Source organism: Notamacropus eugenii, chromosome 3, assembly GCF_028372415.1.
Source record: "Notamacropus eugenii isolate mMacEug1 chromosome 3, mMacEug1.pri_v2, whole genome shotgun sequence".
In the NCBI taxonomy this organism is placed as follows: Eukaryota; Metazoa; Chordata; class Mammalia; order Diprotodontia; family Macropodidae; genus Notamacropus; species Notamacropus eugenii.
In genome coordinates, this window is record NC_092874.1 from 203,535,983 (window position 1) to 203,824,340 (window position 288,358).

Here is a 288,358-nt window from a genome sequence, read left to right on the forward strand (position 1 = left end):
GATGACCTCCTACGTGGCCTGGTTCTCAATAGCATCTTCACAGAAACTTTCACAGCAATGGAGATATAATTAAATCTTGATTATGAAGGACTAGCAAAGTTTCAGAATAAAACCTGAATTCATAAAACACACGCATGCACACACACACACACACACACACGCATTGTGAACTAAATAAAACCAAATAGAAAACCAAAGAAAAGAAATTTGAGAAAAAGCTGACAACCAAGTGAAATTTTTAAAATCTCAAACAATGAAGCTTTTCATTGGTACTAAGATTAGATTTTAAAACAAGAGGATTCAAATTAGAATTTGAAATAAAGAGATTAGAATTTTTAAAGGAGGAAAAACAGTTGCATTGGGTTAATTTGTCAGGGTCATTGTATATGCTTAATCCAGTTCTGCTCCCAATTTTATTTTTCTCCCCCTTCATGAAATTCAATCTTCCGTTTGTCTCTTCAAAATTAACTGACCATGGAATACTGACCTCAATTCTCACTCCCCAGTTGGGCTGAATGCACTCCACTGAGCTAACCAGTCCCAACCTGTGCCTGCTGATGAATGAACTAGCTGGCAGAATCAGACAAATCAATCCTCACTTGATTCTCAGAAAGTTAGCAGAGGTGTCTTATAGTGGAGAGGGGAATGGAAAGGTTACTAATGGTGTCTGCACATCTCGTAACATTTTCCTCCTAGTCTGACTCTTGAGTGTGATCAAAAATATCCCTTTGCCAACCCTGCCATGTAAGCCTTCATTTGTGAGGTTGGGGATGAGTGCCTCTGAGAGCTGCCAGGGAAGGAGCAACATAGCCCAGACCAAGGATGCTAGTGGAGGAGCACTGAAAGGGATGAGAAAATCCTGCCTTACCATTTTGGTTGGATCCACACCCAGGGCAGGAGTGTTGTTATAGAGAACAAACAAGTGAGGAAGTTAGCCCCAATGGTGGTATACTTCTTTTGAGTGTCTTCCTTATACCACCTATTAGGACAGTTATCAAATTTAATTATGATGCTTCAGGAAAAATACTCATGTAACTGAACAGAGGAACATTAATTTTAATGCTATATTATTTGATTGGTGCAGTAGCTAGAACTCTGGACTTGGAATCAGGAAGATTTATCTTCATGAGTTCACATCTGGCCTCAGACACTAGCTGTGTGACTCTGGGTAAATCACTTAAATCTGTTTGCCTCAGCTTCCTCATCTATAAAATGAGTTGGAAAAGGAAATGGCAAACCACTCTAATATCTTTGCCAAGAAAACCCCAAAATGGGGTCAAGAAGTTGGACACAACTGAAATCACTTAATTTTTAATATTAACTTGTAATATTCCCTACTCTGTCAAAAGACTTCTAACTGAAGGAATGTCATTACATTCCTAACTCTCCTAAGGGAAAGACTGGGTCTTTCTATTTGTTTTGTGAACAGAAACTAAACTGAACTGGTCAACACTTCCAAGAGCTATTTGAGTGACCTTGTCCCCTGCATTAGAGTCTGGGGCAATCTGGATCAGAAAGGAGAAGCTAAGCCAAAATAGAGCGGTTCTCCTAACCCAGACTGCTGGAGGCTGCTGAATCTCCTGAACTAGTCTTCAGCTGACTGGTCCCCCTTCAGTGATGAAGTAATCAGAAGGATTTGAGAGCTCTCAGCCCACCTCCTCTTTGAATATCCACTAACCAGGACTGCCATCAACTTGTCAGGGGAGGTCCCTGTCAGAAGGGAAAAGCAGAGATTTTGTCTTTGATCACTGGAAGAGCTCACTGATCAGTTTGTTGACTATTGGCCAGTCTAATTAATAAATTGATTTTTATGCCTGGAACTTGTCTCTTGGAATTTTATTCATGACAGAACAAAGCTTATTCCTGGAAGGCGTATGACAAATGCAGTTGCAGTTGCAGTATGCAATCACAATATATGTTGTTCTGTGTAGTATGTAATGTATTTTTACTACGCAGTAGGCTAATGTATTGTGCTTCATGGCTATCTAATTGATATACGCAATTATAAAAAGCTAGGTTTATATTCTTGCTATATGTTTCTTTGATATGTATTCTGATATGCAACATGTGGTACAGGGAAAAGAGTCTTAGCTTTGTAAGTAAAGGACCTACATTCAAATCCTCACTCTGCTGCTTACTACCTATAAGTAGAGACCTTGCTAACTGTAAATAGTGACCTTACTACCTGTACGTAGTGACCTTATTACCTGTAAATAGAGACCTTGGGTAACATCCCTGGAGCCTTGTTTCTTTATCCGTAGAATAAGGACCTGGAGTAGATGACCTCTAAGGTTGTTTCCAGTTTTCAGCCTACAAGTCTGTGCCATTGCTATATGCATATATGCTATGTTCCTCTATATATTGGTCATAGTAAACAACTGTTACATGTGTTCTGTGTCATATATTTCATAAGACATTTTTATATGTGCAACATTACATATGCTATGATTATGTATAACAGGTTTTATTTGTTGGATATTCTGTGGCAAAGCTGCATATAATTCTATTGAAGTCATGTATTAGGTTCCTTCACATACATTGTACCATAGCTAATGGTAGCAAAACTGCAGCCAGGCTAACAAGAGTAACTAGAGTAATTAGGAAAACTGCGATGCGATGATTTCTATAATTCTATGAGAGATATGCTAAACTTGTTACACTGTGTTATATATTCACAAATATCTTGGAGTATTGCATGTGATATGCTGGAACTGCAAAATCTTTGCTGGAAGGAAAGTATAGGGTGGAACTCAAAGTCTGCAGTGTTTTGAGGTTAGATGTTTATACATAACAAAAACAAGATTGTGAAAAAAGGTGCAGCTCCCCCTAAGGAATTTTTTGCTTTTCTGTCACTTTTTTTAGTCCTGTCTGACTCTTCATCACCCCATTTGGGTTTTTTTGGGGGTTTTTTTGGTGAAGATACTGTAGTGATTTGCCATTTTCTTCTCCAGCTCATTTTACAGATGAGAAACTGAGGCAAACAAGATTAAACGGCTTGCCCAAAGTCACATAGCTAGTAAGTGTCTGAGGTCAGATTTGAACTCAGGTAAATGAGTCTTCCCATCCTCAGGCCCAGTGCTCTATGCACTGCATTACATGACTGCCCTTCACAGGGATTTTATTCTCTATTTTCCTTCCTCACATTCATTTGGATGAGAGATCAAAGTATCTTGGATTTCAAAAAAAGACAACAAAAAAATGGGAGGGTGAGGCAGTTCAAACCCAGAGAAATCTTGGCAATTTGTTGAAAGGGCATCTTTTAAGATGGCGGATAGTTTCAATTTAGCAACTTGAGATTAAACAGGGAGAACTTTCTAAGTTCTGCCAAAGTCAGAGAGAGACTTCAGATAGAGCCTTGATGAGCAGAAATGGAGATGAAAATACAAAGTCTACAACATATTTCATGAGCTTAGAGCCTGAAGCACAGAATTTCCTTTTGTCTTTTTCCTTTGGTTGTTTTTGTCAGTTTCTGTCTTGTCCATAAGGCTCCAAGAGTAGCCAAATTCCTCTTACAGAAGAAAAAAGTCCCTAAGGAGTTTCCCTAGTCACATGACTGGATGTGTCAGGATCTAACTTTTTTTAAAAAGAGCTACATCTTAAGACATGACAGAAACCACCTCTTTTTACAAATGAGTTTGTAACTCTAAGCTGGTGTTTCTCTTGGTCCCCTATCATGTCTTTCTGTCCGCTTAAGTAGAATTAAAGTTTGCTGGTTGAAACACTTTCTGTGTTCTGATGGCCTCCCTCTTGTGACCACTGTTTTACATTAGTTAAGCTTCTCTTAGAAATGTTGATAATCAGATTCACTTCTCATTTTTCAGAGTTAACAGCTTGCTTAAATCAAGTTGGTTTGAGAGTTATTGACTATGCATTAGCCATGGTTATCTTTTCATCTTTAGCTTTCCCTTTAATTTGTTGCCCATAGATAAGATAACTTAGAAATGACCAAGATATCAGTAACCAATCATTTCCTCTTTGTTAATATGTGGTCGATTAATTTTTTGTTATATTTTTCAGTGTTTGTCATATCCAAATTTTGACTCACTATGAGGAAAGGAGTTTCTAATAATTAAAGTTCTCCAAAAATGGAATGGATTATTTACTATGGGAGATGGTGAATATCTCATCCCTTGAAATAGAGGTTGGATGAGCACTTATTGAGGATATATACAATTTCTATATTCTGCTTTAAACTTCCTTCAAAAATCCAATAATTTGTATGAGTCCAGGTCAGGGGTAAAGAAAGAGAGATGAGGGAGGGCAGGGACCGAGGGAAAACTATGTGTCTGGTTTCTTCTATAGCAATACTCCCCTTATCCACCTCCTGGTGCTGCTGTTTTTGATGCAATGAGAACATGGAACTATGGGATCACAAATGAGGAACAGTTACTTCTGAAGATCTAGGCCTGGGAGTCAATAGTGGCATGGCAAAAACTTTCCTTTTGGTTAGTTCCCGTTACCTGAAGGTAAGAGGTTCCATTAAGCTTTAAGGTTAAACCACCTGATTCTAGATTCTGTCCTCTTTTTTCCTGGCCCATTTCCCCTATTCCAGGGTAAAAACTGTTTCTGGAACAACACTGAAGACATGATTGCCTATTAGTCAATTTTAATGAAAGCACTGAAACACAATGATCATATGTTTCAGGAGGACCCCAAAAACAGCATGTGGTATTTTTCCCCTGAAATTCCCTTACCACATGGTGTGTTCCATTTATAATCCTCTCACCAGAGATGTGTTCCAACACGGACCCCCTTCCTATGCACACAAGCCATACTGCATGGGGTATGGCAATTGAAAGTTTCCTCATAGTTTGATATACTCCAATCAGATAACCGTCTTTCTGACCTCCTTTAATTTTCACAACATACAGAATTGCAAAATGACTCCTTTTCCCTCACAAGACAGTGTGTTCTAACAAACAAGACATCCCTTCATAACATGGCATGTACCAGTTAGGAATATAGCTGCACCACCTGAGGAGGGGATAGGAATTTGCCCTTGCTACAAGGGAAGCCATTTGCATTCCCACTTTTTTTTTTGCTTGGCAGAATTCAGACAACAGGATGAGTAAGGGAATGCTGATAAGAAAGGAGTGGAGAGTCATGTTTCAAGTTTCTGGCCTAATACTCTCTCCAGGCTCCCACCATGGTCTATAGGTGAGTCTCCTTCTCCAAGTTCATCCGTCCCTCTTTAGCTGGAGGTGAATAACCCAAGTGATGAACACCCTCAGAACAGTGCTTGGGCTGCGGCAGATCCAAGGCTGGGGAGGTGAGTTGTCGGAAGCGCTGTGGAGGAAACAGATAAGATGTAAGAGGGTAGAGAGAGGACCATTTTTAAAATCAACCAGTCTGGCCTAAAAGTCAGTAGAACCTCCTTTCTTTTCCTACAGCTTGCTAGATCAGTGGAGATCAGTCCATTCCTGATATCTGAACATGAGCTAAGTGGAAATGACTTGGCATCTCAATTAATTCACATTATGGTACATTCTGATGAGAACTTTCCTCATCCTTACCATATGGTACATTCCAAGAAGTCTCTTTTGCAGATGTGCCCACAGGTACACAAAACATTGAAAACACAGTGCCTCCAATGGGACTCTCTCCCCAACTTATGAAATGCATTTTACTAGAACCCCACTCATGACATGGAAAATGCCAGAGGATCCCCTTAATTTTAAAACATGATAGCAACCCAGATAATGAGTCCTTTTAGCATGACCTCCATGTGAATTCCCAGGTCCTGGATTTTGTTCCCTGTATAAGGCTCTCTGCAATCATTTTCTACCACCTTTCCCATTTCCCACCTCCTTCTCCTATCCTCTTACCTTCTTGAAAGAGCCTTGGGACTTCAGGAAGGCTATAATCATGAAGAGTGGGACACAGATCATGGAAGAGAGTGCCAGCATCCAGCCAATTGAGTATCCCCAAGGTGGGTAGACATAAATGTTATTATATTTGAGGGGTGTGTACTTGATCAGGGAGAACAGAAATGTGGCCTGGGTAAAAGGAGAAGGGACAGTGATGGGTAGGAGAATGGCCTATGATAAACCATTCATGTGCATTTGAGAGTTGGCCTTCAGTGGCCATCTGGACCAATCCATATACAAATGAAGAACAGTTACTTCTGAGGATCCAGGCCTGGGAGTCAATAGTAACATGGAAAAAAACTTTCCTTTTGGTTAGTTCCCTTTACCTGAGGGTACGAGTTTCCATTAAGCTTTAAGGTTAAACCACCTGACTCTAGATTCTGTCCTTTTTCTCCCTTTCCCATTGCCACTGTTCCAGGGTAAGACTGTTTATAGAAGAATGTTGAAGAAATGATTGCCTATTAGTCAATTTTAATGGAAGCTCTGAAACACAATGGACACATTTTCTAATGCTCTTTCTATGACTGCGTGTTTCAAGGGGACTGTCTTCACTCTAACATGCCTCTTTTCACATGCTAGCTCCTCAAATACTTGAAGTCAGCTATCATGTCCCTTCTGAGTTTTCTCCAGGCCAAACATGCTCATTTCTTACAACCAGTCCTCACATGTCATGGACAAGTCATTCATAGCCTTGGTTGCCCTTATCTGGGTTTTCTCTAGTCCTTCTGGAGGCATGGTACCTAGAACTAAACACACTACTTTAGATGTGGTCTGATGAAGAAAGACTACCATGAGATAATCACCTCCCTTTTCCTGAAAGCTATACCCCTCTTCATGCAGCCCAAGATTGCTTTGGATTTTTTAGTAGCCAAATCACATATTGAGCTTGGAGTCTACTAAAAAAGTTAGGCTGTTCTTTTCGGAATAACTACTCTATGCCTCTCACATCTCATACTTGTGAAGTATGAATCTTTTTGTATCCAAGTTTACGTCTTTACATTTATTTTGTCTTCTGAGATTCAGCCTAGAACCTAGTCTATTGAGATCCTTTTGGATCCTGATTCTCATCTAGTATGTTAGCTATCTTTCTCAGCTTTGTATCATCTGTAAAAATAATGAGCACATGTCTTAATGCAAGTCATTGATAAAAACACTAAACAGCATGGGACCAAGCATATATCCCTAGGCTACTCCTATAGAGACCTTCTGCCATGTTGACACTGAAACATTAACAGCTACTTTGATATTAACAGCTACTGCTCATCCAACCAATCCTGAATCCATCAGGCTGTATTATCTTCCAATCTAGATCTATCTATTTTCTCCATAAGATTAGTATGAGATACTTTACTAAAAATTTTGCTAAAATGACCAACCACAACTCCAGTCATGAAGCATACTACCTCCTTCCTAATAGAGGAGTAATGAATTTAGAATGCAGAATGAGACGTATATCTGGGAACAAAGAGATGGGTAAATTTGTTTTGCTTTACTATGCTTACTGATTACGTGAATTCTGGTTCATTTCTGTGTTGGTGAGGGGATTTGGGAGAGAGAGGAAATCTAGAAAAAATGTTGCGCCACGCACCCCAAAACAAATTAAAGCATTTTTAAACATGCACAAAAACCCCCAAAAGGAAGTTCAGAGAGAAACACAGACAGGACAATTTTCAAAGTAACACACTGAAAAAAATATAAATATATATACACACAAGTACAATGTGCATATATATATATGTATATTTAAATGTACATCTATAGGTATGTGTATTTTAAATGAACTATGTAATTCACATTTTCACATGTAATCTTTTTCTATTCTAGCTTATAGTTAGAAACATTCTCTTTTTTCTGTGTCAATGAACTTCAAATAAAAATGTTTTAAAACTTCTGGTAAAATCTAAGGAATCCACAGGATTCCTTCATCTGCTAGTTTAGCAATTCTGTCAAAAAGGGAAATAAGCTAGCCTGGTATGACCACGATGAAGACATACTGGTTCTTTGAATCATCACTTCCTTTTCTAGATGTTGGCCAACCAATAATTCTTTAATGAACCTTTCTAAAGCTTTTCCAGGAACCAAAATCAAGCTCAGTAGCCTATAATTTGTGGACTCTGTTCTTCTCCCTCCCTCCCACCCTTTCTTTCTTTCTTCTTTCTCTTTCTTTCTTCTTTCTTTCTTTTCTTCCTTCCTTCTTCCTTCCTTCCTTTCTTTTTCTTTTTTCTTTCAAAATTATGATATTTGCCCATTTCCAATCATGCCATCCCTCTTCTGTTTTCCATGATCTTTCAAACATCATTAATAGAAGCTGAGCAATAACATTTGCCAGTTCTTTCAGGACCTGAGCATGTAGTGTATTTGGTCTAGGTGACTTGAATTCATCAAGGGTTACTAAGTGCTCCCTTACTATCTCCTTACTTATCTGGAGTGTCATTTTTTCCTGTTAGCCATTTTGATCTGTTATTTCCCATGCAGAGGTCATTGTCCTTTGCAGAGAAATCAAAAACAAAGTAAGAATTGAACAGTTCTGCTTTTCTTCTCAGTCGTCAGTTATCATTGCCTCATTCATTCCCAGCAAAGGTCCTAACCCACCTTTGATCCTTGCCCCTCCCTCCACATAGACTAAAATGCTTGCTGTTCTTCTTTCCCCTCAACCCATTCTCAGTTTTAGCTTTCCTGAAACTGGACCATGCCACAATCATATTCATTTTTTTGCCTGACATTTCTTCCATCTTCTGTACAAAGCTACTCCCTTCTACACCCCTTTCCAATCTTTTAATTTATCATAGTTAGTTTGAATAAGACAAACCTATCAAAAGCCAAAGAGCAGTCATGAATTTCATCCCACTAAAGATGAAGTAATACCTATGAGATCAAATTTGTCACCTCATGTTAGGACATCTAGCTGTCCTTGCTAGTTGCCTTAAAATGGGGCATTTGTGTACAGACATTGGAGAATATAGGTTTTACTATTGGTTCCTTGATTTTTTTTTAATGCCCTGTGAATTTCTAGTACTCTCAAATGCTACTGTTTTTTTTGTTGTTGTTTATACCTACTCTCTCTAATATCTAACTTTAGGGATACGCAAAGGCAATCCTCATTTTCCCAACCTTTTTTGGTTAAAACCCTTTTGATTAGATTTGCAAGACCTCTGGCAAATACATTCTCAATAACCTGTGTTAGGTGTACTCCATCTTTGTCCAGCAATCTGTCAACCTTGTAAGCTGGGATGCAGGAATCCAAATTGTGTTCTCAGATACCATCTTATTGGTCAGCTGTTCACTTCTCAAGTTAATTTTTCTTTCTTTCTTTCTGTACTCCTTGGTTTCAATGAGCAACAGTGAAGAAAACACAATCTGTGCACCTATGGTCTTCAGTTTCCTGCTCAAGACTTTATAGTCAGTGGCAATACATTCTGGTTCCTTCAATAGTACCATTTTTGCCCTCACAAATCACCAAAGGTGAATATTTATCATCCATTTTGATGTTTAGGGAGGTTCTCTGTTATTCTCAGCCCCACCCCTACCCATCCTCTAATTTTCTGTGCCTCCAAGATATGGTAAAGATTAAAATACAGGGAACCTTGGAAATATCCAGGGATAGAGTGTGAGGGTGGGAATGAGCCTGGAGTTCTCTTCAAAATGTAAAACTTCAATAAATTCAGAATTGTTGAATCTTTATACTCTATTTATGAAGTCATTTAGTATACCTTGGTGCTTGCAAGCAGATATGCACCTAATCATATTCTAGCATCAAGGATGTTAATGTTCCCATCCCCAAAGGTGACCTAGATGGAGGGCTCTTGGCAAGTCCAATGGGGACTGGAAGGAGTAAATCTTCTTTGGGGGAAGGGAGAAAGGTGGAGGAGGTGTAAGAGATTCAGGAAGTCCTTTACTTACATCAATGATAGAAAACAGGGAATGGAAGAGATATGAAGGAGAGGGAAATGGTGGAATGTAGTGGAAAGAATGCTACACTAGGAGTCAGGAACATATCAGCTCCAATATTGACTAGTTATGTGGACTTTGGCAAGTCACTATCTCTCTGAAATTCACCTTCCTTATCTTAAAAATGGGGATTATATTTATGTAATTTATCTTTTATAAGGTTTTCGTGAGGACTTTGCTTTACAAATCTCAAGGTGCCATAAAAATTTGAGTTATTAAGATTGAATGCATAGAAGCAAACTAAGGCCCTCTCCTACTCCGTTCCTAAATATCACTTGTAGAATATTAATTTAGTATCTTTAGTTAAAGTCCTTGATCCCCAAACCTTAAATGTACTTAATCTAAACCCATGGAGACAATTTCACACACTGAAATTCTTTTTACTCCATTCTGATCCAATATCTAATTGTCTTCCTTTTTAAAAAAAAAAAAAAGTCAAGTTTAGGAAGAAACTAGAAAATACGTGAATAAGATAAGATGGAGGGAATGTTCCTTTTTTGAACCAAAGGAAGTTTCCTTGATCTTGGTTCTGGGCAAGACCTTGGTTTTCCAGAAAGAGATCATCTCCAAGGGCGGACTCCCCAACCTGGCTATTGTTCTGTTTGATGATTCAAAAGCTCTAAACTGAACTTTCTGTAACAGGCTTATCTCCGTAAAATATTGATTTTGTTTCTGAATATATGAAGACTCTACCTGGAAAGGAAAAGTTTTAATAAATAAGGGAAACTATCAATGAATATTTCCTCTAAGCGATAAAGTTTATAAATATGCATAATGTTTACATATGTCATACATGTGTATACATGTACTAATATATGCAGGTGATATTTACATATATTATACATTTGTATTACTATTTCCATAATTTCAATATGCACATGTTAATATTATGTGTACTATATTGTAGATATGTGTATATGTATATACATATATGTATGTATACGTATGGAGAGAATCTCTGACAGATTTGAAGTCAAGAAACACAGAGTACTAAGTTTTCCCTTCCACAAAGAATACAAAAAAAAATTAAAGGGAAAAGATAGGAGCAGAGGTGAAGACAGAGGCATTTAGACAAAGAAAAAAGGAACTATACACAATTAGCTACTTCAGTGAGTAGATAGATGATAGTAAGGATGATAAGATTGGGCCAGAATACCTCTAAGAAGAGATACTGAGAAGATATACAGGGATACTGGAACAACTACTGAAGAGAACCATGAATTAAATTAAATAAACATGAATTAAGCATCTACCATGTGCACAGCACTGTGCTGGCACAAACGCTCAAAGACAAATCCAAGGTGCTTATATGCTGTACTAGACTGAGAAAATAAAATATATGGCCTAGATTTCCTTTCCCCTACTTCCCTAAGAGTTCTAGTTTAGGAGAAAAGTGGCTGGATTGGAGTATGACATACCAGGCAAAGTCCTGGAGTTACAAAAAGCCAGCAGATCTTCACCAGTGGCCATGGCCGATAACCAATCATGTCTTCAATGTTATCATAGAAACGGTCAGCTCCTGAAACAAGGGAAATAGAGGTAGTAGAAAGAGAATGGGAATGAGAGAATGATGTTACCATATGCTAGAAAGGAACTGTCATGGTGATTTAGCGTTCCTCCTCATTGGAGATGGAAGACAGGAACAGGGGAAGGAAGAGAGTCTTCTCAAAATTATCATTGAAAGCTAAAGAGATGAGGAGGGTATGGAAGTCTATCAAAGTGAGAGTGAATCAGTGCAGTGAAAAGATCTGGAGTCAAGAAAGATGCAAGTTCAAATTTTACCTCTCACACCATCTATGGAACCATGGGAAAGTCCTTTAACCCCCCATAGCCTTGGCTTCCCCATCTGTAAAATGGTGAGGGTAAAAGAGATGTAATGTATATTTTTAAAGTGCTTTGCAAACTTTAAAGTCATATATAAACATCACTATTATTTTAGAGAGCTCCGGGTTTGTCATGGATTGAAAATCAGAAGAATGAAAAGTCTATTCTCAGGTCTGCTATCAAGTAGCAGCAAGTCAAGTGACTACTGTGTCCTGTGTCCTGTGTCAGTTACCACATATGACAATGGCAGGAAGGACTTCTTACTTATCTAACCTTATGCAGTTGGTTCCAAAAACCAAGATGCTAGTTGTTTTAAAGGCATTTGGAAATTCCTTTAAAATGCTTAGGATTCTTGTATTCACAGCTGAATCTCATCTTAGGTCATCATAATGGTGTAGGAGTCAAGTAGGTTCAATTTAAAAATTAGAGAACATGGCAGGGTACTAGACTTGGAGTTGAGAAGGTACGAGTTCAAATCTCACCTCCCAATTCAATTTAACAAACATTTAAAAAAATGTTTACTATATTCCAGGCACTCTGCTTAATATTAGGAGCTAACTATGTGATCCTGAACAAGTTAACTGCCCTGAATCTGTTTCTTCATCTCTAAAATGGGGATAGTAATATCTGCAGTCCTTAACTAACCAGGTTGTCATTAGACTTCAATGAAATAGCTCATATAAGGAGCTTTGCAAACTTGAATATGCTGTATAAATGTCAGTGCTGTTACTAATACTAATGATCGGGAATAACAATAATGTGATATCCTATCTGCCCAGATACTGTGAGCTCTCACAGATATGTCAAAGGAGAGGTTTTATGACCAGTTCTCAGAAAAGTGTAGGGCAAAGGTGTCAAATGGGCACCTCGAGCATGCTTGAACTGGCTCGAACCAAATTAAAATGTAATTGGGGAATATCTAACAAAATAAATAAAAATATTTTTCATGTTAACCATGTTTTATTTTATCCTGTTAAGCAGGACAAACAAAAGTAGGTATATTACAGGTGTTGGTGTTGTAGCATAATAAGCATTTTATATTTTTTAACATTAGACAAGATGAAATTTCTTTCAGTCACAGTGTTTACTCTACCTGTGATGGCCCTCAAGAAGCTCTCATGCAAAAACAAATAAGATAAATGGAGTTCAGAGAAGGTTAAAATGAATTCAAAGCAAGCTTGGAATTAAACTTTTTTTAAAAAATCTATTCTCTGTTGAATATATAGAAATAAAATAAGAATTTAAAGTGCCTTAAGGCTGTTTTAAAGAACTTAAGCAATTAAAAAATATGAAGTGTTTCACTTTATGGTCCAATTAGACTACTTTAGACAATATCGTGAATCTAGAGCTTACAAAAGGAAAAAAATAAAATACCAATACTATGTATTTAATATACATTATTTATATATTTCCATATATACAACTCCAGATACTTTATAATAGTCCCTGAAGGGTTAGGGTCAAAAGGAGGAATATGTAACAGTGAAACTGCTATTGTGCACTTATTTCGCTATATATAATTGAATTCTGAAGGGTGGGGAATGATGAAAGTGACCCTTCAGTCTTGAAAATCATAGTAGGGAAGCAGAGGAAACCTGGACATATTCTACTATGCACTAGAAATTTAGAGAAAGCTAATTTCTATTTTATTATTTATTTTATTACAATGTATATATAAGTGGCAATAAAGCCAAATAAACTTGGTCAGTGAATTTTTACATTTAAATTGATTAATTTCATCACAGAATATTCTAACAGTTTCAGTCATTCCATCCATATCAATAAATATATTGAGAATTTATTAAGCTACTAATCAGCACTGTGCTAGAGATCCAAAGACAAAAGCCATAGAGCTTGCCCAATATGCCACTTACATTTCAACAGGAAGGGGAATGAGATAAGCGGTTTTTAAGGTATCATAATAATTGTGAGTTATTAAGATTGAATACCCAAATGTTTACTAAGTTCCTTTCCCCATTCTTAGGTATTACTGTATAATATTAATTCAGTTTCCTTAGTTAAATTCCTTGACCCCTAAACCTTCTTGTTCAATCAGTTTTTTTAGTTGTATCCAACTTTTCATGACCCATTTGGGGCTTTCTTGGTAAAGATACTGGAGTGCTTTGCCATTTCCTTCTCCAGTTCATTTTAGTGAGAAACTGAGGCAAGGAAGGTTAAGTGCCTTGCCAGGATCACACAGCTAAGTAAGTGTCTGAAGCCAGATTTAAATTCAGGAAGGTTCCTGACTCCAGGTATGGCACTCTATCTACCGTGCCACCTCTCTGCCTCATCCATCAAAATCACAGAGACAATTTCATACAGTGAAATTCTTTTTTCTTCATTCTAATCAAACATCTGATTTACCTTCCTTTTTAAGAAAACAATCAAATTTAATAAGAAACTGGGAAATACATGAAACTAAATTGAGAGACAGAATGTTCTAGCACAGAATATACCAACATAGATAATATTAACGTGATTGGTAAGTCAGTATGTTACCTGGGATCCTATTGTACTTTAGTGTGCTTGTCCCCCATTTCTATCTGAGTTTGACACCACTGTTGTAAGGGACAGTTCTGCACTGGGGAGGGGGGGGTTTGAATAAAATAATCAAGCTTTCTTCCAACTCAACCAGTAAAGTTACATAATGACTTTAGCATTATCTCTATGTAGAAGAGAGTAGTATTATCTCAACACTTCAAAACTATCCAACTTTCACTCTTCATTGTGACTTTGGGTTCTCAAAGGCTGTGCTGGCAGAATGAAATATCTAACAGGTTCTCCTAAGAGTTGTATAGACCCAACAAGAGACCACATACCAGACATTCAAGGACCAGCCTGTCTAGATTCAGAGGTCCATCAACAGAGAGTTAACCACCAGATGATGACTTTCTTTTTGCCCTATAGAAGCTGATGAAGACTTTCTACCAAGTAGAGGAGAAGTTTTAGCAAACGGGGTACATGATTTCAGTGAAATCATGAAACATCATCATAACAGCTACTAATTGTTAGATGATAATCCTTGGGACCAGAGAGGCTGGATTCCCATTCTTCAAGGCCCTGCTCCAGTCTGGGCTTCAAATAGTCCTCATTTCATACCCCTGCCCTACCCCATCTTCTTCCCCCTTGCACCAACCCGTATGCTTACCATACACCCAGCTAATGCAGAACACCTCGAAAAATGACAGGAAGAGTAGGCACACACCGCTGGAAGCATAATAATCAAATAGCTGGAATATGTACATCCCACCCTGTGGAAGAAAGAGCAAAGCTGAGCTCTTGTTGGGGGGAATGCAGGTAAACCAGCCAGGAGTCACTCCAAGCAAAGTCAGTCTTTGAGAACCGAAAATGGCTGGCTAAAATCCTTCTTTACAATATGACTGATGTGAAAATATGTTTCATATGAATGTATATGTAGCGTTTATATCAGATTGCATGCTGTCTTGGGGAAGAGAAAATTTAAAACTTAAAAGCATATGCAACTGAATGTTGTAAACTAAAAATAAATAAATACATTTTAAAAATGCATTAAAACTTAAAAAGAACTGAAAATGTCTAGGAAACTGGGGCAGGGGATTGGTTATTTGTGTCTCATGAGGTTCTTCTTCATGCCAAGTCTGGGTGAGCCCCTGGACATTCACCCTTTCCCCCCATCCAAGCCCTACCGTAGGGTTGTTGATCTGTGGGCATGGGGTCCCATCTCATCTGGGTCATGGGCCAAGCTACAAATGGATGGATACAGGGGGAGACTCCATCAGGGCCCTTTCGTAGCTTGGGGTCCAACATGCTCTTACCTCAGTCACAAGAAGCAGTCCAACGAAGTAGCACGTGATGGCAACAAAAAGGATGAGGAGTTCTCGCCTCCCTGGCTTTCGTAGCTGCCTGGGGAACATGTCCATGGAGGCCGTCACCAGGCACTCCACACAGACAAACTGCGGGTGGGGGAGGGGGAGGAGGTTGGGAGGGGAGAGGGGAAGGTGAGGGTAGGCCATTCCCCCTCTTTCCCCTGTCCTTCTTCCCCAGGAAAGGCCCCCTGCTGCTGCTTCCTCTTTCCCTCTGACACATGCCTCCTGAGATATGGGAGGAAATGGGGGCAAAGGTGCTGAGCAGCCAAAGAGAGGGAACTCAGGAGCAAAGCCAATTATGAGAACATGGCCGTTCAAGTATTGTCAGGGAGAAAAGCACGGGAGGAACACTAACATCTTCCTCTGCAGTCTCCTCATGACACGGAGAGGACCCTGAACTAAAGACTCTTATCACCAGTGAGGCCACGCCTGCCGCAGTCCTGCCCTGGCAGGTCCTCACCAGCTGGAAAGGCTTCAGGGGTGACAGCATCTCTCATCTCAGGGCCAAGCTCCGGTCAGAAAGGCTCATCACCACCAGCTTTGCCTGTATGCGTTTTCTTGGGGGTTTTTTGTTTGTTTGTTTGTTTGGTCACAGTAAATCATGACCCTATCTCCTGAGGTGTGAGTAGCTTGCTGCCTGTGTCAGGAGAGGGGAAGCCACACATGCATGAAATCAAATCACAAGTCCTGAAAATATGGAAGTAAGTATGACTGCAGATTTTGGAGTCTATGCCAACCTAAGCCTGGCTAGGGAGGATTGTGCCTTACTGCAGGTGGAGCCATTCTAAAGTGACTCCTCAGATGGCTGGAAGCACTGGTCTGGAAAGTGGATAGGAGGGAGAAAGAGAACAAGAAGAAAATGGGAAGTGGTTGGAAGAGAAGAGCATCATAAGAGCCAATCAGAAAGGAGTCTGGGCTAGAGAGCCTGCAAGGAAGTGTGTGCCCGCCTGTTCAACTAGATTAGGGGCCTTTTAGGAGATGATTGCTAGGCTCTGTAAATTGAAATTTCTTTTTGATTTTTTTTTCCTTCTTTCCCTTTAACATATGTGAAGTCCTTCTGAAAAACCTGATTTCAAGTCACTGATAGAAAGGAAGGAAAGAAAGAGAAAGAAAGAAAGAGAGAGAGAGAAAGAAAGAAAGAAAGAAAGAAAGAAAGAGAGAGAGAGGGAGGAAGGGAGGGAGGGAGGGAGGAAAGAAGGGAGAAAGGAAAGAAGGAAGGAAGGAGTAGGAGATACACAGGCCAGGCTAGGGAAGACCTGAGAGCAGTGATAGAGTGATGCAATGGGGGTAATCAGGATCTCCTCTGGTCTGCTGGATCCCAGGCCACTCCCAGACAGAGTTATGCTCAAGCTCAGTCCTGAAGTATTTGTATTTGTGTTGATGAAAGAGTCACCTTATTGGTCCCTTGGTTCCCATGGTAGCAGCAAGATGTCATTGATGGTTTGCATCAGAGATGATTGGCCACTGAACAAGAAGAGCTGCTTGTTCAGGAGAATTTATGGAGAGGCAGCTTCTACTATCCTCTCTTTCCTCCTGTCTGTCAAGCATGAGGGGTCCTCCTTGAGTTTCATTTGTCTCAGATTCACACTGAGGTTGGGGGAGGAGGGGATATTGCTCCGCTGGAACGGATGGTGGTGACTCCCACCGGTTTGTGTTTCTTTCTCTGAGCAGATGTGACCAAATAGTGATCTGGAGAGGGCTGCTTCTTGCCTTGGCAGCAATCACATGAGCTGGTTCTCATGTGTTCTGGTGCTGATTACCCAGCAGCAGGTAATAACTGAAACAACTTCTCAGAGGCTCAGATGACCACTTCCAAGAGGAAGAGCCCAAACTATTCCCTGGCTTGCCAGAAGATATGAACCTTGAATGAATTTCTAGGATGATATGGAGCGGAGATGAAGGTGAAATGCTTATCAGCAGTCCCACAAAGTACTCCATGTTTCTAACATTTTAAGTATTTACCCCCCAGAGGAGTATTATAGGAGTGATGAGTTATTCTATTATATTTTAAGTATTTATTATGAGCCTTTTGTGTTTCAAGCATTTCTTTTGTGTCAAAAGAAATAAATAGCAGTCTTATACCCTATCTACCTTGTGCATTGATCATCTTTCTATAAGGGACCCTGATTATCCTTTTTGGTAATCCCTAGATAAGCTTTAAGAAATTATCCCCAGGGCTCAGAGGTGAGGGTGTAATGAACCAGAGAGCATGAGAAAAATCCAATTCTTATCCTTTAGAGGTCTCCTCCCAGACAGAGTTGGGTTCTTTGGTGGGAGGTGGTACTTTCTTCTTGGGTTACGTGGTTTACAGAAATATAAGGGGTACACACCTCAAAAGCTATTAGGCCAATACTACCTTTGCCAAATCCAAGTTAAGGAGACAGGATGGGAGAGCCCACGAGGTGAAGCAGATACCAAAGAGGGCTCAGAAGGAGAGCAGAGAACGCATGCTACTTACCTAGAGGGAGAGGGGAACTAGTCTTAATACAAATCTAGAGAGAATTCAGTCAGCAGGCACATCTGATGCCAAGGGTCCAGGACATACAAAGTTAATCATACATATATGTGTGGCAAAGAACCCTAGATTTGGAGTCCGAGGACCTAGGTCTGAATCTTAGTTCTGCTAATTATTATTTGTGTGAATTTCAATCTCTTCACCTCCCTTGGACTTGGCTGTAAAATGCAGAAGTTGAACTAACTGCCTTTTAAAATCTTTCTAGTTCCAAAGTCTATCTAAATGGCAAGGCCTAGCATGAGGAGCAGTGGAGGAAGCAGGCACCACAACAAGGAGTGAAGGTCCAACATAGCGGCAGTTTGTCACATTTCATCAGTAAAAGGAAGGAGCTGAGAACTAGGGGGAGGGAGAAGTAGGTGTGTGTCTCTGATACCCTTACCTGGCTATCCAACCCCAGGAAAATCAGCATAATGAAGAAGAGGCAGGACCAGAGCTGAGATAAGGGCATCATGGTTACTGCCTTAGGGAATGCAATAAAGGCCAGGCCAGGACCTGTAAAACAACCCACACCATCCAGTGAACAGGCATAAGGAGATTCTCGCTTTTACCCTCCACCCAGAGACCCCCTTTCTCTAACTGTGAATGAGCAGATGCCATGACTGCAGACTGGGACAGAACCAAGAGAGGAGGAATTAGCTCATCAGCACAATTTCATGGCCCAAGTCCCTCCTAAGCAAGATGTATACTGTAGGAACTCCCTGTGCAGCTTTCACCATGCCTGGGGCTCTGGGTAAGAGGTGAGGGGAGATGATGTAGAGTCTGTATTCTCATTCGCCCCCTTCCTTGGTCTGAAACATGGCACTACATACCTGATTCTGCCACCTCAGATATGGGCATTTCCTGCTCCTGAGCCATGAAGCCCAAGATGGAGAAGACCACAAAGCCAGCCACGAAACTGGTCATACTATTCAGAAAGCAGAGAGCCACACAGTCCCTGGGAAGAGAAGACCGCACACATGGGATGGAGCAGAGAAAGAGAGAAATAAGGAGAGACAGAGATGGAGGAAAGGAAGATAGAAAGGAGCAAAGAAGAGAGGAAGGGCAGGAAAAAAAGAGAAACAGGGATGGCAAGATGGGAGTCAATCTCTCCTGACTCCAGTATTGTTTCCATTACATCACAATGCCTCTCATCTCTGCTCGGCTGTCATGCCTCCCCTCCCCCTGCAAATTTTTCTCTAGGCTATACATTCGGAGTTATGTGTGACATGACCTAGAGTTCATTCACTATACTGTTTGCTATCCTTGGGACCCACAATATTTGCCAACGACCTTTCTAAAATGTGACATTCAAAATAGAACACAATACTACAGATATGACCTGACCAAGACAGATTAAAGAGGAACTGCCAAATCATCCATTACACCAGTCTTAATGCATTTTTAAGATTTCATTGGCTTTGCGTCTGCTAAGTCGTATTGTTGGTTCTTGTTGAAACTGCGGTCCATCCAAACCCTAAGTTTTTTTTTTCATTGTCTATTCATGCCTCCTCCATCTTTTACTTGGGTAGATGGTTTGTTGATGAAATGGGCTCTTAGGGTCATAGATTCCATTGGTAGAATGGGACCTTAAGAGATCATCTCAAAGACCCCCAGCCTCTACTAATCCCTGAGAGCCGAGAAGAGAAGTGAAATCCTAGTAAGGAGAGGTTGAGATAAGTTCCTGCTTGAGTAGGAAACAACAAAAAGCCTTGGTCAAGCTGACTTTGGCCTCTCTACCTCTAGAAACCTTAGTACTATGTGTCACTCCTATTTCACTAGAGATGGCAAAAAGTTATTACCATGTCCTTGGTTTTGTAGACTGGGATGGAATGTGGAGGCCAGTTCTTGGAATCCATCTTAGACATAAAAGTCCCTAAGTGAAGATTTTGACTGAGAATCATCTCTCCTCCACTGCAAAGGAACAGACACTCCCTCCCCTTTCCCTCCTTCCATTACAAGAGTTAATAATCCACATAATCAACTATGTCTTGCTTCTAACCTAAAATACCATCCACTTCAGCTCAAGTTACTTTCCTCCTGTTCAATCTGAGGGTCCCAGAACTTGAAGGAATAGCTAAGAAGGCCAAAGAGCAAAAAGAGGTTTCTACCTGTAACAGTTGTTGTTGTACTTGTTGTAGCTGCCCAAGGCTGTGAGGCAACCCTGACAGATGGCAAAGGAGAAGAAGATCTGAGTGCCTGCATCCATCCACACCTGCAATCAATCCAAGAAGCACGTGGTCAGTTAGGAGAGAGGTAGGAGCCCAGAGCTACATTGAGGGGAAAGACCAAAGACATCAATGATGAGGCATCAGAATTCTGGTTTCCAGTCCCAGCTCAACTGTTGAGATACTAGATGACCATGACTTCTTAAGACAATGGTTGCCAACCTATGATTTGCATACAATGACTGGCAAGTAAAATGATTATTTCGGGAGTAGCCAGGCTAGTTCCTACTTCTAAGACCTCTCCCTGGCTGCTTTTTGAGTCGACTCGATGCCAATTCTGCCCTATGTCAACAAGAGTTGATACTCCTCTTTCCCTGTATCTGGCATATCAGAAGAATTACAAGATCATACTATCAAAACTCAAAGTGATCTTAGAGATCATCTAGTCTAACCTCTTCAATCAATCAACAAGCATTTATTAAACATTATTGTATATACATTGGGTATACAAATGAAAAATGAGACAATGACTGTTCTTAAGAAACTAACATTCTATTAAGGAATATGACGTTCACAGATAAGTACAGGATATGTATGTGTGTATATATGTATACACACACATTTTAAAACATAGTGATGGGGAGAAGCATTAAAAACTGGGGGATTAAGGCCTCTTGAAGGAAGTGGAAGTGATGCTTGAGATGAATTTTAACGGGAGCTAGGGATTCCCAGAGATGGAAATTAATATAGAGAACATTCCAGGCATGCAGGACAGCCTATACAAAGGTGGGAGATGAACTGTCTTGGACAGGTAATAGCAAAAGAGCCAGTTTGGTTATTGTATAACCACAGAGGATATGTGTAATCATCCCAGAAAGATAAGTTTTTATTTTACCAGAGGAGAAGTTATTTCCCTGAGGTTACATAGACAGTAAAAAAAAAAGGCCAGACTCAAATTCATGTCTTCTGACTCTAAATTCTTTGCTTTTTCTACTACACCACTGCCTCTCAAATCAAAATTCCTTTAGAAGTGAAGCCATCGTAAATATACTAAGTATATCTAAGTGGCCTCTTGTATACTCTATCAATAATGAAACTGAAGCTAGTTATCCAGACTAAGCCAAGCAGAATGGCTGTACTATACTCAAACAGATGCCAGTTTTCAATGGACATTTCTTCATATTCTCCATCAAGGTTGTATATGTATAGCAGTCCCCAGAGAGAAATATAATTATAGACAAGCCTGTAAATAGAGTCAATCATTTTTATTCTCTTGACCAAATAACCTTGGGGTTTTGTGGCTTAAACCAAATCAAAACAGGCCCATTCCACAGCATGTATAGCTAAGATAGAGAGATGGATGGTGAGGACATCCCCACCCACCTCACAACCTCTTAACTCAGATGTTCCTTTAGTGTAGCTGTCCCTGATTTTTGTGGTGAAGAGGTATTTTCTGTTCTTGAAGTTTTGAGACCTTTAGAAAAGTGAGGTAGGGGGAAGGAAGGTAGATGGGAGTGCATGGTGTAATAGAAAGAACACCAGACTTCTAGTCAGAAGATTTGGGTTCAAATCTCGACTTTGTCTCTAACTTGCTGCAAGATGAGTAAACAACTTTACTTAACTGAGCATCCATGTTTCCATCCCTAATATACCAAATGCTCTCCAAGGTCACTTCTAGCCCTAAAATACCAAGTCCTTGAGCCAAGAGAAGGAATCACTGAATCTTGAAACGGGGAGAGGCTACCATGCAGAATGTGCTCCCTTCTTTTTCCTATTTTGGGAATCCCAACTCTGTTTACTACAGAAAGCAGATGGTGGTGGAATGGAAGACATATCTGCAGCAGTCAGCTTGGAGATAATGCCAGGTAATGCTTTGAGATTTGCTTATAAATCCTGATTGACTGGTTAAGGACCCTTCTTCTAACACAAGGGTTCACTGATGTAAAACCATCAAGGTGAAGCACAGGAATAGATCGGCTCTTCTAAGGTCAAGACTCTCAGGACAAAACAGAACAGTGCACAAAAGGGAAGGTCCTGTGATTTTTCTCTTAAAGGTTTGCAGAGAAGGAGGTGCAATAGCCTCGTTCTAGCACTTCATAGAAATTTAGAATCATAGAATCTTAGTTATTAGAAGGGGCTCCAAAGGTCATCTAGTCTACGTCCTACCCAGAGCTGGGATATAACCACTGCTTGAAGGCCCAAAGAGATAGGGAAAGGGGGAAGCATATTCCAGGCACTGTACCAACTCTTTAAAAATATTAATCTCATTTAATCCTCACAACTATTGTTGTGCTGCTGTTATAACCATTTTATAATTGAAGAAACTGAGGCAGAGACATAGTGACTTGCCCAGGACCATACAGTGTCCAGGGTTGGATGTGAACTCAGGTCTTTGGACTTTAGGTCCAGGACTCAATCCACTGTGCCGCTTCTCTGCCTCCATGGTGGGCAACTCACTAACTCCTCAGGCAGCCCATTTTGTTTTAAAACACCTCGCATTGTGAGAAAGTTTTTCTTTAGTTCCACTGAAACCTGCTCCCCTATATCTCCCATTCATCATTTCTAGTTCTGCCCTTTGGGACCAAGCAGAACAATTCTAATTCCCTCTTCCAGCGTGTGACCACCCTTCAAATATATGAAGGCAATGATCGTTGTCTCCATTATGTCTTTGCTTCTTTCCATTAGTGCTACCTAAATTTCTCCTTTTGTAATTTCAAGGCTAAATTCCTTTTATTGTAATTTCAAGCTCTACTTTGGTTCATGCTTCTCTCCCTCCTGATCATCGAAATGCTCTAGCTGCTTAGACTAATTGAGATCATAGAGGATGTTAGAATTTCTACTCCAAGCTTTGAGGCAAATGAATAATGTAGTGAAGGATCCTAAGGAAGTCGTCTTCAGCATGACACCCACCTGGGGATCCTTGAGGCGATCTAAGTCTGGTTTCAGGTAATACATAATCCCATCATAGGCTCCAGGAAGGGTGACGCCTCGAATCAGCAAGATGACCAACATCAGATAGGGAAATGTGGCTGTGAAATAAACCACCTGGAGAGGAAAGAGGAAACGATCATTCCTTGACCTGGGTCACAGGTTCACAGAATCCTAGAGCTGGTAGTGTCTTTTCTGAGGCCATTTTGTTCACTGAAAGTCAAGGGTATGCTGGAGCCAGCTCAAATCAGCTCAAGAGAGTTGATTATTAAATTTTTGTTAGAAGCATTTATACCTCAGAAATTGGCAAACACAAAAATATGTATAGCAGTATTTTGTGGTAACAAAGAATTGAAAATCAAGGGGATGCCCATCAACTGGGGAATGACTGAACAAGCTGTGATATACAATTGTGATAGAATGAATATTGTGCTATAAGAATGAAATGATGCAAATTGAAGTGAGTAGAATCAGAAGACATATATATGTGTATATATATACATACAGTAATAGCAATATTGTATGCTGATCAACTGTGAATGACTTAGTTATTGTGATCAATACAAAGATTCAAGACAATTCTGAAGAACTCATGATGAAAAATGCTATCTACCTCCAGAAAAAGAACTGATGGAGTTTCTGAACTTTATCTTTCCTCGGGATTTTTGTGTTTTCTTTTGCAACATGACTAATATGGAAATATGTTTTGCATAACTGCACATGCATAATCTATATCAAATTACTTGCATTCTTAAGAGGAGAGAGAGGAAGAGAATTTGGAACTCAAATTTTTTTTAAAAGAATGTTAAAAAATTTGTTTACTTGTAGTTGAGAGATATTTCATGATTATTTCATTATTTATTATATATTATATGATATAATACAATATAACATAATGTAATATAATATATAATTATGATATAATATATAAATATAATATAATTTATTATAAAAATCTATTGTGGGGAAGAAAATGGCGAACACTACAAATAGGACTTAGTTTATCATTTTGTTGATTGTCTAGATTCAAGAAAGTCATGAAGAAAACATTAAAGTAAATTAAACTTGAAAGTGTATCTTGTGTACTTTTCCCCCGCTGGAAGGCCAGTCATTAAACATTAAACAAGCATACCCTAGCCTAAAGTGCTTTCTAGAACACTGGACTTGGATTCAGGAGACCTAGATTGAAGGTGTAGCTCTGTCACTTAGTGGTGTGACCTTAGGTATATCACTTCTCACCGAATCTCAGTTTCTGTATCTGTAGATTAGAATATATAATATTTGCTCTCTCACAAGTTATGTCCTTTGCAAAACATAGAATGCTATAGAAGTGTGAGTTATTGTTACTGTAAACCATCACTACACTATCCAACATCGTTGATGATCCATGATAACTAAGTTAGACTACCAGGGCTTTGTCCCATTTAGAGAATAGGGCACTGAGGACACTTGCACTTCTTCATCAGCATAGAAGCAATGGACTTTAGCATCTAGTTAGCAAGAATAATTCAGCAAATTGTGCAAAAATTCAGCAAAATGAGAAATTGCCCCATAGATCACTTCCTTGTCCCCTCTTCCTGCAATTTTGCACCACCCTAATCCTACCTCCCTAACCCTGGCAGAGGCCTCCCTAGCAGAGACATCACACTATGCCAGGGCCTTACTAGTTACAGTGAAATTTGCCTTAAAAAGTGAATTCAAAGGCTTATTTCTTCAAAACTCAAAAGATTTTTAAGTGAATGTTAAAAATAAATAAATGATAAATTTATCTTCTTAAAGGTATATTTCATGCAGTTTGTATGGGAGAAGAGAATTTTGTGAAGTCTGGCCTGGGTGCCAAAATTGCTAGTTCCAGTCCTGTGAATGCTTAAAATAGATCATCATAGAAACATGTACAAATCTGGTCTATTTTCTGTCTGTTTGTTGACCCCCTGCCAGTTTCATCTGTGAACGCTCTTAGAAGGATGTGGCTTATTTACGTCTCATGTCAAGGTTTCTATGAGCTCATTTCACCCCTGGTGCTTTTTAAATATTTTACAAGGTAATCCTGCCTGTAATCTTCCACTATCATCCTCTGCAGGTTTTTACAAATGAATTTGTATTCTAAGTTGGGGCTGGCTTTGGTTGCCATCACTCCCTTTGCTTGGGGGACATCAAGTTTCCAAACTCTTTTTGTCTTGTTATAGTGATTGCTTTATCCTGATCAATCTTTTGCTGGAAATAATGATCATCAAGATCAATATATTTGTATTTTTCCATTTTGCACTTTTGCCATTGATGGCTTCTTTGGATAGATCAGAACAAAACTTCTGGAGTTGTATTCATTTTCTCATCACTATCCTATATCCTAATTTCATGCTGATTTTTACATATTCATTAATGCTTATCGTAATCATAGATTTAGGGATACAAAGCCAGAAGAAATCTTAGGTGCCGTGTAGTTCAGCCCCTTCATTTTACAGGAGACGAAGCTGAAGGCCTGGAGTTTAAATGACTTGCCCAAGGTCTCACAGCTAAGAGGCACAGTGGATAGAGTACTGGTCAGGAAGTCAGGAAGTATGGAGCTCAAATCCAGACTCAGGCACTTACTAGCTGTGTGACCTTGGGTGAGCCAATTAACTTGTTTGCCTCAGTTTCTTCAACTCTAAATGGGGATAATAATGGTACTTATCTCATCACATTGTTACGAGAATCAAATGAGATCATATTTGTAAAATGCTTAGCACAATGCCTGGCAGGACAAGATACCAGAGCATTCAAACTCTGCTTCAGAGAGTGCAAATCCAGTGGGCAGGCCACATTGTTTGAAAGCAAAAGTTACGCTTGCCAAAAAGACTATTTTATGGAGAACTTGTATGGGGCAGACAATCACATGGTAGCCAGAAGAAGCGATACAAGGACACTCAAGAACTTTGGATTTGATTGTGCGACATGGGACACATGGTACAGGACTGCTCAGCTTGGCATGCCCACATCAGAAAAGTTGCTGTGCTCTCTGAGCAAAGCACAATTGAGACAGCACAAAGGAAATATAGCACATACAAATTTGGAGTATCCACCTCAAATGTTCACACAGACTATCTGTGCCCAATATGTGGTAGAGCATTCCAAGCTCGTTCATATTGGTCTCATTAGCCACACATTAGGTCATGGGTCTCCTTATTCCCAGGAATAGAGCAGTGGTCTTGGAATTAGGACACATTGAAACTTAACTTTATCATTTTGGTCCTGTTTGAGAACAAAGGATAGCAATCAACCAAATCATCACGATGCCAGGGACACAGTAGGTGCTCCATAAATGCTAGCTATTATTGGTAATCACATCAGAGGCAAGATTTGAACCCAGGTCCTATGACTCTAAAGCCAAAGCTCTTTCTACAGCACCACATTTCCTTAATTGATGACCTAATAATGCCCAGATAGCTGATATGATTATCACCTCAGTAACTAGTTCTTTCCTGTTCATTAAAATGAATTTTATTTTTTTCAATGCTATTTAGTGCAAATGCTTTCTCCATAATCTTGGACAGATCTTGCAACACCACATTCTCTGAAGAATCAAACTTGTGGGTAACCCAAATACATCATAGGCATAAAATAGGTTTTAGTACATTTCAATGATGATCTACATTTCAGAAGAGCTAAAAAGACTATAATTCGGGAAATGAATGATTGGAAAAGTCATTGGGATGGCTACCTAGTAAGAGTAAGGGACAACAGATGTTTGCTAAGGTTGTTATTGCTACATTTTTTGTTGATGAATGCCTTCATCATTCTATGGAGATACTCTGTGTAATGTTTACGGGAGAACCCAGGCAAAGATCACAGAGGATGAAAAGGTATGGATGGGTTTTGTGCTATATCAGTGGAATAAATGGACAGCTAAGTAGTTCAGTGGATAGAGCCCTGTCCCTGGAGTCAGGAAGACTCATCTTCCTGAATTCAAATCTGGTCTCAGACACTTACTAGCTGTGTGACCCTGGCCAAGTCACTTAACCCTATTTGGCTCAATTTCCTTATCTATAAAATGAGCTGAAGAAGGAAATGGCAAACCACTCTTTGCCAAGAAAATCTTCAATTGGACCACAAAGAATTGGGCACAATTGAACAACAAGTAGAGGGAATGCTCCCATCGATGACATTTCAGATCTCATACTCAGTGGAATATTGAAAAAGTAATTACAATGTATGAGCTGGATGAGACATGAGAAATCACATAGTCCAGCCCTTTCACTTTGCTATTGCAAAAAACTGTGAATAATCCCCATCTAGATGTGCTCTAAGGCCCCTTCCAGCTCTCAGTTTCATGAGCCTGAGGCTCTGGCTGGTGAAAAGCTTGTTCAGGCTCCCGAAACCCCAAGTAGCCCACCTCGAATTAGAATCTAGATCTGACTTAACTTAATTCCAGTGCTCCACCACCACAGAAACATTATGACTCCCCTGCTATTCTCATCTCCAGGCAGGCCTGGGTCCCACTCATCCTCTGCAAGTGAAGCCCATTCTGAAGTGTCTTAAAAGGCTTCTGTACAGCACTGAGAATAGGGAATTTTCCACATCTCTCACACATTTCCGTGAATCCCATCCTATGGATCACAGCTACCAAGGCAAAGTTCTGGCAGTTAGGAGGTAGAGGGAATCTCCATCATCAAACTTTTCAATGCATGACTGTTAAACTCCAGTATTAGCCCTCTTTCTAGCTCAGCTGTTCCTAAGATGCCCCTGATTAGGCTGGGACTTTCCCAGAGACAAATCAGGTATTTGCCCAGTGAGCTGTGAGGGAATTTTCACTTTCTGTACTTTTCCATAGTTGGCAGAGAGACAGTACTGGTGACCTGAGCTTCTGGAAGCAGTCTATTGGTCTGTCATCCTAAGGCTTTCCCCATGTGGGTGCATACTGCCACTGAGTCAGGGTTCTAGAAACACAGAAGAGCTGGGGAGGGGAAGAAGGGGGGTGGTGCAGATGTTTTTCCTACTTCATTGAAAGTTCACAACCCCCAGAGGTAAGTTCTGTTATTAGCTCCATTTTACAACTGAAGAAACTGAGGCAAATAGGTTAGTTGATTTGCCCTAATTCACACAGCTAGTAAGTATCTGAGACTGGATTTGAACTCAGGACTTCCTAATTCCAAGACCACTGCTCTATCCCTGGGAGTAAGGAGATCCATGACCTAAAACAGCCCTCATTTCCCCCTCAATTCTTTGCCTTATGCTGGGGAAAAAGACAAAGACAAGGGGAAGAATAATTGTGGAAAGTCCTGTTTTCTTGTCATTTGTATTATATTTTGCATATATTAACTCCTCACAAAGGAGTTAATGTGCTGCCATTTCTTCATCCTATGCCTTGGTTAGTCTAACCTAAAAAAGCCTCTGAGAATGACCTGATTTTCGGTGAGCCTCTACCCTCTTCTTTGCCTTTTAGAGTTCCCGAGGGAGACCCTTTTTAATGTCCTGCTGATGTGAGATGAGGGAGGAGAGCAGGGTTTCTTACCTTTCCTGTAGTCTTAATTCCCTTCCAAATGCAGAAATAGCACACAATCCAGGCAAGCAGAAGGCACAAAGCCAGCTCCCAGCGCAGGGCCCCGAGGTCATGGATGCCCGTTGTGATGCCCAGGACTCTGTTCCTAAAAGCCATGAGAAAAAAATGGGAAAGGCAACAGTGACTTTGTCTACCCGACCTCTCATTTTTCTGGCAGACCCCACAGCTCTGGTATCCTTCCACCCTCCCACAGCCATTCTGGGCATTAAGGGCTCTAAGAGATCCTCCAATCCAGCCATCTCATCTGATGGATGACAGTTGTGAGTGATTCATCCAAAGTAACACAGTGAGTTACTATCAGAGACCCAGGTCTCCTCAATTCCATCCAGTACTGCTGATTACACCATCCTGCCTGTGTGGTCTGGACTGAAGGGAGTCTACTATTCATTGTGTGAATGTGTATGAGGGAGAAGAAATGTAAATATGTTTCAGTAAGAAGGCACAAGAATTCTTGAACTTGGCCCCCACCCTTCTCCTTCTTCCATCTCCCAGGCCTCAGTTATTTGGATTCCTTTGCCTGACACATGGGGAGAAGGACCCAACTACCTACTCCCAGAACTCGATGACTGGTGAGGTGCTATTGTCAGATGCCTCCGGGCTGCTTGAGCCTGAACGATTCAGAAAATCCACACAATGTTCTGCAAAATACAAAAATTATCAATGATGTCATTGTGTAGTTACAGAATCAAACCTGGAAAAGATCTTAGAGATTAGCTAGTCCAACCCCATTTTATAAAAGGGACAACTGAGTCCCAGAGAGAGAAAATGATGTTAGAGGTCTCTTACCTAGGGATGAGGTGGAGCAAGCATTTCTTCCTGCCTCTCATTATTGCCCTAGCTCCTTTGAGCCCCCAATCATATATTCCCCAACAGAAAAGAGCCCAGGAGCATCTCCAAACCCATAGTTTCTGAAAGCATCTAATCAGTGGCTCCCCAGATTATGTCTATGGAATCTGTTTTCCCTCTCCTGTGATCTGCCCTGGGCCTGTCCCTGGAAAACCTCTTGTTTTATCATTGTCATTAAGTATTTGAAGGGCTTTCATGTGGAAGAGGGTTTATACTTGTTCTGCCTGACTCCAGAAGGCTGAACAAGAAACAATGGGCACAGGGTGCAAAAAAAGGTGATTTAGGCTTTGTTGAGTTGGGGAGGGGGAGGAGAGGGAATAAACAAGCTTTGTAATTAATTAAAATTTAGCTAATTTTAAATTAAATTTTAAAACAATTTAATTAATTGTCCAAAAATGGAATGAGTTACTTTAGGAGGCAAAGATCTACAAGCAAAGGTTGAATGACCCCTTGTTAGGAATGTTATATAGGACATTCTTGTTCAGCTAGAATTTGGACTTAATGACCTCTGTGCTTCCCCTTCCATCACTGTTATTTTGTGACCACTTGCTTCTCCAGCCCCTTGACACAATTCATAATTCTAGTCTGATCTTCTAAAATGTTGTCTCCCTATTTTCTCAACTCCTAAACCTCAGCAAACTTGATCCTTCTACGCTGGGTGAGGAAGGTAAAGGTCACTAGTCCTATTTTACAGATGGTAAGATTGAACCTCAGAAACACCAGATAATAATAGTGAGCCAGTCAATAGAACCAGGACCAGAACATAGTTCTTCTGGTTCCAGGTTGCATATCCTCTCTACCATGCTATGCTATTCCCTTAGTGTCTTAAAAACACCCAACTCATATCCTAGATTCCCCAAGACAGTCCTGCAGTTGAGATTCCAAGGCCCAGTCCCAAGGAAGACAACCTTCTCCAATATAACCTACTGAGGCATACCTGTGTTCCAGAAATTGGTACAAGTTGTCCAGGGCAGCTGTGAGGTGAAGGAGCCAAACAGGTAGAAGAGGGCCCAGGCCAGGATAATAATGTAGTAGACACTTAGATAGGCCTCAATGACCACAGAAGCAATGCCAATGCCTGCCAGAATCAAGGGATTGGGTGAAAGAGTAAACAACAGAGACATCTCCTTCACTGTCAGAAAGTACGTAAACACGATGTTCCCTCTCTGTACAGCAGCATGCTAGTGGCAAGCAAAGAAAAATCCAGAGAGATGCAATATTAGCAACTCACATTTCCAATAAACAGTTTTACCTAGTACTTTATGCAAAAAAGTACTAGGTAATCCATAGTTTATCCATCTTAAAAAAAGAAGAGGAAATAAAGGCTCAAAAATGGGGATTTAACAGAGAGAGAGAAGGCCATAGAGTCAAGCTCAGATCTCTTGAATCTAAAACCAATGTTCTTTCCATTATCCCACATGGATTGCCATGACCCCTGCCCACAAAGAAGCTAAGAACTTAGTCCCAAATATACAATAAGACTGCAGATGGCCATAGGAAGGATGAAACAAAAGATAACAATGATAATTGACATGGATATTGAATTTTGCATATATTAACTCCTCACAAAGTGCTTTGCCACATTAACTCACAATTCCGTGAAAGGAGATACTATGCCCATTTTGCAGATGAGAAAATTAAAGTTCAGAGAAGCAGAAGTAAAAGAATCAGGTCTTCCTGAGTTCAAGTCTAGCACTTTATCCATTATTCCATGCTGACAATCCTCAAATGAAATTAACAAAAACTTGAGTAGACCATGTAAGTATTAGCGTTATATTTGTTTCAACCAATGTTTAATTAAAAGATATCAAATGCTTTCTTGGTTCCATTGTAGCATCAAAGCATAAAACAAACACTTCTCCCACAGAGGAAGGTGAAAAAGACTTGAGTGAGACCCAGTTTATAGGGCAGACTATAATCCACTCCCTCACCTTGGACATCTCTCCTGACCATAACTCATCTGGAAGATCCAAATCCTTTCAGAATTCTCTGTATTTATAATGGAAACTTTAATTATGGTATCAGGAGTGAACATTAATTCAAGGGATTATTTAATATTTGGTGTTTCACAAAAGCAACAGTAAAAAAAAAAAAAAGGTCATCATACTTTCAACTCCCTGACTATCTTTTCCAATTAACTTGGATTCCCCCACTTTATGAAAAGTCATTGAAAATGCCCCTTTGTTTCATTTTTTTATTTACAGAGGCAGCATGCTATAGAAGAAAGAAAATTTGGGTTCCAAGTGTGGTTTGCAACTCAATACCTCGGTGACCCAGCCAAGTCACCAAACTTCTCTAGCCCTAGTTGGCTTATTTGAAAATGTGTGACATGAAATGAAAATGTATGAAAAATACTCTAGGGTACTTTCTAACTCTAAATACTATTGGGACTTATTTTGCACCCTGGATGTCTTATATACCCTTAACTCAACCTCTCATTGTCTCAGTGGTGGGCACACAAAGGCTAGGCGAGCAGGGTTGGAATGTTTCACAAGACAGATCAGAAACAGATCCCCAAAACTGCCACCTGGAGAAAACCCCTCTCCACTCTGTAAGAAAAAAGGCCCCAAAGAAGAAAGAAGACCATACATCTGTCTCCTTACTTTTCAGAGATGGAGGTGTATACACACACATATATATATATGTATATCTATGTATATGTGTGCAGATATATCATCAGGCTTCTTGGATGCATTAGTTTGTTTTGTTGAATTATTTTTTCTCCTATTTTCTTTTTATTCTTTGTTACAAAAAAGAAGAGATATATTTGGAAATGCAGCTGATGTAAAAACAAACAATATCAATAATTTTTGTTTTCTTAAATAAAAGCCCACCCACTCTTCAGGCAGATAGTTTAAGAAAGGGAACATGGCCAGATTTCTTGCAGACTTCCCTGATTGGTCCATCATGGCCCTAGGAAGACAATTAGTCTGAGCATGAGAAGAGGGGGAGCAGGGATGGCATCTAAATGCATGACGCATGTTCAGTAAATCCATCCCTTCCTGTATAGAGGCAGTGAGCAGGAGGAAAGGGTGAAAGAGAGTGGGGGAACCTGTAGAAAGAAAGAACATAAGATGGCCCAAAGAAGAGATGAGAGGAAAGGGAGCACAGTAGCAGGATACCGAGGCTGGTACTCACCCTCAAAGAGGGGACAGATTTTTTTCCAGGCCGTTACGCTGCCCTGACTGGTATATTGACCCAGGGCTGTCTCCAGGAAGAAAACTGGGATGCCACAGGTGAAGAAGAAGATGGAGTAAGGGATAAAGAAGGCACCTGTGGAAAGAGAGAAGAGTCAAGACCTCAGGCAACACTGTCCTGTAGGACTTTTTTTCTCACCCTTTCTCCTTCCCCTATCTCTTCTTCTCTTGCATACCACCTCCCTCCCACCACCCCACTCCATTTCCTTGCCCCTCCCCCATGCACATGTACCACCAGTCATCTCCTGTATTGATCATTTGGACAGAGGTCCTCTTGGAGAGAACTTTCTGCTCTTAGGAAGCAATTCTGGAGTATCTTGGACTTCAAGCAGGCAGGGAATTTGGTACAGGCCTATAGACCCAAGCTATCAATCAATCAGCATAAGGCTAGGTCAAAGAAATATCAGGCAAGTATTAATCAATCTATTAATAAGAATTTATTAATAGTTTGCCATGTGCAAGGCAGTAGAGATACAAAGGCAAAAGTGAAACAGTCCCTGCCTTCTCGGCATTTATAATCTACTGATGCAATTATACAAATGTGTCTACAAAATGAATACAAGACAGTTTGGAAGAAAGGCTATTGCATCTGTGGGAGACGGAAGACCAGAAAAGGCTTTTAGTGGAGAAAGTACTTGAGTTCAGCATTAGGTACTCTATGAGGCAAACATAAGGACGGAGTATATTTCAGGAATGGGATATGGCCAGTATAAGTCATGGACGTGGGAGATGGATTGAGAAGAAATGAGATTTTAGAACAACCTTAAGCAGTAAAAGTGAGTGAACAGGACCCATGTCTATTAAGGGATGAGATTTCTGACCATTTCTGAGCACCAGAATTGGTCTATATAAGGCCATAACTCCCCTTAGACAACTGCTTTTGTTTCCCATAGACAAGGTAAATTATTCTTTAGTCAGCATAATGCTAATAAAACCATCGGTTTAAGGAAATTTAAACCTTTTTGAGGTAAAATGGTTTGCAAGGTCAAGAGGGTAGAAGACAGTCTCTATCTCTTCTCCCACCCTTTCTCCACCCCAAGACTATTGGCCAGTTGTCTTGTTCCTTGCAAGGTAACCTGTAAGTTTCATACTTTTAAAGAAAGCAAGGACAGCTAGGTGGCCCAGTGAATAGAGCACTGGCCCTGGAGTCAGGAGGACCTGAGTTCAAATTTGGCCTCAGACACTTGACAGTACTTATGTGACCTTCAGCAAGTCACTTGACCCCAATTATTTTGTCTTCCCCTCCTCTAAAACAAAACAGAAATAGCAAGAACCTGAGCTCCTGGAGGTGGGCATTTAGAGTAAGGTTTCAACTGTAGAGATTTGCCTACACAAATATTTGGAGGTAGGTGCAGCAGCTAGTCCAACTAACCTCTGACAGACTGGAACAAAAGTTAAGGGCCACACAAAGAGCTACAAAAATGTGCATACCCTTTGATCCAGCAATATTGCTAGTGGGATTCTATCCCAAAGAGATCATAGAAATGGGAAAAGGTCCCACACGTACGAAAATATTTATAGCAGCTCTCTTTGTGATGGTCAAGAACTGGAAATCAAGGGGATGCCCATCAGTTGGGGAATGACTGAATAAGTTGTGGTATATGAATGTAATGGAACACTATTGTGCTATAAGAAATCATGAACAGGAAGACTTAGAGAAGCCTGGAAAGACTTATATGAACTGATGCTGAGTTAAAGGAGCAGAACCAGGAGAACTTTTGTACACAGCAACAACCACAGTGTGCGAAGAATTTTTCTGGTAGACTTAGTACTTCATTGAAATACATGGACTTAAAAAATTTCCAGCGGACTCTTGAGGTAAAACACCTTCCACATCCAGAGAAAGAACTGTGGAATTGGATTGCAGACAGAAACAGACCATTTTCTTTTGTATTATGTTATGTTTTGTTTTGTTTTATTGTTTCCCTCATTCATTTTAATTCTTCTATGCAACATGCATTTAATAGGAATGTATGTGTCGAACCTATATAAGATTGTATGCCGTCTCAGGGGGGGAGTGGGGAGGGAGGGAGGAATAAGGAGGAGGGAGCGGAAAAAAATCTAAGAGGTATGGAAGTGATTGTCAAACACTGAAAACAAATAAAATAATTCAATTAAAAAAATAATAAGTTAAAGGCCACCCTCCAGTTGGGAGAGGGTCTTGTGTAGGCAAGCATATACAGGGGAAAGGAGCAACACTTAGATTAGGTAGGGGTGCTGAGCCTGGCATAGGGCCACTTTACCTCCTCTCCATTTCCCTTCTCATCACCCTTTGCATTGTAATTCTGTTTAACTCCCTAACTCCCATCACTTCCCATCCACTCCCCAAATAATAATAGCCCACCAAACTCCCTCCAGTGAAATAGCCAACACTGTCACTCCCTGCTTGTCTGCACTGTATCCCTGCTGCCTTTGGGCATGAACCATGGCAGGCTTTCAGGCAAGGTTTGTTGAAGGTAGTGTATCTTGGAATGCACAAATAGATACAACTCCAACTCCAACTCCATCTCCAAGTGTGGGATCTCCTACCACTAAATGAAAATCAAAAACTTGTCTAGGACTTACGCAACAGATTAATCTGGGGAGTTTATTAGAAGCATACAGAGGTTGGCTGACTTGCCTTGGTTCATTCAACTAATAAATGTCAGAAGTGGGTTTGAACCCACAGGTCTTTCTGGATATTTCCACTAAGTCCCAATTCCTCTTGGGACACAAACCTTCTTCCTCAATGTCTTTCTCAATGCCTGTCCTCTTTTCTTCTCCCTCTACATGTTGGTAACCTCATCAGCAACCATGGATTTAATCATCATAATTATGCAAGTGATTCACAAATCTCTACATCCAGCCCCAATCTCTTTCCTGAGCTTCAGTATCACATCATCAATTGACTATGGAACATTCAAACCAGATATCCCAGGCACATCTTAAACTCATTATGTCCCAAACTGAACATCATTATCCTCCCCACCCAAGCCCCCCTCTCTTTCAAAAATTATAATTTTGTCAGAGGCATCACCATCCTTCTAATCTTTCAGGTTTATACCACTGGCATTTTCCTGGATTTCTTTTTCCCTCACCACATATATCCAATCAGTTGCCAAATCTTGCTGTTTTCTACCTTTACCATATCTCTTGCATCTAACCCTTTCTCTCTATCCACATAGCCACCATCATAGTTCAGCCCTCATCACCTCTTCTTGATTGTTGCAATTGTCTCTTAATTGGTCTCTCTGCCTATAATTTCTCCACACTCTGGTCCATCCTGTCCATTGTTGCCAAAGTCATTTTCCTTAAGCACCAACATGGCCATGTGATTTTCCTACTCAACCAGCTCTAGGAGCTTCTCATTGCCTCTAGGAAAAAATATAAATTTCTCTGTTGGACTTTTAAAGTCTTTGCAATCTGGCCACAACCTATCTCTCCAGCCTCAGTACACATTACTCTCTCTCCTACACTTTGGGATAATCGAATGGGCCTTCTCTCTACTCCTCAGGCACCCCATCTGCTATCTCTGCACCTTTGCAATGAACATTCTGCATGCCTGGAATACTCTTCCTCCTTGCCTCTGTCCCTGTCATTCCTCAGGTGTCACCTTATCCATCAAGAGTTCCCTGCTCCCCTCAATGGCTAGCATATTCCCTTCCAAACTACATTATAGTTAGCTAATTTGTATAGGTTTGTATTTGTTAACTTTTATTTAGTGCATAGATCTATTACATATGAACTTATCTTCCCCAATTGAATATAAGCTCCTCATGGGAAGGAACAATTTCACACTTTATACTTGTATCCCCAGTGCCCAACAGGTGCCTAGCAGATGGAAGGCACTTAATAAATCTTTGTTGATTGGCTGATTGATTGATTCCCTCTATCAAGCACTCTTCACCAGACACTGACACCCTGGGCAACCAGAAGCTCTCTCTTCCTCTTCCTCCCTTTCTTCCCTGTTTTTCCCTCACTGCCTCCCAAAGGAAACATGAGAAAAGTGAAACATAGGAGCAGTTATGATATAGTGAGCACTGGACTGAAGGATTTGCTATGTAGCATTGAGCAAATCATTTCACATGTCTGGGTCTGTAACTTTGCTATAAGGTAGGACCCTAGGTGAACTCATAAGGCTTAGAGCTGGAAGGGACCTTCGATATTACTTAGTTACAGATGAGGAAACCAAGGACTGTTGAGTGATTTGCCTAATATAACATGGGTAGTGAGTAGCAAAGGCAGCTCAGTAGCATAGTGGATAGAGTGCCAGGCCTGGAGTCAGGAAGACTTGCTGAGTTCAAATCTGACCTCAGTTTAAAAAACAAATGTTGAAAATTGTTTTTATATGTAATTGGGGGGAGGAGAAATATATATTTTTTAAATATGGCCTCAGATGCTTTCCTAGCTGTGTGACTCAAGGCAAGTCACACAACCCTGATTGCCTTAGTATCAGTAAAATCATCTGTAAAATGAGCTGGAGAAGGAAACAGCAAACCACTCCACCATCTTGGCTGAGGAAACCCCAAACAGGGTCATAGAGAGTCATGACAACTAAAATTACTGGACAACAAGAAGTAAATAATAGAGTATTTGAACTTCAGGGCCTCTGCTTCTGAGTCTTTAATGTTCCTGAATGTTAAATATATGTTTTATGTAGAGAGAGATTATATAATAATATAATATATATAAATATAATGTTAAATTAATGATCCTTAATGTTCCTTTCAGTGTGAAATCTTAGGGTTTTATAAGTCTTCACAAAGGTCTCCATCCCTTTTGACCTCTGATTCAACTTCCATAACCTGTCCCCATTCTCATTTGGTCTTGACCAGGATGTTTACCCTAAAGACTCTCTGGGAGTATAATAACTGATGTCCGAAAGAAGTTCCCCCTCCCTAGAGGTCTTCAAGAGAAGACTGGATCACTGCTTGTCAGGCATGTATTTCTTTTGGGTATGGTTTGCTGATCTAACCCTCAAATTCTGTCACCTCTCACTGCTATCACCACCTCCTAATCTCTGATCCTACTCTGGATCTCTACTTTTACTTTTCTAGAGGCATCAAACAAATCAGGTAGGTGCAGAGGGTCACTTAGCTGTGAGGGAAGGACATGGGGACATAACATCAGGTTTTCCTAGCAACATTTTTCATATACTTCCCACCCTCACCCCACCCACCTCCAGTGAACTCACCACCTCCATTCTTGTAACAGAGATAGGGGAACCTCCAAACATTGCCTAGACCAATGATCTCTCCAGCCACTGACAGCACAAACTCCATCTTATTAGTCCACTTGCCACGATCGTGGATCTTCTCCTCCTTCTCTCCTTCAGGGCCCCAGGAAACTACTGGGGGACCATTCTCCTGGATCACCGCTTTCCCATCCATTGTACTAGGAGATTGCTGAGGAAACAGGAGAGACGAAGAAGAACAAAGTCTGAGAGGAGAGAGAATAGATATGTTTTAAAGCTCCTTGAGGACTGCATCTATGCCATTTCATCTGTATCCCCAGCATCTAGGATTGTGATTTCCAAGTATAAGTTGCTTACAACTCACTGTGTGACCTTGAGTAAGTCATTTCCTTTCTCTGGGGTCTCAGTTTCCTCATCTGTAAGATGAGGGGGTTGGATTAGGTCATCTCTAAGGTCCCTTCCAGCATAAATGTTCTGTGATTCTATAATAAATATCTGTTGAATCTAACTGAAACATTCTGGACTAACTCCATCTCTCCTCACCAACAGCATTTGCTTGGTTCCTATCTCAGGAGGATCTACAGTGCTTTTATCCTCAAGCCCCCAACACATCTAGCAATTATTATCACAGCTGACACTCACTACCCCAGGAGATCAATAAGGAGCCAGCATTGTCCCCATTTCTCAGGACAGGAAGCTGAAGTCCAGAGAGCAGTTTGCTCACAGTCACACAGCATGTCAAAGACAGAGGAAGGATTAGGAAGCAGGGCTCTCAATTCCCAATCAGGGACTCTGACTTCTGCCAACACCTTTCACCAGCAGCAGTCTTCCTTTGAAGACCTGGGCCTCAGCTGTTTTAGTCAGTAGCCCTTGCCTAGCTCCCTGGTTGGGGAGAGGATCAAATGATTCTGTGGGTGACGGGAGGTCAAAGATCAAGCACAGCAGAGGTGACTGAACCCTTTCACCCCCACCAGCTGTGTGCTCATTCTCGTGCCAAGGTTAACGATTTCCACAGGGCAAACAGGGGAGCCATCTCAGTCTGGGCATCTGATTGGGAGGGGAACAGAGAAGGTGGAGCCATAGACAAAGTCAGAAGAGAAGGTTGGGGGAAGGGGAGAGGTGAAGAGTTAAGATGGAGCTGTCAAAAAAATCAGGGAATATAGGGGTTGAAAGGGATCTGAGGGGTCCTCTTGGCCAAGCCTACCTGAGTGGGAATGCCTTCTACAGCATGACAGACAAGTGGTCATCCAGCTTCCATTTGAAGAACTCCACTGTCTTGTGGAAGACAGATTAGACCCGTTTTGTCCTAATGAATCTCAGGAGGGAAAAAGATGACTTTTGAAGAAGTCTCAGATTCTGTCTCACCCACCCCTGTGCCTTGCCCTGGTTCCCCCCATATCCTATGTTGGAGAATAGAAAGAAAGGTTGGGGACAGAGCAGAAGTCTTCACCCAGAAGGGCATCCCACTATAACGCTGACTGACCTACAGGATAGGTTTACCCACACAGTCAGAAGAACAGATCACCTACCATGCCATGTTTCCAGGCGGCTACTTTGGGGTCATTGTTGCTCTCTCTCGCCTTCCTCTTAAAGCAAGCTTGTGATCTCCCTGAGCCTTGTCAAAAATGACCCATAAGCTGCTAGGGCCATCTCAAGCTGCTGCCCTATATGATGGAAGAGGCACTGCTCCTACAATCAGGATACCTGAATTCAGGTCCAAGCCTTAGGAGAGATTGGAGCAAATGACCAAACCAAAGGTTTAGTGTGATCCTTTGGATTCAGTCAAAGGGCCACACTTGAGGACCTATAGCTCCCCATGTGGCCTGAAGGTCTCAGGTTCCCCACTCTTGGATTAAACCTATCTAAGTCTTAGTTTTTCACCTATAAAATGGGAATAATGGTACTTGACTTAGAGTTTTACAGGGCTTTTGCAAGGAAAATATTTCCTAAATTCAAAAACACCAAAGAAAGGTAAAGCTGTAAGTGCTATTATGGATATTGCTCCATGAGATTATGGAACACCTGAGAGTGGAAGGCTATTAGATAAAAAACTGTCTATGTCATAATTTTGTGCCTGTAATTCTGTCACTCAGGTCAAAGCAAAAGGAAATGAGGCCACTTTTGCCACATGTGTGTGTGCATCTGTGTGTGTATTTTTTTTAATCATTCCATACCTCCATTCCTGCTAACCTCCTCCTAACTGCAGAAAAGGGAGAACAATTCCCACCTTTGCTTTTTGGTTTTACCCTCCCCTCCACGACTAGCTGGAGGTGGTAGAAAAATCAAAGAGAGTGTATCTATAAAATGGTCTGTGCTTCTCCAAGGCTCTAGACTAGGAAATACAAGGGATTCTTTTTATTAGGGAAGATTCTGCTTGTTTGTTGGTCTCTTTAGCCCAGGCAACAGCCCAAGTTTAAGGCAATTAGAAGGGTGTGGGACAGAGCCACCTGAGGTTATGGAAAATTTTGAAGGTGACTTGGAGGGTGCAGGTCCTAATAGGAATGATAAAGCATGCCAGGTGTGGAATTATAGTAATAAGCCAGACTCAGAGGCTTCCTCAGTATACTCAGGACATAGGGGAAGGATGTGGTGGCAGGAACAAAGAAGAAATGGGACTTCCTGGTGCCTTTTTTCTTGGGCTGGGGATGAAGGGGAAGAAAGGGAAAGGAGGATTTGCTGAAATATGAGGAATTTTGAGATGCTTGAGGTCTTGAGGACTCATTGTCACAGAGCCATATGGAATCGTGGATCAAGCAGGCTTGCCTGTAGCAATGTCATCAGAAGTCATTTAACCTCTCTGAGACACAATTTCCTAATCTGTAAAATGAAGATAATTACACTTATTCTACCCACCTTCTGTTGTCTTGAAGAAGCTACTTTGTAAACTTTAAAGTGTCAGATAAAAGGTAATTATTAACATTACCATAACCATTCAGCCTTCAACAGATCCTCTAAATATGCCTTCACCTTTGACCCTGAGATTGCCAGGGCAGGAGGAGCATATTGGTTATAGAACTATAGAGAACAGCTGGAAAGGACCTCAGCTGCCATCTGGTCCCAACTCACCTTTTTATTGGTGAGTAAACTGAGACCCAGTGAGATTAATTGACTTGCCCAAGGCCACACAGATATTTCCAGAGGTGAGATTTGAACTTATAGTCAGTATATATATATATGTATATATATATGCATATGTAAATATGTGTATGTATGTATTTGTATATGTATATATGTAAATATGTGTATGTATGTATATGTATATGTGTGTATATAACACATATATATTTAACACATATATTAAATCTATTCAGTATATTCTATATATATATATATATATATATATATATATATATATGTATTGAACTTACATTATATATTATATATGACTCCAGGGCTAGTGTATCATGCTGCCTCCATAGGATATTTTTAAGTCTTTTAAAAAAGTTTTTCAAGTGAACATAAAATCATTGCCTTACTGGAAAGTGTCCTAGGCTGAGTCAAGAGGTTTGAGTTCAAACTCATTTCATCCCCTTGGGTATGTTGTATCCATTTGTATGTATTTTATATTCAATTTGTGTATATATGCCATTTTCCCCCATAAGAAGGCAATCTTCATGAAAGAAGTAACTTTTATTTTTTATCTTTATATCCCCAGTACTTAGAGCAGTGCTGGGCAGTAATTAGTGCTTAATAAATGCATGTTGATGTTGCTGAATCACCTATTTCGTTTTCCTGTCTATGAAATGGGAGGATAAGTTCCACCCTACCCCCACCCTCAATGAGCGTTGTGAAGATTAAGTTCAAGCAGTATATAAATACGAGAGACTATTGATAAGGTCTCTGTTCTTGCTAAGCTTCAAGCTAGGACAGTCGTTGGAAATCCCAAATCCCACCAGTTCCCAAGAAGAGTAGCCTGGATGAAAGCCTCACTATTCCTGAGCTCTCCTATTCTCCAAAACTGGAGAATTCAGACTAATTCAGAGGTTCTTCACATTTTTTTGTGTCATGGACCCTTATGGCAATCTAGTAAAGCCTACGGACCCCTTCTCAGAATAATGTTTTTAAATACATTAAAGAAAATTTGTATGATTGCAAGAGAAGCCAATTAGATCGAAGTACACTAATAAACAAAAATTTAAGCTCATAGACCCCAGGTTAAGAACCTTTGGATTAAGGGTTTGGGGTAGGGGGAATAGGGAGAAAGGGAGAAAGACCTCAAAACAAAATGGAAAGTAATGTGGGCACTGGCCTAAGAAAGCAAGGAGACCCAGAAAAAAAACAGAAAAAGACCAACATAGAACAAAGTAGGAAGGGATAAGATAGGTAAGAGAAAGAAGCTAGCTTAGAATCATTTTTGCACAATGCTAGTGGGAAAAATAGCTTAAAATATAAAAACATATTTAGGCTAAATTCAAGTAAGATGTAGTATGTTATATATGAGAAGAAACACCAAGGGAAGATCATCAGTCTTCTTTCCAGGACTACATTTATAAGTAGGAAAGAGAACCTGTTTCCCCATTTTCTGTGAATAGTTTAGGATCCATATTTCCCATAGGCAAAATATTGAACAACATAGTCTTTAGAGACATCCCCATGCTCTGTAATCTAGTGTTCCATTCCCAGTTTTCTGCTATCAGCTCTCCAAGCCATCCACCCATCTGCTTTAGAGGATGAAATCCAGCATAGGGGGAGGGAGAGGAAAAGAGGAAGGGAGGAGAGGGAGGGAGAAACCTGCTCAGTGTATCTACAAAGATGGGAGCTCCATCCCACGCTGGGCTCTACAACAGTGATAAGAGACCAGTAAAGTCCAGTTTCCCAGATGCTTTCCTAAGGACTGTAGTCAGATCCTGGTTCCAAGAATGAAATATCCCTCCGCACCCTGCCCCAGGCAGTAGAAAATCACTGGCTCCCTCACCTCCTCGCACATTTGGGCAATGTCCACTCTGAGCACCAACTGTCTGAAGATTCCAGGGATGATACATTCCCTTTCTCTGAGGCCCTGCCCAGTCTCCACACCCACACACCAATGCCTGTTTACACACACACACACACACACACACACACACACACACACACACACACACACGCACGCACACGCACACTCTGGTTGTTGCTGGTCACGTCCCTGCGCACACACATACCTGTGTTCATGGCACCAAAACCTGAGGACCTTTCTCCACATGGTCTGTCCTTCACACCCAGTGGGCAAGTTTGTACCTATGCTACCTTTCCCTTCTTTCACTCCCCCTACTCATTTCAGCCCCGGTCTCCTGTTCTCACTCCAAGTGACACATGCATTCTTGTATATCCCTTCCTGAGTCATTTCAGACCCCAATTAGCTTTCTCTTTGGTGGAGAAGCATGTTACTGTCACCACTAACCCAGGATGGAGGGAGATATCTCTCATTCCATCCTGCCTCAATAACCTGGTTTTACTGCAGCCCACCTTCCCTCCCACCCCTGGTTAGGTCCTTGACCCACTATATACCCAGCTTCCATACCCCCACTACACTGGCTAACTTGTTGCTAGTCGGTCTTCTTTCCCACCTGGCACCTCTCCCTAATGTTCTCTTCTCCTTATCTGTCCCTTGTCCATCCCATTCCAGACCCTCTTTCCCTCAGAGCATGGTCCCTTACTTCCTTTGGCAACCTCCTCACCCATAGTCTTTCCTGTCCTAATGTATCTATGTATTTACAAATCCAGGTAGATATCAATGGAGGCAAATAACATTTCATGTCAAGATTCCCCTACAACTAGATCTTGCCTTTGCTCTCAGCATATTAGGGAGAAAGGATCCCCTACTCTGTTCCCCCTTCTTACCATCCCATGACTACTTTCTAGTTAAGCATCTTAAAGCTTAGCTAAGTCTCCTCTAGCTCAGAAGAATCCTTTCTGAAGGCAGCTTTCAGAGACTGTGACAACAGTCCCAGTCGTCCATCTCACCTCGGTTCAAACTCCAGGTTCCTGTGGTCAGCTCAGCCTTGGGCCATCAAGTCCTTGGGACAGGCTCTCAGGAAGCTGCTGGCTTGTAAGAAAGCCAAAAGAAAGGGGGCCAGGAAAGGAAACACCACTCCACCTTCACTCCTCCTACTTTCCCTCCCACCTCCTGAATCTCATCAGTTGTCCCAGGACTCCCAGACAGAGGGCCGCTGTGGGTGGGTGTGTATGTGTGTGCATGCACCCGTATGTCAGGAGGGAGGTATGGGAGTGGGGAGGTGGCTGACAGAGAAACACCACAAGCGAGAGGAGGGACTAGTCTGTGAACATGATTACAACATCCAACCCCAGGAAGTTGACTCCCCAGGGTCCAACCGACGCCCCCACCCTCAACCTCCCAGTCCCTCCATGAACACAGTCCTAAAGGTTTACCTTTTCACAGATGAATTGAAGGACTCCCTCTAAAGAAATCCTCTTGTCAGCAACGCCATTAATCTCCCCTCTCCTCTCAATCCTTCAAGTTCAAAAGACCAGCGATGGGGATGAGTGGAGAGGGTGAGGCATAGTCCTCTATACTAAAGGCAACGAAAGCTTGCTCACTGACTACCAGGTCAGGAGTGGTGGTCTGGCTGTTTTTGGCAAGGAACTGACTGGGAGGTGATCCAACCTTAGTTACTGGAGTTTTCCACAAAGCATCAGCCTTCCAGACAAACTTTCAGAGAAGCACACTGAACTAAGACTCACACGATTAGGCTTGGATTCTATCCTATCCTATCCTACCTCTTACAGCCAGGGTGAACATGGATCAGTTTCCTCCTCTACAAAATGGGAATAATAATATTTGTCCAATTGATATCACAGAGTACAGTGGAAAGGCAAGTGCTTTGTAAACTCTAAATACTGCATAAATCCTCATTTTTATTACTAGAATTGATTCCCAGAGTGAGTCCAGGGTGGTAAGGACAGCTCCATTGAGTGTCAGTTCCCCTAAAACTAGAGACAGTGCCTGGCCCTTACCAATAGGAATGACCTGATTGTTCCCTTCAGCCCTCATACAGATGGAACTTGTCTCCTAATGGTGAGCCTTACCTGGTAGGTGCTCACTAAAGATTCTTAGAAGAAATAAACTCCTCTGTTACATATAACTTTTTTTCTTATTTTTTTCTGTCCCCATATCTACCATGAAATTATTACTTTCTTGAGGACAGAATTCATATCATATCTTGTCATAGTACCTGAGTCTTGACCACAGTGGCTGCCCAGGTCATGTACTGACATGGCCAAAACCCACTGTGAGACAATGGTTCTAAAATAATATGGGCTGGCATGTAAACACATGTACAAACACGTTATCTAGATAGATAAAATTATAAATCTATAGCTGCAAGGCCCTTTAGAGTTTATTTAGTCCTACTCTTTCATTTTACAGACGAAGAAAAAGAAGATTAGACAGATCTTCCCATAGTCACAAAATTAGTAAGTGGGGGTATGAGGACATGAAGCCAAATTTCCTAATTTTAAGACTTAAAGTCAAATTTCCTAAATGTTAAGTTTGGCTCTTTCCATTACACCACTCTGCTTCTGAAACTGCCTGTATGGCCCAAAGAAACAGAGACAGAGGCAGAGGGGGAGGGGGAAGATGGGGGAAGACAGTACATTTCCTTTCTCATCTACTTCCTCTTCAACATGTGTTCTTCCCCATTCAGGATGAAGTGTGAGGTGAGTAAATCATGGTCTGTAACTTTCCACAAGGCCACTGCCCTACATGCCTTCTAAACCACAGTCAATATCTTCCTGCAAGGCTCTTCCACTGAAGATATCCCAAAAGATTATTGGATAGCAGAGACTGTTCATTTGATCATCAGCTACCCTCCAAGATGAGGGCTGGGAGCCTGACATTTTCCATTCAGTAAAGTTTATGCAGCATCCAACCACAGAAAAATGCCACTTTGATCACCTCTTTGTTCAGGATGCCCTTCAGCACAAAAGGCCACACTTGAAGACCTAGAAGGCCATATGTGGCCTCAAAGCCACAAGTTCCCCACCCTGTTAGACTCTTGGGAAAATGGATATACAGTCCATGCTGCTGACTTGCTGAGATCTCCTCAAGAAGGGAATCCTGGGCTTTACCTTCTTTTGAAAAATATCTACTGTGGTCAAGGTGCAGTGCTTGGGATCACAATTATAGGAATGAAACTACCCATGCTCTCAAGGACATCCTCCTGATGGAGATACAATAAATACATGTAAATAAATCCAAGGTAATTTGAGGAAGGAGGAAGCATTAACAGCTGGAAGTTTCAGGAAAGACTTTCAGGAAAAGGTGGTACATAAGCTAAGCCTTGAAAGAAGAGAAAGAAGTAGTGAGAGGCAGAAATGAGGAAGGAATGCATTCTAGGCATGGGAGGTCTGTGAAAATGCCCAGAGATGAGAAATGGAATGCAAAGTTTGTAAAACATCTAGAAAGGTAGTTTGGCCAGGATGTATCAAATGAACGTGAAATAAGTCCAGAAAGGTAGGTGGAGGCTAAATTGATTTTAAATGGCATGCTAAGAGTTGGCATTTTATTGAATTAGGTGATTATTGGAGAACTACTGAAGGATTTTAAACAGAGAATAGATATAATCTGAGTTGTGCCTTAGGAAGATTATTTTAGCAGCTATATGGATTGGATTGATTGGAGATTGGAAATTGGAGAAACTGGAAGTAGGGAGACACACTACAAGACTACTACAATAATCCAGTAGAGAGATGTGGACACCTGAACTAGAATGGTGGCCATGGAATTAGGAACAATAGGATGGATTTGATTGACATAGAACTAGAATCAACAAAACCTGGTAACTACTTAGATATTGAGTTAGGGCAGGGAGAGCATAACTCTGAGATTGCAAATTCAAGTCACTGGAAAGATAGTAATGTCTTCAAAAATAATACAAGTTTGAAGAAGAAAATAGGAAAGTTGGGACAACAGGAAGATGATAAGCTCCATTTTGTACATGCTGAGTTTAAGATATCCATGGTATAACCAGGTTGAGATCTCCAGGAGGCAGTTGGTGGTTTGAAACCAGAGCTCAGGAAGGAAATAAGGATTGTCTATAAAAGAGGTTCCCAAACCTATTTGACCTGCCACCCCCTTTTCAAAAAAAATTACTCAATTTGCCCCTGGAAATTTGCATCATTTCAAAAAATATAAAATATTATTTTAAAATGATGCAACCTAAATTTAATAATTTGCTGTAAATTCATGGGGTTTTCCTGTATTAAAATTTTGATGACATAATTGCATCACATAACTATTTAGTATCACATTATAAATAAGTCTTTACGGACACATATTCCTGACGATGCATGCTGGACTTCCTGACAATGAGCAACACACTCACCTGCCAATACTTGCTTGTTAAGACCTGTTGGGGGGCAGAGCCAAAATGACAGAGTAACAGCACAGACTTTCTAGAGCACTCCACCAAGCCCAGCCAAATACATGTAAAAAGTGGCTCTAAACAAATTCTGGAACTGCAGAGCCCACAGAATGATGGAGTGAAGCAAATCTCCAGCCAAAGACAGCCTAGAAGGTCATTGGGAAGTGTCTATCATGCTATGCTGGGAGTAGAGCACAGTCCACTGAGGACTGCGCATGCACAGAGGGGACTTGAGCAGGCCTTGAGGAGACTGAATCTCTCACACCTGTGGTGCTTTCCAGACTTCATGACCCCAAAACACTGACGATAAATTGGAAGGTCAGTGGGAAAAGCCTGTGGGACCAGTGCAGGAGAGTGGAGTGGTCTGACCCCAGCCCCAGGGTGGCAGAGGAGGAAGGGGGCAGAGGAAACTGTAGCAGCCATGGAAGCAGCAGGGGCAGCTGCAGCCACTGTTTCTGGAGCTCTAGGACCACAGATTATGGGGGGATCAAGCAGCTGACATTACACCCCTCATTCTCACTGGAAGCAGAGAATTACCTTGATAAAGAGCTCGAAAGTCAAGTAAATGACTGGGGAAATGAGCAAAAACCAGAAAAAGAATCAAGACTATAGAATCTTACTTTGGTGACAATGAAGACCAAAACATGCAAACAGAAGAATACAAAGTCAAAGCTTCTCCATCCAAAGCCTCCAAGAAAAATATGAATTGGTCTCAGGCCATGGAAGAGTTCAAAAAGAATTTTGAAAATCAAGTAAGAGAAGTAGAGCAAAATTTGCGAAGAGAAATGAGAGTGATTCAAGAAAATCATGAAAAATGAGTCAACTGCTTGCTAAAGGAGATCCAAAAAAGTGCTGAAGAAAATAAGACTTTAAAATATAGACTAACCCAAATGGCAAAAAAGATCTAAAAAGCCAATGAGGAGAAGAATTCCCTAAAAAGAAGAATTGGTCAGATGGAAAAGGAGCTCCTAAGGTTTACTGAAGAAAAGAATTCCTTAAAGATTAGAATGGAACAGAGGCTAATGACTTTATGAAAAATCAAGAAATTATGAAACCAAGCCAAAGAAATGAAAAAATAACAGACAATGTGAGATACTTCATTGGAAAAACAACTGACCTGGAAAACAGATACAGGAGAGACAATTTAAAAATTGTGGGACTACCTGAAAGCCATGATAAAAAAAAGCCTAGACATCATCTTTCATGAAATTATCAAGGAAAACTTCTCTGATATTCTAGAATCAGAGGGTAAAACAAATATTAAAAGAATCCACTGATCACCTCCTGAAAGAGATCCCAAAAGAAAAACTCCTAGGAATATTGTAGCCAAATTCCAGAGTTCTCAGGTCAAGGAGAAAATATTACAAACAGTCATAAAGAAACAATTTTAGTATTGTGGAAATATAAACAGGATAACAAAATATAAACAGGATAACATAAGACCTAGCAGTTTCTACATTAAGGGATCAAAGGACTTAGGATATGATATTCCAGAAGTCAAAGGAACTAGGATTAAAACCAAGAATTACTTACCCAGCAAAATTGAGTATAATGCTTCAGGGGAAAAAATGGTCATTCAATAAAATAAAGGACTTTTAAACATTCTTGTAGAAAAGACTAGAGCTGAATAGAAAATTTGACTTTCAAACACAAGAATCAAGAAAAGCATGAAAAGGTAAACAGGAAAGAGAAATCATAAGGGACCTACTAAAGTTGAACTGCTTACATTCCCACATGGAAAGTTAATATTTATAGCTCCTGAGACTTTTCTCAGCATTTGGGTAGTTGGAGGGATTATATACATATGAACTGAGGGCACAGGATGAGTTGAATAGGAAGCGATGATATCCAAAAAATAAAATTAAGGGGTGAGAGAGGAATATATTGGGAAGAGAAAGGGAGAAATGGAATGGGGAAAATTATCTCTCATAAAAGAGGCAAGAAAAAACTTTTTCAATGGAGAGGAAAAGGGGGGAGGTGAGAAGGAAAAAATGAAGCTTACTCTCATCACATTTGGCTTAAGGAGGGAATAACATGCTCACACAATTTGGTATGAAATCCTATCTTACACTACAGGAAAGTAGGAGAGAAGGAGATTAGTGGGGTGTGGGGAGATGTTAGAAGGGAGGGCAAATGGAAGGAGGGGTAATTAGAAGTAAATATGTTTGGGCAGGGATAAGGTCAAAAAAGAGAATAGAATAAATGGGGGACAGGATAGGTTGGAGGGAAATAGAGTTAGCCTTTTACAACATGACTTTTATGGAAGTCTTTTGCATGACAACACATGTATGACCTATACTGAATTACATGCCTTCTCAGTGGGGATGGGTGGGGAGGGAGGAAGAGAGAGAAGTTGGAACTCAAAGTTTTAAGAATGAATGTTGAGAATTGTTTTTACGTGCAACTGGGAAATAAGAAATGCAAGTGATGGGGTATAGAAATCTGTTACCCTACAAGAAAATAGAGGAGATAAGGAAAGGGAGGGGTGTGATAGAAGGGAGGGCAGATTGGAGGAGGGGGTAATCAGAATGTATGTTGTCTTGTGGTGGGGAGGGGAGAGATGGGGAGAAAATTTGAAACTCAAAATCTTATGGAAATGAATGTTGAAAATTAAAATTAATAAATAAAATTTTTAAAAAGATCTGTTGTTACACTTGACCACTGATCAGTTATAACTTGCATTTTGTGCATTTATTTGGAAAATAATATTATCACTATAACTTTAATTCTGTTACACAACAGATGACACATGTACAAATGGTTTTTCAAAAAGTTCCTCTCTTCTCTTCTTTCCTTATGCTTCTGCTGCCCCTTTATTTTTATTCAATGCCCCCAATTGTGCTCAAAGCTACTACTGCCCCCTCAGATGGGGGCAGGGATCCTGCAGCCTCAAGGCTCTAGGTTCTCAAGTGCAGCCCTTTGACTAAATCCCAACTTCACTGAACAAATCCCTTAATACAGACTTTCACAATTTGGCAGTAGCTAAGGTCAAAATTAAAATAGGCTGAATTTCTTCGGACCCACGAATATGTTTTTAGCAATTCACTTTTCAAGTAAACGCATAAGTAATGACTAAACTATTTTACAAATAAATAATATTTTAAAATGAGTGATTTCAATTAATATCAATTAATTACACTTATTGCTTAAGATATTTATCATGAAATGATATTAACATTTTAAAAATTACTTTGCTAAGTAGTACAAGTTTTAATACATTTTTCAGGTTTTGTTACTGTTTACATTCAATTAATGGGACTTATTACACTTCTTGTGAGTAATCGGTTTATTATCAGCTACTTTTCACTGTGCAGTCATGCAGGACAAATGTATATTCTCAAAAACATTTCTTTTGGGGGACGTAATCCAGAAACTGCAATCAGCAAACACTTCTTACTGGAGTCACCAATAAAAGACTTCCCAGCAGCAGCAATTTCTTTAGAAATCTGAAAACTAGCTTTAGTAGCCTCCTCATTTTCTGAGTTTACTTTCTTGGAAAACCATTGTTTCCTACTGAGATTTTTTAACAATTTAGATGCTTTAATTTGTTTTTCATTGGTATCCAATTTGCTTAAGTCAGGATGTTCTGATTTGAAATGGTGACGAAGATTGTATTCCTTCGGAACAGCTATTACTTCTTCTCAAACAAGGCACAATATTTTGTCTCTCATGTAAGTAAACACATATCTATTTGTCCACTCCAGATTAAACACTCTGTGTTCTGATTTGATCTTCCATTTCTTTTATCGCACATTTTACACAGTTACCCTAAAAACTTTAATGTTAGAACCAAAAAATCTCCACAGCAACTGCTCACATCCAAAGAAATACTGAACTGAACGCCTGACCTTGGAGCAAGCACCAGACACTCATGTAACTTGGAGGGCGGCCTTGCAAGGAGGGAGGAGAAGAAACCCTAGCGTTGTTGCGGCTCATCATATTATACCAGGTGTCAGCTGCATCGGCATGTGACTTCACTCACTTTGTCCCAGTTCAACACCTGTACAAAAACACAGTGAAAAGATAACTTTTGCTCCTCTCAGACTAGAGACAGACCGATAATGGTTGGGTTCTGTGAGTCACATGACAAACAGGAGAGACTACGCAGTGGCAACCCACTCGCCAAGTTACATGGTAGGAATAATAGTGACTAAAGGAAGGTAGGTTCAACAAGGCATAGACAAAGCACTTGTTACATCTTTGCTTTCTTTTTCAACTTCTACATTTTTTGTGGGCTATCTAAAATCCTTTGGGGGTGTATGTTATGCAGGCATGCCTTAATAAAAGGATTTGTTCTGTAACTTGAGGCTGCAGGTTCCCCACCCCTGCAGGCCTGAATTGTTCCAGTGCTCCCCCAGGAGGGCAATATCTCCTATTTTGGGAACTTATGGTCTATAATATAGATGTGGGAATCATCTTCTGAAAGATGATAATAAGCCTGGGGAAACTGATGAGATCACAAAGGGAGAGAGTGTAAAGATAAAAGAGGGGAGGCTCCAGGTCAAATAAGACAGTCACTCTTAGGGAATGGGAGCTTTAAAAGAAGTGGTCACATAGATAGGATGAAAAGTAGGAAAAAGCAGTGTCACAGAAACCAAGGCAAGTGAGAGTATCCAGGAGGAGGGAGTAGGGAATAAAGCCAAAATCTGCAGAGACATCAAGGAGTCTAAGGAATTAGAAAAATGCCATTAGATTCAGTAGGTAAGAAAATATTAGTAACTTTGGAGAAAGTAGATTCATTCAAGTGGTGGGGTCAGAAGCCAGAATGCAAGGAGTTGAAAAGTGGTGAAGAAGTAAGGGCCATGAGTTTAGATGAATTTTTCGGGAAATGTGGTTGTGAAAGGGAGGAGAAATAAAGGACAATAGGATGGCAGGGTCAAGTGAAGGGTTTTTGAATAAGAGAAACCTGAGTATTCCAAAGCCAGCTGAAAAGGAAAGATAGATAAGAAGAGATTAAACATGAGAGAATGAAGCTACAAGCACATTGAATCACAAGCTACCAGAGGAGATGGGAAAGGATAGAACAAAGGCTGAAGTAGAGGTTGGCCCTAACAGTGAGATATAGAGGGGCAGAAAGGGGTGGTAGTAGCATAAAGGACTCAAGAACAAGTGACAGGGGAATAAATAGTCATTTTGGGGGAAGCATGATTGGGGCTCAGTCAATGCAGAATAAAATGACTTCCCTGAAACAGCTGGGGGTTCAGTTGAGTAGAGAGAACATGAATTTGTAGTGACCCCAGTCATCCAAAGTTGTATAACTTCTCAGTTCATCATGTAAGGGTGTGAAGATAACAGATGGTGGGGGCTGCATAGTGATAGAACTTGACAAGATGAGTTTGGCGAGGGATTCAAGGATAGAGGATGGTGTATAGTTGAATCATTTAGCAATAAGGCCAAGGGAGAAAAACAATGTCAGGTTAAGGGTGACAGAATGAAAGAACAGGAAAGGATGGAGTCATAGAAGGTCATAGTGAGTATGAAGAATAGATTTAATAAGAATGAGGAAGAGAAAGAGATGAAAGGATAAGTTATTATCGATGAGAGGAATTTAAAAATACAGAGATCATGAAAGTGGCACAATTATGAGTGAGTGAAATCTAAGATATGATCATCTCTGTAAGTAGCTAACATGAAGTAAAAATATATAGTTCATGGGATTTGAAGAGACTGGTGAACTGGAAGCCTAAGATATTTGAATAAACATTAGTAGTGAAGTCCCTAAATATAAGGGGGACTTCAGACTTTGGAGCAGAGTAGACTGTGAAGTAGGTACTTGGATGTCTTGAGAAAGGAGGAAGAATGTCATAGTGGTCCATGGTGGTAGCAAGGAAGGATCACTACTAGGTTATAGAGACAGATGGTATGAAATTCAAAGGAAGAGAGAAGGCAGAGCTGTAGTGGCACCTGGAAGATCTGGAAGAGGCTGTGGAGAACAAAAAGGAGACTGATCTCTCTTCCTGTCCTAGGACAGGAGAACATTAGAGAAGGAGCAACCCACAATGGAAAAAGTGGAAAGATATAATATTTTTGATATCTTCTTTAGAGTCAGATTTCTGTGAGTCCTAGAAGACAAAAAAAGTATAAGATCGTACAATCAAAGAGCCAGAACTAGAAGGATCCAAGAGATTATCTAGCTCAATCCCTTAATTTTACAGATAAAGAAACTGAAACTTGGTAAGATAAAGTGATCTATACAATGCAGTAATTGTTAGTGGTAGAATTTTAACCTAGGTCCTCTGACTCCAGAGGTAGTGCCCTTTTGACTAAACTACTTCATTTCCCTTGATGAAGAGAGCTGGGATGAAACAGAATCTTTTAACATTAAAGCAATCCCCAAAGAGAAGAGAAGAGCAGAGAAGGGACAGAAGAGGGATGGGTAGAGATAAAAGGGTGGAGAGAGGCACTGTGACACAGTTGATAAAGGATCAGCCTTGGAATTGGGAAGATCTGGGTTTGAGAAACACATCTGTCACATTCTGCCTATGAGGTTATAGACAAATCACTTAACCATTCAGTGCCCCTGGACAACTTTCTAAAATTACAAGTTACAAAGGAGCTACTGCTTTACTTTGGTGGAAGGAGCTTCCACACTCCAGAGTTCTCCACACTGATGAAATCATAAGTTTGAACTCAAAACAAAATAAGAAACTAATTCACAAAGAATTAAGGAAATAGGATGTGAGAAATTATCAGATGTGGGATGGGGAAATAACTGGCCCCACCCTCTAGGCTCCCATGGTGATTGAGTTGCATAATGGTGTAAGAATAGTGGCATCAACTTCCATAGCTTTTCACTCTAAGCTCCAAGAAGGGTAGAGGCAGAAAGTTGTTTGGGCTTGGCACTGGAATCAGTGAATACCTAGATAGATACCCTGAGTTGGACTGAACTCAAACTCTGCAACAGTACCACATAGGCTCATCCCAAAATGACAAGGAATGAGGAAAACTCAGAATATAACTTAGACATAGGATATGTATTTAACTCCAAGTATTTGATAATTCTGAGTTCCCAGTGCTGCAGTATTCACTTCTCTTTTCTGGAGGAAAACTACCTTGTTTGAGCTTACAAAATGAGCCCAGAAAACTGATAGAACATTTGACTTTCCCAAAGAAGGCACACCAAATGGTCTTTCTGTCTTGCTCTGATGTCATGGCCTTATTTTGATAACATTAGTCTAATGTCTTTCCAGCTTAAAACCTACCTCATGGTCTAGCTACATATCTATATCACATAGCCCCTCAAAGTATGGTCAGTTCAACCTCAGAATCTCTGATGAAGCCAATCTAGCACCGATCCAATATTGTATTTGGATGAGGTGGAAAGCTACTGGGGATGAGCAAAGAATTAAATTAAAATAGCACCTTGGACAGTTCCACAATCCTTAGTTGGAAGCATTTAACAAGGGTTGGGGAAAAGAGTCAGAATAAAAATGTTAGCCAGCTAGGTCACCCTGTATCAAGAAGAGCCCAGGAACTCATAGAAAGTCCTCTTGCCTATCCTTCTGCTACCAGAGGAACTTCAACTGGCAAAAACCATATTTAGAAGACTTAGGGATTGTGATGATGATGATGAAGATGGTGGTGATGATGATGATGATGATGATGATGATGACGACTAGCATTTATTTAGCAACTACTATGTGCTAGGAACTATGCCAAACACTTCACATTTATTATCTTATTGATCCTAAGACAATCCTAGGAGGTAGGTGATATTATCATCCCTATTTTACTGTTGAGGAAATTGGAGCAAAGAGATGGTAAATGACTTGCCCAGGGTCACACAGCTAACAAGTATCTGAGGTTATATTTGTACTCAGGTATTTCTGGCTCCAGGCACAGTGCTCTATCTACTGTGCCACCTAGCTGCAGCTCTGTAGTATAACACAAATAAACATATTTAGGAAGCAAATTGCCATTTCCAAATCATGTGACAGTGACAGGGTAGCATAGCAAATGGCATCAATTCTCTCCTATATGTGGAAAGAAGAGAAAGATCAAAACTTGGGTCCTGTAGATTCTATCTCTACAATATCTCTCACAATTATCTTTTCTTCTAAACGAGAAGTGTTGAACACAAGTCTAACAGTAACACCGCTGCCTGCGATACTCCGATACTGCCTGAGAGTGTGGCCCAACAGTTTCAAATGTAATTAGGAAATATTTTACAAAATAAATAAAATTATAATAGAACATAAATAATGTTACTATATAGGGAAAGCCAGGTGGTGCAGTGAACAGAAGTCTGGGTCTGGAGTCAGGAAGATCTGAGTTCAAATTCCAATTACTTCAGATACCTACTAGCTCTGTGCCCTGGACAAGTCATGTACCCCTTATTTGCCTCAGTTCTTTATCTATAAAATGGGGATACACTGGAGAAGAAATGGTAAACCAGTCCAGTATTTTTGCCAAGAAAACTGCATGAACAAAATTCATGGGGTCACATAGAATCTGATGACTAAACAGCAACATTTATATGTAGTTTTGTAAGTCAATTATGCAGCCCACAGTTGTATAGGTAGATCCTTAGGCAGGATTTAGTGCCCTTTCTATTTGAGTTTGAAACCACTGCTCTAAACCACTGCCATCACCTTAAATCATTACTTGAACTATTTTAAAAGTCTTCTAATTCATCTTCTAGGCACCATTATCTCTTCCTTTCAGATACAACTTTTATGCTGTAGCTCAAGTTAATCTTCTTAATCTGACTACTCTATAAAATCTTCAGGGACTTCCCATTGACTATACCTGACCTTGACATTCAAGGTCTTCCACAATCCAGCTTCAACTTCTATCTCTCATTTTTTATCACTCCTTTCTATACTCCTCGTGTCAGCCAACACTCACTCCTGTACCTTCCTCTCCCTTCTCTGTGCTCATGACATCTCACTTACCTGGAAGAGATTTCTTCCCCTGACTAGTCTTTATCCATTGAAATTGCTTTATTTTTTGAAGCTCTAACTCAGGTGTCATTTCCTGTAATACTTCTCAGGTTTCTCTGTATCTCCAGCATTTTGCCTTGTACATGCATAGATGTTCAATAATTTTTGTTCAGTTGGACCGGATAGAATCTGCAACAAAGGGCATTTTTATTGCAGATTCAAGGTCATATCCAAATCCAAGGCCATTCCTAGGCTTGGGACTTTCAGTTTTCCACCCAGGCACTTCCTTGTTCCATACTTTGGTATATACTCTGTCTCCCATAGAAAACACCCAGAGAGAACCTTAGGCTGGATTCTAAGAGACAGGGATTGGAGGTCCTCATCTTCTCAGGAGTCTTTCCTTCAGACAGCATGTTTCTTGGGATAATAGAGATCCCTCAGTTTGTGACCAGGGTCCTTTGATCTCTTTTCTAATTATTGTAGCTGTGAACTGGATAAGGTGTCCTTGGGACTGGTTAAGGGGCAGAAGGTTGTTGGTGCTCTCCAGGAAGAAAGTGACTCCTATCAGCAGAGCTTAAGAGGGAAGATTTGGTAAACTAAGTCTTCAAATTCTTTTAAAGGATTTTTTTCAACTAAGGGCTGACTGGTTCTCTATAAGTAATAGGTAAACTTTATGGCTACTCTACCTTGTAAAAATTGAAAGAAATAAATACCATACTTTCTTGCCCAAGGGTCCAGGGTGAATTGATGACTAGGGCTGGGGAACCATTACACAGTAGGTAATCAGTCCGTGGAATAACATCAAGGACCTTGCCGAGCTCTTCTAAGTTTTGTCCCATTCCAGATAACTAAAGACTGAATGATGAGGGTAGGATTGTTGCTGCTTATCCTTTGTTCTCAAAGAGGGCCAATGACATCACAAGGGCGATAGCTTGACTTGCAAATGAATTGCATTTAAGTGAAGCAAAGCTGTACAAAATCATCAGCCTCACTCTTCCCTCCAAGTTCATCCAAGTTCAGTGGCAAGACATGGGTCAGGATGAGTGGAGATGGTCACCTGAATGTGGGACCAGAAGAGTGAGAAGGGAGGTAGAGTCTGGAAATACACAAGACTAATGTGGTGGATCAAAGAAAATGGACTTAGAAGAAAGTGAAATACTGAGCATAAATGCCAGTTGCTTGACTTAAGGATATTATGCTCAGCTCCTTCCTAGTCCTCAGTGGTCACCTCCTGATCATGTCCAAAAATAGAGAAAGCCACAGAGCTCTGGAAAAATGAGTTTCCCTCTCTAGTCATCAGGGATCTGGCTCTTACCCATGAGCCTGAAGGCCAAGGGGAAAATATGGTCTGATTTCAATGATACTCAGACCATCATCAACATGAAAAGACTATGCCACTCCTAAAAGGAATACTACAAAGTCACTGCATCCTCACCTGTTCTCAGTGATACACATTGCTTGAGAAACACAAGTGATGAGGGCATAAGAGATAAGGGCTGTAGGAGTGAGGGAGAAAAGTCTGTGGTTATATCTGGTTTTGTATATATGTATATGTCTGGGTTTTAGCAGTCATGCTTAGGTAAAAATTTGTTGGGCCTCATAGAGTTTAGAAGCATATGTTTGGAATTGCTAATGTATGCTCACTTGTGTCCTTCTAGACTATAGGTTCCATATTTCTTTATATTATGTTTCTTTCCCAGTAACTATCACAGTGCTTTGAATAGATACCAAATAAATGTTTCTTGAACATGCTTGGAAACAAGAAACAAGCATGAACCTGCACATGTGCATGAGCTAGTAGGTTCTGCAGACCCAGAGACCAAAGCAGGAAACTACCACATGTTCAATTGAGTAACGTCTATGCCACGATAACTCTTAATTGTTCACATTTCTATAGCGCTTTATTGTTAGGGTAAGTGAGTCCTCTAGGCTGGAAGCCTGGGAAGTCATCCTCTACTTATAGGTGTGGGTATCTGGGTATATGTGGCACCTCTGTGGGAATCCACTTGTCTTTTCTCTCCATTCAGCTACCATTTGCCTCAGGGGTTTCCCTGTCTGCCTTTTCTCTGGAACTTTTATTCTCTGATTCGGTGTGATCCTTAGACAAAGCAAGCCTTAGACAAATGCCCTGTCTTTTGTGTCTCCTTCTACACAGGACTATGGGAATCCAGTTTCCGGGAGGAAGAAGATAGGGCAGGAAATTCCCCCAAGCATTCCTTCCACGTCCCTACAATGGCCTAAAGACCTCACCCAAACTCAGGTAGCAATGTCAGGAGGAACCAAACCCAGACACACAGGTATCAGCAAGTATCTGAGGCAGGCTTTGAAATCAAATCTCTTGACTCTAGGTCTAGTAGCGTGTCTGTTAAGCCAATAGACCAAGGTTGTGTTTATTAATCTCCAAGTCACCTTGCCCCACCCTTAGTAGTCTCAATCCCCAAAGCACTAAACTTGAGGGTTTTGGAAGGCCTTTGATATAGTTTGGTACTATACAAAAAAATAAACAAATGTATATCTATTTTACAGTCAAGCTGTGGGGCATTTGTGTGTATGTGTCATCAGATTGCAGTACTAGCCTCAATCTCTAGGGCTCAAGGAAAACACTACAATACATGTGTTCTCAGTCATCAACACACATGGCCTTGGAATACGCAGGCACAACCAAACACATATGACCTTGGTCAAATCAATTAACCTCTGTTTGTCTAGGAGGCAGCTAGATGGCTCAGTTGATAGAGAACTGGGCTTAGAATCAGGAAGACCTGAGTTTAAATCTGGCCTCAGATATTTACTAGCTGTGTGACCCTGGGCAAGTCACTTAACCCTGTTTGCCTTAATCCATTGGAGAAGGAATTGGAAAGTTGCTCCAGTATTTTTGCCAAAAAAAATGTTCATGGGCCATATTGTCCCATGGGGTCACAAAGAGTCAGACATGACTGAACTCATGTTGTCAAATGCCTTCAATGAGGATGAGCCTGACATCAAGGTGGGCTACCACACTCAGGGTAAATTCTTCAACTTGCAAAGGCTACAAGCCAAGACCAAAGTGGAGGGAGAGTTGGTACATGGTTTTTTGTTTACAGGTGATTTTGTACCCAATGCAGCCTCTGAAGTTGGGATGCAACAAAGTATGGATTAATTCTCTGTTGTTTGTGTTTGTTTTGACTTAACAATTAACAACAAGAAAACACAGGTGCTCCATCAGTCACCCCTACACCATCCATACATGGAATGTATGGTTACAGCCATACATTCATACATCCATACATTGGTTACAGTCAATGGGGAAGTTTTGAATAGTGTAGCTATGCTTAGTTACCTTGGCAGTATACTTTCCAGGCATATACACACTGATATATACGTTGCCAGAGCTAATTCAGTGTTTGGGAGGCTTCAAAGAAAAGTGTAGGAAAGAAAAGGTATTTGACTATCAAACTGAAGGTCTACAGAGCTGTTGTGCTAAACCTCACTATTGTATGCCTGTGAAACTTGGATAGTATATAAGGGCCATGCCAGGAAACTGAATTTCTTCCATTTGAATTGTCATAGAAAGATTCTGAAGATCACCTGACAGGATAGGATACCAGACACTGAGGTTCTTTCTCAAACTAAATTGCCAAGCATTCCAATTCTACTGCGGAGTGCAACTCCAATGGGCTGGCCACATTGTTCAAATGCCAAACATACACTTGCCAGAAAGACTATTTTATGGAAAACTGACACAGGACAAGCACTCGCATGGTGGTCAGATAAAGTGATACAAGGACACTCTCAAGATTTCTCTTAAGAACTTTGGAAATGATTGTGTGACATGGGAGTCACTGGAACAGGACCATTCAGCATGGGGTGTCCACATCAGAGAAGGTGCTGTGTTCTATCAACAAAGCAGAATTGAGACAGCTCAAAGGAAATGCAGGGTGCCCAAATTTGGAGTATTCACCCCAAATGTTCACATAGACTATTTGTGCCTGACGTATGGTAGAGCATTACAAGCTAGTATTGGCGTGATCAGCCACAGTCGGACATACTGTAATTTGACTTTAACATAGTGATTTCGGTCCTCTTCAAGAATAAAGGACAATAGTCAACCAACCATTCTCTCTCTCTCTACATATGTATATATTTATGTATATACGTGTGTATATGCATACACACGTATATACATATATACACACACAATTTATATATATAATATATGCATACATACATAGGCAATCAGGCCTATGGGGGTGTGTAAGAGTGTGTGTGTGTGTGTGTGTGTGTGTGTGTGTGTGTGTGTGTGTGTGTACGCATGTACTGTTACTCCTTGGAGATGTGAGCTGAATTATAGAAAGGCAGTACAAACTTTAAGAGAAGGCTAGCAAACCTGACTTGGGAGTAAAGAGAGAAAAACACCAAAGAGTGACAGAAAAAAAAACAGAAGGAAAATGGGGAGCTGAGTCTGGCTCAGGGGCTGCTCCTGGTAGAAACAACCGCAGAAGTTTTCTCCTCTGTAGAAGTCCATCTGCAAGGCTTTCATGTTTACAGGTCCAGCCAAGGTGCCCTCCAGGTGTCAAGGGTTCAGCATTCATCTAATGGGCAAATTGATCCTGCTCCTTTCCTGTTCCCTAGGCTGTGGTGTCTTTTGCAGGGAGGCAATGAAGGGAGAAGTTGCTTTGAAACCTCAAATGCCTGGATGTTTGTGAAATGGGTTGTGTGAGTACTTATTGCTTGATCTGATTTCTTGTTATTTACTTCACATTCTGTTTGAATTAAATAGTCTAAGCTTTACTATGATGGAACACGTTTCACTTGGTTTTGAGAGTTGGAGAGGGGGTTTAGCTCAGTGAATTTAACTCTGTGATTATTTAATGAATATCATGGACCTGGAAGCAGTCTGGGATCATGTTAAGGGCTCAAAGTACACAGTCAAGACAAAATGGGGCATGCACCCAGGCATCTACATAAAAACAATATGCCTTAAGACATTCACAAATTCATGGTACCCACACAGGTACCATGATGCAGTGGAAAAAACCCAAGCCTTGGAGTCACAAATCCTGGATTTAAGTTCTGGCCCTCCCGAGACTCTGCGACCTTGGACAGATCACTTCTACTCTTTGTACCTCAGTTGCTCATCTGTAAAATGAAGGGGTGAGCATTACTGAGCAAGAACCCCAACGAGGTCAGAGACAAAAAGAAAGGTCCCATAGAAACCAAATAACTAATAGCATTATTTTTTTGTAGGTAGAAAAAAGCCAGAAACAAAGTACATGCCTATTAATTGGAGAATGGATGCGCTTTGATATGAGAATGGAATGGAATGGTATTACGCTGTAAGAAACAGCAAATATGAAGAATTCAGAGAAACATGGGAAAGCTTATAAGAACTGATAAAGAAGGAAGCAACAAAACCAGGAGAATAATAGATGCAACGACCACAATAATGTAATAAAAAACAATACTAAAAGGCAATTTAACTCAAATTAATTGAAATAAACAGTCTTGGGCCTAGAAAACAGAATACACATGCTTCCCTCCTCTCAACGGAATGGGGAAGGGTCTAGAGGGACAGAGTGCTGCGTAGGCACCAACATCACTCAGTTTGGCTTCACTTTTTTTCTTTGTCACAATAGAGGGTTCAGTGCAGGGGTGAAGGAAGTATTGGGAAATGACTGTAGTGTAAAAAAAAGAAGGCATCCATACATTTTTTTTTCAGAATGATAGAATTATACTGGATGATCTCTGAGATATCTTCTATTTCTAGTATTCTGTGCTACTTTACCTATGAAAAGAAGTAGTCCTCGGGAAGTTCTGATTCTGTACCCATGAATTCTAGAAACAGGGTTGAAGACATATACCAGAGATTGCATCTGGGGTCAGGACCCTGGCCAGCAAAACCAAAAGGAAAGCAGGCCCTGTCACATTTATCTCTGCAGTAAAGCTTAAATCCACCTTTGCGAAGTGGGATTCCACCCTTCTCCACAGACAAATAAGCAATGAACTAAGTTTAACCATCCCCTCCTAGTGCAGGAACTTAAATAGGGCTTTGGCTGTGGCAGTGCCACCCCCTTGCGGTCACATCTGGTGGTGACACCTGGTCATTGAAACAAGGAAGTGAACCTTGGGAAGATGAGGACCAGTGCTGGCTGTTTGGATACTGCTATTGGTTTCCAAGATGCTAAGCTGCTTTTTCTTACATTTCTGCCTGCAGCATCATTGTCATAGCCCTTCTTTCCTAAGGGAGAGAGAGACAGGAAGAGGGGGAGAGGGAGAGAGGGAGAGGGAGAGACAGAGAGGGAGAGAGAGAGGGAGAGAGGGAGAGAGAGAGAGAGAGAGGGAGAGGGAGAGGGAGAGGGAGAGGGAGGGGGAGAGGGAGAGAGGGAGAGGGAGAGGGAGAGGGAGAGAGGGAGAGAGAGAGGGAGAGAGGGAGAGGGAGAGGGAGAGGGAGAGGGAGAGGGAGGGGGAGAGAGAGAGGGAGAGGGAGAGGGAGAGGGAGAGGGAGAGGGAGAGGGAGGGAGAGGGAGAGGGAGAGGGAGAGGGAGAGGGAGAGGGAGAGGGAGAGGGAGAGATCACTTAGGAACAGAGGAGCCAAGGACTGAAAACCTGAGGTTGAGGTTCACAGTGGTAAACCTGCTCAGCAAAATTGCTATTCTTGTGAGGTCTCAAAGAAACAGATCAGGAAAGTCTTCAGAAAGCAATCAAGTTGAGATGTTAATGCCTGCAGATAGAGCCAACTCTTAATGGTCCTAGGACAGATGCTCCAATGTGTGGATTATGGAGAATACAGGATTGTCTTATTCTCTTACTATTTCCTGTGGTATTTTCTACTCCCTGTCAGGACTTTATTCAGCAGCCCTCCTAAAAGGCTTAGGAGGAATAGGGAAGAGAATGATTCATGTTCCCTGAGATCAGCTCCAGCAAACTGTTTGGTTGAAGAGAAATTTAAAATCATTGACCAACAAAAAATGTATAGATTTCAATTACACTCATCCCCCAGTGAGGGGCATAACCATGGAGAAGCTGAATGGCAAAGGGTGGCAAAAATAGAAAAAAGAGGAGGGGGGTGAGACAAAAAATTATCTCTAACCTTATCTTTCCCTACTATCATATCTATATTATACCTGTAACTACTTAGTCCTAAAATCTGAAATATATATTTATATACATATATATATATATATATTTCTGTCCCTGGACACAACTTTCTTCATCACCTCTCCTACCTGAAATGCCCCTCCTATCTGCTCTTTATCTAATTTCTACCTTTATATCCAAGGCCCAGATCAAAAACAACTAAGGAACCTGCCTCAAGGAGTCTACATTCTACCAAATAGGGCTTTAGATATTACATATACATAGATAAGTATAATAAAAGGTAAAGAGTGAAAATGACAAAGAAGACATGAAGCAAAGAATATGCTCCAAGAATAGTTGAGGAAAGGAGCATCAAAGTCTCAGGGATGGAGAATCAGGCTGTCCCTTTGTAGCAGTGTTCAAGGGAAGGTTCGACAAACACTTATCAGGAATGTTGTACAGAGAGTTGGACTAGATGTTTTCTGAGGTTCCATCTGATTCTGAGATTCTGCTTCCATAGGACACAGTAGGCATTTGATAAATGTTGATGGAAAGTATAATGAGATACCGAAGAAAGTTAGTTGCCTTTCTTTCTACTTTCCTTGTCTAAGGATCAATCTTTCACTTTCCCAGTAATTCTTCTTCTAGTACCTCTCCTTTTATTTCAAAGGAAAAAAAAAGCCTTCAAGAGAAGAGTAGAAAGGAGAGGAGATGGTTTCCTCTGGTCCAAGAATTTGATGATGGAACACTTCAACTTGTGTCCTCCCACCCATCCATTCATCCATCTACCCGTCCATTCATCCATCTACCCGTCCATTCATCCATCCACCTAATCTAATCATGGGAACTGTAAAACCTCTTTAACTCTGTATATGGCTCTCATAAAGACTCTATGAAGAAAAAGTGAGGTAGGGAGATGGGAGTGAGAGGAGTTAGACAAGGAAAGGCAGGAGTGGCTGAGTCAGGAACCCAAGTCTCCAGAGCTTTCTCCTCTCTGCCGTGTTGATTTCATGCTGCAGTATCTATCATATCTCCCCAACTAGATTAAAAACTCCTCAAGGACACAGGCCATATCTTCTGTCTGGCAATTCTTTATGTCCCCAAGATTGTTTTTTTTTTTAGCTGTTAAGAAACAAAGAGGAGAATTAATGACAGGGAATGATTCTGAAATTTCAGGATTGATACGACAATGTTAATGCATAAAGGAAAGAGAGCGGGAACTCTTTTTTGTGGTGAAACTCACAGCCCCTGCATAGCTCCTTCCTATTCTTACAAATTCCATGGAGTGGGAGGGTGTGGATAAGGGAGGAAAGAGATAGCATCATGAAGCAAGGAAATCACAGAAATGGATGGAGGGACAAAGAAACAGAGACAAGGCTGAGCTTTTGCCGAAGAAGAAGTGCAAAGAATGTGGATTTAATGGAATGAAGAGAGAGGGACCTTTTTAAGAAAAAACCTCTCTATCCATTCCACCCCATTCTTCCCCCAAAAAAAGTTCCCCTCCCTTAAGTAATTGAAGCCTTAATTTGCACTCAGTTCTTTCCTATCCCACCAGACATGAACTTGGGAGTAAGAGGCCTCCAGTCCAAAAGGAACAGTGCAGGATACCCTCAGAAGTATTTTTGTCTGTGATTCTGGGGTGAAGTGGAATGGGTACGGTTAGAAAACTCCTTCCTCCCAAAAGGGTACAGCAATTTTGCCTGCTCCACCCTGCAGCCATATCTAGGACAAGGCAGGGAGCTGAATACACAGGACTTTGGAAAACCAGAAGTGCATTCCAGGTCACAGTCTGAGTTGGTCTCTAGCAGTGGGACTCGAGTTCGGTGAGCCTCAGAAGTGCTGCCCGAGTAGTGGAGGGAGTAGGGGGTGCTGTACACAGCCGCTGAGGCAGGCCCTCTTCTGGGCATATGAGCTGGTGGACTCTCTGGAAGATAAACAGTAGAGGCTATGAAAGGGTATAATACAAGGGGTGAGACCCCACCCTACCTCTCCTGTACATTGAACTCAGTCCTCTAGTCTCACAAACTCTTCTCCCAGAATCTTCTCCAAGTCTAAGCACATACTGTGACTTCACCCAACAAGTCTTCTGCCATATTCCTTAAACCCATCCTCATAAACACAGCTTTACTTCCTAGCTAGCCCAATGCAGACTCCTTGGAGGTTTTGTTGGAAATATAAAATCTCAAAAATCAACAGCATATCATGGCAGCCCCCATAAACAAATGTGAATTTATATTGCATTTGGAAGGGACATTGATCTGCCAAAATATACAAAGAGGAAGATGAGGGAAAGAACTAGAAAATGAATCATGTGCATAATTAGGGAGAACAGACTAGGGATGAGGGTGATGTATAATCACTATCTTCAAATTTCTAAGTGACATTTTTTCCAGAGCAGGTAGATTTTTTTTGTCTGTCCCCAGAATGAGAACTAATGGTTGGAAGTTATGGGAAGGTAGGTTTCAGGTCAATATAAAGAAGAACTTCCTAAGTATTAGAAATATCCAAAACTGAAATAGGTTGCCTTGGGGCACAATAATTTCCTCTTCACTGAAAGTAATCAAGAATGAGTCAGACAACCTATCAAGAATATGAAGAGAGAGAATTCATATTTCTAATATGGAGTAAACTAGATGGCCTTTAAAGTCCCTTCCAATTATTAACCCATGATCCCTTAATACCAGCATCTACCAATCTCACTGAGTCTGTTGTCACATGTTAATTTATGGCAGGAAGGCAGGCTACCTACTAAGACAGTCAACACAACACCCCCCCCCCATATTGCCTTCCACTCTACTGACAAACCTTTCTGCTTCCTTAAGTCCTAATCTAAGCTCCTTATAGGGTACCCTGCCTACATCTCCTCACTTTACCCCTCCCTACCTCTCTCAAGGAGCCTTTGAGAGTTGTCAGTTTGTAAGCACTCCAGGCAGGGATGCAGATCATGGAGGATAGAGCCAGAAGCCAGCCCAGAGCATCTCCCCACCATGGGTAAGTGTATTTCTTGTTGTAGGTCAGTGGGGTGTACTTGGCCAGAGAGAAAAGGAAGGTGGCCTAAGAGTAAGGAATGAGAAAGGAAAGAGGTCAACAGAGGCAAAGCCCTGGACACTCAGATCCCACCCTCCACCTCTACACCCGCCCCCCCAATCTACCACCTCCCTCTTCCCCTCTGCCCTGGCTATAATCATTCTACAAAACTTGTATGGTAGGGAGGCTACTCCCACTGCCTGTCAATTCTCTCCCTGCTAATCACAGCCTCTCCCCATACTATTAAAAAATTTACCTCCTCCTTGAGATATTTACTGATTAATTCTCCTTGACTCAAATTATACTATATCATTCCATAGCCCACTTAACTCATGGTATCCATTGTCTATGCTACATTTGTCTGCACTTGCTTAAGTGCTAATGTTATAGGAGTCATGAGTCAGTCTTATCTATATGATTCGTATTCCCTGAGATCAGGTGACAGTGACAGAGGAGATTGTTGGTATCTCCCTCTTTCTCTGTATCTCACACCAGTTCAGGGCTCCACCACAGGGGCTGCTAGACATGTACTATTGGCAGATTGAGGCAATGTAGCAAAAAATATGTATATTGAATTATCCTCCCACCCCAGGTCCTTATTCTGCTTCTGTCACTAGACACTGTAGCCTCAGATAATCTATGTGACTTTTCTAATCCTCAATTTCTTCCGCTTATATATGACTCTTCTATGAGTCAACATGGAAGCAGAATTAGGATCTATGCTGTAAAAAGCTTTGAGATCATCAAAAAAGTTGTTTCCTCATGGGAATAATATTCCCTCCTGAAACTGTTTCTATTTCTTGTGCCCTCAGCCCTTCAACCTGACTAGCTTCCTCTGAGGTTTTCTTACTGTGCATACAGCTGGTGTGAGGAATATCCAGCAATATTTGATAACAGGCCATGGCCGATAGCCAATCATGTCTTCAATGTTATCATAGAATCTCTCAGCTCCTACAAGAAGAAGGAAGACACAAGAGAGGAAAGAGGGAGAAATTATTCAATTTTGCCTTTGCACTCAGAGGCATTAAGGGAGGAACTTCAGGACAGCAGGCTAAGAACCATGCCAGGGTCCCAAATATGGGAGATGCCAAGGTAGTATAAAGCTATTATGGCAAGGGGTAATGGGTCTAATCCACCGCACGATTAACATAATTTAGATTTATAGCCTAACTTTCTAACTTTCAAGGAGGCAGTTGAGGGAGTCCAGTTATATTTCTTTCCTCAAAGAATTTTAAGCAAAGAACATAGATCTGTCTATTTAAGATAACATAGAGGCTGGAGGTTGGATGAAATGATCCCTGGACTGGCCCTTCCAAACATGAGGTGTCAAAAATATTCAGCTACCTCACTGGAAGGATTCTGGGGAAAATTGCTTAACAGCATATCCCTTGATACCTGCATTCCTCCTCTGATGGGGAGCCCTGGATACTAAAGGGACCTTTTGCATCACTCACCATATACCCAGGCCACACAGAGTGTCTCAAAGATGGCTACAAATAAGAGGCACATGCCACTGGCTGCATAGTAGTCAAATAGCTGAAACACGTACATTCCACCCTGGCAAAGAAGAAATAGAGGAGAGGGACTTCTGGGGGACCTGTCCACCTCCACACCCACAGGACATCCCCTAACTTAGGCTGTTTCAGTCCAGAGACATAAAAACAGAGACACTCTTCCCTTTCAATGGACTCAGGCTAGGAGAGGTCACTGCTACCATCATATAGTCATTTAGCCAGGGTCCGATTACAGCTGAAAGCATCTGAACATTTGCCCAGATATTCTAAGGGCCAGCTGGTTCTCTTCTTTCTGAGGGGCAGAGGACATATAGAAAATCCCTCTTCATTATCAAAGGATCATAGATTTACAGCTGGAACGTACCTTAGAGGTCCTCAATTAAGGGGTGCCAAGACACATCTATTTCCTACTTCTTTAGATCATCACATAGAATAAAACAGTCCTTGCTTCCCTTGAAGCTTGATTTGGGTAAAGTGGGTGTGATTTGACAAGTAGACCCAGCTCTGAAGTCCTCCATCTCCAGGACCAGTGAGGTAAGCTCTCTCTAGACAGATTTCTTGCCAGGTCTGACATTCAACCCCCTTTCTTCCAGGATCACCCAAGTCATCCCCTTTCACTACATTTTTTGGACTACTGTGATGGTCTATGGTAGAATCTTTACCATGCATTTCTCCAAGAGAAAGAAAAGGAAGCAATGGTACCCCATGCTGGAAAGACCCAACACTTTCAGAATTTGCCCCATCTGTTTGGTGACTCTGGGTCTGACCTAGTGCATGCCACCCTGTAGCTCCACTGGCTTCTTACCTCAGTGAGCATGATCAGCCCAATGAGGTAGGAGAGGACAGAAATCACCAGGATAAGGGTTTCCCGTCGGTTCTTCTTTCGAAGTTTGTTGGGGTACATGTCCACCAAGGCTGTCACCAAGCTCTCCACACATACAAACTAGACCGTTGGGCAAAAGAATGAGAGAGGAGGACCACTCCTAAGATAAGCTTCATCAGCCCACTCACTTCCAAGGGTTAGCCAACTTCTCTCCCTACTCCTCAAGCAGGATTCCCAGAGTCCTCTTCACATGGACTGACCTTGAGCTTCATTAAGTCCCAGTCTCAAGCCCTAAGATCAAGAGAGAGACACTGCACCCCTGTCATTCTCTCCTCCATTCTCCAATTAGAGTTTCTGCAGAAAGTCCTCTCCTCCCATGCCCTTCCTTCTCCCCTTTACTTCCCTCCACCCACCCAATCCATTTACCCACATATTCTCTCTCTCTTTCTCTCTCTCTCTCTCTCTCTCTCTCTCTCTCTCTCTCTCTCTCTCTCTCTCTCTCTCTCTCTCTCTCTCTCTCTCACACACACACACACACACACACACACACACACACACACACACACACACACATCTTTCAGTCTTCAGGTGGGAGGTAATGAACTATACCTGGCTATCCAGCCCAAGCAGCACAACCATGAGGAAGAAACAGCATGCCCAAAGAGGAGAGAAGGGTAGCATCACCACAGCCCTGGGGTATGCGATGAATGCCAGTCCAGGACCTATATCAAAAAACAAAAGAGTCTAGTCCTGGGTGAGGGCCAGGAGAAGAGAAAGGACAGGGGATGCTCAACTCCAAAAAATTTCCCATTTGAAATCAGCATATCTGAATATGGGCCCCCTCCAAATCTGTACCATCCCAGAGAAGGAGGCAGGTGGCTTAAAGAGAAAAAGAGTCTGATTTGGAACAGAAGCCCTGGATTTGAATTATGATTCTGCCACAGGTGTGACCTTTTATAATACACAACTTCTCTTGGCCTCAGTTTTCCAGTCTGTCAAATGAAGGGAGTGGACTCTCTGGTCTCTGCAAACCCCTCCAACTCCAATTCTGAGATCCTAAGATGCTAACCCTAAATGCCTCACACATTTCCCCAGTTTCTGCTCCTAGCGCTGAGGTACTAGATAGAGAACAGAGAATCACAGAGATTTTTTAAAGGATTTTTAAAAGCAATTATCGTTTTAATCAAACCCCCTTCATTTGACAGGAAAGGAAAACTGAGACCCAGAGAAATGAAACACCTAGAGCTGCGACAACACAATAGCTGTCCATGGCAAGATTAGTACTAGAACCCAGATCTTCTGACTTGCAGGCTACTGCTCTTTCTACTACACCATATGGCCTTAGCATTCTATGTGTGTGTAAGATAGCCCCATCTGCACATCATCTCTACACATGATTCTCGAATCTGTTTGTCCAGTCTTAACCCCTCTTCCGACCTCCAGATCTCACATCTCTACTGACTATTGTACATCTCCAACTGGATATCTCATGGCATATCCAAAACTGAACTCATTATCTTTCTCCCAAATCCTCCCCTCTTCCAAACTATTACTGTCAAGAGCAACACCATTCTCCCAGTCACCCAGGCTTGCAATCTGGACTCCTCAATCTCACCCTCACACATGCAGACAGTGGCTAAGTCCTATCATTTCTACCTTCACATCTCTCCAACATACCCCCTTCTCTCCTCTGTCACTGCCACCACCCTGAGGCAGGCCCTCATCATCTCATTCCAGGATTATTGCAGTAGCATACTGGTTGTTCTTTCTGCCTGGAAGCTCTTCCCACTTCAGCCCAGTCCATTCCACTATCAAATTGATCCTCCTAAAACACAGGTCCAATAATTCCATGCCCTCCAACTCCAGGGATGCCCTATCACCTCCAGGACCAAATACCAAATCCTGTTTGGCTATTAAAACCTCCACCATAAGCTGGCCCCTTCCTACCTTGCTTATACCTTGCACCTGACAGCCCAGATCTCAAAAGTAGGCATTTTCAGTGGCCTTCCTCCATGCCTGGAATTGTCTCCCTCCTACTCTATGCCTTCTGACTTCCCTGGCTTCAGTCAAGTCTTTGCTAAAGTCCTACCTTCTGCCTTTCCCAGTCTTCCTTTAAGTTAGTGCCTCCTCACTGAGAAAATCTCCCATTTATCCTTTCTGCATCTTGTTTGTACATAGTTGTTTGGATTTTGTGTCCTTTCTTAGTCTCAAAGTTTCTGGGGAGCAGAAACTATTGTTTTGCACTTTTTGTGGAGAGCGAGGTCTTTTTATATTCCCAGCACAGTGCTTGGCACATAGTAGGCACTTAATATATATTTGTTGACTGCACACCCTCCAGGCTGCCCTTTAGTCTCCCTAAACCTCAGACTAATATTGCTTAACTTCTTGCCACTTAGAGACGGCTAGATTAGAACATCTCCAATCTGGCAGTGTTGAGACTTCCACAGGAAAATCCCAGCTGGAAAGAGCCAAGTTCAGTGCTGGGGTCAGGACTAGCCCCACTTCAGTGCTCAGGCATTTCCTCTGCCACAACCAGGACAGTGCCACTCACCTGACTCAGCCACCTCAGATATGGGCACTCCCTGCTCCTGTGACATGAAGCCCAGAATGGAGAAGATAGCAAAACCAGCCACAAAACTGGTGCCACTGTTCAGGAAGCACAGTGAGATGCAGTCCCTGGGGGAAGGGAAGAAACAGAGGGAGGACAAGCCCAGTCAATCACCTTCCAGAAAAATTCAAACACCTGATCACATTCAAATATCAAGGAGATTGTAATCACCCAGAGAGCAGGAACTTGCCTTGAGTCTTGGTTTATTTGAAGGAGGGGGAACTATCAGTGGAGACTTACACATGTTAGCTACTTAGTAAGAATTTGTTGAACTGAATTAAAGGAATCAATTTTTTAAAAAATAATCCATTGAATACCCCTAGTGCCATCTCCTCCAGGAACTCTTCTCTGACCTCCCACAACAGAAGAAATCTTTCTCTTTGCATTTCATGCAGTGCATGTGCTTAGATTCCATTTTAAATCATAACTATTTGATACAGATTATACAGATCATGTATTACATGGAAAAAAAATTCATCATCTAGTGGCCAACCAGTTGCTGATGAACTAGAGCAGGGACTCTGAACTTTTTTGTGTATCCTAGAACTGGTGAAGCCCGTGAAATGTATAAAATAAAAAAACATAGAACTACAAAGTAATTGTGTTGAGAAATGGTTATCAAATTTTTTTTCAGAAAAGTTCACAGATCCTAAATTAAAAATCTCAAACAGGAATATGAGACATGTTCTAGGGAAGATTGATGGAAGACTCAAAATGAATCAGAAAGAATGAGGTAGGTGAGTTGTCATCTTTACCAGTTAAAGGTTTGCCCACATTCATGGTTTCTTAGATCCATCAAAGTGAGAAAATAGATCATAGAATTTAGACCTGGAAGGGACCTTAGAGGTGATCTATTCTGACAGGTGAGGAAAATCGGAGAGTATCAGAGAGGAGAAATAATTTCCACAAGGTCACAAAGGTGATAAGAAGCAGAGTCAAGATCAGAAATGAGGCCCTTTGACTCAAAATCCATCCAAGGCTCTTTCCATTGTCCCATTGTGTACCTATAGAATCTCCCCATTGGACTGTAATCTCCTAGAGAGCAGAGGTCATATCTTATTGACCTTTGCATCCTCTGGTACCTAGCACAATACCTGGCTTATAGTGCACATTAAATAAATGTTACTTAGACTGAACTGGGACCTCAGGAAAAGGCCTGGTACTGATTTGCTCAGGGGCTCAGATATCGGTGTGTACTCTGTGTAATATATCTTCTCGATATTCCTTCTTCATTTCCCACCTCCTTGGGCTGTACTTCTTGACCTAGTACTATCAATGAGTTAGTCCAGTGCCTGGTAACCTAGATCTCCAGCCTGATCTCCCTGTGACCACCCCCAGGTCCCTTCCATGAACTCAATATTACATGTTCTACCTCCATAAGCCTTTTCCTGGGCCTAGAACGAATTCTTTCTTGATCTCTGCTTCTCAGAATCCTTGTTAAAGTCTCACCTTCTACCTTCCCCAGTCTTCCCTTAATGTTAGTGCCTGCATTTTGTGACCTAAGGCTAAACTTAGGTGTCTTCTCCTCTATGAACCCTTTCCTGATCTCCTCAGTGGTCTATGCTCTCTCCTTCCTCAGTTTTCTTGGATTGCATGGATCCCCTCAGTAGAATACAAGTTCCCTGGTGGTAAGGACTGTTTTGAATCCTCAGGTACTATTACAGTATCTTACACAAGCTCAACCATAGATTTAGAGCTAGAAGGGATTTCAGAGGTCACCTGGTTCAGCTCTATCATTTGAAGGATGAAGAAACCAGAGGATTAAGTGATTTGTCCAAAATTGCAGAAATATTAAAGACACGGATTTTAATAGTAGGTGCTTCATAAATATCTTAAATTTCAATTCCACCAGATTGGTCTTTTGATCTCTAGTGTTTAGCACAGTATCTAGTATATAATAGATGCTTAATAAATGCTTTTTAAATTGATTAAGTAAAAATCACAAAGTTATACCTCCATACTAATGCTCCCTGCTGGTAAATGTACATTGAAGGATATAAGAATTGCCCAAGGTCACCTGGGTAACATAAGAAGCAAAGCCAGTATTTGGTCTTTGGATCTTTTGGTCTTTTGACTTGAAGTGCTGCACACTTTCTACCTCATGACTTATTCAAAACAGAAGAACAAAATCCACTTCAATTTAAGTTTGGAGCAGATTACATGATTTTTTAGACAATACTTAATTCATTTTATTTCAACTAAAATTAAAACTTATTTGCATTAACAAATAGGTAAAGTGGTAAAAGATGGTGCAAAGGTACAAAGGTGTGCTGGTAAATATTTAACAGCCAGCTGACCAAAAAAGTATACACACAAGACACTTGTAAACTTAATCTAAATTATTAATATTTTTCTATTACTTTAAGTCTAGGTAATCAACAAAAATAAATAAATCAAGGCTTGATTGGTAGCATTTGCCAATTTCAGAGGTTCACTGGGAAAATTTAATAATTAGCTTCATGAGCCATTAGGAGCTAGTGTAGTGGGTACTGGGGGTGGACAGAGAACTGTCCCAGCATTAAATATCTTCTGTGGATGATCCACCAAGTCAATGACTCTGACTCGGCTGCCATTAACAACCCTGGAGGGCAACTGGGTGTCACAATGAATAGAGCACCATCCTGGATCAGAAAGACCTGAGTTAAAATATGACCTCAGACACACACTAGTTGCGTGACCCTGGACAAATCACTTAACCCTGTTTTCTTCAGTTTCTTCATCTGTAAAATGAGATGGAAAAGGAAATGGCAAACCACTCCAGCATCTCAGCCAAAAAACCCCAAATGGGGTCATGAAGAGTCAGACATGATCAAAATGAGTGAACAACAAAAGCCACTCTGCCTCCCAAACTTGCTGCCCACCTGAAGTCTTTGTTCAAGAGCCCACACCCGCTGACCGCTGCAGGCTAAGCTGCTCTTCCAGGGCTGTGGGTTCTTGGATCTTAATGATGACCTCACCCTGAAGAGAGCTTGGGTTACTTCACCACACAGCTAGAATAAGTTGAAAGAAGATGGGAAACTTTAGTAAGTTGGTAGAGTCTTCCAAATTTTCCTTGGCATAGTGCCTTGCTAGAGAAACAATTCTATTATATTCAAAAATCACTTATTAAGCTCCTACTGTGTGTACAATGCAGTGGTTAGAGAGGGGCTTCAGAATTAAAAGACCCTGTTTCAAGGCCTGCTTCTGACATAGACTGGCCATTTGACCTGACAAATCACTTAATCTCTCAGTGCCCCAGACAACCCTCAATTACAAACTGCTCAACAGCTGCTGATCTATAGTAGGCAAAGGGGTTTTCTCACCAAGGAATTTCCCTAAACCATGAAACCACAGGTCTAGAGTCAAAATTTTTGTTAGTACCAAAAATTTATAAACCACCAAACAGGCATAAACTGAACGTTGAATTGAGGTTTTAGATGACCAGCTATCATTCTACTCAATAGGTCTTTGACTACTCAAAATCTTGTAGCTATTTTTCTGCGTACACGAGTGAGTCCAATAAAACTGTTTTTTACAATAAAACTGTTGCTCATTTAATTTTGGAGTGGCAGGCATATTTTGTTTTGTCTGTATTGACTAGTGTTACTGGTTACTATTATTTACTTGTATTAGTAGATAATAGTATTAACGTCATGCAGAAGTTAGAAGGGTTGTTGTGGCTGTTGTATTCTTTAAATTATCTTTCATTATCAATTATACTTATGTAAATGGCAGGGTGAGAGGCACAAGAACGAGTTACACCTAGTCCCTACCCCTAGAAGCTTACAATATAATCCTGGGTAGCAATACCTCTAGCAGAAGTTAAACTATAATAGCAGGACAGAAGAAGTCAAACAGAGAAGGATCAGAGATTAAGGGAGAGAGGGAATCTTGTTTCATTCCTGATAGGGGGATGGGAAGAGACGGGGTAATAAAAAGACAAAATATGTCTAGAGACTCATTTCCCACGTTACCTGTAGCAATTGTTGTGGTACTTGTTGTAGCTGCCCAAGGCTGTCAGACATCCCAGACAGATGGCGTAAGAGAAGAAGATCTGGGTGCCTGCATCCATCCACACCTGCAATGAAAGGCCAGCAAAGCTAAGCCACACCTACTAGAGAAATGTGGCACCAGAATTGCATGCGGAGATATTGCTGAACTTTAATGCTTGTGAACAGAGTACTAGTAGGATGAGAAACTGGCAGATGAGGAACAGAGAACCCTGTCTGTTCATGATGGCTCTTTGGCTCCTGTTGTCCAGAACCAATATGTGGACAATGCCTAAAGAAAGGGCAAGTGGTAGGGGACAATGATGAGAATATCCTGGAGAGTCAGGCAGGGGGAAGGGGAAGGGGAAAGGAAGGGGAAAGGGAAGGGGAAGAGGAAGAAGAAGGGGAAGCAAAAGGGGAAGGGGAAGACTAGGGTTATACTCTAAAACAAAGATTAATCTGTCCCAGAGCAAATCCCAGGAAACTAGTCCATAGTCCTTAGTGTTGTTGGAGGATTTCTGGTTTCTCTTCATCTAGGGTCTTATGGAAGAAATAAGGGGAAAGCTCCAGGCAGAAAGAGGTAAGTCATCATATAATCATAAGAGTTGGATGTACTTCCCTCCCTTCTTTGCAGAGGTAGAAAACTGTGCCTGTGGAACATTATACTGTAGGACTCAATCTATTGACTTTGCTGAACTGCTTTAAAAGAAAAATTCTTTGTGACAAAGAATGGCTTACTTATTAGGGCAGAGGGGAGGGAAGAAGGGTACATTTGGAAATAGAAGTAACACAAAAACAAAAATACCAATAGTTTTTTTAAAGAATATTAGAACTGGAAGAAATTGAGATCATTGTACCCATCCCCCCTAAATTCTGGTTCCTGGGAAAATGTTGTACCTTATCCACATTTTGTCTCACAGGGGCATACCTGATCAACTGGGAAGGGTTTGAGGCAGAAACTCTTGGGAAATTGCTTCAAAAATAACCTCATATTTATGTAGCATTTAAAGTTTCTTCACAACAAGTGTTTATGAGAATGCTATTATCCTTCTTACAGAGGAGGAAACCAATCACTATCACCATTAACATCTATATAGTGTTTTAAGCTTTGTTTTACATATATATTATATATATAATGTGTGTATATATATGTATATGTATATATGTGTATACATATATATATATATACATATATATACATATACATAGATGTAGACATCTTTGAGCTTCACAGCAGCCCTGTGAGGTAGGTACTATTATTATCCCCATTTTACAGATGAGGAAACTGGGGCTGGGAGAAGTTAAGGTGATTTACTCAGTCACATAGCCAGAAAGTGGCAGATGGAGGATTCAAGCCCAGATGTCAGACTCCAAGTACTATGTCCTATTACACCACCCTTTCTTACTTCCCAGTTAACTGCAGCATCACCAATGTATTAATGGCACCCACCCAACTTCCATTCCGTATCCCCATCTGAAGACAAAGGGGAATAATCCTCAGAGAGAATCAAGGAAGTGGACAAGATTTTGAACGTAAAGGGTTTTACTCTTTGAATGTAAAGGGGGTGGGGATGGAGGGGAGGGGAGACAGGAATAGTCCTCTAGATAAACACTGGGTATTATTGTTACTGTTATTATCTCAGCTGGCTGGTACAGCCTGTGCGTGTTATGATTCAGCTTTAACAGCTAGAAAAACATCCCCAAGAGTGTGTGGGTCCTGAAAAACAAGACTAAGCAGTCCTACAGCCTTGCAGGAGACTGGGGTCCTGCTGCTACATGGACCCTCCCCCAGGCATTTCCTGACTTCAGAGGATTTCAGTTCTTAACCTGAATGTTTCCTTACACCATGACAGCCCAGGACTATTACCCTATTACAAAAAAACACCCAAACGTTAACTCAAATGACTGAAGCATATCATTTGATCATAGAGCATATTAAAATCATCCCAGACCCTGCCCCTTATTCTGACCTTGACATGCCCAGGTCCTGGATCACAGTAAAGTTCCCCAAGTATATCTACTCCTTTCTACTCACCAGTGATTGAGTCCTACTTCTTATCCCTTTTCCCACATCAAAGCTGCCCAATCTTTGCTTTTTGCTCCACTATGTAATGTTAACCAGCACCCACAGGCTTGCTCCCCTATTCTCTCCCCAATACCCAGCAAAATGACCCTTAAACCTTCCTGGGTTGACTTTTTAAAAAATTTGTTGGGTTCTACCCAACCTTTCTTTTTGTACCACTGTAACACCTGATAGGTAGCATCAATAGGTACTCCTGGGTATTCTACTTTATTCTTAGCCCTGTAGAAATGAACTACAAAAGAGCCAGAGAATGTAGTGAGATGATCATGGCTCTAATCTATTGTGCCTTCTGCTCACCCTGAAGGTCCTTCATTGGTTCATGCGGGGTTCTCAGGGCCAGAAGCTGCTGCTAGGGAAGAGAAAGATCAAAGATTGGAGTTACAGATGGGCAAGAAGTCAGGACTGAAAAGGGGCTAGAACCAAAAAAGGTATGATTTCTGCATAGGTAGGGGGTTGGAGGCTATAGAAAGGAAAAGGAACACTGAATAAGGTACAATAACTAGGGAAAGATTTCAACATGGAATGGGATAAGAAAAGGGATCTTTGGATTGATTTTGAATGGCAAAGAAGAAAAAGGTAGGAATGAATGAAAAAGAAATCTTGGCCACAGTTAAACTGAGATAAACTTGAGACTCCCCAAAACCGAATCTGATGCTAAAGGTTTAAAAAGTGGAGCAAGGGAAGTTTAAGGATAAGTAGCCTTAGAAATGTCAAAGACAGATTGCATGCTTTTTTGTGACACTTTGAAATACTTTTACCTTCTAAAAACCTTTCCATCAATTCTAAGGCTCCTCCCCAGGATAGCCCTCTTGACTCAGGTAAACAAGCTTGACCATAGGTCTCTGGCATTGATATCAGAATCTTAGGCAGAGTTTCCAGAGACTCAATATATTGTCATTCCCTCCCCAGGTCTAAAAGTTCAGCATGAGGGTTTCCTAGAAGATACCAGGGAGATTTCTGATTACCTTCTGAAATAGTCTGAACATTGCCTGTCTAGAAGCAACTCCCGGGGCAGGAAAGATTGAAGAAAAGTCATGCTGGTATAGTTCCCCACACATGTAAGGATCTAAGATAAGACAAGTTGTTAGGGAATAAGAGACCCAGAAGAAGAACCAAAGTTCAGAGTTCAAGGCTCAGGTCCAGCCTTGCGACAAGGGGCCCCCTCACTGTGTCCTTGGCAAGCTGTCAACCTTCTGCACAGCTGCCTGTGATGACGTGCCTGCTAGAACAGTGGTCAGAACAGGGGATTAGGAAACCATGGAGCAAACTGTTCTGGGCTTCCCTTCCCCCCCTCAAACTTATACACAAGTCTCCCCACTTCCATCAGAGGATACTGGTTTCTGAAACAAAAACCTTGCCACCTGGTAGTCGCCTGGGGCAGGGGTAGAGATCCTCCTGTGAAACTTCAAGGGATAGCCTTTGAGTTGAGGGGGCAGAGGAGGGGAGGGACATCTAACAGTAATACACCATTTTTAGTATTATTAGTGCTGATATTTACAAGACACTTTATGTACATTATTTCGTTTGAGCTTCACAATGCCTCGTGAAGCAGTTAGAACAAGTATTATTATCTCCATTTTACAAATGAAGAAACAGAGCCCCAGAACAGTCAAAGGACTTTGATGTGGTAGAGCCAAGATTGCAGTGCAGGTTTCCAGACACCAAATACGGTGACCTACTAGATTAGAAGCAGATAGATGACTCAGTGAACAGAGTACTGGGCCCAGAGTCAGTCACTTAAATTCTGTTTGCCTAGGACACAGCTAGATGGCTCAAGCATTAGGCTTGGAGTCAGAAAGAACTGAGTTCAAATCCAGCCTCAGACACTTACTAGCTGTGTGACTCTGGGCAAGTCACTTAAGTTTGCCTTAATTCACTGGAGAAGGAGAACTCCAGTATCTTTGCCAAAAAAAAAAACAAAAAAAAACCCATGGATAATATTGGTATGCAATAGTTCACAGGGTCACAAAGAGTTGGACATGACTAAATGACTGCACAATAAAATTAGATTCAGGAAAAGTTATCTGGAAGAAAGAAAAATCCTTCAAAGATTCACGTTGCCCTGAGGTGAAGCAACTTGCATTTTTTGAACAAGGAAATCCTGTTTATTTTCCTTGAGCAAGTCAATCTCATTCTCTAAGACTTAATTCTAGGGTGATGTAAAAATTCATCTTTTTAACAACAGCTTTACTCTTTTATTCATCAAACCTGTCACTAGAACTGCTTCCAAAGAGCAAAAAGGATTGATTTGAAGCAATCGGATGTTATGGGAAAGGCACGATGATGGAAGTCTGGACATCTGGGTCACTTTGAGTAAGTTACTTTACTCCCCAAAAGTTCTTTTCCCTCATCTATGAAATGAGGGAACTGTGCTAGGTCATCTCTAAGCTCCTTTTCTGCTCTAACATTCTATGGTTCTAGGAGTTTCCCCATCTACATTTACTTTATCCTCCAAAATGGAATAAACAAGATGACTGTGAGCAAGCTGAGAAGTAGAACATTGAAATAATTGAGGCACCAGATAATTAACCTCATAAAAAAGAGAAGTCAGTTGTACCTGAGACTCTAATAGTTACAAAACAAAAGCACCAATGAAAGGTAAGAAGTGCCCTCCACTAATACAAAAATGGCAGTAACTAACATTCATATAAGTGCTTTAAGATTTTCCAAGCACTCTATGTACGTTATTTCATTTAAGCTTCACAACAACCCAATGAGGCAAGCATTAACATGCCCATTTTATGGATAAGCAAACAGAAGCCTAGAGAGGCTAAGTGAATTGCCCATAGTCCCACAGCAAGAGTCAGGATTTGAATGCTGCTCTTCTTAACTCCAAGTCCAACAGTCTATCACTATACCATGCCATCTCCAATGCTTCAGCATGGCATGGATGTATCTTTGAGTTCTGTCTGGAAGTCTTGGTCAAGTGGATCTAGCTCTGGTCAATTCTACTGACTGCAAAGGGCAAATCCAATGACAGACTGATATTAGGGATATGCTTCCCTTCTGCCTTTGCCTTTCCCTTCCCAGCTCTACCTCAACCCCATATGGCCCCACACGAGAGAATGACATAATTATGCATTGCCACTTGAATGAGCTGGGTATAACTAACTACAAGCCTTCAAGTGAGATGCACAATTATTAAGCCCTACCAAATGCTCAGTCATGTCTCCCTAAAACCCACTTGGCCCCACTGCCTGCTCTGGTGCCATGTCCTCTAGAAACCTAAGCACCATCATCTGCGATGATTGTATAGCTAAGAACCCTCGGGCTTTGCCATCTACCCAGCTGTTGACTCTTAGAACATCTGGCTTTCCCATCTGCCTTGCAGATGAACTCATTAAAGAATGAGCTCCTCAACAAAAAGGACTGTCTAATTTTTTTACATATTTGTATCCCCAGCATTTAGCACAGTGCTTGGCACATAATAATCACTTAAATGGTTTTTTCATGCTTTCAAATTATAGAATAAGATTTGGAACTGGAGGGGACCTGGGAGATCATCTAGTCCATTCCTCCCATTTTATAGGTGAGGAAAATAAAGCTAAGAAGTGAAATCATTTGCCCAAAGTCACATAGATCTTACAGAGCAGAGTCACGATTTGAACGTAAATCTTCTGATTCCAAATGCAGAGCATCACATGCATTGCCAGAGGAATGGCCATGAGGTAATAGATACTCACAGTGCAAGGGAACCATCTATTAAGGCCCAGAAGGGTTCAGAGGTCCTTAAAGTATTATCAATAGTATTCCCTCCCCTAGTTCCATCTGCTCTGCTCTGAGAAGAAAGAAGGACAGAGACAATGTCATTCTTTCTGCCCATGTGGGTTACCTGATCTCAGCTCGCTGGTTGACTGAAAGTAAAGATAAGAGACTACAGGTACCAAGCTGCCAGTTGGAAATGTCACACTCCCAGGGAGGTGCCAACTAGATTCAATTATGGCTCTGGTACAGGCACCCTGCAAGGAGCTACTCTTTCTGCCTATTACAAAGACTTGGCTCTGAATTGAGGTCAAACAGCGAGCATGGATTCAGCTCTGAGCTGGGGCCACAGATGGGGTGCTAGACTGGAAAAGCTTGCATTAAATCTCTTAGGAAAAGTGGCGCCTCTCTACTTACATCCTTGATCCCATCCCTCCTATCTCCCCTAAGGACTTACTCTTTGAGCTTTCTATCATTTTAAAGCAGTTCTCTCCAAGATTACCAACATTCTCCTGTTAAATGCAATGGCCTTTTTTCAATCCTTATCACTTCTCAGCTCTCTTCAGCTTTTGTCCCTGTTGACTCCTCCATCCTCCTAGGCATCCCTCCCAGGATTTTCATGGCATTACTCTCTCCTGATTCTCTTCCTACCTGTCTGGCTCCTCCTTCTCAGTTTCCTTTCCTAGATCATCTTCCTATTACTCTTTGTGTGACTTTATCCCCCAAGACTCTACCTACACTCTTTTTTTTTCTCTTCTCCTTACACTCTTTCAGTGATCGCATAAGATCATCTCTCTCCAGAACTCTGATCCCACATCACCAACTGCCTACTGGTCACTTTACTGCCCTATGGGCATCTCCAACTGAATGTATCTCATCATCAAACAGAACAAATCTTCTCATCAAAATCCACCCCTTTTCCTAACTTTCTTATCTCTGTCAAGGACACCACCATTTTTCCAGTCATCAAAGTTTGAAATATTCTAGTCATCTCTGACTTTTCACTCTCTTTGCTCCACATATTCAGAGTTGATAAGATCTGATGATTCTGCTTCTCAAGTATTTCTCATATTCACTCCCTTCTCTACAATCACAAAGGCAGAATCCTAGCTAGCTGGCTAATGATGATGATGACGATGATGATGATGATGATGATGATGATGATGATGATGATGATGATGATGTGGAGGAGAAGGAAGAGGAGATTAGTTTAGCATTAATGTAGCATTTTAAGGTTTGCAAAGTACTTTACAAAATTTTATCTCATTTTATCCTCACACTAACTCTGGAAAGTAGATCCTATCAGGCAGGCAGAGGTTAAGTAATTTACCCAAGTTCACACAGCTAGTAATGTCTGAGACAAGATTTGAATTCAGGCCTTCTTGTCTGCAGGTCCATCCAAGTCTACCCCTACCTGCCTCTAATTCAGGTTCTCCTCTACTCTTCTCTGGACTATTTAGCTTCCTAATTAGTCTCCCTGACTCATGTCTCTCCCCTTTCCAATCCATCCTCCACAGTGCCAAATTGAATTCTTATAGCACAGGTCTGACTATATAACACTTCCCTGCTCAAAATCTCCACTGTCTCTGGGATAAAACATAATCTCCTTGATCCAGTATTTAAAGACATTTACCATGTGGCCCCAACTCATCTTTCTAGTCTTGTACATTACTATCCTTCATGCATTCTACATTCTAGTCAAATTGGACTAACTGCTGTTCTCCTAAACATGGTATTCTATCTCCCACTTTTATGTCTTTGCATATGTTGTCTTTCCATGTCTAGAATGTTCACCATCCTCACTTCTGCCAAGGAGAATTCCTAGCTTCCTTCAAAGTACATCTCAGGCACCATCTCCTTTGTAAGAGGTCTTTCCTGATTCCCCCCTTCCCATGTTGTTAGTGTCCTCCCTCCTTCCTGTTTGAAATCTCTGCCTCCTATAATCCATAAGCATCTCCATCTTAATATTTCCAAATTAGAACTCATTTCATCCATTTAACTTGTCCCTCCTACATTTCTTTCTGTTTCTAATGAGGATACTACCACCCTTCTAGTCACCTATGTTTGTAACTTTTGAGTCATTCTTGACTAGCCATCCCTTCACCCAATCAGGTGCCAAGAATGATCAGTTCTACCACCCTAACATTTCTTGTCCTCTTCTCTCTACCTTTCTAGTTCAAGCTCTTATCACTTCTCACTCATGCTATGGCAATATCCCTACTGCCATGATTTTTACTCTAATCTATTTCCTCATGGTTGCCAAAACAGTCTTCCTAAAGCACAGGTTTTGAAAATGACATTCTCTTGGTCAAAAATTTTCAGAGGCTCACTATTGCTTCTAGAATGAAATACTGGTTCCTCATGAGGATATCCTGACACTTTAGGCTTCCACAATTTCCCTCCTACTTTTCTAAATTTATTTAATATTTCTCCCTTTCACTAAATGGACCTCCTATTGTTCCTCAAATTTATCCTTCCATTTTCTGTTTTCCTGCTATTCCACAGGCTGTCTAGCATTCCAAGAAGACATTCCTCTTCACTCTCGCCTCTTTGAACCCTCAGCTTTCTTCAGATCTCAGCTCAGGTGGCAAGTCCTCAATAAAGCCATTGTTTTGATCACCTCAAATACTAGTGCACTCTTCCCACTCAGAGTAGAGTGTCATCTCCTTGAAACTCTCTCTGGTTTTTGTTTTGTTTCTTTTTATGCCCAGTGCCTAGCATAACCTCTTGCACATAGTGAGCACTTGATAAATTTTTTTCTTGAATTGAACTGAAATGACTCCCAAAAGTCTTCTTTCTGATGTTCTCAAAGTATTTCAATGGCTCATGTTCACTGTACCGCCCACAGCTAGCTGGACAGGTGATAAGATGTGGGTAGCAGGAAAAAATGATAAGGGTGATTCCCTGCAACAATAAATTAATCACAGCCCTCCCTCACTTTAAATCCAATTCATTTGCAAGTCATGACATCACCTTCCTGATGTCATGGTCCTCTTGCAGAATGGAGGATAAGCAACAACCTGTGAGTAGTAGTAACTGCCTCACTAGGGATCCAACTGGCCAGTTCCAGTTGGGCAACTCAGTGCCTGCCTGTTTTCTTTTCTTCCTTCCTTGCTTCCTTCCTTCTTTCCTACCTTCTTCCTTCCTTCTTTCCTTCCTTCCTTCCGTTCCTTCCTCTCCCTCTGTCTACATAGGGAATCATACCCTTACCTGCAGTGCTCTGCCCAAAGGAATATAAATGTTGATTGCTGAAACCTAGCAAGATATCTTGGAGTTTATAGGCTAGATTTCTTTTTTATGGACCATGCCTTACACCCAAATAACTCTGGCTCTCACTGATTGGCCAACAATAGATCGCAGCCCAAGTCTCACTCGGTCATTGTTTGGATTCTGATGGCTCAGAATAAGTGTAAATCACAATTGTTTCTGTTTTGGTCAGAAACCCTGAGGATCTTCCCCTCCCAGACTGATTTTATTTTGTTTGACTAGGTAAAAGAGGCCATTCTTTGCCTCATTTTTACTTTAATCACTTTGTCTCACACACGGAGACCTGGGAAAGACCTTAGCTTAAAAAGGCCAAAATCTCCCACTGCATCAGAGCCATCTCCAGTTGTCCTGATGTATGTCTTGCCACTAGTTCCAGATGGCTCCAGAAGAGAGAGGGAGGCTAATGACTTTGCCCAGCCCTTCCTCACTTAAATCCAATTAACTTGCAAGTCATGACATCTCCTTCCCAGGGTCACGGTCCTATTTAAGAACAAAGGAGAAGCACCAACCTCAAATTAATCAATGTTATTCATAGAGCAACTACTGTCTGTGAATGGGAGTAACACTGTACTAGAGGCAGTGGGTGTTACAAAATGTAAGACATAGTCAACTGTCAGTCAAGCATGAAACATCGAGGCTCGAAGTCAGGCCCAGGAGCCCTTTCTCTGCCTTCCTGACGAAACTGAGGAGGCAGGAAAAGGGGAACAAGACAACAACAGGGATACAGCTAAAAGTGGGGGGGTTATGGGATGACGTCTGACTTTCATCATTCCCCCTACAGCCCATCTGCTTTATAAACACCCCAACCACGTATCATAACAGCAGATAAAATCTATTTTTAAAAAAGTTAAATAAGAAGGCAATGGAGATCTGAACTGAACCCTTTCTCAGACCCCTCCTGCCTGGACCCTTTAATCTCCTTTGGAGGTGCTTTTTTCCACTAAGACTGCCTTCCCTCTGTCCCTCCCTACACCCTGCAAGGAAAAAGACAGGCATGAATGGTATTTATTACAGAATAACATATCTTGTGCCAGGGATAACTGAAAGCAGCCTCTAATTTGGGGGTCACAAGAGAAGAGATTGCCAGTCTAAGGGGAAAGTGACTAAGAGTGGGGAGCTGGAAAGGGGAGATGAGGAGAACAAGGCCCCTGGGACATAGGAATGGGTCAAATGGACAGAAAGAAATAGCCCAGAGAATGGGAAGTTGAGGAGAAAAGAAAAAGGGGGAGATGTCAAATCAAAAGAGAAGAATGGGATAAGGGGAAGGGAAGAGGAAGCAGTTGTCAAAGAGCAAAGTCTTGGTTTCCAAGGCATTTACCAATGTTAATCCAAGCCTCCAGGCTTTGTGGCAGCTATGAATCAGGAAAGTGGAGTTTCCAGACACCACCTCCTAGGCAACTTAAGATCCAAGAAAGTATTTGTAAAGCAATCCCCAGGAATAGATAGACAACCTTTGGATGGCCCAGAATGGGCATGGAGATTCCTGCCCCTGAATGCCCTTAAGCTGAATGATTTCCCCTTCCTATGGCTCCTTACCTGGGGATCCCATAGCCGGGTGAGATTTGGGTACAGGTAGAACTGGATCCCCTGGGCAGCACCAGGCAGAGTCACCCCTCGGATTAACAGGACCACCAGCATGAGGTATGGAAACGTGGCTGTGAAATATACTACCTGCAACAAGGGAAGGTATCAGTTTGGAGGAATGAAAATGAGGAGGTTTTCAAGCAAAGGCAGTCAGGAAGATATTAAGCCAAGGAGTGAGGAAGGAGAGGGTAGGACATTTGGAGATAAGGGGCAAGGAAATCTCCCCCATGGGAAAGGTCAAAGAGGTTCCCCCTTCAGCTGTTCCCTCCCCACATGCCTCGCAGCTGCTCAGATCAATCTCCCCTCCTCTCTCCTGCTACCTTTCCTCCACATTTTGCTCCCTTCCTAGAAAGGATTCAGGCATCTATCAGCTTTCCTGTACAACTCTCCTATCCACCTCCATTCATACATCCTTTTTCTCCTACAATTCACTATCTTGCTAGACTACATGGACTACACAAAGATATAACACAAGACTATAAGCAGGACCACCATCCAAACTCCTCCAAACTCCTGATGTAATTGGGATTGTTAACATTACCCACCCCCCTCCCACTTTCTGCAGCAAAGGTTTAGAACAGTTAAGCACCCAGATGGGGAAAGGATCTATCTGGGTCCCCTGCATGGAAAGTATTTAATATATTCAAAATACCTACTGATACCTCACTCATTCTGGAGTGGACAGTTGCCCTCAGTTTTCCAGCTGGTTCCCAGAAGGTCAGGGGGCTGGTTAATGATCTCAACTGGGAATTTTTACAAGGAATTTGGTTCAGGTAGTGGAAAGTCTGCTAGACTTAAAGTGAGAAGAACCTGGAATAGAATTTTGTTCTCTGCCCGACCCAACCCCATCAACCCTGTGATTCTAGGTAAGCCTGTCAGGTTCTCTTAACTTCAGTGTCTTCATCCATAAAATGGGAATAATAACACCTCTTGTCTTGGGATCATTGTGAGAGTCAACTGAGAATGTATATAAAGTGCTCTGTAAACCTTAAAGTTGGCTAGGAAAGGGGAGGTAAGTAAACTGTGTACAAATTGTATTTACAGACTATGTGGTATTCTGTCAAGTAGTCTGCAAGTCAGAATTCCTCTGTAGGCTATCCTTTTTCACTCTCTTCTTATTCTCCTAATTATCAATGTCCTTCTTTTCTTCCACCAAAAGTATGTGGCACAGAGTGGAAAGAGCCACAGAATTCAGAGGAAGGGAGAAGGCAAGGGTAAAGGCAGCTGGGCTGTAGCCTTTAAACTAGGGGCTCTTCACCTTTCTTGTGTAATAGCCCCCTTTGGCAATCTAATAAAGCTTAAGGACCCCTTCTCAGAGTAGTGTGTTTTAAACAATTTGAGGAAATACTAAGTCTCAGTTAGAGGTTATTTAATTATGTAGATGACATGTTTGTGTATTTCATGTAGATTAAGGATATATTTGTATCGTTTATGTAGATTAAAGTATATAGTTAATTATATAGAGATCAGTTAGTTATATAAAGATGTAATTTTTTCCATCCACGTAATCAGACACTATGAAATCTATTTGTGGACCCCAGGTTAAGAACCCCTACTCCAAACTACAGCCTGATGAACATCTGGTAGCTCTAACACTCAGGGAAGGCAGTGAATCCTAATGCTGAAGAGTACGGGAACTCCTTAGATGCCTACTTTGCCTGTGGACTTGACTCCTTTCCAAATGCAGAAGTAGCAGATGATCCAGGCGAGCAGGAGGCACAGGGCCAGCTCCCAGCGCAGGCTCCCCAGGTGCTGGATCCCTTCGGAGATTTTCAGGACTCGCCTCCTGGGGAGAGAAAAGTTGACCCTGGCTCCAGTTTTGGATGACCCATCAAGTTTTGCAGACCCCATCCTCAAAACAACAGTTCAATTACATGAACTCTATCTAACCTAATGATTCATCACAGAGTTCACCAGCTGGGGTCCCCCAGGCATCCACAGGGGTCTCCTTGGCCCAGATGAAAGGCAGGGAACTAGGAGGTCAAGAGGGACAAATGCAAACTTCACGATAGACAAGGTCCAGGGGAGGGCTGGAAAAGGAAGGGGGTTGTTATTGGTTTAAGCTAGGAAGAAGAGTCTAAAACCCTTTTCCCTAACCATGTGTTAGGATGTTCTGAATGCACCTCCTCCTCACCAAAAACTCTTGGAATCCCTAGCTTCCTTCAAAGTTCATGTGCCTTACATGGGGCCTTTCTTCATCCCTCCAGCTGCTAGTACCTTGAAACTATTCTATTTTTATATACTTATGCTCATACTTCAATATACATACACACATACACACTCACGTACACATAGGCTCATAGATCTAGAGCTAAGAGTGACCTCAGAAGCCATCTAGTCCAACCCCTTATTTTACATATGAGGAAACTGAGGCCCAAAGACATAAAACAACTCACTGAAGGTCATACAAAGAGTAAGCTTCAGAGATAGGAACTGAACACTTCTTTCCCCTACTCCCGTGAGTGTGTGTGTGTGTGTGTGTGTGTGAGTGTGTGTGTGTGTGTGTGTGTGTGTGTGTGTGTGTGTGTACATTTCTGTATGTGCAATGTTTAAGAGAAGAATGAAAAAACAAGAGAGGGGATGATGGGCCAGGTAATATCTCCTGGCAAATCATAAAAAAAAGTCTGAGAAATACTGAGCCCTGTGACCCTTATCAACCATGATAGAACAAACTAATAGAATTAAAGAGGAATTAGACTTTCACTGTTGACACCATGAGGCAGCTAGGTGAAATAATGGATAGAGCACTGGTCTGAGAGTCAGAAAGACTCATTTTCAGGAGTTCAAATCTGGCCTTAGACATGTACTAGCTGTATAGCCCTGGACAAGTTACTTAACTCATTTGTCTAAGTTTCCTCATTTGTAAAATGAGCTGGAGAAGGAAATAGCAAATCACTACAGTATCTTTGCCAGGAAAACCCCAAAAAAGGTCATGAGGCGTCAGACATGAATTAAATGACTGAATAACAGTTGATACCATGACTGTTTCTCCCCATATCCCTCTCTCCAACAAGGCCAAGGTTTCACTTACTCCCAAAACTCAATGACAGGAGAGGTGGCATTCTCAGCTGTCACATTCAGGGAGCCGTTGGTCCTCTGGAACTCCACACAATGCTCTGCTCAAGAAACATGTAGGAAGGAAGAGGAAGCATTAGGCAGGTGCGAGGCAAAGCCAGAAAGGTTGATGAGAAAATTAGGGAGGGCAAGAGGTGGCTATGGGAAAACTGAGCTAATAAGTAGAGGAGATCTGAGCTGAACTTGTGTCCACATTGCTTCCTTGTTTGCTGCTATCCCTAATGCAACCCACTTACCCTCCATTGACACTGATAAACAGTTTCATGGCAGTCATGGAGGTGGCAGCTGCTTTTCTGTGTTGGTGGACTTGTCTTCTCACTTGAAGATATACAGATGGAGTTAAGAAAAACATTTCCTTGCCTCAGACCCAATACTTCACCTCATGAGGTCACAGTCTCATGAACAATGAACAATCTGATAAAACAGCACTTAGGAAAGTGTGACTGTCACACTTAACCATGGCCAAAGGGAAATAGTCATTAATAAAGAAAAATCTCCAGGTATGATGCCAACATTGGTGTTCTTAGTAAAACCAGATAAACTGAGGGAACTACCCACCATGGAGTCTTCTGGAAGAGTCATCTTTTGTCACTTTTCACTTGTTTCAAAGCCCCCCCAATCAGTCCAGAAGCATATAGGCCTGAACCACAACTTTGTTGTCAAAAACACATGTCCCATAAACTTTCCTAGTGAGAAATTCTATAGATAAAGTCACCAATAAATCTATCAAATTGATAAGTACTGATTTTATACCTACTATGTGCCAGGCAATGGGTTCATAGGATGACTACAACAAAACAGTTACTGCCATCTCATGAAGAAGCTGTCATGGATGAGTTCAGTGACTATGTTGGCAGGTGTGTAGATGGAGATTATTGGACTGCTCAGGATTGAAAAACTGAAAAGAAATGGTTTTGTCTGCTGGCTTTCAGGAGTTAAGCATCACTGAAAAATCACAAACTATTTGTTTCCTTCTGAATACAGCAAGGTTGGAAGTGGAAGAAGAATCACAGCTATGGCTAAGATTAAATTAATAGTCTCACTGATTTGATGATTGCAAAACAGCTGGAGTTAAAGGAGGTCTAAGCAATATATCAGGTGCTATCCTAAGGACAAAGCATAGTCTGATTATGCTTCACAATCTGGGATCCAAAGATCAGGTTAAATTCATTGGACTGACTCTCAGTCTCAAGGCAGCCAAGATCATAGACCAAACTCTCTGAGAAAGCCACATGCAACCAAGATCCTCAGAGACAAAGAGCTGAATAATAGTCTATTTCTGCTTTCATCAACAAGTCAAAGGACAAAACAAGTATATTGTGAGGATCAAAGAGAATACCTTGAGTGAAGTGCTTTGTAACCATAAAGAGTTTATCTATTCTCTACTAGTCTGTTAGCTTCTTGATGAGCCAAGAACTTGAAAAACATGCCCCTAAATCACATCATTTTAGAGCTACGATGGACTTAAGCAACCATCTAGTCCTGTACCAGAAAAGAATTTCTATTATACCATGCTTAATAAGTGATCATTTGGGGGCGGAGCCAAGATGGCAGAGTAGAAAGACACACAAACACAGGCTATCCCCACACAGCCCATAAAATACCTGTAGAGAGGGACTCTCAACAAATTCTGGAGCAGCAGAAGTGGAGAACAACAGAGTGGAGGAGATTTCCAGCCCAGGGTGACCTGAAAGGCCCATGGGAAATGTCTGGTGCACCAGACACGGAGCGGAGCATGGAGCCCAGCCCAGCCTTGGTCACACAGCACAGCTCGCATACAGCCCAGCCCTCTGGGTAGGAATCTCCAGTCACAGAATTCCCAGTCCCAGTAGCAGCAGTTTCCAGATCCCTCAACCCACAGGTGCCAAAGGTCAGTGACGGGGTTTTTTCAGCTGGCTGGAAAGGGAGAAGGGCCTTCCCATACCTCTGGTCTCAGGTAGCAGTTGGCCACAGAGGCCACATCGGGCAGGCGGCAGCAGTTCCTGAAGCCCCTACAGCAGCCTGCATCCATTGTTGAATCGTAAAAACCCTTGGAGGCACTGAGGAGCTGAATATTACCTCAGCCCTGTGTAGAGGCCCTGAGGGAGCTGGCAGAACTGGAGGCCAGGTGGCTGTGGAGAGGAAACTCTTAAGATTGTGGGCACAAAAATCCCTTCCTACTCTCAGACCAATATACATGCTTGATTGTGCCACCTTGGAGGAAGTGAGATCTTACAGATTCCCAGAGTATACCCTACTCTTGACAAAGGACCCAAAAGTCAAGTAACTGGTTGGGAAAATGCCCAAAAAAGGGGAAAAAAATAAGACTAAAGAAGGTTACTTTCTTGGTGAACAGATATCTTCTCCCATCCTTTTAGATGAGGAAGAACAATGCCCACCATCAGGGAAAGACATAAAAGTCAAGGCTTCTGTATCCCAAACATCAGGAATAAATATTCAATGCGTTCAGGCCATGGAAGAGCTCAAAAAGGATTTTGAAAATCAAGGTAGAGAGGTGGAGGAAAAACTGGAAGAGAAATGAGAGAGATGCAAGAAAAGCATGAAAAGCAGGTCAACACCTTGCTAAAGGAGACCCAAAAAAATGCTGAAGAAAATAACACCTTGAAAAATAGGCTAACTCAATTGGCAAAAGAGGTTCAAAAAGCCAATGAAGGGAAGAATGCTTTAAAAAGCAGAATTGGCCAAATGGAAAAGGAGGTTCAAAAGCTCACTGAAGAAAATAGTTCTTTAAAAATTAGAATGGAACAAATGGAGGCTAATGACTTTATGAGAAAACAAGAAACCACAAAACAAAACCAAAAGAATGAAAAAATGGAAGATTATGTGAAATATCTCATTGGAAAAACAACTGACCAGGAAAATATGTCCAGGAAAGAGAATTTAAAAATTATGGGACTACCTGAAAGCCATGATCAAAAAAAGAGCTTAGACATCATCCTTCATGAAATTATCAAGGAAAACTGCCCTGAGATTCTAGAACCAGGGGGCAAAATAAATATTGAAAGAATCCACTGATCACCTCCTGAAAGAGAAACTCCTAGGAACATTGTAGCCAAATTCCAGAGTTCTCAGGTCAAGGAGAAAATATTGCAAGCAGCTAGAAAGAAACAATTCAAGTATTGTGGAAATACAATCAGGATAACACAAGATCTAGCAGCTTCTACATTAAGGGATCGAAGGGTGTGGAATATCATATTCCAGAAGTCAAAGGAACTAGGACTAAACCAAGAATCGCCTACCCAGCAAAACTGGGTATAATACTTCAGGGGAAAAAACGGTCTTTCAATGAAACAGAAGACTTTCAAGCATTCTTGATGAAAAGACCAGAGCTGAAAAGAAAATTTGACTTTTGAACACAAGAATGAAGAGAAGCATGAAAAGGTAAACAGCAAAGAGAAATCATAAGGGACTTACTAAAGTTGAACTGTTTACATTCTTACATGGAAAGACAATATTTGTAACTCTTGAAACTTTTTTCATTATCTGGGTAGTTGGCGGGATTACACACACACACAGAGAGAGAGAGAGAGAGAGAGAGAGAGAGAGAGAGAGAGCAAGCACAGGGTTAATTTGAATAGGATGGGATCATATCTTTAAAAAATGAAATTAAGCAGTGAGAGAGAAATATATTGGGAGGAGAAAGGGAGAAATGGAATGGGGCAAATTATCTCTCATAAAAGAGGCAAGTAAAAGACTTTTCAGTGGAGGGAAAAAGGGGGGAGGTGAGAGAAAAAACATGAAGCTTACTCTCATCACATTCGACTAAAGGAAGGAATAAAATGCACACTCATTTTGGTATGAAAACCTATCTTACAATCAGGAAAGTGGGGGAGAGGGGATAAGCAGGGTGGGGGGGATGATGGAAGGGAGGGCAGTGGGAGGAGGGAGCAATCTGAAGTCAACACTCTTGGGGACAGATAGGATCAAAAGAGAGAATAGAAGAAATAGGGGGCAGAATAGGAGGAGGGAAATATATTTAGTCTTACACAACACAACTATTATGGAAGTCATTTGCAAAACTTCACAGATATGGACTATATTGAATTGCTTGCCTTCCCAAAGGGAATGGGTGGGGAGGGAGGGATGAAGAGAGGTTGGAACTCAAAGTTTTAGGAACAACTGTTGAGCATTGTTCTTGCAACTAGGAAATAAGAAATACAGGTAATTGGGTATAGAAAGTTATCTGGCCCTACAGGACAAAAGAGAAGATGGGGATAAGGGAAGGGAGGGATGTTAGAAGGGAGGACAGATTGGTGATAGGGGTAATTAGAATGCTCAGTGTTTTGGGGTGGAGGGAGGGGAGGAATGGGGAGAAAATTTGGAACCCAAAATTTTGTGGAAACGAATGTTGAAGACTTAAATAAATAAATTTAAATGAATAAAAAAACTAGTGATTATCCATCTTTGTCTATTATAAGAGGTCTAGTATAGCCTTTGCTGATATTATGCTTTGCTTGTTGGACTTAGAAGTGTGGTGGAAAGAGGAAGAGAAAGACTTGGAATCAGGAGACCTGAATTCAAACAGCTCTGCCACTTACTAGCTGCAAAACATAAGGCAAATCATAGAATCACACAATTTTAAGTTGCAAAAGACCTCAGAGGATGCTCTCCAATCCAACATGGACTTGGACAGAACTTTGCTCTCCAATGTCCCCAACAAGTGACCATCTGGTCTTCAGGCAGACCATTTGAAAAATAATTGTAGGGGCAGCTAAGTGGCACAGTGTATAGAGGACCAGCCCTGGAGGACCTAAGTTCAAATCTAGCCTCAGAAACTTACTAGCTGTGTGACCCAGGGCAAGTGACTTAACCCTGATTGCTTTCAAAAGAAATAATAATAACTCTAATGGTAAGAAAGCTTTACCTGTGATTCAATCAAAATGCGTCTCTTTGCAACTTTCACCCACAATTCCCAGTTCTGTTCTCGGAGGTCAGATTGAATAAGTGGAAGCCCCTTTCTACGTGATAGCCCCTCAAATATTTGAACACAGCTAAACAATCCCAACTCCTTTTGATTCTCATAGAGGATGGTAGTAATACCTACCTCATAGAGTTGCTGTTAACATCAAAGAGATGATGTATTTAAATATTTTGAGAATTTTAAAGTGCTACATAAATGTCAAATATTATCATTATAATTATTAGCATTAAACTGAACTTCACATGGCATGGTCTGCAATCCTTCATCCTCCTCCTCTGGATGCACTAGAACTGAATATAATATTTAAATGCTGTCTGACCAGTGTGATCAGAGGACAGTGAGACTATTATCTTCTATATTTTGAATTTTGCTCCTTCTTCCATGTACCCTAAGGTCTCATACTTTTTTGGCTTCCATATCATGTTCTTTATTCTGTTTGACCTCAGAGGGAAGAACTAGGGGCAATGGGCAGAAGTCACAGAGATTCCAGCTTAGACTGATATAAGGAAAAGTTTCCTGACAGCTGGAACTGTCCAAAAATGTTTCAAGCTGCTTCAGCAGGCAGTTGTTTTCCTCTCCCTACAGGCCTTCAGGCAGAGGCCAAATGACCACTTCTCAGAATATTTGAAGAGAAGAGCATTTCCCATGTTTTTGTTGAGATCAGTATCTTTGCTCTGGAACCTGCTTAAGTGCTTGTGCTCATGAAGAAGGAATGTCTATCTAATGTAACTGAAACTGGCTCAGTATCACCATGAAGACTACCATGTTTGAGGAGCAGCTAGGTGGTGCAGTGAATAGAGCACCAGTGCAGTAGTTAGGAGGACCTGACTTCAAATCTCACCTCAGACACTTGACACTCACTAGCTGTGTGACCTTGGGCAAGTCACTTAACCCCAATTGCCTCATCCTGGGTCATCTCCAGTCATCCTGATGAATATCTGGTCACTGTATTCAGATGGCTCTGGAGGAGAAGTGAGGCTGGTGACCTGCATAGCCCTCCCTCACTCAAAACAAAGTCAAGTGCAAGTAATGTCATTATTTCTCTGATGGCATGGTCTTCTTCAGCAACGACGGATGAACACACACACACACACACACACACACACACACACCATGTTTGAAGATGGAGCAACCATGAGGCCTGAAGAAGTAACCTTGACTCTCCAATGACTTAGAGTACTTTGGGCATCAATATGAAATATTGTGCCCAGCAAGTGGGTATGGAATAAATTTAGAAAGGGATCTGGGAAACACAATCACCCAGTACCACTGTTATCTTTCATTTCTCACTTCCAGGAAGAGATAATGAACTTAGAGATGTCATCCCTATGTGTCTATAAGGTCTCTAATACTTTCATATTATTTTATTATAATTGTTTCCCTTTCAAGAAGAGGCAGTGAGAATGCTGTTGTGAGCCCATGGGTATTTTTTAACTTGCTTTTTGATAAGTGAGAGTAATTTGATATCTCGGAGGTAAAAGAGGAAATCAAAGACATAGAACTGAGAAGTCAAATATGAACATAATTTTGCATTCCAAACTTCATTCGTGAGCTGTGTACTCTACTATCTCTTTGTCATGGAAATGTGGGGCTAGCTTTGTATCAGGGCTGGATTTGGGACTGTGAAAGTTTCATGACTTATGTGGAGGCCTTCAAAAAGCTATTGCCTGAGAGTGCCCTAGAAAAGCTTTTTAAGTTTTGTTTTTAAAAGAAAATCCTTTATAAATAACAAGACCTTCTATGATTCAGAGCAGGGGCTTCATTTTCTTAAATTAAAGAAAAGAATGTTATAGAGGGGATTCCTATTCAGGTATAAACTGAGTGAGATGGCTCTTGAGGTTCCTTCCAGGTCTGAGATTCTGTGATACTCTAGAAATAGTATTGTTCCGATTTTAAAGAGTAATGCCTTACTTATCCAGCAACTTTAACTCTAAAACAAGATTGCCAATTGCACAAGGTCAAAGAAAAGGATGTCAACTAGATGAGAAATCAAAACATTCCTCCCCTTAACTCAAAGTACTCCTCAGGTTTTCATTCACAGCCTATTTACTCCTGCTTAAGACACAATTCTAACAAATTTGACTATTTGATTTCCCAGACCACAGAAATTTAGAACAAGTAAATAATATGGAAAAAGTACTATTGGAGGCAGGAACACTAAAAGAACCCAGAAGGGATGATAACAAAAGAAGAGACAGAAAAACTGTAAGAATCAGAAACAAGACCTTAAAAAAGGCGGCAGTTTGGTCCAGTTCGTATGATGACAAACTCATCTGAATAAGCCTCCAAAGATATAGTACAGCACAATAATTGATATTCATAGTGAAGAGTCTGAGTTATAAAGAAAGTGTTAAGTAATATTAATTAGTAGTTAGGTGGCACAGTGAATAGAGTGCTGGACCTACAGTCAGGAAGATCTGAGTTAAAATCCAGCCTTAGACACTTACTAGCTGTGTGACCCTAGGCTAAACCACTTTACCTTTAAAGCCTCAGTTTCTTTATCTTTAAAATGGGGATAATGACAGTACCCACCTCCCAGGGTTGTTATGAGGATCAAATGGGATCATATTTGTAAAATGCTTTGCAAACTAAAGCACCAGATAAATGCTAGCTATCATTAACACAAGAGGGAGATGGGGAAAGAAAGGCATAATAGAAGAAGACCCAGGTTCAGTTCTCCACTGTATAACTTGCTCCATGTGTAACCTTGGCTGAGCTACTTCCTCTCTGGGGCCTCAGTTAGGAAAATGACAACACAGACACTGGTCTCACAATTAGAAACAGCTGGTTTCAAATTAATGAACGACCTTTAATGTTCTTGGCAGTTCTAGAGCCTATGATCCTAAATGATCTCCAAGGTTCCTTCCCCATTCTGTACGTCTGTGAAATATGAGCACTGATACTTGGAGACAACCATATTTTTGTTGTGGTTCAGTAGTTTCACTCACGTCTGACTCTCCATGATTCCATTTGGCAAGGATATTGGAGGGCTTTGCCATTTCCTCCTCCAGCTCATTTTACAGATGAAGAAACTGATGCAAACAAAATTAAATTATTTGCCCCTCATCATACAGTCAGGAAAAATATCTGAAGTCAAATTTGAACTCAGGTCTTCCTGACTCCAGGTATCCACTCTGCCACCTAGCTGTCCCTCCCATAATTTTAGTATGAAACAAAAATATCAAACAAATTGTATTTCACATACAAACAAACAAATAAATGGATGGATATCCCAAAATTTGTCTACTCACTTCTCAATGATTCACCATACAGATTTTCTGGAGTTACTGGGAGTTTTCTTCTCACAGCACAAAGTTAGACTATTACATTGGATAATAAATCCCCAGACAGCACAAATAACAACAACCATTTATTTATGTAGAGCACTTTACAGTTTACAAAGGGCTCTTGCTTTGCTCAGCTCATTTAATCACCATGACAACCCTGGAAGGTAGACTAATTTTTTGTTCGTTTATTTGTTTTTGGTTTTGTTTTTAGGAATGAAGAAACTGAGACCCAGGGAAATTAAAATGGTTAAGGTTTTTGGAACTAGCTCAGACCACAGAATTGGAAGGCACTTTAGAAGCATCTAATCTGACCCCATTTAGGGGGAAAACAATGCCATCTGGGTTGTAAAGATCAGAGGCAGGATTTGAACCATGTCCTCTGACTCCACAGCTAATGTTCTCTCCACTGTATCACACTGACTCCTTTAGGAGACAAAGGCTAAAATCCTGAATCTCAAACTCTTGGTTAAATGCTTTTTTCCTAGTATTCTCTCCTGTCTCCCTGAAATTATCTGCCCAGTACTAGGCACAGTGTCATATACAGCTGGTAAAAAAATAACAATAATACTTCTCTCTAACATTAGTGGCTGTATCCCCTTTGGCAGCAGAGTCTTAGGGCTGAACAGGACTTATTAGGTTATCTCATCCAATCCAGATCAAAAGCTACTCTACAAGGTACCCATCTAATGGGGAATGACTGAACAAATTGCAGTACATGAATGTAATGGAATGTTGCTATGACCATGAGAAATGACAAGTGGACCGTTTCAAAGGAAACCAGGGAGACCTCCCTGAACTGATACAAAATGAAATAAGCAGAAGGAGTAAAAACAATTTATACTATGATGACACCATTATATAGAAAAACAACTTTAAATGATTTTAGAACTCTGATTAATAAAAGGATAAACCATGAGATTAGAGGCCTGAGGATGAAACATATCATTCACTTTGGGCCAGAGAAGTGATTGACTTAAAAATGCACAATGAGACATGCATTTTTAGACATGGCCAATTTAAGAATTTGTTTCGCTAGACAGCATACTTATTTTGAGGGTATTTTTTTAATTGTTCTGGGGAAGGCAGTGAGTGGAAGGGATAATAAGTGTTTATAAAGATTAAATAAATAAATTAAAAGCCCCTCCCCCAACATAAATGACAAGAGGTCATCCTTCCTTTGCTTAAACAACTCTAATGATAAAAACTCATTACTTCTTGTGGCCGCCCATTCCACATAATTAAATCCTGCTAATCGCTGGAAATTTTTTTTCCTTATTTTAAGCCCAAATTCTCCTCTCTGTGATTCCCAGGGGTTAGACAAAACAAATCTAATCCCCTTTCCACACAACAACCTTCCAAAAGCTTGTATATGGCTATCTGGTTCTCTGCCCTTCCACCAACACTAATCCATCCCACCCCCTCATGTCTTTTATTCACCAAACACAGAGTCCTTAGCTCCATCAGTCAATCATATGGGCCAGGCCAGTCCCTACCCAAGAGAATGTGAATGGAATGTGCTAGGGGCAGCCTTTAGGGAGAGAGACAGGAGGATAAGAGGTAGCTTGTATATGAGAGACAGAATTACTTACCTGTGTTCCACTCATGGTCACAGCTGCCCCAGGGAAGGTCGATGGTGAAGGAGCTGAAGAGGTAGAAGAAGGCCCAGGCCAGAACAATGATGTAGTAGAAGTTGAGGAGGATGACAATCACCTGGGAGGCATAACCAATGCCTGGGGAGCAGAGAACAGAGAGGACAGAGGAACACACCTGAAATCAAATGAGCATCCAATTCACTCACTCCCAAGTGATTCGTCTAGCGCAGCAGGTGGCCAAGCGAAAAGTCAAGTCTAGCTTCTCCACCTGCATAGTCAGAGGTCTTTTAGCTTCACCACACAATGGGCATCTGGAGTATGTGAGAACTCGTCCTCTTCCCAAACCTACCTTGTAGAAAGTTTTGCTCTTAGTGCTTATTACTAGTCTTATTACTACCTGAGCTACTGATACTTTCCATTTCTGTCCCAACCTCCAAAAAACCAGTCCCCTTGTTCCTTTGGTTCATAAGATGACCTTTTGCGTCATTGTTTTTTTCCCTCAGCATATCTCTCCAGCTGCTCTTGCCCCTAAAATATTCCCTTAAATTCACCAATTCACAGTCATTATTAGCATTTACAAGCTACAGCACCCAGGAAATAAGTCCAAACAGGTTTTATAGAACTTGAATGGTAAACAAAAAGTAAATGGCACAATCCCTGTATCTCTTACTCCCTTATCCCTCCTCCTGTGTTCCTAAGGTCTACTTCCTTGCTCCCCTATCAAGCAAGGTCCATCCCATTTACAAAATAAACTGACTGAGTTACAACTGGAAATATACGCCTTCTTGACCTTGGCATTCTTTCTAATCATCCCAATTTTCCCAGACTAGCTTTACAACACCAGTGCTCATATTCTGGATTGGGACTTCAGGTACTTACCCTCAAAGATGGGGCAGATCTTTCTCCAGGCTGTGACACCCCCCTGGCTAGTATACTGACCCAGTGCTGTCTCCAGGAGAAAAACAGGAATGCCGCAGGTGAAGAGGAAGATGAGGTAGGGTATGAAAAAGGCACCTATGGGGGATGAGTTGGAGGAAACATGTATCTTATAATTTGCACTGTCTCTAATGTCTCATTACCCTTTCCCATCCCCCTACATCATGCCATTCTGAGCACCCATTTGTGGCCTGTAGACCTTGCAACCCATTTTTCCATGGCAACTTTTCCTCCCACAGCCCCCACCCCACCCCCAAGTAACCTACTTTCAACTCAAGACAGGCAGAACACAATCATTCCTCAGTGTGAACTAGCTCAGGGAGCTAGTTTGCACATAGCTCTAACAAAGGGAACTGGCATCATAGGAGAGAACAAGGCAGCTACCACCCTTTCAGTCCTGTGGCTTTTTTCACTATGAAAAGTCAGTCTACCCCCACCAAGGTTTTTTCCCCAACAAGTTCTAACCCTTCCCTAAAACAATGCATCAAATAATTGAAAGCCAGGGTAAATTTAGCACAACCTACAATTTGTAACCCCTTTCAAGGCTTGCTGCTGCCTTCAGTGGCTGGAATCCCAATCCCCTTTTCCCATTCTTTTCATGAGTATTGAATGTGACAAATATCCTGAGACCAGAAACATAGTTATTTTTCTACCTGCTGGTATAAGAATGGGGTATGGGGTGGTTTGGAAGCAGGAACAGAAAACTGGTACAATAAAAATAAGAAGACTATGCTCCTAGTATCTTACCACCAGACAAAAGTTTTCCATCAGTCTTTCTGCTACTACCACCTCAGAGAATGGGACCACAGAAGAGAGGCATGTCCCCATCTTTCATTAGAATCTAGTCTGTACATTACTAAGAAGTAATTTGACATATTGACAGGAAAACTGGTCTCAAAATCAGGGAGAGTTGGTTTGAAGTTCCACCTCTGACATATACTGCATGACCCTGAGCAAGTCATTTAGGCTAATGCCCCAGAACCCTCCATAACCTGACACCTTCCTATCTTTCTGGTCTTTTTACTCCTTAAACCCATCCCACTCCCACCACCACCTTGTACTCTTAGATCTCCTTCTGTCTGTTGAACTAGTCCCTTCATCTCCTGACTCCCAGCATTTTCATTTCCTGTCATCAATACTTGGGATGCCCTGCCTTCTCATCTCTGCCTCCTGATTTTCCTGGTTTCCTACAAGTCTCAGTTAAAATTTCAACATCTGAAAGAAACTTTTCTTGATCTCTTTTAATGTCAGTGCCTTCCCCTATTGGGTATCTCCAACTCATCTTCTATCTGTCTTGTCTGTATATAGCTATTTGCATGTTGTCTCTCTCATTAGAGAGTAAGCTCCTTGAGAGCAGAAACAGCCTTTTTCCCTTTCTTTTCATTTCTAGCCCTGAGCATTTTGCCTGGCATAAATCTATTGACTATTATAAAATGTCAAGAAGGCTCAGACCTACATTGATCAAGGAAGTTTCCTCACTTGGAAATTCCCTGTACCTATGAAATCACAAGTTCAGCCTACTGATAGGGAAGAAAAAGAATTTGGCCAAAGATCATGTGTTCTATAAGAACAATAAGTGTGAAGGGTCAAAGTCCCAAAAAAACAAGATTCTGTAATTTTTAGTCCTTACCCTAAATCCCTAACTTCTACTGTACATCCCTAATGCAGAATCTAGGAAGGAGAAACCCCAACACTGTTCTTCTGGAGACCAAGAAACAAAAAGTACTTTCAATTAAGTGTCATATGTCCACAAATCAATCAAAACTGGGTTGAGGGGAAGGAGTAGAGAAGGGGGAAACAAATATCTGGTAATTCCAGTCAGCCTAGCAGGGGTAAGACTAACCACATTCTCTAGGGTTCTCTAACAGTATGAGGTAGGGAGAGAAATACTGGCCTAATCCCAGCCCCTTAGTCCCTCCCCATCTTTTCCACTCTGGACTCTTTCCCAAGAAGTCAAGACAATATTTAACCTTACAGCCCTGTTCTTCTCCTTTCCTCCTTAGCCTCTTGAAAGAGATGCCCAACAGTGTGCTGGACAGACCAAAGTCTAAACCTGCTGGGTAGAGCAAGGCAAGGATAGATGAAGGGATGACAAAGCTAGAATACAGTCTAATAAAATAGATAGAGGAGGGAGCACTCATCCTCCTTTCTCTTGAAGTACCCTGCCTTTAAAACACTTCAGGGAAATGTCACCAAGACAATTTCTAACAGTAAATGGAGTTGATTCAGTGATAGAAGTGGGGTTCCCAGACACCTCTTCTCCAACATACACATTATACACTATGCTAAACAACCCTCCCCTTGCCCTAAAACTTTAGGCAATCTTTCCTGGGTGGCAGGAGATACACATACCACAACCAGTACTGCCATCACCACCACTGTCACCATCACCAGCAGCAGCCAAGGAAAGAGACCCACTACTGACTCTCTTTACTAAGGGAAATACTCCTCTTGAGAGACAGGGCTGCCAGTGTCCTATCCTACTCTTAAATTCTTTAATTCTCTTAGAGGTAATCCAAAGAGGATGAATAAGAGCAAAACAGCAAGGTTACACTTCCAGTTTGAACTCTACAACACAAGTTTCCATGACTTTCCCAGAACTCTCAAGTTCCCTGGAAATCCCAATCCTATTGGAGAAACATATTTACTACATTTCTATCTATCTATCCATCTATCTGTCTATCTGTCTATCTGTCTGTCTGTCTGTCTGTCTTTCTGTCTGTTTTTCTGTCTGTCTGTTGTCGGTGTCTATCAGAACATTAAAGATAGTCAGGGAGGATGGACTGAAGGGATGGCAAGTCAATTGCAAAACCACTTCACCTAGTTTTCTAGGTCAGGTACTCCATTCTCCCCTAGTCACATATCCCTCCAACTGTGAGCTAGCTAAGGACCATGACTCATGCTTTGCTCTGATCTCTGGAAATGTGTAAAGTAAGATGGGTAAAAGCCTTCACCACCCCTGAAATTCCAACCCGCTGAATGAAATTAGACCTGAGAAAATACTCTCAATATAAACTCAATTTCTGTCAAACAGAGCCATTTTTCAGGGAGTTTAAAAAAGCACTGGACTTGGAGTTTAGGGGACCAGCAACTGAATCCCCTGGTCTGAGTGACCCCAAGGTAGACATAATACCAATGTGTTTCAATTTCCTAATCTGTCAAATGGATATAAAAATATTTGCCCTACCTATACCTCATAGGGTTGTTGTGAAGAAAGTAGAACTTCATAAACTTTCTAAGCATGAGCTACCATTATTTCCAACCTAATCAATCATTCCTTTCCAGAATTTTCCTTTCCCTTTGAAAATGATTTCAAGGACCTAAAATCATTTGGCTCTCATTCTTTCACCTCCCTGGGTATGGGAGTTGGGGACAAAGAGGGAAGATGGTACTACCAAGGGAAGAAAAGAAGTACAAAGATAAATTTTGTCTCCTGTCATTACCCTGTTTACCTTCAGCTATGCACATAAAACCAAAAGGCTCTGTACACGGAAAATTCCATCCAATGTGATTAAGTAGGCAAGAAGTTTAGTAGTCAATACTAGTCATTGTAACCATTTTATCAGGGTGGGGATCTGGTTAGGAACAGAGGACCACAGAGAGGGACAGTGACTTGAATAAAACAAAAAAATAAACAGGAAAACTGAAATACTGATATATATACAACCAAATGGTAGTATGTGCAGGGAGTCTTAAGTTTGGGTTTGGGGCAGAGGGTTTAGTGTAGTATTCAAATAGTGGTTCTTGGAGCTTTTTAGTCCCCTAAGAACTCCCCCACCGAAATACTTACTACCTCACTGCCAAGAAAAACTTATTTTTTTAGTCTATAGCTCATCTCTTTTCCTTAATATATATAGCAGCAGATCTTTAAGTCTGAGAAGGCAGGAAAAGGGTATAGAAGTAGACATGGCCCTTTCAGGTAAAATATAGTTTGTAACCAGATTTTCAAAACTCTACAATACCAATTGCCATGATTGTCAAGAATTATTCTGCAGTGATCCTGGAAGACCCAAAAAGACTTAGAGGAAACAAAATAGACAATCAAGAAAATTCACTCACTCCATTTCCTCCCAATTGTATAACAAAGTTTTCCTATATGGAGGCATCCCTCTTTCTAGGGAAAACAGGGTGACCACAGAATGAAGAATGGTTCTGTATATTTCTTCAAGTGAGCTCCTGCTCTATCAGGGGCAGGCTTCCTGGGGGAGTTTGATATGTTTAGAGATGAGAAGGGAATCAGTTGGCTGGAGGATAAAAACAGACAAACAAGTAGGCTGGTCCAGGCTCTCTAAGATCAGCAATTCATGTCTCCAAAGGAGGAAGGCACTCTCCTTGTTCACCTATGGTCCCATTAATCAAAGTTTTTAGAATAAATCTTGACAAGGGGTTCTATCTCTGATCAGCCTATCAGATCAGCCTTTTTAGTTTGGGACTGAGGGACTTCAGCAAGGATCTTCTAAATACAGAGTCAAAGATCATTTCCCCAGAGGCTCAGGATCTCAATAATATTCTCTACTCTCAAATCCTATTTTTCCAAAGGTTGTCCTTATGTTTCTACCCCATAATCCACAGGGAATTCTAACTTGGACCCAAATACTTCAAGGCAAATGGGTTCATTCTGTCCTTTCCTTCCCTTTCTTCACCCCATTCTTGTCAATTCCTAGGCCAAAGATCACTGAATTCCAAAGAGGCTTGAGGAAATCAGCTTTCCCACATAATCCTCTTTCTGCCAATGTGAGGGGCTAAGCGAGTTATTCAATCTCAAAGGTTCCTGAGCTCCAATTAAATCCTCCAGACTCCCAGTACAATTTCAGCAGCTGAGGTGCTTAAATGAGGTTCCCCCGACAAAGCTATAACTGGTTCTCTAGGTACAGCATAGAAGAACACCTCAAGGAAAAAAAAAGCTAGAATAATGTCCATGATCCCAGAATCAAAAGCTTCTGTCTGTCCCTTTGCAAAAGTGTCAGTCAGCCTACAGGCCTTAGAACAAATGCTTAATTCCCCAAAGAGACTGACCTCTTCCTGTACCTGTATTCATAATCCTCCATCCATATTGAACCTACTCTACACATCTCCCACAGCCTCAGGCATTAAGTACTTGGAGGTACACACCAGGATGCACACCAGGTCAAATATACTAATTCTAGCTATAGCCTACTTCTCAATCACTAAGAAAGAGAAATATAATACATTTCATTAGTCCAGCCTGGCAGCAATACTGATGGCAGGTTATAAGTACTACCAAAGGATATTTGAGCCCTTGAATTTTGTGGAGGAACCCGCTGAATTCCATCTATTACTTCTGTCTATCCTACATCCATGCCCTCTCCAAACATTTCTAATCCAGGGAGGTTATACAAGCCTGGCTTTGAACCCTTCCCCACTTGACCTTTACATGGTAACCTGTGAATTTGTGTGCCCCATTAAGCCTGATAGTTAACCCAGGTATCCATGCATTTCCTTTAAGGTTTTCTAAGCTAGGGTACCACATGAAAGAGAGTAGCAGGAGTTAAAATGAGTTATCTTGAAACCTCTTTTCATTATTCAAATTTCTATAAGAGTTGCTATAAAATATAATATAATATATTCTATAAAATTTCTATAAGAGTCAGAAAGTAGAGTTTTAACCAGATCATGGCTAAAGGAGAATATGAAAGACAAAACAGACAATTTTGATTGCATAAAATATGTTATTGTACAAACTAAACCGACAAAGAGTGAAGACAAGTTATCAAATGAAATAATTACAGCGAATATCATCAAGAAAATCTGATTTCCAAGATACATACAGAAACTGATGCTAACATATAAAAGCAAAAAAATTTTCCCCAATAGATAAGTGATCTGAACAATTTTCTAAAGAATGATTGCAAACTCTAAGAAACCATTTGAAAACATCCTTCAGATTACTAATAATAATAGAAATGCAAATTGAAACAACTCTGAGGTTTCACATAATAGTTTATAAATTAAAAAGATAGACCAAAAATGGGAATAGCCCTTGTTGTCAGGATGATGGGAAGACAGGTATACTAATATAGTTTTGGTAATGTTGTGAGTTAATCTAACTGCTCTGGTTAGCAATTAAGAACGTGGCAAATGCAAGGACCTAAAAAATTCCCAATGGACTTTTGAGGCAAAATGTCTTCCACATCCAGAGAAAGAACTATGGAATTGGATCACAAAATGAAGCAGAACATATTCTTTTGTATTATGTTTTGTTTTGTTTTATGGTTTCTCCCAGTCATTTTAATTCTTCTATTTAACATGACTAAGGTGAAAAATGTATTTAATAGAAATGTATGTGTGGAACCTATATAAGATTGCACACCATCTCGAAGAGGGAGTAGGGAGATAGGGGGGAAGGAGGGGGAGGGAGGGGGAAAAATGTAAGATATATGGAAGTGATTCTAGAACACTGAAAACAAATAAAATAATTTTTTTTAAAAAATGTTGCAAGAGACATGACTAAACTGTCCGTTATCCTTTGACCCAGAGATCCTACTGCTTGTCCTCTGCCCCCAAGGAGGTCAAGGATAGAAAGGTACACACCAACATATGTATAGCATTACTTTTTGTAGTAGCAAAATGATGGAAACAAAGTTGATGTTCATCAGTTAGGTAAGAGCTAAACAGATGTGTTACATGAATGTAATAAAATATTACCATGCTATAAGAAACTAAATATGAAGAATACAGGGAATATGAGAAGTTATACGAACTGAAGTGAGTCAGAACAAAGAAAACAAGATACACAATGACTGCAATATGGAAAGAAAAAATGAAACTAATTATAATGATCAAACTTGGTCTCAAACAGGAGAGGAAACAATGTACCCTCTCCCTTCTTTGAAGAAGTAGGACACAATGAGCGTAGAGTATGTTGTCAAACTCAGTAGGTTAGTATTACTTAACTACTTCCCCCTCTCTCCCCCTCTCTCCGCTCAACTTTGCTTTTATTCTTTGTTAGAGATTATAACCTACTAAGGAGAGGAGAGGTGAAAGGAAACATTAGGAAATGAAGGTGATCTGAAAATAAAATACATAAATTATATATTTTAGAGTCAATGTATTGGATTATTCTTTAACCTACTCTGAGGATCACTTCATACTTTGTATATTTGCAAAGATAATTTAAAAAAGCAGTCGATGGTGGGGCTGTGGAAAGACAGAAACACTAATGCATTGTTTGTGGAACTGTGCGTAAGTCAAACCATTCTGGATAACCATTTGGAATCATGTAAGAAACATAACTAAACTACACATACTTTTTGATCCCATGGGGGTAAGAGACAAAAATGAAGGTCTAATAAATGAAGGCCTAAAATGAATAAAATGAAATGCTGCTGTTTTATAAGAAATTAAGAATATGAAGACCACAGAGAAGCATGAGAAGACATATGTGAAATGATGTATAGTGAAGTAAAAAGAACAAGGAAATCAACATGCCCAATGATTACAAAAATGTAATTGATCGCAAGGCCAAACCAAAAAAAAAGCCCAAACCTAGAAAGAAAATGGGTACTCACTGAGTTGGGAATGGGTTAAAAAAAAGTGGTATATTTTTTCAAATTGTATTATACAATTAGAAATAATGAATATGAGAAATATAGAGAAACAGGAAGATTGTATGAATCAATGCAGAGTAAAACAAATTAACATAATGGAAAAAGCAAAATAATTTTATGCCCAACTACAATAATGAAAATGTAAAAAAAATTACCAAAAGGAAGCCAAACTATAAGTAACTGAAAAACAAATGAAGATCCTGGAGAACAGATAACGACTCTTCTCACAGCAGAGAAGTGGGAGACTAGTGGGTCAGAATATTGTATACAGTGTCAAATGCATCCACTATATCAAGTATCTTTAACTGTTTTTCTTTGTTAAATGGGAGACTAAAAAGGTTTTGTTTTTTCTAGAAATCACTGCTATGTGATAACAAAATGCATTAATAAAACACAGCTAAAAGTTTTTTTTAAGGGAGAGAGCAGAGCCATAATTTTTGTGAAATACACATTCATTTAGGTGAAAAACACCACAGATGTCCTAAGATACTGCAGTTCCTCAGCCCCCTTTCATTACTTTTGCTAAGTGCAGAGAGGTAACATCACATGAAGTCAGCTTCAGAATTAAGAAGACCTGAGTTCAAGTCCACCTCTGACACATACTGACTGTATGAACCTAGCTAGGCAAGCCACTTAACCACTAAGTGCCCAGGCAACTTCCTGAATTGCAGAGCCTTGGCTTATTCTCACCAAGAGTTCCCTATACCAATAAAATCACAGACAGAAAAAAAAATGCTAAAATCAATTACCTCTTTGCTTCTGAAGGGCTGAGCGCGCTGTTCTTCAGCCACTCTAAAGTTCATCAAAGGACAAAACCCCTGTCACCCTGATCTAGTTATAGTTACAGCTCTGAAGGGGAGAAACATCCAACAAGCATGGATACCCTAGAGAAGTAAAGTCAAGGATTATACTCCCCCTCCCTGATTTGTATTGGCTATCTCTAGGAAGCAAGAATCCCCAGTCCAATGGTCACAATGTTGGAGGTGGCTCAGCAGATCAGGGAAAGATACAAGAAAAAGTATGAGGAATCTCAAGACTTTAGGACACCTAAGCAATCACTGAGTACGGAGATGGTAACAGTTTCCCCTCCTGGTGGGAACTGGTGGATGCTCACCTCCCCCATTCTTGTAGCAGAGATAGGGGAACCTCCAGACATTGCCCAGCCCAATGATTTCCCCAGCTACAGACAGCACATATTCCAACTTGTTGTTCCAGTGACCCCGCTCTAGTGTGCCCTCCTCTTCTTCCTCCTCTTTCTCCTTTTCCACAACTGAATAAGTTGGTATTGTCTTTCCATTGCTGGTTGCACCAGGGATCCGTCTATCCATCCCACCTGGAACAGAGATAGAAAGTCTTATTATTGATTGGAAACCCCTAGAAATGAAAATCCCCTAGTTCCCCAAGTGCAGATGAAAGAAAGAAAAGAAGGGAAGGAAAGAAGGAAGGAAGGAAAGAAGGAAAGAAGGAAGGAAGGAAGGAAGAAAGAAAGAAAGAAAGAAAGAAAGAAAGAAAGAAAGAAAGAAAGAAAGAAAGAAAGAAAGAAAGAAATCCTACATCAGTGGTCATTTCTTCCATAGTATCTCCTACTGAGAAATATCTAAATGCTGCAGTTGCTGAGACCAACCCAGTCTACATCCCAAGATTCTCTTTACTGGTAATCCTTCCTTCCTGCTAGAAGACATTCATTAAATCCAAAAGCCCAAACTGAGTTCCCCACAGATTCCCATGGATTATGTAGGGCATGTGAAGGCAGAAAGGGTCACATGACAACAGTGGTTCTGGTTTCAATGCAGTAACTAGCTTGCTACATCTTGTAAAATGGGGAGAGCTATGGTAGTATTGATAATGTTTTCCATTGTGGAAGCCACATTCTAGGAAGGCCATGGATAAGATAAATAGCATCCAGAGTTGAGTAAACAGGACTACCAAGGACTTAAAGATTATACCATAAAAGAAGTGCTTGAAAGAACTGGGGGTATTTAACTTAAAGAAGAGAAGGCTTGGGCAGGGGAGCACAATACCATCCTTCAAGTATGTGAAGGGTTGTCATGAAGGCAATGAGTGGGTAGGGCAGTGGTTAAGAATGCCAGGAAGAACTAAGTTCAGGCATTGACTTAGCCGCTCAACCTCAGCTTTCTCATCTATAAAATGGGGATAATAACAGCACCTTTCCCCACAGGGTTGTTACAAAGATCAAACGAGATAGAATTTGTACAGTAGTTTGCAAAATGGAAAGTGCTATAAAATACTTATCCTTATGAATTATTATTATTGCCATTCCAGTGTGTTGCTTGGCCCCAGAAGGCAGAACGTCTGAACATTGGGTTCAAGTTATACAGAGATAGATTTAGAATTAAGGTCAGAAAAAAAACTTCCTAAGTGCCAGAGCAGGCCAAAAGTAGAACGGGCTGCCTCAGTAGTTTGTGGGTTCCCCTTCACTAAAGGTCTTCAAGCAGAGGTTGGATGACTATCAGGTAGGTCTTTCTTTTTCCTCCATGGGATGGGGTGGGGGAAAGAGATGAATGTGATGGGAATAAAAAGCATTGTTGGGAAATTAAGGGAGAGAATGGAAAGAATTTGAGATCCTCCACTTTAGATGTATTCAAGGGATAGGTGATTCCTATACCCTATTTCTAAAGGCCAATAAGAGCGTATCAAAGTTTCTGGGTATACAAAAATGTGTATCATTCCCCTTCTTTACCACATCTTTACCAAAGAGTGCCCACTGGGTGTCCTGGAACAAGTTGAAAAAGAAGGTATGAGAGTTTCTAGATTATACCTAGAGCACCTAGAGATAACCATTCTTAGAAACGTACTTTTCTCTACCCCAGCACTATTATAGATATATACTTGGGGGCCCCTAACTACAACTATCAAGTGAGGATTATCAAGTGAGGATTCTGTTAATTTTGCCCAGCAGTACCTCTTAAGGAAAGAGAACAGGAGAAAGGGGACATATTTTTCTATACCACAGAGGTCTTTCAGCATCTCTGCTGGTCCACTGTTAGGACCAAGGAAGCTAGCAATGTTCATCTGGATGGAGACAAGAGCCATGCTTGGTAGTCAGTATAACTTAGAAATGAAAAGAAGGGGTTCAGGTAATTATGGAGAGATTAGGAAGGAAATAATGAGCACTTTGGTCCTTTTCAAGTACTGGTGTGTGAAAGCTCTCTTGGCTGATCTTTTCCTTTCCCTCTCTTCCTGATGGATTTTTCTCAGGCAAAAACAGTTGTCAAGACTTGCTAGCTTCTCTCCAGGTAAAACAACCCCTTCAGGGGTCTCTAAAGATGACTTGCTGCAGAGATTTTCCAAAGTTTCCACCTGGAGCTAGTCATTGCTCCATTTCCTAGAAGACATCAAGACCTTAGAGCCAGGAATCAGGCAACCCTTAATCACATAGAAAAAGAACTCAGGTGCCTTCACTTTGGGCTTCTTGTCTACCAAATCAGATTGTCCCCACATCAAGCAGTCATAAACATATACATACACATATGTATATGCGTGTATGTATAGATACATATAAATATATGTAGTACATCTGAAGGGAAAACACATCGAGAAGGAGACATCATATGTTTTCATACACCTTCCCACAAATCATTTTTTCTATCTGTTTTTTTAAGAAAGAAAAACTTATTTTGGATGAACTCAATAACCTGAAGACCAGAATCAACTCTACAGAATGAGAGAGAGAATAGGAGAGAGAGAGAGAGAGAGAGAGAGAGAGAGAGAGAGAGAGAGAGAGAGAGAGCAACAGAGAAACAAATAAGGAAATGTTACAGACCTTAAGAAAGGAGCTGCCAGGGGTCCAGCTAAGGGGGAGAAGAAGAATCCAAAGGGGAAGGTGCTGGCTATTTAAAGTATGGGTTGAGAACGCCTCTGCTGCACTGTAATTCTAAACTTTGCCCAACCCACATTCCGCCCTCCTACCCCCCCTCCCCACAGCCACCAACCAACTACCTCCACATGAGTGATTTTGCAGCTCAGAGTGTGAGTGTGTATATGTGTCTGTGTTTGTGTCTGTGTGTGTACACACTCTTGCAGATGATCCCAGTTGCCTATGTACTTATCTGGAAGAAGCGGAGCTCTCCCTGGTGGGTCTACATGTATCTACAAAGCACATTTTATCTCTGTGTTTATCTTTCTCTATAGCCCATTCTCTTTACCTACCCCTACCTGAATTCACATCACCAGAATCATTTCTTAAAGTGTCCCCTGAGATACTTTTTTGTAAAGATGGAAGATGAGACATGGTGGTCTCCGTATTATAGAATGGACAGTTAGGTGGCATAGTGGATAGAGTGCCAGGCCTGAAGTCAGGAAAACTCATCTTCCTGAGTTCAAATCTAGCCCCAGGCACTTACCAGCTGTGTGACTCTGAGTGAGTCACTTAACCCTGTTTGCCTCAGTTCCTCATCTGTAAAATGAGCCGGAGATAGCAAACCACTCTAGTATCTTTGCCAACTGGGGTCACAAAGAGTCAGACACAATTGAAAAGACTGAACAGCAACAAAAACATATAAACAACAGAACAAGTACTGAATATGTGCTCAAGTTCTTTACTCAAAGAAAGTTCTAACACGAATATTAAGCGTAAGTAAAAATGTGATTGCAGATTCTACAGTTGAAGATGTTGACATTTATATGCTTCTGTAAGGCTAGACCAAGAAATCATGAAGCAGTGAATCAATTAGAAAAGGAACACTTCTTTAAGGTGGGAGTTTGAGAATATTCTGTTATGGATGTGTTGAGTTTGATGTGCCTACAGGACGTCCAAGGGCAATAGGTGATGTGAATGAAAAAAGGGGAGTTTGGTGGGATGGGGAAGGAGAGAAGGAATTCAGATATATTACCACTTACTGTGTGCCAGGCACTTTTTACAAATATTTCATTTGCCCTCACCACAAGCCTGGGAGGTAGAACGCTATGGCGATCCCTATTTTAAAACTAGAGAAAATGAGACAAGGTCACATAGATAGCAAGTGTCTGAGGCTGGATTTGAACTCAGGTCTCCCTGATTCCAGGCCTAGCAGACTATCATCCACTGTGCCATCTAGGAAAGGATATAGGATGGAAGAAGGCTTGGAAATGAGAGTAAAATGTTTGGATTAGTGAAGCATCGAGAATGAGCCTGAGAGAAGAAATGAAATCCAGCCTCATCACTCAATTGGAGCTGTCTTCTCTAAGTCACCAGTGAACTCTTACCTAATGACCTTTTCTCACTTCTCATTCTTGACCTCTATGAAACTCCTGACACTATCAATTACCCTCTTCTCCCAGATACACTCTCTTCTCTAGGCTTTCTGCCAACTGCTTTTTCTTGATTATCCATCTTCTGGCTGCTCCGTCTTAGTTTCCTTTGCTCAAACTTCATCCAGTCAATCAATCAACAAGCATTTATTAAGTGCTTGCTGTGTACCAGGTGCTGCGCTAAATGCTATGGATACAAAGACAGTCACTGCCCTCTAGGAACTCTAATGGGGGAAGATAACACATAAAGAGGAGCTAAGAAGCAGGGGTGGGGAAAAGGGTGAAGGTACAAACAAAAGGATGTTGATGAAATCCACAGGTTAAGAAGCAAAGGTTGCAGAGGATCTGGATGTCCCCCAAGCATCTGTCCTTGGTCCTCTTTTCTTCTGTCTCTATATTCTCTTTTCTGGTGGGTCCAATTATGATTTTTATACAAATGATACTCAGATCTCAGTCACAACCTTCCCCCAGATTCATCTGCCCAAGTTCAAATCTGGCCTCAGACATTTATTGGCTATGTGACCTGGACAAGTCACTTAACCCTATTTACCTCAATTTCCTTATCTGTAAAATGATCTGGAGAAGGAAATGTCAAACTACTCCAGTACCTTTGCCAAGAAAACCCCAAGTAGGGTCACAAACGGTCAGACATAACTAAAATTGACTCTAAAACAAAAACGACCTTCACCTACTCTGACCTCCACTCTCATATCACCTCATATCACCATATCATCTCAAATTAGATATCCTATAGGCACATCAAACTCAACACATCCACAACAGAATATTCTCTTTCCCCCAAGAAACTGCCATTCTTTCAAATTTCCCTTTTAGTGTTGAGAGCATCACTACCTCCCAGTCATCCAGGTTTACAACTTTATTGTCATTGCTCTCTCTTACTCCATATATCCAATTTGTGGCCAAGTTTTATCATTTCTTCCTTTACATCTCTGATATTCATTTCCTCCTCTCCACTCATGAAAACCTTCATCACCTTCCACCTTGAACACTCTTCTAATTGTTTTCCCTGCCTCAAGTCTTTAATGCATCCTCCACTCAACTGCCAAAGTGATTTTACTAAAGTACAGATCTGACCATGTCACTCCCCAGCTCAATAAACTTCTTTCTCTCCCTGTTACCTCTGGGACATATGTGTGTATATACATAGATATAGATATATATAGATATATATTTATGTATTTCTATGTATACATACATATACATACACATATGTATGTATGTGTTTAAATGCATGTATATCATCTATTTGGCCCTTCAAAACCAGTCCCCCTCCTACTTTTCCAATTTTTATATACTTTATACCCCCTCTAAATACTCTGCCATCCAGTGACATTGGCCTTGCTGTTCTTCACACATGACTCTCCATTTCTGTCCTCAGTACCTGGAATCCTTTCCCTCCCCACCTCTGGATCCTGCTTCCCTGGCTTCATAGTGTGTAGCACATAGTATGTTTCTCATCAATGTTGACTAACTAACCAGAAAGGATGACAGAAGGATGATTAGGATGTTCTCCATTTTTTGGGCCCTTTCTAAAGTCATTAGAAAGCTTCAAGCCCATTCTTTGTCTCTCAACCTCCTGCCCTCATTCTATAAGATTTTACAGATTTGCAAAGGAGAGTGTTGATGGCAATTCACAACTCCTGTAGTCTTTCCAAGTCTGGCAAGAATCAAATAGGGCTAGACCAATACCAACCTAATTTCATCATCCATTAGTCCCCTAAAGATAAGCATCTGTTAAGTGCCTAGTATGTTCTAGGCACTGATGAGACAATTATAAGTGAGGGAGATGCTTCTTTCCACTTGGTTGATCATAGAATCACAGAATATAGTCACAAATGATAAAGTTTTGATGTGTCTGCACCCTGTGATCCCTTGGTGAGGTTCAAACTTCTTCAGATCAAGTAGGAAACAACAGAGATTGGCTGAGCAAACAAACTAGCCATGTATCTGGGGGCTTTAAATAGTTGGATGAATTTCATCAGTTCTAAGTTTAAGAGCTGGAGGAACCCAATCTCACGAGCAGTTCATGGGAGAGAATCCTACTGAAGGGACTTTCTCTTCCTTTCGGTCCCAATGGACATGATATCAGAGCTACAATACCAGCAGGAGATGATGCACCCAACCAGGATCAGAGACACACTAGAGAACAAACAAGGATATAGAGAGACAGTTGCCCAAGGAGGAAACATCAGAGAAGAGTGCCATCTATGGACTCAAGAGAGGGAGCTAGGTGGTTCAGTGGATCTGTGGTCTGGGTCTGGACTCAGGAAGACTTAAGTTCAAATTCAGTCTCAGACACTTGCTAGCTATGTGCCCTTGGGCAAGTCACTTAGCCTCTGCCTCAGTTTTCTCAACAATATAATGGGAAAAATAATAGCACCTCCCTCCCAAGCTTGTTGTGAGAAACAAATGAGATAATATTTATAAAAAGCGTTTAGCATAGTCCTGGCATAGGAGGAAATGAGTGCCTCCTTCAAGAGAGGAGCAGACCCTGAAAGCCCAGCTAAGTGACTCTCCCAGGAAAGAAAGAGGCAACATTGGAGGGGAGGTTACGTGAGAGCTCTACATAAAATAAAGGACTTTTACACCAAACAATGCCACATCATACAAGTGCTTCACTATCATTGGACATAGACACTATGCACTTAGATAAGAGGACATGCTAGGCTGGGGTGTGGGCAGCAGGCTAGAACAACTCTTCTTACTATATCATCTTAGTAAATGCCTTTCCTAAAGGCTAATACTGCCGTGATTGTTCATGGGAAACACACCAGGTGGGGCTCATAAGGTATAGTAACAGGAGTAGCCACCCACAGTGTTAAAAGGCAATAGATACCAAAAGGAAAAGGCAGATCTGGGCTAGTTAATAGTTTGCCTAAGAGAAAAGCAAATATGGGAAGTGAATAACTGATTTTAAAAAGGGGTGTCTGAAGACAAGCTTTGGATTTCTAGACCATAGTTAGAATAAAGGCACAACCGGCCTTGGGGATAGAATAAATTTAACAAGGGCTAATAAAAATGTATTTGCTTGGAGTCTTTCATATCTAATCAAAAGAGCTTTAAACTGAAAAGGAAAGGGAAAAGAGAAAATGACCCATGCCTAGCCTAAAAGCTTTATACCTGTAAGCACCTACTGTGTGCCAGGTACTGTGTGAGATGCTGGATTATAATTTGTTGTCATTTTTCTCAAACCACCCCTATGCAAGTATTATTATTCCTATGTAGTGGGCACATGGGTAATTCTCTGCTTTAGCTCACAGAACTCCCAGGAATGAGCATACAACAAGTGATCTGTTCTAATTTATCTCTATTAAATATTAATTAGATACCTGCTCTGTGAAAGGCACTGTACTAGTTTGGGGATATCTACTCAGTTTCTCTCTGATTTTGGAGTTCTTTCCAACAATGCAGATGATAGACCATTGATACCCATGGGAAAGTCAACAAGGAATAATACTTCATATACATATACATATATAAATATATGTGTGTGCATGTGTATATATATATGTATATGTGTGTATGTATATACATGCATACATATATAAACACACATAAACATAATATGAAATAAGTTTACTATGTGCCAAGCACTGTGCTAAGTGCTGAGAATACAGATACAAGCAGAAAGACAGGCCCTACCCTCAAGAAATTTACATTCTAATGGGGGAAGGTAGCACATAAAAGAAAGCTGGAAAGTTTCCTCTCTAAGGAGGGGGCAGAGGTGAGAATGAAGGTCCACCCTGAAGGTAGGAGGCACTGCAGAGACAATCTTGAAAGAGAGTCAGGAGCACAGCCTAGAAAGGAACAAAGGCATAGGAAGTCTGGGCATCCTACTTATGCTAGAAGTTCTGGAAGGAACCAAGCTAAGAGGGAGAAGTCACAGGTGTGAAAGATACTTTCAATGTGTGAAATTCATACCTGCAGTGAGGTCACAGAAGGAAGTGGTTTCTGGAGTAAAGAAAGTCCAGGAGCAGTCAGGAGCACAGCTTAAGAATAAATGTCCAGCCTGTCTGACTCCTGTCTTTGACCTGTCAAAAGTTCCCCACAGGGACTCATCCAGGTACTGGAGACCTTCTTTACTTTCTCCTGATACCTCAGGGTAACCTGAGGAGCACTCTGTCTCTCCATTCCTCTCTCACCATATCACCAGCCCCTCTTTTTTCTGTCATATAACCCTCTGATGACACCTTTTACTCAGTGCTAGGAAAGGGATATAAAAGCAACAAATGAAATAATCCCTGCTCTCAGATATTTTACATAATAATAATAATATTTCTGTAACTAAGACATAGGAACATCTGAACCCTTAAGGCCTCCCCTGAGGCTTGGGGAAGGCTGGCCTTTAAAGAGAAGGGCCAGGTTCTTTCTTGTAGTCTCTGGCTCTTTATGCCAAATATTAAGTTTGCCTCAAGTCTGAGGTCTTACCAAAAGGGATCAAGAGTTTTTTCTAGAATCAACATAGGAGGAAAATGTTGTATAGGACAGCTATTTATTTCTTACACAAAAGAAATTCTTAAAACACAAAAGACTCACAAGTTTACATTAACAAAATCTTTTATCATTACAAATTAATCTATAAATCCTATTATACTCTTTCCAGAGGTTGATATTTAAAACATCAGGGGCCATCTCCAGTCATCCTGATCCATATTTTGCCACTGGACCCAGATGGTGCCAAAGGAGAAAGTGAGGCTAGTGACTTTACGCAGACCTCCCTCACTTAAATCCAATTCACTTGCAAGTCATGACATCACCTTCCAGATATCATGGTCCTCTTTGAGAATGAAGTACAAACAACAACATTTAAAACATCAAAGCATGAAACATTTTGGGGACTGTTGCACAGTATTTCACCTACAGCTTAGCTCCATATTCACTACTTGAGCAGCTTCCTCAATATTCATATTTTTCTGGCAAGCCATATCATGACTTGGGCTCATCCTCCTGGTGGAGGTCATCTTCTCTGAGTACTGAAATTCTGCAGGGCAGCTGACACTGACTGTAGAACCTAGGAAATGCTGAAATAACCACAGGGCTCAAGAAGTCCATCTCTCAGGATTTCTGTTCAGTCATTTGTGTTCAAGAAAAGAAACACAATGCAGAAGAGACAGTCAGAACCTTGAGATCCAGTCTCAAACTCACCTGGATGAGCCTATGCTCTTGCTCCATGTGAGAGCAGCTGCCATAGCTGCTGGAGAGGAGGAGAGAGAGCCCCATGTTTGCAGGAAGTCCAAGAAAAAGGCTTAAAGAGTCATCAATGCACACATTCAGAAGAAAAGAGAAGGAAAGTGAGAGTAGAAGTTATCTGTTCTTTCCTCTTCAGTCTCCAACCCCCTTTGTCATTATCTAAGCCTCAGCCTTCAATCACTCCAACTACCCAGTGCATTTGTTCTTATACACTTGCTGCTGAATGAAAGTGAAGAAAATCACATAACTGTTCTGATTAGTCCACTACAAGTTTATGTTGCACAACTGGACCCTCACTGCTGCTATACCTCCCTTATCAACTCACTATCTCATTCCCAACAGAGGTTCTTCCAAACCTTTTCATCCCTTCTCAACCCTTCCATGGCTCTCCTTTCCCCAACACCCATTTCCTCGTATTTTACAGAAAAAAGAGATCATTCCCTCCCTCTTCTCTCCTCTTCTTCATCACCTATCACTGGGGTACATTCTGCCACTTTCTCCTCCTCCAGCCCTGTCTCACATGCTGAAGTGGTCTTAGTCCTTACACAGGCTAACCCCTTTACTTGTTCTAGAAATTCAATTACATCCTATCTCCTTCAACAGACTGTCCCCTCTTTCACTTATTTTCAATCTCTACCGGCTTCTTTCCTGCTCTCATTTCCTGCTGTCTACAAACATACCCATGTCTCCTTCATTCTTTTTTTTTTTTTTTTTCATTTTTAACACAGTTTATAACAGATAAAACAATTCAAACTTTTGGTCAGGTGATACTTCTTTTTAAAGCATTTACAATATGGACCACAAAAGAAATTTTTTTAAACATTAACCAAATGAGACACAAATAATATTTATGTTGCTAACTTCACAAGCTCTTGACCTAATTGTCTCCACAGTATTACTAAGAATTAGAGGACCCTAACTTATTGTTGTTGGTCTAAAGTCCTATGCCTAATAGCTTAATTTTAGACTTAACCTCAGATGTTCCCCTACCAATAATTTATAATTTAATAAAGCTGGTATTAAACTTACAAACCTTTTGACTATAGGAAATTGCCACCAAGAGTAGGGACATTGCAGGGAAACAATATCTCCCCAACTACATGTCTATTCCAGGCAGGAATAGATTGTCCACTTGCATTCAGTCAGGCTTAAAGTCTTTCAGGTGTCAGTGGGGAAACTGAGTCAGGAGAATCCTACCTCAGCCCAGGCTGAACAGCTGCTCTCCTACCTTTCCCATGAGATCACCTTTTGTAGTTCATACCAGCATCTCACCAGCTTACTGGCATCATGGATTGGAAGCTCAGACCACCTTTCTTGCTATCCATACCTGGAGTTAGACTCAGAAGAACAGCCACTTAATAGTCCCATAGCATCTGAAAATGGCAGGTTTCAAATATGATTATAATTTCACTTTGGCTAAGGAACATCTTTTGAGGCAAGTCTTAAGTGGCTTACATGGCTTTCTATACATGTTCTAGTTCCTGATTGATTAAATAGCAATCATAAAATCAAATTTACCATTAAAACCTTAACTTTTCCATCAATGCCAAATTTTACCCGAGGTTACCTTTCTCTAGGAAATTTAGACTAAAATTCTTTTCCCCAAACTAAAGATGTCATTGATTTATTCACAGTAATTATTTCACTCAATTGTTTTAATACCAATTGCTTTTATCTCACTTTGTAACATGTCTAGTTTTTCTCCCCATCACTCCCCTCCCCCCATTTCCTAATACCTTGCATTCTGATTACTCCTTCCCTCAATGTACCCTCCCTTCTATCATACCCCACCCTTCCCTTATCCCCATCTTCTCTCTTTTCTTGTAGGGCAAGATAAATTTCTATACCCCATTTCCTGTATTTCTTATTTCCCAATTATATGCAATAAAAATTCTCAACATTCTTTGCTAATACTTTGAATTCCGACTTCTCTCCCTTCCCCCTCCCTCCCCAGCCCCACTGAGAAGGCAAACAATTCAATACAGACTAAATATGTGTTGTTTTGCAAAAGACTTCCATAATAATCATTTTGTATTAATACTAATTATATTGCCCTCTGTCCTACTCTATCCCCCCTTATTTTTTCCCCCACAATTGACCTTGTCCCTTCTCAAAAGTGTTTATTTCTAGTGACTCCCTTCTCCCATTTGCCCTCCCTTCTATCATTCCCCTCACCCCACTTGTCACCTCCTCTCCTACTTTCCTGTGGCGTGATATAAATTTTCATATCAAATTTAGTGAGCATGTTATTCCCTCCTTCAGGCACATGTGGAGAGAGTAGCTTCATTTTTCCCCTCTCCCCTTCTCCCTTTTCTCCTCCATTGAACAAGATTTTTCTTATCTCTTTTATGAGTTATAGCCTGCCCTGTTTAATTTCTCCCTTTCTCTTCCCGGAATTTTCCTCCTTCACCCATTAATTTTTATTTTATTTTATTTTATTTGTGTGTGTGTATGGATATCATCTCTTCTGATTCAACACACCCTGTACTCTCTATCTGTATATGTGTATATGTGTGTATGTATGTACAATCTCTCCATCTACCCAAATACTGAGAAAAGATTCAAGAGTTATAAATATTTTCTTTCCATGTAGTAATGTAAACAGTTCACCTTTAGAGAGTCTTTTATGATTTTTCTTTTCTGTTTACCTTTTCATGCTTCTCTTGATTCTCATCTTGGGAAGTCAAATTTTCTATACAGATCTGATCTTTTCCTCAATATGAATGATTGAAAGTCCTCTATATCATTGAATGACCATTTATTCCCTTGAAGTATTATACTCAGTTTTGCTGGGTAGGTGATTCTTGGTTTTAATCCCAGTTTCTTTGACTTCTGGAATATCCTATTCCAAGCCCTTCAGTCCCTTAATGTAGAAGCTGCCAGATCCTGTGTTATCCTGATTGTATTTCCACAATACTCAAATTGTTTCTTTCTAGCTGCTTGTAGCATTTTCTCCTTGATCTGGGAACTCTGAAACTTGACCACAATATTCCTAGGAGTTTCTCTGTTCGGGTCTCTTTCAGGAGGTGATCAGTGGATTCTTTCAATATTTATTTTGCCCTCTGATTCTAGAACATCAGGGCAGTTTTCCTTGATAATTTCATGGAAGATAATGTGTAGGGTCTTTTTTTGATCATGGCCTTCAGATAGTCCCATAATTTTTAAATTGTTTCTCCTGGATCTATTTTCTAGGTCAGTTGTTTTTCCAAGGAGATGTTTCACATTATCTTCTATTTTTTCAAATTTTTGGTTTTGTTTACTAACTGCTTGGTTTAACTCATAGTCATTCATTTCCCTGAACTCAATTCTCTCTTTCAACGAATTATTTTGTTCAGTGAGCTTTTGAACTTTCTCCTTCATTTGGCTAATTCTGCTTTTTAAAATCTCCTTCTCCTCGTTGGTTTTTTGGGCCTCTTTTTCCAATTGAGTTAGCCTCTTTTTAAAGCTGTTATTTTCCTCAGCATTTTTTTGGTTCTCCTTTAGTAAGCTGCTAACTTATTTTTAAGGTCTTCTATTGCCTGGTTCCAGTTTAAGTTCCCTTTGGAGGCCCTGGAGGGAGAGGCCTTGACTTCCTCTGACAGTATACCTTGCTCTTCCTCATCAGAAAGGATGGGAGGAGACACCTGTTCCCCAAGAAAGTAACCTTCTATGGTCTTATTTTTTTCCCTTTTTGGGGCATTTTCCCAGCCAGTTACTTGACTTCTGAGTTTCCTCTCCACAACCACCTTGCCTCCAGTTCCACCAAGCCAGCACTGGGGGCTGAGATTCAGATGAACTGCTCCAAAGCCTCAGGGGCTTTAGGTGGGGGCAGAGCTGTTGTCCAGTGTGAGATTAAGATCAGCTGCTCAGGAGGGGGCAGGGCCGCCACACAGGGTTCAGTTCCCTGAGGGAGTTTATGATGAGACCTTCAACAATGGATGTGGGCTACTGCCTGCTTTGGGAGCCTTGACCACTGCTGCCTCTACTGCTGCCACCTGAGAAGACCTGAATTATGGGCACACCCTGCTCCCTTCTTGGCCAGCTGAAAAGACCCTCTCATTGACCTCTGGTGCCTGTGGCTTGAGGGATCTATGCTGCCGCTGGAGATTCTGTCCCTGAAGCCTGCTCAGATCTGCTCCTTTCAGTGCTGCATGGCCAAGGCAGGGCTGGGCTCTGCTCCGCATTTGGTACATGACAGACTTTTCCCATTGGTCTTTCAGGTCACTCTGGGATAGAAATCTCCTTCACTCCATTGTTCTGTGGCTTCTGCTGCTCTAGAATTTGTTGAGAGTTCTTCTTTACAGGTATTTTATGGGCTGTGGGGTAAGAGCTAGCATATGTGCATCTTTCTACTCTGCCATCTTGGCTCCACCCCTCCTTCATTCTTAAAAAAAAAAAATCCTCATTTGATCCTTTCATATCTGCTAATTATCATCCTATATCTCTTCTGCCCTTCATGGCTAAACTACAAAAGGCCATCTATAATAGCTCCACTTTCTCTCTTCTCACTCTCTTCTTAACCTCTTATAATGTGGCTTCCCATCTCATCATTCCACCCTCTCTCCAAAGTTACCAATTACCTCTTAAATGCTAAATCTAGTGCCTTTTTCTCAGTCCTCATTCTCCTTGACTTCTCTGTAGCCTTTGAATACTGATCACCCTCAACATCTTGATACACTCTTGTATTTTCAGGTGACCATTCTCTCTTGGGAAGCAACTAAATGACTCAGTGGATATAGTGCTGGACCTGGAGTCAGGAAGACCCACGTTAAAATCTAGCCATAGACACTTAGTAGCTATGTGACCTTTGGCAAGTCACTTAACCCTGTTTGCCTCAGATTCCTCATCTATAAAATGAGCTGTAGAAGGAAATGGCAAATTATTCAAATATCTTTGCCAAGAAAACCCCAAATGGGGTCGTGAAGAGTTGAGCATGGCTAAAATGAAACAAAAATTCTCTCCTGTTTCTTCTCCCACCTATCTAACCATTCTTTCTCAGTTTCCTTTGCTGAATTCTCATCCAGATTATGACCACTAACCCTAGATGTCCCACAGGATTCTGTCCTGGGCCCTCTTCTCCCTCTATAATACTTCATTTGGTGATCTCATCAGCTCCCATGAATTTAATTACCATCTCCATGCTAATGATTTTCAAATCTATCCTGCCTCAATTTCTCTGCTGACCTCTAATTTTGCATCTCCAGTTATCTTTTAGACATCTCAAACTGTATGTCTAGTAGATAGCTTAAACTCAACATATCCAAAATCGAACTCATTATTTATTACCTTCAACCCTACCCCCCCACAAACACCTTCTCCATTACTATAGAAGGCATCTCCATCCTTCCAATCCTTCAGGCTCACAACTCAGAAGTTGTCCTGGATTTCTTACCCCACCTCCAAATTCAGTCAGTTGCCAAGGCCTGTTGATTTTACCTTTGTGACATCTCTCATACATACTCCCTTTCCTCCTTTGGCACTGACACCTCTCTAGTACAGGCCTTCATCATCTTACCCCTGGACTAGTGTGATAGCCTTCTGGTGAGTCTGTCTGCCTCAAGTCTCTCCCCACTGTAAACCAGCCTCCATTCATCCACCAAAGTGTTTTCTTAAAGCACAGGTCAAATTACGTCACCTTTTTACTCAATAAACTCCAGTGGCTCCCTACTGCCTCCAAGATCAAATACAAGACCTCTGGTGTTCAAAGCCCTTCAAAACTAAACCCATTCCTACCTTTTCAGTCTTCTTACACCTTGCTCCCTGCCCATATGTCAATCCAGTGACATTGGCCTCCCTCTGTTCCATATACAAGATACTCCTTCTCCCAGCTCTGGGCACTTTCTCTGGCTGTCTCCCATGCATAGAATGCTCTCCCTCCTCATCTCTGCCTCCTCAAGCTTCCCTGGATTCCTTTAAGTCCCCTGAAATCCCATCTTTTACAGAGAGTCTTTTGCAACACCTCTTAATGCTAGTCCCTTCCTTCTCTTAATTATTTTCTACTTATGTTGTATATAGCTTATTTGAATATATGGGTTTGTTGTTGTTTCCTCCATTAAAGTGTGGCCTCCTTTCAGGAAAGGGACTGTCTTTTGCTTCTTTTGTGACCTCAGCATTTAGCACAGTCTGGCACATGAGAGACATATTTAATTCATTGATTCATTGATTGACTCACAAGTTGTTTCTACCTTTAAAGTCTACTGAATAGACCGTGCTTCCTGGTCCAGTGGTCAATACTTCTTGACATAACTCTCTCCACCTGATGCCATCACAGGATTGATGCATCATCCCCAAATCTTTCAGCACACGTGTCCTCAAAAGTAGCCAGAAGATTCCATCTCAGCTCCACCCACACTTTAATGGCATCACTTCTATTACATGGAGTGCACCTTAGAAGTAACACTAGACTGTGCAAGAAGAGCCAGAGATAATGTTCATCCGATTGCCCCATGCACTGAGGAACCAACTCCCAGACAAAGACATTGAAACAGCAACAGAGGAAGGAACAAAACTAAGAATTTGACTCTTGCTACTTCAAAAGTGATGAGCACTGCAGGGAAACATGTACATACACCTGAGGAGGGCCTATTTCTTCAAAAGAGATACATGTATTAGGGAACCACAGTCAATAGGGAGCAACTCAGACAGGGACTGAGGCATGTGGATTGTAGAGGCCCAAAGGGAAGATGGGAGCTACTTAAGGTGGGGGAGGAGGACTGGAGATGATATCCAGGAAGGAACACAGTAAGGATGTGTGAGCTGCCTGAAACTCTGGAGCCTTCTCAGGTCCCTAAAGAACCTGAAGAGGGGGTTCCTTGGAGGCTAGTTGCTAAATCTTTTACTTTTGGCACAGACTGGTTAGGGTAGCATGAAGTTTCTCATAGATGAGAAAGATTGACTGTGTAATACTGGAAGGACCCTGCTATGGACTAAAACACCTTCCTCTTTGATTTGAAATTTGATGACAACAGAGGCCCAGGCCTAGGCTGTCATATGGATGCTGTAGCCTGGGAGGACCACCCCCTCCCATGTACAATCACAATTATTCTCAGGAGCAATGCGCTCTTGCCTAGAGATTCAGCTTTCAGACCATGATTGGAACATGCCACCATGTAGCTGCACAAATGGCAGAGGCCCCATGGACCTTTATTTGCTAGAGAACCTTAGTGAACCTCCTTGTGATATTCTATGCACCTTGAAAATGGAATTCCCATTATAGTGCTCAAATGTCTGTAGCCTCAGGATATATACTTTGGTGACACTAAGAACAGAGAGGATATTTATGTTAAGTTCAGAGGAGAAACAGTTTTTCAGCTTTGTGCAAAGGCTCAAGTGATGACTGCAGAGGCCTGTGATTAAAGGTGCAGTGACTATGTATATGAAATACACTAGGCTCACTCAAGTGCTAGGGGTTGAGTGGGCAGGGGGGAGGGAGGAGAGTTGGTGACAAACCAATGTTATTGAAACTATCCCTGACTAAGCAGCTAAGACAGACCCTCAGCTACTCAATACTGATCCCATTTAACAGGAACATAGGGGGCACATAGATAAAGAAAACAGCTCCAAGTTACAAAAATTGGTCTCATGGATGTTCAATCCACTCAGGTATGAACCACAGAGATCCAAATAAGAACTGAACCAAATCAGACAAGCTATTTAAAACATTCAAAACAGGTTTGCTCTCTATATGATTGTCACATGCAGAGAACCAAGGAGGTTCAGGTTCAAAGGTCAAGACAGGAGTGACACTGAAAGAGTGTGCCCAAAATGGTATACTGCTTCAATTATGAACAATCTGGACACAAACTAAATGCACATAAGAGAATCTAATATTACTAATATAACTCTTCCAGGCTGGCATAAAAAAAAGTGGAGTCAGAGTCTGTGAAAAATCAGTAAGTACAGCCCAAATCCAACTGATCCATGGCTATAAAAATGATTTGGATACTTTGGACAAGAGAACTCTACAGGAAGCATGAAACTCATGGTTGGTACATTCAGAGAAAAGCTCAGCTGATCCTGACAAAGGATGTAAGCAGCTGACCTGGTATGCATAAACATCTTTACTCTAGAAAAGGCCATCCTAGAGCAGAGGTATCAAACACACAGTCTCCTGACCATATATGGCCTGAGACACTCCCAAATGCAGCCCAAATGAGATTAAAATGTAATTGGGAAATATTTAACAAAAACAAAATAAAAATACAATTTACATTTTAAAACTAAGTCAACATGCAGCCCACAAGGAGTCTTTTGTACAGATTAGTGGCCTTGTCTCCATTTGAGTTTGATACCATTGCCCTAGAGGAAGGCCCTTTGGTTCAGATATGCCACACATATCCAACCAGAAACCAGAGGACTTCTGCAGTCACCAAAGTATTGGAGTCAGCATGTGACCTCTAATTATAATGTCACCAGGAGCAAGACCAGAGGCACAGGATAAGAGCCCCGCTGCCAATGGACTTGTACTTTAGCATTTCTAAGGATCAAGAAGATATAGAGACACATGACTAGTATGTCACTCACCTGAAAAATTATTTGAGGGAAGCCTATTGCCTAGGATTAGTTTCAGCTCAAAAGAGCATGGAAAGCTATAAGTGATAGTATAAATTTAAAGTTTGTTGTCAGGAATTCCTGCTAAGGGATCATATCTTGCTATAAAATCTTGGTGCTTTGAGAAAATGCAAGCTCATACACCACTGGAGAGTCACCCTAAGTGATTAAGAGAAGATGGTTTAGCATTCTACAGAAGAGCCCCAGAAGAGAGCCATGGCCCTTTGAAAAACATGCACCATCACATATAGCCAGTATTAGAGCTAATCAGACTCCTTGGTGGTTGTTGCTGCTTGTCCTCCATTCTCAAAGAGAACCAATTACATGAGTAGGGTGATGTTTTTAATTTGCATGTGAATTGGATTTAACTGAGGCAGAGCTGTGCAAAGTCATCAGCCCCACTATCTCCACCATAGTCATCAGAGTCCAGAGGCAAGTCATAGGTCAGGATGACTGGTACTGGCCCAGAATGCAGTGAGAGACTTTGCCCTTCTTGAGTTAATGTCTTCCCAAGGTCTCAGTTTGTCTGAGGCAACACACATTCAGTAGTCAAAGGCTAGGTAAAAATTGAGGTAAAAGATGGCCTACTTAGCCTTCACAAAAGAATCAATCAGGGAGGGGAAGACCCTCAGAGTTTCTGAGAAGAGAAATAATTTCTATTTACACTCACTCTCAGACTCCTTGGAAAACAGAAAGACAAAAGCATGGGAGAGTTGAGCAACCAGATTCCTATAAAGACATATCCACCAAACACAACAAAAAAGATGACATTAAAGGATTACCCATATAAGGAGGGTCCAGGGCAAAATCCAAAGGAAGAGGAAGTAGAATTTATGTAAAGCATTTGGGAAGACTTCTTGGGAAACCTCTTTTATAGATAAGTCTAGAGGGGCTAAGTCTAGAGGACAACTCTTTCCTGCCCACTATTTCAGCTATGACAGTCCTAAGGGAACAGTAGCCCTCTATGGTGTCTTATCTTCTAGAAACTAGAGATATACCCATTTGCCCTAAATTACAGATTGAACAAGATTTCAAGCTGAAAAACAGTGACCAAATAGGAGGAGGGAGATGGGGTATTCACAAGTAGCTGTAAGTCATCCCAGAGGGTGCTTGGTTTATCAATGATGAGGCATGATGGGCTAAGGATGATGAAAAAGAATGTTACCCATATACCCCCACCAACGTTTGCTGGCATAGGGCAGTCCACTACATTTTAAGGAAGATGGTATATTACAGGCATGTCACTGACCCCAACTCTCTCTCTAGGCTGGACATTCTGGTAGGTTGGGGTGGTTCCCCATAGGGTGTGGCCATGCAGCTACAACTCTCTCAGAGTCCTAGGGGTAATCCTGATGTGGAAGGACTGTAGGTTAACTGCTTATTACTTTAGTTTGTGAGCCTCCACCCATGTTCTACTCAAAGAAACAGATCAAACAATATGACACCAATAATTCTTAATCATGAAACATTTATTAAATACAAAGGCAAAACCAAAAATAATCATTATATAATGATCTACCCATAAATCATTCTCTCCCATCAATGTACAAAGTATCCATGGGGGAAAGTGGGCACAAGTTTGCAGAAATCTAGCAGAGATGCATAGGTAGAGAAATTCACGTGTCTGGACCAACTCACAACTCTGGACTACTAGTCTGGATGTCAGTCTCCATAAGAGACAATCTGCAAAACTCATCTGCTCCTGGGCAAGACTGTTTCTCTTCTGGGTGGTCACTTCTGGTTTCTTTACAGGTCCTTACTAGCTACTACTCTTGGGCTGCTGAAGAAGGTGTTACTGCTCTTTTAATGAAGCCAGAAGCTCTGGGGCTACAGAGCAATTTATGTCTATTCACTTCTTGTTTGTCCTTAATTTTTCAAAAATAACCAATGATATGACTCAGCTAGACTCTCAGGAAACCGGTTTGTTTACTCAATTTTCCTGGACTTTCCCATCTACAGCAGTAGGTGACAGTAAAAACCTTTCAAGATAGTGGTAGTAAAAGGAAGTAAAGCCTAGCTAACCTTTCCTTTCCCCAGTCAGCTCTTCAAATGGCTGAAGATTCTTCTTTCCTCCAATCAGCTCAACTCCCAGCACTAGCTGCAAAGCCTATTATCCTGCATTAATTTGGTCTTGGCTAGGTTCGCATTAAAGAAGCTGTTCTTTTCTCCTGCTCTTCTAATTCTTCTCCATTCAGTTTCAAGCCATTCTGCTTCTCTCTCTGGACACCAACTCCATTTGCTGTCTGACCCCTGCCTCAAAGCAGGGTCTCCTTGTGTAAAGCAACTCACCTCTACCTTAGGGTGAGAAACCAAAATTCACCCATGGATCACAAGACCAATTCCAGACAAACAATGCACAACTATACCATAGTTACCCCAAAAAAAGTGCTAGTTAGGCTTTTATAGCTATCACCCTTGAAATCCACATAGCACTCATACAAGTGAGTTGTTGGAGGAAATGATACTTCAGTTATCTTTAATTTCTTTAAGTATGTTTTCTCTGAAAGGTTGCTTTCTCTCATGTCCACATAGAAGTTTCCTCTGAGAAGCTGTTTTATTTCAATATTTCTCACACAAATATACTATTTTCCTATACCTTTCAATAAATAAAAATGTCTAAATATGAAAGAGACAACTTACAATGGCATCCAATGTATTTTTCAGAAGCTGTACATTTTTAACTGAGAAGAAAGTATAGCAGGAAGGCACATTCTCACTCTCAAGGTTGAGTTAAATACTTCCATCTCATTCATGGGAGACTGTTGTAATCCTTCTTGTGCATGCAGCATCCATATGTAACCAGGAACACATGTAATGATGAAAGAGAGACAGAAACCCCAAGTTATATAAAGACCTGGAGTAAGTCTGCACATGTAAATCCATATGACCATAGTATAGAACCACATGCACCTGGGAGTGGCACCCAATGGGCTCAAGAAAACTCTAACAGGGGAATTGTTGCAAAGATGGAAGAGGATATAGGAGCAGAATAGCCCCATTTTTTTCACAACTAATCCACTGAGGATGAAAAATGAGAATAAGGCTGAGTAAAGATCAAGAAATCTAAGGAGAAACTATAGTAAGTGCATCTTCCCAACCCAGGTCTACATGAAGAAACATCCAGAAACTTGTGGGTACTAGGGGAGGAATCCAGCCCCAAAAAACTGGCCAAGGAATCCAAGTACATGGAAGTCTTCCTCATGGAGTCCGAATGCAGATCGAAGCATACTATTTGTTCTTTTTTGTTTTGTTTTTTTCTTTCTTATCATTCTTCTCATTTGTTCCTTCTCAACATGACTAATGTGAAAATATTAACATGATCATTAATCATCAGATTGCTTGCCTTCTTGAGGAGAGGGGTGGAGAGGGAAGGTAGGAAGGCAGAAAAAAATGTAACTTAAAATCTTATTGAAAACTATCTTTCCATTTGATTGGTAAAACTTAAATGCTATTGGGGGGGGGAATCTATTATATTTCAGGTGAACTTAAAAAAGCAAGAGTAGCAATCATGGTCTTAGACAAAGTACAGTAAAAGACACAATTACAAAAGATAAACAGGGAACCTATGTTATATCTACAGGTACCATAGATAATAAGTCACTATCAGCATTTAGTATATATACATTGAATTACATATCATCTAAACTTATATATTAATTGAATTTCAAGAAGAAATAAGACAACCAAAATTTATTTTTGCTTAATTTTATGCCAACAAAATTAATAACTTAGATTAAATGGCTGAATATTTACAAAAAGTATAAAATCCTGAAGATGAACATAAGAATTAGAGAATTTAAATAATTCTGTTTCAGAAAAAGAAACAGGACCAGTGACATACAAAAACCCAAAGAAAAACCTCCAAGACTAGATGGCTTTACAAATGAATTCTATCAAACATCTGAAGAATTGATTTTCACATTACATACACTATTTCCAAAAAGAATAAAAAAGGAATCCTACCATACAAATATACTGTAGATAAATAAACCAGGAAGAGATAGGCAAGTGCTAACAATCATCTATTAAGTGCTTACTATATGCCAGGCCTTGTGTTGTGTTAGGGATACAAATACAAGCAAAAAGATATTAACTACCCTCAAGGAGCTTACATTCTCATGATTGGGGTGGGGGAAGAGATATATAAAAGAGGAGGAGGAGGAGGAGGAAAGGAATGCATGTGGGGTCATGGTAATGAAGTGCAGAATGTAAGATACACAGCTCAAAAAGGAATGAAATATGGTTGGCCTAAGCCTGTCCCCAAGATGGAGGCCCCAGAAAGAACTCCACAAAAGGAGAAAAGGACAAGAATAGGGGAGAGTATTTCAAAGTAAGAAGGCCCCAGGTACTGGGTGGTTGGGAGCTTTAGGTTAAGAAGGCAGTTTAATTATAATGACTAAATCCAGAAGAATGAAAAGCACAGAGCAGAGGGCAATGAAGACATAACAGAGAAAGAAAACTGTAAACCAATATATTTAATTAATATGGTAAAAATATAAACAAAATATTAGCAAAGAAGTTATAAAAACATATTAAAAAGATTGTACGCTATGACCAGTTTGGATTTATATCAAGAATGCAGGATGGATTAAATATTAGGAAAACCATAAACAAAAGGCATTATTAAAATATTAAACAGCCATTATTAACAAAATTCACAAGAATTAAAATCACATTATTATATCAACAGACAATGAATTCTGATAAAATATAGCACTGTAAAGCACTCTTTATAGCAATAAAAATAGACCTAAATTATTAGAGAAATATTCATTGTTCATGGGTAGGCAATGAAAATACAATAAAAATGACACTACTATCTAAATAAAGCTATTTATCTAATGTCATGCCAATCAAACTACCAGAGTATTACTTTATAGAACTGGGGTGGGGGAATATTATCTAGAAGAACAAATAGTCCAGAATCTCACGAATTCTGGGAAGATGGTGGAATAGGTCAGAAAATTCCAAGATCTCCAGATTTCCCCCACAAATAAGACAAAATAGCGCCTCAGGGAGAATGTAGAGTAGTAAAAATAAATAAGAGTTGTAGTAGAACAGTGGTCCTCCTGGAACAACCAGAGAAGATCTGAAGGACTGATATTTGGTGTCTGTGAAGGGTAAACATCTCCAGGCTAGTTCCACTGAAGCAGCAAGTGGTGAGCCCTGGGGCTAGCTTGGTTGGGAGGTTGGGTCAGCCCCAATCACAGGGATTTTCACCTCCCAGACAGTGTGGGGTATCAGGCATCTGAGTGGGAAAGATTGAGGGAACCTTTGTTGATAAGGGACACCAAGCCCATCTGTGCTGCCCAGACACCACTCTAGGTGAGTGAGTACAGAAGCAATGGGGTTGGGGATGCTGCTGGCTGTGAGTACATACAGGAAGGCAGAGTTCTTGGTTTCAGTTCCAGGTCCAAGAGGGAGAACTGAAGGAGGATCTGAGGTCAGAAGCACCATCCCCCACACCTCAGGACTAAAGGTGATTACAATAATAAACTGCTACAAATAAAAAAAAAATGAGCAGGCAAGGGAGAAAGAATACAATCATGAAGAGTTACTATGGGAATATAGAGGACCAGGGTTCCTCTTCAGCGGAGAATAGTGAAACAAAAAAACCTCTCCTGAACCAAAGGGTAACATCAAATGGTCACCTGCCCAAAAAGAATTCATACAAGAACTTAAAAAAGACTTTAAAAATCAAATGAGAGAGATTAAGGAAATTTTAAAGAAAATAATAAGAACAATCCAAGAAAAATAAGATTATGAATAGAAAATCAACAAACTGGAAAAGGAGATCCAGGATCTTAAGGAAGAAAACAACTCCTTGAAAATTAAGAGTCTGGCAAGGGAAAGCCTGTGAAAGTACAAGACATCAAGAAATAATAAAACAAAATACAAAGAATAAAAAAAAAAGTAAGAAAATTTTTCATAAGAAAAACAACTGATCTGGAGAAGAGATCAAGAAGAGAAAGCATAAGAATAATCAGACTACCTGAAAGCTAGGATCAAAAAAAGAATCTTGATAAGAGTAATACAAGAAATAATTAAAGTATTCTGAAGTATTAGCACAAGAAGGGAAAGTAGAAATAGAAAAAATCTACTAATCACCACTTGAAAGAGATACTACTGGGAAAAACTACAGGGATATCATAGCTAGATTCCAAAACTCCCAGCTCAAGGAGAAAATATTGTGAGAAACGAGAAACAAAATAACTCATTATGACAATCACAGTTAGAATCACATAAAATCTAGCAGCAGCTGCACTTAAAAAAAAAACCCACAGATCTCAGAACATTATATGCTGAAGAACAAAAGAACTGGGGTTATGATTGAAAATATCATACTTAGCAAAGTTAAGTATAATCTGAATGGGAAAAAAAGGGGGGACATTCAATGAATTGACAGACTTTCAGGATTTTGTTGCAAAAAGATCAGAATTTAATAGAAAATTTGACATATAAGATTCAAGAGAAATATAAGATACACTTCAAAGACTAATTATAAGGGACTCAGTAAGGACAGACTGTTTCTTTTTCACGTGAGGAAATGTAAAACATACGTGTAAGATTGCTATTAGTAACTGAGTAGTTCAAAAGAAAGAGTGAGGCAGACCTGAGTATGATGTGATTCTAAATAGTAAAACTTTTTAGAAAAAGGTAAAATGAGTAATTATCTTATAAAAATGCGGTATGAAAGGAAGAACCAACACAGAGGAATTAGATGCGGGAGGAGGTCTAGTAGTTCTGAAACACTACTTTTATTAGGAATGCAGTAAGGAGGGAAATATAGGTATAAAAAACTCTTCTCAGTTCAGAAAGAAATAAAAAGCTAAGGGGGTAGGGAAAGGGGAAAGGATAAGGGAGAGATTTTTAGAGAGAACTTTACTCACATCATATCTGGGTAAAAGAACAATACATATATTCAGAAGGGAATAAATTTAACAAGAATATATTTATAAATATATAAATGAATTTATTATATATTTATTATTATTTTATATATATGATTTATATTATATAAATTTACATGTATTTATATAATTATATAAATAAATAAAGTTATGAAGAAACAAGAGGGCAAGGGGAAAGGTGGAGGGAGAGAATAAGGGAGGTATCTTTGTGAGAGGGTAGATTAAGTAACAGGAGAGTGAGGTAGCAGGTAGAAGTTAAGCAGAGGAGATAAGAGAGATAGGAAATAAGACAGACACATAAAATAAAGATCAGAAGTAGAATATATTAGGGGAAAAAAGGCAAGGGTAGTAATCATGATCTCATGCAAAGTTAAAGCTAAAATAGACTTAATCCAAAGATAATGTAAGGAAACTACACTGTATGTCAGCCATATTAATCAATATTGTTTTAGACTATTTAAAATAACTAGACGGTACAAGGTTGGAATATTGCTGTGGTGTTAGAAGTGATGAATTGGTGAACTTAGGAAAATATGGAAAGACTTAGACTTATGAAGGAAGAGGTTATCCACCTTCAGAGAAAAGTATAGTACAGTCTTACAGAGATGCACATGAAGGTATATGGCTATACATGAGTACAATTATAGATATCTAAGTATATGTATGTCTATATACGTGTGTATATAGTATACATCAGGCCTGCATAACATATGACCTACAGGCTTCTTGGAGCCCAAAGGATCTTAGGCCACCCGTGAAAAATGTAGGGTTGTCACTGTGTACTCTTCTGTTTGTCATATGACCCTCGGCAACCAACCATTGCCAATCTGTCGGTAGCCTAAACTTTCTGTGGCCAGAAGTCTACAAGTTGTGCAGGTCTGCTATACATACATACACACGTGCATGCATGCATGTACATATGTGTGTATACATATATGTACACACATATATACAGACACACAAGTATGTACATATATACACACACAAATACACATATTTATATACATATCTACCTATCTCTATATCTATCCATCTATCTATCTCCATGCTTAATTGTAGTCCTTTAATGGGGGGAAGGAAGAGGGGAGAAGAACAAAGTGAAAAGTGCACAGCAGAGAACAGAAGAAAACTTACAAGGAAGCAAAGAAAAGATGGACAGCTCCAAACACAATGTGTGGTATTTATTATATAGGCTTTTTAAATGGAAATTTGTTGCTGTATATTATACATTCTCTCTTCTGTGAACATGGCAATGCTCTTTTTCTTTTTTTCTTATTTCATATGTAAGTTTACGTTTCTTTTTCTTTTATTATTGTGTATTTGTCCTATGAAGTTTGGATTCAATCAAAGGGCCACATTTGAGGACCTAGATTTGTTCTATGAATTCCAGTTCAAAATAATCAATAAAAAAACCTATAATTGTTTTTAAAAGAATCTCAAGGGAAATGATGAAACAAGAGAAAGGAGGGAGACTTCAAATGACTACAAATCAGTATTCATAAAAACCATTTGATCCTATTTTCAAAAGTGGAAAGGTTGATGAGTGGAATAAATTAGATACACAAGATAATAGAAGCAGACAAGCAATAGAATAGTACGCAAGAAACCAATAGATGCCAGCTATTAGGATGAGAACTTGATTTTCTGCAAAATATTTTCAGGAAAACTGGAAAGTAGTGTGGTAGAAATTAAGTTTAGACCATAATCTTGCACCATATATCACAATAAACTCCAAATGGATATACATCTTAGACATAAAAGGTCACACTATAAACAAAATGGAGGAGCAGGAAAGAATATAGCTTTTGCAGCTATGGATGGGAAAAATTATTGATCAGACAAAGGCTAGAAAAGATCTTAGATGATAAATGAACAATTTTAATTACATAAAATTGAAAATCCCCTATATAAACAAAATCAGTGCAGTTAAAATTAAAACGTGTGGATAGAATATAAAAGGGGGGATCTTTGTATTATACTTTTTGATAACATTCTAATGTTCAAGATATATAAAGAATTTATCCAAATATAGAATAAGAGCCATTTCCCAAAAAAGACAAATGGTCAGAGAATATGAATAGGCAGATCTCAATGGAAGAATTCCAAGTTATCCACAACCATATTAAAGTGTCCTAAATCACCACTAAAGAAATGCAGATTTAAACTCTTCTGTATACTCATTAGACTGGCAAAAAAAATGCCAAATTACAAACTTATGTGAAAGGGATGTAGGAAAACAGACACATTAATATCTTGCTGGTGGCAATTGGTCCAGCCATTGTGAAAAATAATTTGGAACATACCCAAAAAATTGGGCAAAACCTTTCAATAATATTACTACTAGGCTTATGTTGCCAAAAGATAAGAGAAAGTAGAAAGGGCTCTCCATGTATAAAAATATAATAGTAGCTCTTTTTGGTATAGCAATAAACTGGAAACAAGTATCTCACTGTAGAATGGATGAATAAATTATATGTTACAACTGTATGGAATATTATTGCACCATAAGAAATGATTAAAGGACAGTTTTATATGAATCTGAAAAGAACCAATGCAAAGTGAAGTAAGTAAAACTAAAAGAACAAATTATATAATTATACAATGATTAAAGTAATGTAAAGAAAAACAATTCTGTAAGACTTAAAAAGTCTAATCCAAAGGTGGAGAACCTGTAGCCTTGAAGCCACATGGAGTCTTCTAGATCTTTAAGCGTGGCCTTTTGACTGAACCCAAATAATCTGTTTTGTGAAGTTTGGATTCAATCAAAAGGCTGCACTTGAGAACCTAGATTTTGTTCTATGAAGTTTGGACTCAATCAAAGGGCCACACTTGAGGACCTAGAGGACCACACGTGACCTTGAGGCCACAGGTTCCCCACCCCTGAACTAGACCTATCCCTTCACTGCTGACTGAATCATGTAGACTGCATGGGTCTCAAGAGAAGGAAGGCCCAATCAGTTGGAAAAGTTTAAAAAGGACAGAGTTTCTTGATGTATTCCACAAAATAGAACTTTCCTGAGGTCAGTGAACTGAGATATGAGGCCATTCTGCAGTTCTATTAAGTTAAATGAAATCTGTTCTATATTTGTTTCATTAGCCAGAGTGCTGATGGAGTAGTTAAGGGATATTTGGTGTAAATCAGAATTAACCAGTTCCCTAGGCTGTCTTGGGTAGACACAAATCAAAGAGGTTTTGTGAAAGACTTCACCCACCTTAAAAAAAATCCCCCAAATTATCTCTGAATCCTTTATGCCAGGGTCCTCTTGACACAGAGGGCACAGCTACTTTACAACTGAGTAAACTGAGACTTTTAGAGGTTAAATGACTTGGCCAAGGTCACACAGCTAAGTGAAAAAGCCAGGAATCAAACCTAGGTCTTAAAGAAGTGAGATTTTGAGAGCTTGGACTGTGCTTTATACTTCATCTATTTCCCTCACAGCATTCCACACTGTGCTAAACACATAGTAAGAGTTCAATATTTATGAATTCATTTATTCAACAAATATTTATTAAGGATGCACTGTGTGCTGCGTACCATGTTGGGCAATGGAAAAGATACAAAATCTAGACAAAACTTAGTTCATCTTCTTGCAGAGCTCCTAGTCACAGGAGGAAGATGACATAAACACAGATACTACGATGTGCAATGTGCCATGATGACAGGTGCCTTAGAGAAGGGCAAACAAAGTACTTTATAAGATTTGAGGGAAAATGTCATCACCAACTAAAGGATCAAGAAGGTCTTCTCAGAGGAGAGGGTATCTGAGTTATATTTTAAACAATGGGTGAAAATTTAACAGGCAAAGGGTGAATGGGGCAGAAAGATTAGCTTGAGCAAAGGTGATGGAAAGCATGTGGAATGTCCAGGAGGGTAAGTCATCTGATTTGGTTAGAGGCCTGTTTTGGAAGTGAGGAGGAAGAGATAAAGATTGATAGAGTGGCAAGAGATCATGAAAGGTCAGACAAAAGAGCCTGAATGACATACTTCATAAGCAATTAAGGACCCATTGGGAGACGATGGCAGCAGTCCAGAAAGTTGCTTATGAGGACCCACACTAGGGTGATGGCCATGGGAATAGAATGGAATAGATGGATATAAGAGATGTTGCAGAGTTGGAATGAATTTGAGAGGTGTTGCGGCAGCATGAAATGAGCACTGGATTTGGAGCTGGATCTGGGGTCAAATGACAGATTATTTGTTACAATATTTTTGTTGTTGCTCAATCACTTTTCAGTCATGTCCAACTCTTCATGAACCCATTTGGGATTTTCTTGGCAGAGATACTGGAGTGGTTTGCCATTTCCTTCTCCAGCTCATTTTACAGATGAGGAAACTGAGGTAAACAGGCTTAAGTGATTTGCCAAGGGTCACACAGCTAGTAAGACCAGATCTGAACTCATGAAGATGAATCTTTCTGACTCCAGGCCCAGTGCTTTATCCACTGAACCACCGAGCTGCATATACTATTACCGTACTATACTATGTTATACTATATGCTATAACTATACTATACCATACCATGCAATACTATACAATGGTACCATACCATACCATGATATACGATATATGATATATGCCATGATATGATACAATATAACATAACATAGTTTCCACTTGTGTGACCTTGAGTTTCATCTTTCTGGGTCTCTTCTGCAAAATGAAGGGATTGAACTACATGGCTTCTAAGGTCCCTTCCACCTATAAACCCATAAACTTGGAGAAGAATCAGATAAAGGTACAGTGGGAGAAGAACAGTTAAATGGACATTTTGTTGTTGATAAAGCTATCCTACATGCACCACTAATTGAGAATACTTGTTATCTCTTTCAAGGTTCACACTGTCAAAGTTCAAGACACCTTCAGAAAACAAACATCAAGAAGAGAAAAAGCTATGAAATGGATCGACTCCTTGTGCCAGAAAGCTACCTCTACCAAAATCTAAGTCTAAGCCACGTTTCTAGCCAAAGTGTTCTAGGAAAAATGAGTGTTCCTCCTCTTCTAAGAGCTCTTGGGAAAGAGATTCCCCAGCTTGGCTCCATCCCACAGCTTTGATGTACTTATTTATATACAGGAAAGCCTTTTGTTTCACTCAAGACCTCCAACTGCTACTGACTTGTTTCTTGTTCTACAAGTACAGCTGATCATGCATTTGAAGGTTTTTTGTTGGTAGTGGTTTTTTTAAGGACAGCCTTAACCTTCTCTTCTCCAAGATAAATAACCACAATTCTTTTCATCTTTCCTCACAGGTCCTATTTTTCAAACCTTTTGTCACTTTCACTGCTTTTTTCTGGATGCCTTCCAGGTTTCTCAGAACCTTGCTGAATTGCAGAGTCTAAAACTGGACAGAGCATTTTATGAGGGCCATGCTGACTACAATGGAATGACTGCTTCATTGTTCCTACACGTGCATATTCCTGTTTACATGGTCTATTTATTTTAATTTTATTTTAATGGCTAGCTCCTTGGTTTCAACTGATCCGGAAAGAGAGCAAAATGACAGCTGGGTACAAGCCCAGGCAGCCAAATGTCAACAGCAAGAAAATACTGAAGTTGAGTCACTCTCAGAATGAGATGGAAGTTTTTCAGAGGAGAAATCCTGGTGCTTTGAAAGGGAAAATCCAGAAGATACTGTGTACAGAATGGAGGAAGAGCCAATAGTTGTATGGTAGAAAGAGCACTGGGTTAGGAGTGAAAAATCTAATTCTGGCACTGTCACACACTGGTTGTTTGAGCTTGAGTACCTGCTATGTGCTAGGCACTTCATGCATCATATTTCATTTGATATTTACCAACAGCGCTTGGAGACAGATGTTATTATTATCCTCAGATGAAGAAAATGAGGTAAACAGAGGTTAAATGATTTGCCCAGGGTTACACAGCTAATAAGTATCTGAGGCCAGATTCAAACTCAGGTCTTCCTGACTCCAAGCCCAGTGTTCTATCCATTGTGCCACCTAGTTGCCTCTGTACAATGGCAAGGTCCAGAAATAGAAGGAATGTAAGCACAAAAGGCATGAATAAAACTTAATTAAAGAAATTTCTTTAAATGGGGCACCTTCCATCTTTATAAGTGTTACTAGAGCTGACAAGACTATTTTGGAAAAAGGAGATATTACTGCCCCTAGAAGTTCTTTTATCGCTCCAATAATGTTGGTCTTCCTGAATTTTTATTACTACAGCACAGTCTCTTAAACTTTAAATTTCTTGATGTCAAGATACAAACTTTTCTCTTGATATGGTAAAGATGTAGGCAGCATAGTGGATGGAGCTCTGGACCTGGCATTAGGAAGTCTTGAGTTCAAATCCAGCCTCAGACACTTACTGAGTGAACCTGGGTAAATTTCTTAAGTGCTCCCTTCCTCAGTTTCCCCATCCATAATATTTGTTGAGTCATTCTAGTTGTGTCCAACTCTTCATGACCTCATCTGGAGTTTCTTCACAAAGATACAGGAGTGGTTTGCCATTTCTTTCTCCAGCTCATTTTACAGACGAGAAAACTGAGGCAAAGAAGGTTAAGTGATTTATGCAGGATCACACAGCTAGTAAGTGTCTGAGGCCAGACTTGAACTCAGGTCTTCCTGACTCCTGGCCCTGCGCTCTATCCACTGGACCAATTAGCTGCTGCAAGATAGACTCCTGCATTCCCCCAGACTTATGTAGTCTTTGTACACTTGACAGTAGGGCTGAGTGATTGATAGATGATCAGCTTGGAAGAAGGTACATGACCTTCCAGTCATACAGAGAAGAAACTTTGTCATGAGCACTGGTATAAGACAAGACCTCATTCTGGTGGCTTATTCTCAGAGGGAGAATAAGAAGAGAAGTTCAAGTTTAATTGTTTATTCCACTGCACTAGTTAGCACATGTAACGATAAATCAGTTATAAGTATACACCATGTATTAGTCAACAAGCACTTACTGATCACTTGTTATGTGCCATGTTAAAAGAAAGACAAAAGCAGTTCCTTTCCTCAAAAAGCTCACAATCTGATACATTCTGATGTAAATAATTACATACAAGATACATACAGAATAAATGGAAGGTAAAATTAGGAGGGAGGGACTTTAGCAATGACATGGCCAAGAAGGGATTTCAGCTGAGTCTTAAAGGAAGTTAGAGAAACGAAGGCAGAAGAGCATTCCAGGCACAGGAGATGGTCAGGACAAAGGCACAGAGATAAGGGATGGAGTGTCGAGAGTGGGAGGGGGTTGGGAGGAGGAGGCATGTTGCCCAGTGTCACAGGATTATAGAGAAGTAAAGCATAAGAAGACTAGAAAAACAGGAAGACTTTATTTATATTTGATCCCAGCAGTAATAATAGGGATCCATTGATCCAATGGAGTTTACTGAGTGGAGGAGGAGGGAGTGACATGGGTAGTTTGGACATAACAAGCTTGGCATACCTATCAGCCATCCCATTCAAGATGTACAAAAGAAAGTTGGTTATGTGGAACTGGAGCTCTGGAGAGAGACTAGGGTTATTTATATAGATCTGAGAACCATCTGCATAGAAATAATCAGTGAATCCCATGGGAGCTGATGAGATCATTAAGTGAGATAGCAAAGAGGGAAAAAAGAAGGCCCAGGGGGACAACCACAGTTGGTAGAAATAATGTGGATGAACATCAAGCAAAGAAGACTGAAAAGGAACCATTGGACGTGGAGGAGGAGAACCAGGAGAGAGAGCCTTGTCATAAAAATCCAACAAGGTTAGAGTATATAGGAGAAGAAAGTGATCCACAGTGTCAAAGGCCATAAAGAGGTCAAGAAGGATAAGGATTGAGGAAAGGCTATTAGATTTGGCAATTAATTCTTTATAATTTTGAGGTGGCAGTTTCAGTGTTGTTTTTAAAGAGGCCCAATGACACCATAGGATGATGTCTTGACTCACATGTAAAATGGATTTAAGTGGTGAAGAGCTGCAGGAAGTCACCAGCCTTTACTCCCTCTTCCAGGAACTGACGTCCAGGCAAGACAAAAGTCAAGATAACTGGTGATAGCTTTAGATGCAGTGAAGGATCTTAAGGTTTTTGATATGCGACCAAGCTCTAAGCACCCTACAGTTGCCTTCATGGACCACTGAAGCAAAATGTCCACTTCTGTCTATTCTGCAGGGGAAGTCTTCACATGCTTGGGGTAGACAGCTTACTAACTTACTGACAAGTTTGAGGACTGTTTGTTACCCTCAGCCAGGTTTATGCTGAGATGGTTTAAGCCACTGTGCATGCTACAACTTCTTGGAGCCACAGGAAAGCTAGTTGCCATGTAGATGCCAAAGAGGAATGAGCAATCCTGACAAGGGTTCACCAAGCCCTCATGCTAAAGGTGCTAGTCCTCCTCGCACATCCACTCAGAGTATGACAAAAATAGGAGCCATATTGCAAAGAGTTTACAAAAGAGTAAGAGAATTGGAGGCATTTAGTATAAACTGCTTTCTCATGGAGCTTAGTCAACAAGGGAAGAAGATATATAGGATAATAATTAGTGAGGAGAGCTAGATCAAATGAAGGAATTTTTAGGATCTGCAATATGAGTCCTCTTCTAACCATTGCTTAAAGATCTTCAGCAAGAGGCAATTCTATCCTTCCAAAAGCATCCCATTGCACTTTTAAAGAAACCTAATTATTAGGAAGGGCAACTAAGCAGTACATTGAATAGAATTGGGCCTGGAGTCAGGAAGACTCATTTTCCTGAGTTCAAATCCAACCTCAGATACTCACCAGCTGTGCAACCTTGGGCCAGACTTTTAATCCTGTTTGCCTATTTCTTCATTTGTAAAATGAGCTAGAAAAGGAAATGGAAAACAACTCCAGTATCTCTGCCAAGAAAACCAAGAAGATTCTGGGAAGATGGCAGTGTAGGTCAGAAAATTCCAAGCTCTCAAGATTTTCCCAAAAGAAATAAAATAGTGCCTCAGAGTGAACACAGAGCATTAAAAATAAATAAGAGTAGGGGCAGAACAGTTGTGCTTCTGGGACAATTGGAGAAGAAAAATCCCAGGATGAGATTTGGTCCCTGTGAAGAGTAAACATCTCCAGGCTAAGGACCACTTAAACAAGTGGCAAGCCCCAGGTTAGCTGTGTTGGGAGGCTGCCTGGTACCCAGCCATAGGAACTTTTCACCCCCAGGAAAGTGAGGGGAGCTGGGTGTCTGAGGCCAAGGAAGATCTAGGAAACCTCTGCTGATAAGGAACACTAGACCCAGTTGTGCTGTTGAGATGTGGTAGAGCAAAAAGGAAGCAGCACTCACCCAGTGAACACAGAAGCAGTAGGATAAGGATGCTGCTAGCTTTGGGCACTTACAGGAGACTGGAGGTCTTGGTTATAGTTCCAGGCTAGAGGCACCATCCCTTATTCTCCAGGACTAGAGGTGACTAAAAAACCTAAGCTACTACCAAAAGAAAATTTTTTAAAAATAAGAACAATCCAAGAAAAACAAAAAGATTATGAAAAGAAGGTGAACCAATTAAAAAAGGAGATCCAGAATCTTAAGCAAGAAAATGACTCCCTGGAAATCAGAATTGAGGAAGGGGAAGTCAGTGAAGTTATGAGAGATCAAGAAATAATCAAACAAAATAAAAAGAACGAAAAAATAGAAGAGAATGCGAAACATCTCGTAAGAAAAGCAAATGGTCTGGAGAACAGATCAAGAAGAGAAAACATAGAAATAATTGGACTACCTGAAAGCTATGATCAGAAAAATATTCTTGATACAGTAATACAAGAAATAATTGAAGGAAATTGTCCTGAAGCATTAGAACAAGCAGGGAAAGTAGAAATAGAAAAAATCTACCAATCGCCACCTGAAAGAGATCCTACAAGGAAAACCTATAGAATATTATAGTCAAATTCCAAAACCCCCAGCTCAAGAAACTATTACAAGCAACAAGAAAAAAAGACAATTTACATATGGTGGTGCCATAATTAAATTCACAAAAGACCTAGCAGTGGTGAACTAAAAGACTGTAGGTCTTGGAACCCTACATGTTGAAGAGCAAAAAAACTGGGGTTCCTGCCGAAAATATCATACCCAGCAAAGCTAAGCATAATTTTGAATGAAAAAAAAAGGCTGTTTAGTAAATCGTCAGACTTTCACAACTTTGTTAAAAACAAACAAACCTGAACTTAATAGACTAAAGAGAAACATAAGGTACATACCAAAGACCATTCATTACAAGGGATTCAATAAGAACAGACTGTTTACCTTTTACGTATGTAAAATGTAAAATGCATATCTAAGACTGTTATTAGTAATTGGCTGGTTCATAAGAAAGATTGGGGTAGACCTGAGTACGATACGACTTTAAAAAGTAAAACTGTTTAGGAATAGCTAAAAACAAAGTAATTATCTTGTACAAATGAGGTGCAAGACAAAGAACTGATACAGAGGAATTAGATGGGGAGGACAGCGGGTAGTTCAGGAAACTTTCATCAGGAATGGGTTCAAGAGGAAACAATGCATATATAGCTAGAAGAGTATAAAAATCTTCTAAATTTAGAAAGAAAACAGTAAAAAGATTTTTAGGAAGAAATAAAACACCAAGGAGGGGGGAGAGGATAAGGGGGAGGATTTTAAAGGGGAGGGTGAGAGAATAGGTTAAAGGGGGATATAAAAGGGCGTTTAGATAAGTGGGAATGGGAGAACAGGAAAGGATCTTTGCGGGGGGGGGCGGTTTAGATAATAGGAGGGCAAAGTAGAGGATAGAAGCAGAGGAGTCAGGAGGGATAGGAAATAAGAAAAACATAAATATAAAAACAAAGATTAGGAGTAGAATCTGTTAAATACATGTTTATGTATGTATGTGTGTGTGTACGTATGTATTTATATTTAAATATATCAATGCATGGGGCAGCTCGGTGGTGCAGTGGATAGAGCACCAGTGCAGGAGTCAGGAGGACCTGAGTTCAAATCTCACCTCAGATACTTGACACTCACTAGCTGTGTGACCTTGAGTAAGTCACTTAACCCCAGCTGCCTCATCCTGGGTCATCTCCAGTCATCCTGATGAATACCTGGTCACTGGATCCAGATGGCTCTGGAGGAGAAGTGAGACTAGTGACCTGCACAGCCCTCCTTCACTCAAAACAAAGTCAAGTGCAAATCATGTCATCACTTCTCTGATGGCATGGTCTTCAGCAATGAAGGATGAACACACATATATCCATGCTTAATTATAGCCTTTGGAAGGGGGAGGGGAAAAAAGAACAAAGTAAAAAGTGAATAGCAGAGAACAAAAGAAAACTTATAAGGAAGCAAAGAAAAGATGGACAGCTCTCAACTCAATGCATAGCATTTCTTATATTGGCTTTCTTGAAATGCAAATTTATTGCTATATATTTTGAATCTTCTCTTATGTTTTTCTCTGCACATGACATGTTTTCTTTTTCTTTTCTTATTTTATATTTAAGTTTTAATATTTAAAGTTTATGTTTCTTTTTCTCTTATTATTTAGCATTTAAGTCTAAAATTAAATATTAAAAAAAGAAAACTCCCAAATGCAGCCATACACTAGCTATGTGACCTAGGACAAGTACCCCAAGACATCTCTCTAAGACTATAAGGTACAGAGAAGGTATTACTCTGCACTGTTAGAGAGAGAGTCTTCATGGGAAGTGAAATCACAGGTTCAGTTAAAAAAAAAAATAGTTTCACTGAGGCTTTTTTCAAGGTCTGAGCTGTAATTCAGCAGCAGGTCTTTCCAGCAGACTCTGCTAGAAGCCAGGCAAGTACATTCAAAGAATCATTGTACCATTGTGTCTTGAAGTAATGAATTGTATAATTGTGCTGAAGTTGCTTTTATGGACTGGGGTCAATAACCACCATGACTGTAGAGTTGTTTTGGTGCTGAGTTATGTGACTCACTATTAGTTGGCTGGGTTTTTTATTTCCCCTGACAGGGGGAACAGCTATTAAATACAAGGAAAATATTAAAGGGCCTCTTATACTATGGTATACACTCTTTAGGGGGATTTTAAATATTAAGTAAGACATACAGCCAGGACAATGACAGTCATAAGTGATCATCCTAAAACTGAGGGAGCATCCCTAGGTCCCCAAAGAAATAACTGGAAAGGGGAGTGCTTAGAAATTAGTTATTAGACTAATGGAAAGAGGTTGAGGGGGAACAAGAAGGAAAATAAGAGGTGAGAAGTGTCCCTCATTGTTCAGTTGTGTCTGACTGTTCATGACCCCATTTGGGGTTTTCTTGGCAGAGATACTGAAGTGGTTTGCCATTTCCTTCTCCAGCTCATTTTACAGATGAGGAAACTGAGGCAAATGGGGTTAAGTGAATTGCGCAGGTCACACAGCTAGTAGGTATCTCTGAGGCTGGATTTGAACACAGGTCTTCCTGAACAGCTAAAAACAAAGTAATTATCTTGTACAAATGAGGTGCGAGAGGAAGATCTGATACAGAGAAATTAGATGGGGAGGAGAGCTGGTAGTTCAGGAAACTTTCATCAGGAATGGGTTCAAGAGGGAACAATGCATACATAGCTAGAAGAGTATAAAAATCTTCTAAATTTAGAAAGAAAACAGTAAAGAGATTTTAGAAAGAAACAAAACACCAAGGAAGGAGGAGAGAATAATCCACTGCACCACTTAGCTGCCCTTAATGTCAGAACTTTCCCCTATTCAGCCATCCTCAATGGAGTCAGGCTTCACTCCATTTGATGTTCAGGCAAGAGTCACAGATGCTTAGTAAGCTTTGCTTTGGAGTCTTACGAGCCAGAGGTGATAAAGAGGTCCCTAACCTCTAACATTGAACTGAGAGATCAGTTACAAAGATCTGTTCCTTGGCTCTGATGCTCAAGTTAAATGTCTTGTTTAAAAAAAAATCTTGTCCAAAACCACCCACAATATAAGTAACCAGTGATGAACTGTATTATACTGAGTAGTTTAGTAACTGAGTAATCTGCCAAGCTGCAAACTAAAACTAGAGGATTTGGGGCTTTAAACTATAACCGCCTATTGTTAAGATTCCTTGATGATGAGGGATTGAAGTGGAGTAAAAACAGCACACTCCAATAAGGGAACTATCAATGGTACAGATGGACAATTAGCTTTAGGTGATGGCACAGATCTGGAATAAAATCTAGATGAAGAGGAAACTGCATGTTGATACCCTTCGGGGAATGAAGAAGCTTGCTGCGACTGCACTGGTCTAAAGGGAACCTTTACCCAGACAAGTGGGAAAGAGCTGAATCCAGCGGCTGCCTCTTTCCTGCCTAATATTCCAGTCAGGAGGCCTCAAATGAATGGAAGCCATCTGACCTCTTAAAGGTCAGAGACAGCAGCATTTGGCCTGGGCTTTCATTGGGTCCAGCGTTGGTCTTGGCAGGATAGTAAGCCTGAGCCTGAAGATAATTAACCCACTCACAGGGAGTGCAGAAACTAGAGATGCAGAGGTTATAGTGGATCACCATCATTTTCTGCATCTGGAAAAATGAACGGTTTGACTTGATGACCTAGATGACCCTTCTATCTCTGCAACCATAATCTTATGATCGTCCTCAGTTACCCCATTTCAATAGCTCAATCCTTAACTCCTACTAGGGACTCTTTCACCCCAGGCTTGGACTACAGTTCCTTCACCCTAGTGGACACCAACACTCAGATCTGCTGCTCCAAACCCATTGGTGCCAGGTTCATGAACAGCACAGTCATCAGGTCCTGAATCACCTTAGGGATGACTATCAGTGAGCCAGGTGGGGCTTCCAGGTGGGAGGAGCACTCCCAAGGACAGAAGTTATTAACCTGGGCTCCATAAACTTATTTTTTAAAAAATATTCTGATAAGCATTTTAAAGCTACATTTTATGTATTTAAAAACACTATTCTTAGAGGAGGTCTATAGGCTTCACTAAACTGCTAAAGTAATCCATGACACAAAAGGTTAAGGGTTTGTGCTTTAAGAGGTCCTGGACTACTTTGGCCATAACTAGGGAGTCTGTTAAGAGTTAGCTGTATCTGGAGATTCTCAGAGAGCTAACCCAGCAATGCTTATTCCTACAGATTTAGTTCCAATAGGCCAGACTTAGTTCCCCCTTTTGAGATTATTAGATCTTAAAGGAAAAGGGTCAAGTCCCCCTACTGGGGTCCCATTAATAAGCTGCACCTGTGATCACAAAAGATCAGTTTTTGTATATGTGGAGCCTATATCAGATGGCACACGTCTTCAGGATAGGGGAAGGGAGGAAAGGGGTAGAAAATTTAGAACTCAAAATCTTTTGGAAGTGAATGCTGAAAACTAAAAATAAATACTTTAAAAAAAAAGTCAGTTTTCTATCTTCTGGCCAATGGAGAAGTGTCTCTTCTAACTGCATTTCGTCTACAATTGACCCAGCTATTTGATGGTGCATTGTGCTTTCTCTGACATTTGGATTAGTACCTGCCCTAATTCATGAGTAGGCATGGTGGTGGTAAGTGGGCCAACTTAGACTCTCCATCTGGAATGACTGAGTAGGGGGAAAATCTGCTTCTGAGAGACACTCTTCTCTCCTCTTATTCTCCCTTACCCTCTCTTCATTGGTCTAATAACTAACTTCCAAATATTCCCTCTTCTCGTCACCCCTTTGAGGATCTAGGAATATCCCGTCAGTTTCTGGCAGGTCTCTCAATAGAACAACTGCATCTTTGTCCCGTCTTTCCTACTCAGCACCTAAAATTCCCGTAAGGAGGGCACAGCATGAGACAAGAAGTCTTTTCATGTTTCTGTTATCTCTAAAACAAGTGTCTTAAAGCCTTACAAAGGCCCCTTCAACTCTTGTCTATCACTGGTCAGGAGTTCCCTACACCTTCCCACCCAGTAACAGGGATTTCTCTCTTCCCAAATTTCCTGGGGTACTTTTCTTCACTTATTTACTCTTGCATCATAGTTATTTGTGTACAAGGCAGTATGCTCTTGAGAATGGGTGTTACAGCTTTTTTTTAAATCTCCAGGGCCTAACACATAATTAATAAATGGTATATTTATTAGGAGTTAAAAATCATACATATGTATATATGTGTGTATATGTATATATATACAAATATATATTTGTTATAAATTAGGAGTTATACATGGGAGGCAGAATGGCATAGGTCTCAAGAGCACTGATCCCAAGATCAGAAAGGGCTATATTTGAAATTGTCTCAGACACTAATTATATGAGGACAAGTCACTTAACTTTTATTTGCCCATTTTCTCATCTAAAACAGGAGGTTGTGAATATCAAATAAATTGACATGTATTTTGCAAACCTTGAAGTGCTATAAAAATGTTAGCTATTTTTAATTGAGGAAAGCAGGGCAGCTTCACCAATTAACATTTGGACATCCATTCAGGGCCTTGTATTATATAAAAGGTACCACATAAAACAAATTAGTACATGTACTTTACAAGCTCACAGTGACAGAGCTTAAAACCCCAAATATAATACATAATTCAATGGCTACTTCCCTACAGCAAGTCTTGCTTGCTATTCTAAATTGAGTAGCTTCTTACTGACATCATTATTTATTCTTTTAAAAATTGTTAGCATCATCCACTAGACTGTAAACTCTTTGAGGGTAGGTAGCTCTCTCAGTCTTTAGCACAGTGCATGGGGTGTATAGGGTGTTCAAGGAGGATTAGTACCTTTGGTGTGAGGGTTTGTAGGGCTCCTCATCCACCTTCATCGTCCTCCCACTCTCACCCTATGACTCCAAGAAGTTGTAACATGCACAGGGGCCACACCCTGGTAAATCATCTCAGCAGATGGGCTATAAATCAAGTTGAAGATAACTGATGGAGTGAGTTGTGGGGTGTCTACCCCAAACATGTGAAGATATCCCTCCAGCAGAATAGGGGGAAGTGAACGTTTTGTTTCAATGGGCCTTGAAGGCAGCTGAAGCAGACACCGGAGGGAACTTAGAGCTTGGTCAGATATCAAAGACACCAAGGTCCTTCACTGCCTCCAGAGTCATCACCAGTCATCTAGACTTTTGTCATGCCACTGGACATCAATGACCAGAAGAGTCCAAGTTACACCTGAGGCAAGATATCACCCTGTGATGCCATTGGCCAAGCAACAACATAGTGCAGTGCACATTAGGTGAGTGAAAGGTAGCCATAGGGGGATGGGAGGAATACAAGCAAGGACAGATATAAAGCAGCAAAGCCGCTCAGAACAAAGAGACTTTTAAGAAATATCAAGGACAAGAAGAGTACTAAAAGGTGGGTTTGGAGAAAGGGGAAACAGGAGGGAACAAGTCTGGCACAGACGATCAAGGATCCTTTCCCCTCCTGTTCTGCTTCAGCATTGTCTCTCAAGAACCAAAACAAAAACTGCTAAGAAAGAACTGTGGTCCAAGCGAGGTGAATAAAGATAAAAGCATGAGACATTACATTAGAAAATGGAGAGAATTCTGATGTCAGAGAACCTGGACTCCAATCCCATCGCTGGCAATTACTACTTATGTGACTTCACCTTTCCTGGGCCTCAGCTTTCTTGTCTTTCAAGTAAGGGAATGAACTCTGACGTCTCTTTCAGGTCTTACATGATCCCCTAAACTTGCCCCATTTATTTCACACCATCCTTCTTCAGGTACTGCATATTCCAGCCAAGCTGGACTACTTATGGTCCCCCAAATTCTACATCCCATCTCCTGACTCCAAATGTTTGTACACAAGCCATGCCTGGGATTTATAGCGCTGAAGAATCTTTCCTTCAAGTCTCAGTTCAGGAGCCATACGTGCCATGATCCTCCCAGTTGCTACATGATCTATCTTCAAACCAGTTGTTTATTTCTCTGTATATATTGTCACTCCAGGTGGAATAAAACCTCTAGAACAAGAATTGGTTTGTTTTTGTACCCCTAGCATCTAACATATAGTAGTAAGCACGAAATGTCAAATTGAATGTTTACTGACCAACTCTAAGCATACTTTGTTCCAGTTTTTCCATTCCCTCTGACTTAATTTTTTTCTCTTTCCTAGAAGACCAACTGCATGATTGCTAGAGACTCATTTCATCCTATTACATGCACCTCTAATTCAGATTTCTGCAGATTCTTTGCCTGTATTAAGTCTATAGAGTCAAACTCATTTTATGCCCCTTGCTATAACTGCTTTTCTTAGCTGGAGAAGTTGTGGAAAGGTCAATGGGGAGGAAAGAAGGGAAAAGGTTACAGTAGGAATATATTGTATATTGCGATTTCTATTCCATTAGGCTCCACTATTTCTTAGCTCCATCACCACCCAAAGAAGATTAACTTCATTATCCATTCCATACTGCTTCTATGTCAAACTTAAATCCTATTCTCAGAACCCTCCCTTCTCTTCAGATCCTTTACATTTCTAAAATTCCTCACCATCAGCATGACCAAAAAGAACCATTCATAGAAAATTCCAAGGGTCCCCAGACAACTCTGGGAAACATTAGTGTAGCAGAAAATTGATCTTTAGGATCCGATTCTAAATAGGTCTGCCCCCTGCTGCAATGTCTGATCTCTGATTTGGGAACGTGCACTCCTGGCCAACCATCTTACAAGAATGTCAGTGTCACAAACGAGAAAAAGTTTGTTCAGTTAGCCAACAAATATTTATTGTACAACAAATTATTTGGCGATAGAAACTAGAGAAAAGTGGGACAGTACCAGGTTATTTACATGCAGTGTATTCCAGACTTTCCAGCAAACAGGCAGTATCTTTCAGGAATGATTTTAGGTTAGTCCTGCCTGGTAGCAGAGGTAGACAAGATAACCTCCTAAAATCCCAAGGACTCCCAACATTAACCCCTAAAACCTATAGCAGTAAAGCCACCAGCACTAAATTAGCAGAGATAGGAATACATTTGCTAGCGGGTTGGCTATTATGTTTCCAGGCCTAAAAGAGTTGTACACACCAATTGGAACCAATGATACCAACTTGATTCACTAGAAACCGTCCCAATTCTTAAGATGGAAACCAACGCATGTCTGTCAATGTTATCATTTGAGACAGTAATATATTATTCCACAAGTTTCCAGGATGAGGAGCTTTTGGCCCTTTCATCTACTTCAGGGAAACCAAATTGCTTAATTGCCCATCTTAAATCATTTTCTGGAACAAATATCAAATCTCATACTGCAACCCAATTATTCTGAAAGAATAATTTCTATAAAGAGGAGACTATTCAAACCTTCACAGTTCAATAAGGTGGGAACAGAAATTACATGTTGGCAACTTCCAAAGGAAATGCAAAAGAAAAAAATTCCACAGGAGTTTGCACAGAAAAGTATGCATGGGTGTTTGAGATCCTGAGGAGTTGGAATGATCTGGCTTACCAAGCTCAATAAACTACAGTGATCAGAGTAATTGCATCTGACACTATACTGCAGCAAAATTTTATAGGATTTCCATTCAAATAAAGAAAAAAGGACTATTGTGGTGCCGCAGCCCCACGTGGTGTTACTCTAGGTGTGGAATGAAGCGCACATTGTCATGCATGACCAGTATCTTGATTTATTTCACTCAGTTGTAGCTTTTTTATTTCAAGGGAGGGTTCTATTAGGAAATGAGTGGGGAAGTCACTGGGAAATGACAATTTAAAAAAAGAACAGCAACAAAACTTTTTTTTAAAACTACTGTAAGTTCATTTTCAAGGAGCAATACCAATTTTTTTATACCCAAGTTGGGGGGAAAGTACGGATAAGGACAAAGTGAAATATTTTACTGTAAACTTTATTAAAATAAACTCAAGAGGAACAGGCTCTTTCTCTAGGTATCTCATTCATAGCTTTCTTTCTAATTTTTCATATGTAGTAAGTATATGTACACACACATACTTAGCACATGAATGTCCTCTGTATACACGCTCATATTTTGTCACTGGGATCATGAGGAACAACACATTTTGTCAAATTTAAAGTGCTACATACAGATGAGCTACTTTATATGTTGTATCTCTATGTAAATATAGCTACACAGATACAGGTAGATTCATTTATGGAGGCAAGCGACACTAAGGTCCTTTCCAGGCCAAGCAACTGCTTTGAAAAATCACAGATAGTAGAGCGGACAAAGGAGAATAAAACAAAAACAGCAACTAAAAAAGGGGGTAGGAATGCTATAAGGAACAAAAGAAATTTAGGCAGAAGAGAAAGTCAGAAGAAACTTGGAAAATATAGTAACATAGTACATTACGAATTGATGTCTGAGGAAAATAATCAGATGGCAAGAAATGTAATGAGCACTCGCATCCCGAAAAGAAACACAGCAACGCAGAACCAAAACAGTCCCTGGGGGTTTTTTAAGAGGGAGGTCAACACTAATATTTCTGCCGGGTTGGTTTTAGTTATATCCATTTCTGGAGGCAGGGAAGATTTGAGGTTCCCTCCAACCCACTATTTTATGAACCAAGTAGAGAATAAATGTTAAAGTAACTCTGGGGGTAGCAATTTTGAATAAAATAAAGTGAATGGAAGGAAAGTAACAGAATGACTCATAAGCCCTATAATCAAACTAGCAATGTCACACTGACAGTGATGGTTATACAGGGAGCAGGTACTGAAGCAGAATACTAAATGAACCTTCAGGCAGCTGACAGATCAGACAGAACACCTTCTAGTGTCAGTTACCAAGCAATTCAAGGCCAGGTTGCTTTTTTTTAAATGTTTAAGCTGTGGCTAGCCTAAGGCAACACACTACAGTGGGAAAAGAGCCCTGGTTTTAGCATCAGAGGATTGGTGATCAAGTCTGGGCTCTACATGTGTGACCTGGGGCAAGTTATGGAATTTCTGGGCCTATTTCCACATCTGTAAAATAAGGCATTAGAATGGGTGTCCTCCTAAAGTCCTTTATTATCTTGTGTAAGCTGAAAATCTCACATGGAGGGAAGAGGACTAGAGGAAGACCTGGTACTTCCTTATAAAATGATAGCTGGTACTGGAAGCTGTACCCAACATCTCTTTATTCTAGTGCCATCCCTCTGTTTTATTATTTCCTATTTATCCTGTACATAGCTTGCTTTGTATAAGTTTGCATGTTGTCTCCCCTACGAGAGAGTAAATCTTGAGGGCAGGGACTATCTTTTGCCTCTTTCTTTCTGTATCTCTGGCACTTAGCGCATTGCCTGGAACATAGGAGGAACTTGTTTATTGATCAACTGATTAGGTAGGAGAGTAAAGGATGTACTGTACAGAATTACAGAACTTTTATAGCTGGAAGAGACCTTTAGCTCCTTAGAGACCACTGCATGTATGTCATACATATATCACACAAACACACACACGTTTCTAGATGCATGAACTCTAAGCCCTTTTGTACTCTCAGCATCTAAGCAGACCACAGTGGGTATTCACTATTTCCTGATAATTATCACCTGGACCCTTTACCTCATTTTAGAGATAAGAAAATTTAAGGGGTTAAATACCTTACCCAAGTTTACACAATTGAGTAGAATCCATCTGTCTTATATCAATATTTTTTCTGCAACACAACTCTACATAGGGGGAGGGGACCTGCCATTTCTGAAATTAAATTTTCCTAAGAAATAGAAATTCTTAATTTTCCTAAGAAAATTCCTGAGCAATCCAATTGGGTTTCATAAAACAAGATTCACCAGCTTGAAGCTACACAAATTACTTTGGGGGTCTCCTGTGATCCCCTCCTTAGTAACACAGAATAGCCATCTCTCACAATGGTTGGGGGTCCCCGGTGGGAGATTATACTAATAAGCTGGCTCTTACGTAGAGCTTCAAAGTTGCCAAGCACTTTACACCTTCTCTCAGTGGATTTCCAAAACAATCCTAAGATAGGTGTTATTATCATCTCCATTTTCAGGAGATGAAAGCCAATGCCAAAGGTGCCGTGACCACTAACAATGGGATTCCCTCCACTGAAGCTGATTTCAATCCCTACAACTTATCAGTCTTCCTAAACTGATGTGGCTGGAAAGCCTTGCCACCCTACAGCCACCACAGTGAGGAAGCTTTCCGAGCCTGGTCCTTAAACACAAGGACACAAGTTAGTTCAGACCCAGCGATGGACATTTTTTTGTTTAAACTAGATCTGATTTCCTTAGTGCAGGGAGCTCCAGTAATACCAGTGTGGACTGGTAACTATTCTGCAGCTTCATCTCAGACCAGGGGTGGGGAACCTGAAGCCTCAAGGCCACATGTGGCCCTCTAGGTCCTGGGGCAGCTCTTTGACTGACCCCAAACTTCACCGAACAAATTTGGACTGAATCAAAAGGCTGCAGCTGAGGACCTAAAAGGTCACATGTGGCCTGAGGCTGCAGGTTCCCTACCCATCTTAGACAGTCTCCAATGCCCCTGAAAAATGAAGTAACAAGCTTGCCTAAAGTCAGAAGAGGGACCTGAACCCAGGTCTTCTGGACTTACAAAGGCCAGCTCTATAACCACTATATCGTGTTGCCTCGCAATAAACTGTATTAAGCAAGTTGTATTACACAGATTAAAATCTTTCCTATCAAGAACCGGACAAAAATAAATTCAAGTGAGCAAATGCCTCACTGCAGGAGAAATGTCAAAGGAATTCCAATTTCAGTCTACATTATGCATTTACTACTTATCAACCCCCTACTACTGTTTGCCATTTGTTTCACACCTATGTACCTCATCCCTCAATCAAAATGTAAAGTTCTTCAAGGAGGAGATTGTGCTTCCTACTTATTATGCACTCTACACAGCACCACAGTGAGTGCCAGGCACACAGAAACTCAATACATAGTCAACCAGGATGTGCCCTAAGGAGTTTCAGGAGAAAAAATTTACCATCTTAAGAAAACACAGGCACCTAAATATTACAAGTAGAAAAGATTTCCCTCACTCTCAATTTATAATAAAAATAGAGTACATTTCACTCTTACAATCAGAAAGTCCGTAGCAGTTCCATTATTTGTCCTTCAGACTTGTACAAGAATCCACCTCATTTCATTATCTGAAAAAACTTTGGGTTTGAATCAGTATTTACGAGATAAAAATTTTAGGGTTTTTTTTCTCCTCCATTTTCATGCCTGGTACTGGTTCACTGCAAAAGGACAAAGTTTCAAAGGAACAGAGGTAGAGTCAGGTATATATTTGCCATCACCTGAACAGCTGTACTCCTCAAGTACCAAAACCATCTGTATTTTTGAAGACTGTTGTCAGTATGGTATAAGCTGTTCAATACTATCAATTATCCAACATCTCTCCTGGCCACAGAGTAAATGAAATGTGTTTGGAAACTCCTATATATCTGCACTGCTGCAGTTTCTAACCCAGCTTTCCTCACTTTGAGTTAGACTACCTTATATGTTAACCATTACAAGCTGTATGTAATCAGTCTGGATGAAAATATGACACTGAATTTATTTTCTTTTGGCTTTTATATGTAATAATGTTCTCTAACACCAAATTTTCCCTCAGAAAACAAAATTAAGTATGTTCAATGACCAAAAATAATGAAATAAGTCATACTTATAAGGCACCAATAGCCCTGTTAAATGAGAGCCTATATTATATGTAAGTATTCTGCACATAATAAATTTCTAAGAAAATGTCCTACAACAGATCTTCCTAATCCAAAGTATACTTCAGCTATGTAAAGCATTTTAAATTCTCTATTTCAGAGCTAGGGGGCAGGAGTGGGGAGAGGAGTAAGACCTAAAGGAAGAGTTGAGAATGAAGGTTGAGGAGGAGGAAGAACATGGGGGAATGCAAGAAGAGGGAGTCAGAAGCCAGGCTCTTTAAAAACACCCACTATTCTTCCTCTTCCTAAGGCATTAAGGAAATGTGATTTGCATTGGTACAGGAACACTCACAATGATAAAATTTTAGATATTGAGAAGCAGGGCAAAGTACATGGTAAGGACTTCTGGCAATAAATTTTGTGGACCCCTAAAAATATGCTATTGGCAGACAGAGGGACAAACACTACTCTCTCAGGAGAATCTCTTGAAGGATTATTTATAGGAAACATTCCATTATGGGAATGTTTAGACACTAAAAAATGTTTTGGTCTGAACCTATGATTTCAAATAGGTATAAGGAATTCCCTGGTATTGAAACTTTCCTTCACTGGTGCAAATCAGAAACTAAGATAGTTTTAGAAAGTTGCCTGAGGCACACTCAGTTGTAATTTGCTCCCAGTAAAACAGCCAGCATGTATCAGAGGCAGGACATGAACTCAGGACTGACTCTAAGCCTGGCCCTACGTCCGTTACACTACACTGCCTCCAACCAGAAGAGATATTATAATTCTTGGCTATCACTTTTCATTTCTATTTTTGTATCAACATTGTTTCCTGGATTTGTAATTTCATCAGTGTGAGGAACCCAAAATATGAAATTTCTTCCCGCTCATCTGTGACACAATTGCCTCGCAAATTAAAGTTACGTGACTTGCCCAGTCATACAACTAGTCATGTGTTAAAGGCAGAACTTGAACGCAGATCTTCCTGACTCTGCAATCAGCCCCGTAATCCCTATTCTGCAGTGTCTCTCGTCAGCAATAAATAACAAAGGCATAATTCAGGTCAAGGGGAAATACAGCAATATCCATCCATCCTTCCTTCCTAATCCTCAACTGTCAGCTCCCGCCTAGAAGGGAATTTTATTTTTGTATCCCACTGCCTACTACATCGGCTTGCACAGAGCAAGTGACTAAAAATGTTTGTTGAATCGAAATAAAAATAAATGGTAGAAAATAAAACAAACTAATCATTTTTCTTGTCAATATGGTAGTCAATGAAACTCGCAATAGCAAGTTTCTAAATATGTCAAGAGTTAGCCTAAGTTTTAAACAGTTTCACCTTAATACAACTTTCAGCCCTCAAACTCTGATTTTCACCAACCATCTAAAATAAAGTAGCTAATCAATCATCTTTCCTGGGAATGTGATTCCTAGTTTCTTTTCCTTATTTCCCAAAATAAAGGTTCCAGATCTGAGATCAGATCTTCTTCTTCTGAACACTAGCTACCCCTTCATACCTCTAACTGTACATTCACCTTCCATCCTCCATTAACAGTGATTTGCAGGTATTTCTCATTTCAACAACTGAGCATTAAGGTCCATGAACCCTCAGCCTTGCACATGATAGGTGTTCAATAATGTCTGTTGAATGAATGAAATCTTGTCCTATTTCCAGTACTAGGTGATCCACTCAGACTTTTTTCTTGTTTAGGATACTAACTTAAAGAAGTATCCTTTCAATGGACTATTTTGCATCTAAACTCTACAGTGTATAATAAATGCACATAACACTTTCTGGGGCACAAAAGCAAGTAAGAACAGAATCAACACAATCACTAAAATCTTCTTGTCAATCTGGCAGGTCCATCAACCTCCAGTGTGTTTTTTTAACTGTTATTTTCATTTTTAACTTTCCTTTCATCACTTTCCATAACCTTTGTCAAAATGGTTTGCAATGACATCTGCCTTTGAAAAGAAACAGACATGCAAAAGCTCAATTATGATGAACTGCCATTTTCTGTTGGCAACCATTTAAAAACCAAGCTTTGATACCAAAGTATCTATCATTCTAAGGAATTAAGTAACCTGTAGCATCGGTACTGAGTAGTTGTTTTTTTTTTTTTAATTATGTTTTAAAAGAATACAAACATGTCTTAGCTTTCAATTCCTCTACGCTTCCCAAAAATTACAGCTCGGCATGTTAACATTCATTTTTATTCTTACTTTTTGCTTCCCAAACCTGGAGGCCCAATCTTAATGCAATTAAGTCAAGCTCTCAGGTTTTACTTGATTGATAATCTCAAAGTTCTAAGTGAAAGAATATAAAAATTTTTTAAACTGTCAAATAATGTCTATGTCAGCCTTTTAGCAGCAAACTATACGTTGCTGGAGGCTACTTTGTTTCTTGTGAGTTTTCTGGGGGATATCCCCTAACACAAATATACCTAGGGACAGAAACCACACTCCAGATAGCCACGCTTGTTGGCTCACCACTTTAAGGGGCACAAAACTGCCTGCTCCAGAGACCTGAATTCTAGAGCAGCACTAGAGAAATCAGAGCAAACTTGCATCCCTAAGCAGCCATCGTCCAACCTGGAGATAACAGGAATCATGGGAGTTTTTTGATTTTTACATAGAGGGCCGCAATAAAGGGGACTGATAAGATTTCTCTCATATTCTTAATTCTCAGAATTACTTTCTATTTCTGTCTTTATTATCTTCAATTAATCATAAGATATTTTATTTATTCTTCCTATAGCCTATATTGACAGAAGAGGGGAACAAAACTTACATAGTTCATGTATGAACTAACTGTAAAATATCCATATGTTGATAATTATTAAATTCATAATAAAGAAATATTTTTAAAAATAAACTGTTCATCTATCAAATCCTGACCCACAGTTATCTTTGACTTATTTGGGAATTGATAAAATCTCAAAATATGAACTGCTATTAATTGACAATAATAAAAATGGTAGTATTAATGGGGAAATGACTAGGAAAGATGACATGCAATGGAAAATGTCCTCATGGAAACCAGATTCTGTAAAATATGTTTTATGTCCCCGTATATTAACTCAAATGATAACTGGACAGTAGTAGCCACTAGCTTCCAATTAAACAGAATGAGGCAAAATAGAGAGGAGTTTGTAAGCTCTTTTCAAGATACCTTTTAGTTCAACTGCTGAAATGTCACAAATCAATACTTTTAGGACACAGAGAAGAGACGCAGAACAGCCAAAGACAAAACACTATTTTTAGTAAGGATTTTTTTTGTTTTGTTTGTTAAATCTCAGCTCATATTCTATGTAGACTCTGCTCTACAACTCACCTATCATCTGTACAAGAAGTGAAAACAATGGGAGGGGAGAGAACACAGCACCCTGGCGAGCTTCAGACGTTCACGTACAAAAACAGCGTGGACTAAAGTGAGACCAGCACTTCCCAAAGACAGGGACAAATCCCAACATATGAAGAAAATGTAATTACCTATTTGAACACAGGCAAGATGATGGAAGGTCTAGTTAGCCTAGTTTGGGAAAAGGTGACTGCTTACTCCTTGTACTACAAGGAAGGAATGAAGGTCCTTTTTAAAAAGCAAAAAACAAAAACAAAAAACAAGCCCCCAAATGGGTTTTTGATGGTGGAAAACTGTATGTATGCTGCTGGTAATAGTGGTAAATATATATTTATATATGTATATTAAAAAAAAGGAAAAATAAACTATTTATAGAACAGTCAGTAGTCAGAGACATTTAGAAAAAAGTAAAAACAAGTTCTTTTCTTTAAAAATGGATTGACTAAAATGACCTCATCACCTAGAGGTACCATAATCCTACATCTTCTGACGAAGCCAGGACATGACTCAGCATCATCTGTTGCTGCTTCTGGGCCAGAATCTGAAATAGCCAGTATTTAGAATGGTAGATTATGGGTCAGGACTACAAGGTGAGCAGATATATGGTGGCCGTGCTCAAGAGCATGCCTAAAGCCTGGTGATGACAGGAATACTTGTGAAAGGATGTTATCCCCAAAGCATGCCCCACTGTGGCTCTCAAGACAACCCATCTGGCCTTTTCTCCTTTTCTTTGTGTAGAATCCTGGGTCCATGTAGTTGTTCCTCTCCAACACATCTGCCCAGGATACTGGGAATCCTCAAAGCCAGTCTCTATAAGAGAAGCTGTTGCTCTTGGAGGAAAACAAGAAATGCTCTTCTTTCCAAGATCCAGCCTAACCAAACATCTGAATTGAGATGGTATTCTCCACATTCGGTGGTCTGCCCAGCTGAAGGGAAGCTCCAGGTTTTCTTTTTTGGTACAAACAAGCACTAGGAATTGATGTTTGCAATATGCTGCTTTTCCATCTGACTTCTAACAGAACCGGCAGATCTGCTCTCCCTTCAATAGCTGTAGAACATAACAAGGCTTAGAAATAGTGGAAGGGGACTAAGGTATTCTGACTATCTTGCTGTTCCATCCAGGCAGGCCCAAGGCACTCTGGTTCCATACATGCCTACAAATAGTACTGCCATTAAGTTGTGAATCTCTAGCTAATGCCTATAGGCCCCAAGCCAGCTCCACACCCCAGCTGTATAAGCCACCCTACTACTCAATCAAGTCTCTGAACACAATGCAGGACACCACACTCACGAGAAACACTTCAGTTAAGATAATGGCTGGAATACCAAAGAAGACATCTCTGCATAGATGGGCTGGTACAGTATGTGGCTCACACAGTCCCACTGCATAGAAAAAGCGAAGAGGGCTTTCTCTGCTGTAGGCCATTCATCTTTGGAAGCAACAACTCTGAGTAGATCCAAACCACCCTCCCTTGATGAAAAGGGTCTCTGTGGTCCATTTCCCTCATGTTCTAAACTAACCAAGCTTCTGCTAGCTGGCCTCCTTCAGTTCCTCCACTGGTAGCTTGTAGCTCATTATGAAAGAAGGAGGCTGTGCCTGTCCTGGGCTACTTGGCCCCTGCTTCTTTGCACAGTTTATACAGATGTAATCTTCATTTTCTGCCATTTCTGGAGAAACACCCACACAGACTTGATGAAACCACTCATCGCAGCCACCATCACACTGTACCCAGTCTACCTGTAGGAGATAAGATTGAGAGGGCTTTAGGACAGTTAGCTATCCCTAGGGTGAAAGTAAAGTCAAGGCATAATAAATAACAGCTTACTTTTTACATAATTATTGTTTTGTAAGTATTTCTGTATTATTTACATCCATTACCTCATTTTATCCTCATGGTGATTCAGTGAGCTGAGACAAGTACTATCCCCACTTTTCAGACAAAGAAGTTGAGGTTTAAAAGAGTTAACTAGCTTGCCTAAGATCATGTGGTTAGTAAATGGAAGAGTCAGAACTTGAACACAGGTCTTCTGACTCTCAAGTTCATTACTATGAATTATTCACTATAACAATGGTTGCCAACCTGTAGGGCAAGAATGTCTGAGGACTTTCAACATTACAAAGAATCCAACAACGTCAATGTGACTTCCATCTTCATTTAGCTCCATAAAGATACATAGCAGAACTCTCTCTCTCTGTCTCTCTCTGTCACACACACACACACACACACACACACACACACACACACACACACACACACGTATATATCTATATGTACATATAATGTTACGGGTATATATGTATATATGTTCCAAATGTATTGCAATTTTTCCAATGTATATTCTGCATATCTATAATAAAATACAAATTTATTTAAAAAGCATTGCTGAATTAACTGTAGATTTCTATAGATTTCTATTTTTCTCATTCAATAACAATAGTGAAACTACTAACATATGGGGCATCTGTGATATTTTTGACATTAAAAAGTGTCCTTTATTCTCAAAAGTGGGCAACCATTCCATAATACCAAGATATCTCTCAAAAGAAAAACTGATTAGGTTATGCTGGCAGAAAAACTGAGATGCCCATTGCCAAGACAATTTCTATTTCTTCTTTACAAAAAGGGGTGGGGAGAAGCTAGGCAGTTATCTGAAAGTTAGCTGTACCAACAAAACTGGAATAATTCTCAAGGAGTTCTGTTTCTCCATGAATACCTGTCATCAGCACCCAGCTAATACATTCCAGCAGACCTTCACCTGCAATCTCTCACAGTACTTACTGAGCACTAAAGTACCATCGTGGTTCTGCCTTGCATCCCAAATCTACAAAATTTCTGTATTTCTCGGACCCAGTCTCTCGTCAGTCTAATAAGACTATCAACAACACTTCATATTCTGGTTCTCGACCCCTGGCTTACTCCTAGATCACACTGCTTCTCAAGTTTACTAATCTAATCAGGACTATTACCCCAGACTATCTTTTAGAAGAAAGACTACAGTAGTCATTGTTGCCATAAATATTAGTTACTTTTATAGTTCCTTCCCAAACTAATTTCTTTCCTTGTTCTCTGTAAGAAATCTGGCGTTTGAACTCAAACTGTGCAGCACAAAGAATAAGGAATCAGAATGTACCTATCCCAGCAGTAACCTGCTAAAGCCAGAGAAGGGAGTTAATCACTTCTGTGCATCAAAGGAAAAATAAAGACACTGTAGATGGATGCGATTTAGGAAGGTGCTAATTGGAGAGCAGGTAGATACAAATAAAGACACTCAGGAGGAACATGTTGGCTATTTTGGAACATAAGAACAGTAACTAATTAGAGGGATGAATTTTTATTTCTCTGGGCTACTTGAATATGACATTATTATTCTTTTTATGAACTAACCCACAGACCTTTGCTCTCTCTTAACTAGGATAGTCACCACTCACTGCTTGCCCAAATGTCAAACCAGTTATCAATTACGTACATTTCCATGTCCTCAACTTTTCTAGACATCTTATCCTGGACTATTATATAACCACTGGGCCCCAGTTTCCTAAGGATCATACATACACAAGTATGGATTTATCTTTCTCTTTCAGAGAGCAGCAAGAAAGAAGAGAAGCTCACTTCTCCTTTTTGACCCTGGAAGCTAGCTAGATATCCCTTCCCAAAGTTAAGATCTCTTATGACCTTTTTAAAGAACAAAGTTTCCCCTGAAGCACAGCTATATTGGTTAGAATGAAAAACTACATGTCATATGCCAACTTCTATTGATAAATTCTTAATCTTGTTTCTCTGAAATTTGCCATATTTTACTCTTTCAGCAACTTGGACTAATTTTTTAAAAAATTCAAAAAGGAACCCCATGACTACTCAGAAGTTAAAAGGCTGAGAGGTTAATTAATATTGTAGAAGACTAGTACAATTCAGTGGGAAAAGCAGATACCTAAAAACCTCAAGGGTAACGGTTCAAATTTCACTTTGGTCATTCATGTTAACTTTGCTGTTCACTGCTTCTGGTGGAATAAGAATATTGACTATTTTACAGAGGCACTTAAGAGTAATAAAAATAAAGAATTTTTAAAAATGTAAGTTGCTCAAACAGTAGTCAATGATGAAAAAATGTTCAAGTTACAGCACAATGCTATTTCAAATGGGAAAAAGGGGAACAACTTACAAGAGAAAGCAACACGGTAAATAATATGTCACCCTTTCATATTTTTAATCCAGGGAACAATAAGAAGTTTAAACCTTCTAGAAAATAATGAACAAATATATCTAGAAACGAATAAAAATTTCAATAGTAAGTATCAAAAGCTTCTTCCGATGCTAAGGAAGCGTCATACACATTGATCTAGTTTTAATCTCTTAAGGTTCATCACATATTTCAAATTCTCATCATTACCTAATGAAAATGTCATTAAATAATTGCTCCACCTAAACCCTGTAAGTGAGATATTGGAATGATCTCATCACAAGTACCTGACATCTTTATTAGCACTGAATTTGAAATGTCCTAAAATTAATAGTCACTTAAAGCCATAAGTAATAAATGATCCCAAATCAGTTGTTAAAATTTTCAATCAAAAAGTCTCACTTTCTCTATATATTTTTGAAATCTTTATTATCATCACTTGTTTTGTTCATTTAGAGCTCCTAATAAAAGGAAACAGGAGCTCTCACTACTAGGATAACACATTCTAAGCTTGCTGGCAGCAAGAAAAGACAACTATGTACAAAACCATCCGCAGCCGTATCATCTGTGATAACAAATCCTGGAAACAAAACATGTGCCCAGCAATAGCCATAGTTGAGCAAATTCTAACATATGAGTGTAATGAAATACTACGGTGCCATATGGAATGACGAATGTGAAGAAACTGCTTAAAATAAAAAAACAAAAACATGGATATACCTTTGACCCAGCAATATCACTGCTAGGTCTGTTTCCCAAGGTGATCGGGGGGAAAAAAAGAACTTATATGTTCTAAAATATTTATAGCAGTTCTGTTTGTAGGTGGCAAAGAACTGGAAACTGATGCCTATCAATTGGGGAATGAATGAACAAGTCATGGTATATGACTGCGATGAAATCCTGCTGCACTGTAAGAAATGATAAACTGGTTGATTATAAAAAAACATGGGAAGGCTTGTACGAAATGCTCCATAGAGTAATGGCAATGTTGTTCAAAGAACAATTGTGAACCACCAAGAAATTCTGAGAACTATAAATACTCAAATCAACTCTAAAGATCTACGAAGGAAGATGCTATCCATTTCCAGAAAAAAAGAACTGATAAAGAGAAGCAAGCACAGTTATGGTTTTACATATAAATATAAATCTGTGTTCAATGTGGCCTTCTCGAGTGTGGGGTGGGGAGGGAGGAAGGGAGACAGTTTGGAATTTAAAATGTGACAAAAAGATAAATTAAATTAAACAAAAACAAAATTTAAAAAAGCATGGAAAGACATGTATAAAGCTATGTAAAGTAAAGAAAACAACTAAAAACAACATACAAAGCAACTACCACAGTGTAAATAATGCCAACATGCAGATGTAACAAACTGATCAACTACAATAACTAATCTTGGCACTTCTACTGGCCAAATTCAAGGACAAATTCTTCCTTTCTATTAATCAATAATTAACCTTTTTTTCTCAGAGAGTGTACTTTGTAAATAGGTTTACTTGAGCTACTGGGGGCCAAAATGTCAAGAAATTTATAAACATACATAAAGTAAGAGTTGGGGTCATGCCAGAGACTGAAAAAGTATGATGAAGGTGGAGTCAAGATTTCCTGTTATAAGTTTGACTCTAAAACCAATGCAGATTAGTGATGACATACATAGTCTCTGGCTTTGATAAAGTCTGTAAACCTCCCCTAGGTTCCAGGGTTTACAGGATTTAAGCGAGGGGTTGAAAAAGATAACATTTCATTTAGACTCACTAGGTTAAACAGTACACATTAAGCTTGGAATCTGGTAGAAGGCACAACCAAGTGAACAATTTTAGTCTCACTCCCATCCCACCTCAGTGTCAGCCCACTAAGAAGCACAATTTTCTAAAGCAGTTAGCTCAATGTTATCATGGTTCACTGATAAAAGATTTGTTTCTACGTTCACATAACACGTCACAGCAAGACAGGACAAGCACAGAATCACACAATAAGAGTTGGGTGGGATCTCAGAGGTTAACTAGCTCAACTCATATCTCAAAAGAAAGCCCCTCTATAGCATCTGTAACAAATGATCATCATCATGCTTTCACTTAACAAAAATTGGGGGAACCTACTACCCCCAAGGCAGTTCATTCCACTTTTCAACAACTCTATTAACAAGCAAGGCTTGATGTATATATATGATGCAGATTGCTAGAATCATTTTGGAAAGCTATCCGACAAAGCACTAAAACTGTTTTATTTTCTTAAATGTATAAATTAATCATAACTTTTGATTCAGTAATCCCATTGTTATACATATACCCTAAGAGTATTATTAAAAAGGAAAATAGCTAAGCCAGCTATTCAGAGATATTTATAGTAGTATCATTTATACCTTCAAAATACCAGAAAACAACCTACAGTATGATAACTGGAATGAGCACTGGATTTGAGCTCCAAGAACCTGAGGCTGAATCTTGGTCCTGCTACTTTCTACCTAAGTAACCTTGGGAAAGTTAGCTTACCTTTCTGAGATCCAGAATTAAGTGGTTGCATTCAGTGATCTCTAAGGTCCCTTACAGCTCTAAATTCTATGATCCTACAGTCCTAAATGTATAACTTGGGAGTGACTAAACAAATTATGCTAAATTAATATAATGAAATAACACACTGCAATTTGAAAACAACAGCCAAGGGGTCAACATGGTATAGTGGAAAGAATGCTGGCTCTAGACTCATAAGACCGTGGTTCAAATCCCACCTCTGATCTTTTGTGACTGGGGGCAAGTCACATTAACCTCTCTGTGTTTCCTCATCTGTAAAACGAGGGAGTTGGATTAGATGGCTCCAGCTCTAGATTTATAATTATGAGAAATATAAAAGCATATGACATAAAGAACATAGGAACAAAATTTCAGCACACACATTTATGACAACTATAAAGACAGAAAAATAGACATAAATATGGGGTGAACAGAGAGACAATACAGAAGGGAACAAAGGGAGGAACTATTAGGTTTGTTATAGATACCTTTATGCTAAAGACTTTTTAAAAATTCTGAATGTTAAAAGTAAATTTAATTGGCTTTGTAATTAAAGCTACATTCAAGATGAATTATAAAACTTGTTGAATGCTAACAGCTGTTGCATTGCTTCTCCTTGCAACTGCCCTTACTATGTTCATCCAGTGTATCTGCTTTATTTTAATGAGTGAAAGATTGTTCTACTAGATGTTATCCCAGTAGCCTAGGTGCCTCACAATTTACCAGGGTTTATAAAAAAGTGCAGAAAGCAAATTATTTCAAAGGTCAATTTGGGCTGCACCAAGAACAGACTGTCATGTTACATCTATGCTCTCAAAAGCTCTTAGCCTTTGGAAGTCAAAATCCTTCTTTCTCTCTTACATCTGGTTGAGGTAGGGATGAGCTAGGATTTACCTTGTCCTTACAAGGCCTCTGGCAATTCTGTGCCGCACAAACTGCATTCTCATCATCTGACTCCTCTGCTCCTGACCAATCATACTTTGAGGGGATATCTAGCACCTTCTTCTCCCTCTTCTTCTCAGTATTTTCTTTTACAAGTTCAACCTTGGCTGCAGCAGCCTTCTCCCTCTTTTTCTTCCTTTCCTCTTCCTTTGCCAATTTCTTGGCCAATTTGTTCAGCTCCTTTGACTTGTCTACGCTCATCTTCAACTTCTTCTTTTTTGGTTTGTCCAGTTTCTTCAGTTCCTTGGACCTCTGTTTCCCTTCTCCAAAGAGCTGTTCAACTTTTTCCAGCTTCCGCTTTCGCTTCTTCTCAGAAGAGTCCTTTCCTTTTATTCTCAATGGTTTCTCTTCCATACTGTCATCCTTTAGGGAGATAAAATTAGAAATTTTGTGAAAATCGGTAGATTTAAAATATTTCCACAATGTGGAACAATAAAAAAACCGCAATTGGGAATCATGAATAAAAATTAACAAGAACTAAACAACAAAACACTACTCTTTTCAAGTTTTTAGGTTTTCAAAAGAAATTAAAAATTAAAAAAAAAGATGAGTCCAAGTGGATTAACAAGTAAATTCCAAAAAACTTGAAGAAATAACTCCAAATCACATAGACGTTTTCTCCAAACACAGCAAAATGAGCAGGCTACCTAATTCCCTCTATGAGACAGACGTGATATTGACTCCTAAACTGTCCAAAGGCATGCCTGAAAAAGAAACTCCAGACCAATATAATTAACGAATAAAAAACAGGCATGGAAGAAAGAGAGAAAAACATAAGGTAAGATGAATAGTCATTTCAGAAGGTACATGAAGGGAGTTTGGGATATTAAAGCAATACTTACAGAGTGAAGCTTTGAAAAGCTAATGAAAGGAACTTGAAAACTGGATTGTACCTAATATAAGGGCTATGTAAACCCAGTATCTAAACTACATATATACAAAAGGTACAGTATAGTTTCCAAAGAACAGCAGTAGTGACAATAATAAAAGTTTCTCTCTTCTTTCTCCCTCTTCCCATTCCCTTCAGTCTTGCCTCCCCTTCCTACATACGCTACTCCTTTATTTCACTACTCCCTCTGCTTATGTTTTATGCCTTCTGACAGCTACCCTTAACAAGGCTTGGTAATGGAGTATAGTAAGTGTCAGACTGGAGTCAGAAGACAGATTCATATTCCCCTTCTGACACTTAATAGCCACAGGCAAGTCACTTAAGCCTCAGTTTCTTCAATGGCAAAATGAAGATTTGTAATACCTGTAGTACCTACACTGCATAAGGAAGCTGTGAGATTTAAAGGAGATAATTTAAATGTATGTAAAGTACTCTGCAAACTTTCAAGTATCATCTGAATGTTAGTTATTATGCCTCTAGCTCCAGGGGCAATACTCAGTATTAATGGGAGTGTTAATATCTTGTTCTGAAAGTAAGTTTTAAATCTATACCTCCATGACATGCAGGAACCTGTCCTCAGAGGGGGGATGTGTGGCCTGCAAGATCCGCCAGATGTGTTGAGTCTCATCCAGAGATACCTCTAGAAGATCACCAACCATCATAAGTTCCTCTAACTGGGCTTTGGCACCAGCTGATAACTCCAACACTGGAGACTCCAAACTTCGGGGCACCAAAGGACTCTTTCTGGGTTGTTTCCTTGGAGTACTAGAGCCTTTGCAAGCAGAGACAATAAGTTAAAAAGAAAGAAAACCATGAGAAACTATAATATTTACAGCAAAGAAATTTTTTGCAGTAGAAGTCTTAATCCTGGTAACTGCATTAGATACTACAAATATACCATTATGGATTAATGTAAAAATAAAATATGACATACATAAAATGACCCTTGCCCCAATACCCTGTATCCAAAGTTCCTTCTATACAAATATGATCATAAAAGATTCTCAGGATTCTGAAACTATTTATTTTTCCACAAAAAAATACAGAAATCTCGTAATACATCTTTGCTCTCACCATACTGGAATATAGTTATGCTTCAAAACAAAGAACTCATCCTCTGAATGAAAGGATAAAAATGTGTATAACCTACTCTACTCTATTAGATTTCACTACAGGGATATAAAGCTCACTTATATCTTACTGGGGTGTGTCCTAAAGTTCAGAATGCTATAATTCCAAGTCAGGAAAAATACAGTAAACCATTTTCATAAAAGACATTAAAGACTAGGAAGGAAATTATTATTGGGTACTACTTTTTATAATCTGAAATTTATACTGCTAATATTCTTGTAACAACAGATAAATAGATTCTGAACCTTCAAAAGAACCTAAGAAATTCTTTCAAATAGTTATCACTGTGTTCCTACAACTTTCTTTACACAAACTGAGGAAAAGAGAGGAGCCATACATAGCACATACACAAAAACAACCACCAGTCCCATACCTAATTTATAAACTACCTTATGATCAACAATTATTTAGCCCACAAGATGCAAGACCTGGTATACTGTGTCATTTCCTTCAACTATACTATCGCACAGTCCCATGTGATGAAATTTAACAAGTTGAAATGTAAAGCTCTAAACTTAGGTTTAAAAAAATCCATAAGAACAGCAGCTTATGAGGCAGCTAGGTGGTACAGTAAATTGAGCACCAGCCCTGGAGTCAGGAGGAACTGAGTTCAAATCTGGACTCAGACACATGACACTAGCTGTGTGACCTTGGGCAAATCACTTAAGCCCAACAGCCTTGCTTTCCCTCCTTCAAAAAAAAAAAAAAGAATAGTAGCTTATAGACATAAAGGTTTTAATTGACTCAAAGCTCAATAAGTCAACATTACCAGCTCACTGATGTGGTTGTTTAAAAAATAAAAACAAACTATATTTGCAAGGCAGAATTATTCATATCAAGGCAGATCATAGTCTCACTGAATTCTACACTGGTCAGAAAATGTCCAGAATACTATGCTGAGTTCTGGATGGCATATTTTAAAGAAGAGAATTAACAAACTGGAGCATGTTCAAAGCAAGTAGGAGAGCCAAGAGGTCTAAAAACTGTCTTATAAGGAAATGAAGAAACTAGGAATGTTTAGACCAAAAAAAGAAGGCAGGAAGTATGAGAGTTGAACTCCATCTTTTAAAAGAAGGCAGTTAGACTTATTCTAAAAAATTCTGTAACACTATGATTATAACTGAAACTTTCAGATTAACTTTCACTAGATTTGGAAGATACATACTACTATTTCCCAACGATTCAAAGGAGCAGTTTTGACTAGAAATTACATTTAGTACATTGATCAAAAATCACATGACAATTTATACAGAAAAATTTTGATCAATTTTTATCCACACAATTGTCTTTCTCTTTTTGGCTTCAGGCTCATCTCCACCCCCCCCCCACCCCCACCCCCCCCGCCCCATATATATAAACAGAGGAGTAATACCTTGAGAACAACTCTTTGAAGCAGACGAATATGCATGTTCAGCACAGAATGATGGTGCTGTCCACATATGTGTCACCACTTCCTCAGATTTGATGGGGATCTCTTCATCACAAAAGAGATTGGGTTCCAAGCTACTAGACGACTTTACACTGGCAGTGTCCTGAAGAAGAAACCAAGAGAATGTTATCATTATACAGTAAGTGCACGTGACTCATGGCTAAATTGTTAAAGGAAGATTTCAGGGCTGTAGCTTCCTGCAGAAAATATCAATAATCTATCACTGCAAATCAAATTTACAGCTTTGTCTAATACACTAAAAATTAACATTTTTGGAGAATGAATGATAAGCTATATAGTATTAAGTAAAAAGAAAAACAGCAAAGCTTCTTCATAAATCTATAGAAAAGAGCCAATAATAAATTACAAATCAGGTATACCGATTTCTACATCTTACAGTACAATATTGTTGATACTTCTATAATAGGCAAAGAAATTGCAGAACTTAAAAAGAAATGGCTTCATTTAAAATAGGAAGTAAAATTCTAAATATAAATTCTCAGGGGGAATGGGGAATTTGCAGAGAAAAGGACTATTCTGCTATTTTCAGAGGCTTTCCAGTTGCTCTTAGTACAGATGCTACCTGTTAATATAAATCACAAAAAAATTAGCTCTAATTTAAAAAACCTTGAAGCCATCATAGGCAGTACACCAATCAAGTTATAGTCTACCATGCCATGGGAAAGGGAGAGTTCAGTTTATTTTGAATAATCTCAAACCGAACAATCCTGGAAACTCTCTAGAAGTCATTAAGTAGTTATGGAAAAGAATACTTGTGAGAAAGGTTTTAAAGGTGATTTCAAAAAAAAAATATCCCCAGGTAATGCCACTAATTAAGAACCCAGAAACAAAAGATAAAGGATTGTCCCCATATGACAACCACAAACAAGGGAGAATGCACAACTCCTATCTTATACTCCAGGGGCTTCTTATCAGCAAGTGGAATTTATTCTCTCTTATTTGACTTGGGCTTTACTCATTTCGTTCCCATTCATGTGGTGGGAGTTTCTGCTAAACTTTCAAAAAGAAAGGACAAGAACCAAAAAAGAATAACGAAAATGAAGGTGATAAAGAGTTCAACAGAAATGTCTAAGTTAAAAAAAAAATACTTGTCTGAGGGAAGACAATTTCAGTCAATCCTACATTAAGACCTTAAGATAGACAAAGGTGATTAAAAGACCAAACTGTATCAATGGGAAAGGCATGTTATAAATGCTGAGGTACTACTGGTGGGCTCTATTAAGTGGTCCATCTATTTAGGAAAGCAATTTATAGTTTGATCCAGTAATAATCCTGAGAGTGGAAGGCATTTATATAGTGGAAAGTAATTATATAGTACTTACTTTGGATCAGGCACCGTGCTAAGCACTTTACAACTTGATCCTCACAACAACCCTGCAAGGTAGGTGTTTATTATTGCATTTTATAGTTGAGGAAACTGAGACAGACAAAGGTTAAGGGTCACACAGCTAGTGTCTAAGCCTAGATTTTAACTCAGGTCTTCCTGACTCCAGGCCCATGGCTCTATCCATTGTGCCACCTGGATTTCCTATAAGCCTCTACTAGCCTTATATTCCCAAAAGATCTAAGACAGAGGAAAAGAACCCAAATGCACAAAAATATTTATAGCAATACTTTTGTTTTTTAACAAAGAAATGCAAACAAATTGGGGGTGCCCAATAATTGGAGAAAGGCTGAACACATGATGATATATGAATATAATAGAATATTATTGTGCCATGAAAGGTAATGAAAAGAACAAATTCAGAGAAACTTGGGGAAAACTATATGCACTGATGGGGAGTGATCAGAACCAGAGGAACAATTTACATAATGACTTCAACACTGAGAAGAATAACAACTTTCAAAGACTTACGAACTCAGGTCAAGAAAACAACCAATCATGACTCCAGGAGAATGATGATGAAGTACTCTCTTGACAGAGGTAATAACAGTAGGTACAGCATATAACATACAAACCAATTTGACACTCCAGACTTAACCAACACAACACAAATCTGTTTCGCCTTGATTATATTTATTTGTAACAAGGAGAGCTTATATTGGGGAAAAGAGTAATCTTGAGGTGGAATAACAGTGATGCATACCAAAAAAAAAAAGAGTATCAATGAAATACATAAAAGAATGCATGTTAGGGAGCAGAATGAAACTTAAAAGGGGACAATAAAAAGTAACTGCATTAATTTTATAGACCATCTTTTTTTCTGTCCTTTGTATATAGAAATGTTCCTCCATAGATAACTTGTCAAGATCATAACACTCAAAATATACTTTTTAAAAAGAAAGGTGTATCATGCACACACAGACTTACAGATCTTCCCTACCAACTGATTTAATACTAAGTGCAGTTTTAGTCTCAGTTGGAACCAATCCCCTGAAAGTCTATATCCTCTAACAATGTTCCGATCTCACATAAATGAGCCTCGATATTACAGATACACTTTCTATTGCTATGAACAGTCAATGGCGCCTTGAAGGATTTTGTTGTGTGCTACTTGTTATTGCCCTTCTTCCTAATCAGTCATTCTGCACATATGAGCATCTGAAACATGTTTATGATCATATGGACAGGACAGCTAGAATAAAAGACTAGCAAAATGTCTACAAAAGAAATACTTCTAAATAAGTGGACAGAAGTATCACTAAGGAATGTCAACTTTCAAGGAGAATGCTCCAGGGACAATGGACGAAGGCTGAAGAAACAAAGAAGTCAACATACAACTATATCCTTCAGGACTATACTCAAGAAACCAAATTTTGCTAAGTTACACCTTATGGTAAACAAGGAATCACTGAACTCACTCCTTCCAATCACTTCTGAGTCATCCAAAGGTGGCTGTATAGGAGCACAAGTTAAGGTCCTTTGAAGTTTTTTTTAAATACATTTTTATTGGTATCTTTTATTTTTACATCATTTGCATTTCTCACTGTACTTCCTCCCTTTTCTTTTCCTAGCGAGTCACTTGTTATACATAACACAGAATAAAAAAAAACTGGCAGAAGTAAAGCCATTGAGAAAAATCTAGCATTATCTATAGTGTTTCACATTCATAATCCTCCACTTCTTCTAAAAAGGGAGGAATGAACTTTCTCATCTATCTTCTGTGGGGTAATGCTTGGTCATCATAATTTTACAGCATTCAGTCAGTTGTACTGTTGCAGGTTTTTGCATTTACAACGTAACAGGCATCGTGTAAACTGTTTTCCTGTTCAATCAAACACAATCTGAGACTTTTCGAAACTTTCTTTCCAATAACCAGGAAGGAAACTCAGCAAAGAGGCAGCACCCCACACAAGAGATCCTATCCAAGAACCATAAAATCTCCAGGTTAGCAGGACTTCAGATTATCTAATCCAACACATCCCTAAATTAAAACTGAGTCAACGTCAATTGCTCCATAACTCATTTGAGTCAACTGAGCCAAAACTGATCCATAGCATTAAACACACAAGACCAAGTGAGATTTGCCTTTTCAGCTAACCAAACTGCTTTCAAGCAAACTTCACCACTATATAGTGTCTAGATACTCTACATCGAAGCTGGCGATAGCTGCTTAACTGCTATAGAACAATAAACAATACTAAGTATGATCCCTCTGATTCCAGTACTGAAAGGTCTTTATCAGATTTGGTCTAGATATCAGCTTTTTTTCCTGAATGCTGCTGAATTGGCATATCAGTGAATGAATGAAAAAGCTCTTATTAAGGCCTTCATATGTGCCATGCACTATATTAATCCCCTTCCAGATGTTGCTGGTTTTCCCAACATGTAGCAGAAATGGTCTTTGATTTCTAGCAAGTGATATTCTATTCCCAAAATATATACTATAGTTTGTGAAGTGCTATAGCATTAGGAGTTGCATTAACCTTTATAGAATCTGTTCATTATGTGTGTCCTTGTCAGCTAAAAGTAAGGTGGATAGATACCCTTGGCAATCCAAGAAAGCAGGAGGTAGACACCAAATCAGAAGCGGAGAGTATACTAAAAAGTCACTCTTCTCAGACATCTATATTATGAGTCAGAGTAATTACTTCAATGGCATGCTCTTATTAATACAAGTCTGAGCAAATAAATGAAATGGAATGGCCTGGGAAAAGGTCCTATCATTAGTCTTGATTTCTGTGATCATGGTGCTCAGGTTTATTTACAGTTACAATGGAAATCCAACTTTTTTGAAGGCTATTATAATCCATACAATTGAAGGTTCTTTCATGAAGAATCAGAATTCAGGTTTACCTCATGAAAATTATTTTCTAGCAGAAATATAAGGGCATATAATGGTTTTAATTTTACATCTTGAGAGTTTTACCACTGATGGAATTCACATTCTTAAGACTAAGTGATGCCCACCTGTTCTGCAATGAAAAGAGAAAGAGGGAGGAGGGAGAAGGAGGGAGGAAAGAAGGGGGGGGGAAGAGGAAGGGGAAGGAGGAGGGGGAGGGGGAGGGGGAGGAGGAGAAGAAGAATTCTAGTTCTCTGGAAGGACAGTTTCCTGATTATGTGCACCACTGTGAAAGAGGGCTCATTCTGACGCAGCAAACTATTCCTTTCAGACACAGATGCTACTGCTAGCTAAAAAGATGAACAAGAAGGCAACTTACACTAACAAGTAATGGAACACAATTCAGTATAATGCTGACATTCTAAAAGGACCTATTACCACCAATGTGGCATAAACACAAAAAATGGGTATGTTGATATCAGTATAGTCATTGAAATAATATTTATCTTCCATATATCCTTATTATGAGACTACATACTACCTATCTTGAAATAACATATATCGTGCATCACAAAAACAGAATCTGAAGAAGAGGGTCAAACAAACTAGACAAAATCTCAGTTCTAGATAAAGATACACTGACATCACAAAAGTGTTAAGGAATTAAAATTACTTGCTTTTCCCAGTCTCTAAACACCAAGTATAAGTAACTTTAAAAATTGGGATTTAAAAAATAGACAGCCTAACTTTAAACAAAACAGAGAATACAAAACATCTTTTTCATTATAATTGTGGAGTAGACTCAGCTGAGAAAATAATTTTTCACCCTTAACTATCAGTGTCTTCAGACGATTTAACATGTTCAGTTGGTATCCATGTTCAAAATGACCTATTTAATTACCTTCATATCATAGCCATATGTCTCCCGAATATCTTCATCAGAATCTGTCTCTTCATCATCATAGTCCATGGTTTGCCGAGGGGAGGATGATACACTGCTTACTACCCGATTAAAAGCAGACTGCTGGAAGCCAGGGAGATGTCCCTAAGTATAAACAATGCCAGGATGAAGAAAGAAAACTTCTGAACAGATCCATGGAAATGAACTATATTTAGGGCCAGGGGAATAACCTAGGGATAGCTTCAATAGCTAGAGATTACATTCTACCTTTGCGTCATACATGAAAGAAATCTGTATGATAAAATCTCACTTGAATGAATACTATTAAAAAGAACTCTGCACAAAGCTACTTTCAACTCTCAAAATTACATTCGAAATCCTTTAATTCTATGATATGAAATCAGTTTTAGTTTTACAGTCCAAAGTACAAATATTGTATTTAGATGGTTACAATTTTCTCCAGGAAATAATTCTGTAACAAAATCTTTCTTTGATTACTATTCATGCAGCAGTTACTACTGAAAATTACCTCCCGGTAGACATGGGAAGAGAAGGTGGGTGAACTGAATGTAAACTAAACGTTTACATTTTTGTCCTGACCTGAAATAACAATCTTGCTCTCTCTTCTCTACGATGCCTCCCTTTCTCTGAAACTCCTCCCAGTAGACATGGGAAGAGAAGGTGGGTGAAATGAATGTAAACTAAACTTTTACATTTTTGTCTTGACCTGAAATAACAATCTTGCTTTCTCTTCTCTACAATCCCTCCCTTTCTCTGAAACTCCTATCTACCAAAGTATGTCAGCACCAACTCTGCAATCTGTAGTCTAATAAAGTTGCCTGAGCACTGAGAGGGTGACTGCCTTGCCCAGTACGTATTTAGAGGTAGGTTTTGAGCCAGTCTTTTTAATGAGCCAGAACTCTATCTACTATCTCACACACCTCTCTGAGAATTTGTTTCTACACTAAGGAAGTATAGATCAATTAAAGTATTTCTATCTCATTAACTCTACAGGAATATTTGTTAAAGATTCATGTACATACTCTGTGTCCTGGGACTAATTCCGTATTTATTAATTTATCAGTTAAAATTAACAATAGGTCTTAAGTCATAGGTATAGTTGTAGCGAACACTAAAAGGGTCTCAGTGGCGTGGGTAACTGACTTATTGATTCAGTCTGGCTTGGGTGGATTCAAACCATTGATCAAGGAAAGCAGAAAGATAACTGTAATTACTTCACAGTAATTAGCAAATCACCGCTGCCTCTCTCGGCTAGATGGTAGAATAAAAACACTGCGCTCCAGACTTAGTTTACCACTGACACCAAGATGAATGCCATCATTTCAATTGGGAGAAAGAATGAATGTAGCATATTTACCTGTAAGTCAGGGTTGGCTGCCGCTTTCTGGAGCTCTGCACTGATGATCTTTTCAGTTTTCTCTCGGGCCGCCTGCTCCACCATACGCTGGCTTAACACAGAAAGTTTGGCCAGAGCGGACGACAGTTCATCTGTGGCCAGTGCCTGCCTTGCCCTGTCTTGCCAACTCATGGCACGTTCTGTCAGGCACTGGAGGGCCTCTCCTTCAGGCAGTCGCACAGGCAACTTCTGCAGGGACACTAAGAGAGATAGGATGGTCTCTAGTCGGGGCCTTCGAGAGCGCATACAGAGAGGGCACAAAAATTTTACTTCTTTGGCCTGCCAGCTGGATCCCTTTTTCTGGGAGCTTGTTTTGGGAAGGGGTACACAGCTGCTATGGAACCAGTCTTTGCAGAGCTCACACTGAAGCATAAACCCGCTTGCTGTCTTGCGGCAGATACAGAATTTCACATCTTCAATCCGATCCACCATGGTGATCTTAGCTAAGTTAGCTGCCCTGAGAGAATGCATGGCTTCAATTTCTTTCTGCTCCCGATCTTTGAATACTGCCACCTGTGCAATACAAACATTTTACTGAAAAAGGGAGTCATCAAAATATACAGAAGACACAGCAGGGTTGAGCTTGAAGTCCCAGCCTCAGAGAAGTCTGTTCAGTTCAAAATGCTTAAATTAGGGAGAGTGTCACCCATTCCTGATGACTGACATGGTATCACTGAAAAATGATTTGAGATCCTCTTGATGAGGCTCTAAAAATGCAAATCCAGTAACATCCTTCAATTTCTACAGAAAATATGACCAAACCGGATCAATTACAACTATTTTTCCAAAACTGGAATCTGTGTTTCATAAAATAATCATGGATACAGCACTATGTCTACAGTCATGAAGATCTGAGTTCAAATCCAGCCTCAAACACTTACTACCTATATGGCACTGGGCAAGTGCCTCTGTCAACCTCGGTTTCCTCAACTGTGAAATGATATTAATAATAACAACAGCACCTTTTTCACAGGGTTGTTGTAAAGATCAAATAAGACAATTTTTGTAATGTGTTTAGCAGACTGTCTAGCACATATTATTCCTTTCCCTTGAATATAATCTCAAATATATTCTCCTTCTGAATGCATTTCTAGCTTATTACTTTATTAGAAAGATTTTAGAAAAAAAAAAAGGTGGCTTCAGTGTGTGAGAATACACAAACATGGAGGAAGAAGTTGGGGAAAGCAGCCACAAGATGAATCTTATTCTTATCTGAAACGAACAAGAGGGATAAACACACGTGCACATGTGTATGTGCAAACTCAAAGACAGAGCACATTGAGGTTTGGGAGTGGGAAGTAGTTAAAAGAGAAGATAACATAAAGAAGAAATAATACCTAAGCAAAACAAACTTCCTAATCCTGAAGGGGGAAAGAAAAAAGCAAAACAAAGAATTAGAAACTAAGGAGGTGACTACAAGAAGGAAAAGTAACTGAAAAAAAAATCCTTCCTCTACTTCCCCTACTTTCTCTGCTGAGAACCTTGTCTCATACACCCCTGAGAAAACTGAGGCCACTTACCAAGAGCTTCCTCTTCTCCCATCCTCTTCATCTCATGTCATAGATGCCTTTTGTCACTATCACCTCCTTCACTGCAGTCTCACATAAGGTAGCAGTCCGTCTTGCCAGAACAAAACCCTCTACATGCACGAGTGACTCCACTCTATCCTGCTTCCCCCGCAGATTGTCCCCTTTATCATCTCTGTGTCCTGGCTACTTTCCTGCTGCCTCCTCCAAAAGCCCTCACTAGCCATCCATCTCCACGAGCTATCATTTCTTATCTTCTCCTTTTTTGTGGCAAAACTCCTTGAGAAAGCCATTGCAATCAATACCTTCACTTTCTTTTCTCTCACTCTCTTAACAATCTACAGCATTGGTTCCAATCTTAACACTCATCAGAAGCTGATCTCTCCAAATGATTTCTTAATTGCCAAACCTATTGGTCTTTTTCCAGTCCTGAGTCTTCTTGACTTTTCTGCAGCCTTGGATACTTTGGATCAGCCTATTCTCCTTGGTGCTCTCTTCTCTCTAGGTTTTTGTGATACTACTCTATCTTAGTTCCTTTGTTACCAAGTTGACTACTTTCTCAGTTTACTTTGTTGAATCTTTATCCAGGTTACACCCACTAACGGTGGATGTGCTCTGGGGCTTTGGCCCTCTGTTCTTCTCTATCTATACCATCTCACTTGATTATCCCAAAAGTTCTCAAGGATTCAATTATCATTTCTATGTTATGATTCTCAAACCTACTCATTCAGCCCTAACATCCCTGCTGCCTTCCAGTCCTGCATCTCCATTTGCTTGTTAGACACTCAAACTGGATGTCCCATAAACATCTTAAATTCAACATGTCCAAAATTGAAGTAATTTTTCTTTTCCACTAAAGCCTCCTCTCTTTCAAGGATACCCAGGTATAGTGGAGGGTCTCAGTTCCAGCTCCTAGACCAATCTGCAGCTTACACAGTTTCAGAGCAGGGCAGGAATTCCAGGCCAAATGAAAACCTACAATATGAACCAGCAGAGTTTCCTAGCTAGCTGATAGTGGCTGTTTCCAGAAGCAGTCTTCTGAAACACCAAAAGAAGCAAGTCCACAAGCATGTGGGTCAGGTCCAAATCTGGGTTAGGAACTTGAAGAACTCAGACTGGGCAGCAAGTGATCAGACTCTGCCCTGAAAGTACCTCTCCCCTCCCCTACAACATAAAAAGAGTCTGAATATTAGGTTTCAAGAAACCACAAAAAACTGCCCAGAATCAGAGGGCACAAAGTGAAGATTAAAAGAACCCACCAGTCACCTCCTGAAGGAAACACCAAAATGAAAACTGTCAGAAACATTACAGCTCAAATCCAAAGCTTCCAAGCCAAAGAAAAAATACTGCCAACAGCCATAAAAAGAGAATTCAAGTACAGAGGACTAAAAATCTGAATCACACACAATTTAGCACCCACCTCATAAAGGACAGGAGAGCTTGGAATATGACACCTGACAAGGCAAAAGTTATAGGCTTATAGCCAAGAAAACTTAGCTAGCAAAACTGAGTATAATCATACAGGTGGAAGAAATGGACCTTCAATCAAATAGGACTTTCAAGCGTTCCTGATTAAAAGACCAGAGATTTACAGAAACTTTGAAATGTAAACATAGGAGTCAAGAGAAACATGAAAAGCTAAACCTAAGGAAATAATCATAAAGGACTAAACAAGAATAAACTGTTTACACCATAATATGAACATGACACGTATTCATTATGAACCCTATCATCAACAGAGATCATATGAGAAGTCCAGAAGGCCTGGGAGTAGTTCTTTTATGTCTTGATGATAGGGAAGAGGAACACACTTTATGGTGAAGGGGGATTGGAAATTTATCTCATACTATCAGGATATGCAGTTCAAAGTCCATATAAAGATGGAAGAAGAAGTGGGAGAACTGGGTAATAACTGGACCTCATACTCAACTGATTAAAGGAGGAAAGAAGACACACAAACACAATTGGGTATGGAAATACATTTCACTTAAACTGGGAAATGGGAAGGAAAGGGAGCAAAAGGAATAAGAGAAAAAGCACATTATGAGCAAGACTAACCCTAATTAAAACAAACTCTATGGATGTACAAAACTATTTACAGCATCTCTTTTCGAAGTGACAAAGAATTGGAAACTGGGGGGGTGCTCATCAATTGTTAAATGGCTAAACATATTATGGTATATAAATGTGATGGAATACTACTGTGCTATAAAAATGACAAATGGGATAGTTTCAGAGAAACCCTGGAAGATTTACGTATGAACTGATGCAGAACAGGAAAATTATTTTTACAATACAGCAATATTGTAAGATAACCAATGCTGACAGACTTAAGAACTCTGATCAATGTAATGACCAGTCATGATTCCAGAGGACTTACAATGAAGTCTGCTGATAGAGAAGTGAAGGACGCAGAGGGCAGAATGAGACAAAATTTTTTAGACATGACTAATGCAGAAATTTGTTTTGCTCTACTACTTAACAGAAATTAAGAGAAATTCTGTTTTTCTTTCTTTCTCAACTGTTGGGAACAGGGTTGTGCAGGAGGCAGGAAGAGGTAAATATTTGCTGATTGAAAAAAATTGAATCTAACATAAAAACTAAAATAAATAAAATAACTGCAATCAATGTAATGACCAATCATATTGCCAGAGTATGTTCTCCTCACAGAGACGTGATGATCTTGAAGTGGAAAAAAAGATCCACATTTTTTGATATGGCCATTGTGTGGATCTGTTTTGTTTTGACTATATTTATTTGTTATGAGGTTTTGCTTTTTATTTTTTTTTTAAATTCTCAAGGTTTTTAACTAGGAAGAAAACAGGGAAGAGTTAAGCACAGTAGTAGCAAAAAAGTCACTGAAACATTTTTAAATGCAAAAAAAAGAACAGAAAGAAGAACAGATAGGAAGGAGAATTTTGAAGGTAACAAATAGAATTTATAGTAACAACATGTGGAATGTATTAATTCTAAAAAGTAAGCAGTATGAAATGGAGATTTATGGTTACATATTTTTGCATTGTGCTATGTAATGTTCCTCTTTAGTGTTTAACTTCAAAATAAAAAATTAAAAGATAAGGAACAAAAAAATGAAAAAGAACAGTTTCCTTTTCTGTAACCTATATAATTAAGTACATTGAGTACCTACTATGCTGTGTTAAGCACCATGGGAGATAAATAAGTATAAGACATAATCCCCAACCTCACGTATATTCTTAATTGGATAATAAAGAGGATGGTTTCAGAGAGACTACCATATATGAAACAACCTACAACAGAAATTCGAAGAGTGTGATCAATGGAAAATACTGAAAGAATGGAGAAGTCAGTAGTTAAAAGAGAAAGCAAGGTCAAATTTTGTTTTCTTTCTTAAAAAAGGAAAGGCAAGTTTGGGAAGAAAAGTGCCCAATTATGTTTGAAGGTAGTCTATGCAAAGAGATATTTGAGATACTTAAGGGGTAGGAGATGATTGTAGCTGATCAAAGACCCAGAAGAGATGGCAAAGATGGAGTCCAGAGTCCATATGGAAAGGTTAACCTTAAAGAGGGAGGGGAAAACAACTTCTTCCTCAAAAATTCACTGGAAAAGTTGAAATAATATATCTATAGACACTGATAGAGCTAACTTTCTCACGTCTGTGTACACATATACACAATTATACTTTAAAGACAGAATTCTTCAAATGAATCCCTTACCACCATTGCTGTATCTCTAGTTTCCTCTAAGCCTTCATCCAGATCACTCAGAGGATCAAGGTCAAGATCCTTTTCTTTTTCCTTCTCCATTAGTTCTTTTACTTTTTTCCTTCGGTTCTTGCTGCTTCCATAAACACCAATATCAGTCCGAGGACTTAGTACCTTTAAAAAAATATATAAAAAATGAAACATAAGGAATAAAAAATTGAAAGAGAAGGCATTCTTATACAATATCTTTTTATATTAGAGGCCAATCAAAGCACAGAATTATCTGCCAAGCCAGTCATCACCAAAGTCTCTTCTTTACACCATAAAGGATGTGCACATATTCATAACAGCAGAGAGCAGCTAGGTGGCACAGAGGACAGAGTGCCAGGCATAAAATCAGAAAGACTCCTCTTCCTGAGTTCAAATCTGGCCTCAAATACTTAGCTGTGTGACCCTGGCAATTCACTTAACCCTGTCTGCCTAAGTTCCTCATCTGTAAAATGAGCTAGAGAAGGAAATGACAAACCACTCTAATATCTTTGTCAAGAAAATCCCAGGTCACAAAGAGTCAGACATGACTCAAATGACTGGACAGTAGTAACAAATAAGAAAAGTAAAACTGCTTGAGGATCCAAATATCCTGTAAATATCTGATACAGTACATGGGGTTCTTGAACACATGACTTAAACAGATAAGGAAAAGTTGTCCTTGAACACGTTTTACACCAAAATAATAAACTTACAAAATCCAAAACCTTTAAATTCTGAACCACCAAAGAAAATAGATGGAAGTATTGTCTCCATCCAGCAATACTGCTGCTCACCTGTAACAGTGTATGGCTAGAATTCTTCTTAAGAAAGGTTCTCCCTGTACGTTCCCTCCATGCCCGCGCTGCTGCTACCTGTGATTCCACTTGGGGCAGTGCATCAAGTCGTACTGGGATAGGTCGTCCCTTGGCAGACAAGCTTTCTAGCTGCTCAAGGTAAGCATAGTTGCTGCCATTCTGGGAAAAAAAAAGACTTTTTCATTTAGTACAACAGTCTATTGTTGAAAAATATTTTAAAAGAGTTTGGAGTAAACTTTTTACATTATTCCTTATAACACTGATGAATAAATTAGAAAATGTCTGTACTTTACATAACACAAAATTGTCATTGGTAAATCAGAATAACTGAAGTTGGCACCAAGTGGGCACTAACACTGCTGGGGAAACGAAAGCATCCCCAGAACATGGGTAAGAAAGGAGATGAAAGGTGAAGAGAATTCTCACCACAGTGTCTTATGTAGGAACTTAAAATATTTCTTGATTAGTTGATTGTTAGAGGGAAAGAACTGGGTTGAAGTAAAATACAACAAATTAAAGAGTTAAAGTTAGATTCCTATGAAAGAGACTGCTATTTCTGGGTATGGAAAAAAGAAGTGATAGTGGAAAAGAAACTGGGAAAAAACTGTCCAGAAAAGGAATTTTGACATGAATTTAGGAGCTGTGCCTGGAGAAGTAGATTAAAAGGGTCTGAATTCATAAAAGATATCATAATCAATCAACAGACATTTCTGAACCACTTATTACGTGCCAGGTGCCAAACTAAGCAATGAGGATACAAAGAAAAGGGGGAAAAACGAGTTCTTACCTTCAAGAAGCATTATAATGGGGAAAACAACAACTACACATCAGAATATACAAGACAAATACAGAAGTGATGGAAAGTATCATGAGAGGGGGTGGTACTAGCAGCTGAGAAAAACCAAAGAAGGCCTCCTGGAGGAGGTGATGCTTAAACCAAATCTTTAAGAAAGCCAGAGATTCTAAGAGTCAGTGGTAAGGAGGAAAAGCTTTGCAGGCATGGGGAATAGCTCACATAAAGGCAAAGAGACTACAGATAGACGAGTGTGTATAAACAACAGCAAGCAAGCTGGATTGCAGAGTGCATGGCAGGGAGTCAAATATAAGATGTGTAATTAGAAAAGGAGGTAGGAGAATCACGCAGTAAATGGAAGAGAGAATCCATGGACAGTTCCAATAATACCCATATGATGCCAAGAGGCAGGTCCACAGCAGATTAAATAAACACTAAATGGAAGGTTCCCAGGATGGCATAGGCAAGAGTTATACAAGACCCTCGTCTTGTCTTAATGGACTGTGGTTTGCACTGCTGAAGGGATGAGAGTCCAGATCAAATGCTGAAGTATGCTAATTATGGCCACATTACTTACTTTTTCCCACAACTCCATTTCCTAATATATTAAATAAGGCGTGTGAACCAGAGGAGCTCAAATCAGCATAATAGCATCGCATTCCAGGATTCCCCATATTACAACAATATCTTACACCACATAGGGCTGGGTGAGTGTGATTTCTAAAGTGCCATGAAAGGGACTAAAAGAATGAAGGTATGAGGGGCTCTCAAAACCATAGTCTAAAGAAGAGAGAGAACACCCTTTAAATCAACAGCAAACACGGAGAGCCTTCTATTTGAGGCGCCCTAAAAAATTTATCACAAAAACAAATGGAATTAATTTTGCTTAAGGAAATATGGCACAACTCATAACTCCTGAAATTCTAAGTTAGCTCTCAATCTACTCTATCCTTCTGCAATAGAGATGAAGCCAACTTCATGGTCAAAAGAAAACTCAAGGGCATAGTTAGCTTTGGTCAAGCATCTTTAGATGAGGAGAGAGGAATTTTCCTAATTAAAGGCTCAAGACTTAGCCCTGAGATAATTATTCATTTACAAAATTACTGTAATACTCTAGGCCCACTTTAAATTCCATTCCAATTTAATTATTTGCTCTAGGAAACACTGTCTGCTTCAAAATTGGAATCTCTGAGCCCTTAGCACTCAAGCCATGTCACTAATAGGGACTCTGCAGATCATTAAACATGAAGAGCATGTTAAAAACGTCAAATCCAAAGGGCTGAGTTACCAATATTTGAAAATTTAACAATATAAGTGCCTTAAAATTTATAAAACACTTTAAATAGATTCTTATTTAACTCTCATAGTAATCTAAGCACTGTATATATTATCCTCATTTTACAGATTAGGAAGCTGAGGCCAAAGGAGGAAATGATATGTCCATGTTCACATACCTGAAGTTATTGCAAATTCAGTACTTCAAGGCTAGGTAAGCCTTAAAGGGAACTCTTATTTAGTTGGGGCAGCTGTGGATAGAGCACCAGGCCTGGTGCCAGGAAGACCTAACTTCAAATCTGGTTTCAGATACTTACTAGCTGGGACCCTGAACAAGTTACTTATTCCTGTTTGCCTCAGTTTCCTCATCTGTAAGATGAGCTGGAGAAGGAAATGGTAAACCACTCCAGTATCTTGGTCAAGAAAATCCCAAATAGGGACACAAACTGAAATGACTGAATAACATTTCAGTTGTGGGTTAGACTAGATGGCCTCTGAATTCCTTTTTAACTTTGAGATTCTGTGAATATGTATTTTCTGTTTACGTGTATATATAGGTCAGAAATGGTTATTATCAGCCAAAAGAAAGAAAGGAGGATTCTTGCAGATGGCTAAAAATTCAACAGGGTCAAAGTAGGGAGAACGTTCCAGAAAATACTCTTGAGCACTGGCAAGCAAATACAGAGTGTATCTGAGGAAGAATGTTTAGTGGCAACGTAATAAGATGTAAATTCTAAAAAGCAGATGGCTCCAAGCTGCGAAGGGCCTTAAATGCCAAGCTAAGGAGTCTAAATTGTATTCAACAGGCAACAAGAAACTAAAGAAGATTTTTGAGAAGAAAAGTAACATGACTAGATCTACACATAAGAAAGAAAAATCAAACAATTATAAAGAATGAAGGGGAAGGGGAAGAAAACAAAGGTGGAAGACCTTTGAAGAGACTATTTTAATAATCTTGGGGGGACAGTAATGAGGACCCATATTAGCTTAGTGACAATAGGACTGGAAAGGACAGATGTAAGACTAAAAGAAAAACAGTACTACTGACAAATAAAAAAAAATGGAACAAGGAACAGGCTTTAAGGGGTAAGAAAATGTCAGTTTTAGCCATGATTTTAGTGTAAGTGGGACCAGAAAAAACTCCAATATGGAAGGGACCTTAGAGATCATTTAGTCAAACTCACTTGACAAGAGGAAACATTCAGCCTTTGCTTTAAAACTTCCTCATTCAATTTTTGGCTAATTTTAATTGTTAAAAATTTTTCTTATATCAAGCCCAAATTTACTTCTTTACAACTTCTACCCAATTATTCCTAGTTCTGCCCTCTGAAACCAAGCAGAACAAACATAAATCTGTTCTGTTCCGTAAGTCAACCCTTCAACTATCTAAAGATGGCCATCATGTCCCACCCTCTTCCTCAATGTCTTCTCCAAGCTAAAAATCCCTGATTGCTTCAGCTGATCCTAACATGGCAGGAATTCAATTTCATCACTCCCACTGCCCTCCTCTGAACATTCTCCAGCTTACCGATGTGCTTCCTCAAATATGACACCCAGAACAAAACACAATGACCCAGGTATGGCATGACCAGAGCAAAGGGACAAGGATGACATTATCATCTGGACACTATGCTTCCCATAATGCAGTTGAATACTTCTGCATTATATTACTGAAGATTAGGATTTTTGGCTGCTATATCACACAGTAGACTCATACTCAGTTTGCATATCTTTTACATATGAACTGTTATCTTGCCACAGTTACCTCAACTTTTACATGTGAAGCTGATATTTTTGAACCTGTCTTATCCTTATTAAATATTATCTTATTAGATTTAGCCCAGTGTTCTAACCTGTTAAAACCTTTTTGGATCTTCACTCAAGAGTATTTTTTCACCTGCTTTATGTCACCTGCAAATTTGGTAACCATGCCATTCATGTTATTATGCAAGTAATGATACAAAAAGCTAAGCAGCAATGAATCAAGCACAGATCCCTTGTACACTGCACTGAAGACTTCCTTCCAAATTCACATCAAAACCAAAGCAACTATTAGTTAGGTATAATTATTCAATTAATTTTGAATCTACTTAACTGTACTCTCAGCTAAGCCAAATCTCTTCATCTTTCCCAAAAGAAAAGAATGAAATGTTAACAGGTTTTGACAAGATTTGGGCAAACTGTATCTAGAGTATTCATCTAATCTCTTAGCTGAATTTTTTTTAATTATCTGTTTCTGGGGTTGGGAGGAAAAGTGGGATTGGACTTATGCTTTCATTGATGTAAGGAACTCCTGGTAAGCAACTTCACAAGAAGTTCACAAAGCAGATCAGCACCTCCTCTGCAATTTATAATGTGAGAGTTGTCTGGAACACTACGAAATTAAATAACCTGCCCAAAATCACACAGCCAGTAGGTGTCAGAGCTGGGATATGAACTCAAGTTATCCTGACTCTGAGGCCAGCTCTCTATCCACTACACCATGTCACCTCTCAAAAGTCTAATAAAACTGTCAAAAAAGGAAATCAGTGTGGCATAACTTGTGTCTTTTTGATCACCACTTCCTTTTCTAGGCATTTGTTAACCATCCATTAATTTATTAACCAACCATTAGTAGTACACCCTAGAATGCTGCCAAAAAACCAAAATAAAACTCACTGACTCAATAGTTTCCAGACTCTATTCTTTTCCCTTTTTTGAAAATTGGGGAAACACATGCCTTTTAATCCCAGGACACCACCTCTTCACCTTTGTAATCTTATAAAAAACACTGGCAAAAGCTAAATAATCCCATCTGCCAGTTCCTTCAGAATGCAATCCACTTAGGCCTAGTGATCTGAACTCCTCAAGAACAATGTGCTCTCTGATGTTCTCCCTACTCGTTTTTAATATAAATTCACTATTTGCCATTTTTGTTTTAAGTTTTCCAGTCCAAAGGTTATTCTCCTTGGGAGAAAGAACAAAAGTAAAATAAGAATTTAGCAACAATACCTCCTCTTTGTTATTAGTTACCATCTCCCAGACTCTATATAACAAAACAACAAAACCCCTTTTAGTTGTCCTTAGCTTTCTTTGCTGACAGAAGCCCCTCCTGAGCTTCTGCCCTCCTGACGTTCTAATAGGGCCATGGTACATTCTGGAGACACCCTCTATTCTATTACTTGGTCTTCCTTTCATCTTCTACAGAAATCTTTTTTTTAATTTGTCCCTGAATATCCACATTAAATAATTATGCCTCAATGGGATTGTTTCTGTGTCTTTAGAATTTCATTCTTTAAAACTTTCCTTTTCTTCTGTGCTACCTTCCCCTATACTTTTTAGACCATAGGATCCTACCTCTATCCTTTTTCTGCATATTGTGAAATATGCCTCCCTTAAGTCCAGGATGCCTGTGACACTATGCCCGGCTTTCCTCTCTTCTACCACTAACCCTAAAATGAAGGGTATTTCCCTCCCAAAGATCCAATCATTTGTACCACAGCAACCAGTTCTTCCTTTTTTCTGAAAATCAGATTCAGAACAGAAGCTCCCCTTCTTGATTCTACTAGCTTTTGAAGGATGAAATTATCACAAAATATGTCACTGTTAACTTCTTTGCTTCAGACAAAGAGAGTTTTTGCAGATCTACAAATAAATTAAGTCCTCCATTATTATTATTATCATACACTCATGCCCAAGATCTCATTTCCTGAAATACTCACTTATTTATTTCCTAGTTCTATTTACGAGGTCTTAACAGAGGTGTCAAACTCACAGCCAGCAGAAAACTAACACATTAAAATGTAATTGGGAAATATTTAACAAAATAAATAAAAATACAACATAGTAGATAATATCATTTTGTGGTTTTCTAAGTCAATATGCAGCCTGGATATATCTATTTCTATATGAGCTTAATGCTACTAGTTTACAGTATTTTACGCTGACAATATGGCTTCTGAAAGTAAGCATGACATACTGGATAGAAACTTGGCTTTGGTCAATATAGTACTAGAAATATTAGCTTTAGCAATAAGAGAAGAAAAAGAAATTGAAGGAATTAGAATAGTCAAAGAAGAAATAAAGCTATCACTCTTTGCAAGTGATATGATGATACACTTAAGAGAATCCTAGAGAATCAAGTAAAAAAAACTACCTGAAATAATAAGTAATTTTAATAAAGTTGCAAGATATAAAAGAAACCTACATAAATCCTGGACATTCCGATGTATGACTAGCAAAGCCCAACACCAAGAGATAGAAAGAGAAATTCCATTTAAAGTTACTGTAGACATCATAAAATATTTGGGAGTCTACCTGCCAAAACAAACGCAGGAACTATATGAACATAACTACAAAATACTCTTCACACAAATAAAATCAGATCTAAATAACTGGAAAAACATCAGTTGCTCATGGGTAGGATGAGCTAATATAATAATAATAAAAATGACAATTCTATCTAAATTAATTTGATTATTCAGTGCCACACCAATCAAACTACAAAAAATTATTTTATAGAGCTAGAAAAAAATAACAAAATTCATCTAAAGAACCAAAAGTCCAGAATATCAAGGGAATCAATGAAAAGAAATGCCAGGGAAGGTGGCCTAGTTAAACTGTATTACAAAGCAGCAATCATCAAAACTACTTCGTACTGGCTAAGAAATAGAGGAGTGGACCAGTGACATAAGACAAGACATAGTCAATGACTATACTAATCTACTGTTTGGTAAACCCAAAGACCCCAGCTTCTGGGATAAGAACTCACTATTTGACAAAAACTGCTGGGAAAACTGGAAAACAGTATGGCAGAAACTGGGCATAGACCAGCATCCTACACCATAAACTAAAATAAAGTCCAAATGGGTACACAATTTAGATATAAAGGCCAATACAATAAGGAAATTAGGAGAGCAAGGAATAGTTTACCTGTCAGATTTATGGAGAGCAGAGGGATTTATGACCAACAAGAGATAGAGAACATTATGAAATGCAAAATGGATAATTTTGATTACATTAAATTGAAAAGGTTTTGGACAAACAAAGCCAATGCAACCAAGGTAAGGAGCAAAGCAGAAAATTGGTAAAGAATCTTTACAATCTGTGTTTCTGAGAAAGATCTCATTTCTAAAATATAGAGAGAATTAAGTCAAATTTATAAGAATACAAGTCATTCCCTAACTGATAAATGGTCAAAGAATATGAACAGGAAGTTTTCAGAGGAAGAAAAAGATATAGCTATCTAGTCATTTGAAAAAATGCTCTAAATCACTACTGATTAGAGAAATGCATCACACCTATCAGATTGGCCATGACAAAACAGGAAAATTATAAACTGCAGAAGATGTGGGAAAATTGGAACACAAGTTTATTGCTGGTAGAGTTGTGAACTGATCCAACCATTCTGGAGAAAAATTTGGAACAATGCCCAAAGGGCTATAAAAATGTGCAGACCTTTAGACCCAGCAATACCACTTCTAGGGTTGTATCCCAAAGAGATCATAAAAATGGGAAAAGGACCCACATGTACAAAAATATTTATAGTAGCTCTTTTTGTGGTGGCCAAGAAATGGAAATTGAGGAGATATCCATTAACTGGGGAATGGCTGAACAAGCTGTGATATATGGATGTAATGGGATCCTATTGTGCTATAAGAAACGATGAGTAGGTGGAGTTCAGAAAAACATGAAAAGATTTATATGAATTGATGTTGAGTGAGGGGAACAGAACCAGGAGAACACTGCACACATGCATAATAGTAACATACATAATAGTAGCATATATAATAGTAACACTGTGCGATGACTAAACTTTGACAGACTTCTTTGATAGCTCTTCTCAGCAGCACAAGGTTCTAAGACAACTCCAAAAGGCTCACGATGGAAAATGCTGTCCATGTCCAGAGAAAGCACTATGGAGTCTGAATGCAGAATGAAGTAGACTATTTGCTCTCTCTCCTTTTTGCTTTGTTTCTTCTTTCTTCTAGTTCATTCCATTGTTTATAATTCTTCTTTACAACATGACTAATGCGATGATACATTTAATATAAATGTTTATGTAGAGACTCTATCAGATTGCATGCCGTCTTGTGGGGGTGGAGAAGGGTAGAAAATTTAAAACTCAAAAGTTTGTGGAACTGAATGTTCTAAACTAAAAATGAATTTAAAAAAAGAAAGCTGGTTTCAGAGTCAGGATTCAAATCCTTCCTCAGATACATAGTGGAGACATACAATATTGATTCAAAATAATACAAGGTAATTTTTTCAGGGAGGCACTAGCAACTGGAGGGAAAATAGAAGAGACTTCATGCAAGAGGTTAGCTTGAAGTTAACTAGGATTGTAAGAAGTAAAAAGGAAGAAGTATATTCCAGGTATTCATTGGAGATAACTCTTAAAAAGACAGAGAAATGGGAGATAGAATGTTATATATAAGGAAAAGCAAGAAGGCCATTTTGGTTGGACAGTACAGTATAAGAACAAGAATGATTTATACAATAAGCCTCCAGGCTAGATACCATACAGCACAGTTACATTTTTCTTCTCTTTTCTACCTTTTCTGTTTAAAGTCCTTTGATTAAATATGCAAGGCTCTTAACAAGATTTACAAGCCCCTTTACATGTACTATATCCCAGGCCAAGAGCCAGTGTGGTCCAAAACTATAAATTCCCTTCTAGAACTCATCATCTTTATTATCAGTTCTTCATTTCCTAAATGTGTTCTCTTGTGAAGCCCTTGCCTTCACAGAACCTCAAAGCTGGAAGGGAGCTTAGTGGCCATCTAGTCCAATCTAACCACAGAATATAAATATAATATACCAGAAAAATGGTCCTACAGCTTCACCTAGAAGATGTCTAAGAAGGAAAAATCCATCACCCCTCAAGATAACCCACTTCAGTTCTGCTTCTGGTTCTTGCCTCAGGCTAATCAGTACAGGTTTAATTTCTCCTCCAAATGACAACCTGAAAAATAGCTATCACTTCCCTCTGAATTTTCTCTCATCCTGGCTAAACATGCCTACTTCATTCAACTAATCCTCAGATGACATGGACTCAAAACTCTTCATCATCTTGGTTGCCCATCTTCAATTAGCAGCAGTGATGAAAATACTGCTTGTAACCCTAAGGTCTTGAATTTCTTCAAGATTCTATAATCTTCAGACATACTTTCTCAATTTTTTCTAGGAGTTTCATTTGTATCTACAGTAATTTTCAGAAATGAATAGTAATTCTTTGGTCTTGGAACATTTTCTTTCATTTCTTGGACATACACCCATGGAAGACATTGGACCTTCTACTGTTGTCACTGGGTCCATAATAAGAGCTGCCCCTATACCCTTCAGGAAGAAGTCACCACCCACTATTACTTGTTTCTTCTTACTTTGACTTTTGATTGATGATCTCAACTGTCAGCATCCATGGGGGAAAAGCAGCTGCTTCCTCTTCAAGGCATCCAGCTCCCTTCTCCTTAGGAAGAACTTCATACATCTGGTTCTCATGTCTAAGTGTTCAGTGGTCCTTCTTCCTTCCTTTCTCCTCTGTATGACATACTTCCATCCTCCATTCTCCACATACAAGTGGGAATTTCCAACTGCCTCTTCAGATTCCTTGTCTTTTTTGTTTTCACATTGGAACCCTTCTTCCATTAAAAAAAAAAAACCTAATTCATTTTCCCTTAAGACCTAGTAAATGAAGAGGCATTCCTCGTCCCCTCCTCACCCTAAGTGAGTACCTGCAAAAACCTTGACCTAAAGGGCCCAAGGTCTTCCAGCACATACTGGGTCATCTCCAGTCATCCTGATGAATATCTGGTCACTGGATTCAGATGGCTCTGGAGGAGAAGTGAGGCTGGTGACCTTCACAGCCCTCCCTCCCTCAATGAAAACAAAGTCCAGTGCAAGTCATGTCATCATTTCTCTGATGGCATGGTCTTCTTCGACAATGAAGGAGGAGCATACAATCTCAATACATGATATTCTCATTTTCCTTCTTTGCCTTTTGAATTCCCAACCATCCTTTAAAAGCCTAAAAGAAATGCAACCACTTTCATGAAGTTTTTCTTGACCACCCTAGCTGCTAAAGACTCTCTTGCCCCACAAAACTCATAAAGCACTTGATTCTTCAATAATACACTCTGTATTACCATGATCTATGATTTGTCTTATCCTCCATACACTACAGTGTCTTATTTAAAATTTTTATTTTCCTGCACTTGGTAGTGTTTTACACAAAATGGTGCTTAACAAATATTTAGAATTACTTTATAAGTAATTGGAATTGGTAAGCTGGCTCTCAACAGAGTCAGGGATGAAGATACAGATTTTGGAACTATCTACATAAAGAGAATAGCTGAAACTGTCAGAGTGAATAAGAACTCCAAGAAAAAGTACATAGAGATATCTAAGGACAGAACACTGGAGAACATAGAACCTGTCAGGTATTAGAAAGAAGATAAAGAACCTGAAGAGGCATTTAGAGAGGTAGAAGAGTCAGAGGAATATGGCATCTCTGAATCCAAGGGAGGAGAGGCTATCATAGGAGGGAGTTTCAATAATGATCAAAAACTACAAAGAGGTCAGGAAGAATTTTATTTTTTAATTTGCCTGCGCTACTTATGATAAGGAGAAAGCAGGTGTAGTGGAAACATTAAGCATAGACAACCTTTTCAGTAAGTTTCATAGTGAAGGGGAAGAAAATTAAGGGAAACTAGGTTTTGGGATTGGACCTAAGTATGTTTGTAAACAAATGAGAAGTAACTGGAAAGGAAAGAATGAAGATGCATGAGATGACTGCTGGAGAAAGTCAGTGGAGGAGGTAAAAGGAAATGGGACTAAGAATGAAGGTAGAGAGAGATTAGTCTTAATCAGGAGAAATGATGACTTTATATCTGTTGCCTTGCCTGGTTCCAACTTCACAGAACAAGCTGCCCCTCTCAGGTGAAGCTCATCACATCTCACCTCATCAAGCTTTGGTTGACTCTTCCTCCCTCAGTCTTCTCTCTCCTTTGACTGAAGGACTCCCAATGCTTTCCTTTAAAGAGGGAAGAAACTGACCTCTGTAGCTCACTCCATTTTCCATTTCCTGTTGTGCCTGGTTTAAATTCCACCCACTGAGAAACCCCTGAACTGCACTACTTTTTATTCTCTCCCACCTTTCTTGCCTTCTTTTTGTGTGTTCTCTCCCTCCATTAAAATGTAATCTCCTTGAGGGCAGGAGGCTGTCTCTCCCTCCTTTCCAACTGTGTCCCCAGCTTCACACAGTACCTGGTACAAAGTAGGCACTTAATGTTTACTGAATTGGATTAGAAGAAGAGAAAGGGTAATGACAATGACAAATCCTTTCAGGTATGAAGGAGGGATGCACTGGAATATCAGGTTATCCCAATTAGTGAAATAGGAGGCTAAGGAGGCTACCCCTAAATTATGGGGGTAAAATGCAACTAGGCTTGAGCAGAGATAAAAAAAAGTTTGAAATAACTGTTGTGAGGAACAGGATGAGGAAATGACAAGAGCAGAATATTCATTTATTTTTAGGATAGAAAAAAAACTCATGCCATTTGGTCCAAATTACTCACTTGAATAGCTTCTACTTTAGCTGTCCATTCTCTGGCTCTTTGCAAGGCTTCTCTCAGGGCTAAAACATTGGGTAGGAAGGCTGGGATATTCTTGGCTTCGTTCACAATGCTCTCTAAGCTTGACATGCTGTGGCGAGGTCTAAAAGAAGAAAAAGTTAGGGAAACAAAGTCTGAAGGCCAATAGGTCTATTTTTTTTGAGGCATCCATGATAATTTCAAATATGAGTCATAGATAATTACAAAAGGTAACATATCAGAAATACATTGGAGCTTATTCATCATACTAGTCTAAAATCTTATTAACCACAAAATGTCACTTAGTGCAGAGAAGACACATATTAAAGTTCCAAATCTTTTAAATTAGTACCATCATTTACTGGCAAAGGCTTAAGTCTGACCCTATCTAGAGGAAAGGGAGAAAACTAGATGCCCTCTAAAATCACATCCATCCCTAGAATTCTACAATTAACAAAAGGACAAGCCAAGGTAACATGGCTGAAACTCCATCGCTGGGTGGCAATGCAGGAGCCTTACATTTTGTCCTTGAATTCGCCTATTTTTTTTTTTAGCAAAAATTAGAAGGGATAGGAAATTTAATTTAGGGAAATATATTTTCTGTCATCATGTATTACTGCCCATATACAGAATAAAAACTTTTATTTAGCCACTTTGAATTAATGTTGATGGCAGCAATAAATAGGCCTAAATCATCAGTTTTCCACCGGAGCAATAACTCTAATGCAAATGCTTATTTCTCTCATGGTTAGCCCTTCCCAATATAAAACCTCCACTCCGGACACTCTGATCTTTTATTGTCCCTCAAATACCTTGCATGTTTTCATCTCTGAGCTAGGTATGTACATATCATCTTCCTGATACAATATAAAATGGAGGGCAAGAACTGCTTCATTTTTTGCTTTGTTTCCGCAGATAAGTGCCTACCACATAAAAGATGAATTGCCCTTTGTACCCCTCCCACTCCACTTATCTGTACTCTACCCATTTAAGGCCCAGGTCAAATTCCATCTCTTGAAGCTTCTTCCCTGATATCCTAAGCCTACAACGAAACAGGAAATAAGTCTGAGCCAAACAGTCTGAAACAAGGGTCTAAATCTGAACTGAGCCAGGAAACAGGGCAAAAGGAACAAGTAGTGCAGAATAAGAAAAGGGGAGGATGGCGTCACAAAGGATCACTGGCACAGTTAAGGAGCTGTCTGCCTTTTGTTTCTGTTTTTATATTCTTCACCACACCCAAAGGAAGGGAAGGTCAGTATTCAAGATAAAAAATAGGTAAAGAGATCACTAAAAGGAGCTAATTTTCCTTCAACTCCAAGTAGAAAATACTATCCCCTCCCTGGGTGTCAGTGAGTGATCTTTATTCTAAACTCTTTTCATATTTAGTGATAGGTCTGTATCACCTATTTCACACATAAATACAAGGCAGTATATGTTCGTTTTATGTGTATTTTATCTCAATTAAACTGTAAGCTACTAGAGGATAGATATTTATTTGCTATCTTGTATCCCCCAAAGCACCTGGCATAGTGTCCTGCACATAGGAAAGTCAATGAATTCTTACTAACAAACCATCAACATCAGCCCCAACTTATAGTTTCATGCATACTCAATGACACAATATGTAATTATTCATTTAGAGTCTCCCTTCTAAATTCTACCTTTGGGTAAGTCCTATGACTATTACAGGGGCAATAGTCACCAAAAGCAGGACTTACCTAGCCTGTAAGCAAACCTTGGCCTTCTCTTCCCATCTCTCAGAGACTGTAAGGAGCTCCTGAAGCTCAGCCATAGCTTTCTCCACAGCATGGTGAGGTGCCAAGCCCACCCCAGAGTCTATTAGCTTCTTCATAACATCTAGGGTGACACGCTGTGGATCTGAAAGTGTCAGCCTCACTTCATCCAGCCATCGAGCCTGTTGCAGCTCTTGCTTCAGCCGGGGCAGCTCAGGTAATTCCACATAGAGACTAGAACCCATGTCTATTAACATCTGAAGTTTGGAAGAGTCTGGGGTTTCATCCATCATAGCTTCCTGAGCACGTTCATGAAATTCTTCCACATCATCCAGCAGATTCTGAAACATAAAAAGAATACTCAAAATTAGGTTGCAACAAAAATGATTAAACCACAACTGGGAACTGATTGTCCAAACTGTCAGCTCTACACATTTTAAGAAAGTATCACCTCTACTATAGCACAAAAAGATGCAGTGCAATAGTTAATAGGCATCTATACCTGTGTGTAATGATCATTATGTTTTATTACTTCTATATGACTTGATGAATTATTACTTCTTACAATAAACCAATAGGCTGATTCCCAACTACTTGTTTAAAATGTATTCAAACATTTAAGTATTATTTATTATAGACAGGGTGTATATATATATGCATGCATATGTAGTAGGTGTGGTAGATATCAGATATTAATTAAAACTGGCCTTCTATAAACAAATATTAAACTTGGCATTCATAGCTGAGGGGAGGGGAAAAGTGAGAGGGAAAGAGCAGACAGGAAATTGAAGTATAGAAGAGGGGAATTTTTTACAAAGCATGATATGCCTTGCACAGTTATGGGGGAAATAGTATAATTCAAACTAATTCTTGGTTCTCTGACATTAAAGGGGAGGAACAGCAATTAATAAAACAGACAAGATCTTCTTAACAGCTCTCATTTCAGGCTCTCAAATAGAAGCAATTTTATGAAGAAAGGAACAAGCAGGGCAATAACTTTAATTTTTTCCCCATTTTTAAAATGAGACAGATAAACAAGATGATCTCCTGAGATCCCCTCCAGCTCTAACATTATATCACTCGGTGAAATAGAAAGGAAATATCTGAGAAGCAGAAAACCACTGGGGCTAAACTACCCTGTGTTCATCCAGGGTGGTTCCAGTACTTTCCCCGCAATGTCCCATAAGAAATAAAATACTCCAACCTTGACTTGTCGAGCCTGGCTGATGACACACGGAAGACTGAAAAGTTGCTGGACAAAGGCCTTTAGCTCTTCCATAGTTAATTTGGTCCGAGTCTTCCCAGTCTCTGGGCTCTGTCTGCTATGTAGTTGACAAACAAAAAGTACACAAATAGTATGATATGAGATAGCTTTCAGAGAGGTCAGCACAGGTTAAACAGGAAAAATCCATGCATGTTGACACAATTTTGACATTAAAGGTAACAGGTTAGCATACATAACTTTGGCCTTCCCAATCCAGCTGACTCAAATGATTCCACTGTATTACTGGTGATCATTTCAGCACTATAGCTCTTTAAACAGGAATTGAGTTTTTCTACTAGAATACGGTCTTAGCTTTGGTTGCAGGCCTTCATTCCTCTAGCAACGTACAAACTCTACAACTTTTCAAGTTCAAAGCCCTCGAAACTAAGCATATATGCATAGCCTGTGATGGTACCTCACAGAGAACAGGTGACAATGACTGTTTGTAGATTACAAAGATAATGCACAGTGTTGTACTGAGCACTTATGGATACACAGTAACTAACTCCTACACGAGTCCTGCTCTGAGGCTTTCCATCTTGATGATTATTGTTCCATGAATGTGTTGTGACCTACTCACACTTCATTGCCCCCTTGAGCAATCTTCAACTTCAATTCTTTCGAGACTAGTTTTAATGCCATTTGTGGTCATACAAATTACAAAAAGACAGGCCACTCTTTCAAGGAGCATGAGATTGTTTTTTAAAAGATGAACAACTGACCCAAAAGCAACCTTATCTAATCTTTTCTTATCCAAGTTTGGGCTCAAATAATTATCTCTTTGCAATGTTTGTCCAAGGCGTAGATACATACCCACACACATGTACACTGATGGATCAGCTAACATATTATCTGTCTAATTACATGTCATCACATGAACAACTGTCTAAACAATCACTCATTTTTAGAGATACAAATAGTTATCCAAATCTTCAGTGATTATGGATCTTGTTTTCAAGACTCTGCAATGCTCTAGGCCTTGATCCAATCAGAATATCATATACATATGGAAACACCTGGAACACCTTACCACCTAAAAAGAACCTCTCCTCCACTTGGCTGCTACGCTAGATCCCATCCAGGGCAATGGGGTTCATTTTACATCTCCCAGTTTATGCCCTCCTATATAGGAATAACAAGAGCACCAAAATTCTGTCATTCTATCTTCCAAGGTATCTTACAGCATTTTGACAAATGTCACTTTAAAATCAGACATTTTGTCACACATCACAATGCTACTTTAGAGTAGAGAAACAATCAGCACAGTGCATCCTTATATCCTCAACACGTTCCAGGCAACTGTGACATTCAATTCAGTTTCTGATAAGCACTGCAGTATGTCCCAATGTCCCAAGCGTCACCTTGAGATACACAATGAATCAACTCCAACTGCTTTATATGTCCTCTCAAGAAGAACCCTATGAGCCACCCTTCCATGGAAGCAGGAGCTTCCTTTTGTTTTCTCTTTTGATTTTTAACAAGAGTGTCAAGATCTAGAAGATTTAGTTCTAGAATTATATTTGATTCAGGACAAAAACTCTAATTGCCAATAGCTAAGTTAACGTTTGAAGACTCACCAAAAACTGTGACTTTTAGCACTCTTCGCCTTCTTTTACAATACCTGGTCACTTCAAAAGTAGAAGGGGCAGAAGGGGCAGGAGGGGCAACTATAGTTATGATCAGATAGAGCACCAGTCTTGGAGTCGGGACGACCGGAGTTCAAATCCAGCCTCAGACACCTGACACTTACTAGCAGTGTGACCCTGGGCAAGTCAAGACTCCAACTGATTCCACCACCACCACCATCCCCCCACCCCCCCCAAAAAAAGGCAGAAGAGAGCTAAAGGAACTGAGGTCCATTTTTTATTATTTTTTCTTTTCATGGGTTGCCATGACCTAATAGCTCATTAGCCAGTGACCAATCAATCAACAGGCATTTATTATATGCCAAGCACAGAAAAGTTGAAGATACAAAAAATAAAACTATTCCTCATACCTCATTAAACTTATATTTAAGTAAGACTTATAAACTTATATTTAATGTTATACATGAGTATAATTTCTATAAACACAGAGGGAATACAACACATGTACAAATACTTATAAAAGAAAAGCATTAGCTACTGTGAGAACCAAAAAAGGTCTAGGCAGGTGGGCTTTGAGCTGAGTCGTAAAAGGAGGTGGAGGCAAAAGTGAGGAGAAAACACTGGGCATAAAGAACAGCCAGTAAATGGCAAATAGTACAGAGATGGAGTGTCATATGCAAGGAGCAGCAAGAAGGCTGCTGGTGCTAAATTAGAGAATGTATGGTGGGGAGGAAAGGCAGGAAGGGCCAGGTTGTGAAGATCTTGAAATGCCAAAAGGAGGACAATTTCTTAATCCTAGAATAATGGGGAGCACTAACGCATACTGAATGGAGGAGGTGGGGGAGAGGATGGGAAGGATCGTGTATGTGTGATTTTGATGTCTATTTGCCAACCTCAAATGGGCCCTCACTACAGCAAGGCAATCCTTTTATTCCTCCCGAACTATCATTCCCCACAGAAGTTCTTCCTAATGTTTTTTTCTATCGTTAAGACTACTATAACTTTCCCTACCTCATTTCTCTTTTTACTTTAGTGAAAAAAATGGATTGAACATGGGCTACCCCTTTCCAATTCTCTACACCTCAAAACACCTTGACATTATTTCTCACTATCTCCTCCTTTCCCTGAGTCAAAGTTACCCTTCTCCTTGCCAAGACCAACCCTCTCCACATACATTTGATCCCATCCTCTCCTATCTTTTCCAGAAGATTGTATCCTCAATCACCTCTACTCTCTTGAAACTTCAACCTCCCTGTATCAACTGGGTCCTTCCCTACTGCCCTCAAGCATGCCCAAGTTTTCACAAGACTTAAAAAACCTTCACGTGATTCTTCGATCACAAGTGTCCTAAATCTCTCCTTTTCTTCAAACTCCTTGAAAAAGTGTCTGCACTTCCTGCATCCACTTGCTCTCCTATTCTTTACTACTTCACAATCCATCTTCTGATCTCATCTCTCAACTGAAAGCTGACTCACCAGAAACTCTCTCCAAAGTTACTAGGCAAAAGGATTCATATTGTAGAGAATTCATAGAAGTATAACAAATGGCAAGAAGTTTTCCCAAATAAATAAAATCTTATTCAATATCCAATGATTCACAGTGCAAAGAAAACCTAACCATGTCTAATTTAATCAAGATTAGAAGACCAGATTCAGAGCTGGAAAGAACCTTAGTTATATACAACTTCACATTATAGAGGAGAATACTGAGGCTGAGAAATACCAATTGACTTTCCCAAGGTCACAGCTAGTGACTGTGTGGAGCAGGAATTGAAATCAGTTCTCCCTGATTGAAAGCCTAGGGTTCTAGCCAACGCACCAACTGGATGCCCAGGCATTTCTGTTTGCATTAAATGTGCTTCCTGTAAATAGTGTAATGATGTTGGCTTGCCTTTTTTGAGCCATTCTGTAAATTATTCATTTAATGCTAGAATTCAAAACCATTTATATGCATAGACTGGATTACCAGGCAGGTAAGTGGTACAAGGAATGGAGTGCCCAAGTTGGAATCAGGAAAACCTGAGTTCAAATCTTGTTCCATGCACTAACCAGCTGTGTGTCCCTAGGCAAGTGTCTTAACTTCTAGCCTCAGTTTCCTCATCTGCAAAGTGGGAATGATAATAAGAGCACCTACCTCTCAGGGTTGTCATAATAAAATGAGATCATATTTGTAAAGCACTTTGTAATCCTTGAAATGATGATGATGACTCATCTCAACTGCCAAATCTGAATGACCTTTCCACCATTCTAATTCTTCTCAACTTATGGGCTGTATTTGACAGTTCTGATTATGTCATTCAGTTACACCCACTGAGCCTAAATTTTCATCAGGTGCTGACCCAGGTCTTCTCTTTTCTCTCTATAGCAAGGGTTCTTAATCTCTTTGTGCAAGGACCCCACTGGCAGTCTAGTGAAGTGTAAGGACCTCTTCTGAGAATAACATTTTTAAATGCACAAAGTAAAATACAAACATTTACCAAAAAACCAATTATATTAAAATAGTATCAACATTTTTTTTTTAAAAAAGTCTTTGGACTTCAGGTTGAAAACCCCTATTCTGAATTATCTTACTTGGCGATCTCATCAGCTCCCTTGGGTTCAATTATCATCTTTATGCAGATGATTCCCAGATTTATATATGAAGCCTTGACCTCTCTCCTGAGCTCATCTCATATCACCAATAACCTTTTGCAAATCCTGAACTAGATTTCCTAAAGATATCTCAAATACAACATATCTAAAACAGAATTCATTATCTTATCCCAAACCCCAAAAAGGTCCCTCGCTTCCAAAATTCCTGTTGCTGCTGAGGCACCACCATCCTTCCTGTTATTAAAACCCACAATCTAAGTATTATCCTCAGCTCTTCTCTCACTCTTACTATACATACCCAATTTGACGCCAAGTCTTGTTTCAACCTTCACAACTCTTTTCTATGCTTCCTTCTCTCCCTTCACATAGGTACCATGCCTCTGTAGGGCCTCATCACCTCACAAATGGACTAGTACAACAGCATCCTAACTAATACTCTTACCTCAAGTCTTTACCCACTCAGCTGCCAAGTTTGACCATGTCACTGCCACCTCTTTCTCAATCAACTCCAGTAGCTCCCTATTACTTCCAGAATCAAATATGAAATCCTGTTCAGCATTTAGAAGTTCTTCACAACTGGGCTCCTTGGTACCTTCCCAGTTTTCTTATACTTTAGTCCCCAGAACACACTTAGCAAAATTGGCCTTGTTGCTTTTTCTAGAACACAACACTGCCTCTGCTCACTCTGCATGTTTCCCATGCCCAGAATGCTCTCACCTCTATCTCCTAGCTTCAAAACTCAGTTCAAAACCCACGTTCTCCAGATTTTTTCCTAATTCCCCATCCTTCCCCTCCTCACTGCTAGTGCCTTCCTTCTAAAACTACCTGCCATTTGAATTCTCTACGTCTTATATTTACATGCTATCTTCCCCATTACAGTGTGAGCTCCTTGAGAGCAGTCATTATGTTTTTACCTTTCTTTATATCTTCTACACTTAAGCAAAGTACCTGGCACATAGTAAGTGCTTTCTGACTAACCATTCTTTCTTCTCCTTAGTGGCCGGTTGTAGATATCAATAAATTGTATGCGATCCCCAAGATTCTGTGCTGGGTGTCCTCTTTTGCCTCTGTATTCTCTCTTGGTAACCTCATCAGGTCTTCTGACTTTATCTACCATCTCCTTGCCATCTCCAGTTGTCTATATAAAATCAGTTATCAGTTTTTGCACCAAAAAAGCCAACCAAGATTAGGAGGGAAGCAGAAAACTGGGAAAGAATTTTTATAACCAGTGTCTCTGATAAAGCCTTCATATCTAAAATATATAGAGAACTGAGTCAAATTTATAAGAACAAAAGTCATTCCTCAATTGATAAATGATCAAAGGATATAAACAGGCAGTCTTCAGAAGAAATAAAAGCGATCTATAGTCATGTGAAAAAAATGCTCTAAATCACTATTGATTAGAGATATGTAAATCAAAAAAACTCACGTACAACATCAATTGGCTAACATGACAAAACAAAACAATTATAAATGCTGGAGAAGATGTGGGAAAATTAGAACACTAGTTCTTTTTTTTCTAATTTTTAAAAAATATATAATTTATTTTTCAGTTCTCAACATTCACTTCCACAAGAATTTGAATTCAAAATTTTCTTCCCATCTCTTCCCACCCCCTACCCCAGAACAGCATGCACCCCATCCACCTCTTCTTCCAGTCTGTCCTCCCATTACCTACCCTTCTTCCATCCCCCTTCCCCTCTATTTTCCTGCATGGCAAAATAGATTTCTATACTCCATTGCCTGTATATCTTGATTTCCAGTTGCATGCTAAAACAATTTTTAATATTCATTCTTAAATCTCTGAGTTCCATATTCTCTCCCTTCCTCCCCACTCACCCTCATTGAGAAAGCAAGCAATTCCAAATGTCATACATATGTAACAATGCAAAGCACTTCCATAAGTTATGTTGTGAAAGACTAACCACATTTCCCTCTATCCTATCCTGCCCTCCATTTATTCCACTCTCACTCTTGATCTGTCCTCCCACAATAATGTTTGCTTCTGATTATCCCTTTCCCCAGTTTGCTGTCCCGTCTATTATCTTCCCTCTCCTATCCCCTTCCCCCTTGCCTTCATGCAGGGTAAAATAGATTTCCATATCCAACTGAGTGTGTGTTATTCCCTCCTTAAGCCATATCCCATGAGAGTAAGGCTCAATTATTTCCTTTCATCTCCCTCCTCTTCCCCTCCATTATAGCTCTTTCTTCCCTCTTTTATGTGAGATGATTTGCTAGTCTACCTCTTGCTCTTACTCCTATTACATTCCATTCAACAGTAGATTTTATTTTTTTAGGGATTCTCCCTTCATATTCAGCTCATCCTGTGTGCTGTTTATGTATCTATACATATGTATGCATATATATACATACATACACATACACTCATGTACACATATATACCTACACATATATAATATACACATACATACATACCCATACACACCTATATATATATGTGTATGTATATATATATGCGTATATATATGTGTGTACATACATACGTATATATATATACATATATATATTCCCTCTATGCTAATACTGAAAAAGGTCTCATGAGTTACAAATAACCTCTTTCCATATAAATAGTTTAACTTTAATGAGTTCCTTAAGGCTTCTCTTTCCGGTTTACTTTTTCGTATTTCTCTTGATTCTCGTATGTGAAAGTCAAATTTTCTATTCACTTCTGGTACCTTTCCAGTTTTCTTATACTTTAATCCCCAGAACACACTTAGCAAAATTGGCCTTGTTGCTTTTTCTAGAACACAACACTGCCTCTGCTCACTCTGCGTGTTTCCCATGCCCAGAATGCTCCGACCTCCATCTCCTACCTTCAAAACTCAGTTCAAAACCCACTTTCTACAGATTTTTTCCAAATTCCCCATCCTTCCCCTTGTTTTCAACAAGAATACTTGGAAGTCCTCTATTTCATTGAAATTCCATTTTTTCCCTTGAAGTATTATGCTCAGTTTTGCTGGGTAGGTGATTCTTATTTTTAATCCTAGCTCCTTTGCCCTCTGTAATATCATATTCCAAGCCCTTCGATCCTTTAAGGTAGAAGCTGCTAAATCCTATGTTATCCTCATTGCATTTCCACAATACCTGAATTCTTTCTTTCTGGCTGCTTGTAATATTTTCTCCTTGACTTAGAAACTCTGGAATTTGGCTACAATATTCCTAGGAGTTTTCCTTTGGGAATCTCTTTCAGGAGGTGATCGGTGAATTCTCTCCATTTCTATTTTACCTTCTGGTTCTAGAATATCAGGGCAGTTTTCCTTCATATTTTCTTGGAAGATGATGACCAGGGTCTTTTTTTGATCATGGCTTCAGGCAGACCAATAATTTTTAATTTCTCTCTCCTGGATCTATTTTCCAGGTGAGTTGTTTTCCAATGAGATATTTCACATTGTCTTCTATTTCTTCATTCTTTTGGTTTTGTTTTATAATTTCTTGGTTTCTCATAAAGTCATTAGCTTCCATCTGCTCCATTCTAATTTTTAAAGAACTATTTTCTTCAGTAAGCTTTTGAACCTCCTTTTCCATCTGGCTAATTCTGCTTTTTAAAGCATTTTTCTCCTCATTTTTGGACCTTTTTTGTCATTTAGGTTAGACTATTTTTAAAGGTGTTATTTTCTTCAGCATTTTTTTGGGTCTCCTTTCAGTTTTCATGATTTTCGTGCATCACTCTCATTTCTCTTCACAATTTTTCCTCCACCTCTCTTACTTGATTTTCAAAATATTTTTTGAGCTCTTCCAAGGCCTGAGACCATTGCAATATTTTTTTGGGGAGGTTTTGGATGTAGGAGCCTTGACTTTTATGTCTTCCTCTGATGATATGTTTTGTTCTTCCTCATCCGAAAGAAAGAAAGAAAATACCTTTTCACCAAGAAAGTAACCTTCTATAGTCTTATTTTTTTCCCCTTTTTTGGGCATTTTCCCAGCCAGTTACTTGACTTCTGAGTCCTTTTTCAAGTGGAGGGTATACTCTAGGGACCTGTAAGTTTTCAGTTCCTCCAAGGTGGCACAATCAAGGGAGAGGAGTTTTCTCCTCTACTGGCCTGCACTCTCATCTGTGAGCAACCACAAGCACTCTTTTCTTCCCTGGAACTGCGAGTAGGGTTCCCTCTCCACAGCCAGCTTCACCATGCCAGCACTCCTCCTCACCCCAGAACCGCCTCTCAGGACTGAGACCCAGATCAGCTGCTTGATTCCTCCAGGGTCTTTAGGCCAAGGGCTCCAAAAGTGGACTCCAAAAGTGTCCCCTCATACCCCTCTCACTTTGAAGTTGTCTTCGGTGTTTGTGGGTTGAGAAATCTGGGAACCACAGTTGCTACCCATGATTCCATGCCCTGAAGCCTGTTCCAGTCCTCTCCATGCTGTGTGGCCAATACTGGGTTGCACTCCGCTCCAAGCCTGGTGCGACAGACCTTTCCTGTCAGCCTTCCAGGCTTTCTTGGGCTGGAAATCTCTTTCACTGTCATTTTGTGGCTTCTGCTGTTCTAGAATTTGGTTAGAGTCATTTTTTACAGGTATTTTATGGATTAGTGGGGGAAGCTAGAGCAGGTCCGTCCTTCTACTCTGTCATCTTGACTCTGCCCTCTAGAACACTAGTTCACTGTTGGTGGAAGTGTGAACTGATCCAACTATTCTGGAGAGAAATTTGGAACTAGACCCAAAAGGCCAAAAAAATGTGCATACCCTTTGACCCAGCAATACCACTTCTAAGGTGTATCCCAAAGAGATCATAAAAAATGGGAAAAGGACCCACATGTGCAAAAATATTTATAGCAGTTCTTTTTATGGTGGCCAAGAACTAGAAATTGAGGGGATGCCCATTAACTGGGGAATGGCTGAACAAGCTGCAGTATAGGAATGAAATGGAATACGATTGTGCTATAAGAAATGATGAGCAGGTACACTTCAGAAAAACCTGGAAAAGACTTAAATGAACTGATTCTGAGTGAAGTGAGCAGAACTAGGAGAATATTATACACAGTAACAGCTACACTGTGGGATGATTCAGCAATGCAAAGACCTAAAACAACTCCAAAAGACTCATGATACAAAATCTCATTGGCATCCAGAGAAAGAAATATGGAAGCACACTACTTTTCTATTTGTTTTTTCTTTCTCCTAGTTCCTCCCCTTCATTCTAATTCTTATATACAACAAGACTAACGTGAAAATATGTTTAATAGGATGTATACATTGAGTCTATATCAGACTGCATGCCGTCTTGTGGAGGGAGTAGAGAAATGAGGTGGAGAAAATTTAAAACTTTCCCTTCAGCTTTCACGCCTTCATAACCTGACCCTCTCCTATCTTTCCAGTCTTCTTACACCTTACTCCTTGCCCCACATACTCTGAGATTCAGTGACAATGACCTGAATTAGAGAGTACATCTCCTGACTGTGCATTTTACTGGCCATGTTTCATGCCTGGAATGCTCTCCCTCCTCACTTCTATCTCATGGCTTTCCTGGCTCCTTTGATCCCAGTGGAAATCCTACTTTCTACAAGAAGTCTTTCTGATCCCCCTCAAATCTAATGCCCTCCCTAAGTTTATTATCTCCATCTTATCCTGTATTTACCTTGTTTGTGCATAGTTATTTGAATGCTACCTCCCCCATTAGACTGTGAACTCCTTTCAAGGTAGGCCTTTCTTTTTTGAATTAAAGAGTATCAAGCACAGAGTAGTAGGCACTTAAATGCCTACTACTGACTGTCCTTAAGTAACATGTGTTAATTAGGCTGCTTGAGTCAGGGCAATACCTCTAACTTTCCCTCAGCTAAATCCTTCAAAGATTTTAAGCCTTTGCTCCTCATGTTATAATCATGGGCCCATCTTTCCTTCCCGGCATCTAGAATGCCAGCATCACAAAATGGGTAAATCTTGACATTCTCCTAACCATTTTCAACTCCATCAAAAAATTTTTTTAATAAGTTGGGAAATACAAACAAATCTATTCATAGGAAAGGGGAAAACCCAAACTCTTATTAAGAAATAAGAAAAAAGATTTTCTTGTTTGGTGCTAAATAGGAACTTTCACACTTAACAATATGCATTATATATGTCTCTATCTGACTAGTATACTTTTTAATTTTTCAAGATGCTGTTCTTAGGATATATACATATTTTTATTAATTTTGTAATTTTATTTTAGTTTAATGTTGACACATACAAGTATTCAAATATATAATATAAACCAAAATAGAATAAAAAAACTGAATAAAATTAAATTATCATAAATAATTATCCTTGTACCATAAACTTATTTTATTTATTGAATAACCCCAAAACAAAGAATGTGTATCATAACTTGAAGCAGAGTAGATAGGAAGACCAGTGATTTCATCAGTGTAGCAAACTCCTGGTCTAGAAACATCCTCCTTTTTCCTTTATCCTCCCTCCTATATATCTTTGTAAATTTGAATCAATCATCAAGAACTTATTAAGGACCTACTATGAGTTAGCTGATGGATATGAGATGGAATCTAAGAGTTATTTTATTTTGAATTTCTCTGAAAATTTAGAACATTTATTAAAGTGTATGCCGCTACTTGAGCTTTTTTTTTAAATCAATCATCAAGCATTTATTAGGCACCTGTATGCAAGGCACCGTACTAGGCACTGGAAATACAAATACAATGGATGAACTTCCTGTTCTTGTCTTTATCAATAGCAATGTCTCTTATTCACTACATGCATATCAAATCTTGACAAATTTGGGACATGAATTTTTATCAAAAGTCTAAAGTACAAACATTTTCTAAACAATTTTTCCTTTCTGAATAGAGTACTTTGCTGTAATGAAGATTTTCATTTTAATGTAACTGAATTAATCTATTTTGTCTCTTTCCTTTGACTTACAATTGAATATATCCCCTCTACAGCTATGAAAAATATCTCATTCTATCAGACTGTCAAGCTTAAAATCTTTAAAAATATTTTGTTCAACTGGAAAATAAGAGGTACAGGCAATAGGGCATAGAAATCTATTTTGCCCTACAGGAAAACAGAGGGGAGGGGAATGGAAGAAGGGGGGGGTAATAGAAGGGAGGACAAACTGGAAGAAGGGGTGCATGGTACATGCTGTTGGGATGGAGATGAGGAGAGATGGGGAGAAAATTTTGAACTCAAATTCTTGTGGAAGTGAATGTTGAAAACTGAAAAATAAATTATATTTTAAAAAAGAAAGTAATTTTGAGTTCATTAAAATTTTTGGACCATCAAAAAAAACCATTTTGCTCAAGGAACTATTTGGAATCTATTGTAACAAATGGCATGACATGCTGGTCTGCTGCCAATTTACCAAAATGCTATCTAATTTTCCCAACAGTTTTGTAGACTAATGATTATTTTAACCAGTATTTGGTAACTGTGGATTCACTGAACACAAGCACATGTATCTGGTTCTAATATTAACATCTACATTATTCAACTAATCTATTTTTAAATTTTTTATTCTGGTGCTAGATTATTTTGAAAATTTCCACTTCATAGTATAATTTGAGATCTGACAGTTTAATAATCCTTTGCCTCTGTTATTTTTCATGATTTCCCTTGATAGTCCTGACCTTTTCTCTCATATGAATTTTGTAATTTGTATGTATTCCTAGTAATAAAACTACTAGAAGAAAAACAAATTACACTGTATGAAATTAAATCTATAGGTAAATTTTGTTAGTATCATCACTGAGTTACATTAATTACACATCTAATCAAATGCACTGAATCTTTCCTAATAAGGACAGGGAAAAAGCAAGGCTGCACACTCTAATTAATATCATCTGACATAGCTCTAAAACTGCTGGCCATAGCAATAGTTTAAGAAAAAGGAATAGAGGAAAACACTAAAGTACCTCTTGAACGTTCTAACTGTATTTCTCAGGCATCTGTTTTGTAGTAAGACACAGTACAGACACACAGACACACACACTTTGGCCATGACCCGTAATTTCATTCAAGAACTTTTTGAGACCAAATTTACCTCTACCAATACAGACTGGCCATTTCTGCAATTGTCACTCTTAAAGAGCTGTTTAGGAAGATTAAGAGTGTAGGTGACTTAACGAGAATCTAGTTAACCAGTTAACTAGAGGAAGGTGAAAACCTAGGTCATGTCAACTTCAAAGCCAGCACACATATGTATGGCTTTCAAATCAACAACAACATACCAAGTAAGTGTGCTGGTAGATCACCTTTCAGATATTGAATAAACTTTTATGCTGAATGGTATTTCTCTTAATTTGGGGGCAGGGGCTGGTTCAATGCTGGCAATTATTTTCTTTTTTATCTACATACTGTGCTGAAGTTATTGCTTCAAAGTTTTTTTAAACCTTCTTAGATTTTCTAAATAAATACACTTGCCAGAGAGATAGTTGAGCATTATCTTAAATTAGTTTTTACTCCTTTAATTTCTTCCTCTTGCCTTGTTAAAACTAGTATTTCTAGAACATATTTCTCAATCAGCAACATTTATTAAGCACCTAATACATTCCAGCTCGGTCACAAGGATACAAAGACAAAATTCGAACAGTCCTTGTCCTCAGGGCATTATATTCAATCAAATAATATTAATGAGAACAGGGAGAATTTTTTGATCAAGAGCTTTCTCTTCACTTCAGGAAAACTATTTCAATTCCTATGCTTACACTTCTGAATATTTTTGACATAAGCAGGTTTGTCTATTTTCCAACATCTACTGATATATATATATATATATATATATACACACACACACAGTCATTAATTAAAATTAAAATAACCAAAATCATGATTACTGATACAAGTCATTATGCCCATTTTTTCATGCAACCTTTGTTTAATCCAACTTGACCACAAGGAATAATTATTTTAGAAACTGCTGTGATTTTCATTAATGACACAGGATTTTTCTTCCTGCTTTTTGTTCCCTCATTTGGAGATCAAAATCCTATTTGTCCTACAGAACAGAAAGGGTAGAGTGACATCTACGTCTCTTTTCTAGAAAAGTTTACTTAAACTAACAAGGAAATATGTTTTGCATGACTGCAAACATTTGTGTGTGTGCATGCATGTGTGTGTATGTATACACACACACACATATATAACCTATAGCAAATTGCTTGTCTTCCCAATGTGTGTGCATGGCGGGGAGGAGAATAGGGAAGGAAAGGATTTGAAACTTTTAACTTCAAAATGAACGTTAAAGTTCTTTTTACATGTAATTTGGAAATATACAAAATTTAAAAAATTAAAAAATAAATTAAAAGTTTATTTAGTATAGAGACAATTTATTCTTTAAATGTCTTATTGAATTCATCTGTGAATCCATCTGGTCCAAGTGGGATTTTTTTTTCCTCAAACAAGGCTGTTCATTAATGATCCATTCAATTTTTCTTCCTGAAAATGGTTTATTTAGGTTATGTATTTCCTGTTTTGCCATCTAAGGAGCTTGGGGAGATATGCATATTTTAATAAATGGACACCTATTTTCTTTACCTTCTCAATTTTGCTAGGATCGAATTGGAATCTAATCATGCGTGTGTGTGTGTGTGTGTGTGTGTGTGTGTGTGTGTGTGTGTGTACACACATATAAACACACACACATATATAAACATACACAAATACATACATATATGTAATAATTTCCTTTGGGTTTTTTCATTCACACACAATGAAGAAAAAAATATATATACATCTGTAATTTTTTTTTAACTTTTCTTCATTGTACCCTCCTCCTTGTCATTTTTATTATTGGTAATTTGGTCTTTCTCTTCTTCTTGGTTATATTATCTATCTTTCTAAAAATTTTATCTAGGCTGGTTCCAGTTGTGTGTATGTAAGTCAGAGTACTTACTTGATAGAACAAGGATCAAATTTAAAAGAAAAACATATCAAAGAATTTCTGATATCTGGATATCTTTTTGAGAACTGAATCTGACATTCACTCTTCCTAGCATCTGGTGGATTTTTTGTCTACAAGGTCTGACCCTTAACTTCAATTATTCTGGGAAATTTTCTTGTGTGATTTCTAGAAATACGTCCAGATTCCCTTCTATCCACTTTGTTCCAATAATGCAGTGACTCAAGTTCTCCCTCCTGTTCACTGTCCTCTAGATGCATGATTTTTGCTTACGTATTATCAAGTCTTACAGATTAGCTGACCTTTGATTTGGTTTCTTTCAAGTATTATTGATGCCTTTTGTTTTTAGACTGCAGTCACTTCTGCAAAGACCACACACACTGCCAATGAGACCTTTCTTATAACAAAGTTAAGCAAAACCATCCAACAGTGACTGTCTGACAGTATATACAGAATTCTACACTCTAGTCCATCAACCACTATCAAATAGAAAGTGAATACATTTCCTCAACTGGAAGAAAAATTCTATTCCTCATCAATTCCGTTTTTTCTTTTTAATGTCCAGAGTTCTCTCCTTATTTTGCAATTTTTTAAAAAACTTTTAACATCTCTCTTTACTAATATCAAATCCTTTCAAAACTAATAATAATTCCTTCTTTTGTTATCTTAGAGTATTTGTTATCCAATTTGAAGTGTCCTACACAAGTTCTAGATACATTTCTTGGACCATGTTGTTGTTATTCCCCACACACTCCTCCCAAGTGTATTTTCTTCAGATTATTTTAATCCATAATATTTATTCAAATTTTTCCTTTCCTCCATGCTCATTTTGTCCTCCTTCTCCTGCTCTGAATAGCTATTGTCTTTGAAGATCTTTTGTTACCTTTAAACTCGAAGGTGCTCACCACTATTCTTGAAGAAGGCATTAGGACACTGGGCTTTCTTATTCTGACATTTTTTTGCCCAGGCTCTGGAAGTAATATTAGTTGTAATATAAGTATCAGTGTGGGGTAAAGAGAGGGAAGATCTGTTTCTTCCATTCTATGGAATTATGCACATAATGAGTGTCCAAAAGAACGAAAACCTAGATCTGAAAGAGTTAAGAAAAGCCAAGAGCAATGGTAAAAGTTCATGTTCAACAAACATACACGAAAAACATTCAAGGACTGATTGTGATGAACAGGGCACAAAGGTGACAAATCATTACTGAATTATTTGAAAATTATTGAATTATTGAAAAGATAATGCACAAATGAGCCAACCTTTCTGTCCTCTTACCTGTGCTTTTGTTTTTTGCTCAAAAGTAACTGAGCCACTGAAGCACAAGTCTCCGCTTCCTTCACAGCATCCCTGAGTTTTCTAAAGAGATCATTCTCCGGATACTTCCTATCTTCAGCATCTTCCAACATCACCCTCAATTCAATCACATCTGCAACATAAACAAAAAGCTATGCGAACAGAAAAGGAAAGTGATAAATGTTGGAGAGGATGTCCCCATTAATGTGGGACATTAATGCACTGTTGGTGGTGCTGTGAACTTATCCAACCATTCTGGAGATCATTTCAGAACTATATCTAAAGGACTATAAAACTATGCATACCCTTTGATCAAGCAATACCACTATTAGGTCTGTATCTCAATGAGATTTACAAAAAGGACCTATTTGTATAAAAATACATAAACACACTTATGTATTTTTATACAAATATCTCTTTTTGTGGTGGCAAAGAACTGGAAATTGAGGGGATGCCCATTAACTGGGAAAAGACTGAACAAGCTGTGGTACAGGATTGTAATGGAATACTACTGTGCTACCAGAAATGGTGAGCAGGATGAGTTCAGAAAAACCTGGAAAGATTTAAAGGAACTGATGCAAAGTGAAGTGAACAGAACCAGGAGAACACTGTACAAAATAATAGCAATATTGTAGGATGATCAACTGTGAATGATTTAGCTATTATCAGCAATACAATGATCCAAGACAATTCAAAAGGATTCATGATGAAAAATGCTATCCCTATCCAAAGAAAGAACTGATGGAGCCTGAATACAGATGGAAGCAGACTACTTTTCACTTTATTTTTTGAGTGTCTTTTTCTTTTTTGGTCTATTATCTTCTTTCACAACATGACTAATATGGAAATGTTTCACACATGTATAACCTATATCAAATTGCTTACTGTCTGGGGTGGGGAAAGAAGTGAGGGAAAGAATTTGGAACTCAAAATCTTAAAAAAAAAAAAATGCAAAAAATTTCCTTTACATGTAATTGGGGAAAAAAATAAAATACTGATTTTAAATAAACATAATATTAATAATAACAATATTTTAACATAACTATGAGAACACTATGAAATTAGCTTTAAAAGCAATTTAAAAATCTTAACTCCAATTGTATACAAGAAAATCATCTTTCAGTATCAGCAAGCTGCAGCTGTGAAAATCTTACCAGCCCAATCAAAATAATTCACTAGATGCTTATTCTTCTGTGCTACAATTTCTCCCATGTGAGAAACTTCTTTTTCACCCAATCTGCCTTCTGTATCAGTATATTGAGAACAATCATCACCCAAAGAGAACCTTATATCTAATGCAAATCCTTGATCCAAAGCCTCTTCTTCATCTGGGGTCCATGAATTTGGGGTTTTTTAAATATGTTTAAAATTTTAAAACATTAGTTTAAGAAGCAGGTTTCACTAGTTTGCCAAAGAGATCCATGACATAAAAAGGTTAAAGATATCAACTTCTTTTTCTAGATATCCATTCCCACAGGAGAAGGCCATTTTATTCTTAGCCAATCCGTTTGTCACAAATTTCAAAAAGATTCAAAGTTCTCTTGGTGGTCTGAGAAGGCTTTTAAAAGAGAAAAAACAAGAGTCTCATCCCACCTATTGTGCCCTTAGGAAAATTATTTTGCATAAGATAACCAATGTATAAGTCCTTTAGCAGAGAAATAATCCTTCTTGCATTGATTATAATAGAAGGAAACCTAACCTTTCTTGTGGTTGAGGCTTGCAGACAATGCCTCTGTAACTCGACTGACCCAAGTGTCATAGGACTGTGCTCTGACTTTAACACCATACAAGAGAGAAGGAAGGTCTTCCAATGGATACCGGTACCTAGTGAAAAGACATAACAGCAAAAATTCAAAAATTCTAACCAAGTCCTACATGTATTACCAATCTAAGAAAACACAAGAGGCAGAGGAATGGCAGCCTGGTCTAGATAAATGCCACAAGGAGAAAAAGAAACATAATAAACATCTAATGAAGCTAAATTTTAGCTTCCAAGATGAGAACAAAATTTATGGGAATGGTAGAACAGGAGAAATTGGTAAGAAAATACAATTCCATTTTCTAGAAATTCAACAAATAATCATTAACCACCTAGGATGAGAGAGCTTTTCAGCTGTACAACTATGTTTGTAGGCTTCTGTACATAGGTCTCCATTTTTCTTGTCGTGTTTGCAGCTTTCTTACTCAAATTTCAGCTTTGTAGCTCTTTTTGTAGGTTTGCAGCTAATTTGCCAATCTGATAATAATCTTAATAATAAATGTAATCACTAGCATTCATAGAGTACTTTAAGATTGGTTAAGTACATTGCAAATTTTATCTCATTAGATCCTCCCAACAGCCTTGAGGAAACTGAGGCAGATAGAAGTTCAGTGAGTTGCCCAGGGTCACATACATGATAAGTGTCTGAGGACAAATTTAACTCAGGTTTTCCTGACTCCAGATCTAGCATTTCATCCACTGTCATCAAGCTGCCTCTAGCTGGATTTGTAGGTTCCCCATTCAATTTGAAACCCTTTCATTAGATGTCTTACTTTTTTGGTATGTTTGTAAGTTTCTAGCTATGTTTTTGGCTTTTTGCTTAGATTTTCAACTTCAGGCTATCTTACATCTTTAAAACTTTACTTCCATATTTCTAGCTGTGTTTGAAGATTCCTACAATTTTACCAAACAACATTTTATCAAACAAGAAGATGGCAGAGTGCTTAAAAGAAGATTTTTTTCATACCTAAGACATTTCTTCTGCATGGGACAAGGGCACAAGTCAGCAGGATGGTAAAGACACACAAGCCGATCAGGGTTACAGGAACAAGTAAGAGCAGAGAGAAAGCATGTAGTTCTGCAAGCTGAACACTGTCGCTCATCATCTGGAACAAGTTCAAACACCTCTTCTTCAGATAACAGTACACCCTGAAACAAAATTTTTTCACTTAAAATAAAAAAATTTAAAAAGAAAAAAATTACTTACTGGTTATTTTCTAGTTATGGGTATAATCATGCAAGGTAGAATTCTCTTTAACGGCAGACCAAAGAATCACACAAGCAACAACTATATCTTATACTTACATAATATAAAAAAAGCATTAGCTCCCATATGTGTATAACATCGTTCAATAGTCAAAAACTATTTTCAATCTCTAAGGGCTTAAAATCTGAGCAATAACCCTGAAACATACACAAAGACAGAAGTATTGTGATACAACATGGAAGAAAGTATGATGCTCAAACTTAGCAGAGATAGCAGCAATGTCTATACCATGGGGACAGTGGAGAACCATGACATGAAGGAAGAGGTATGAGAAGACAGCTTACCCAACAAGGGTAAGAGCTGAACTTTACCATAGACCAACCTAAAAAACTGACTAGTGAGTATATTATACAAGGATGAAGTAAGGAACTGGAATGGAAAAGGACAACAAGCCAATTTAACAGAAAAAAACTAGACTAGGAGTTTCATTATCAAACCCAAAAGCTGTACAACCGTGACTACATCATTTGATCTCATTAGGTTTTGTTTTCTCTTTTCTATTAGGGTCCATGTCTAAGGTCTCTCACAGTTTTCTAACACTATGGGTGTCACTTTACTTTCTAAGGATTAAGACAAGATCTTTGTGCTCTCCACATCCAACTGTCTACATGTTCTAGTTTTATTTTGTCCAAATTGCCCCATAAAGCCCAACCTTTTCTTGACTAAAGAATAAAAGCTTCTTCAATAGATAAGTAGTCAAAGGACATGAACAAATAGTTATAAAAAGCAGAACTGCAAAATATTCACAGCTACATGAAAGAATGGTCCAAATAACTAATAACATGAAAAATGTAAATCAAAACAACAAGTTTGGATTTACACCCTGAAAATGGGCAAAGACGATAAAAAATGGCAACATTCATTGTTGCATTGAGTACTGACAATATTATCATTCATTCAACACAGGCAATACTCAATGCTAGAATGATAGGCCCACTAATCCACTGGGTGGAGCTGTGAAATAGTACACAAAGTGACTAAAATGTCCATATACTTTGAACCTGAGACTCCACTACTGGGTTCATGTCTTAAGGAAGCCACCCACATGAAGAAGTCCCCATATACACCAAAATATTTATAGCAGCCCTTTTTGTAACAGCAAAGAACTTGCCTGGAACTATACTTTACCCATAATTTTTATTATATTGCAGATATTACACAAAAAGATAATACCACTTCCCCAATTGATAAATGGTCAAAGGATATGAACAGGTAATTTTCAGAGAAAGAAATTAAAGATATCTATAACCATATGAAAAAATGCTCTAAATCACTTTTAATTAGAGAAATGCACATCAAAACAACTCTGAGGTACCACATCACACCTACTAGATTGGCAAACATGACAGAACAGGAAAACGATAAATGTTGGAGAGGATGTGGGAGAGTTGGAACATTAATTCACTGCTGGTGGAGCTGTGAGCTCATCCAGCCATTCTGGAGAGCAATTTGGAACTATGCTCAAAGGGCTACAAAAATGTGCATACCCTTTGACCCAGCAATATCGCTTCTAGGACTGTATCCCCAAGAGATCATAAAAATGGGAAAGGGTCCCATATGTACAAAAATATTTATAGCAGCACTCTTTGTAGTTGCCAAAAACTGGAAATCAAGGGGATGTCCATCAATTGGGGAATGGCTCAATAAATGAATGTATAGTGTATATATGAATGTAATGGAATACTACTGCGCCATAAGAAATGATGAACAAGAAGACTTCAGAGAGGCCTGGAAAGACTTATATGATCTGATGCTGAGTGAAAGGAGCAGAACCAGGAGAACTTTGTGCACAGCAACGACCACAGTGTTGTGAGAGTTTTTTCTGGTAGACTTGGATCTTCATAGTAATGCAAGGACATTAAAAAAAAAAAATTCCCAATGGTCTTCTAAGGCAAAATGCCTTCCACATTCAAAGAAAGAACTCTGGAATTCAATCACAGACAGATTCAATCACAGTAGCAGATCATCTGTGTGTGTGTGTGTGTGTGTGTATTATGTTTTGGTTTGTTGTATGATTTCTCCCATTCATTTTAGTTATTCTATACAGCATGACTATAGTGAAAATGTATTCAATAGGAATGTATGTGTAGATCCTATATAGAACTACATGCTGTCTTGGGGATGGGGGGGGGGAAGGGAGGGGGAAAATATCTAAGCTTTATGGTAGTGATTGTAGAACATTAAAAATAAATAAAATGAATATATTTTTTTAAAAAAAGATAATACCACAAGCTGATATTCTAAGATAATTACTACAGCCTCACAATAACAAAGGTATTGATGAAAGTGAACAATGTACTTATCTGATGTGTTCAGCCCTGTCTTAAGTGATGGAGGTGGAGGAGAGAAGGAAGAACACAAAATTATAATATACAATCTCTGCACTCCATAAATTTAGCATACAATTTACCTCAGAAAACAAAAGCACATAAACAAAATACTGAACAAAATGACATAGTACAGTAGAATTTCATCTTACTTCTAGTAACCTCAGTTATATAATCAGATTCCACAAGTAAGCAAAGAGAAAAAAAATCTTTGAAATAGAAAAAAACTCATGCACTGAAACTTGTGTTTTAAAAGAAAGATGTCAAGGGCGGAGCCAAGATGGCGGAGTAGAAACACACACATACGCTACCTCCAAACCCACTGCCCATAAAATACCTGTAAAAAAAAGAACCACCGGCGAATTCTGGAGCAGCAGAAGCCACAGAACGGAGTGGGCGAGATTTCTGCTCCAGAGAGCCTGAAAACGTCTCACAAAAGGTCCTTCGTGCCCTGGACCTGGAGCAGAGCCCAACCCTGCCTCGGCAGCACAGCGCCGAAAGGAGCAGATCCGAGCAGGCTTCAGGGACAGAATCTCCAGCAGCCGCGTGGGTCCCTCCACCCACAGGTGACAAGGGTCGGTGAGAGGGTGTCTTTGGTGGGTCGAGAGGGGAGTGGGGTGCCCCCATAACTCAGGCCCCCTCGGGAGGCAGCAGCGGAGGCGGGAGTAGACCAGGGCTCCCCAAGCAGGCAGGACCCCGGATCCATTGTTGAAGGTCTCTGTATAAACCCCCTGAGGAAACTGAGCCTGTGAGGCGGCCCTGCCCGGACCTGAGCACCTGAACTTAATCTCACACTGAACAGCAGCCCTGCCCCCACCCAAAGCCCTGAGGCTGGGAAGCAGCATTTGAATCTCAGACCCCAAGTGCTGGCTGGGAGGATCTAGAGGTGAGGTGGGGGTGGAGAGGACACTCAGAAGTCAAGTCACTGGCTGGGAAAATGCCCAGAAAAGGGAAAAAAAATAAGACTATAGAAGGTTACTTTCTTGGTGAACAGGCATTTCCTCCCTTCCTTTCTGATGAGGAAGAACAATGCTTACCATCAGTGAAAAACGCAGAAGTCAAGGCTTCTGTATCCCAGCCCACCCAATGGGCTCAGGCCATGGAAGAGCTCAAAAAGGATTTTGAAAATCAATTAGAGAGGTGAAGGAAAAACTGGGAAGAGAATTGAGTGACATGCAAGCGAAGCATGAAAAACAAGTAAACACCCTGCTAAAGGAGACCCAAAAAAATGCTGAAGAAAATAACACCTTGCAAAATAGGCTAACTCAACTGGCAAAAGAGGTTCAAAAAGCCAATGAGGAGAAGAATGCTTTCAAAAGCAGAATTAGCCAAATGGAAAAGGAGATTCAAAAGCTCAATGAAGAAAATAGTTCTTTCAAAATTAGAATGGAACAGATGGAGGCTAATGACTTTATGAGAAACCAAGAAATCACAAAACAATGCCAAAAGAATGAAAAAATGGAAGATAATATGAAATATCTCATTGAAAAAACAACTGACCTGGAAAATAGATCCAGGAGGGACAATTTAAAAATTATGGGACTACCTGAAAGCCATGATCAAAAAAAGAGCCTAGACATCATCTTTCATGAAATTATCAAGGAAAACTGCCCTGAGATTCTAGAACCAGAGGACAAAATAAGTATTCAAGGAATCCACAGATCACCACCTGAAAGAGATCCAAAAAGAGAAACTCCTAGGAACATTGTGGCCAAATTCCAGAGTTCCCTGGTCAAGGAGAAAATATTGCAAGCAGCTAGAAACAAACAATTCAAGTATTGTGGAAATACAATCAGGATAACACAAGATCTAGCAGCTTCCACATTAAGGGATCGAAGGGCATGGAATAGGATATTCCAGGAGTCAAAGGAACTAGGACTAAAACCAAGAATCACCTACCCAGCAAAACTGAGTATAATACTTCAGGGGAAAAATTGGTCTTTCAATGAAATAGAGGACTTTCAAGCATTCTTGATGAAAAGACCAGAGCTGAAAAGAAAATTTGACTTTCAAACACAAGAATGAAGAGAAGCATGAAAAAGTAAATAGCAAAGAGAAGTCATAAGGGACTTTACTAAAGTTGAACTGTTTACATTCCTACATGGAAAGACAATATTTGTAACTCTTGAAACTATTCAGTATCTGGGTACTGGGTGGGATTACACACACACACATGCACACGCACACGCACACACACATAGAGACAGAGTGCACAGAGTGAATTGAAGAGGATGGGATCATATCTTAAAAAAATGAAATCAAGCAGTGAGAGAGAAATATATTGGGAGGAGAAAGGGAGAAATGGAATGGGGCAAATTATCTCTCATAAAAGAGGCAAGCAAAAGCCTTATTAGTGGAGGGATAAAGAGGGGAGGTGAGAGAAAAACATGAAGTTTACTCTCATCACATTCCACTAAAGGAAGGAATAAAATGCACTCATTTTGGTATGAAAACCTATCTTACAATACAGGAAAGTGGGGGAGAAGGGGATAAGCAGGGTGGGGGGGATGCTGGAAGGGAGAGTATGGGGAGGAGGGAGCAATTTGAGGTCAACACTCATGGGGAGGGACAGGATCAAAAGAGAGAACAGAAGTAATGGGGGACAGGATAGGATGGAGGGAAATATAATTAGTTCTTACACAACACTACTATTATGGAAGTCATTTGCAAAACTACACAGATTTGGCCTATATTGAATTGCTTGCCTTCCAAAGGGAAGGGATGGGGAGGGAGGGAGGGCAGATTGGCAGACAGGGGCAATCAGAACTCTCGGTGTTTTGGGGTGGGGGGAGGGGACAAAAGGGGAGAAAATTTGGAACCCAAAATTTTGTGAAAATGAATGTTAAAAGTTAAATAAATTAAAAAAATAAATAAATAAAAGAAAGATGTCTTAGGGCTTCACTCAAAGCATAGTGATCTATTTTACATAAAATTTTAAGTCTCACTCGTGCTCTCAAACTACAACAGGCTGGAGCTAAGAAAAGGGAGAGCAATCAGGAGTGAGGAAGATGACAAAAAAACCCCAAAAAACCCCAACTGGAATATCTCACCACAACACAGGACTAATTTTATGATGGTCGTCTTGAATCATCAGTTTATGAGCTCCCAATAAAACAAATCCCTTCACCAACGCACACTGGCATCTCATTTGTGACTTAGATACTCTTTTCAGACTTGCCCAGGTCACTGAGAGTGTAAGGGATTTGCCAAGGGTCATCAAGGCAGTATGTGGCAGGGGCAGGATTTGAATTCTGCCAGCTTCATCAGAGCCAGCACTACCTTCTGCTTTCTTTGTATACCCAGTGCTTGGCACAGGGCCTGGCACATAACAGATGCTACTGACTTACCACTACTGCTAATGCCCAAGGCCAGCTCTCAACCCAGTATACACTCTGCTTAATGAGCAGAGAAATACAGAGGAATTCTGGCCTTCCTTTTTCCTCAAATCTAGCTCATCTTATAAAAGCTAAGTGAGGTATGAAATCACTGTTATTTTCAGTATATGCCCACATACTTATTTTCTTTTCGAAGATCTCTTTATAGGAAAATAGCTTGTATTCTGACTCACACAGGAATAATGCGTTTTAGAAATATTTCAAATAACATTAAAAAACTGGAACTTACGTAGGAATTTAGTCACCTGAGTCACTTATGTGAACATCTTAATCCCTAAAATGTGTGTTATCAAACAAGATCAATGCTAAATGTTATGGCTTAGACCATTAGGAGAACAGGAGTGAAAAGAAGAAAAAACAATGAAGACTAAAATGAACAGCCTGTGAAGGCTTGATAGGTGGAGATTAGATGGACATACACTATGTAGCACAAGAAAATGAAGGGAGAACTCCAGATGAAAAGAACAACATGCAGGAGGCATAGAACAGATGAAGGAACAAGCCTACCCACAGCAGAGGAAGACTGGGGTTAGTAAGAAATAATGCACAGACTGGTGCACCAAGGCCGTGAGAGCCAAGGAAAGGGCTTAGACTTCACATGCTAGAAAAGAGGAAGCAAAGTATTTGAACAGAGCAATAACACATGAAAGCTGTGTTTCCAAAAATGTCTGCTAGTAGCAAGGAAAACATAGATCGGAGTAAGGAAAACTTAAAGTCAAGAATCCAACAATAAACTATTACAGGGACTGAAGGACTGAATTAGACCAGTGACAGTGGGAATGGGGAAGAAGGGTGGACATGAAAAACATTTCAAAGGAAAAAAATGACAGTTTAATTTAAGCAGGTAGAGGGTAGGGTGCTGCGGGGAAGGGGGTCTGGGTAGATGAGTGAACAAATAAAAGGCCAGTAGGATCACAGATAACAAAGTAGGCAAACTTTGAAAGTTATATGTTGAATTTATTATATATTTTAAAAGAAAAGCAAGCTCCATATAACAGAGATTCAGAATTTCACGTACAATCTTCTCTCATTTATAAAATATATGAAAATGCTTGTTTTACTTGGTGTTTAAGTTCAGAATTTTAAGCAACAAAAGAAACTATATATGAGGTTTATGACATGGATGACTCAAAAATGACACCACTAATTTCAACTACAACAACCAGTACAAAATAGCATAGTTGAAAGAGACAGCAAAGTTGGGAAGTATGAAGGTTTGTGAGACATTGTGGAAGATTAGGATACAACAACATAGCTACTGAAAACCCCAAAAAGAAAGCTAGTGACACAAAGTACTTAGCACTGTCTTTATCATATGACATTATAAAACAGGCACTAACATCTACTTTGTCATTTTGCCATAAGGCCACAGGGCGCTTTCCATATGATTTGCAGCTGAACTCTTCCATACATGTGTTACCTCTCCCAGTAGAATGTGAGCCCCTTAAGAGCAGGAACTGCCTTAGTTTTCTATTTCTTAATGTGTAAAAAGAAAGCACCCAGTAAAATGCTTGTTATTCATTCAAAAAAATAAAATAAAAGAATACTACTGTGCCATAAGGAATGATGAATGGGGCAACTTCAGAGAAACAGAGGAAGCCTTGGATAAACTGATGCAGAGTGAAGTAAGCAGAACCAGGAGAATAATATATACTACCACAAAGAAAAGACAAGCAACTCTGGAAGACTTAAGAACTCAGAATGACACAAGATCCAACCAGAGTTCTAGGGGACTAATGATGAAGAAGACTATCACCTAATAAGAGATGTGATGGACTCAAGAAACAGAAATAAGTCATACATTTATGGACGTGGTCAATGCAGGAATTTGTTTTGCTTAATAATGCACATCAGTCACATGGAGTAGAGGGGAACATTTGAGAAAATAAACACAGATAGTTCAGAAAGGAGGAATGTTGAAAAAAGGCAATCAGATTTGCCAAAAGAGCACCATCAACTTTGGAGAAAGTAATTCCAGTTGAGTGATGAGCCAGGTTACAAAGGGTTGAGAAGTTTAAAAAAAAAAAAAAAGGCATCACTGAAACTCACAGAAAGTCACCATTAATTCAGCGGCACCCTTCCTTCCGACTCAGAAAGGTACTCATACTTCCTAAAAGGATAGTATGATGTCAACAACTTTTTAACATATTTGTATCTCACCTTTTGTTATTACATCATATGCCTTCCTCAGTGGGGGTATGGGACATACCAAATCTCCCTCCTTTAGGTACACAGTGGTGCCACCTCCCACTCTTCTGTGCAGAGGGAGAAACTATGGAATGCTGCTCAGACTCAAATTCAGCAGGCATGATGGGTGTTTTTGTTCAATTATTTTCCTCTCCTTTTTTTGTTTCAGGTATGTGTTCAAAAATGAGGGCAACATAAACAACAAGATAGCAACAAAAACACTTTTAAATCATAAAAAACAATGTTGAGAAGCAAGCAAAGAAGAAGTGAAAGCCACAAATATTTTCTAGGCGTTTGGCTGTTAAAAGTAGGAAAGATACAGAATGACAGCATCTACTGAGGATTTTGTAAGGGTGAGGGAGATCTGGGCATGTCTATAGACAGTAGGAATGAAACCAGAAGCTAGGGAGAGAATGAACTTAAGGGAGAAAGAGCAGATGACCAAGGATAATCTGCTGGAGAAGACATAAGGGGATGGTATCACAGAGGGACTGGTTTTGGCAAGGAGAAGTGCTACCTATATCTGAGAGCGGAGTAAAGGAAGAAAGAATGGGAAAAGATATCAGGAAATTTCTAGATTGAGAGAAGGGGAAAAGGAAGAAGAACATGATGTTTGCAACAGTTGCTTCTACTAAAGTTTAGTAAAGTAGATGAGTTTATTAGCTATGAAGGAGGTGGCATGGGAGGCTGATGAAAGAAGGTTTGAAACATCTGCTGTAATTATCTCAACTAAGTAGATATTAACTCGATTAAGCTTCTGAAGTGAAGCATGGTGAAAACTTGGGCTGCATATACAGGTTCTTCTTGTAGTGTATTTCTGCGCTGAGTTTACTCACCATCTGTACAACAGACTCCCTCAGTCGTGTCTCCTCTTCAGTCATAAGGGTCATTTCTTTGCAGACCATAGCAGCAAGCCCTACATCAAGGCATTCTGGATCTGCAGCCATCTTGAAGATAAGCTCCTCATGTGAGAACACACAGTGACGCCTTAATCGTCGATAATGATTCACACACTGACGTCCGATAGGCAGCTGAAGCCATGAAAGGATACCCAAATCGAATTACTTGTCTACGTTACATTCTATAATGCAGAATAATGATAATAATAACTGGCATTTATACAGCATTTTACAGTTTGCAGAGTTTTACATAAAGCACTTCATCTGAACTTTACAGGCACATAGATACTATCAGTATTATTATCTATTTAGCTATTTGTTGGGCTTAGACATGTGTTTTCTTGATCTATGGAACTTCACAAGGAAACTTCCTCTACTACCCGCAGGTCAGCACCTACTATGCCACTTTTAGTCTTAATAAGCAGACTGAGGCACTCAGAGGTTTATGGCTTGCCCAGGCCACAGAATGAGCATATGTGGTAACTTACTGACTCTTCATTCAGTACACCGCAATTTAAACATGAGGAAACTGAAGATCAGAGAATTTAAATAGTAGGTGAATGATCACAGTGTCAGGTAGGACTTAAATCTAGGCCTCTCCTGACTCCAAGTCCAGCCTGGTTTCTTCTAGAGTGTTCTGCCACCCAACAGATCCCTCCCTTCTGTCCCAAAAAGATGCCTTCCAAGCATGTATTCCATATTCTAGGAAGATAAGCACATATCAAACTGCACTACTCAGGACCCATGCCCCAAAACAAATGTTATTTTAAAAAGACCATTCAAGAAAGCATCAGTTTTTACATTTAACAATGCCTTTTTTGCAAAAGTAACTTTTTTGTTTTGCAAAGGATTTTTTTTTTAGAGAGCCTAATCTTAATTTCATTTCAAATCACTACTACTATGAGATTGAAAATATTTTTTTCCTCACAATGAAATATACATCTGGCTAAACTACCACTTTTCTAAATAAGCAGATGCATTCTTGGAAATGAATTCTAAAAACATTTACCATACCATCAGTTTGCTTCCCTTTTCAGCAAATTATACTATCCAGGCCATATATCTAAGAAAAATCAATCTAACACCTGGGTTGTCAGGTCACATGACAAAATTTTTATTTGAATAAATTTTAGCAAATTTCATTTTCATCTTATTTAGGTTAGAATGTCAAAGAAAAAATATGTAAGTAGAACTTCAGGAAACTATAAGTTTAGCATGATCTTCCACTCTGAAGTAACCACAGGATGGATGGTCAGTCCATATACATTAAACCCACTCCCCTTGACCTCTACAATTCAGAGACAAAGACATAAGTGAAACTATCATCATCTAGTAATACAGCAAAGAACACTGAAGGCAGACTTTTTAGAAGACAGGGCTGAGCATACACCCAGTATATCATAAGTAACTAAAATTAGCAGATGAAGTGAAGTGAATGAGTATTATTGTTGGTTATTTTAAAAATTAGTTGCTAATTTGAAACTTGTTTCAATTTGATTTTTCTTAATGAAAATTAATAGTACAATCCCTATTCAGTTGTTTATAAATAATTTATCCTGTTAAGAATTTTACTGAGCTACAAATGAGTTTAGTCAAAGAAGGAATGTTAATGAGGTTTTTTTTTTAATGAATGCTTTTGTGAAAATTATAAAAACATGAAAATTATTGTTTGGATTTCCTCTGCTAATGAATGAGAAACAGTCAAGTTAATGGAGAGTCTTGCTTGAGTCACTATTTTCAAAACTCTCCCTCACTGATTCTTTATGGGAAGCAGCATTGCCCACTAAGAAGAACACCAGATTTGGGAGTTAAACCCAAGATAAGAGTAATCATTTTACCAGGCATTGTCCAACCTTGGACAAGCACCAAATTCTACCGGTCCTCAATTTTCCAATTAAAAAACCCAAACTAATATGTTTTTCTATTCAATTACAATAAAAGAGATTATCTGTGTAAAAATATTCTATAAAAGAAAATAATGATAAAAATTTCTCCATGGTAGTAATACACAATCTGGGGCATAATAACAAAGTAATTATAAATAATGCAAGAAAATCACTTTAACTTATGGCCATACTATTATTCTAATAAAAATTGGAATTAACAGCTGATGATTATATGTTTTGCAAAGTACTCTATACATGTTACCTCATATAACACTTCAACTGGGGGAAAAAACACACGACTTGAATTTTCTGCCACCTCCTTATAACTACTTTTTGGAAAGAATGAAATGAAAAAAAGGAAATAAAATCAGGCATTAGAGATCATCAACAAACTTGGATGATCCTCCCTTTCAGAAAACTTTTGTTTCATCTGTTTGTCAGACTGCAGCTACACTTGCCTGTACCTAACAGGCATTTAACCTGCTATATTGTTCTCTCTCTTTTACAAGTTTAAGGCTGCAAGTTAAGTTCTAATGAATGTTCTTTCTTTGTTAGACTCTCTTCATTCTGTCATTTATGTCATTTCTGTCAAGGTATGTGGGAGTTACTGAATTTATCAACAGCCCTGATGACCAAGCTAGCCTAGAAATGCATAGCTAAAGTTAAAGGAGTCACCAAAGGCAAAGTAAAACCAAAGTAAAACGTAAGAATGGTGACCATCACAGTCTTACCATGCAAGGATTTTCTGAAAGACTATATATATCCTAAAATATACGATCTCCTGTTCACTTGACATGACATAATTACTACTATTACTCCTCCTAAAGACAGCTGAGCAGCAATAATTGGTAGCCCTATTACATACAAAAGTTATTTTCATTATATCACATAGAAATTTCAATGCTAGAAACTTAAAATTTAAAATAAAGTTCTCAACTGAAAAAGATATAAAATGGCAGCAAAAGTAACAGAGAAGGGGGCAGAGATTACTCAATTTGCCATCAGTGAAAAGAAAATAAGGTCATGTCCTCTCTTTATTAAAAATCACAATCCTAGACCATTTGTTGTTGCTTTAAGACACTTATATCATCCTATTGTTTTGTATTTAAACACCACTCCCAACCCCAGACCCATAAATGTCCATAATTTAGCCTATAATCACATTTTAGTAGGAATGACAAAGTGACAAAGATAAAGAGTAATGGTCATTTTTAAAAATGTGGTTTGACAACTGAAAATTTCATCATAAAATGGCCTCTTTACTGGTGTTAGCCTGTAGGCAGGTGATCCTTGAACTGTGGTAAAGCCTTTCCCACTTGGTAAAACCTCTGAGAATTTATATGTTAGCAGTATAACTTTTCAGAACCTGAGTTGCCTTCACAACAAAACTGAAGCATCAGGGTAGAACTTTATTTGACTTTAAATGTATTTTAAAAGAGCTTTCACAGTATTATGGTCTAAGTATTTTTCAACGTATACCTGAAAATGTTTTTCTTTTGAGAGAGTTCGTTTTAGGAATGTGGCCTATAATCAAAAGAAAGCCTACATTTGGGCCAATACAATATTGTTAAATTAATGCCCCAAATCACCCTCCCCATGCTTAAGTCATCTTTCTGATGCCAAGAATTTACAAAAGCTTAAAGACAACAGTGCTCCAACATGAAAAGTCTAAAGAAGTCACCTCTAAAAGCAAAGAACTACGGACATCAATTGCTCATTTTTAAATCAGGAAGAATTAATTAGGAATAAAGGATGAATTAAAAGCAGTTACTTAAAAACCATCCAAATGAAGAGTGTAAGAGAAACTCAGTCTGACCTCTCCACTCCAATTTACAAACCCTACTCACTGCCTAACTAAGCAAACATAGTGGCTAAGCTACACACAACAGCCTTGCTAGCAGATAAACAAGAGCCACTAGCAATAGAACAGACCCAGTCAGCAGTGCAGAAGTTCACAGCTTCAGCGAAATTGTAGCCCTGGTTAAATCCAGAGTGATAGGCACGAGGAAATGTCACGACAAACTCTCCTGCACATTGATTGGTCCTGAATACCTGAATGCAAATTAGGGGATGAAATGCAAAAAAAAAGGGAGGGGGGAGAGACATGGAGGAGAGAGAAAGATTTTTTATCAGACAGCTATTTCAGAAATAGTTTTTCAAACTAGAAATAGCAAGCATTCTACCACATATGCATCAAGAAAAACAAATGAATCAAAGTTTTTAGAAATCTGGGGGAAAAACCCTTCCTGTTAAGAATTACCAAATGTCATAATTAGTAGCCAAAAAAATTCCAAAATAACAAATTCTCAATGTACCAAATGTTTCCTATATCTTTAAAAGTGCATACTGGCTAAGTTGACATTCAAGGGAATTTTCCCTCCCTTCATGCTATGAAGTACAATGACAAAGATAAAAATTTCCTTCTGAGGCCTATGGACACCTTTTGGGAGTTAACCAGACCCCAATCTTTGGTATGTCATCATCCCAAGACCAGTTTTTTTTTTTTCACTGAACTAGCTTTATTCAAAAATACTTTAGTCTGCCCTTCGAAAGGTCCTAGAATAGAATCCTTCCTCAAGAGGTAAGCAGAATTATTAAAGTTACTTAATCTGAACATTTTCTTTCTAATTCAAGTGAAGTTAGATATCTGTCTATAATCAATTTGTTAAAGTAGTGCTTTACAAGGTCCTTATAAGTTTAAGAATACATCTTAGCATTAAAATATTGGATAAAAAATGTTTGAAGGTAATATTTATTTCACTAGGCCACTGTTAAATGACTATAAAAATCCTCACATGAAATGCAATTCTCACAAGCATAAGGATTAGCCCATAGGGTTGCCATTTAAAACACTTTTTTACTTTAACAATGGCTTTTGAGTAAATAAGAGTAATATAAGTTATGAGGTTGTATTAACATGGAATGAAATGCCTTAATGAAAACAAAAGGCCATTCATTCTTTGGGATATACTATTTAAATAGGATTTGTTAAGCATAACCTGACTCATATTTCAAAATACCCCTTAACTAACCACAGAATAGCCTACTTTAACTCAAATCAAAATCTGAAATAACTTCAAGTTAAAAATACTGAAGACAGACACAAAGAGACTCACAGGGACACCATGTTCCATTAGTACGTTGGGGTTCATGATAGTGACTAACTGATGCAGGAGATCAGGCTGGGACTCAAACAGTTCAGGGGCCAGCTCCCTCATCACTTCCTCCAGTTGTTCTGCAGCATGAGATGGGACACCATACCATGTCTTTGGCTCTCCCCTAGGGAAAAAATAGGTCTTAAGCGGGGTAGAACAGGTGTTGAATAAGGATAAAGTCATATGATCAATCCCAACCAACTAACTCCAGTCTGTCCTGTGATCTCAGATTAATCCAAAATCCCGACAGCTCACAAACAGGAGACCACACTGGCGTTTGTTAATTGAGCGATATATTTCAATACAATTCAAAACAACATTTATGAAGTACCTACTATGTTCCAGGCACTGTGCTCTACGGATACAAAAAGAGACAAAAGATAAGCTCTGCCCTCAAGGAGCTTATACTATAAAGACGAGGCAACGTGCAAGCAAATATATATGAAGCAAGTTATATGCAGGATAAATGGGAAAAAATTAAAAGAGGGAAGGGACTGGAATTAAGAGGGGTTAGGGAAAGCTTCCTGTAGAAGATGAGATTTTAAAAAGATTCCAGGAAGATCTGCTGTCTGAGCAAAGGAGGTAGAACATTCCAGACACAAGGCATAGCCAGCAAAAAAGTTCGGAGTGACGTGAAAGGTAGGAGGGGGCTAGATTATGAAAGGATTTGAATGCCAAACAGAGTATTTTGTATTTCCTCCTGGAGGCAACAGGAAGCCACTGGAGTAGGAGGGTGACATGATCAGACCTGGAAAAATATCTCAAAAAACATATATTACATCAAGCATGAATCTTGAACATCTTCATATAGGAAAGAGTACTTGTGTTAACATTTTGAGAATTTGTGGTTTCATCACAGTGAGGGGTAACTTCATTGAGAGCTGCAGGCTGCAACCCTGGATAAACGTTTATTAGTTGTTGTTACCACTTGCTGAAGTTAGTTGCAGAAGCACAAATGAATAACCTGGTGGCCAATCTTCTGATAATGATCTTCCTCAAACTTAACTTATGCTCACCCTCAAATAATGCAAGTACAGCAAGCTGTACCTGAAACTTTTCCACTTTATAAGGACTTGCTAGAACTTTAGCTCTAGTGACAGAGCCTTCAAGCATCTAGAGTCACCTCCATATCACAATGAGGCATTTAGTGGATAACATACAGGCACTCTCCTAAAGGATGCTGACACACCAACATGATAAACCATACTACCTATCATGCCAAGTCCAAGAGTTTCAAAATTGTAGTTACTGGTCTGGTCTCTAGCATACTTTTAGATGACATCCTAATTATGTTCAACTAATAATCCAAAAGTCAAAACCAATGTTAGACAAAAACCTGTTAGCCTCATTCTGATATAGTATATCTATATAGCCAAGTCATGCCACTAACACTTGAAATTACCAGTCATGCTATTTGCAAGTCAAATTTCTCAATCCAATTCCATGGTGACAAACAATGGAAACAAAATGGGTTATGGTAAGAAAGCGATGAGACTTTCTACTGCCTTCTGTAGTATGAAAGTAGAACATAAATAGTAAAGAGAAAAATCAGTTACTGGAGGTATCAGAATACTAACCAAATGACTGGGAAACTAAAGATCACAAATACAATTCAAAAGAAGTAGACAAATGGAGATCACCATATACTCAAGTTTTTTGGGGGTAAACTGTCATTTAAAAAAATACCCACAAAAACAGAAATTCAAGAAAATTAGGATTAACCCACTTATTTGGACTTAAACTACCTATATGGTAAAAAAAGCTAACCATTCAGGTAAGTTATACAGTAATATATATTAAGCTGGAATGAGCTAGAATTGTATATAAGATTCAACCAGAATTACCTAACATATTGGCCATGTTATCATTTGGTCCAAAACTTTAGCCTGTACTTCTTACATAGGTTGGAAGTGAAAGGGACAAGGCATGCTGTGGCCTACAGTAAAAGGAAAGGAGCTCAGCATGAAGTAGCCTTCAATTTCTTTTAAAATCAAATTTTTAATTTGGGTAGAAAATACTTTTAGATAGGACAGTTTTCTCCAATAATTCACTTAATAATATATAAATTGATCTGTCCCCTACTGCCATATGACTTTGAGTAAGTATACATATCCAAAAGACACCTACACTGAAGTACAAGAACGAGGAGGGCCATTAAAGGATACTCGTACCAGTGCAGATAGTTGATAGAATAGCTCCAGTGGTCCTCAATATGCCAGCAAAATGAAGAGAAGCACATGCCCACATAGAGCCAAGGCACCTTCATACCAGAGATATCCACGTTGATATGTGCAAGGACAGACTGTTCCAGCACAGGCATGTTATTTAGGTTCCAGCCAGAAAGGGCATACTCCTGCCAAAAGATAAAAAGTGTGAGAGAGAGGTTAGAGATGCCAGGAATCAGCAAGACTGTTTATGAAGCTCATTGATCCTTTTTCTACAGCCATATTCCATTATATGGAATCTATGACATTGAATTTCACTATCATCAACTCAGCAATTCTCCAAACCATACCCTATTTGAGCCTCATCTCAATTCTCTCAATCATCTTTGGCTAAGCTTAAAGCACAAATGCAAAGCTTTTAAATTCTTTGCCTCCCTTAAATCAACTTAGCAGTTAAGATTTTTTGGTGATCCAATGTTATATGCATATAAATAACACTGTGATAGGTATTTTAGGGAGTCTGATGAATTTTAAACACAAGTCTCTCCTCTCAAGAAGCTTATAATCTAGTTGGAGACAAGACCCACACATATGAAAATAATAAAACAAGAAAAGGTAGCATAGTTTAGAGCTAAATAAGTGACAGTCATAATCCATGGCAGGGAGTGATCACTGCAGGCTGTGGTGATCACAGAAGTTTTATAAGAGATTAAGGTGGGACCAAGGTTTGAAGGATAGCGAGAAGTAAAGGCATTTCAGCCAAGAAGAACAGCACGAGCAAGACCAAAGAAGGAGGAATACATTAGGATAGAGTCCAGCAACACTGAGCAAAGAAGCTAGGCTGCAATAATGGACTGATTTGGAGGAATCACAAATAATCAGGCTGGAAAAATAGGTTTAGGCCAGACTATGGCAGGTTTTGAATGCCAAAACTAATTTAGACTTTATTGATCAATATAAGCTTATACCACTTCAGGTAATACAATAGGAAGCTACTGAGAGTTTGGAGGAGAGGAACAATCTGAAAGCAGTGTTTTAAGATTAATCTACAAGAAGAATGTAGCATAGATCAGAGAAAGCAAAGATTAGAATAGAAGCAAAAGAGGCTACAGTAATATCCAAAGGCAAAACTAAAGCCCATCAAGTAGACATCTTTTACATCCTATATAAAAAATAAAAATCAGAGATAAATAATACCTGACAGATTATAAAATATCTAGCCAATAAGTAGCGGGGTCAAGAACTGTTCTGGTTTCTGGACTTTCAAAATTATAGTGAGTTAAGACTTAAAAATTCATGTTTGACTCTATCAGACAATCTGATACTAAAAATAGATCTCTAATGCCAAAGTCTCTACTATAATGTCTGGCTAGGAAATTAATCCCCAGTTAATTCCCTATATGGTAGGGAAAAGGCATGATGGTAATTACAGACAGAACAATGATCCTGAATCACAGAAGACAAAAAGTAAGGCTGCTCCCATTCATCTTTTCCTTCTGTTTCCTCAGTCAAAGAGAATGTTCTATGGACTAGAAACGACAGAAGAAAATATGTCTAACAGATAACTTAAATCCAATAAGTAGGATATGTTTTTGTTATCATTCATCCATTTCAGTCGTCTCCAACTCATCGTGACCCCATCTGGTGTTTTCTTGGACAAGATACTAGAATGGTTTGCCATTTCCATCTCCAGTTCATTTTACAGATGAGGAACTAAGACCAACAGGGTTAGGAGATTTGCCCAGGGTCACACAGCTAGAAAGTGTCTGAGGCTAGATTTGACTCCAGGCCTGGCAAACTATCTACTGCACCACTTAGCTGTTCAACAAGACTATGACTGCTTAGAAAAGTTTCAACCCCCTATTGAAGAAAGCAGGAAAACCAAATCTAAGAGTTCTGAGAATCTGCAGACATGGCAGTAATCTCTGAATTATCATGGAGGATAGTAAACTTACCACAGGGAAATGGGAAAATCCTGCTCCAAATTTCTAAACAAGAAAGAAAATGGAATCTACAAACTCTAGACCAGAGAACTTGACTTCAAATCCTGACAAAATGTAGAAGAGGTTACTAAGTGGCTCAACGATAAAGATCTAGAAAAGGAAGTAGAGATCTCAAACACCAATGGGGTTTCATCAGGATCTCACATGGCAACATTTTTAAAAAAGTTTCAATAATATATTTACATTTAAAAAGAAACAAAAACTCACTGATGATGGAACTGAAAACTTAAGGAATCCTCTTGGAGAACTGGCAGTGTGCAAATAAAAAGTATGAAAATAACCATACCATAAGAACAAATAATTTCAATGTTGGGGTTTTACCTTTAAAGTGTTGCTCAAAAGCAATACCAAAAAAAATCTATCTCAAGTCTTGAACTGCAACAATAATTTAACTGCAAAAAATTGAAAGTAAATGAAATGTAAAAAGTAAAAAAAATAGAGTAAAATAAATCACTCTAAGTTAATGTGATGCAATACTACAATGCAATTGAGATCAACAATTACGAGGAATACAAAGAAACTGCAAAAACCTTTATAGAATAATGCTAAGCAAAAAAGGGAGGACAGAGTACACACTATCAAAGACCATTCCAGCTTCTGAACGAGGAACAGAAGAGAGGAGAAGAGGAGTTGCACTAAAGACAGAAAAGGAAATTGTGTAGGTAATTTGCAGGCGAATGACCTCATGAAGGCAGAAATTAAATTTAGGTAGGAGAAACTGAAGAAAATTTAAAGGGAGAATGATTTCCAAGATCAGAATATATTTCCACTTCAGTAAGAGAAAGTTAATGGAGAAAGAATAATATCAAGAAGACTGAGATGTGAGGACCTAAAAGGAAAGATTCAAGAAGGATCCAAGGAAAAGAAAAGGGTAGTTGAAACAAACAAGTAAGAAAAAGGCAGTGGAACAAAGTAGTAGGCAAAGCAAATCAGTAGAATGGACTAATAAGTAGAGTGAGCTTGTGAGACAAATAGGGGAGCACCAATGGTGTGGCAATGGAGGTGCTAAAATTTGTAGAAGAAAGTTGGGTATAACTTAAGATGTCACAACAAGCTTCCAAGGTCTTATGGTGTAAACACTCACAAATAGCTTTAAAAAAATCTCAATCAGTACCAAGAACAAGAAAAATTACACAGTGACTTGCAAAGCAAGAAATATTTGTATTTCTGCAATGACCAAATAACTGACTATTCCAAAAGCAGGTGATCTTCCTCCAGGAGGAAAAGGCACAGGTAGTCAAGGAAAGCCTTTCCTCCATTCAGGTTATTAGAACAACAACTCCAGAAAATGCCTCAGCAGGGATCCTAAAAAAATGTGTTCTCAGGGAGGAAGGGAACCATTAGTAGCTGCAAAATGCAAGATTATCTCACACAAGAGGAAGAGAAGAAAAAGAATGAGTGCCCTCCTGAAGATCCATGATGGATCAAAGGAGCTTCCTGAAGAAGAGAAAGCTGAGGGAGCTGAAAACGCTGAGTGGTAGCAACTGCTTGTCCTCCCAAGGATGACAAAATAGAGGGGGCAGAATTGTCAGACAGGGTCAGAGAAAGAAGCGAGAGCAACAGCAGGTCAGTGATCCCTACCTAGGGTTACTGAAGGTAGCTCCTTGTAAGAGAAAGATGGTTTTCTTCCCAGGGCTTATAATCAAGAGAACCTCACAAGACTTAGCAAAATGGGAGACAGTGATCGGCATCTAGTAACTCATGTGGACACAAGCTATTCAGTCATAAGAAAACCAAATCAAACAACCAGTATTTATTAAGCACCTACTATGTACCAAGCACTGCCCTAGGCTAAAAAATACTGCCAAAAATGATTAAATCTTGGGCTCAAGCTGTATGGTCTTTTTCCTCACTGTCTAGTCACTGGAAATAAGAAATGAAGAGAAATTTTATTTGGGAAGTGAACCTTTGGCTAAAAAGACAGCACATGACAATGAGATTTGGATTTCTTGAACAAACTTAAAATATAGAAACTACTGGCCAGGGATAGAATGTCTGTAATAAAGGCTGGAAGAATAGCTCTATTAGATATCCTACAAATCTACTGTAAAAGACTTTAAGCTAAAAAGAAGTGAGAAGAGAGAAAAACCACCTATGCATATCTACCAGGTTAAATACCATACAGAGTAGTACAATGAATGAAGAACAGCTGCTGAGACATCCAGGAGTTACTAGGAAACTAAACCCAAGAAAGGAACTACTGAGGCCCGTGACCCCAAATGACTATACAGAGATATCTGATATTTAAGGCCCAAGCAAGAGAAACTAGATGTCGCATTAGCAAGGAATATATGATCTAATGACCTCATAGAGATTACTGAGTTTGGTTAAATTAAACTTATGACTGGATAAATTATGGCTCTAGATAAATATAGCTTATTCAAAAGAAAGGGATGAGATAGTGGTATACATTAAAAAGGTATATTCCTGTGAGGAAATTAAGGAAACAGAGGAGGGAAATGACCAATCATAAATAGAATCATAAATAGAATCTAGATTTAGTCTGACTTGGGCCAAATCCAGCAGATCCATTGTATCCTTGATTTGAATGTTGTCTCCCCATTAGACAGTAAGCTCTTTGGGAGCAGGGAGAGAGGCCTTTTGCCTCCTTCTGTACCACAGTATTTGGCACACAGTAGGTACTTCATGTTTATTGTTCGACTGATGGAAGACTTCAGCCATCTGACACCTGCTGGGGTATGCACTCATGCTCACACACTCCCTCCTCTTTCTCTCTCTTTCCATCCCCTCTCTCCTCCCCTTTTGTTCCTCTCCCTCCACTCCCCCAAATCAGAATAAGCTAATAACTTCTTACATTGTCTTAATGCAAGGTAAAAGAACCAGAACGTGGAAATTCTATACTGGATCTGATTCTCATTTGTTGCAATGGAAATGATGCAAACCTTGAGGAAAGTGACTAAAGGCACCTAGAGTTTGTCAACATAAAAAAAAAAAAAAAAGGAAAAGCTGAGAATAGCATGTACCCTTTACTTTGAGTAAGCAGATATCAAAAGGCTCAGAAAAAAGCTAGGCAGGATCCCACAGACTAAAATTCTACAGAAGTGAGGAATGGAAGACTCTCAAAAATAAACTTGTAAGTACACAAAAGGAAATTATTTCAGTGAGGTAAAAAAAAGGGGGAGCTGTTTGAAGAGATCGATGTGACTGCACAAAGAACATTCAAACCAACTTTGTAGATTTTTCAAAAGGAGATATGGAAGACAGATGCCAGGAAAGGTAATAGGACAAATACAATAGCATGGTTAATTTCTCTCAATTTCAGGAGGGCCACTCCAGAGTGAGCTGAAGCAGGAAGGAAACAGTCAGGACAAAAGAAGGGTTTTAGATACACCAGTGCAGTAGAAGGATAAAAAGATACTTGTTGTCCAGATGGGTGGAGCTACAGTAACCAACCTCAGAGGTCTGAGCCGTCTCATTTCTATTTTGCTTGCTTTTTCCTTGCAAACTAGCCTTTGCATGGGGAACAGAAAACATAAAGGGCTACAAGGGAGCCTGATGTCCCAGAGAGAGTACAAGAGAACCTTGCTACTCCTGATGGATTAAAGTTACCAACCTCAGATGACATACACCCTCAGAGAAAGATTCTGGCAGATCTGACCCCTAAGCAACCATTAGTAATATGCAAAAGATGACAGAGAATAAAAGATACGCCACAGGACTGGAAAAAGGCAAATGTCCTAATCTTTTCATTAAGGAAAGATAACAATCTGCCAACTACAGGACAATGACTTTGACTTCAATTACTGAGAAAATTCTAGAAAAGCTCACTAAAGAGATACTTAGTGACCATTGAGGAAAATAAATGGTCAACACAAAAAGCTAGCATGACTTCATAAAGAAAAGGTCATGCATGCCAGACTAACTTTATTTCCTTTTCTGAGTTAATCCTGGCCACTGAGAAAAGAACCAGGAACAATGGGTAAAAAATGCAAAGGAGGCAAATTTAGGGTTGACATAAGAAAAAACTTCCTACAGTTAGAACTAGCCAAAGACAAAATGGATTACTTTGGAATATACTGGGTCCTACCCATACTCCCCACAACAGAGGTCTTCACAGAAAGGCTGAACGGGCGCTTTTTGGGTTATGCTGTAGAAGAGATCCTTTTTCAGGTATGAGTCATGCAAAATGGTCTCTGAAGTCCCTTCTAACTACAAGATTCAATTACTCTATGGTCATACTAGATAATAACTATGAAAAATTGCAGCCATGCCCTAGGAGCATTGTGCCTCCGCCGATGCTTGAAAAGGGATTATGGAAGGCTACAACAAGACAGACAGAAGAAAACATTTACCGAGTATCATTATAGGTGTCTAACAGAAGACATGGTCACAGTACCAATGAACTTCCTCACCTCCAGAAGAAAGGTGGTTAAAAAGTAAAAAGCCAGAATATAGCTGCAAAGAAATCTGAGATTATTTCTCATAAAAATTAAATACACGGTAGGGTTCAAAGTCAGGGGTTTCCTATATTAGTACAATGCATCTTCTATTTTCTACTTCATCAGGACTAAAGAACATTTTTATACTGTCCTTCCTATCATATATGGGGACTGGAGGAAGGAGGTTTGGACATATATATTTTTATTGGAATATCCTCCCTCTGTGCATACTAGCAGTTTTTCTGTAACTTATGGTCTTAGATTGTTGCCTGGGACACTAATAAGAAGTTAAATAACTTGTCTGAGACCACACAACTAAATAAATATGTGTGTGAGGTAGGACTTGATACTTGAAATCTGACTCTAAAACCAAAACTCAATCTACTTTGGTTTGTTCTTCTCCATACATAAAACTAAAAGGAAAAATGTAAATGATATATGCCCAGAAGGAAAAAAATTAATATAAGAGAAAAAATTTAGAGGAAGAAAAGAACGGTAGTCAACTGATGTCTCCTTTCCTTAAGCAAACAGAGCATTAATAATCTAACATTTCTTCATAAGTAGTCACATACGTAAGATTAAACAATATCCTCTTTTTAAAACCTTAAAAAGCATATGTGCTTTCCAGCTCTTCAATTATCCTATTAAAACCATTCCTTAAATTTGATTCAAATGTGTAAGAATAAAAGCCATTCCCCAATTGATAAATGGTCAAAGATATGAACAAGCAGTTTTCAAAGAAATCCAAGTTAAAGGTAGCCATATAAATCATTAATAATTAGAGAAATACAGAATAAAGCAAATTCTGAGGTTTGAGAGTTGACCAAAAAAGGAAAATGACAATGTTCAAGAGGCTGATGGAAGACAGGTACATTAATTAACATACTGTTGGTAGAGCTATGAAATAGTCCACCCAAAGTTTCTAAATGGTGCATACCCTCTGACCCAGCAATATCACTACCAGGCCTACACTCCAAAGAAATCAAAGGAAGAGGAAAAGGATCCATATGTACAAAAACATTTACAGCAACCCTTTTTGTGGTGGCAAAGATCTGGAAACTAAGAATAAAATGCCCATCAATTGGGGAATGGCTGAACAAATTATGGCATATGAATGTAATGGAATACTACTGTGCCATAAGAAATGATGAAAAGGATGGTTTCAGTGAGACCTAGGAAGATTTGTATGAACTGATGCAGGGATAATCAAGCAGAATCAGGAGAACAATTTATACAATAACAACACTGTGAAAACAAATAACTCTGAAAGACTTAAGAACTCTGATCAATGAAATGACCAACCATGATTCCAGAGAACCGATGATAAAGCATACTACCCACCTCCTGACAGGGATGTGATGGACTCAAGGTGCAGAAGGAGACATACAAATTTTTTGGACATGGCCAATGTGGGAATTTGCTTTGCTTGACTATGCATGTTTGTTACAAGGGTTTTCTTTTTCTTTTTTTAAATGGTGGGGGAAAGGCTGGAGGGAAAGAAAAATCAATTTTTGTTAATTAAAAAATTAAAATATAATTTCTTCAAAAGGCTCATGAGTCAGAGGCAACACACACACACACACACACACACACACACACACACACACACACACACAATCTCCCTTCCTCTCTTTCAAAAACATTCCTTAGGAATCTGATGCTCTTTCTTCCTTGTTTTTGTAATCAATCTCTTATTCATTTGGTGAAAGCCCAAATGTTCATCCCATATTTAAAAAGCAACCTCTTTCTCTTGGATTTGGGACATTCCATTCACAAAAACATCATGGCATTCTCCTGACCTCCTTTACAGAGTTAGACTAGAACAAGTGAAACCCACCCAGAACCAATGAAAGTATAAGAGAATATAAAAACAAAACACAAAAATACTAACTAGCTAGAATAACAAAGAGTTGGTTAGTGCTAAAAAAGAATGTGGACAGAACTGGATAGGACCATAAAGAAAATGAATGGAATCAGACAGGTCTGAAAAGACTAAGGAAAAGTGGTCTAATCTTTCAGGAAAGTAATTTGGAATTACGCTTTAAAAAAACAAAGTCTTGTAAAATGTCCATACCCTTTGATCCTACTACTAAGAGGTCAGACAGAAACATCCCATATATAACAAAACATTCATAATAGCACTTTTTATGGTAGCAAAGAACTACAAATAATGACAATGGAATGGCTATATGTGGTACACAAATATAACAGAATGTCACTATGCTATAAAAATAATAATATGAAGAAGTTAGAGAAGCATGGGAAGACATCTGAACTAATGCACACTACAAAAGCAGATCCAAGACAACCATGTATACAATGTAAATGGAAAGAACACCAACAAAATTAAACTTAATTACGGTATAATTTTAATGACCAAGCTTGGCCTGAGAGAAGAGATAAGAAAATGCACTTCCCTGCCTTTTCTGCAGAGGTGGAGTTACAGAATACTACATATATTATCTGTGTCAGAGTTGCTGAACTCCTTTTTTCTCTTTTCTTTTTGGCCTTTGTTACAAGGGATAATGCAATGGGTTGGGAAAGGTGATGTCAAAACAAAAGTTATCAATTCTTAAGACACTTTGTTCTTTCTAAAATGCAGCTCTACTAGATGTAGTTAGCCACTTAGATTTAGTAAATAATTACAGAAGTAAAGGAAAAGAGAGAGACTAAAATAAAGAGTAGAGAAATAAGCATTTTCCTTTTTCTCCCCCCACATAACCATAGAACATTTTTCCCTGGGAGCTCAGAAAGTAGACTTCATCATGATCATATGGAATCTCATGTGCGTGTGAGTGTATGATGGTCTCTATTATTAGAGTTAAACAAAGGTGGGCTGAGACTCAACTCCTAGGTTCACCAAGTATAAAGTTCAAAAATAATTAATTTGATTTTAAAAACCACTTAAAATTCAAAATGAGCTTACTCAAAAAAATTTAACTGAATCAAATGTCTTCTTCACTTGTTATTAAATTCACTGTTTTTCAAATCAGTTAAAGTGGTTTTTATCATCATTATAGAAGCCTCAAATCAAAGTGTCCTTTGCACTTAGTCAATTCTAGGAGCCAAGGAGAAAATGTGCTTTCTGTTTCTCATGTTGGCCCTAACATATATTTATTGAGTCAAAATTACTCTGGTCCAAAATAAAAGAAGGCTTTATAGAGCAGAAAACTGCTCTACAAAGCTCAGTCTAGCTGTAGGTACACAGAAGTTTGCACCTCCTCTTCTGGCATCATCTTTCTCCGACCATCCTTTACAGGAAACCCACTTCCAAAATCCTTTGAAGAGATATCAGCTCCATACTCCACAATGACATCTTCTTCAATGGTGCTCACCAGTCTCCAGAATTCCTTCTCTACCAGTTCTGTGGGAACCATCTAGAGAAAAACAGAATGGCTAATAAGCAAAAATGACCATGACATGACATGCAGGGAACTGTTATAATATGACAAACCTCTAAAGCTCCCAGTTCCAAACAGACTAGATCCCAGATTTTTTCACTAGGTAACAGGGATTTAAAATAGACAAGCTGTGTTCCTCAGAAAACCATCTGTAAGTATAATTAACCTTTTTCTACAGAAAGCTGTTTCAAAACTAAAAAGGAAGAAGATGAAACAGAACATCAAAAGGAAAAGGGAAGAGGTAAAAATCTGACTAGGATTTCAATAGAATTAGCAAAATGTCCTGATAGAGCACCATGAAAGTCAATGAAAATACTCTCTGGAAAAAAGCAAACCCTATATTACAAACAGGTAAACAAAAGAAGCAACTGCTATGTACTTCATGCTTCTCTGTTGTCAAATACTCCCAAAGACCTATGAGGAAATTAGGTCATCAACACTTAAACTTCTTAATGGGGAAATAACTCACATTTTAATACATATAATTTTGATGTTTACAAAGTACTTTCCTCTCACAACAACTCTGTGCTACAGATAGTACGTGTATTATTAATCCCATTTTACAGAAAAGGAAGTTAAAGGTTCAAAGGGTAAATTAGTTACCCACAATCACACATCAGATTAAGTATTAGAACTAGGCCTTAAACTTGGTCTCTCAACTCCCAAATCAGAAAGTCAATGAAAGAATTAGAATCCAGGTTGATTTCAAGTCCCATATTCTATCACATCTTTCATACTATGTGTCCTGCCTCCCTTTATTTTTTAAAGACAAAAAAAGGAGAAGCAAGAAGGAAGGCAGGGATAAGAAATAAAGAAAAAGAAACCAAAAAGTTTTGAAACTTGTAAATCCTTCCACCTCCCCTAAACCAGCCCTTAGACACAGACTCACATGGACTGGCATGTTGAAGTAATCTGATTTAAAGTTATCTGCCATCTCTCCAAAACTCTGGAGAGTGTACTCTCGAACTGCTTGCTCAAACCCAAAAGCCTCCCGAGGTTTGTTACATTCCTGGAGTAAGAAAGAAAAATTATAAAGTTGTCACATTCCTTGGAAGTATACTTGACAGAATTGTGACAGATACTGCCACTTTCTGAGAGTGAAACAGTTCTGAGCTTTGCTTATTTGAGAAATACATATGCTATCTAACTTGGCATCAGGGAAAATGATCTAAGAACTTCACCTGCAATGTTACAGGCTTACACGTTCTACCTGGTAAAGAAGGAAAGAGGTAATAAAACAGTTTTTCAGTCTCAGAACTGGAAAAAAGCTCTGGCACCAGGACAAACAATGCAGTACTAATAGACTGGAACCAAGCCCACAGTAGTCTCTAAAGTCTTAACATATCACTGGATTTTATCATGGAAAAGACAGAGAGATGTACATAAAAAAAGGATAAAAGGAATTAAATTAACCAGTTAGGAATAACAGTTTCTTCATATTATTTATCCATTATCACAACAATCATATAAGCATATATATAGATTTAAAACAGAATACATTTTCTTTTTTTTTTTTCCTTTTTTGAGGGATAGAGGCAATCAGGGTTAAAGGACTTGCCCAGGGTCATAGAGCCACTACATGTCAAATGTGAAGCTGGATTTGAACTCAAGTCTTCCTGATTCTGGGGCAGGTGCTCTATCCACCGTGCCACCTTGCTGGCCCAGAACAGAACACATTTTCAATTATTTAATCCAGGCAATGTAAACTACAGTAGCTAGAGGTGCACTTCTAAATACTTCTAGGTACTGTATCCAGCTCTTGAAAGGGTTTATCAGACCCTTTTCTGCAGAAGAACATCCTAATATCCACACCTACCAGAAAATCCAGTTAATTACTTCTACCTAATCGTGTCAATCAAAATAGCTCATCAAATTCAAAGTAAGATATAGTCCAAACAAGATTTATTGCCCAGTGATGCTTTGAGTAGAAGTATATGTGATGAGTGCCCAGATTCTATGCTCTGCATGCCCCTGTCCCATCCTACTTGCTTTATTAAATTACTAAATTTTTTTATTTAAAAAGCAAAAGAAAGCCTTCAGGTGTTCAAAAAAACTCAGTCATCTGAGTCTGCGGGCTCATCTATTCAGCACTCAAAGTCACAGAAAGAACTTTTGCAAAGCAAATATATTCTACCAAAATATGAATTCTGATTCCCTCTAATACAGTTCTTTAAAAGTCAAGAGGGTTTCACGAGCTGATGGAAGAGTTTTGTGCAATTTTCCGGTTGATTTGCAATTTTTAAAAGTGTTCACATAAGAAATGATGAGCAGGTAAACTTCAGAAAAACCTGGAAAGACTTAAATGAACTTATGCTGAGTGAAATGAGCAGAACCAGGAGAGCATTGTTCACAGTAACAGCCACAGTGTGTGATGACTGACTTGGATAGACTTAGCTCATCTCAGCAATGCAAGACTCTTAAGACAACTCCAAAAGACATATGGTGGAAAACACTATCCACATCCAGAGAAAGACCTATGGAGTCTGAATGCAGATGGAAGCACACTATCTGCTCATCATTTCTTTTGTTGTTTTGTTTTGTTTCTTCTTTCTCGAGGTTCCTCCCATTAGTTCTAACTCTTCTTTACATCATGACTAAAGTGAAAACATGTTTAATATAAATGTATAAGTAGAACCTATATCAGACTGTATGCCTTTTTAGAAAGGGGTAGGAGAGGGAGAGAGAGAGAGGAAGCAAATTTAAAACTCAAAATCTTATGGAAGTGAATACTGAAAACTAAAAATCAATAAATTAATTATTAAGAAAAAAAAATAGTCCCCAAAGCTAGGCCTGTACCTCAGCAACACATTTAGGACACCTCCAGTCTCCTTTGGGCACATCAGGTAGAGGGGGAATCAAGCAAAATGTATGGTAGCTGTCATCACATCCATCACATAAGAGCAGCTTGTCTTCATTGTTTCCTCGACCACAAAACATACAAACATAGAGATCCACCTATGGGGCAAGGGGAAGGAAAGTCATCTGTTAGTCACTGTAAAAAAGTGACAAATGATGCTCAATCCCAAACTAGGAGCCCACTAGTTAGAACAGAAAATCATTCATTACTGAAAAACAAACACAACCAAACACTGCACAAACATACAACTAGGTTCTTGGTACAATGCAACTGCCTAAAAAGTGTTTCTGGTGCTTATCAAATCAAGAGGATCTTTGCCCTTTTATATAAAGTAAATCTTGAGCACCAAAAAACTGGTCAAAAGTCACACTGCATAACAATAATGAAAAGAAACACAACTTGTGACTTACTTCTATCTGAACTTCTAAATAACTATTCAAACTAAGGTAGTCATCTTGTTGCAAAGCAGCAAAACACGGCATTTCTTGGATTCTTTATAAAGTAACTTCTATGTAAACAATATATTGCCCATATATACAAAGATATCATATGAGTAAGTTATTTCTCCAACATTGGTAGCACTGATCTGTATCCATCTTTGAACCTAGAACCCAATAGTTTAGGAGTGCAGCCTATTGTCAAAGAACAAAATAAACTAATTGGCTCACTCGAGGATCTTTAAACTCATTCACAGAAGTTTCCACAAATCTCACAGGCTTCCAGGGCCCCTGACAATCCAATCTATATGTGAAAAAAAGAATCCCAGCTACAACACACCCAACAAATAGTCATTCAGCCTCTACTCAAAGACCTCTAGAGAAGGGGAACCTATGACATTTTTTAGCAACTCATTTCGCTTTTGGACAGCTCCGAATGTTAGAACGTTTTTCCTGCCAAGCTAAATTTGTCCCTTTGCAAATTCAACTCATGACTGATGGTTCTGCCTTTCTGAAGCCAAACAGAACAAGATTCATCTTGCTTCAAAATGACAGCCTTTCAAAAATGTGAAGATAAATATCATGTCCTCATCAGTTATCTCTTCTCCAGACAAAGCATCTCTAATTTCTTCAAGTAATGTTCATATGACATGGACTAGAGCAGCACCTCTTAAAATGTGGATCTCAACCCCATATGGGGTTGTGAAAAATGTGGCAACAGTCAAAGGTTTCTGCATGCACAATGACCAAAACTTAATACAAAATCAAATATGTAATGAATCCAAAATGTTTCTGGCAGCACTTGCCCATGTGATATCACACAACTTTGCTGCAGCCTTGGTTCAGAACACATAGCATGCATACTCTGCGCTTCACATGCCATCAAGCCACACAATGCCAATGAACACTGCCAAAAGTCAGAAAGGGGTTTCAAGTGGAAAAAGTTTTAAAAGCCCTGGGACTAGAGGCCCTTCACTATTCTGGCTGCCCTCCTCTGGACATATTCTAGCTTACCAATGTACTATTAAACTATGGTGCACAAGACTGAATTCAGTAATCTAGATGTGATCTGACCAGGACAGAGCAGGGAGGGCCTACATCTCTCCTAATGCAGCCCAAGATCATATCGGCTTTTCTAGTTGTCAGACCAATTGTTCACTAACATTGAATTCAAAGTCAATTAAAATCCTGAGATCTTTTTCAGATAAACTAGTATCTAACCATGATTTCACCATCTTGTAACTTTTCAAGGTAATTTCCTGAAACCAAGTCTAATACTTTAAGTTTATTCCCACTAAATTTCATCTTATTAAACTGAACTCAATGCACCACCTGCCAAGACCTTCTGGGATCCTGACTCTCATTCAATACGTTAACCATGTTTAGTTACCTTAACTGGAGTCACTTAAATGTTAAAGTGGACAGGGTCAAATATGTATCCTTGGGGCATGCCACTACAAACATCTTTCAATATGATTCAAAGCCATTAATGATCTAAGTCCAGTCATTCAACTAGTTTCAGATCCATCTATTTGTATCACTGTTTAGCCTACATCTCTCCATCCTTTCCAAAAGACAATTAGTTATTTCATCTCTTCCTCCACTTGAAAATTTGAACATTTGGCCTTTAGCTTTTTAAGGTACTTTTATCAAAAATCCCTGACAGTGCTATTCAGCAACTGTATCTGCTTTTTTTTTTTCTATACCAAAGGATTCAATTCACTTGGGCCAAGTCACATCAACAGCACCTAAGTACTTTTTTAAAAATTAATCACCTTACTTGTACCAATTCTACATTAAGCCATTTTTGCTCCATTCTTTTCAGTGCAAAAGTCACTCCCCTTGGCAAAGAAAACAGAAGCAAAAAACAGAATTGAGGAGCTCTGCCTCCCCTCTACTGTCAGATATCATGATCCCACCTATCTTGAAGAGCTGTGCTATCCCTACTTTGATGCTCCTCTTCCCTGACACAGCTATTTTAAAAGCTCTTTTTTGTTCTTAACTTTCCTTTCCTTTACATCTATCTACTATGTAGATCTTTTTAAAATCTAAGTTAGCATCTGTTCATCCCTAAGTCTCTTCTGAAAACTCATTTTTCTTACTAATCAAAACTGCTTCCTTTTGTGACATTACAATTTTATTTTTGAATTTACAATCAACCTGAACTGTGTCCAATCACAGTCAAGACAAATTTTTTAAAAAATATTTTAATATAGTTTTCAATATTTTTAATATAGTTTTTTTAAATAGTAGGGTGAAAGATGATGATTTTGCTATACTCTGACCTGGTTACAGCCAAACTGGAACACTGTGTTCAATTCTGGTCATCACATTGTAAGGGACACTGAGAAGCTAGAGAGCACTCAGAGAAAGGCAACAGAATTGTGAATTGATTCAAAACCATACCATACAAAAACTGATAACAAGAAATAAGCCTGTTTAATCTAGAAAAGACTTATATAGTGAAAGGGTTATCCTGTGTATAAAGTATTAAGACTTGCTTCTGCCTAAGTCTGAAAGGTAAACCTTAGACCAATGAATAGAAGTTAGAGGAAAGTGGACTTTAGCTCAACAAAAATAAAAAACTTCCTAACAATAAGAACTATCTCATAGTGGAATAGACTGTTTAACAGGTAATGAGTTACCAGTCACTGGAGGTTTTCAAGGAGAGGCTAGATGACATGATTTACAGAATAATACAGATGCATGACATAGTTCAACGTTGGTCTAGAAGAACTTTTGAGTGCTATTCCAACTCTCAAAGTCTATAATTCTAAATTCAGTTTTAACATATCTTTTACATATGAGATATATACATAGGCAACAAATACTTTCCACCCTGGAATGCCCCATAACACTTACAAAGTTAACAGAAAGAGTCCCTTTTCGTTGTCTCATTTGCATACTAAATGCTTCTGACCTCGTACCTTTGCGTCTTCGAGAGACCTCATCTTGAAAGTAAAAATACAAATAAGCTGTTATGTGGCACTTGCACATGAAGTAATATAAAATTAACATTTCAAGACCATTGAACTCTAAGTGTAAGAGAATGCTAGAAACACAAGCAAGACTGTGGGGAAAAGAACAAAATTTCTAACTAAGAGTATTTAATTTAGTGGATGAAAATAAATAGCGTAAGTCAACCAAACCATGTTCAGTATTTAGGAGATTAAATGGCATTCTTATTTGATCCGCTACAGTCCATATATCTATATCCTGAATTATGAAACTGTACTGCCTATCTTTTAATTTACAAAGAAGCAATTATTACATGTTCTTCAGGTTGTATTAGGTTTCTTTAAATGCAGTCACAACACATTTCCTCCAGCCTCTGGTAAAACTGAAATCAAGACTGCCCAAACTGCTACACAGATAAAACAAAAACTTACATAAATTCATACAAAAGTCTCACAAATCCTTTTCTTACCACTATTTATAAATATAAAGCAAGTCTCACAGGTAAGTCTCTGGTCATAAATACTGCTCTTCCCAAAGAAAGTGAAGACTACAACACATGTCAAGAGCAACTTTTAAACTATGAGACTTTCCCCCTACTGAGCTCCTACTTTAAAACCATAACTGGGCATGGAAGTGACTGACCTTGGGCTCTTGACTACTACTAACAGAGTAGTTCTGTCAGCTCCTACTAAACTGAAAAAGCTGCAAATATAGACCTAATGATAAAGCAGTCTAAGTTTGGGAAGGCTCACCATTAAATGGCTTTCTTTATGACAGTGTTAAAGAAGGTTTGTTATCTATCCTACCAAAATCAATAAAACTGCAGATTTTTTTCAAAAAACTTAACACTTTCTAACCATGAGATCTTTCTATTCGTCCTAAAGCAATTTTGAAATTCTGTAAGTTAGAGTACTTTGAATCAATCTTCCTTTAAAATAAGAGTTAAAAGCTTTGGCAACCTATATGACAAAAAACCAATTTTACCTTTTCTACAAACATAAATTTGAAAACACTACTAGGTTTATATGCCACAGATGAGAGGCAAATCCTTCTTTCTAACTATCATAAAAGCTCAATAAATATAATATGGTTCCTCACAATATGAAGATTTATATAGTGACTTAGCCAGAAGTCAAACTTGAAGTCTAGAACTCAAAGAAATTCTAGGTAAATTACAAATACATTTGTATGGTTCTTCTAAGCAAACAAATCCTGACTATAACAATGAATGCAATTCATATCCCTTGACACCCATGTTATTTTTCCTTATTACTGATACTTCTTACTATACTTTCATTCCCTATTCAGAAAACAAAATTTACCTTCTTTATCCTTTGCTCCTATTGCCAGGCCCATCATCTTAGGCCCAGCTCCAAAGATCTGAAGTTTCTTCAATTCAGTGTTTCTACTTACTTCTCCAGTCTCTGCCTAAAAGCCAAAAAGAAAACACATGAGCACTGGGAAACTCCAGTCTCCCATATTCAGCCTCTTCTTTTCTTATCCCATAAAAAAGTCATAAAACTGACTTTAACCTTAAAAGTTTTATCTCTTGTTCCTAAATCCACTCACTAAAACAGGAAGGATTTCCTTCCATTTCTCCTTTCTAGGAAAAATTTTTTCTATCTTTCATAAAGATTCACAGAAACCATTGCAGAAACTATATCCTGAATACCTTATTACCTGTATATGTGAATATATGTATTAAATAATTTCTCTAAGAGCACCTAAGTATGGAAAAAGGATCCACATGAACAAAAATATTTATAGCAGTTCTTCTTGTGGTGGCCAAAAACTGGAAATCAAGGGGATGTCCATCAATTGGGGAATGGTTGAACAAGATGTGGTATATGAATGAAATGGAATACTATAGAAATGAAAAATAGCTGGTCTTCAGAAAAACCTAGAAAGACTTATATGAACTGATGCTGAGTGAAATGAGCAAAACCAGGAGAACATTATACACAATAAGAGCCACAGTGCGTGAGGACTATATCTGATAAACTTAGCCCTTCACAGCAGTGCAAGGACCTAAAACATTTCCAAAGGACTCATGATGCAAAATGCCATCCACATCCAGAGAAAGAACCGCAGAGTCAGAATGCAGAACAAAGCAGACTATTTTCTCTTTTGTTTTGTTTTTTCTCATGATTTTTTCCATTTGTTTTCATTTCTATGCAACATGACTAATATGAAAATGTGTTTAATAAGAATGTAGGCGTAGAACCCATATAAGACTGCATACCATCCTGGGGAGGGAGAGGGAAAAAGTTTAAAATTTTATGGAAGTGACTTGAAAACTGAAAATAAAATAATCATAAAAAATTTTTTAAAAGAACACCTAAGTAAAAGATGCTAACCAACATAAGAATGAATCAGAATTAAATATGGACCTCTTAAATCTATAATCCAAATAGATTAGTCTGCCACATTCATTGAAGACATCAGGACAAGGAGGCCAAGGGAAAGAGAAAAATAATCTGGGGTAGACCAATAACAGCAACAACTAGTATTCTATATAGTGTCTGCCATGTGCTAAGCACTTTACAAATATTTCATTTGATTTGAAGCAAATTAAGTAACTTGCCCAAAGTCACACAGCTAAAAAGTGCCTGAGGCTGAATTTTAACTCAGGTCTTCCTAACTCCAGGCCTAGGGCTCTATCTACTTAGCCACCTAGCTACATAGAACGAATGCCAAAATTTTCATTTCTAATCCTAGATTTCAAACAAATCTAATTCTGCCAGAAAACACAAATTTTCTGTTCCGAGGTAGAGAGAAAATGATCACTAATGGGATGTTGGCATTATAATACTAATGAAACAATTATCTTCCACTTAGAATTTATTCTTCAAATCCCTCTATGACTACCGTCAAGAAGGGGTCACTTTTAGAATAATACCATGACAAACACTAATACAATCTATTCTTCACTACTGTAAAGCAAAATAGTATCTTATTACAAACCACTTCAGCAAGCTAAATGTTGTAGATCACGGGACCATAATGCAAATATTTATTCAACCTCTTGCAATTAGAATGATAGAAAATAATTTTTAGGAATTTACTGTACAAAGGGACTCAACACTTAGAGAACTACCTTTGCAGTAGCTGCCCCTTATTACAACTAGGTGGTGCAGTACAAGAGTGTCACTGGCCACATGTGACCTGTATAACTCCTGAACCTGATGAAAATGCAAATGAAAAATGCTTAACAAAATAAGTACAAATGTAATACAACATAGATAATGCTAATTTGTGGTTTTTGAAGTAATATGTGGCTGGCAAGGACCCTTTTTATTTGAGCTTGACACCACTACTTTACATGTAGTAGGTCACCTGATCTTCTTCCTCAAAATGCTCTCTCCAGGGTACCAGAGCCAATTTTGTTTTCATTTTAAAACTAATGGAAATTTCATCTTTGGCAATCTTTAAGTTATTATTATCATTCAGTCATCTTTCATTCATTTCCCACTCTTTGTGACCCCATATGGAGTTTCCTCAGCAAAGATACTGAAGCAGTTTGGTCATTTCCTTTTCCAGCTCATTTGACAGAAGAAGAAACTGAGGCAAACAGGGTTAAGTGACTTACCCAGGTAACACAGCTAGTAAATGTCTGAGGCCACATAAGAGTCTTCCTGACTCTATGCCCCCACACTGTATCCACTGCACCACCAATTTTTCATACATAAAGTGATAAACTTTCCTCTTCTCAACTTCTCCTACTCATCCCTTTCTTTGAAGGAAATCCAAGAAGAGAGAGTAACTTACTAAGTAACTAAATACCTTAATTTTAACACTATACACTATAACATATTTTCTGACCACCACTGTCCTTCTCCATGCTACAGGCACCCCACTCAAAAATTAAATGATACATATTTCTCATTCTTACAAAAGTAAGCTTTCTACTAAAAAAAAAGAACTTATGTTTTAAAAAGTCCTTTTAAATCCCATCAAACAAGAACAGAATGGAATAAGTAGGAGATAGATGAAAGGAAAATCAGATATAAAGGAGAAAAGGCATTTTTCTGGTACACCACTATCCAGTCACCCAGGCTGCCAATACAGATGTTATCCTTGACTCCTCACCAATCAGCTGACAAGTCCTGTCAGTTCTGCCTTCTTAATATCCCTTGAATATGCTCCCTTCACTATTCTGACACTGCTGTAACCCTAGTACAGACCCTCATAACCTCATGCAGGACAACTGCAAAAGCTGCGAGTGGATCTGCCTGCCTCCTGTCTCATCATTTCAGTTTATCCTCCAATCAGCTGTCAGCTTCCTAAAACCCAGGTCTTGACCACATCAACCTCCTCCCCAGTCAATAAACTCCACTATCTCCCTATCAACTCCAAAATTACATATAAAATCCTGTTTGGTTTTTAAAGCCCTTTATAACCTGGTCCCCTCTGATCTTTCAATCTTCTTACAGCTTAGTCTCATCTACATACATCGATTGCTTTCCAAACCAGATATTCCATCCCTCAACTATTTTCATCAGTGGTCCTCCATACTTAGAACTCTTTCCCTCCACTCCATATCCTGATTTTCTTGGCTTCCCCTTCAGGTATCAGCTAAAATCTCACCTTCTGCAAGAAGCCTTTCCCAGTTCTCCTTTTCTCTTGCAATTATTTAAAATTTATCTGTCTGTATCTTGTTTGTACCTAGTTGCTTGCATATTATCTCCCCCACTGAATTCCTTGAGAGCAGGTACTATTTTGCCTTTCTTTATATGCCCAGCACTTAGCACACTATCTGGCACATAATCAGTGCTTAATAAATGCTTATTTACTTGTTGACCCTGGTTCTTGAAATGATACTATTTTAAGATTCATGAACAATATAACAATCAACTATATGAGGATAGCCCAGGCTCACGTAAATTTACTTTATGATGTCTTACAGAAACAACAAATGAAAAACAAAACCACCCTTTTCCAACTCCAAGTCACCTACAAGACTTTTTAAAAATCTTTTTTAATTGAACAAAATGAGACTGGAAATAGGTCAAAGTTTCCCGGTCATCCACCTAATGGTTTCCTTTCTCTCTTGAGAAATATTCACAATAAACAGATTCCTAGTCAATCTGAGAACAATTAGAGTTTACAATTTCTTCAATCTATCTCCCAAAGAGAGTGGAAAAATTCTCTGAGGTGTAAAAATTAGTATATATAAATAAGATACAATGAATACTTTCAAGTCAATTCTCCCGCACTGATGATTAACTGTACTTCTCTTTCAGGTGGTCAATGGATCCTGGATACCTGAGATTTTATGCGTCTGGTTCTCTTCGGTAGAATATTCATTCTTGTGCCTTGCTCTGGGGAAGTCTGGGCATCAGTGCTGAGGACCTCAACCTCCACTTTTTCCTTAATATCCAAATTGGGCATTTGGACCCCCTAAAAAAATCAGAGCACAGGAGGACACCAGGCATGAAAATCACTGAGAAACAAAAACAACCAATAAACTGATTACAAGATCACTGAAGCAGAGAGAATTATACTTCTAGTAAGTTTAAAACATGGGTCAGGTATCAGACTGTATATGATACCTAAATACCAGCCTAGCTAAGTTCAGACAGGTAAACAAAAGAACTGGCTGCTCGGTGACATCACATACAAGTCATAGAGAGTTTGTAATCTACATCAAGCATACCCATGTTGATGAAATCACAAAACTTTTAAGTTACTGAAATACCAAAATGTGAAAAGTCATTGTAATCACTAGGAAACAGAGAAGCACATTTCCAATAATGTAGCTGAAGTCTTCAAACCTTGCTCATGATGCAACAAATATGACTTCAAATTTTCAAATACATTTGTTTTACTGTTGGCCATGGTAACTGACAGATCTAATTCCATGTAGATAACTGCTGGCTTATTCTAAACCACTTCTGTTTCATGGAATAGAAATTTATTCATGATACCTAAATACCAAAGTGCATCTAAAGTTGATACTGCAAACAAGCTGTATTGGGTCAATTTCTGAAAAGAATAATGATTCACCATAAGGCTGACTCCAGACTGAAAAAGTTCATAAGGGTAAAGGATCCTTTCATAATGAGACTTCAACAGGGACCCAGTTCCTTTCCCTGGCAGATAGCCTAATCGACTACCCACTTTAGACCACTTCTTCTCCTTTGTGACCATTTCAAAGCCTCCTTTGCTGGCAACAATCTGAAAGAGAAGTAAATAAGCAGAATTTTAGAAAAAGAAATTCTATTCAATAACCTGGTTCTATATCTAGTGTACCAAAAATCATTCTGGACTCAAATCTCTAGAATTCTTTTCCTATAATGACCCAGCAAAGACCAAAATTATCAAACTTGCAGCAAGATATTTAAAGATTTTTAAACATTTTAAACTGTTTGAAACAGTGTTTAGTTAACAACAAACAAGTCACTAAGTCAGAACGTTTACTAAACTGACTTTATATAAAGGCTTCTATTATAATTAGATTTCAACGGAAAATTAAAACACAAAAATACAAAACCCATGCCTTTAAAGGAGATTAACATCTGAGATAGGATGAAATAAAGAGGTCCGTGATGCTTTCATAGATCCATGAAAAAAACACAAACAGGCATGCTCATATAGCATAAAATATGTGTAGTAAGTGCTGAGAGTGACTAGAAACTTTTAACAAAGTTTCAACAATTCATGCAGGTTGTAGATTTGAAAGGAGAGAACTTAAAGATAGGAGAGGACCAAAATTTCTGGAGGTTAGGGGCAGACTATTTGACATAGAGTCACAGATTGCAGCGACAAAACTAGAAGGCACCATCAATATTTTACAGATGAGGAAACAGAAGCACAAAAAGGTAAAGTGATTTGCCTAGGGTCACACAGCTAGTAAATGTCTAGGATTTAAACTCAAGTTTTCCTAATTTAAGCATTTTTGTGCCACCTAGCTACTTCAGGAGGTTGACATGTGAGAAAGATCAAGTCAGCAGGAGGTATGCTTGGCTGCCAAACAATTATGTTGCTGAAATGATATGTTGACTAGTCAACTAGGCAAAATCACACTAAATCTAATAAAAGTTATTAGGTTCTATATAGAGTATTAGTATATACACAGGTCTCATTTCATAGGAGCTGATATTCTTGGACTGTATAATATGACTATCTCAAACTGTTAAAATTGAAAAGAGCTTACTACATCATTTAGTCCAGGGTTCTTAAACCTTTTTTGTCGTGAACTCTTTTGGCAATCTGATGAAACCCATGGATCCTTCTCAGAAAAATGTTTCAAAGAGCATAAAACAAAATACATAGAATCAAATATAAAATCTTCTACCATTTAAAGCCCTCCATGACCTGGCCTTCTCCTGCCTTTCCAGTCTTCTTACACCTTACACATTTCCACATACTCTGGGATCCAGTGTCACTAGTCTTCTTAATGTCTCTTGCACAAGACACACCATTTCCTGACCCTAGGTTTTTTTCACTGACTGTCCTCCATACCTCCTCATCTCTGTCTCCTAGCTTTCTTCAAGTGTAGCTAAAATCTCATTCCCTGAAAGAAGCCTTTCCCAACTTCTTTAACTAATTCTAGTGCCTAGTCTCTGTTGATTATTTCCAATTTAGTCTGTTTATATTTAGCACAGTGCCTGGTACATGTGAGGTATCCAACAAATGTTTATTGACTGACCAAGTGAAAAAAATTAAGCCAATTATACTGAAACAGTTATGAAATTTTTTTTTAAACTCATAGATCCTGGGTTAAGAACCTCTGATTCAGTCCAATCTATTCATTTTTCAGGTTGGGGAACTGAGATCCAGAAACTTGCCTAAAGTCACACAGCAGAGCTGGGTATGGAGACTAGAATCCAGGCTTTCTGAGTCCCAGGGACTCAGTGGTCTTAACACTAATTAGCAGACAAGACCAGAATGATCAAGAATAGAGCTATTACTTAACATGTGTTATTGTTCAAACAAGGGGAAGGATCAGGGCAATGTATGCTCAACTGTACAGGTTGAAGCTACAGTTACAAACCTGCAGCGAAAAGCATAGAATCAAGGAATATAAAACTAGAATGATCTTAAAGACTAATTCAACTCCTTCCCTTCCCCTCTTCCTTTACTTTACAGATGAGGAACTTAATATCCAAATAGATGAAGTAAATTATCCAACCTCACTCAAGTTGCTTTATCTGTGTCTCAATTTCCTCACCTTAATTTACACAAGGGAAAAGTTACTTTCTTCAGCAGAGCAAAATATACAAGGAAAATATGCGAAATAAATCAATTCTAGGAAATTAACACCATAAAATAATATGGCAAAATAACTATTGTGCATCATAGCAATGAACAGGTTAGCTTCACTGGAGGCGTGTACTTTGTAAAAGTGTTTGGCTATTTGTTGTAAAGTGTTGTGTCAAAACAACCACAAACAAAGCACAACATTGTCCAAAAAAACTAGTGGACCTTTTCAGTTTGTGTGTATTTTGGTTTTCTAAATGGGTTTAATTTTTTTTATGGAAAAAACAATTACCAGTCTGGAGTAAAGTCCTGCCTGAAACTAACTTCACTGTTCCTTGATGAATCCCTGATGAATATATTATTACATATAACAGAAAGGAAACATGATCTAGTGTTAAGAACACTAGGTATAGAGTGCAAGGAATTTTTCTGGCAGACTTAGTACTTCAATGCAATGCAAGGACTTAAAAAATTCTCAATGGTCTCTTGAGGCAAAATGCCTTCCACATCCAGAGAAAGAACTATGGAATTCGATCACAGAATGAAGCAGATCATTATCTTTTGTATTATGTTTTGGTTTGTTTCATGATTTCTCCCATTCCTTTTAATTCTTCTATGCAACATGACTAAGGTGAAAATGTATTTAATAGGAATGTATGTGTAGAACCTATATAAAATTGTATGCCATCTCAGAGAGGGAATGGGGAGGTAGGTGAGGGGAAAAAAATCTAAGATATATGGAGGTGATTGTAGAATACTAAAAACAAATAAAACAATTTTAAAATTTTTTTAAAAAGAACACTAGATATAGAGTAAAAAGGCCTGATCTCAACTGTAACTTACATTACCTCTCTGAACCTCAGTTACTTACTTAACAAGGCTTATTTACACCATTTGCCTCAATGGGCTGTTGAAAGCATCTTGTAAACTATAAAGCAGTGTATAAATATGTTACAAAATAATGGACTCTCTTTCCTATTCAAAGGAGATGCTTGTAGCCCACTATCATTAAGGCCTGAATTTGCAGTGGTTTTTCTGGAGATAATTACAGATTTGTACTAATTCATTTACACTCACCCGCCCAGTTTCCCTTGTGATCAGTGGCATACATTTGAGAGAATGACAGCTAGTGTTAGTAGTCTGCAGCCAAGAAATGAAACAAAGGGATCATAACCATGATCTCGGCTTCATTAGAACAAATACACAAAATCTTAAGCTGCGTTAAAACTGGATGTCTCCTGACAGACTCCAGAATTGCAATAGACTAGACATGTCGAATATCTGAAAATATAAACCTTTTCTCAATCCCTCTCTCAGAATAGGCCAAAATTTCAGTCTTCTAAAAATATAAGTCTGGCTGGGATTAGGGCCAATTTTAATAGGCAGAATGGATGGGATGTTCACTATATAGTCAGTTACATTTTAAAAATTAGTGTGACTTCACTAATAACATAGTCTAAGCACTACATCTAGATACTAAGAGCAAATCATTGGGGATTAAAAAAAGGAAGTGACAACAGGAAACCACCATAGTGATAGAAATAGAGACTGAACCTGTGATTGGATTCATATAAGAAACTCCAAGATGAGGAAATGCCTTCTACCAACGCAAGCAAGCACCTTCTCAGCAACAAACAACTTTATAGTATCGAAAAGTTAAGTGACTCGCCCAAGGTCACAGAGCCACTATGAGATGGAATGGGATCACAGATTTTCCTAGCCTGGAGGTATGTTCTCTATCCATTATAACAAGACTGAAAACTTGCTTTTCCACCTTAAAAAATATTAAAAGGTCAAAGTGTTTCAAGATCCCCAAAGCACATAATCTATAACAAAAAGAAAACTAGTCACATATAACTTTTTTAAAAGTTTAAAAGATTTACCTAACAATCCCAAACCACTAGAATTCTCAATTTATTCTAATCAATAAACAATATTCTAATCAAGATGAACCTCTGACTGGACAATATAATACCATGCTTTGTAAACAGTCACTCCAAAAAACCCAATCAACTTTACTGTTTCCACTTTGGAAGCAAAATCACTGTAAAATGTAAAGAGAATTACTATACAGCCTTACATTAGTTTTAAATCTCAATGAGTCTTACAGCCTTTTAAGCAAACGTGTGTAGATTTCAGATGTATTTGTTCAAGGTTGCACCATAAATCTGGGATACCTAAATACCAAAGTGTATACTTAAATTTCAATTACTCAACACAAATTCTATGACTAGGCTCAATGAAGTATCAATAAGAATATGTACTTTATCATTAACTTTTTCACTTAATAAGAATGAAATCTAGACTATAATCTAACTTCCTATCATGGGATTACTCAACTTTTACCTTTTAACTGTAACACTGCTTCAGAAAAAACACGAGGTCAGCTTAGCCAAGGTTATAAATACCTTATGTACCACTATGTACCACATTTTCAGTGGTGAGTTCTTAAGGTTTTGTTTTTTTTAAACTGTTTTTAAACAGTTTTTTTTAAACTGTTTGGTTTGAAGGTTAAAGAAATTCTGTGGTAAAAGTACTAGTAGTTAAATGCAACTGCTAAAGTAATTTTTAGGGAAAGTTTTCTTACTTTTGTTAGACCCTAAAATGCAATCAAAGCTAATACAAAAACTTAAACAAAGTGTCAAGTGCCAAAAAAAAAAAAAACCCACACAACTTGATACAATCTAAAACAAAATAAAATATTAAGAAATTCTTAAGTATATTACTTTTGTTCTAACAATGATTTCCTACACAAAGACACATGAACACCACTGAAAATCTGTGTGTTCATACTTCCTTGCTGAAGAAAACCATGCCATCAGAGAAATAATGACATGACTTGCACTTGACTTTGTTTTGAGTGAGGGAGGGCTGTGCAGGTCACCAGCCTCACTTCTCCTCCAGAGCCATCTGAATCCAGTGATCAGATATTCATCAGGATGACTGGAGATGACCCAGGATGAGGCAATTGGGGTTAAGTGACTTGCCTAAGATCACACAGCTAATGAGTGTCAAGTGTCTGAGGTGAGATTTGAACTCAGGTCCTCCTGACTCCTGCCCTGGTGCTCTATCCAATGCACCACCGAGCTGCCCCTCCACTGAAAATCTACCATAATTAGCAATACTGTTACTACTGATTTTCATATAACCAGCAGACAATTAACCTGACACTACCATCTTGTAGGCAGCATAGAACAGCTTTTTTTTTAAACACAGCAATACTACGCTTCTCAGACTTCTGAGCTCAAAAGTACCTAATAAAAAAAAATGCAACTGTTAATTCATATTTTTTTACTCTAAATGAAAAGTACACTACAAAATTAACTTTAACATAAATTTAAAACAATTAGGTTTTTGGAAACAATTGTTGAAACAAAAATGAATAATCATTTTACAAAATTACCCAAATTATATCTACTATAATACTACTTACAGTTTTATCCCTCTTAAGTTATAATCACTATGATGGTCTAGAATTTTAGTAACAGAACATAAGCCCCTTCAGGGAACTGTTTTACTTTTATCTTTGTATCCAAAATACCTGGCATACTCAAGATGCTTCATACTGGTATGTGAGGAAATATGTTGGCAACAAATTTTACAGTACTTTCTACTTTTAAATGTCAGGTTAAGTTTATTCTGCTTTTACAGGGTACAGAGAGGTTCAGTAACTTGAAAACAAGAGATTGACAAAGAGAAACATTTCCATGAATTTGCTTAGACTACTAGCTGATGTTACCCTCAACTAAACATGACCTGATGACATAAATAAAACTGATCTACACAACTTTCCAGACTAGGTGAAATGAAAACTTTTACTATATAGTACTGTCTTCAGAAGAGTATTTCTGTTTAAAAAGTAGAAAGTTAAGAAATTATACACAAGGATACTTTTCAGTTACCTCAAAATGCAAAAACTATTACCAGGAAGGTAATGAGGCTTCTGTATATTGTTTATTAACATAGCACTACTCAGTCTGGTGTGAGAAAAATTTAACTTAAAGTTAGCCTATTCTCTTATAATTTCATTTAATTGTATGTATGAAATCATCATGATATTCCATTTCTCATCAAATTTTACCCAGGAATAACTGTGTTCCTCCCCAGATTTATTTGAAATATAAATTTGATAGCCTTAATTTTAACTTCTAAACTAAGCTTATCCCTTACCTTGCTTAAAGCATACAGATCAAGGATTTTTCTCTCCACAACAGGTATTTTCAAAGTAGATCCCTGAAGTTCCCAGAATTTTGCTAATTGATCTAAGAAGTCCAGCCTCACTCTGGTCATTGCCTGAGACACAAAACAAAGAAATAAATACACTAGATATCAGAAATATATAAAGTTAAACCACCAATGAAATTTAGTTCAAACATACTAAGTACAATACTACACGGTGAGGACATAAATATAAAAATAAAGCCATCTTTACCCTAAAAGAAATAGATTTAAGAATCATCTCAAATGAGATGGTAGTTAAATTTTAAAGTGAAAGTTTGCCAAGAGAAAAAGCATTAAAAAGAGATCAGAAGGGTACCAAGGACAGAACTTTTTGATCCCACAAGCCATAGGGAAACATTTCTATTTACTGAATAGAGTACATGACATGATCATAACTGTGCAGAAGGAAAATCCCTCTGGCAGCTATGTAGAGAAGAGACTGGAGGAGAAATGTGAGGCAGGAAGACAAACTAGGAGTCCAGACGAGAAAAGATGAGAGCCTAAACTAAACTAGTGACAAGGGAAGCAACTGGATGAAAGAGAGTGTGGAGGCAAGAGAGCAAATGATTTGATATGTGGAATGAGCGAGAGATGATGCCTACAACTTGGAGAGCATAAGAAAGAGAGGGAAGAGTTCAAGGATCATGACATAAAAGATTACAACAAAACTGAAAAACGGAAAAATTTCTTATAAAATTTTTAAGCTTATTAATGACTCTGCTTTACACAGACCAAATCTGCAGATGGAAGACTGTGAAGATTCACTCACAAAATTATTTAGATAATACTTATGAAAAAATAATAACCTAGAAGGGGAAAAGTTAGCTTGTATCTTACAGACATAGGATTTTCAAAGCTTAGCACTTGCTGCCCTCACTATTGTAAATCATGATTATAATTCATCTTCGATAAATTAAGTACAAAAAATTAATGTAGTTTTTTTAGACAATAAATAATAAGACCCATCCTTCATACCTCAAACAGTGCATTTTAATTAACAGTAACCATAAGCACTATCATGGGATTGAGGCAGAGCATGAAACCTATTATTTCAACAATATTAGTGAATTTCCTGTCAATACAGATTAGCACTTGATCTTCAAGAGGTTAGGTGATTTGCCCAGTATCTTACAGACAGGAGGAATCAGAGGCAAGACTCAAACTCAAGTCCTTCTGACTCCTAAGCCAGTTATGTACTACCCCCACGGTGCCTCTCTTGAGCAAATCTTACATAAGCTTTTCAAATCACCCTATCTGAAGGTATGAAGAAAAGAAATGGGACAGAAAGAAAAAAATGGCTCCCTGAGTATAAAAACTACATGATATTCCCAGTAAAACACACTTACCTCAAGTTCATTTAAACGTTGGACTCGAGGTGTAAAACGAAAGCTTTTTACTTCACATGCAAATGGAGGCTGCCAATCCTGAATAAGAAAGATTAATGTTTAATATCCAAAGAATGTATGCCTACGATTTAAGGAATGATTTGCCACAAATCATGAAGACATTAAGTCATATGATATTCAGTCATCTATTAATATAAAAAGGTCTCAAAATTTCAATATTGTTTATCAAAAACAATTCTCGGATATCAACAGCTCTTTCTTATATTCTTCCTCATTAAAGAATCTTTGCCACACTAGGTAAGTTTAATAAAGCCTTTTCCACAAAAACCTTTTTTCCCTTCAGGACTAATAAATTATAAAGAAAAATGGAATGCAGAAGCAACCAAAGAGGTCAAGTAACAAAATTAAAGTTTGTGAAGCATTTGTATTTGATATGCTTACGTTGTGTCACAGCACCTCAGAATGCAAACCTATGACGGCTAGCATCGGGATACACAATATTTTAAAACAACAATGTACATCTGAGAGAACGCACACAAATGTGGTTACGACTTTCAGATCAAAGTAGTTGCCTGACTGAAATGTGATAAGATACTTATTAAGGTGGAGGTTTTGGCAGAATAAAGTTTACGTGAATTTGGGGACGGGGTCTCAACCTTAATTTGTCTAACATAACAGTAAAGCCATTTAAAAAGCTGGAAAGGAAAAAAAGGACAAAAAGTAGTGACTATCCAATGTTGTAAGCTTTATAAATCTGCCAACACTGACATGAAATTGTCTGAGTGTTTTTTTTTTAAATAAAGTTCTAGAAAGGAAAACTTAGTTTACTATTTAAATTGTTTTAAGAATTATACAAGCTTTTTTAATCGCCAAAGAAATGCTTGAAGGAAATTTGTAATTAACAAGTCAAAAACTGATCATAACTAGTTAGTTTAAAAGGATTTTTAAAAAAGATTAAAACGAGTCTTGTAATACAAATGAATCTGAAGGATCTGTGACTGTAAGGGTAACTCTGGGTGCAGGAACTCCCTACACCACTGCAGATGGTTGGCAAATCTCTGGCTTAAAAATTCTAGAGATTGACCTAAAGTTCAAGGAGATTTAAGTGACTTGCTCAAGGTCACAAAACTAGTATCATAGAAAAGAAGTGTTAATACCACTATTCTATCCACTACACCAGGCAGCCTTTAAAACAAGCAGTAATAAATATTAATATTAAAAACTCTCAAATTTCTGTAAATAAATTAAATGGAAGCTTTGTAGCATGGTCAAATGAATATATGGATTTTTTTCATCCTCAATATTCATTTTACTTTTCTAAGTTCATCCTACTGTGTCCTTACTGTCTACATTTCACAATACTTTCACATAAATATCTTTAAAAAATGTGTTTTTAGAGATATTTTTAAAACATATTTAACAGTGTCCAATACCAATATCTTCATCAAAATGGTCATCTTGATCCAAGGCGCTCGGCAAACCAAAAGGTAAAGTAAACACTGTCGAGTGGAAAAAATAAAGGAAGGGGACCTGGCTTCTAAAACCACCTCAGTGACCAATTTCCTATTTGACCTTGAGCACTTTCTGTAACCCCTTTGTGTTTCTGATCTTCAGATTATGTAAATACCTGTCCTCCTCCTTTCTCACACATTAAGCTTCCTTTTCTGGCGTACTAAGAGTAAGTGTTGTTTCAACCCCTCCCAGCACAGCTGAATTCCACAGAAGAAAAGATACATAAATCAGAGGTAGCAGTAACAAAGTATCGAGGATCAAAGAAGGAACTGAACGTTTTCTCCCTCACTCAGAACACCCACACCTACGGACACTAACAGCTCCTTTTCCCTTAGGTTTAAAGGGTCAGCGGCGTCTCCCTGTCGCTTCTTGGCAACGTCCCTTCGATGCAGCCGCAACCAGCACCGTGTCGCTTGTCCTGGGGGACCCCTGAGTCTCCCCGCGCCTCGTTCTGATACCCACAAGGCCAAAGCCCCAGATGGAAAGTGGGAAAGCACTCGGAGCAAGTTTCACTCGAACCAGAGAGAGGGGGCTGGGAAGGAGACAGCCACAAAGCGGCGGAGATGGAGCCGCCCCACCCTCCCCTCCCCCCAGGTCCTGTCAGCACCCCAGGGCGCCCCTTGCATCAGGAGGAGACGGCAGGGGAGACCGGCGAGGGGTCACAGGGGCACCCCCCCAACACAACAGATGATTCAAGAAAGCCCTTCCCCATGGAGAAATGAGGTGGTCGAACACCGAGGTCATGACTCCCTCCCCCCGAACCCGAAACTCAAGGATGGGGAAACTAAGGCAAAAGGCAGCCGACCCCACCCCCATACCTTGGGAGGTCGGATCTTGCAAATGCCGGTTTTCTCGGCCAGGGGCCGGATCCGGCCGATGAAGCTGAGCGGGTCGGTGAACTCCTCCCAACTGGGCTCGAAAACCGGGCACTCCGGGGGCGGCACGAACTCGGCCGCGTAGCCCCCCGGCCCCGCACCGGCCATGGCCACACGGAGGGGGACCCCCCACTCCGGGCTGTGGACTAGGGGGGAAAGCAGAGAGGAAGGGGCGGCAAGAGCCCAACCGGGTCCTTTCACATCCCCCTGCAGGGAACAGAGCTCATAGTCCGGCCAGGGCCACAGTGGCTGGAGCAAGTCGGAGAACTTCCTCCTCCTCCCCCGGTTTGTTATTGTTTCTTTAGGGCCTTTTTCCTCTCGAGCCCCCACGGTCGCCCCCGGAAGTCAAAGCGCAGTCGGATCCCTCCGCTCACTAGTTGGACCCAGGATTCTTCCGCCGCTGCCTTAAAGGCCCCTGAGCCGCTTGGCTCCTCTCCGCCAGAGCCAGGGCTTCGTTCGCCCCCCGAGGGGCACCCGAGCCCCTTGCCCCACCCCACCCCATCCCCTGGGAGGAGAAAGAAGAACTGAATAGAGGGAGAACGCGAAGAACCAACAAACAAACCGCCGCGTTCTTCCGGCGCGGAGGAATGTGTGATCCCCGAGAGAGTAAAGGTTTTGCTTCCGCTCGGGAGTTCTAGTTCCTCTTTTCCGTGGGCATGGGCGCTGGGAGGCGACGTGAGAGGATGGCACCGAGTTTCGGCTCCCTTCCGTCGCCATTCCCACAGTCCTGCCGCTTCGTTGGCTGGGTCATCGCACGTCGAGCGCCCCTCGGTTACTAGGTGTGCTGACCTCGATGCCACAACAGCAAGTTTAATTCAAACCCACCGGAACACCACCGCCCCGGCTTAACACCCCTGCTGCATTCCCATGGCAACTCTCTAAATTAAAGAATTCCTTCTGGGCGCTCAGGCCTGGCGTGGCCTTAGTGAGCGTGTTCTCGTCCCTGCCCTTCTAGCACCACTCTCAAAGCCTCTTCACGGGCTTCCCCCTGTGCTCTTCCTGCCTCCTTTCTCCTCGCGAGGTAGGCAAAGGTGGGGAATTACTGTTACTCCGGTGGAGGTGAGCGTTCGTGGGTGAAGGTATACCCACTCAGCACCTAATGCGAATGCACCCCAAACGATGCAGACCAGACTGCAACTGTTCCTTTGGGTGATCCTTAACCGCGGTTCTACAGTACCACTATAAAACATCTGGATTGTAGAGAGGGGAAATATCTACTGCTCCTATGGGTGGGAGAATTCGTTAATAGAAGCATGTCCACTGACAAAGCAGACTACAACCCTTCCCTGTGGGTGAGAACTCCGTAGTTCTCCGGAGATTTTGATATTCAACACTAGAAGCCATAGACTATCACTACATATATCTTGACCAGACACTAAATATATAATGAGCTGTGCTCAGAACTGAGCAGGAGAAACAGAAGGGAGTAGATTGCAACTGGGAATTTTGCAGTTTTTTTACTGATTCCACACCTCTCTAAAGCAAAGTCCTATATATTTAACAGGAATATTTTTCCCATGTTGTTGTTTGGTTTTGACATGAGATACTACATAGGTAATCTCCACAATGGAAGTTTGTTGATCACCTAAAAGGCAAGAGAGGTTCGTAGTAGTTCTGAGCAGCCCTCAACAAATTAAATGAAGAATTACGAAGAAATGATGAAAATAATGTCATAAAAAACACATGACCAGGAAAAAAAAGATATGGGGCTGGTCATGTTAGGAGAGTGAGTTTTAAGCAGTGAACAATCTGTATGCCTCATTGATAACCCAGAATTTGGAAGAAAACAATCGGAAGTCCCCCAGTAGGTTGGGGGAGGAGGTGCTTATTGTGGCAAATTTATGGAAGTACATGAACAAAAGTCAGACAGGATGGGCTGGGATGGTGGAATTGTACAATTACCCAAGTTAATGAGGTCACAGATCCATTGAAATTTTGGAGAAACATTGAAGTTTCTCCCCAAAGAATATAATAGCAGGCACAAAAAAAGAAAACCATGGGGGAGTGGTTATGAGCAAGTAAGAAAATAAAAAATACTATAATAGTTAGATTCACAGGTTCAGCTAATCTGGAATTTTTCCTTTGACATACAGATATGGTCTTAGTACACAAGCCAGAGAAGGTCACAACATAGAAATAGAGCTATGTATAACAATAATGAATACTGATGCAAAAAGGGGGGGGGGGGATGAAAGGAATGCACATTTATATACTTTGTACAGACTTTGTGCTAATCCTATCTGATCCTCACAACAACCCTACAAGAATAGCTGCTTAGGTGAAGTTATTGCCCCCATTTTATCACTGAGGAAACTGAGGCAAACAGGTTAAGTGACTTGCCCAGTTTCACATGCCTTACTAGTGTCCAGGGACAGAGTTGAACTTAGGACTTTCTGACTTTTAGACCCAGTGAAGTGAGAAAAAGATTAAACCAAATCTTAGCAAAAAGAATATAGAAACATATCTGAGAAATTAGTCATGATCAAGTTGTGTTTATACTATGGAAAAATGGTTCAACATTAGAGAAGCAACAAAGAAACAACATAAATGGCCAATAGTAAGTTTATATCAATAGATTCAGAAACAACCTTAGACAAAATAAACTACTCATCTAATTTTTAAAATTCTAAAAGGGATAGGCGTGGAAGGGCCATTGTTTAATATAATCAAAAATGTGTATCTGATACCAAGCATTAATATATTGCAATGGAGAAAGATTGGAGGCTAGCAGTAAGTTTGGGGGAAAAGGATACTTCTTTCTCTTCTATTATTTGATAAAGCTAGCAGTATTCAATAGTAATAGGAGAAGTAAATATAATTTAAAGAATAAGCATTTACAAAATTACCCTAAAAACTTATTTCCCAAAATGCTAGCATCTGCAGATGCTATGATGACTTATTTTAAAAAACCTCTCTGAATCAATGAAAAACGAGGCAATTACCACCTTCAATAAAGTGAAAGCATTTTCAGTATATCTGTATATTACTTTAAAAAATATAGAAATCTCATTCAAAATAACTACAGAATGCATTAAATAGATGGAAATCAGCCTACCAAGACAAACTTGGGATTATATAAATATGCCTAGAAATACTTTAAGGAATCCTCAGAACTGGAGAGCTGTCCACAGCTGAACCATAATATTTTAAGTTCCTTCAAACATGACACTCCGTTTCCCATGTCTGTGACTTTTTTTTTTTTACATCACACACACACACACACACACACACACACAGACTTTTCAATCAGCAAAATTCTGTCAACACTAGATTGCTGCTAGACTTAGGTCACACTTTGATCTGGAATCACTGCCCTGATTATTCTTCTGTAGGCTTCAGACTAGTCGGGAGGCTGGAATGCGCTCTGCTCCTGGGGTTTGAGCTATACTGCTGCTGCTTGCTTCTGAACTTGCTCCTCTATTGTTATACCTCCTAGAGCCTGTGACCTGAGAGAGCAGGGCTTGCGGGGAGGAGAGGAGAGGGAGGGTAGGGCAAAAGGGGCAGGGCCCTCATCAGTCACTGTGGATCTGTGACCTAGAACTCTGTAGTGGATAACAAAGTTTCCGTTTCTCACCTGTCCGCGCAGTGGTACCCCATATGGGTCTGGGACCTCTTCTTGCCCCAGTTCACAACCTCTCTCTGGGCTAGTATGCTCAACACCAGATTTGATCCCCAATGTCTGCTAACGCTATCTTTGTCTGCCTCCATATGCTGACTTGGGCTGGAAAAATTATTCACTTATGACTTTTTCTTGACTTTGTCCATTAGTATTTCAGTCTTGTGCATTTTCTAGATCTGTTTGGAGGAGTTTGGGGAAGGGGTTCCTCTCTGACCTACTTCATTCCATCTCTCAGACACTGACCTCTCCAACCACTACCTCCCTTGCCATTTCTAATCTACTCATCCATGGCCATTGCCAACGCCATCTTGTACTTCCATGTTGCCCTCAATAATCTCCTGGTCTGAAGACAAGATTCCAAAAACAACAGAAAACTTATGTGTTCTGAGCAGTGGAGAGGAGGAGGGACTTAGCCACGATGGATCCTGCTTTCACAGATCATTTCTGGGTTCCGGAGCCATATGCACATGCCATAATGGTACTGGTGACTAATCCATTTACAAGGAAGAATTGGTTAATGAGAACTTTACCCTGGAGCACATCAGTTCTGACACCTTGTAAATGGCTTTTGATTTTTTCATCTATGTTTCAAAGACTGATTGGTTGGATAGTGTTAGGGGCAGACCCTAATACTAGCACTCTGTTAGTTCAGGTTCAGTGTTGGGACAAAACATATTGGTCATCAAACAGTTAATAAAATGAGGTTTACTTAGCTCTAACTTAGCAAGAATATACAACAATGATACAGTAGCATTTAGATTCTTTAGGCAGAGTCCTATTAATCTCCATATGCAATCTATGTCTGCATGACTGGGTATGGTGATGTTTGTTTTGGTTTTTTTAAATTTAATCAGTTTCTTTTTTTAACCTCAGAAACTTTTCTTTTTTATTTTATTTTTTCAATTACATGTAAAAATGTTTAAAATTTGTTTTTAAAGATTTTGAGTTCCAAATTCTCTCCCTTCCTCCCTGTCCTTACCCCTCCTTGAGAGGGCAAACAATTTTATATAGATTATATAAGTGGTCTTGCAAAACATATTTTCATACTAGCCATGTTACAAAGGAAAGTACAACCCCCCAAAAAGGAATAATAAAGATAATTTTAAAAGTATGCTTCATTCTGTATTCAGATTCCATAAGTTCTTTCTCTGGAAGTGGATAGCAGTTTTTGTCATAAGTCCTTTGGAATTGTCTTAGGTCATTACATTGCTGAGAATAGTTCATCATTGTACAATATTACCTTGTAAAATGATCTCCTGGTTCTCCTTGCTTGATTTGCATCAATTCATATATGTCTTCCTAGGCTTTTCTGAGAGCATCCTGCTCATCATTTTGTATAGCACAATATTTTCCATCAAATCATATACCACAACTTGTTCAGCCACTCCCTAGTTGATGGCCGTCCCCTCAATTTCTGATTCTTTGCCACCACAAAAAGAGCTGCTATAAATATTTTTGTACATATAGATCTTTTACCTTTTTCTTTGATTGCTTTGGGATACAGACCTAGTAGCAGTATTTCTGGGTCAAAGGGCACAATTTCATAGCCCTTTGGGCACAGTTCCAAGTTGCTCTCCCAAATGGTTGTATCAGTTCACAACTCCATCAAAAGTGCATTAGTGTCCCGATTTTTCCACACCTCCTGCAGCATTTGTCATTTTCCTTTTCTGTCATATAAGCCAATCTGATTGATAGGTGTGAGGTGGTACTTCAGAGTTGTTTTAGTAATACTTGTAATTTGGTAATTCTGTCTATCTCTTGTTTGGTCATAAATTCTTCCCTAATCCATAATTCGGACAGGTAAAATTGTCCATGCTCCCCTAATTTGCTTATGATATCACTGTTTATGTTTAAATCATGTACCTATTTTGACCTTATCTTGGTATACATGTGAGATGTTAGTCTATATCAATTTTTGTCAAATAGCAAGTTCTTGTAACAAAAGCTTGGATATTTGGATTTATCAAATGATTACTGTGGTCATTTTCTACTGTATATTGTGTACTTAATCTATTCCACTGATCTACTGCTCCATTTCTTAGTCAGTACTGGATTGTTTTGATGATTACTGCTTTGTAATACAGTTTGAAATTTGGTACTGACAGGCCACATTCCTTTCTATTATTTTTTCATTGATTCTATTTATATTCTTGACTTTTTGTTCTTGGATATGGTGATTTAAATGTTCTTGGCATCCACCAAACCTGAAGGGCACTGACTCCACATAGATGGGAACTTTTATGCCCCTAGGTGACAAGAGAGTCACATTAACACAAGTGAAGGTCATCAGGAAGTTTTATCGAGGGAGGTACAGTTCAAGACTTGTCCTACACCCCCCAGTCAAGTCCTAGCTTTGTCACCCTTCAGAACTCTCCGGGGGGGCGTAGTGAGAGGAAACCCTTAGAGATATCAGTACTATCACAGATGGCAAACATGTTCTATTGCTAGGTAAAAAAGAACGGGAACACTATGGAAACCTGGGAGTGCTTAAGATCACAAGATAGCAAGACGAGAGAAGATCACCATTGTTGATTTGAGACAACTCTTATAAGGCTTTAGTTTAGTTTCATTTTTGTCTTAACCATAAAAATCATTCTTCTGTGGATGAGTAGCATACCCTCACACCCCTATCCCAGTCTACTCTCATATCCTTTAATCTTGTTCTCTCACTTGCTGCAGTTGTCTTTGGATTTTATTTCCCTTTTCATTCCATAAGTCTGGGAAAACTGCATGGTTAAGTTAATGATTGTGAAATAAAAACTAAACTACAAATAAAAAGGTAAAAGGGGCTGACCTTGGCAAGTAGAAAGGCTACCTCTTTATCAGAAACTGTAATAAAGGGGGAAAGAATTAGGGATGGAGTGAATCAAAACCTTTTTGAGATGTAGAATAATAGAGGGAGCTCATATTGATGACCTCCATTTTCTTAGTGAGGTATGTATGAAGTAAGGTCCTCAGATGAAAATCTGAGGGGAGGAGATGGTGCAAAAGGTTTGAGAAGAGAAAGTCTGGAACAGCCACTGTGGTGAGTATGATAGAAAATCTACAAGAGAGTAGTGAAAGAATTGCCTTTCTGTGGTAGGGACCTAGGTTAGTTAGGGCAATATATTTTTTTCTGAGTACTTAATGACCCTTTACCCTTAAGGTTAGCTGGTTCCAAACTATTTAAAGATACAAAAAGTGATCATAAATATACCTGCATTGGTTAATGTCTGAAAAAATCTGTCTTCATGCTAAGATACCATTGAGAAAGAAAAAAGTTTGTGATGTACGATAGTGGTCTTAAGCTCAAATAGAATGGGATCCTTGTGGGCCACATGTTGACTTAGAAAACCACAAATTAACACCTATTTTGTATTGTACTTTTTATTTATTTTGTTAAACATTTCCCAATTACATTGTAATCTGATTGGGGCAGCACCAGGTGGTCCAAGGACTTGAGTTTGATACCTCTGATATATAAAATCTATTTTGCAAAAAAGAAAGGAACGAAGGAAAGAAGGGAGGAATGGAGAAAGGAAGAAACAAATGGACAGGAAATCTACCACAGACCTAGATATACATTTCTAAGATGTCACATTAATATGCCTACATCTTTTATAATTTTATGAAAAACTGAGAAAGCACATAATCATAGCTTTACAAAAAAAAATACTCTAATTCAGTTACCAGACAATGAGAAACAAAATAAAATCAACTTAATGAAGAGCAAAAGATTACAAGTGCTATTAAAAAGACTTATTTGATACATCCAAACTAAATCAGCATAAACTTCAATATTTGGTTACTTCATTGCCAAGGAAGACACAGGACACAACAGTGAAAAATACTGTAAAATACAGTAGCAATTAAGAAACAAAAGAGATGAAAGATTCGCAGCCTACCCAGAGATCATATATGTATGTTTCAGATGATTTATGTTTGTACTGGATCTATTTATCACAGTTGTGTGATAGGGATCTCAAATTCAACCTGTCTAAAGCAGAATTTCTCCAAAACCCTCTTTTCTCTCATATTTTCCCATTACTGTTGAGAGCACCATCATCTTCCCAGTCACAGAGGTATGCAACCTCAATCAACTCTTTACTTATACTCAGCACGCATATCCAATCTGTTGTGAAGTCTTATTTCTATTTTCATAACATGTCTAATATACATCCTCCTTTTCTATACTAACATAGCCACCATCCTGGTGCAAAACCTCATCATCCATTTTTGGACTAGTACAATAACTTTATGATTAGTCTCTCTACCTCAAGTTTTTCCCCACTCTAATCCATACATCAGTCAACCACCAGAGTAATTTTACTAAAGCTCGGGTCTGATGATGTCACTTCCCTATAAGCTAAACTCTTGTGGTTCCGTATTACCTTCAGTATCAGATTTATAGAGCAAGGTTCTGGAATTATTCTCTCAACAACACCCACTGCCAACACACCTACACATCAGTAGATCAGATTCCCCAGAGCATAACTATCTATATCTTCCCCTTTAGAGTTTTAGGGATGCTCCCAAGGGATTATAGGGTTTCTCTCTAAGACTGTTGGCTCATACACCCTTTCTACTATGTCTTTCCCAATATCAGTTACCACTGATTCACACCCCAATTTTGTTTAGACAATTAATATCAGTTTAGTTTTACAAAGGGATATTTTCTGAAAAGATATGGTGAAAATAGAAGTACAAATATTTTCCCCACACACATCAAGGTATACACTCTCCCCTATACCACACTGGTTTCTGGAGAGAGTGGGCTCAAACTTAAAGAAGGTTCTACATTGTATTCATCCTATCAACTTCAATTCTGAATTTGGCATAGCAGAGTCACTGTCATTTCCTCTTGGCAACCTTCCAAATGCTGAGCCAAGCAGATGGTTTAAGACTTCCTCACTGAGCTAGAGCGTCCACAAAATCTGGCATGTACTTCAACTCCCAGGTCTCTAGTGGAGCATTCTGCTGACCCCTGAAGCTCACAAGGTTGTGGCCTACTCTGATACTCATTTACCTAAAAGCAAAAAAGAACAAATGCAAAATGGCAAAGAAGAATATTTTCCTCTAATTCCAAGTCTCATGTTTGCAGCAGGGGGCCAGTAGCCTCATAATATTAGTGCTCCCCACCTCTCTCCTCCAACACCTTTGCTCCCAAGAGGTAAATGGTATCCTTGCTTTCTCACTTGAACACAACCAGGCAGAAAACACTAACCAAAATCATCCAATTAGTGCCTTTTGTAAGTATTGTCAGTTTCTGCTCAGTAGTTAATTGTCTCCTACTTCTACATATGCTAAGAATATCAGAAAAAAAATGTCTATATACATTAAAATGGAGAACCAGTCCCCCTTATTCTAAGTCATCAGGAAATTCCAAATGTAGTCTCCACGTGCACAAAGAACTTATTGTTCAAGACCACATTTAAAGCTCTTCACAAACTGGCCCCTGCCAACCTCTTACACTTTATTTTCCTACCGGAGTGGTTTACCATTTCCTTCTCCAGTTGATTAAGGCAAATACAGTTTAAGTGACTTGCCTGGGATCACACAACAGTAAGTGTCTGAGGCTGGATTGGAACTCAGGTTTTTCTGACTCTAGGTCCAGTGTTCTATCCACCGAGCCACCAGCTGCCTTAACACAACCCTGTCTCACTTAAATCCAATTCACTTTCATGCCATAGCATCACCTCCCTGATGTCATGGTCCTCTTAGAGAACCAAGGACAAAGAGTAAGCAGCAACTTTCCTACACATACTCTACTGACCTGGTTCCTGACACTATGATTTTTCGTTGTCTGCGTACCTGAAACGCTCTCTCCTCTTCCCCCTCTACCTCTTGGCTTCCTTCAAGACTCAACTAAAATCTCAAATAATGCAGGGAGGTCTTTCCCAGTCTCCCCAGCTACTCCAAGTTAGTACCTTCCCTCTGAAATTAACTTCAATTTACACCATTTATAATTTATATATTCTTAATTACATTCATGTTTTCTCTCCCAGTAGAATGTGAGTTCCTTATGGGTAGAGACCCTATTTTTGTTTGTTTGGTTTTTCCTTCCTTTGTATTCCTAGCATTTAGGACAGTGCCTGATAGTAGGAAGTACTTATTTATCAGTAGTTTTTATGTAATGGTAAGCGTTTGTTAATGCTTGTTGAGTGACTGATTGACTCACCTACTGACTCCTTTCAGCAGCACCACATTGTGTAAATTGTGCTATTAGTTCTCTTTTTTCATTCTGTTAATTTGCATAAACCTTCCCATGCTTCTTTGAATTCTTCATTTTCATCATTTCTTACAGCACAGTAATATTCCATTACATTCATTTACCACAACTGGCTTAGCAAATCCCCAGATGATGGGTATCAACTTTGTTTCTCATCCCTTGCTATAACAAAATTATTGTTATGAATATTTTAGTGTCTGTAAGAACTTTCTATCTTTGTTTCTCCTTGGAGTATAGGCCTAGCAGTGGAATTTGGGGGTTCAAAAATATACACATTTTGGTCACTCTCTTCACATTACTCAAAATTATTTTCCAAAATATTCTGACCATTGCACAGATATACCAACCTGTAATAATGTACCTATCTTCCTGCATCCCCTTCAATTCTGATCATTCCTATCTTTCATTCTTGGGGACAGCTAGTTAGCACAGTAGATAGAATACTAGCCCTGGAGTCAGGAGGACCTGAGTTCAAATCCAGCCTCAAACAATTACTAGTTTTGTGACCCTGGGCAAGTCACTTAACCCTAATTGCCTTCAAAAAATAATTCTCCATTTTGTACACAGCAACAACCACAGTATGCTAAGAATTTTTCTGGTAGACTTAGTCTTTCATAGCGATACAAGGAGCTAAAAAACTCCCAATGGACTCAAGGCAAAACGCCTTCCACATCCAGAGAAAAAACTATGGAATTGGATTGCAGAATGAAGCAGACCATTTTCTCTTGCATTTTGCTTTGTTTTATGGTTTCTCCTATTCATTTTAATTCTTCTATGCAACATGACTAAAGTGAAAATGTATTTAATAGGAATGTATGTGTAGAATCTATTTAAGATTGCATGCTGTCTTGGGGAGGGAGTGGGAAGGGACTGGGGAAGGAGAGGGAGGGAGGGGAAAAAATCTAAGATATATGGAAGTGATTGTAGAAAACTGAAAACAATTAAAATAATTTAAAAAATAATTCTCCAGTTGATACTCCACAATTCATACTTTATGACTACAAAGCATAGCAAACTAAAATCTCCTAAAGGACAATGGAGAGGTACATGAAGGATGTGAAGCACATTAACAATAAAGAATTATGTACCAAAACCAGAATAAATCATATCATCAAGGAGATTAAGGGTAAAAAGTAGGTGAGTTTATCAAGAAATGAGAACAAGGGGATAATGTGTTGTCATCACTAGAAAATCCATATGCCTTCCAAAACCCTACCCTAGGCCCCATATCCTCTTTTACACAGCCTTGTGTCGCATCACTCCCCTTCACTCTATATTATAATTAGATGACTACTTATTCTCCACACTCAACATTCTTTTCTCTTCTTTCATGCATGGGGTTACTGGAGTGGGAATGATTGGAACCTTGGGGAGAAGTGTCCACTCCTTTTTAGAATTTGTGATAGAAAGAGAAGGAAAGTTCATAAAGAGAAAGGAAGTCTTAACATTCACCTAAATCTTAGTAAGGCAAATTTCAAAGGGTTAAGGCAAAAAAAAAAAAACCCAATAAAATAAAGTTCTATAAGGGAAGTCAGTCCAAGACATATTAGAAACTCTCAAGAATGAAATTCTAAATATAAAAATGGAAGAAATTCTGATGAATGTCTGGCACAAAATGAGTGCCTAATAAATGCTTGTTGATGGATTTTAAAATGGGAAATTATCTTAAGAGGTTGCTTGAATATATCAGGATCTCATTGACTAAATTAGATTTTAAAATGCAATATCAACAAAATTTAAAAAAAGGGAAGACAATGATGTCAAGTGCAGCATGGTTTTTTATGACTATATCAGGAACATTAATGTTCAGAATGAACTGAAGCTTATGAGGAAAGCTAAAGATAGTAAAGAAGGTATTATGTTTTATTTTAAGGTCTATTGGGAAACAGGAAAGAGGAGAATCAAAGAACAGATAGGACTGCTACTTGGGGTAAATGGGACAATGAAAACAAATACGACTATAGTTGAATTGTTTAACTCTGCCTTTGCTTCTGTGGGGTTTTGTTCAGTTTTTGGTTTGGGGTTGTTTTTGTTTGTTTTTTATTTGCTAAGAACAATGACCTTTGTACTATAAAGGGAAGAACTGAAATGTCTATTAAAAAGCTGATACCCAGAATTAGTAGGGAGATAGTGGAAAAGCAACCTGGTTGCCGTTTGTAGGTTCAAGTTGCTGATCCCAGATGAACAGCAGGCCAGAATTTTGAAAGAAATTGCAGACATGATTGTTAAGGCATTAACAGTGACCTTTGACAGATCATAGAGAATGAGAAAGGTACCCTAGGATTTGAAAAACACAGTGTCCCAGTTCAAAAAGGAAAAAAATAAAATATGCCAAGTATGGGCAAATGAGCTTACCTAGAAATGCAAAGACAAAAGTAACCAGTCCCTGTCCTAGAGGAGTTTATATTTTAATGGAGAAAATAGTATTCACATAAATAGATACGTGCAAAATACATGTAACCATTCCTTCTTTGAGGTCATCCCACGAAGATTCTGGTGGTTGTTTTCTTACCAGCTTGCAGGACTTACTACTTCCCTTCTCAATGAGTTCAGTGCCTGGTTCAGAGTGTTTCTTTTCTTTCTAGCTCCTGCCCTAATACTAGGGAATTTCAAAACGCATATTGATACCCCCTTAGCACCCTAACCTCTTAGTTCCTCAACTTAATCGTTTCTCATGACCTGCTCCTACACTTCAGCTACAGAGATAGTCCTACTCATATTTTTATTAGTTATTTTATTTTTAGTTTTCAATATTCAATACCTTAAATTTTAGATTTTCTTACCCTATCACTGATCATGTCATCTTGCCTACTCCTAGGTTTGGGTTATTTTTGTCTCATATCCATGTAGCCAGCTCTCATCTCTCTCCTGAGTTATAGTCTTGTCTATTGGGAATCTAGAACTGGATGTCCCATAAATGCTTTAAACACAATCTACCAACCAATAAGCATTTATTAATCGCCCACTCTGTGCTAGGCATTATAAAAATAGATGGTAGTATCTTTTTAAAAATTTATTTATTTAGTATTTAATTTTTCCTCAGTTACATGTAAAAACAATCTTTAACATTCATTTTTAAAACTCTGAGTTCCAAATTCCCTCCCTCCATCCTTTCCTTCTCTCCATTGAGAAGTCAAGCATTTCATTCACAGTTTGTCATCTTACAGTACTGTTGTTACTTTGTACATTTGTACATATACAAATGTATATAGTACATTTGACTTTGCATCAGCTCATACAAATCTTTCCAGGTTTTTCTGAGAGGATCCTGTTCATCATTTAATAGGATTCCATCATAATCACATACCACAATTTGTTCAGCCACTTCCCAATTGATGGGCATCCCCTCAGTTTCTAATTCTTTGGCCCCAGAAAAGAGTTACTACAAATATTTTTGTACATATAGTTCCTTTTCCTTTTTTTTATTTCTTTTGGGATATAGACCTAGTACTGATTGTTGTCCTTTGTCTTCAAAGAAGATCAAAATGATGTCACTATTGTAAAGTGAAATTACATTGTGTCTAACTGTAGCTGATCAGACCAATACAAGCTCAGAATGCTCTACCACAGGTTGGACACAGATAGTCCATGTGAATATTTGGGGTAGATATCCCAAATTTACGCATCCTGTGTTTACTTTGTGCTGTCTCAATTCCGCTTTGCTCAAAGAGCACAGCACTTTTTCTTATGCGGGCATGCCATGCTGAGCAGTCCTGTGCTAGTGTCTCCCATGTTACGCAGTCAAATCCAAAGTTCTGGAGAGAGACCTTGAGAGTGTCCTTGTATCATTTCTTCTGACCACCATGTGATCGCCTACCCCATGCAAATTCTTTATAAAATAGTCTTTTTGGCAAGTGTACATTTTGCATTCGAACAACATGGCCAGCCCATTGGAGTTGCACTCTCTGAATCATAGTTTGAATACTTGGCAGTTCAGCTCGAGCAAGGACTTCAATGTCTGGTACCTTATCCTGCCAGGTAATCCTCATTATCTTCCTAAGACAGTTCAAATGGAAGTGATTCAGTTTTCTGGCATGGTGCTGGTAGACTGTCCATGTTTCACAAACATATAACAATGAGGTCAGCACAACAGCTCTGTAGACCTTCAATTTGGTAGTCAGTCTAATACCTCTTCTCTCCCAAATCTTTCTTCAGAGCCTCCCAAACACTGATCTAGCCCTGGCAATGTGTGTATCAACGTCATTGTCAATGTGTGCATCCCTGGAAAGTACACTACCAAGGTAAATGAACTTATCCACAGCATTTAAAACTTCTCCATTTGTTGTAACCAACGGTTCCACATATAGATGGTGTGGTGGTGGCTGATGGAGCACCTGTGTTTTTTTGGTGTTAATTATTAGGCCAAAATTAGCACAAGTAACAGAGAATTGATCCATACTTTGTTGCATCTCAGCTTCAGACACTTCATTGAGTGCAAAATCATCTGCAAACAGAAAATCATACACCAATAATCCCTCCACTTTGGTCTTGGCTTGTAACCTTTTCAAATTGAAGAACTTACCCTCAGTATAGTAGTTGACCTTGATGCCATGTTCATCCTCACTGAAAGCATTTGTCAACATGGCTGAAAACATCATGCTAAAGAGCATGGGAGTAAGCACATAGCCCTGTTTCACTCTATTGGTGACTGGGAAGGCACGAGAGCTTTGTCCATTATCCAGAACCCAGGCAAACATGCCATCATGAAATTGATGTACAATATTGAACTTCTCTGGGCAACCAAATTTTGACATAATTTTCCATAAGCCCTCATGGCTAACAGTGTCAAACGCCTTGGTCAGATCTACAAATATTGTGTACAGACCTCTGTTTTGCTTCTGGCATTTCTCCTGGAGTTGTTGGGCAGCAAACACCACATTGACGGTTCCTTGGCCCTTTCTGAAGCCACACTGGCTCTCAGGTATATGCCTCTCTTCCAGGTGAAGGTCAGCCTATTAAGGAGGACTCTAGCAAGAATTTTGCCAGCAGTGACTAAGAGAGAGATCCCCCTGTGATTGTCACAGGACAATCTATTGCCTTTACCCTTATAGAGATAGGCAATGGAGGCATCCTTGAACTCTTGGGGGATAACCTCCTCTTGCCATATAACCTGGAAAATTTCAGTCAGCTTTTGTATGAGCAGTGGTTCCCCTACCTTGTAAATCTCAGCTGGAATAGAATCAGCACCAGGTGCTTTGCCACATGAAAGGAGCCTAATGACCCTCAAAACCTCTTCTTCAGTTGGAAGTTCAGCTAAGGAGGGATTGACTTCAACCTGAAGTAAATGGTCAGTGGCCTCAGCATTGATTGATGATGGTCTATTGAGAACACTGTGGAAGTGTTCAGCGCGTCTCTCTAGGGTCATATCCTTATCACTAATCAATGTGGCTCCATCAGCACTGAGTAGTTGTGATGCATCATAGGTTTTTGGTCCATAAATAGCTTTCAGGGAATCATAAAAGTGCTTTGGATTGTTACTATCAGCATAAAACTGAATTTCATCTGCCTTCTTACTGAGCCAGGAATCCTACATCTCTCTGACCTTTGCTTGTACTTTGTTTTTGGTGGTAAATTCTGTGGAGTTCTCATTTTTCATTTAGCAGCTTCTGAATTTCCCCATCATTTTCATTAGACCAGTCTTGATGTTTGCAAGTGTTCTGACCCAGATGAGCAAATACAGTCCTGCACATCAAATCTCTGAGAGCTGCCCACTCCTTTTCTATTCCACTGTTGCCAACTGTGTGTTAGCTCAATTTTCATGCCAAGTCAGCAGTAAACTGTTCATGCTCAGAGAAGAGCTCTAATTTGTTGACGTTAATTCTTCTGGTAATCATTTTGCCTTGGGGTGACACTTTTGATGAATATGAATATTTAGTTTGGAAAGGATAAGTCTATGATCAGCCCAGCACTCTACACTACACATTGCCTTTGTCATTCTCACTCTTTACAAACACATAATCTATTAGATGCCAGTGTTTGCTGCGAGGGTACATCCATGAAGTTTTCTTGCATTTAGATAAACAGAAGACAGTGTTGGTGATGAGAAGGTCATTCAATGAACAAGTCTTCAGAAGTAAATGACCATTGCTGTTGCTCCCTAGGATCCCTGCCAAGTATGGTACTCTGAGCCTACTCTAGCATTAAAGTCACCCAAAATTATAAGCTTGTCCTCTTTTGGCACATTGACAATAAGGGTCTTTAGGTCTTCATAAAATTTTTCTTTGACTTCATCAGGGTTTGTCATGGTGGGAGCGTAGGTACTGATGATGGTGGCATGGCATTTTCCTGCAAGTGGCAATCACATTGTCGTGAACCTGTTGTTCACTCCTTTTGGCAGGCATAGCAGCTTGCTGATTAGATTAATTTGATTGCAAAACCCACACCAGCTTCACAGTGTTCCCCTTCACTGCATCCACTCTAGTAAAAGTGTATCCAGCTCCAAATTAAGTAAGCTGGCCTTCATTTCCTACCTTGTTTCATTCAGGGATGCGATACCTGTTGAGTTCTCTTGCAACAAGAGCAGTTCTTCTTTCAGGTCTGCTGGATTTTGTGTTATCTATTAGTGTGCCCATGTTCCAAATGCTGATGGTGAGTGGAATCATCTTTGCAGATGTTTTCATACTTTTTGTGTGTTTTGACCACATAGTGGGATTCTCCACCTGCTGAGACAATCAGGCCAGGATTGGATAAGCAGGCAATATTTAGGGCACCTTTTCTAGCTCCCTTCCTCACACCAGGAGGTGAGAAATGCGAACTTAAAAGGTTGCTCAGATACTCAGGGGGCTGCCGAGTCCCACTGCTGCTTCCTGTGAGAAATGACTCTGTGGCCTGGGCCATCTGTGTGGAGGGTCATAACTACAGCTCCCAGGGTATCTGCACCTGCTGGTTCATCACTTACCTATTGCCACAGGACTTTGAGGCATAATAGTGAAGTGGTATGGGTGATGTCTTTTGATTCTTACATAAATGGGATTTAAGTGAGGCAGAGTTGCACGAAGTCATCAGCCTCACTCTATCCTCCAGAGTCATCACAGTCCAATGGCAGGACAGAGTCAAGATGGCTAGTGATGGCAGTGGATGACCTTGGCGTGTTTGGTGTCTAACCAAGCTCTAAGCGCTCCACATCACCTGCTTCATCTGCCTTCATGGCCGTTGGAACAAATTGTTCTCATCCACCCATTCCACCAGATGAAGTGTTCACATGCTTGGGGTAGACACCTCCCCAACTCACCAATGGGTTTGAGAACCCTTGGTAACCCTCAACCTGGTCTGGCTCATCTGCTGAAATGGTTTACCAGGGTGTGGCTGCTGTGCATGTTGCAGCTTCTTGTAGCCACAGGTGAGAGTTAGGTGGAACAGGTGGACACCAAAGGTGGAAAGAGCCCTGAAAAAAGGCTCAGCAGCCCTCACACCAAAGGTACTGCTCCTCCCTGAACACACCCTACACCCCCCTAGTAGTGCTATTGCTAGGTCAAAGGGTATGCATGGTTTTATAGCCTTTTGGGCATAGTTCCAAAGTTCTCTGAAGAATTGTTGAATCATTTCACAACTCTACCAACAGGGCATTAATGTCTCATTTTTTCCCACATCCCCTCCAACATCTGTCATTCACTTTTTTCTGTCCTAATAGTCAATCTAATAGGTATGAGGTAATCCTTCAGAATTCTTTTAATTTTCATTTCTCTAATTAGTAGTGAGAATATTTTTTTCATATGGCTATAGATATCTTTGATCATTTCATCTGGGAGCTTATCATATCTTTGGATCATTTATCAATTGGGGAATGGTTCTTTTCTTTATAAATTTGACTCAGTTCTCTATATGTTTGAGAAATAAGACCTTTATCAGAGAAACTTACCTCAAAATTTTTTTTTCACAGTAACTATTGCTAACTGTATTTCTCTCTATCCTGTTCCCCTTCTTATTTGTTCCATTCTTGCCTTTCACCCTCACCTTTCTCAAAAGTATTTTGCTTCTGACTGTCCCCTCCCCCAATCTCCCCTCCCTTCTATCACCTCCCCTCTCTTAACCCCTTCCCATTCTACTTTCTTGTAGGGTAAGATAGATTTCTATACACAATTGAGTATAAATGTTATCCCTTCTTTGAGCCAGTTCTGATGAGAGTAAGGTTCATTCTCTTCACCTCACATCCCCCCTCTTCCCCTCCAGTGTAAAAGCTTTTTCCTGCCTCTTTTATATAAGATAATTTACCCCTTTCTACCTCTCCCTTTATCTTTCTCCCAATACATTCTTCTCTCACCCCTTAATTTTATTTTTTAGATATCATTCCTTCATATTCAACTCATTCATGTACCCTCTTTTTATAGTCTTTTTAACTACCATAATAATGAAAAAGATCTTATGAATTACAAATGTCATCTCCCCATAGAGAGATATAAGCAGTTTAGCCCTATTAAGTCCCTTATGATTTCTCTTTTCTGTTAACTTTTTTATGCTCTTCCTGAGCATAAAGTTTGAAAGTCAAATTTCTATTCAGCTCTGGCCTTTTCATCAACAATGCTTGAAAGTCCTCTATCTCATTGAATATCCATTTTTCCCCTGGAAGGATTATACTCAGTTTTGATGGGTAGGTGTTTCTTGGTTGTAATCCTAGTTTCTGTGCCATCTGGAATATCATATTCCAAGGAATATGATCCAGATCCAAGTATGGGCAATATAACAGAGTCTTGTCTCCACTAATCACCTTCTGACCCTCTTGCTGTCTGTGGGATGAGAGTTCTAGAAGTAGCCAATGCTGCCCCTGCTTATTCAATCACTCTCAAGGCCTGGTCCTGGTTTCCTGGGTCTGAGTCTGTGCTGGACTGAGCTCTATTCTCACCTAGGTGAGACAGATTTTTCCTGCTGATCTTCTAAGTGGTCTTTGGCATCTGTGGGCTGAGAGTTCTGGAAACTACTACTGATGCCAATGATTCAGTCACCCCAGATGTGCTCTGGATTTGCTGGGGCCTGGTCTGTACTAGTGAGGCCTGTGCTGGACTGGGTTCCTCTCTTACCCTGGTGCAATAGACCTTTGTTGCTGACTTTACAAGTTAGCTTGGGCTGGAAACTTGTTTCATTCCTTCTTTTTATGGATTTTGCTGCTCTAGAATTTGTTTAGAGTCATTTTTAAAGGTATTTGGAAGGGTTTGGGGGATAGCTCAGGAGAGTCCCTGCCTTTACTCCACAAGCTTGACTCTGCCTCCCAAGACAGTGGTATCTTGACATTTTAGGGGGGAAATAATGAGTTCAGTGTTGGATATGACCAAGTCACACTCCTCCTCCTCCCTCATTCAATAAACTGTAGTGGTTCCCTATCACTTCTGGGAACAAATATAAAATTCTCTTTATCATTTACAGCCATTAACAAATATAAAATTATCTTTATCATTTGTAGCCAATAACAACGTGACTTCTTTGTACCCTTTTCTCACACTTTGCTTCCCTCCCCACCTCCATATATTCTGTAATTTAGCAACATTGGCCTCTTTGCTGTTCCTGGAACAAGACATTCCATCTCCAGACACTGGGTATTTTCACTGACTGTTCCTCATGTCTTGAATACTCTCTCTCCTTATCTCTGCCCCTTGCTTTCCTGGCATCCTTCCAGTCAACTCAAACCCCATGTTCTGTAAGAAACCTTTCTGATCTCATTTTATGTGGTTACCAATTTTCTCTGTTGATTAACTCCAAATTATCTTGCATATAGACTGTGAACTCCTTGAGAGGGATACTGTTTTTTGAGTGTTTGTAAAAAATATTTCTTTGTATCCTCAGCATTAATCACAATGCTTGACACATAACAGGCACTTAATAAATGTTTGTGGACTTGACTTGTTTCAAGTTTCAAGGTAAACTGAGAAGGATAGGTGCTCATAGCCAGGGGATGCACAGTGTAGAAGGTGTCATTTATTCTGAGCCTTGAAGGATGCAAGGTTCTCCAAAGAGATGGAGATAGGGAAGAAATCCATTGTTGGCATGGGGAATGACAAGTGCAAAGGTGTGAGACGAGACATAGAGTGTTGTCTGTAAGGATTAGCTAAAAAGATAAATTTAAATAGATCCTAGAATGAGTAGAAGGGAGAAATGTGTAATAAAGCTGGAAATTCAGAATGGAGTCATGTTGTGAAGAGTTTTAGTAGTTTTTTTAAATAGTATTTTTCCCCAGTTGCATGTCAAGAAAATTTCCAGCTTTCATTTTTAGAAGATTTTGATTTCCAAAATTTTCTCCCTCCCTCTCTTCTTTCCCCTCTTCTGAAAATGGTAGGCTTTATTAGCCTTAACAGAGGTGCTTATAACTGATCCTAAAGGTAATTGACAGAGCCCTGAACATTATTGAGTAGAGAGGCATGATCACATCTGTGTTTTAGAAAATTAAGTTTGATGGGTATTTGGAGATGGGTTGTAAAGGAGTGACTTGAGTCAGGAAGACCAATTTGAAGGCTATCGTGGTTATCCTGGAAAGTGTGATGAGGGCCTTAACTAAGGCAGTGGCTGTGTGAGTGGAGACAAAAGAAAATACAGAGTCAGTGAAACTGAAGACACAAAGATCACATCTAGGTTTTGAAGATAGATGAATAAAATGATTGTAGTGCCCTGAACAGAGAAAGGGAAGTTTGGGGGAAGACAATGAGGTTTATTGTAGACATTTTAAACTTGAAATACTGATTGAGCAACCCACTGAAAATGTCCCATAAGTAGCAGGTTATGCAGGAATGGAGCTCAAGGGAGACTATCAATTAATCAGTTAATTAAAAAATATTTATTAAGTATTTTCTATGTGCCATACAGACAACTAGATGACACAGTGTGCTGGGTCTGGAGTCAGGAAGACCTGAGTTCAAATTTGACCTCAGCCACTTATTAGCTGTGTGACCCTGGGCAAGTCTCTTAACCCTATTCACCTCAGTTTCCTCATCTATAAAATGAGATAGAGAAGGAAATGGCAAACCACTCCAATATTTCTGCCAAGAAAACTCCAAATGGGGTCATGAAGAATTGGACACCACTGAACAGCAGCATCAAGAATGTGCCATGTACTGTGCCAGATACTGGGAATATCAAAATAACGAATGAGACAATGACTGCTTCCAAGGAACTTCAGTTCTGATGGGGCGCGGGCAACAAGGACATATGTAGCCATGTAGAGAATAAACACAAAAGAGCTACAAAGTACTTGGAGAGGGAGAGAACAAGCAATGGGGAGGTTAGGAAAGGCTTCAGGAAGAGGGTGGTACTTGAGCTGAGCTTGAAGGAAAAAGGGGATTCCATGAAGTAAAGGTGAAGAGGGAGTACATTCTGGGCATGGGGAATGAACAGTACAGAGGCCCAAAGGTGGGAGATGGAACGTCACGCGGGAGGAGCAGAAAGAAGGATCGTGTAATTTAGTTGGATCTCAGAACGCAGGAGGGGCTGCAATGTCCCTTGAGGCTGGAGATATAAATCGGGGTCAGGATGTGCAGGGCTTTGATGGTAAACAGGCATATTTATACTTTATCTTTTATATATTTACATCTTGTCCTTTGGGCAGTGTGGCTGTTTGCCTTCCTTTTCAAAGAGGACAGAGCTCGTGGCCACTGGAAAAAATTGTTCTCGTTTGCACATTCTTCTAGGGGATTTCTTCACACGCTTGTGATAGACATCTCCCCTAACTTACCAATGGGTCTGCAATCTTTTGGTTACCTTCAGCCTGCTTTAGCCTGTCTGCCAAATCAATTTTACCAGGGTGTGACCGCTGTGAATGCCTACAATTTGTTGGAACCACAGGTGAGAGTTGGGTGAAAGGTGGGTGAGCAGTGCTGAAAAGAGCATGGCAAACTGGAGGTGCCAGTCCTTCCTGAATGCTCTATAACCTAATCCTCCCCTCCCCCCACAAGAGGGAATAGGGAGTAAGTGGAGCTAGTTGAGTACAGGAATCACATGGTCAGATTTGAGCTTAATGAAACTGGTGATTTTTCAGGGAAGAGAAAGGGGCTGGGTAGAAAAATCTTGGTTTCATCTACATAGAGATGATAGTTACACTTATGGAATCTGAAGAGAATACCAAGAAAGTATCTAAAGGGAGAAGAGACAGGCCCAGGATAGGGACAACATCCATAATTGATAAGCATGATGCCATGCTGAGCCTGCAAAGGAGACTAAAAAGGAGTGGATAGAAGTGGATAGAAGAACTAGGAGATAGAAATATCATAGAAACCTAGAGATAAGTGTATATCAAGAAGAAGAGGGTGATCAACAGCGCCAAAAGTGACAGGTCAAAAAGGATGCCTATTGAGAAAAGACCATCAGATCTGGCAATTAAGCAATCATTACTAACTTTAGATAGAGCAGTTTCAGTTGAGTGATAAAGTCTAAAGCCACATTGCAAAGGGATAATAGATAAGTGTGAGAATAGGAATAGAGGCAGTAAGTTAGATATCTTTTTCAAGGAGTTTGTCTGATAAAGGGAAAAGAGATATAAGGGATGATAGGATCTTTAGAAATGACTGGTTTTGTTTTGAAGATGAAGGAGACTTGGGCATGTTTTAAGGAAGTAAGTAAAGAACCAGTTGATAGGGAGAAATTGAACGGGATGATTAAGGATGCATTCTGCTAGAGAAGACAGGAGGGGATAGGATCATATGTATGTGTAGAAATGTTGGACCTAGCAAAGAAAAGGATCTCTTTTTTTTTATCAGAAACCGGAACAAAAGGAGATTGGTGAGGTCAAGGGATCTCAAGATGAAGAATATAAAGAAGAGGTAGCTCAAATTGAATGGCCTCTTTCTCCAGTAAAATAAGAGACAAGATCCTCTTCTGAGACAGAGGAGGTAGAAGAATTTGTGGGGGGCTTGAGGAGAGGAGAAAAGGTTTGGAATTACTTTGTGGGGAGTGAGATAATCAATCAATGATGGTCAACTGACTAGAGATGATAGTTAAACCCATGGCAGCTGATGAGATTACAAAGAGGGTTTAGATAAAAATGAGAAGTCCCTGAATAAGATCTTGGGGTACAGCTATACTCAGGGTATGTCATGTGGATAATAATCCAGTAAAGGATACTGAGGAGTTGTCAGACAGGTAGAAAGAGAACCAAGTGAGAGTAGAGTCAGAAAAACCCAAAGTGGAAGAGTTTCATCGAGGAGAGGGTCGTCAACAGCATCAAATAATATAAGGGAGGTCAAGAAGAATAAGAATTGAGAAAAATGATCAAATTTAGCAATTATGAAATCATTAGTAACTTTGGAGAGAGTAATTTCACTTGACTAATGAGGTTGGAAGCCAGATTACAGAGTTTTGAAGAGAATGAGAGAAGATGGGTCAACGAGAGGAGAATGCTTTTCCAAAAAGTTTGGCTGAGAAAGGGAGGATGGAAATAGGCCAAAACCTTTCACGGTGGGTCTAGTGAGGATTTTTTTTTTAAGGATGAAACACTGTAATTTTCAGTGGCTATACCCCTTGCTTGGAATTCTCTTTCTTTTCTTTTCTACTTCCTGGCTTCCTTAACTTTCTTCAAATTTCAATTAAAATCCCACTTTTTTTTCTAGAAGCCTTTGTTGGTGCCCTTTAAGGCTAGTGCCTTCTTTCTTTGATGATTTCCAATTTATCCTGACTATATCTTGTTTGTACATAGAGATTTGCATATTGTCTTCCCTGTTAGGTTGTAAGCCCCTTGAGGTCAGGGACTATTTTTGACTTTCTTTGTATCCCTAGTACTTATCACATATCCGGTGTGTAATATATACTTGTTGACTTTATATGGTTTGTCCTGGCATTCTATGGGAGAAGACAGGAGGGGATGAGATCAAAGGTGCATGGAGAGAGGTTGGCCTTGCATAAGACACTGCTCCATCTCCTACACTCTATGATTCTAGCCAGATTGGCCTTTCTTCTATTGCTCACTCATGCTGGCTCATGCCTACAATACACTCCCTCTTCACCTTGACTTCACAGAATTCCTTTCTTCCTTCAAGATTCAGCTTAAGCACCACCAATTCCTACATGAAGCCTTTCCTAATCCCCTTCACTGCTTGTTCCATCTCTTTTCAGTTATCTCATAGTTCTCTGCTTTCTACTTATTTGTATTTATATATATATGTATATATCTATATATATCTATATCTATATATATATACACACATGGGGCAGCTAGGTGGTACAGTGGATAGAGCACCAGTGCAGGAGTCAGGAGGACCTGAGTTCAAATCTCACCTCAGACACTTGACACTCACTAGCTATGTGACCCTGGGCAAGTCACTTAACCCCAATTGCCTCATCCTGGGTCATCTCCAGTCATCCTGATGAATATCTGGTCACTGGATTCAGATGGCTCTGGAGGAGAAGTGATGCTGATGACCTGCACAGCCCTCCCTCACTCAAAACAAAGTCAAGTGTAAGTCGTGTCATCATTCCTCTGATGTCATGGTCTTCTTTGGCAATGAAGGATGAACACACATTTATTCTCCTTATATTCATTTTATATATATGATAAATGTCCTTGTTGTCATTTCCCTCTCCCAAACTGGAATTTAGAAGTGCAAGTAGAGACTGTTTTATCCATTGTATTTGTATCTCCAGAGCCTAACATATATTCTGGAACATAAGTAGATCTTCATAAATACTTGTTCATAGATTAGTTGCCAGAACCTTTCCTGACTTCTTGCCCCATGTCCCACTTTTGCTATGTAACATTTCCCCCTCTTCAAACTTTGCTAGAATGCTTTATATGAATGTTTCTTTTGACTCCACTACATTTATATTATTATATTTATCTGTGTAACCCTTGGTTTAAAGGAACAAATGTAAGGGACTCTCTCCTCATTGGTGGAGATTGATTACCCAATACCCTATACCAACACGAGAGTCAGGACAGAGTTGGTGAAAGTGAGAGAGGAAAG

At 39.2% G+C, this 288,358-nt stretch overlaps 3 protein-coding genes across 10 annotated transcripts; all 3 read right to left on the reverse strand.

Moving 5' to 3' along the window:
• Nucleotides 1-4,836: 4,836 nt before the first annotated feature.
• Nucleotides 4,837-46,862, reverse strand: SLC6A12 (solute carrier family 6 member 12). Of its 4 annotated transcripts, none has more exons than XM_072654074.1 (17): nucleotides 43,767-45,040; nucleotides 39,353-39,545; nucleotides 39,028-39,138; nucleotides 37,824-38,034; nucleotides 32,592-32,726; nucleotides 30,391-30,531; nucleotides 29,158-29,245; nucleotides 28,560-28,692; nucleotides 23,054-23,188; nucleotides 20,087-20,190; nucleotides 18,809-18,933; nucleotides 18,379-18,491; nucleotides 15,434-15,517; nucleotides 14,788-14,890; nucleotides 11,234-11,334; nucleotides 5,826-5,996; nucleotides 4,837-5,286 (listed from the first exon to the last, which is right to left on the reverse strand). In XM_072654074.1, exons 4-17 carry the CDS (start codon nucleotides 38,017-38,019, stop codon nucleotides 5,152-5,154), a joined length of 1,764 nt encoding a protein of 587 aa, XP_072510175.1. In that variant the 5' UTR covers nucleotides 38,020-38,034; nucleotides 39,028-39,138; nucleotides 39,353-39,545; nucleotides 43,767-45,040; the 3' UTR covers nucleotides 4,837-5,151. The 4 variants fall into 4 exon arrangements, with proteins under 4 accessions (XP_072510175.1, XP_072510174.1, XP_072510172.1 ...); XM_072654073.1 differs by having other exon boundaries at nucleotides 15,434-15,571; nucleotides 39,028-39,129; nucleotides 43,767-45,039; XM_072654071.1 differs by having other exon boundaries at nucleotides 15,434-15,571; nucleotides 43,767-45,039.
• Nucleotides 46,863-60,812: 13,950 nt separating this feature from the next.
• SLC6A13 (solute carrier family 6 member 13) lies at nucleotides 60,813-128,793 on the reverse strand. Of its 2 annotated transcripts, none has more exons than XM_072654080.1 (15): nucleotides 128,709-128,793; nucleotides 108,193-108,411; nucleotides 99,454-99,588; nucleotides 98,572-98,712; nucleotides 88,731-88,815; nucleotides 87,353-87,485; nucleotides 85,652-85,786; nucleotides 75,049-75,152; nucleotides 71,039-71,163; nucleotides 69,097-69,209; nucleotides 68,470-68,607; nucleotides 67,605-67,707; nucleotides 67,001-67,101; nucleotides 66,007-66,177; nucleotides 60,813-65,047 (listed from the first exon to the last, which is right to left on the reverse strand). In XM_072654080.1, the coding sequence occupies exons 2-15, from the start codon at nucleotides 108,404-108,406 to the stop codon at nucleotides 64,925-64,927; spliced, it is 1,821 nt and encodes a 606-aa protein (XP_072510181.1). In that variant the 5' UTR covers nucleotides 108,407-108,411; nucleotides 128,709-128,793; the 3' UTR covers nucleotides 60,813-64,924. The 2 variants fall into 2 exon arrangements, with proteins under 2 accessions (XP_072510181.1, XP_072510182.1); XM_072654081.1 differs by lacking the exon at nucleotides 128,709-128,793 and adding an exon at nucleotides 110,863-110,953.
• A 22,853-nt stretch (nucleotides 128,794-151,646) lies between these two features.
• KDM5A (lysine demethylase 5A) lies at nucleotides 151,647-265,686 on the reverse strand. Of its 4 annotated transcripts, none has more exons than XM_072654079.1 (28): nucleotides 263,602-265,686; nucleotides 261,272-261,349; nucleotides 259,875-259,997; nucleotides 253,509-253,679; nucleotides 252,768-252,902; nucleotides 248,825-248,930; nucleotides 247,407-247,495; nucleotides 244,047-244,205; nucleotides 242,140-242,259; nucleotides 241,068-241,226; nucleotides 231,453-231,634; nucleotides 229,243-229,405; nucleotides 228,059-228,178; nucleotides 224,178-224,372; nucleotides 215,133-215,314; nucleotides 214,106-214,230; nucleotides 212,389-212,539; nucleotides 197,024-197,138; nucleotides 195,805-196,160; nucleotides 194,072-194,210; nucleotides 182,429-182,608; nucleotides 181,617-181,778; nucleotides 176,357-176,908; nucleotides 174,979-175,122; nucleotides 169,777-169,936; nucleotides 167,825-168,045; nucleotides 166,337-166,747; nucleotides 151,647-160,493 (listed from the first exon to the last, which is right to left on the reverse strand). In XM_072654079.1, the coding sequence occupies exons 1-28, from the start codon at nucleotides 263,764-263,766 to the stop codon at nucleotides 160,287-160,289; spliced, it is 5,070 nt and encodes a 1,689-aa protein (XP_072510180.1). In that variant the 5' UTR covers nucleotides 263,767-265,686; the 3' UTR covers nucleotides 151,647-160,286. The 4 variants fall into 4 exon arrangements, with proteins under 4 accessions (XP_072510180.1, XP_072510178.1, XP_072510179.1 ...); XM_072654077.1 differs by having other exon boundaries at nucleotides 151,647-160,517; XM_072654078.1 differs by having other exon boundaries at nucleotides 197,024-197,141.
• Nucleotides 265,687-288,358: the final 22,672 nt, after the last annotated feature.

Bases quoted from the DNA above. Each gene is read 5' to 3' on its own strand.
- SLC6A12 (XM_072654073.1), bottom strand. From the start codon at position 38,019: ATGGATGGGAAAGCGGTGATCCAGGAGAATGGTCCCCCAGTAGTTTCC. The intron at 30,532-32,591 runs GTGAGTACCAGC...TGATTCTGGCAG, and splicing joins AATCTGTCCCCTCTTTGAGG to GCATTGGCATTGCTTCTGTG. The intron at 14,891-15,433 runs GTAAGAGCATGT...TTTCTTCCACAG, and splicing joins GACTGCTTCTTGTGACTGAG to GGTGGGATGTACATATTCCA.
- SLC6A13 (XM_072654080.1), bottom strand. From the start codon at position 108,406: ATGGATAGACGGATCCCTGGTGCAACCAGCAATGGAAAGACAATACCA. The intron at 75,153-85,651 runs GTAAGGAGCCAT...CTTTCATTGCAG, and splicing joins CCCGGCTATGGGATCCCCAG to GTGTGGATGGATGCAGGCAC. The intron at 71,164-75,048 runs GTAACGTGGGAA...CCCTTCCCCCAG, and splicing joins TACCACAACAATTGCTACAG to GGACTGCATCTCACTGTGCT.
- KDM5A (XM_072654076.1), bottom strand. From the start codon at position 263,766: ATGGCCGGTGCGGGGCCGGGGGGCTACGCGGCCGAGTTCGTGCCGCCC. The intron at 259,998-261,271 runs GTAAGTGTGTTT...TTTGTGTCTCAG, and splicing joins AACGTTTAAATGAACTTGAG to GCAATGACCAGAGTGAGGCT. The intron at 196,161-197,023 runs GTTGGAGTATTT...TTTATGTTTCAG, and splicing joins GCCAGGCTCGACAAGTCAAG to AATCTGCTGGATGATGTGGA.